The sequence below is a fragment of the Molothrus ater genome, chromosome 19 (assembly GCF_012460135.2).
Source record: "Molothrus ater isolate BHLD 08-10-18 breed brown headed cowbird chromosome 19, BPBGC_Mater_1.1, whole genome shotgun sequence".
Lineage (NCBI taxonomy): Eukaryota > Metazoa > Chordata > Aves > Passeriformes > Icteridae > Molothrus > Molothrus ater.
Window position 1 is genome coordinate 7,934,581 of NC_050496.2, and position 279,696 is coordinate 8,214,276.

Below are 279,696 nucleotides of genomic sequence, written 5' to 3' on the forward strand. Positions count from 1 at the left end.
GTTTGACACTGGCCAAAGACACTCACCCTCCCCTGCCACAGCCGGGCAGAGGAGAGAAAAATTAATGAAGGCTTCATGTGTTGAGATAAGGATCAGGAGAAAACACTTCAAGGGTAAAACAGGCTCAGCTTGGAGGTACAGAGTAAATTTATTGCTAACAAAATCAGAGGAGGATCATGAGAAGTAAAATAAGCCCTTAAGACACCTTTTCTTTCCCTCAGCTCCTCCCTTCTTCCCCCAGGGCAGGGATACAGGGCATGGGGGATTTGGCCAGTTCATCACCTGAGGTTTTCTTCCACTTGGCTCAGGGAGAGGAATCCTTCCCTGTGAGGCCATGGGGTCCCTCCCATGGGAGTCAGTTCTCTGTGAACTTCTGGAGTGTCCTCTCAAGAGCAGCAGCCCTACCACACCTGCTGCAATGTGAGTCCCTCCCAGGGCACACACTAGTCCTCCCAAAACTGCTGTGCTGTGGGTCACTGTGGGTGCAGTCCTCCAAGGACAGGCTGCTCCAGCCTGGAAGCAGGGCCCCCCTCCACTGGGACTCCCACTGGCTCACAGCCCCCTCCAGGCACCCACCTGTACCCATGTGGGCACCTTCCCCATGGGCTGGGGGTGGATCTCTGCATCCCCTGTGGATCCCCATGGGCTGGGGGTGGATCTCTGCATCCCCCGTGGATCCCCATGGGCTGGGGGTGGATCTCTGCATCCCCCATGGATCTCTGCATCCCCTGTGGATCTCTGCATTCCCTGTGGATCCCCAGGGGCTGAGGATGGATCTCTGCATCCCCCATGGATCTCTGCATCCCCTGTGGATCTCTGCATTCCCTGTGGATCCCCATGGGCTGGGGGTGGATCTCTGCATCCCCTGTGGATCTCTGCATCCCCCGTGGATCCCCATGGGCTGTGGGTGGATCTCTGCATTCCCTGTGGATCCCCATGGGCTGGGGGTGGATCTCTGCATCCTCTGTGGATCTCTGCATCCCCCGTGGATCCCCAGGGGCTGCAGGGGCACAGCTGCCTCACCCTGGTCTCATCACAGCTGCAGAGGAATCTCAGCTTTGGCCCCTGGAGCCCCTCCTGCCCCTCCCTCTGCACTGCCCTTGGTGTTGCCATGCTGCTTCCCTCACATGTTTTCATCTCCTCCTCTTCTCTGGCTAGGAAAAATCTTTGCCCACTCTGATTTGATTTTCTTCTCAAATCTGTTATCACAGAGGTATTTCCAACCTCTCTTATTGGCCCAGCTTTAGCCAGCAGCACATCCATCTTCAGAGCCATCAGGGATTGGCAATGCAGACATGGTGGAAGCTTCCAGCAGCTTCCCATGGAAGCCACCCTGTGCCCCCCCACCACTACCAAAGCCAGGCCATGCAAAACCAACACATATCCCAAGGACAAGAAGCCAAAAGGGAATTCTGGATTCCCTTTTGGAACAAAATCCCTTATCAAGGGCTCCATCCCTAAGAAACTCCTCTTTAGAAATCAGCTGTGGCATGGTCTGACACAGGCTGGAGGAGATCATTCACTGTCACCTGTGTGTGTTGTTTGGAGACCAATGAGCCTTTCCCAGTTAAATGTACTTTTCCTCTCTGAATAAAAAGGTACTAAAAGCAATACTCTGTATACACACAGTGTCAGGATCTGAGCTGATCTCAGTTAGTGCACAGCTCCTCTTGCTGCAAACATCTCCCTGGGAGGCTTCACTCAACTGTACAAGGAAACTGCCTCAAATGAAGGAAAGTGGAGCCAGTGAAGCAGCCAGCATATGAATTAATTTTTTTCTGTTTTCATAACTGGGCACCATAGATGGACAGTCTGGATTTATGGCAGGGTTCACAGCTCTGCTGCCTCCCAGCAGCTGCTCTGCAAAATAAATCACCTAAAACAAAAAATCACTGAGTCAAGAGCCTGAGAGGGAAAAAGTGCAGGTTCTTCTCAATGAAACCAATAATTGATAATTAAATATCCAAGAGGAATATGTTCTTTTCATCTTCTCACTGAGATGTATCACTCCCTCCTTTCTGTATCCATGAATGCATTCATTCAATGGCATGGATAAAAGCAGGGTGACAGGGCCAGGCTGGCAGGGAGGTGCCACCAGCACCAGCATGGAAGTGACAAGTGCAGTGAATTTGGTGGCTCTTACTCCCTAGCTCAGGAGGGAAGGGAAGGAAGAGCAGGAATCTGAAGATGGCTGTTGTCTTGGATGTGCTGAAGTCGCTGTTGATTTCAGGCCAGGGAAGAATGATCTGATCTGCTGCGTTCCCTTGTGGTCTTGGCTCCCACTCATAAAGGCACTTAAAAAGCTGTCTAGCTTCAAGTATGTGCTTAAGTGCTGAATTAGTGAATTAGCATATTTACTTGTCTGCAATTTCTTCAAAAGCCAATTGGAAGCCCTGGGATTTTGATGAATGTCTTGGATGGCCCCTGGGACAGAGCACAGGTCCCAAGTTACACTCCCTGACCACACTTCTGTGGCTGTGGCAGCCCTGTCCTGAGGAGCTGCTGTGTGAGAAGAAGCTGAGCTTGGATGCTCCTCTCTGGCAATCTCTAAGCTATACTGATGTAATTTTAGAGATCAGTTTTCTCCTGTCTCTTGCCACACTCAGTGCCTTTTGGAAACTTCTGGTTGCATGGAGCAGAGCTCACTGTCCCCCTCCAGAAATGAGCTGATATTCTTATGCTCAGAGTCTGCTTCTCCTGCCAATTGAGTTTCTGAATGCAGTGATGCTTTTCCTTTGATTTAATTAGGGGAAGCAGTTTCCAAGGAATCCTACTCATGGCTCACATCAAAGGCTGCAGGGGCAGTGATGCACCCCAAGATGCAGAGGATGTGACTCAGGGGCCGTGTCCAGCTGCCAAATGAGTCAGCACTGCAGCAGCCTCCTCACAGTCCTGAGCCCTGGGGTACCCTGGCCATGCCAGCGGGGAGGAGGTGTCCCCTTGCTCCTCAGACCACAGCAGTGGCCCATCCCCAGCACTGTCCCCCATGGGACCTGCAGCTCTGCACCATCAAACTCCCCAATAGGGAACTTAAAATCTTGTTCATGTCTTTCGTTTGTTCATGATGCTTACAACAAATAAGAGCTGCATTTCTGGTGAGTGTCAAGCCTGGGTGCAGAAGACCTCCAGTCTTCTCAGCTCATTAAAAAACAGAGAAGCCAATTCCAAAGGAACTTGAAGCCAAATGAAGTGCTTAAACAAGCAGTTTCTTTTATAACTTCTGTGGGAGCAACATCCTTGTTGCTGCAGCCCCAGGGGAAGATCACAGCCCTGGCCCGTGTGCCCCTTCCCCTCTCACTTTTGCCAAACTGCAGCAAATAATGGATTTTTAGACTTCTGTGGGAAGTCTAAGCTAAATTCTTGACTATTCTTGTAAAATCTGGAAGCTGAACAAGCCTGGCTTCCCCACTCACACCCCTGTGTAATTTGTGGTGCAGCTCAGCAGTGCAGGGGAGGGCTGTGGCCATCTGTTTTTCTGGATGGGAGAGGGAAGGAGCCACAAGGAAAGTTCTAGTGGGGCAGCTCAGCTCTGGGCTATGATTTATAACTGCAAATACAACGAATCCTCTCCAACTGCCCTGGCGTTGCTCAGGAACCAGAGTCCAGCTCACAGAGCAGGCTCAGTTTAATGAGCATTGACTTGGGAAGGTGTGGAAAGGCAGATAAATTGCTGTCCTTGGTCCAAAATCCCTGCAGCTGACTGCAGCTCTACAGCTGACAGATGGGATGGTGTGGTGGGCACTGCCTCTCCTGGTGCCCTGACTGACAAAACAAGGCTTAAACTGCAGATGGCAGGGCTCATCCCTCTCCTTCCCATCCCAGAGGCATTGCTGGCACCAACAGCCACAGCAGCTCCATCCTGGCAGTTTCAGCACCTCCACTTGAAAAGAGGAGGCAAGATTGAAATTTTATTTTTGATTGACTGAAAAAATAGCTAAAAAATTCATTTTTTTTTTCCCACATTTTTGACGTTTTAATTTTTCCTTTTATTTTTTACTTTATTTCTCATTTGGAGGAAATGCTGGAACTATTTCCACCTCTGTTCTAAGATGGGGCATCACCTTGGTTTTGAGAATGTTAGAAGAGGTCATTGAAGTTATTCTTAGAGGAAAATCTGAAAATGTAAACAAAGGCTTCAGCAAAATACAACATAGGCTCAGAAAACATCTTAATATCTACAAATCTGTACTTTTCACTGGAAAATGATGCATGAGAAACTATTGTCTGTGTTTACAGAGAGCTGATGGGAAGAGTCTGGTTGCTGCTACCCCACAAGGGCCTGTTCCTATCCCATCCCATCCCATCCCAACCATCACCTCCAAACTGGGAACCCCCAGAGCCCCTCATACACAGCTCTCCTGGTACAAATGGCAGCACCAGAGTCAAAGGGATGAGTTAGAGGATCAGCAAGGAGCTCAGATTGCCCAGAGCCCCACCAGCTGCTCTCTCTGAGGACCACACTGGCTCACAGTAGAGCACATCCTTGAAACCACTGTTGGAAGCAGCCAGCAGGAGCAAAACCATCCTGTCTTCTGTGGATTCCATGTCCAAAACAATTGGTGTGTTATTTAGCTTAAATGACATACTAAATATTCTGGGCTTTTTTCATATCCAGCAAGGCAGACCAGGTGAGTCAGAGCTAGGGTATTCACAAGTCAGTTCTCTTGGAATAAACAGCTCTTCCCAGAGCATTTTCCAAATTGCACCAGAACTCAGGGAGACCCTGGGTTGGGGTTCCTCACTCTGCTGCAGGTGGGTGCTTCCCTCTGTGGCTGTGTTCCCACAGGAGACAGTGGGGATAGACACTGACAATGGAGCATCCTTGCACACTTACCTGGCACTGTGAGTGCCTGGCAGCCTGTAGGGATGTCCAAGGAGAGGGATAATGGGCACACTGATAAAACCCAGCAAAAGGGGCAAAATCTCAGACTTTGCTCACTCACCACTGCTGCAGATAAATCACTGCTTTTACAAGGCATTATTGAATTCTTTCCAGGCTGACCATCCAGCCCCTCCACCACCATAGAGCAGACTGGCACAGAGTTGTCCAGACAGGATATCCTCCAGGGAACAGCCTCTGCAGAGCACAGAACAATAGAGCTCTGCCTCTGGAACTGTGGATACACAACGTGCCCAGCCTCTTCTCCCCCAGCCCTCAGCTATCTGCTCTCAGCACAGCACCATGGGATCAGATCTGCATCAGCATCTATTTCCTGTTTGTGAGAGTCCCACCAGTGCTACAGGGAGCAGAGCAGGCTCTATCCTGCACCTCTGCCCACCCTGTGGATGCTGCAGCTTTTGAGAGCTCAGGTATCTCCATGTTTGCTCTCTGAGCACAGAAACCCACCAGCCAGTCCTGCCCATGGCAATGGCTACAGAGCTTTCTGCAGCTCCCCTTCCATAGGTTCCCATCCCTGTTTTGGGATCAAGTACATGTACATAGCATCATATCAAAGTCTGTCATGAGGGCTTTGAAGAAACCATAGGACTGAAGCATCTTCCAGTCACTTTGTGCACAGGTAGAGAGCATTTCCAGTGGTTGTAAAACACCCAGCCAGTTGTTCACAGTCTCCTTGGTTAAGATGCACTGAGTCAACTGCTGCCAGCTCAGCTGCCTGGCCCTATTCTGCTCTCAATTATATAAATTTGGCAAATTTGGAACAACTTCACTTTCACAGCATAACCTGGTTTACTGGAGAGCAGCATCTGCTGTGCTTTCTAGGTTCATGCTGTGTAATAGGGAACAGATTCTGACTCATCAGCAAGGGAACATATATTGAAATTTAGCTCCCAATAGGTAAATATCTCTTGAGCACAATTTTTTCTTGCCTTGGTTGTGGAAACAGTGTGACTTAGCACTGAACTGCAGCCTGACACCCACTGCATGCAAAGGGCAACTTCTGTAACTGAAAAGTTTATCTTCTGCTTGACAGTGAAATAGAGAAAATCTCTCTAAAAGCCATTTCAGACTTAACGCAAAGCCCTGACATCCTTCCCCTGGAAGCAGGAGCACCCTGATGGGCCCAAAGGAATGGCACAGCACTTGCACCAAGAGCCCCAGGGATATTTCTTGCAGTGCATCCCACCTAGCTCTCCCTAGTGACTCTGCTGGAGCTGGGTTTGATTTGTTAATGTATTCATCAGCATGGAAACCGTTTATACAGGACTGTGGGAAGAAAACCCTTCACAGAGGGGTTTGCTGCCATGGGTTGGCCATGTGTGGGGCAGGTGGCTCCTTGCTGGCTGGCAGTGTCCCCAGGCATGCCCTGCCTTGCAGCACCCCCATCTTCTGCAAGCAACTGAAGACAAAGAGCACAGAAAAAAGGTCCTTTTCTCCCACAGACAAAGCAATCCCGTGCTGCCAGCACAAGCAGGAGGTGCTGTTAGGAATGCCCAAGCAGGGGGGCTCAGCCTGGATTTCTGCAGTGCAGCACTAACTGGCCCATGATATTTGAATCCCAAGACTTGGCCATTGCTGAGGATTTTGATCCTGTGGGATCTTTGTCATCTTGAACCATACCTCAATTTCCCAGCCTCTGAAGGAGACAGTGTAGAGCATCATGGAAGTGTGTGAGAACAGAATGGAGTGAAAGCTGCGTGACTGAGGAGCTTCTCTAAAGACTTAAAAGAGGCTCAAGCAATTTTTTAGCACTTGTTCTTGCTTGAGCCCCAGCAGTCACTGTGTCTCAGGTGTTCCCAACTGTTTCTCCATTCCCTTGGCACCCCAAGGGGGAGCAGCCAGACCTACTCTCCCCACATCCCCTGCTGTCTGAAACTCAGCTGCTGCTACTCTTTATGTGCAGTTTTTAGAAAATGTCTGGGTTTTGAAAATTATTCTTCTCTCACAAACTGATTTTTTTTTCCATGTGCTGAGTACCCAGGGTATCACAAATAAGAAGCAGGACACAAAAAGAACCTTAAAACCCCCTAAATAATCGCTGGTGTCACTCCATGACAAACAGACTCCCAGCCTGTGGTGCTGGATACATTTCACAGCAAGAGCATTTTGCTTCATTACAAGCAGGAAACACCCAATCCAACATTTGCTTTCTTTGCTGGGTGCTTGTCTTTCATTCTGCATCCCTGAGCTAGTGCAGGACTTGCAAACATTTTGTAATTCCAAGAACAAGCACATTAAAGCCTCAGAGCAAGGGGAAAGCCCTTTTCCTGCCAACGAGGCACTTTGTTGTCAATACCCCATTGTTGTACTCACTCTCACCACCCCTTAAAGCAATTAATGGATAAATCACGGATTTTTCTGTGGCATTTCTGTGGGTGGAGTTTATTCCCATCCTTATCTGAGCAGTGGATCTTTCCCACCAGTAACCTGGTGCCAGGGTGTCCCACAGCCCGTGACGCCGGTGCATGCTGCAGAACAAACAAACTCAATTAGGGGAGGATATTTACAATTGCTGACCAAACTCTCGATTTCCTTGGTAAGCTCCTCCAGACAATGTGCTCCAGCCCCCAATTGTACTGTCAAAGATTCATACATGCCCAAGAATGAGAAAATACTGTGTTTAGATTTGTGATAGGCAAAGCAAAACAAGGGAGTGATGTTTTTGGAGGGTTGTCCCCCAACCCCATGTGTTTGTTTATTTTTACAGCCACAGAACGGAGCAAGATGAGTGCAGAGCCTCCCCTTGCCCACAGTCCTGCTCCTATCTAGAGCCAGCCCTCAGTGTTGGCAGCAGCAGGACAAATTCCCTGGGAGAAGAGAGCTGCACCTTGTGCATGAGGCTTGTTGTGGCTCTAAACTCCTACTGTGCCTTCACTGGGCTCATTAAAACAGCTTTTCCCAGATCTGCCAGGATTCAAACAGGAAACTGTGCTGCCAACATGCTGGCATTTGCAATGGAGGATAAAAGAAGCCTTCACCTCTCATCACAGCTGTAATTCCTGCTGTTTCAAGGGGAACCCTGCAGGCTGCAGCTCCCAGCCCCATCCCACACAGCACTTACAAGCTGAGATAAAACACCCATGTTTGCAGGGCATTTTCCCTCCTCTGGGAAGGCAGACTTTGCTCCCTTTCAGCCCTGGTTTGTGTCAGCATCCAAACCCCCCCTGCAGCACACGTTCACCTCAGGCTGCTCTCAGGTGTAAACTCTGAAATCCACTGAACTGAGAAGTCCCTCCTGAATTGGAGCTGCCCTGGGACAAACCAAGTGTCTCTCCTGGAGAAGGTCTGGCAGCCATCCCCAGGTGAGTGGTGCTGTTCCACAGAGCCTGGCCCTGAGCTGCTGCTGGAACCTTGCAGAGGATGATGCATCCCTTGTTTATTCCTGTGCTGGAACAACCTTGCTGGGACCATGCTTCCACAGGATGCTAAAAGGTGCCACATTAGGGGCAACATTTTTGGAGTTTTCAGAATGTTTTCCTGTGAGGAAAGTTTATCAGAAGATAAACACAGAGGAGATCACAATTCAGCTCTTGCTTTTGCCCCAAGCAAAATTCAGGCTTACACCTTCATTAACACAGACTAACAACAGAGCTTAAGTCTGTGTGGGCTGATGGCTCAATGTTGGAACCAATTCTGTTTCTTATTAAATCAAGAGCAAATCTTGATTGATGGCACTGCAAAAAGTGTTTTCCATATTTTCACCAGTTTAATGAAAACCAGAATTTGGCTCTACATCTTAAGAGATAACACTCTCTGTACTTGTGGCCAATATATGAATGTCTTCCAGCATTGTGCATCTCCCTCCAAAACCCTTGCAAGCCTTCCTTTATAGGTTATCCAGGGATCAAGGTCTGAAAATCCATAAAATACATGGGCTGTGCAAGATTTGCATTTAATTTAACATGGCTTTTCTTATCTTGTTTCACTGAAAACCTCCCTTTGTTATTTAGGGGATTAGGAACATTCAACAACAGAGGAGGAGAAGGGGCTGATGGCTGTGGGACTTGAAGTCAGTAAAACACAGAATTATAGTTGTTCCTCCAGATTCACAGCAGACTAACATCAACCTCTGCTTCAGAGAAGGAATATAAATTAGTTGGTTAATAAGAACTGGATTCCAACCAGCTGGATTAGGGTCCTGTAACACTCATGTATTCTACTTCTCTCTCCTTGCACTGTTAATTGACTGCAGGCCACCCAGGGTAACAAAGACATATGACAGAAATATAGTGTATATTTATGTTGGCTCATCTTGCTGTAATCTCCTTCAGGGTATGACCTGATTTTAATAACTCAGACTTATCCTATCACTTTCTGGCTCATTTCCTTATGTGCTTATAGCTTATATAGTGCCTTTTGGTTTATACTTTCAGCACATTTGGGAAAAAAATTAAAAAGAAACAAGAAAAGAAAAGGAGAGAGGAAGAGGGAACATGGCTACAAAAATTCGTTAAAATCCATCTCCATCCTAAAAATATTTATGTTTCCCCACAGCCAGTAAGAGCATTTTCAGAACAACTGGAAGATGTGAGTGCTGCCATCTGTTCCACCCTCAGTGAACTGAGAACTGTAAACATCTCCAAGGCTGGGTCATTTATCATTACAAGAAAGTATACAAAGAGGCAGGAGTTGAAGTAAAATCGGTCTCATTGTGGGAAGAAATCTGATTGTAAAGGCACACCAAAATATCTTCCAATGTATCAGCCTTCCTGAAAGCTTGCAATGGCTTGTACATTCAGTTATCTGGAGTAGAAACTGCTTAAATTAATTTAAACCTGCCTGTTTATAATTCTTTGTGTACTTCTGATATTATTAGTTTAGATAGTTGTGTGGTGTTGATATAGTTATGCTGCTGGAGTACATTCAGAGAAATTATGAACTCTAATGGGAATTCCAAATATGTTACTGAGATAAAGAGGAAGAAAACCTACTGGGCCTCAGTTGTTTAGGATGGAGCAGAGAGGGATTTGGGGTGGAAGTCTGCAATCTGTGATTTTACCTCAAGACATTTTAGTTTCCACATCCTCTGTTCCACGCCACTTGTTCACCCTGTCTTAAAGCAGGTACTTCCTAAAGCTGAGATTAGAAGAATTAGAGTATGAAGAAAATTTCAGACAAAGGCAAGCTCATCCCAATGAGAGGAACGAGAACTGCCAGCCAAAGAGAAAAAGCAGCTGAGAGCAGATTGAAGGAGAGATCCCCAGGCACAGTGGTGCTTCCACGATGCAACAAAGGGTTCAAAGGAGCCAAACATCTTGAGGAAAGAAAACAAAAGACCTGGCCTCATGTGAACTTTAATTTTGTCCAGAAATTCCACTCTGGATCAAAGAGCTACAGTGAAAGTTTAGTTGGAAACAGCATTTTCCTGCACAGAAGTTCAGCTTCAGCAAGTGGAAAACTTTTCCCCTCCTCATGAAAGACTAATTTGTCAAAGTCCTGGCCTTCTAGTCTAAGTCCAAAGGCATCTTTTGAGGAAAAAACAAATGCAAGCCATGTTTGGGTTGTTATCTGGGCAGACAGGGCAAGGCACAGAGGGAACATTGGGAGACCCCTTTAGCAACTGCTCTGCCAAAAGCCTGGAAGCCAAATTACGAGTTACAAAACCAAGAAAGAAAGAGGCTGGTCCACAGGGAGATGTGGACGTGTCCCTGGGCCTGAACTAGGAGGATGTGGAGCACAAGGTGACCTAGAGACAGAGTCATGAGCTTCTGAGATGTGTCTGCTGAGCTTGGTGCTGTTCCTGTGAGGAAAGGAGCTCCTGGAGGATGCTGAGGGATGAAGCTTCTGCAAACACTGAGGAGAAGAGAACAGCAAGCAGGGACAGCTGTCTCTTGTGTGCCTCCTGTTGAGTCATTCCAGTACAAGTGGAGCACATGGACACATCTGTGAATTGTGTCCCATTGTGGGATGAAATTTCACATTTCAGAAAAGCAAGAGCCATACCAGCTCTGAGTGTTAACCACCCATGTTGCCCTCTGATGAGGATTTCATCATTTGGTTTATAGAGATCAGACATGATAGATTTACTACCTTCTCCCCCCCACAGTTTATTATTTATTGACATAGTTTTCTTTGCAAATTTTAGTTTCCAACGACTTGCTAGTGTTAGCAGTGGAAAAGCAAAGTGCAGAATGATGCCAGTGAGCTCTGCTAGATGTGCTGAACATGACCCTCGCTGCTGCTCTCAGTTCTTCTGAATAGATTCAAAAAGTTATTGGAAATCTAAAGACTTTTGTTCAAAGCTGGAATTACTATCATTTGGGTTTTCAAGGAACTGCACAAGGAGTTGTTTATAAAAATTAACTGACAAGAATCTGCCTTCATCCTTTGAAATAGGAGCACAGCTCAGGAAGGGATCCTCAGCACTGCAGACACATAATTGTTCATATCCACCTAGTAAACCTCATCTTAGGGGGGCAAAAAACCCAACCAACAGTTCCTTTCCCACACTTCTTGAATGAAAGAAATACTCTCTGATGGCTAGAGAGACCTTCTGCCAAGAATATTCCACCAAGAATATTTATGGCCAGCCTACACTTATTTGTTCTTGTGCCAATGTTGCCCTGTTTAAATGGCTCTTTCTCCCTGGTGCTTTACCCCTCCAAAGCATTTATTACCTTCCTGATATAATCCAGTGAGGATGGTTTGTACTCAGAAGCTTTTACATCTTTCCCATTGGTTTCTCTCTTGCTGTCAGAGACTGTAAGTACCTGTCCCAGGGGTCACTGCACCTGGTGGCTCACCCCAAGGGGACAGCGTGGCAACAACTGGATCAACTCACAGATTACAAAGAGTTATTGAACATCTTCCTATAATGTCCTGTTTGTTCACTGTTAAATTCTCTGAAAATGGATACAGGAAGAGGAATCTGACTTTTTTTAGTCACAAGGCTACCACTGAGTGACACCTCAGCTATTCGAAGCCAGGGTAGTGAGACATCAGCACAGAAAGAGTCCATGGAGGTATAAATGCACATCTTCATCTAAACATCATTAAAAGTTAATTTATACCTTCACAACAGTGGCCACAACTGGAGACAGGACCTGGTGGATCAGTATTCCAGCCCACAACCCCTCCCCAAATTGCTGCAGGCACTCAATTCTCACACAGCAGCTCAGGGCTCTGGCAGATGTGTCATGGCATTCATGGCATTTCAGAAGCCAAGAAAATGATGTGTCATCCTTGCAAAAATTAGGTTACAGAAGTAAAGAAAGGCCAAAAAAAGTCACACCACACAGATCTGAATATTGGTTCTGCCCACCTCAAGATCTGTGGATGTTTGCTCCTGAATGTTTTTGCTCAAGCTGAGGTTGGAAAGGAATCAGCTTGGCACGTCCACACTTGATGTCTTTCTTTTGCAGTGATCCCATTGTTCTGAAACATAATGGGGCAGAGTTTTCTATAGTCCCACTGGGACTGTATCAAAATTGAAATCAGCACTGAAAAGTGTGCTGTGTAATGCTGCTGCCTGCTCTTAACACCATGATTTCAGCCAAGAAACAGTAAGTTATTCACATTTACGCCCAGTGAACTGGAAAGTCTTTTATCCAGGCTCCACATTAAATTTCAGCTGCCAAAAAGGTCTCATTCTTATTCAGGTCAATACTTTTGACTTCTTAGACTTGTCCAGTTCCCAGGGCAGCCCAGGCCTGTGGCAGCTCTGAGGAGCTCTGTTCTCATGGTGTTGTTACTTGACAGCATGTTGATTTTAGGGCACTGGCTTCCTTCAGACTCCTTCAATCAATACCCAGTAAAGGAGTATGGAAAACAAGCTAGTCAAAGGCATTGTATTCTCCCCAAAATTCTGAATTCTTGTCAACATCCTCACCTTTAACATTAAATCTTGAGTCTTGAGGCTATATCTGATTGCAGAGTATTTTGTGCTTTTCCCCTTACCCCAAACACACATACAGCTGAGGTACAGGAGGACAGACAGCCCAACAGCTATTCCTCAGTACCACATGCATAAACCCTCTATTAGTGTCCTCACAGTGCCTCATTTCACAGATTACATTTCTTTAGAAAAGCCACTGAGGAACCTTTTCCCTGCCATTTACACTGGTGACATTCACTCAGGGACTGAATTCGTGCTACATGCTGTGGGACAAAAGAGCACCAGGAGCCCAGGGAGGATGCTGGGGAAGAGATGGTATTCAGAGCTCCTACCCTGATGAGAAAGGGCTCACAAACCTGAAGAGGCTGCAGGTGCTGTGGATCTATAGGGACTTAAAATTAAAATATTAAAAAACTTCCAAAAAAATAGGGTCCATGGGGATCATGATAAAAGATGAAAAATTATCAGACTGCTTATCCCTGAGGAAATGATGTTTCTTCTCAGTGATTTGAGATAAGGTTCAGGGATATCCAAGAAGCCAAACTGCCTCTTCCCTCAAGCAGGTAGGGACTGAAAGCACTGGCACAGAGTTTGTGGGGAGAAACCCCAAGTTAAATTGCAGCCATTCCGTAAATGCTGTCTGGTCCCCAGCAGCAGTGACAGCCATGTGAGCAGCATGGGACAGCACTGTGGTCTGCACCAAGCCCTTCTGAAAAGGAGCTCTGTTTGTTTTAATTTTCCCTTTCCACAGAAGTTGTGCCAGCACAAAGCCGGGGAAATCGAGTATTTTCTTTGGAAATGCCTCAGAGATAACCAGGCTCTTAGAAAGTGCTGCAGATATGGCACCTTCCACACACACACACCTCAGCAGAGGGCTGAGGGAGCAGCTGAATGTCCCTAAGCTTGCTCTGCTCCTGCTCCATGCTGGGGCAAAGCCTCACAGTCCTCACCTGATGGGGCATCCAAGCTCTCAGTGGGTGCTGGCCTCCTCTCCTGGCAGCAAACACAGACCAACAGGCTCTTGTGAGTCTGTACCAGATTTCTGCTCTTGGACATGTCTCACCCTGCTAAAATCCATTTCACCACACCAAGCTTCCCCCCAGTTGGACACAGGCTGTATCAAGGGTCATCTCCTCTGTGCCCACAGGCTCTGCTGGGAGCTGTGCTGCTGTGGCCAGCACAAACCCAGGGTGCCTTTGGCACCTTGACATAAAGCACCAGGCCAAAACTGAGGAAATCCACAGCTCATACCAAGAAAGGGCAGAAGGTGCTTTGCTTCCTTCTAAAGATCAGCCAAGGTGGCATTTAAAACCCCACCCAATGATGTGTGACACATCTGCACAGGATGGAACACCCACACTCCTGAGGTCACTGCTCTGCCCTCCACAGGTTTGGGTGCTGGAAACCCCAAAGATACACACTGAGGAATTTTGGGACCTGTGGATGTTTCTGCACCTGTTTGTAAATGCAGCTAATCCAAAATTAGCCAGGAGAAGTGGAAGAATCATTTGTCAGCTCCTGGTCTCCTCAGCCATCTTGAAAAAAATGTCACAGATACATTGACACTTCTGCTGCTGATTTAAATAGCAGCCAGCGGCCAGGATCCGCTGCTGGGTGAGGGGCAACGTGGAGCTCCTGTCTCAGGCTCCTCCTGTATCAGATGACTCACCAACATGCCTGAGAAACTCCCTTGGACCACAGACTCCAGTAGCAACCCCACAACAAACACTGTGCGGGGCTGCAGCCACCCCTGGCGTTTGGGACGCGCTCCTGGCGCAGCTCTGCTCCCTTCTGCTGCTGCCCTGTGCCCACGCTGCTGGGCTGGCACTCAGGGACATGGAAACCACCACTTGGCCACAGTTTCTTTGCCCCCTAGTAAGATGTTCAGTCTCTCAGTCCTGTTTTTCCATGAGTACATTTGTGACAGTAAAACCTCCTCCCCAACCCTTCCAGCCTTTCCTGTGAGCTCCTTGAACAAGAGGACGCTCATTCATGCTCTCATTTAACAGAGCATTGCTCATTGTGCTGGCTGGGCCCTTGTGCTGCCCCATCTCTGGACTGTGACTGCTTCTGTGGGGCTCCACTGAAGTGTCCTGATGCACAAATGCATCCTCAGAACACTGGGTTTGTGAAGCAGAAAAAGTCATACCCCAAAGCAGCTCTTGCAGCCCCCCAGTACCTCCTGTGTGCAGAGCAGGCTAAGGAGGGGTTTGTGTTCCAGCCCACGCTCTGGCAGCAGGACCTGCCAAGCCTGCCTGTCTCACATGGAAATGTGAGCTCCTAGGAGTGACTTGGAAAATCATTTCCCCTCCGCCTCTCCTATCATGCTGAGGGCAGGAGTCCTGATTGCAGTGCTCCCAGCCCTACCCCAGGAGAGCTGCAGCTCTACCTCCAAAATGCAAGTTAAGCATTCTGCCTCTGTGGCTCCCAGCTCTGGAGAGGACACTCCTAAGAAAACACTTCTCATGTGCACCAAGAGAAACTACAGAGCTTCCTATGAGCTCATTGTGATCTGCACCGTGACCCTCTGCAGCTGCATCAGACACACCTTCAGCCTCCTCCAAAAGCAATTCTTGTGCCCAACTCCAGCTTTACTCACAGGAGTAATTTCTGCTCATTCTGTTTCACCAGAATTAGTGGGGCTGCACACAGTGAAGGGCTTTACTTTAATATGGGTTAACAGGAACAGACACTTCATGGTTTAAGCTATCCCAGCAAAACCTTAGCACACGAAATATTTTCATCTGTAAAGAGAATTTGACCAATATCCAGGGATTTCCCCAGAAAGACTTGGAAAAAAACCTCTGGAATACAGATGATGTATAATTTTCAATACAAGAGTGAAACTATTACATAAAGGACTTCAGAGCCAATACAAGTCAACATCCTATGAGGTTCTCATATATTTTCCAGATGAGTTTCTGCTCTGGCCACAACAGTTCTAGTTTTGTTTTTTTGGTTTCAATGTTGTTTTTTGTTTGTTTGTTTGTTTGTTTTGGTTTTTTTTTTTCTTTTAAGGTGCTAGATAAAGCAAGAGATTACCTACAATTTTGGTAGAAAAACAATTGCTGAAATAAGCATCTACTAGTCCTAGAATATAACCACTAAGCTAAGTCTGATGATCTTTCTTAACAAGAGAAAAAAGGGCAATTATTTATTGAAAACATTAAATGTAATTTTAATATTGAACTTTTCCTGCTGTAACTTCACTTGTGTCATCTTGCCTCCACTGATAATTAATTCTCTAAACACACAGTAACTCAAGCTATTAGAGTTAGAAATTCACTTTGTGGTAGTTTTTAATGCTCTGAAGATAATGCGTGTTTATATCCAAAATCATGTCTTTATTTGGAACCCCACTCTTCAAGCACATAATTCTGTAAATAGTTCTTGGCCAGGCAAAAAAGAAAATATTGTCTTCAGGATTTGTCGGCTGTGAGCAAAGATCCCCAGTCTGCTGTGGCTGTGCTAGGAGGGAGCCTGCACGGGGCAAGAAACACACACCCACCTTGGGCTGGGGTGCCAATATTTGGCTGTGTTTATTTCCCATTCAATGCTCACCTTTTTTCACACAGTTAAGGAGTCTGGGGGTGGCCCAGCCACAGCATCACTGAGTGTGTCCCCTGACCAACAGAGTCCCCTGCCATCCTTGCTGTCCCAGGTCAGACACAGGTCCTGCCAGCCCAGAACCCATCCCCAGCAGCCCCTGGTACCAGTGGCTGTGGGATTTGATGTCAGCAGCCCAGGAGCCAGCCCTGTAGCACATGATATATATAATTCATTGTTCTCACAGACCCAGGAGAGGCCCAGGGCTGTGTGTACATCCAGATGGAACCACAACCCTTCCCCACTGCTATCTACTGCACAATGTTTATCAGGGCTTACAGACCACTTCCTTTTCAAAACCCTTATTGAAATCTGCACAATAAACAATTTGCCCAATTGGGTTTAGGAAACCCTCAGCCCTTTTCCTTTCAAGGCAAAAGAAAAGAGATTTATTTATTATATAGAAGCAGCCTGGACTCTGGAGGGGCTGGGGGAGTCAGGCAAGAAGGCTCAAGGCTCTGGATGTGAGCACAAGCATTAAGAGGGGACATACCTGCCCCAGGAGACTGTAAGACCTCAAGAGACAAGAACAGATAGTATCCACCCCCAGTCTAGACAGTAAAAGTCACCCAGATCAGAGGTTAAAGCCACTTTGCTGAAGTGTGGCAGCAGCACAGGTGTCACACAGCAGGGTAAGGAGTCACACACAGCATGGCCTCAGCCCTTCCCTTCTACAGGAGCCTGCCCAGCAGGAAAGGCTGAGCTCCTGGGGACCCCATGGCCCAAGTTTGCTGTAGCCAGACACAGCTCTGCCCTTATTTCTGGTTTTGGTCCCTGGATTTTGGTTTTGCTCCCAAGGAAGCTCTGGAAGGCAGTCCCAGGGGCACAGGAGCTGCCAAGAAAGCATCTCTCATCAGATATGGGTGGCACAGGAGGGAGCACAGACACTTCCCCCTTACTGGGTTTAACTTTCAAATGTCTTCCACATCTTCCAGGTGTAAAACTCAGAGTGAATGCTGCATCCCATAGGAATGCCTATGTGCATTAAGGATTTGAAGTGCAGGCACCACATGCCAAGCATGCACTGCTGCATTCAGGGCATCAGAAGGGAGACTGAGAGACAAAGGAAGAAGGAAAAGTCTTCCTGAACAGAAAAGGTACATTTTAAACACCATTCCTCAAAAAAGAGGGGCCAAGAGAAGCAAGGTAATGCTTGCTTTTTGGGAGAAGATGCCCATTCAAATGAGATTTTCTGAAAGCCACACAGATATGAGGAGGACTGAGGAAATCTGCTCCCAGCTGAGAGCTGCTAAGACCAAACCTCTGCCCCAGGTGAGCTGTTATGGGGCAGAGATGCCAGTGCAGGAGCAGGGGAATCTTTGAGCCTGCAGCAATTCCCAGGTACAGAGGACTCTCAAAGGGGAGCAACAACTTTTCTTATTCTTTTGATAAACCAAGAATTTCTACCAGCCTGAAGCCTGAGGAGTTCCCTCTCCTTTTTCTAACATGAAAACCCCTCTAAAAATCCTCTGTTGGATTTTTGGTGGGATTTTTAGTTTTTCTCTCTGAAGCTCCCTGTAGTACAGGGTACAGTGGGGAGAAGACACAGTTATCACCCAGGAACAGTAGCTTTGACACAAGATAGAAATAATTTCTTTTCTTCTTTGAACTGCCATCATCTGCAAGGGGCAGCAGAGCCAGGATGCCCTTCCCACCCTGGGGAGGGCAGGCAGCTGCCTTGGGCAGGAGCTCCCACACTGCCTGGAGACTTTGAGCCTTTGCCCAGCCAAGCAGTGGGGAAATGCTGACCTTTCTGCAGGGCAGGAATTCAAGGCAATGCTGTGAATATGAGAAGTGCAGCAGCACTTGGTATGAGATGCCACATTAATGATCCACATAACACCAAGAGAGGGGCTTTCATGTTAAAGAGCTCCACACTTCCTTTAATGAACTTTACACCCCGGGCAGATCTGGCAGGAAATGCAGCCACACCTGGAGAGGAAGGAGTTAATCAGCCAGCATCAGGCATGCTGCAGATGAGAGAAGTCAGGGATGGGTACAGTGGCACCAGGCATGCATCAACTGCAAAATCATTACTGCTTCCAAAAAAAAAAAAAAAAAGGAAAAAAAAAGGGAGTAGAGCACAGATTTCTGCTGGAGTGCTGGGTAGGAAGTATCACAGCTGGGGCTGGGATAGTCCAGTCTTGCAAAATTCTATTTGCATTTTCTCAAGGCAATGAGTACTTGCTGGGCAAGCCAAATGCAATTAATTCATGGTAAGAGCTGGCAAGTACAATTCCAGGACCAGATTTCCACCCTTCCTGTCCATCCTGACACACACATTCTGCCTCCAAGAAATATAGTCTCATCAGGAAAGAAAGTGAGGAGGAGTTCTCTGTTCTGGGTTCAAGCTCTGCCTCCCAGCACTGAGCTCCAATATCCAGCCTTCCCAGGGCCAGTCATTTTTTCTGTCTGCTTTGGCCGTGGTTAGCTTTCTTTGGGGAGGGGATGGCAATTAAATTCACAATTAATCACAATTTTAAAGCACTTCTCTACTTTTCAGAAGAGAGATGCTGCAGATGGGGAAGTGTTAGAAGGGAGCAGTAAAAGGCTGTGATTAAGCACTTGAAGGTCTGGGATGGCCTCGGGGAGGAGGAGGGAAAACTTCCTCCCCACTGCCCCATCCCTTCATGATAGCACAAATTAAAAACAAAGAGAGCTGTTCAGTCAGGAGTGACTTTAGTTTAAATCTTTCTGTTTCTTGCTCAATAACTCTTTCATTATAAGCTTCCTGCTGGGGGAGTTTGTGAGCCAAGGCTTGCTACTGAACACGCAGCACTCGGGGGCTGCAGAGCACAAGCGGCCAGCACGCCCCTGTCCACACCTTTCTGAATCATTTCAGCTTCTAGATCTGATGGGGCAAATCCAGAACTAAAAATTAAAAATATTTAGATACAAGCTGTTCTCTGAGAAGCTCATCCCGTGCTGGAAAGTTCTCTAGCAGCTTGAACAGAAGCAGCTCAGGGATTTGTGTGAAGCAAGTTGTTCCTAGCCTTGCACAGATTACATTAATAAAATAACTTTTCTAATTGAAACAGTTTGATAATTTATAAGCTAGTTCCTTTGAACTCTGTAGGAAATTCCCAGGATCTTGGATGGGCTTTTGCTCAAGTTCTCCGCTGTTTGCATGAAGGAATAAATATGAATATTGATATAAGCCCTGCAGCTTAGAGGCCTTGCTAACAAACACAGGATCTGAAAAAGGGAGGATGGAGACAAGTTAAACACAGTCGGAAAACTGACCTGGTCCACCAATGGAATGTTTGAAATGGCTGTTAATGGCTCTGGAACACTTAAACCATTTATATTTGGTACGTAGATGCAAATTAAAGAGCATACCACAGGAATCTCCAAAAAGCTTCCTCTGAAGCCCTGCCCTCAGAAGGGACTATATCAAATTCACTCAGGAGTAGTGGCTGGGTGATGTGACTGTAAGTTTACTGAGCAATGTTATTTTCTGTGTTACCTGCCTGCCCACGTAACTCCAGGGGAAGTGCACAGAGCCCAGACAGCCCAGCGTGGGCTGTGACCTGATGGACACTGCAGGCAGGGCCAGCTGCTTTGTGGCATCCAGAGAGTCCAAATATCTCCCCGGGCTGGGAGCATCCAGCTTCAACCTTTCCAGTACCCCTAGCTCAGATTTTTCTTCTGCTGAACCATAATTGAAGTGAACGACCTCTTCTAAGCTTCAGACCTGTCCACACAAACTTTGTTTATCCAGACTTGTCAGCAGTTTAGCAAACCATAGCTAATTGGGCTGGCTCCATCCCCACAAGAACACTGTGGCCATTCTTTCCCCTTCCAACACCTCTCGACCCGCACACTACTGACACCAGAGAGCCCAAACCCTGCTCCTCCCCAGCACTGCAGTGTGTGTTCCATTCCAACAGGTTCACCACCTTCACCCCAGAGCTGCCACTTCACCTCACTAGGTCACTCATTTTGAGTATATTTATTTGCCCAAGGCTGAATATCCTGTGTCAGCTGCCATAAGTGATTGCACAGCGGCAGAGGCTCCTCTCCCACACACAGAGTGTGCTTAGGCTCTTTTGGGGTTTGCTCAGACCTCACAGGCAGCTGGATCTGTGAGACATCAATCAATCTTTCAGAACAGTGGCTGACAAATTGTTTTAACCCAAGTCTCTAACCAAAAAATCCTACTGCTCTTCTCCTGCAAAAGTTAAAGGGGATTTTTTTCCACCTACAATGAAACCTGAATACCAGGCCTGTTTCAAATTATAGAAAACATGAAAGTTATGATTACAGAATTTAGCTTGCAAGTGGAAGAGGACACTGCCTTCTACCTCAGAGTGAGATTCCAGTGTGCAGCTACAAAAACACACAGGAGAAGGTAAAGCCAGTGCCAAACCCTAATGACTTGCAGTAGCTCTGCAGCAGAGGCAGACTGCTCCTCCTACAGCCATGATCCCTTGGGAGGGTAACACACCCCTCTAAGATGAGCCTGAGCACAACACCATTCCCAGGGTTTCATCCAGTAATTTCTAAAGTTTTCCAAAGGCCTAAGATAGAATGTAACTTTAAAGATAATCAAACCTATAAGATTAGGTTATTAGAGCAATAGCCCAGTGAGTTTAATCTCTCTGAGAGGCAGAACATTCATTAAATGAGCTCGTAATGCGCTAATTCAGGGAATATCTTTTTTCCGAAAGGCTAGCGTTACAAAATAGTGTCACCAGGCACTACCAGGAAAACAATCCAGTCCTCTCTAAAGTTCAGCAGTGCTCATGACGACATTCCTGTCCCGAGACTGCCACCAAGATGTTCTCAGACAGCCCAGGCATATGGAAATCATAGCTCCCACAGAACAGCTGTGTTTTTTGGAAGTGACTTAATATTTTTGGATGTTGTCTGTCACATGGAATCTAACATCTTCAACAGCAAATAAAGCTCTTCCTTTCATCCCCTGCCATGTTTCCTTCGTGTAATAAAGGTGGCAGATGATTTTTTAACTCCACAATCACTTTTTTCCCAGCCTTTCCTTAGAGCACAGGGACTGTAGCTCTGTAAGTGCCTTTGCAAGTTTCTGGTATTTCTAATGGGAATTGCACTGAGATTTTACCCAAGAATGGAAGGATTCTCCTTTCCACGGGCCTCACATCTGGGCTGATCTACTGACTCACTCCCAAACAGTCACTCTGGAAAGTAAGTTCCTTTCCCAAACCCCTGTGTTTCATAATGGCAGTTCCACCACATGTTTGCCTGGCAAGCCACACACATTGTTTGCCACCATCTTCAGGAGAGGTCCAGCCTCTGTGGGACATGCCAAAACCCATCCTGGGCCCTGCCATGCAAACCAGCCGCTCAGAAGGCTCAGGGGTTGCTGTTGGCCAGCACTTCTGCAGCCTCTGGTAGTTAAGGGGTGGCTGACAAGTCCTGTAAGAAGGCAGTGAGAGAGATGCCAGGCTGCAGCAACAGAAGAGATGAAGGGCTGGGTTCACCTTCTTTATGGGTGAAATAGGAAAACTTTGCTTTTGCTTGGCATCTGCCCTTCCCCAGCTACTCCCTGCAGGTGCTGTCCTTGGAAGAGGAGGCAAAGCATCCTGGAGGCAGCATTTGTCCCCACACCCTGGGGCAGACAAGCACAGGTACAGCAGCAGCCTGTGGAGTCACAGAACAGTCCCCACAACCACCAGCCAAGGCAAAACCAATGCTCCAGCCATCCCTCCTGGCCTGCTTTGTGTGATAACCAAGTCCCTCCTCAGCCTTCCCTTCCTCAGTAAACAGGGCTCAAGCCTCACTACAAACAACTGGAATTGTCCTTTTGTCTGCTCACGAACACACTTGATAAATAAACCCCAAACATTTCCATTTGCAGTGACAACCAGCTGCACAGACTCCTGCAGTAGAGCTGCCATTCCATCTCTCCAGGCAGCTGCTCACCCCTGGAAAGCAGCTGGATCTCCACAGGAGCCAAATGGACGAGCACCAAAGGCAGCTAATGAAGCACAGGGAGTGCTGCTCCCTGTCCCTCCACTCAGCATCTGCCCCAGCTCTTCTTTGAGAAGCTGTGCCAGTGACTCCCAGATCCATTGGCATGTGACTCTTATCAATTCAGTTCCTGTAGGTGACCATATTTACTCCCTGCTGTGCCAGGAATTGACAAAAGAGCATCTGACTTAAGCATTTTGAAATAAACTCCAGACATCCATCAGGATGTTCAGCTGTTCCAGGCTCAGCTCATTTTACCACTTCACTCAGATCCCTCAGGCAAACTGCAGATTTCACAGAAGGGCTTGAGGATCCAGATGCTCAAAACAGCACCAGGTTCCTAAAGGGCTTTAGAAAAAAATCTTTTTCATTTTTAAATCCTTAAAGGCCTTATATGTACATTAAAGTACCTTTGAAAGTGGGAGGTATGTTGGTGTAAGCAATTAAGGCACTCTAGGCCTTTACTTCAAATGGACAGACCTAAAACATCAATATTTTCCCTCAAGATCTCCACTAGCTGCCTTTGCTTTCCAGTTTCCTTGCACTGAGAGCACTGCTCAAGGTCACAGCTTGGTTAATAAATCTAGGTTTACATTGAAGTTCTGCATATAATGCTGGAAAAGTCCAAAGGTGATTTTATATATATGTACATTAAAAAAAAAAACCCAAACACATAAAACATATTTCTATCTAGCTTAAAATTAAAGGCAGCAAGAGAGTGTCTTATGAGAAGATAATAACTCGATAAGATAAATAAAAGTATCCAACAGAGCCCAGGTGAGGAGTCTCAGACAGGGGTTTGGAAGAGCTACAGACGGTTTTGTTTTCCTGGGTAAGCCCTGCCTGGCATTGAAAATTTGCATACATATATCAATATATATATGGGCTGCTGCTAGCCAGGAGGGAAACAAACAAGGAAGTAGTCAGGAATTGGGAATAGCAGGGTGTCTTTTAGTTATTTAAGGTATTAGCTGAGCCAATGGGCACGCTTTTCCTGTTTTAAATAGACACAATAAGATAAAGGTCAGCAGGGGAATTGGTTACATTTCTCTTTCCCACGTATAGGTATGGCTGTGGAGGATGTAATCCTCCCAGAACACTTCAAAGATACAGAATAATTTGGAGATTTTATAAGCAACACATTGGCTTCCTCAGCCCAGAGCACAGTGCATTATAGGTACCAATTTCCTGGGAAAACCAGAATAATTTGGGCTTTATGATACTAAACAGTAAAACTAAATCCTGTTATGCAAATAAGGGATCCGATAGGAAAAATTACTTAGCAACAAAGCTAAGTGCCCTGTATACTAATCTTTATAAAAGAAAACATCACACTGTAGGTAAAGAATATTTTCTAATTCGCTTTTCTCTTCTTCAGTAGATAATTGAATTAGAAATCAAGCTCCAAGTGCACCAAGAGGTTTAATAAATACCAAAAGAACCAATAATTCCTTTGGCCAGGCAACAAGATATTCAGTGACATTCTTCCAGATCTATTAACATGCAAACTTGATACAGACACCAGCCCAGCCACAGAACCCACCTTCATTTTCCTGACTTTCCTTCTCAATCCTTCTCAACCCATATTTTTTTCAGTTCACTAAACAATTATAGAAACAGCTCTTTCAGACAACAAGAAAAGGTACCACAGTCTCACAAACCTGCATATCCCGCTGGGATCAGTAGGAGCCTTCAGCATACTGGGAGTTCAGGCTGACTTGAAATTCCATTCATAAAGCACTTGGGTTCATTAGAAACCAATTAAGGACACTGGCTTCTGAAACTGAACCCACCACAGTCAGTTAATCAATTGCTAGTTCTAAAGTGCAAAGGAAGTTATGCTTCTTCTTACAAATTACTTTTAAAGACTATTTGATTTCTTAAAGGAAGAACATTAAAGGTTGAGATTTGTATGTATCTATACACAAACACAGGTACACATTAACACACAGATATGTAAATAAAAGCCCAAGAGAATTTGTCTCATGGGGAGTTGTAGAAGGACCTTTCCAATGGGCACAGTGGGCATTCTGAGTGCTGCTTCTGTAGTCTTCAACATGAAATCTAGGACTGACAAATAGCCAGCAGTCTGGCTGGGGTCTCAAGTGTGCTGTGTCTTGTGTCCAGGTCACCTTTTACAGTTTCCTTGTAGCCTCCAGAATCAATGCTCAGGAGAGCTTCTTGTTAACTCAGCAAAAGGCAGAACCCTGCTGTAAGGAGCTCAGGGAAAAGCTATTGCAGAAGCCAAAGCACAAGGTGGGATGTTATTGGAATGTTCCTGAATAAGCAACTTTAAGCAATCAATTAGTTCCACTTTTGTTTTGGAAAGAGAGTAACGAGACATTACTCTTAGGGCCCAAAATGAACAAGAGATCCATTCCCTCCCTTTCTTGTAAAAAGCCCTGCATCTTGCAATATCTGCTTTAATGGCTCAGTTCTGGTCCAGGGATTTCAAAATGTATATGGCTGTCCTCCAAACCTTCCTTGAAATAAGAGTGTATTTTGGTTTAACTTAGAAAAAATATTCTCATTGCATGCAAATCCCTTCCCTGGCCTGCAGCAGAAATTAATCAGAGAGACCAAGATCTGTGAAAGCACAGTGGTTGGAAAGACACCTCATTGCATCCTTCTGCTTAGCCACTGAGCTGTCACTGTAGGGCAGGGGTACAAGAATATACACAGGGATTGATTCAGGAATGATGTGCATTAGCTCAAGTTTGGTCCAGCAGAGCATCAGAACCCAGCTCAGCCTTACCCATCTCTGGACTCTTTGCTTAATCCACAACAACAGCAGAAAGTCCTAAAGTCCAGCCCCTTCTGTGGCTTTTATCCCAAGAAATGTATTCAATGATTTCCAAATCAAATACGTAGGCCAGGGAATAAGGGGATTGGATACTGAGCTTAACTGCTGCTCTTTGGATGCACTCGAACACCAGTTTTTTGGAAAGGCTGTTTCTGCAGCTCATTGTGATACTACCAAGAACCTCTGGCACGGGAACAAACAAAAGAAGAGTTGAAGATGCCAGGGCTGGCTCTGTGAGAGGGCAATTTAAAGAATAATGGACCTCCAGTGGTAAAGTCTCCATGCTGTGCTATTCTGCTGGCAATTATTGAGGAAGTTTGTTTAGGATTTAGGCCCAAGAGCTCCTAAGAGAGGCTTGTAAACAGCATGGAAGTTGAGTTTCCTGTTGGTGATAGGAAGATTGACAGCTCACAGCAACCTTTTGTGTTGTGCAATGACAAGTGTGATTGCTGTGCAGTTCCCCTGCGATGTGATTAGATTGTAATCAGACTGTGGCTCTGCTGGATTTCTTGATGCCTTAATTGATGGCCCAAACCAAATGTCTTTCACCAGAAAGAAAAAATCCTGAAACTTGAATTCGTTGACACTGAGTAGGTTTAACACCCTCTAGTGCCATTTGATGCTTGTGGCAAATGAACCTTCTTTCCTTATGTTCTGTGGGTACAACCTATAGAAAGCATGGAAAGATCAAGGGCCAGATTCTGTTTTCTATTTTACTTTAAAGAATAGGGATACATTTCTTTTCTCAGTTCCATAAAGTTGTTATGAAGATGAAACTCCTTTTAGAATTAAAAAGCAGTTGTCAACACTTAAACAACTGTGGGTACAATCTTGGGTTTATGGAAATCTGAAGGTTGGGTTACTATCACCAGTGAGACAAAGACATCATTTGGTGCATTAAGGAAAAAGTAAGTGCTTTTCCTAAAAAGTAATTTCTTTATATTATATAATTTTATAGCTGTGTTGCTCAGAGCACATTTCTAAATTTTGAGAATTAATATTTACAGATCACCTACTTTAGTGAAGAGTAAGGCATAACAGGATAACTGCTTATATGTATAAGGATAATAAGTTTAATTGAACAGATGTGAAAAACAAACAACAAAACCAAATATTTTTCTGTAAAAATAACTCTGACAAAACAAAATCAAACTAAATTAACTTAATAAATTCGGAAAAAGTGTCTCATGGAAAGTATAGCTAATAAGCCCATCTTGGAATTTTTAAAATTATCCAGAAACCTGAGACACAAACTTGTATTTGACAAACACCGCCAAAATGTTCCAACATCATATGGTATAATACATATGGTTTATATATATATCATATATAAACACAGACCATGCATGAGAAAGTTGCCTATTCATGCTTCATAAATCAAAAAAGATGATGGAAATATACCAGTATTTAAGAGCTGCTATTAAAACATAGAGACTTCTTTAACCATTTTCCACAAGAAAGAGCAAACTCAGAGATGGGAGCTGAGTTCTTTTCTTGGGCCCACAATCACGATTTCCCTTCAAAAAAACCAACTGAGCTTTTTGTTTTTTCCCTTTCTGGCATTGAGGTTGTTCAGTGATCCCAGGGGAGGAGGCCACTCTGTGGCTGTACATGTTCATTTACAAACAGACTTATAAACCCTAGAAATGAGCTGATGTTCTAGCACATCTTTCCTCTGAGGGGAGCCTGGGGTGTTTCTCTCCACTTCAAGGCCTTCCATTAGCAGCTGCCAGCTCTGCCACAAGCCCCTCTATAATCTCTCATTCCATCATCACTTGAGGACACTTGTAATGCTTGATGGGACTTTAATATAAAACTTCCCAAGGCAGTTGTCAGATGGCCCTGGGTCCTGACCATGACACAGTTCACATGTTCAGGAATGTGATTTCATGCTATGTGTGTTGCTGAACTGCAAGCTTTTGGTTCAGACTTCATGGTACTTAATCTCTTCCCTGCCAAAAATTGCTTAATAACATCTCTTATGTTCAGCTGAACTGCTCCTATAGCCCAAAGGGAAAACTTTGTTTCAAGGTGGATTTAAACTTTGCTGTAAAAAAAGAAAAATCTATTTAGACTACTTAATATAATTTACACTCTTGTTCCTTCTGTCTGTGATGTGCAGGGGATGCAGAAGGGCTCTGCCAACCTCAATGAGCCACTCACCAGCAAGGCAGATCAAAAATCACCACCTGGGCTGTGTTCCACACACCCCACAAAGCCTGGAAGATCTAGAAACTAAATCCAAGTCCCCAAGCACTGTCATACCCACAGAACAATCCTCCCACTGCCACTTTTGAGCTGGGGAGAAAGTGAAGAGTCACTTTGCAGGATGTCCTTCACACAGCTCCTGCTCAGTCTTGTCCCTGTGATGAAATGATCCCGCTGCACAAAGCCCATCCAAAAGCAGCTAAAAAGAGTGGCTGAATGAGATGGAAATAGCAGCCATGCCTCACAGGTGGTGTGCCAACATCAGGGGCTAGCAGGGCTGGAGTCTGAAGAGCAGCCCTCTAACTCCTGAGCAAAACTGGCCACTTTTTGCAAGTTATTTGGAGAGCAAGCTGTGACTGCAGCTCCTCCCCCAAGCACTTCTGTGCTTCGGTCTCTCCAAATTGTTTCTCAGCCCAGCTGAAGGTCTGCTGCCCTGTGACCACACTGCAGCCTTCTGCAACAGAGGCTGGCTCCCCAAAACCTGATATTCATTGAGGACATGAAGCTGGGGAGACTGGCAGAGCATTTATTTCTTTCAAAGACAGATCTGCACAGATGAGAACTCTCCAAGTGCTCTGCAAAGCTGATGCCAGTCACATTTTCAGAGTTCCAGTGTTTAACAAAGACTTCACTCTGGGGATAAGAGCATTGTCCAGCAGAGGAGGTGACAGAGACGTCAAATCGATCTGCCAGATGTCGGTGTCGTAACTTGTACCGAGCCTCCTTTCTCTTTGTGCACTTGGCCCTGCTGCCTGCAACATGCATTTCCCAGCTGGAAAGGCCTCACACACTCCTATTACTGGGAAAAAAGAAAACTGCCCAAAGGGAGAAAGTACAAAAGGTTTGCCTCTGCTACAGGAAACTGGAACTGCCAACAGTCTTGCTGAACTGAGTGCGTCGGCAGAATTAGGGTTTAGCAAGGTATCAGCAGTGGGACAGAAATTGAGGGAAAAAATTTCCCAAGTCAGGCTATTTTCTCTCAAAACCAAGTAAAATAGAGAAATAAAATTCAGTGATCAGAGCTCTTCACAGTCTGGAATTTCACTGCATGAAAAACTGCAAGGTTATTCTTATTTTCTTACTTTCCAAATTAGGATGCAAATCTCAGCCTCAGGAGTTTATCGGTGCATGGATTTAGGTACAGAGCTTTCATACTTGTGCATATTTCATTTCAGCAAAATGAAAATCTTGTGTTATCCTGCTCTTTCTGATTTTTTAAATACAATGCAGTTGAAAATTAAATTTGGTAATCCAATGATTACAACTTCCTGTAAAAATGAATAAGCAATAAAGTTTACATTTCTGTGAAATGTTTTGACTTAACAAGATCATAGTTTTCCAGTGGAAGACTATTCCCTTGGGAGTTTCTGACCAGCTGTAACTGCAGCATTTGGAATACATCTGTCATCCTAGGAAATTAAGGATTATCAGAGCCACAGGAGCACAACTAAGTGTTTGTTGTGGTGAGGCTGAGAGATGCTCTCAGTGGTGGGTGCACCAGGTTCCTTTCTCAATCTTTGCAATTTTTAATCTCTCCTAAATCTCAACAGAGAGTGATGAATTATTGAATCGGTGTGTGAATATAAACACTCAAACTGTGCAATTAGAAAACAGATAAAACTCCAGTAGATGGCGCTCAAAAATATCTCAAATTTGTGTCCCCTGCTCGGCTGTCAGGACCTTGGTGCCGTGCAAAGGCCTTGGGGAGGCAGCTCTGCCAGCAGCCCTGGAGAGCCCCCTCACCATCACTCAGAGCCAGGGGATGCTCAGAGCTGCAGGGCCTGTAACAAAGGTGAGCTCAGCAGTGGCTGGGAACACAGAAAATACACCAAAAGCAAGTGGATTAAGAGATCTGGGTCCTGTGAAAACACAGAAAAGTTTTGGAGAGATGTTGGGAACCAGGACAGTTGTAGAACATGACTTTCCAGGCAGGGGATTGTCTGGCTGCCAGTTCCTGTGCAATCCTGTTGTTCAGTAATGGCCAGTTCTGGGGTCACCTTTAAATTTTGTAGCTCTGGAAGGAGCCTGTTGTATTTCAAAGGCTGTTGAGTAGTAATTCTTCCACAGAAGCACAATTGGTTTTACCACCACCAGGGGAATGGTTTTTATTGACCATTCTGACCAGAGTGAAGGTTGATACCATCTGACTGAGTCCCTGGTTGGTGGCCCACGGGAAATGAGCTGATGGCCAGTTCCTCTGCAGTGCCACAAAGCCACTGCCAGCAGTGCCTCAGCCACTCCAGGCTGGGACACAGCTCTGGGGTGGCAATGCTCAGTGTGGAGCCCAGAGCTCCTGGCTGTCCTCTGCTTTGTGCAGAGGAAAACAAAGCCCTTCACACAGCCAGGGAAGAGAAGCCTCCCCAGGCTGGTTGCCAACAGGCTTCAGTCCTCCTCTGCAGTACTTATCTCTGCTTCAGCATTAGTGTGAGCAAAACACACATGGGCATATGGATCCTCCCTGGTTTTTCTGTCCCATCCTGAGCTCCAGGCTTCATGCTTTCACTTCTGGTCACTTTACAGACCAATGCACTTTTCTGTGTCTGTAGTCCCTCTAGTCCTGCTTGACATGGAGCAGCCCAGGCTTCAGTGAGGAGGAGGTGGCAGCTCAGAAAAGCCACCTCAGCCCCACTGATGTCAGCTCCCAGCCTCAGCCCCACTGATGTCAGCTCCCAGAGGGGCAGGAGGCGAGCAAAGCAGTGACTGTGATGTGAATGCTGTGCTCAACACCCATGGTTTGTGTCTTTCACAACACTTGGAGCTGGTGGCAGTTGAGGCTACCACACCTATCATGGCCCAGCTGCTGCAATGGAGCAACTTTAGGGTTTTGCCAGGGGAAGAACAGCTTGCTCTCTAAGTTTTTGGGGGTTTTCTTATAAAAGATGAATGAGGTGTTGGTCCTATATACATTTAGTTGCTCATTTTGCAAGAGCTTAAACATCAGCAATAACTTGACCACCTATATGATCTTTCACATGAGTTATATTACTCACTTCAGCAGTTCTGCCTTCGGGGAGAAAAGGGAAAGGGGTGACAGGATGCTTTACTTCGAGCCTGCATTTCATTAAACTTCTGCTGTACCTCTTTTGCTCCAGATTAGGCAACAATTTTCTTCCAGACCCAATCATTAGACTTTCTTGAGAAAACTGTTTATAGAGAAATGGTTAAGAGATCAGGATGTTTCTTTACAAGTTCAGTTTGCAAACCTGTGAAAAGTCCTTCGCTTGTATGCTAGCAGAGGTCATTCTTTGAAGCACCATCAGTTGGTGGCAAAGAATGAAATTACCTAGATAGAAGCAAAGCAGAAGTGGCAACAGAGATGGTCATCTATAACATACCCCATGGATTCCAGGGAAATAAGTCTGTTCAGGAAATCTCCCTAATTCACATGGAGGTCTACTTTGTCTTTTTTACTGTGTGAAGCAGCAGATTTCCCTCTGCAGCGCAGTGAGGGTGCAGGGGAGAGAACAAAGAGCAGCAGGCAGTGAGAATGTGACACCATCCCTTCCCACAGCGCTCTGGGCTGCAGCTCTGCTGGCTGGATGTTATTTTAGTGGCTGTGCCTCCCTCCCATGCTGTCCCAGGGCCCGGGAGCCGTGGCTCTGACGCCCGGTGAGCCCGAGGCTTATTCATGTTCAGGAATGGGAGGGTCAGGGCCATCGACACACACCAGCATCCTGCTGCCTATTATTTCCTGCCAGCCCTGGCGTTGCACCAAGCCCTAACATGACAGGTGGATGGAGTTCACAAGGAAATCGTGTCATGGGCCAGTTTTCCAGGAAAGCTGTTAACTCTATTCACAAACCCAGGCCTTCAGATGGAAAGGGAACGTGGCTGAGAAGAGGCGGTGAAGGGCTGTTCTGCTGCTATTGATGTTTTTGTCACAGATTATTCACTGACATCTCTTGCTGCAGCACAGAAATCTTTACCTCTGCACAGTGCCTATACCTTCAAGAGAAGATTGTGGCTGAATGCCTTTTAACTTAAACCATGGGGACACTGCCTCTGCAAATCCCATGTGGGCATTTGATGTCAGTCAGGCTGCAAAAGATGGTAAAAGAAACTGCCTTTTGCTGAGCTAAATGCTTCCTGGGAAACAGAAAATAAATATGAGGTGAGGATCTAAGACCAGTGTTAACCTGGGGATTTAAAATATTTTATAAGAATGAAACTGAGGATAAAGTCCAGGATGTATCAGAAACAAGACTTACATATTTTTAAGTCTCCAAGGCACATTTACTATCCTTCCATTACTCCATGCAGTGTCCAACATCTGCAGTTGTATGTTCTTCTCTTTCTTTCCTCTTTTTCTGTTTTTAAAATGTAGTAATTTTGATATTAGTATAGAAAGCACAGAAGAAGAGTTAAGAGGAAAGGCAATCAATGCAAAAGACGTGTTTTTCAAAATTGCCATGTTTGCTACAAATGCAAATTTTAGGATGCACAAAGTCAGGACAATAGGACTCCGACTGGCTGCTCACAAGAGGAAGGATTAGGTCCTGTGTCATGTTAATAGTGACATCAACAACCTGAATAAAAGCCAAAAATTCAAGTTGATTTTGCAGTTTAAGACCATTGTTCTCCCACATGGTTTAGCCTGTAAGATATAGTCTACACACAGATTTCTGCCAGAATTGATAGTTTTCACATCATACAGTGCAGTTCTTGATATGTAATATACTTCAATATATAAAAGTCCTTCATGACTGGATAATATTTACACTGATATAGCTAAAATGTCATACAAGCTAGAGGCAACAAAGGTATTGGAAATATAAAAGCAAAATAATATCTGTCAATGCTTAGAGCTACTGGTAATATTTATGCAAAATGATGGCTGCCAATATTGTTCTGCTCTTCTATTTTGCAGCCCATTGTAAAAACAAATTTGGTAAAACCTGCTAATGATATGCACCAACTTCCACCTCAGATATCAAAGGAGCAGTAACCCTGGATTTGACTCTGGATAAGCAAAGCTGAGGCAGGAACACGGGATATTCCAGAGGGTTTGTTCCTGGTCGGACTCTTCCGGATGCTGATGAGCCTCTCAGGCCTCTCTTCGTTCCACACTCCGAGCTGGTTCCTGTTCTCTGGAGCTGCAGTAACACTGCACATTTGGTGTTTGGTAACAGGAGCTCTCCCAAGTGTTCATGGCAGAGAAACTTAATTCTTGACACAAGTCCATGAAACTAACCTTTCTTTCTCTCTCTATTTTTTTTTAACCTGGAAAATTATGGTATTAGAGCCAGAGTCATGTACAAAACACAACACGTGAAATGACTGGAGAATTGTAAATTGGGCGTTTTGACTTGAACAAAATCTAAGCATTGTCATACCAATCTGATTATTATTTTAAAATACTGTCCCAGGCTATAACTGTCTTTGTGTACAATAGCAATACAGGGTGTAGTTACAGACACAATTTCCTGTGCTTAGGCTTTGCAATTATTATTTAAGATTACTGTAACATTTGCCCAGAGCACCAGCGCAATTCCTCTATTAGATAATCTTCTATCCTTGTGAGGGCAGTTTTGCTTGTGCAGTGCTGCCAGGGCTTTCAGGAAGGGATAGACAAGCAATTGTGACAATAAAATTTGCACCAGCTCCCACCCAGCCTCTCCCAGAACTGAAACACCATTTGTGGCATTCAAAGCCTTTTCACACCAGAAGGGAAGGTGTTTCTGAGCTGGAAAGTCACTTTGATCTCTACAGGGTTGCATCCTTCTGCTTCTCAGATTCCCATGAGAAACACCAAGCAGCAATCATGGAGTTCCAGTTGGCTTTGCATCAAAGACTTGGTGCACTGCAGCACCCAGCACCCAGGCATGAAACTCCAAATCAATCCAGATTAGGTCATGGGGCTCAAAATTTGGAGCAGAAATTTTGGTTGGGCTTTAAGAGCTGAAAAGGATGTGTTGTTCCTGGGTGTGTAGAGAGAGAGAGGATAATAATGAAAATATCTAAAAGAAATAGATTTGCAAGAAGAAAAAAGCATAGACTGTGAGGCATGGGTAGGATGTCATCACTGGTCAGTCAGAAAAGATGCTACTACTGCTTCAGACTGGCCCAAAATCAATGCAAATAAATCATGGGAGAAAAGTCAGTTCCTAAGGCCATGTGAACACTTAGCGATGAAACCTTTGAAAACACCTTCAACAGCCTAAAAATCTCTGCCTGAACTGCTCACAACCTCTGCTTTGCTCCTGCAGGAGACCAGGATCAGGTGCTGGGATTCTCCCACATAAAATTACTGTTTTGCTCCTCTGACTGAAGGACAAACAAGCCTGACTTTGTGCACAGCCTTTCATTTGCTTCTTGGGATGAAGATGCTTGTGCATGTACCTCATCTCTGAAGGACACAGACGATGCTGCTGAGCTCAGCAGCCCCTCTCACCCAGAGGCCTCCCAGCCTGTCCAGTTAGGTGGTGCTCAGGAGACCATGGTGTGCCTGAAGCTTTGCTGTGCCAGGGTCACATCCAGGGTCACTGCAATGTGTCTGTCCCTGCACACAGGGTGGGTACTGCCCAGGTGCTCACAATTAGCAAGGCAGAGGGTGGCCCAGGAACTCTGCTGTGTCCTTGCCTATGCACTGCAAAATTCAAAGAGAGCAGAGATAAGGAAAGGGAAATCATCTCCAGTAGGAGCAGAGCAACTCTTACTCACTCCTATTTACCTTTCCTGAAAAAAAGCTGCTCCAAAACCCTCATCATCTCCATTCCACTGAGTTTGGCTTTTCTTTTTTGACTTGGAGCTGAGCCTCACCTTGTACCTCTACCTTCCTTTCACAGCAAGCTCAGCTGTATCACAGTGATGGCCAAAGGAGAACCCATGTGTGGGAAAGACTTCAGGAGAGGGCAATGGGCAGGTCCTGCTCTGGGCTCAGCCTAGGAACCATGGAGCCAAGCTGCCATACACTTAGTGGAAATCACTGCATCTCTACAGTCCCTGCAGTTCTCTCCTCAGCAGCCCCCAAAATTCCACTGACGAAAAAAGAAATGGGGAGGGGAGAGAAGGAGTCAGAAAAACTATTGTGTTCCCAGGGAGGGAAAAAGATGAACAGCTCTATTTAGCTTATCCAGCTTTGCTGATGTCAATCACTTCTCTCATTTTAAACAGGAAAGACACCACTTTAGTCCACCTGTTCCATTATTTATCATGCTATGCGTTTCCCATGAATTGTCACTCATGCAAAACCTGTACATTGTAAGGGGACACCCTAATATTTTTAATGACCTTAAGCAAAGTGATTGACACTAGACACCAGTGTCAGATGTTCTGGTGACGCAACATGTTCTCCTAGCAGCAGGAAAGCTTCCTGCCGTGATTAAGTGAGGGCTATGGAAGTGCTAAAATGTGTTGTCAGCTTTCCTCTGATGCAAGTGATTTTATTATAGCGTCTGGTAACCATGGAGTGTGGCAACGCAAATACTGACCCCAAACATCCCCTCCTGCACATATAGCTCACTCTATTTAAAACACAAGGTGCAGCTTGCAAATCCAGGGATAAGTTATGGATGTAACAAGCTTAAACCATGGAGGGCAGAGGAAATGGTGGCACCTAAGCCAGAATTCCTGGGTGGTTTCAGCAGGAGAAGTATAGGGATCCAGGATGAGCTGCAGAAGGAACCCCCTGCAGCACCTCTTTGGCAGGTGGGCTCTGCAGCAGCATCACCAAAACTGTCCTGGCTGCCAGAGGCTCTGAGGGCAAAGAGAAGACACAGGCCTGTCTCATCTTGGTAGTGGAAAGCAAAAATAACACCCAGCCCTTCTGAGCCTGGAGAAAGTAAGGAGGAAATTAAAAGAGAGGAAAAATAGAAAGAGGGCTCCATGCAACCCCTTTGCCTTCTCATACACACCAGGGTGGAAACCTGTGACTCAGCTCAGCACCACCTGTCCTTCAAGGAGAAATCGTGTTCTGGTTTGCTTCAATTTGGGACAAGCCTCTCAACAATCCATTAAGACCTCTACAACACAAGAGTTGCAGAATCAACACCTCAGCCACAAGTGGGGGACACCTGGCACCTGCTTTTCATGAAGATTTGTAATCCCAAAGCTCAGTCAGCAAACACTACACATAGCTTTGCTTCCACAAGTTATTATTAATAGTTATGTCTCAAACTGACTGTGACAGTGAGTGTCTGCAGAACTGTCTGCTATGATTTTTCAATAACAGAGCTGTTAATCAAGCTGCAGAGGGTTGGACTATCAAACCAAAGTCCACAGGCTGCAGAGGTTTTTGTAAGAGATCAACAGTACGTGTGTTCACAGTTATTGTCACAGGGGTTGTTCTACAAAAATAAAAATATAAAGTAGTCAGAGTTGAAGATACAAGCTGTCTTGATAGCAATAAAGAAATATTTTCTAAAGGTCCAGCAGCACTGGATATTATTTTAATGAAATTTATTTTTTGATTTTATAGCAAAATAATCAAAAGTGCTAAACCTGACCACTTAATTTACAAAAAAAGTCCCACGTTTTAAGCTATGATCATACCTTGTTATTTATGTTAAACAATATAATTACACATTTCTACTGATTTCTATTCAATACTGAAACAAAATCAATATTAGTTGGTTTAAAAAAGGGGGAAAGTACCACAGGTATTGGGAGGGGGAAGTTACATAAAATATAAGAATCAGCTTATTGAGAAAATTGCAATGTGTTCTTATTGCTTTTTTTTTTTTTCAGCTACAGTTTAAGTCCCAGATACTCTGGCCATAAGCTTGTAGTCACTTCAAATGCTATGACTTCTCCTTTGGTCAAATGTCAGTGTTTTAAGGAGACCTCTGGCATTTCAAGTCAATTCAAATTATTTTCTCAGTTCCCACACGTTCCCTTTCCAACACATTTTTCAGCATGTTGTAGAATGCAGTTAGGATGGTTGCAGTTATGTGACACAGTTTTCTGTGAAGGAAAAATGGGTTTTCCTCTGTCTTGAAAAGAATCACTACCAAGTCTGCAGTAAGAAATATATTGAGAGCACTTGCAGAGTTGCTACAAGTATTTCTTAATCCATTCAATTTTCATTTCAGTTTGTTTCCACAGTTAAATTAAAATCTGCAATCTCTCCTACTGATAAATAGCCAAGTTGACTTACAAAGGTTCTGCCTTCTGTCCAGCCTTCTCCTGGCTGCCTTTAGCCAAACAAGGTTCGCTGGTTTGCCACGAGCGCTGTCTGGCTCTCCCGCCTCTTTGCTTTCTTCTTGTGCTGCCTGATCTTCCAGCACACGGCGCTGGAAGCCAGCAGAACGAGTCCTGAGGACAAGAGGACCAGGCCAAAGACGGAGATGATGGATCCATGGGAGTTGAAGATGTATGCCACGGCAGTGACCACGGTGCCGGCGATCAGGATGACCACGCCGAAGGGAATGGTGCAGCGGTAGCAGGAGAGCTCTGCTCCCCCCGTGGCTGCCGTCAGCTGGCACTCACTGACCAGAGGAATGGTGGTTATCACACAGTCATTGTTGTTACTCTTCTCTGTGGGCACAGAATCAGGGTGCTTTGGGGTGCCCAGGATCTCTTTGATAGGCTCGTTTGTCATCTTGATTGTCTTGACTCGGCCCGTTCTTAGGCTAGAGCAGGCTCTGCTGAGCTCGTGCTGCACTGTGGAGAGAAGAGCATGAGTTCTACCAATAATTACCAATTATTTATAAGACAAATGGGGACACAGAAGTTTCCCCTTGGGATCACAAACAACCAGACATTCAGGGCCCCACAAGGAGTTATGCACAAGATCAACAGTGACATGACTGATTGTGAAGGATCTGAATCACTTTTTGTAGTAGTCAACAATATGTATGTAAGTTCTGGAAATAACAGAGTCACAGACCAAGACAGACACCAGCATTAAAGTGTTGTGGGCCAAATCTTACATTAAGTTACATCCTAAAGTCAGTATTTCTGGACATAATTTAGATTTCAATGGCATTATGCTTTCTCACAACAAGGTGAAGTTCACACACTGTTTTGATTTTCGCTTACAGACTTTTCACACAGTTTCTTTATACACCTACACACAAAATATTACACAGATTTGCTCCACTGCACATCACAATAACATGGTCAAGTACTAGCCCACAAAAACCAGGATGAACAGTGAGCTCTTTCTCAGTGCAAGTGCTACTTAGGGAAAAAATTCAAATTGTCATGACAAGGTGTAGATGTGGGGGGAGTGAGGATGCAAACAGATTCCTGCACTCAGCTCAGCTCAAGGCTAGTGAACCTCCATATCAATGCCAGACTGACAGCTTGCCATTTACACTGGCTTCAAGCAAAAGCAACAGGTCTCATAAATCCATGAAACTACATTCCTGTTACTGTGGGAGGTAGATTTACCATCATATTCACTCATCTCAGATACAGCAGGTTGTTTTCCTCCTGTTTCCAGACCGTAAACACACTCTCAGTCCTGATGGCATGCTCAGTTTAACTGCATCTGCACAGGACACAAATACCTTCTGGCTCTGGGCCTAGGGAATAATCAGAGCCCACCTGCTCAGAGCAAGAGGAGCTAATAGCTCTCCACCATTCCAGAGCTCAGCCTTGTCTCTGGGGCTCTGGTGATGTGGGGTGACTCTGGGGCCTGCAGTGAGCTTTGCCAACACCGAGGCTGCCATGGATGTGCTGTCCTGGACCCAGCTCAGTGCACCCCAACACACACTGCAGAGATTGGGACACTGGGGAGCCACTGGGGAGCCACTGGGGAGCCACTGGCTGTCCTGCTGTGAGCAGCTCCCAGGACTCCTCCACCACTCTGGCGTGGGCTGTGCCGCTGTTGCTCTCATGAGCAGCATGATATGCAGCTCAGAGAACAAGGAAGAGCGTTGGCAATGCAGTAATGCTTTTATCACTTTTATCACCTTCACATCTGTGACTAGGAAGTTAATTGCCAGATACTAGTATTCTCCTTTTCCTTTCCCACCACTCCACCCTTGTTGCTAAGATATATTCGCTCATTGTGGAGAGCCCTTGGTTTTATATCTCAGTACCTCCTATAACCGACTGTGGGTTTTACAAGAAAGAGGATTTCACTCTTTTTAAAAAAACACAAGCACAAACAGGCTAAATGCTGGATATAGAATGTTTGCATACAAAGTCCCCTTGAAGCCTCAAGTGAGAAGAAAAGCCCAGATCTTGTTTGCTAAAGCTTTTGTTCTACTTCTCTGGGAAGAGTGCTCAGCTCTCTGTTGTATCTGCTGTGCAGAGCTGCCTGTGGGCTCAGGCCTGCCAGAGGAGCCTGTCCTTGCTGGGCACACACAACACACCCAAGCACACACAGTGACAGCCCAAGAGGCATCAGGCACACACTGAAACACACTGATCATCAGGAAAATCTTTTATACTGTGAGGGTTACTGAGCACTGGAACCTAGTGAAGTTTTGGAGCCTACCCTTGAGATAATCCAAAGCCATCTGCACAGTCAGCATTGCCTAGGTGCTGAGCAACAGGGGGGTCAGACCATATGACCCCCAGAAGTCCCTTCTAACCATGACCATTCGATGATTCTGCCTGTTTCTGTGAGAGTACTCGGTATCTCCAAGGGCAAGAAAGGGATTTGTTCAGTGCTTATCAGACAAAACAAGTGTTATATCTGTGCTGACACCTCAGATATCCTAAATTCTCCTAGGTTCGGTAGCTGTGTTCTTTGAATCATAAAGCATGGTTAAATGCCTTTTAAATCAGACAGAAAGAGCCCAGGAAAGCCATGGGTTTGCTCTCGAGTGTCATTAATCTGTACCCATGTGGATCTGAGCCCAAGTTCTGCATTTTCAATAATGATTGACACAGCAGAGAGACGTACACTGGTGCCATTATGTTGCTGCACTACTTATCCATAAAACATTACAGAAGTTCAGCATAACATAAGAATGGGGTCCCCAAATGTCACCTTTTTTGATCTTACCATTCAATTAGTGTAAAATTCTATTATCAAATTTGAGGGAGAAAAAATTTAAATATTTTGCATATAAAAGGTCTGTTGGCTCAAATACACTGCAATACCTATACAAAAGTCCAAGTACTCTAACAGTCACTGAAATAGGGAAACTGCCAAATAACTTGAAAAAGCCCATAATAAGCATTATTATTCTGAAAAAATTAACCTTTAATCAAAATGTATTTACTCCTGTCTCTAAAGTCCTTGTCCCTCTGCTTCAGCTGCATCTTCAATGAGCATTAAATTCTCCTAGACCTCCTATACAGAGATTTGTGAAGAAAGGAGATATATTTATACAGTCAAATTTAACAGGAACAAAAAAATATTCTAATCTATAATAATTAAGTCAATGGCAAAATATCTGTTGATTTCTGAGGAGCATGGTTTTTTTCTGGAATAGGATGCAAGAAGGCAGGCATTCATATAAAACAAATAAACAACCCTCTACTGAAATACTATTAAATTAAATAAACAACAGAACCTATTTGAAGTGTGAGCGAAGGTATCTAGCCCTAGAAAAAAGGGCACTGGATCCTTATTGCCAGCAAAGTCACTTCTGACTTAAGCCAACAGGTGATTTGGTTCAAGTTTCAGGGTAAGAAATTTAGGCAAAGATACCCAGCAACACCAGCATCCTCTCACTAATCATACCACAAGTACTATCTTAAGGAGCTGCTTTGAGTTGGAGGAAGAATGTGCTTCTGTGGCAATCTGTGGCTAACCCTGGGTAAAGGGGAGAGAAAAATTTTAGCCACTAATAAGGGTAAATTTAGATTTATCAAAAAGATATTAAATCCATCAGCTTGTACACCTACCAGATCCAGGAGAAATCCATGGTAAAAGAGTGCTGAAGATGTCTTGTGTGACAATTCAAGGCAGAAAGAGCTGCTCGAGTCTTTGAAGTGTCAGATATTGCTGAATGATGAACTGGAGGTGACAATATTCTAGCATGGAAGTTTCCTACAAGAAAAGTTGTTGGATATTTATCAGCTTCTTGAGAATAAAAGTCATGAGTGTAAAGCTTCTGCTGTGGGCTGACTCCTGCTCCTAACCTAACCAAAGCAGGAGATGTTCTCCCTCTGGCTCTCCTAGTGGCCTCTGCCTCTTTTCTTGGAAGCAGCCACCCATTTCTAGCCCAATGTAACATTTTCCTTTGATGCTGTGACGTCCCAGTAGTGAGTAGCATAATGCAGTCAAGTCCCCCAGAAAGAGCCAGGAGAAGGTAATGCCGAAGAAATACTGTAGATAAAAATCTTATTTAACTTAATTTCTATTGCTCACTTCACCTGTGTGAATAAAGATTCAGAATACATGGGAGTTCGTCTCTTCTATGAGTCCAATTTCTTTGAGCAAATCACTCCATCTCCCTGCTCCTCAGACTTCCTAGCTGTGAACTGTCTGTGACAACACACCACTAAAAAAACCTGTAATCTCTTCCACTATAAGAAAACCTAAGTAATATAATCCCAAAAACTCAGAATAAAAAAAGGCAGACTTACACAGTCCAAGAACTCTCTGTAATAAATTCAAGTCCACTATATTTACTATTGTTCATTTCTGTTCTTGGATTTTTAAAAACAAGATTCTTAACTCCAAGAGGGACAAGGAGGACTCTGCAGCAGGGCAGTGACAACTCTGCAGAGAGCAGAGCAATGGAAATTGTTATCAACTGCAGAAACAGCTGTGAAGTCACCAGGCAGCTGGGCAAAACTCACGAAGCAGCAGATTTATGTTGCTAATCTTATTTGACACCCTTTCTAGAAGTGCATGATCAGGAAGATTATTTCAACATGGAAGCAGGAGTCCTAAGTGGGGATGAGGGTAAATTCACGAGAATAAGTTTGTATAACATTAAACTTTAAGGGTTTTTCTAAGTTATTTAGATCCTACTAACATTTCACAAACACACATTTACAGGCACAAATTGCTGCTGTTCTCCAGAAGATCCTTGGAATAAGCCTGTGACATTGCCAAAGTATATTTAGCTGATTATTGATGTTAGCTAACAATAAGGAAGTCTACTTGTTTATCTCATTGATTATATTCTTTTCCACAGGACCTAGCAATTAGTTAACTTTCTGAAAAGTTTGGAGGGAATGCAGGAAAAAAATCCTGACTTCAGATAAATAATCTAGATTTCATTAAAACAAATGCAGACCTCTGAAATGTGCTTGCAGTCAACTTCTACTTGGATTACAGCAAGGTTACATTTGTTTGAAAGCTCTTCCCAGCACAATTGTGCCCCCTAAGACCCTCTGCCAGCATCTTGCTTGAAAAAAATTATTTGCTAGTCAGTTATTTATTTGTATTTATCCCAGACTGCACACAGTTTAGATATTTTTATTTTAAATTAATGTCTTTATAAAAAATTCTGACAGAGCAACCTTAGAGTTGAAATTTCTTCCCTTCTCCTTCCCGCTCTCACCACAAAACTGAGAAGCAGAAACACATGAAATCTCTACATGAAGCTTCCAGCGTTTTAACTCTGAATCATTTCAATGTGGTGCTCTCTCAGGAGGCTTCCTACATACGGAGTATCTCTGTGCGAGAGCAAAGAGCTACTACAACCCTTTCCTCTTTTTCATATTTTACTTATAACCAGTGGGACACATTTGAGTTTTCCGCCTTCAAGCTCTGGACCAGATTCTCTCTATTTTACACAACACTTCAGGCACCCTTTTTTGCTTATGTAAAATCCCAATAAATCATAATGCTCACACTTCACACTATGGCTATGCATTACAGTGACTACGAAAAATAGCCTCTGTCCCGAGAGGAGAGCCTGAATTCATTCAGAATTCAACAGACTACAGTAATCCTCAACACAATCCCGCAGCTCTGCCCCAGGTGAACACTCCTGGAAATACACAACCAGAATTTGTACTTACAAGACTCCAGGACCATGTCCAGAGCTACAGAGGCAGCAAAAGAAAACATTGCCTCCAAACCAGCTGCCTCAGGATGCAGTTTCTCTCACCAAGTTTCTCCCACCAAGTTTTTAAGTAAAATCATGAACATATTTAAACTCTCGCACCTTTTTCGTTTTCCCGACATAGCCGGGGTGTAGGATGGGCGCCAACCCAACCCCTCCACAAACCAACTCTGTTATGTGCCAGTTGCAAAACTTTCAAACGCGCCTGCTGCACGCCACACACGCACCTGGGCTAAAATCCTCCGTGTCACGCCTGTCCCTGAGTACCTCTGCAAGAGAGCAGAGAGGCGAGCAGGCGGGGAAAGCCCCGTGCACGAACAGCCCTGCGGTGCCGGGGAGGCAGCGCTCCGGGGACACCGACCCGCACCGGGAGCGGCTCCGGCTGCCGAGCCCCCCAACTGCTGGAAGCGGGAACAGCCCTGTGCCGGAGCGGAGCCCGAGCAGCCCGGCCGCCCCGGGGAGCCGGGCACGGGAGCCGGAGCTCCACGGGCACCGGGAGCCGGAGCTCCGCGGGCACCTGAGCCGAAGCTCCACAGGCACGGGAGCCGGAGCCCCGCAAGCACCGGGAGCCGGAGCCCCGCAAGCACCGGGAGCCGGAGCCCCGCAAGCACCGGGAGCCGGAGCTCCGCAGGCACCGGGAGCCGGAGCTCCGCGGGCATAGGAGCCGGAGTTCCACGGGCACCGGAGCCGGCGGGGGCGCGGCCGCGGGGCGTGGGGTCCGGGGCTGCCAGCGAGCTGAGCCGTGCCAGTCCATGCCACAGGCTGGGCCAGTGTGCCATAGCATGGGCTAGAGTGCCATAGCGAGCCGTGCCTAGCGAAGCCGAGCCGTGCCTTACCTCCCGGAGGCCGGGCGGGACTGCGGCTGCCACCAGCCCGCAGGCAGCATAAGAGGGGATGCAGCTCGCCGCACAAGGGACTGTAAACAAAGTTCTCGGTGAGAGCGAAACAATTAAGGGACCGGAGCAAATTCAGCGGCGGGAGCTGCGGCCGGCGGGGCGGCAGCGGGACGGTCCCGCTGGGCGGGGGGGCCGCGAGGGTGTCCGGGCTGGGCCGGCCAGGGGCCGGGCCTCTCCCTCCGCCCCGCGCTGCTCACAGCCCGGCACAGGGATGCGCACGGCGGGGACAGCACCAGGGCAGGCTCCGCATCGCGCCCTGCCTGCGGCAGGTCACACACACGGGCCGGGGGCGCGTCCCGCAGCCCCCTCTGCCCTCCCGCAGCCCCTCTGCCCTCCCGCAGCCCCTCTGCCCTCCTCCAGCCCCCTCTGCCACCCTCCAGCCCCCTCTGCCCTCCTCCAGCCTCCTCTGCCCTCCCGCAGCCCCTCTGCCCTCCCGCAGCCCCTCTGCCCTCCTCCAGCCCCCTCTGCCCTCCCGCAGCCCCCTCTGCCCTCCTCCAGCCCCCTCTGCCCTCCCGCAGCCCCCTCTGCCCTCCCGCAGCCCCTCTGCCCTCCCGCAGCCCCTCTGCCCTCCTCCAGCCCCCTCTGCCCTCCCGCAGCCCCTCTGCCCTCCTCCAGCCCCCTCTGCCCTCCCGCAGCCCCTCTGCCCTCCTCCAGCCCCCTCTGCCCTCCTGCAGCCCCCTCTGCCCTCCCGCAGCCCCTCTGCTCTCCCGCAGCCCCTCTGCCCTCCCGCAGCCCCTCTGCCCTCCTCCAGCCCCCTCTGCCCTCCTCCAGCCCCCTCTGCCACCCTCCAGCCCCCTCTGCCCTCCCGCAGCCCCTCTGCCCTCCCGCAGCCCCTCTGCCCTCCTCCAGCCCCCTCTGCCACCCTCCAGCCCCCTCTGCCCTCCCGCAGCCCCTCTGCCCTCCTCCAGCCCCCTCTGCCACCCTCCAGCCCCCTCTGCCCTCCCGCAGCCCCTCTGCCCTCCTCCAGCCCCCTCTGCCCTCCTCCAGCCCCCTCTGCCCTCCCGCAGCCCCTCTGCCACCCTCCAGCCCCCTCTGCCCTCCCGCAGCCCCTCTGCCCTCCCGCAGCCCCTCTGCCCTCCTCCAGCCCCCTCTGCCCTCCCGCAGCCCCTCTGCCCTCCTGCAGCCCCCTCTGCCCTCCTCCAGCCCCCTCTGCCCTCCTGCAGCCCCCTCTGCCCTCCTCCAGCCCCCTCTGCCCTCCCGCAGCCCCTCTGCCCTCCTCCAGCCCCCTCTGCCCTCCTCCAGCCCCCTCTGCCACCCTCCAGCCCCCTCTGCCCTCCTCCAGCCCCCTCTGCCCTCCCGCAGCCCCTTCTCTCCAGCACCCAGCCCCGGGCCGGGTGTTAGGGCCATCCCGGCTGCAGCAGTGTGGGTGAGGGTCAGTACCTGTCCTGAGCTCGCTGGGTGGCCGTGCTGGGTCACTTGGAAGCACAGTCCATGCCGAAGTCCAGATGAACCCTAGCTCAACTGCTCAGGAATTAAAGGAGGAGGAATATAGCTCCAGATGGCATTCTTAAAGGATAAAGTTTTATGTATCATTTAGAAATATTTTAACTGGCTTTTCTCAGTTTTAATTACTTATTTTTGCAGCACATCAAATACTACAGGGGTTTGGACAGGATGGGTGTGGGTGTGTATTAATTTTTTACCATGATTTCTGTTACTTCAGACAAAAAGCAGACAAATTATGCTTTTAAGTCTTGTAAAAGGACATATATGAATTTTGTGGTTAAGCTCAAACAAAGTTTATATTTAAAAGGCACTATTTTATCAATGATTGATAAAAGAACAGTGCGCCAGATGTATTTAATCAGCCACTCTGAAAGCATGCATGTACTTTTGACTCCCAGGGTGAAATCCTGGCCTCACAGAAATTAATGGCAAAACTTCCACCAACTTCACAGGAGCCAGGATTTCATCCTGTGTGTTGTTAAGAACTGCCCAGTGACAGGAGATCCCCCCAAGGGTTCATCTCCTCCAGACAAATCAGCCAGGTTCTGGAAAAGCTTCACAGCTTTATGCAAGAAACTGTCATTTTTTCCCCCACTTGCTGGTGCTCCCATCAAATACATCAGCATTTGAGCAGAAATGACAAAGAAACTGGATCTGAGGAGAACTCCATTAAGTAGGATCTCTTGACCATTGTCTGGTCCTTCCCAATGCAGGCAGCCATGTCTGTAATATCTTTATTAGACTTTGCAAGTTCCACCTCAAAAATAACCAGGTTTCCCACTCCTCCTGTTGGAGACTACAAGCCTTATTCTTTTGATATCTAGGAACTTTGTTTTTAGCTGAATGGGTTCATAGACAATCATACATGGGCAAGTAAATGTTTGGCTGAAGAAGCTACTCTCTCTTTTGGCAATTAATCCTCTAATGCCCTAAGAGGGAGAAATTAAACTCTCTCGGGCTTGTTTTCAATCATTTTTTCAGATGTCTTACCAACTTCTTCCATGGAAGTGCAACTATTTTCCTGGCCTACTAGAAATACTAACATTTCAAAATTTTCTTCTGATTGTTCAGGACGTCTGTTTTTTCCCCCAGTATCAGTTTCATTTTTCACTTTACATCAGAAAGTCTTGCTGTTTGTACATGTGTGCATGACCTAAATTTCACCCCATTCCTGTTACATCAGTTCCTCTCTAGTCCTTCCAGTCTAGTATTTGGTCCTCCTATGTTGACAGAGAACCTCCCTCTCAGGCTTACACCATCCACAGCTCCACTAGTACATTCTTATTTTTTTTCATGCCAACTCTATTACTGAAAGTATTACATAAAATACTGAAAGTTTTACATAAGATACCTCATGAAACTGATTTTTAAGGAGCTATTCTAGTACACATAAACAAGCACCGAAGCTGGGCTTAGAATTCATGTTTCTGTTCAAATAAATGCCCTAACAACAGGCAAAAAAGTCACACACTCTGCTAGACCTCATGCAATTTTTATTTCTTGCTGTGAAGCATAAAAGCTGCAATAGAAAGTGATGGGAATGAGGTCCCTTCTAGTGCTGAGAGATCACTGTGCTCTCCCCTAGAATGATGGCTTTGTAGCACTCAGGCACTGAAGGGTTTAAAACAACTTGGGCACCAGCCCTCTGGCCTTTTAAAAAAAGGGATGACTCTGCCTTTTAAGGTCCTGCTGTGTTCTGAGCACGGCTCTCCAAGGATGTAAGGAAAGAAGGACCAGACACACCCGGAGCAGCACGTTCGGCACCTGGAGAAATTCAGTGCAAACAGCTGAGGAAACTTCAGGGCTGAGCAACAGCTGCAGAGAGGGGTTACAGGTTCACAGTTTTGGACTGCCAGGCTTCAGTGATACATAGCTCCCCTTTAGGACCTGCCCTGAATGACAAAATCTCCTCCCAGGGGCCTAAACACAGCTGCTTAGAGGGAAGTGCAGCCCCAAAGCTGGGCTGATAAGCAAGAAGCGTGTGTGATTCTGGAACTCCTGGCGCCTACCGAGAGAGCAGTTTGGCTCCTAAATTGAGCAATGCTGTTGCTCTGCCGACTGAAACACACTTGCAATACTTCATGGCTTCCTTTGAGTTTCTAACAGTCTCCTGGGCCTTAACAGCACAGCAAACAGTGACTCACTAATCTGGCAAAGTACAACCATTGTGGGCTCCCTATTCACTTAGTTTTTCTTACCTTTTCCCTAACCCGCCACTGAATTTTCCTTTTATTTTATCCCTAAGCCCACACACGGATACAACACATCAGTTTACTGCATTTTGTGAAACTTTCAGAAAGTGCCCTTTCAATGTGTTCAATATATTATAAATTGTCCTTACCATGCCAGGCAGTGTATGTGTTTTGTGATGAGAAATGAGTCCAAAAACAGCCCAAAGCCAGTTAAGCCAGAGAAGCAAATAATTTCACATTAAATGCTGTAGCTCCCATCTCATGAACACAGTTTACCCCCCAGATGGTTGATAGCTGTGCAAACCAGCCACTCTGTGGGTAATCAGGCTCATGAAATGGATGTGCTTATAATGACTGTGAGAAACCTCTTTGGTGGCTGGGAATATGGAAAGGAATTTTCTTTGAACTCCATTAGATCCTACTTGTGCTTTGGTCAACATCAGTTATCCTGCTGTGCATGTGAACTTTGTTATTGCCTTGCTTGACTTTCACTTAATCTTCCTGCAGTGCTGAAGAAGACAGGATATCTGGAGCTGAAAAACAATTATTCTTATCTCCTACTGCTTTCATAATTACATAAAGTTCCCATTTGAAGAGCGCATTCCTTGTGTGGACATGTGCTTTTAATTAGCAGAGGGATGCATCACACCACCAGAAGCCAATTCCTCAACCTTGCATAAGTTGGTTACAGAACCTCTGGGTCTTCAGCCACCGTGGCAGCTTTCTGGCCAAGCTGGGGGAAGTGTGGGAGCAAACTCCAGGCACTGTAATTTCACCACAACCAGGATTTTTATTAGAGACTATTGCAGTAGCATGCAGCAGATTGAGCTGAGAAGTTCAAAATAGGAATGATCTCTTGTCTTGGTTTTCCACCTGCACTGAGTCACCCAAAGAATTTACAGGGCTCAAAGACATGAAGGGAAATGCAGATAAAAAGCTGAAAAAGGGACTAGTCCAAGTTAGTGGATAGTTTCAAGAGACATTTTATTTCATTTGCTTCCCTTCTCAGTAGGTAGGGTATAAAGAACATACACTGTTCCCTCTGCAAATGGTCTTCTAATGAACATGGAGCATTTCAGCCAGCTGTTATTGACTCTCTAACAAAAGAAAGAAAGTTATGAGTTCTAAACTAAGCTATACAGGCCATTGGCTGAATTACTTCTTGTCTGATGAGTCTTTCTGTGTCCTACTTCACTACAATCCTTAGGACAAATTTATACACAAGATCTACCTAAAATACTGCACAAAGTTAAAATACACAGCTTTTCTCTTACATAATAGATGACTTCTGTGAAATTTACAGTAAGTCAAGTGTCTGACCTAAAGGGTAGTTAAAAAAGAAAAAAAAAGAATAATTGTAGTAAGACCTAAGTAAGTTCTTACTGCTCCCACAAAAGAGAGCTTTTCATATATATCATCTGCTTTAGCATCACCTGCTAAAGGAAATGTTTAGAAATATTTCTACATCCATGTAAACAAGTTAAGAAAGTAGAGGGTGTGGTAGTGATAACTATTTACCAAACCAAGTGAAGATCCAAACAGGCTGTCTTATCTTTTGAATGAGTCATTTTAGGTCATGCAGGTAATGGTGAAATCCCTTCCTTCTGACAGTGAAGTTTAAAATTACCCCTCTTTCCTCAGGGCCAGGTAAATAGGTTGCACCTCTTTATCTCCAGTGTATTTGCACTGGGAGTACATTACTTTCCAGAGAAACTGTGGCTACAAGATGGAAATCAAAAGCAAACATGGCCAAATGAAAGAGATGGGTTCTGACACCAAGAGTCACAATAAACTATCTACCAAAGGTAAAAAATACTTCATATCAGAAGGCAGAAAAACTGCAGAACTCCAGTTACCCTCTGAATCCTCTTCTATTTGGCTGGAACTGTTGAAACTAGATGCTCCATACAGAAACAGTCATAGTTTGGGGTTAAATTCAACTCTATGAAGAAGGCCATTATAAACCAGTATTTAATAGCCACTTATGACATATGACAGCTCAAGCAGTGCATTTTTTGTGCTATTTCTCTGTAAAAATCACCCTCCCTGCCTAAATACTTGGGAATAAAAACATATATGTAAAATAAATAAACATATAGAAACATATACAGAATACATAAAATATATAAAGGTTTTGATGTAGCAGACAGGTTATATTTTCTGCGTACTCTAAAAATGTTGAAAAAACAGATTTCCCTTTGACTCATATAAGAGAGGAGAATATAGACTGCCTTACACATGCATGGCTGTGATGGGAGATGCTGTTGTTACTTCTCAGCTTTTTGGATGAAGAATCATCTTCTTGAAACTGTAAAAGTCATGAAACAATTTGTGAGAAAGGCTTTTACATGATGCAGTCAATAAGCAACAGCAGCAGAAGCTTATAATTGCCTTGGCTGTGTATACTAGAAATGCAAATGTACAAATTGTATAAATGGTAGGGCAGGACTATTCAGCAGCTTTCAAAGTTTTTGGAATTACAGTGGTATATAAATGTCTGCACAGCAGTTGAATTCATCAAAATCCCATGTCTTTAGTTCATCTTCAAGAATTTTTCAAAGTGCACCAGTGCCACACAGAGACAGATAGAGGAAAACACAATATAGCTGGGAACATTCTCCCACATATGGACGTCCATATCCAAAACAAACACTGAAAATCACCTGGGGCCTGAAAACATCAATCTAGTATTCATTGCTGGTTTCAATTCTGGCCAATATGATTTTCTGATGTAGGAGTTGTCCAGTTTCCTGGTTTTGTTCCATACCACAGAATTCATTGGATTACCCAGCACTGATTTCAGTAACAGAAAGGTTAGGTGTTAGCAGGGAATTCATACAGATTTATTTCCATTCTAAAAAACAGGTGGAAGATTTAGGTACATTAATGCCACTGATAGCCCAAATCAGCAAGTTGCCTTGAGGTATATTTCCCACTCAGAGCAGCAGCAGATAATAGAATCATAAAATCACAGAAGGGTTTGGATTGGAAGGATCCTTAACAATCATCCCATCTCATTCCAACCCTTTGCCATGGGCAGGGACACCTCCTACTAGACCAGGTGCTAAAAGCCCAGTCCAACCTGTCCTTAAACACCACCAGGGATAAAAGCTAAACCTTCCCATACCAGAAAGCCTGTCTGAAAACCAGGTATGCTAACTACTCCACTATAGGGTAACTAACCTGAAGCCTGAGATCCACCAAGTATGTAGAACAAGTTATGGGCACTTTTGAAACTCCCCCTCATTGCCCCAGAATATTAACCCTCTATTTTCCCTTAAATGGTATTTGGGTCCCTGGTCCATGTGTGGGACTGGATTTTGCTGTATCCAGGCTGCCTTTGGTTCATGTTCCCAGACCCAGCTGCCCCAGCACAGCTGCTGTTCCACAGTGCTGGGGCAGAGCAGTAGGAAATCAATCCTGAACACATCCCAGCCCAAAGCCACTACCCAGCAGTGAAGATTCTAAAGGACTTGGGTTCAAACTTCAGCTTATATCCCTAGGCTAAGGGCAATACATGGAAATACAAGGGATAAATAATAACACTTAAGTAAACATACATGAAAACAGAAAATAAACCCCCAGAACAGCTTGTGCTTTCTTAGTAATCACCACTCCTTATTTACCAAGAAAAAAAGGTCACAGAGTAATAATGCCTTTTTTGAAAGCTTTTGTCCCTAGAGTGGCCTTGTGAGATAAATCTATTTTTCCATGAAAGTGCTGGGGAAACAGGGAGTGGTCAGGCAGCTGAAGCCAACTTACTGATGCCATGTAGACAACCATATAATGCAAAACATTGACCCTAAAATAATAGGCAACATGGAGCTGTGATCACTTCAGTCCTTTTGCACAAACAAGGAGATCAGGTAATCACACAGGCATGTGCCCTTGCTGCATGTTAAAGATCAGTTCTTGACTCACAACTCCTTTTTCATACTGGGTCAAAGTCACCTCTGTGCAAACAAGAGCCACAAGCTCTTTCAGTTTCACTGAGCCCTATTTCAGAGAAACAATGGGACTTAGAGGTGAGACAGGCAATCTGATAAAAGCTTTGCAAAAGTAAAGAAATATTTCTGCAAGAAAAAATAAAAACTAAATTAGTCTCACCTCCAGGCCATTGCCTCAAATTCCATTTTAAAGACCAAGCTCATCAGCTGGGTGGGCAGCACAGCTTCACTCAAGTCAACTCAGCCAAGAAATTACTCATAAGGGATGAGCCATAAGAAATGTATTCCCTTGATATTTGTAGAACCAACTGGGCTCACTGAGAGCATGCCATTTTAAGTAATGTTTAAAGAAAAAAAAAAACCAAAAATAAGACAAAATATTTATACCTATTATGTAAATATTAGTAATAATAATACACATAAGATTACTACAAAATAACTGAAATGTTTGCCAAGCAGTCTCAGTGGGGAGGTGAGAGCAGGTAAGATATGAGCAGATATTTATTATCATTACTGACATTATTTTATGAAGATGGTACAGGTCAAGTTCTGGCATCAAATTTACATACTGGGAGGAAGTTTGTGAGATGCAATCTTGCCTTCTGCCAAAATGCGCTCTCCAAAAGTTTTCTGGACTGTGCAAGGATGAGGGTCAGCCTGTATGTCCAAACCAGTCAGCCAGAAATCCTCATGCTCTGCTTGCAAACCAATTGACTGGAACTGGAAAGGACAGCTGACATAAGTGAACTCTTTGTCAAAGAGCTCAGCCACTTGGCAGGGAAGCTAGAAACACTACATTATTCCAGCTTTGCACAGAGGTTACCACCAAATACATTGGCTGGTGCTGCCAGTCAGTAGATTTGATGACGTCCCACTGCTCAGAGCTGCTTGTTTTATTCTGAAGACACAGTGTTCAGCAGGAAAATCTCACAGGAATTAGAAGAATAAAGCTGTAATGAAAACAGATTTACAACTCCTGGGAGAAGACCTGCCATAGTCACATTTTGAAGGCTTTAATGCTTGGCTGACTGTGATAGGTGGTGTCACTGCAGAGCCAGAGCAAGATGCAAAATGTGTCCCTCGCAGTGGATTCCTCCTGCCCGGGAGCTCATCCCAGTGAAAGTTTTCTGTCCCCTTCCATCCTGCCCTCTCCAGTGCAGCCCAGTGCAGCCCAGTCTGCCATGGCCAGAGCCTGCTGCCCCTCCTCTGGGCCAGGCTGGCTGGGCCTTGGTGGGGTGGGCCAGGGCCACACTCACCTGCCAAGCAGCTGTACAGCAGTTTGGGTTCTTTATACAATACTCTCATATGTACAATCCATAAGGAAAACTGCTTGTCAAAATGTGAAGACATACAAAAATACATGTGCCCATAGTGTTCAATCTGTGTCCTTGGGGGACACCCCAAAGGGAAGGCCCTGACCATCACACCCACGGGCCGGTCCCCGTTCTGGTACCAGGCTGATGTCACACACACTCAAAGGCACCACCACGGAGACCGCGCCTAACCCGAGCGCGCACGGAGCGCACCTGCGGGGCAGGGGACATCCCGAGAACCCGCCGTGACCCCCGAGCCCGCTCCCCCGGCTCCGCAGGCTCAGCGGGCCCGGCCCCGGGGCGGAGCGGGGCGGGCCGGACGGGGGCAGTGCCCGGCCGGGGCTTGAGCCCGCCCGGCCGCCGCCGGGGATGGCGGGGCCGCCGGAGCTGGAGGGAGCGGCGGGGATGGCGGCGCCGCCGGAGGCGGAGGAGGCGCTGACGCGGGGCTTCTCGGAGGAGCAGTTTGGGGCCGCCTGCCGCGAGCTGGACCAGCCGGCGCCGGCCGCGGCAGGGCCCTGGCAGCTCCTGGTGGAGACCATGGGCGTGCGGATCTACCGGCTGTACCACCAGGTGGGCGGGCTCCGGCTGCCGGCCGGGGGGCGGTGGTGGCGGGGACGGGGCCGGCGGGGGCGGCGGTGGTGGCGGGGATGCGGGCGGTGGTGACGGGGATGCGGGTGGTGGTGACGGGGATGCGGGCGGTGGTGACCGGGACGGGGGCGGTGGTTGCGGGGATGCGGGGCCCGCACGACCCGGCCCGCAGCCGCGGGTTCCCCGCACAGGCCTGGGCTCGGTTTCTCCAGGCTCGCAGAAAGCCGCTTTCCGAGTAATGCCATTAAGTGCTGATGAGAAAGCTGCTGGGCCGCAGTGACCCTGCGGAACCGAGCTTGTGAGCAGCTGGATGGGGAATTCCGGGTGTTCGATGTGCCACCCTCCCGAGCCCCCTCGGAGGGGATTTGTGCTCAGGGGAGCGTGTCCCTAAACATCCCGAGCCCCGCCCGTGTCACAGCATCCTCTCTCCGGGAGCCCTCCCCCTTTCCTGCCTCTTTCCAGAACTCCCTTCGCCCTCTAAAATCAGGAGGTGGTTCAGAAAGGGTTGGAGTGAAATTCTTCCCTTTTGGGGTGGCTAACTTCTTTAAAGAACTTCCGTGGTTTAGGAACTGACTTGTGATTGACAGTGTCTTCATTCTGACAGATTTATTATTCAATACTGACTTCTAAATCCATATTTAAATATATATATAAATATCCTGTTTTTTAAATGAGTGATCATAGTTTCCTCTCAGCTCCTTCTGGACTTCATGCTGTTCTTTGCATGACAATTTTATATTTGTATTCTAAGAAATTATTTCTGACATGGTAATGTTAGAAAAAACCAGAAAGCATACAGGGCCGGCTGTGCTAAAGTCACAATGGGGTGGGGAAAGCCTCTTTAAAAAAACCATCACTTCATAGACCTTGGAATTTTCTTCAGTGATAAATAGTCCGTGTTTACAGTGTGGATGTGGTGACTAGCAATGGCAAGAGGAGCTTATCAGTAGGTGCTCACAGCACAGGCGAGGCTGGGGTGCCTGCCAGGTATCCATGCAACAATCAGTGAGTTGCTGGAGTTCAGGGTGCTGGGGGTGTTCCTGCTGGAGTGGATGAAGGAGAGGCTTTAGGATTATAGCTCAACCCAGAACTGTAAATGCATTGTGCAGTGAATGAAGGCAAAGGAACTTTGGGAAGCTGGAGGCTGGATTTAGCCAGGCACATGGGACCAGGGAAGCCCTGGCTTACTGCAGTGGCTGTGCTGCTATTGTATGAATGCAGCTGGTAAGATGGAAAGTAGCTCAGGCTTCTCCTCCTCATCCTCTTGTGCTTTTATGCACAGGGACTGTAGAGCTAAAAGGACTATTTGAAACAAAAAAAAACCCATTTACAGGTGTCTGTCATTTTTAATGTGTACGATGCCCCTAGTTTGGGCTGGATGGACAGACTACGTAGGATGTGAGGGACCTTTTCAAGTCCAATCTTGTGACTCTTCTAGGAAATAAATCTACTGTTTTGTCTTTCAGTTGCTTCAGATTACTGCAAGAGAAGATGAAGTCTAGAAGTAGGGTCTTTGTTTAAAGTTGTTACTGGAAAAATTAGCTTTTAGCACTTAACTGAACTGCAGCTCCCCTGCAGCAACAGTAGTCCAGGAAGCTGAAAGCAGCAATTATTCTTCCTGTTGCCTTCTCTTTTTGCCTTGTCTTTCCACCTTCTCTGCAGGCTGCAGAAATAGATCTGGGCCTTCCTGCTCAGTGCTGCATTCCAGCCAAGCTGATTGACTCTCCTGATGACATGCCTCAGAAAAATGGAAAAGTTTCACTCTTGTTTTAACTTTCTTACTGTAAATTGCTGTTTTTCTTGTGAGAATAAAATCTCTTAGAAAGATGATGAGTGCATGGGGTTACACAGATGCTGAATAGTTCAGGTTTGAAGCTGGTGATTGGTGCTTCAGTGAAGCCACAGTGAAGATGAGTAAGTAGCTTAAGCTTCTTGCTCACATTACTGTTTTCTGGTACTTCAAATCCTCATCTTCTGGAGCTGATTTGTGAAGGCAAGGTAAAGAAGAAAATTCATCTATTCACTAACAGAATGTTGTATAAGCCTTCTTTTCCTTTCCTTGGGAATGCTTTGATTTGATTTCTACACTATATATTTGAAACACTCTCATTGTTTTAATTTAGTCCTGAACTCATACTAACAATGGTACAAACATTGCTCTATAGACACAGATGGAATTACCATATGTTGAAAGTAACATTAAAACAGGAGATATCCTGCACCCCACCCCTTCAGTGCATACAGCTTTCTGAAAGAAAATACCTGATAAATATTCAAGGCAGATATGAGTGCATTGTATGTAAGCATGGACATTGTAAAGTATTCTTGTATCCAGCCTGATGTGTAAGCAGAACTAACTTGCCACAAGAATTGAATGCTTCTGGTAGACCTCAGAGTGGGCAGCATTCAGCCCACACTGACCACTGGAGCTGAAAAGGGGACTGTGTTTATGAAGAAACATGCTCCCTCTGGAGCTCCTGATGAAGTAAAAGGGTACTGGTGTAAGGGAAGGAACAGCCATTGTGCAGGGCAGGTCAGCCTGGCTGGATTTACACTTTCATGTATAGATCAAAAAGTCGAGAGGTTAAAGACTGAATCTTATATTGTTTTCTGAGTACTTGCCTTCACAGCTCTTGAGCAGATTTGTAATTTGTGCCCCACCTAACTTCCTACAGCTGCTCTCCCTGATGCAGAGTACTTCCCTTTCCTGTGTGACTTTTCCTCTCTTCATTCTGTTTCCACAGCAATCAGGACTTTATGAATATAAAATCTTTGGTGGTCTTGCTGACATTCCCCCAAAATTGTGTGCAGATGTCTACATGGACTTGGATTTCAGAAAAGAGTGGGATCAGTATGTTAAAGGTAAGCTCATCTAGGCAGTGTAAAAGCAAGCTGGAATCCACATTAATTGTTCCCACTAAAACTTTCTTGAAAGGTATTTTGAAGTTACTGCCTCCAAAGACTTTGGGTCAGACTTGAATATCTTTTGGGATAAGGTTGCACTCAGCAAATACACAAGTAAACACTGAGATGGAATCTCTAATGTCTTAACAGTATTTCTCTTTCCTCTGGAATGAATTCTTTCCATGTTGGTTAAAGGATATGATTGGCATCACTGGTTATGCTGGCAGCGCTTGTAACTTCTAGTTGTAATGCTTAGGTTAAATTTTAGTACATGTCTTGGAGACAAATGGGGTGGTACCTTTTGTGCATCTTTGCACAGGGCAGTGGAGCAGTGCATCATGGAATAGCAGGTTGGAGGGGGCTTCTGCTATCATCTGGTCCCAACTTCCTTGGTGAGAGCACAGTCAAGACAAGATGGCCCCGCACCCTGTCCAGCTGAGTCTTAAAATTTGTCCTTGGGGAGATTATTTCAAAGACTAATGTCATTATGAAAATTTTTCCTCAGGCTTTCACCAGTTTGATGCATGATGGAACATCTTTTCCTGAAAGCATGGGTTGTTCTTGGCACCTTTTACAGTCAGGAATGGGTGTATCGAGAGTGTATGGCTTTTACAGAGAAAGGAATAACTAATTTAGTTAAGTTTATTTAATGTTGTCTTTGAAAAGGGGCATTAAACCTGAATATCCATATGGTGTTAAAACATCCTAACTCAGCAGCAACAAGGTAAGGGTGCAGCTGATGTAGGTATCTAGTAATCCATATATTTTAAAGATGGGGAGCATTTTCTTTTAAAGCCTGTGCTTGAATTCAGAGCAGGCCAGTAAAACTGAAAAGTGATCTAAGTGTTTTGCTGAACAAAGAGCAGTGTTAAAAACCAAAGACTTGTTAAATATTGTGCTTGTAAGGTTTAGGACAGCTCCGTGGTGAATGATTGCTGATAATGCCAGTGGCTGCATTGATACAGAGACCCATAAATTTAACTCGTGTCAGTCTTGGTCAAGTTTAAGGAGTAGTGTCTTCATTAAGAAGTCAAAATGCTCAGTAGCTTTCTTGTAGCAAAAGCCATTTTGCCATAATGAAACAAAGAGTCAGAGTGGAACTCAGCATTATTGTATTGGATGTAAAAATACTCTGTTGAGTTACTTCAGTAGTCTTTAAGTGCATTTAGGAGAAATGAATGCTTCTTAAATAAACATTTACTTTTTTTTTTTAATTCCTTCATAGAGAAAAGAAAGGAAGCTGCTGGGGGAAGCTACACCCTTAAACTAAAACTAGATAATGTTGCAGAGCTGACATTTATATCCTTGCTGACCATGGTTTGTTCAACTGTTAATTTATACTTGTGCTGGTGCTTTAAGTCCAGCATTTCACAGAAATTAACTCTTAGAGGGCTTAAATATAATGTAATGCTTTCCTTCCTACTTAAAAATTGGCACAAGCCCACCTGTTTTCTAGGATGATACATATGATGAAAGTGCTAGCCAATGTTTTAAATGTAACCCCAGTTCAACCTGGCTTTTTTCTTTCACATTTGGGAAGAAACGCCAGAAAACTTCAATTGAGAGCCTTCTTGCTCTTGGTGTTACTGTTTTTATTCCTTGGTGCTCTTACAGCCATTCAAGTGGCAGTCCAAAGGAGAATTCTCTGCTGAACTGCTGGCTGGCATTGAAATAAAAACCTGTTCAGAGCAGAAGTAGCTGCCTTTTTAGCTTCTGCATGCTTCTGATTATCCACAACATGTGGACACCCTGAGGCCTGGTTTGTGCTGCAGCTGCCAGTTCAGCAGGGAAGTTGTGACTGAGGTACCACGTGCTTCTGTGGCATGATGCAAAATGGTTGGGCCTGAGCAATACTGAAACTTGCTAGTCCTGATTGCAGCACCTTCCTGATTGAGATCAGACTTCCCAACAATTTCACAGTAATAACTGACTATTGAAGCAGTAAGTGCTGCTGTCCCTATTATGGATAGAACAGACTCGTGATCTCTTGTAGCGATGCTAAAAGAAATCAGATTATTATTAAAATGCACTATATTCTGGTTTGAAGTGAATGCAGGTGGGATGTGGTTTATGTTTTTTCCTGTGTTTGCAAAAATACACAGGTAAATGAGGTAGCTAATAAGAGTTGTATTGGGGTCTTTAAAACAGTGTCATGGTGCATTTGTTAAAGGAAATCTCTGTGGTTAGGAGTGAAAGCTAAGAGAATAATCCAATGCTCCAGTGACCTCTGGTGGAAAACAAAATGTTGTGGGTTGTTACAACACCAGGTGCATCCAGTGCTGCTCCAGCTGGAGAAGAGGAGAAGCTGTTTCTGTGGGTGACAGCTGATCTGCAAGGCATACCACCAGAATCCTGGTTTGGAATATATTATATAGGGAAAGAATCTCCCATCTAGGGCACTGTTCTTGCCTTGTCAGTGAGATTATTGGTTTATTCTGGCCTCACTTTCAAAAACCTGGCTCTGGAGGATATGGAGCACCTCAGGCACAAGTCTGCTGTAAAGGAAGAAGAGACCACTGTGACTGTTAAGGTGAACCACCTTCTGGATCACACTCTTCCTTACTGCAGACCCTGAGCCAGCAGGAGTTGACCCTGGCTCAGCCCCAGGGCTCATCAGGTCTCTTGCCCTCAGTGGCAGTTGCTGCCTCAGGGAAGGAAGCTGTGCTGTAGATGGGTTTTCAAACTTGATTATGTGGTTTATTAGAACTAATTTTTCTCCTTCATGCCAGACTACTCTCCAACTGAGTCACTGCCATGTTTTAGGCACTATTCTTAGGTTACTTTTTTTTCATATTCTGCTGCCTTCTGATTTGAGTTTCCAGGCAGACTGAAGGTGGTGTAATGAAGGCTCATAAACTGCTCAAGATTCTAGTTTGCTGTTGCATGTATATACTGCTGTGAAATTCCTGACAGCTTTTCCAAAGTTCATTAATCCTCATGTAAGATGTCTTCAGGTCTTAGAAAGCTGCACTCATCCTAGTTCCATGTTAATTCAGTATAATTTACAAGGGTGATGACATTTCTGTGAAAAAGCATGTTGTACTCATGACTTAGACTTGTGCAGAACATGCACAGGTGAGGAAAAAGCTTTGAGATGGAAAAGCTTTGAATAAGCAAACTGTTGGAAAAGGAATTTGACTCTGCTGCCCTCAGAATTGTTCTCATTTTTTGTTCTGTGTTTTTTTGGATTTTTTTTTTGTGTTTTTTTTCCCCACCAATTAATCCAATAGCCAAAAAAAAAACAGGCCATGTATTTTTGTGTATTTGATTCCTGAACAATCCTGGTACAGAACTTCTTAATGTCTCTTACTGCTAAAATCCTACATACCTATCAATTTTGACATCAGGGTTGCATGTAAAATGTGTTCATATCAGAAATCTGAGCCGTTCTTGATGCCATCTATATTTCTGTTGCAGTAGAAATTAAAAATATCTAACAGTCTTCTTCTTTCAAATGTAGAACTATATGAGGAAACATATGATGGTGAAAAAGTAATCTACTGGGAAGTGAAGTACCCTTTTCCTCTCTCAAACAGAGATGTATCCTTTCAAGTTTTTGTTCCTCTTGCAGTTTCTGCCACTTGGTCATCCAGGAATCCCAGCAATGAAGTGATTCCATCACTCTGCTGCACTGATCTAAGATCTTGCAGTCCTTGTGTTACATGAATATATATGGCATGAAGAGGAGTGTGGGTGCCTCTTCCCACACAGAGCTAGAGCTCCCATAGCTGAATTACTGCTCTGCAGGATTGAATCCTGTAAGGACACGAGAAATAACTTGAAGGAGGGGCTGTTTGTGATGGAATTCACTTGTCAGCTCCTCATCCCTCAAAGTGACATTGTTTTGACGTGGCTCCTCAGCTTGCAGTGCAGTATGTCTATATCCGGGAGTGCCGGGAGATGGATGTGCAGGGGAGGAAGATCTGGGTTGTGCTAGCAAAAAGTGTGGCTGTTCCTCAGTGCCCTGAGAAGCCTGGTATTATCAGAGTTAAGAGCTATAAACAAAGCCTGGTAATTGAAAGTGATGGCAAGGCTGGATGTAAAGGTAAGAGGTCAAAAAAATGTGTGACAAGTCGTGTAGGCAGGGAGTGTATATATTAGCAAAACACACAAAGAGGGGGACTGGAAATTTTAAGTCAAGGGTTACTTTAAAATGAATGAAACCTTTGGAAATGTCCATTGCAGTGCACTACTGTGGAGAATCTTTTTATGTAGCAGTTGGGCTGGGTGGTTAAGAATAGTCCACTGACCACTTCCTTCTGCCCTCCCATCCCATCCCCAGTCTGTACTTATTTCCTGCCAGACAGTTCAGCTGGGGAGACTCTGCTGCAATTTTCTTAACTCAGCAATGATTCAAGTATTGTGTTTGACAGATGTATAGATTAAAGGGTTTGCCTAGAACTTGACTTCTGTCTGAGATTAGTTTTTTAAAGACAGTCTTATTTTATAAGACAGGGTGCCAAAAATGGTTTACAGTAATCTAAATGCCTGTTTTGGCTCTGTCAGCTTCCCAGAGGTAAACAGGGAATGCCTGTATTTACTTCACATTTCACTTCAGGACCAGTTGAATTTTTTTGTGCAGAATTTAAAGTAGAACTTTTGTAGTTGGTGCTTCAGTGATGCACACTGACAGCTTCTGTCACAGTGTGTTAGAGCTGAGTCTCAGGTCACTGGTATCTGGTAACTTCTCTCTCCTCTCTAGTCTATATGTACTATTTTGATAATCCTGGTGGCATGATTCCAACCTGGCTGGTCAACTGGGCTGCCAAGGTAAGGAAAGGATACAGATAATGGTCTTTGGCTAATCTGTTTCAAGCAATGAATTCACTGCAGTCATACCCATCTTCTACGTTTTGGGCAGAATTATTTTTTTCTGAAACAGATATATCGGCGTTCCTAGCTTTTACACAGTCCCATGTTTTCTGTCTCACAATTGTATGCTCTCACAGCAATGGTCTTAATTAATTTACTTATTTTAATTCCTGTCAAACTCCTTTGGTTTTTCAACCAGGCAGGTAAATTTCTGCATCAAACCCCAAATAATCTGTGTTTCAGAGAATATATGAATAGCCTCAAGACAAGCAAACTTCAGTAATGCAGTTTATTCCCAAAATATTCAAGGAATGGCTTGATGCTATGTACCAGATCTTAGACTTTATCTTAGAAAATTGGATATTAGATCTTAGAACTGTATCTGTTTGAAGTCCTTCATATATATAAAGGGAATGCTTATCTTGCTTATAGTTTTTATTGGTTTCATTATGCAAGAATAACTTTTCTGCCTTTTTCTTTACAGAGTGGCGTGCCTGCTTTCTTGAAGGATATACAAAAAGCTTGCCTTAATTATTCTAAGACACATAGGTGTTGAAATTGATTTAATCATTTAATTCCTAGATCTCTGCTCTTACAGGAGCAGATGTTATATATTAAACTGGATAAAATCTACCTCTAATATTGGAAAGAATTTTATTTTAGTTGAGTTATGCCTTGAGTTTTATTAGATTTTTTTCGACTGAAGAGCTAGCCACTGGCAAAGTAGCTTTTGAAAATACTCAAGTTTAACCTTGTTCCCCATGCTTTGCTTATGCTGGTTGTCAGGTATCAACTAGAGGAGTTCTGTGTTGGATATGTTACATCCTTGCACAAGAGACAACAATCTTACTAGAAAAATGTCTGAACTTGGACTTCAGATTATCTGCATGTGTTATGCCTGGATCTGCTTTTGCTACCCAAGTTTGTCATTCTTAAACTCCTTGCCTGATATAAACCTAAAAAATGCTGAGGAATTATGTAAATTACTAGAAATGTGCAATAGGAAGTCTGTGATGCTAAGCTCGCTTAAATCCAGCTGTAAAAAGATCGAGCCTGAAGCATTCAGAGCTCCTTACTTCTGTATGAAATGTAAAAACCTTTCTTTGTGTCCAGCTAGAAGAAAAAGGAGGTGACTTCTTGCATGTCTGATTTAAGGGGAACAAGTTTTATCTCCAGAGTCAGTAGCCTTACCTATAAAGCAGCTTGGGCACCAACTTGAAACTGGAGGTAATTTTAAACTGGGTGCCTGCCACTGAATGTGGATGAGCTTGATGTGGAACTTGGGCTTGCTTGCATTTTTAAATTTCATGCTGATATAAAGAATGGATGGTGACAGACTACAAGCTTAACTGAAACAGGAAATTAAATTTCCAGCACCTTTTCTTGGGGTGGTGGTGGGGAGGGGGAGGAGGGACAGGAAGTGCATAAAAGAATGAGAGGGCACCATTCTCAGGGATTTAAAATATTCAACATTTTTCGTAAATCAAATCCTGTTTCTGAATGAGTCTGGTAATGGAGTAGCTTTGTGTTGTTAAAAAATAAACAATTGAAATGATGCATTTACACCTTGTGTGAATATTTCCAATAAATCATTATTTTGTCCATGTAGTGTTCTTGTTCTGTCTCCTAGGTTTAAGAGTTCCATGGGCAGGTCACAAATGACAGGCTGATACCGTGAGCTGCCTTACTTTTAAAGGATTTTGAAAGAATAAGTTGGATTAGAACTAAGCAGGATTCTTGTGTTCTGCCAGCAGTTCAGGCATTTTTCAATGTGTTTAACTTGGAGACTGACACTGGATTGAATATTACAGTGTTACACAACATGATATAACAAAATTTTAAAAGGAGGATGAATCTTCCTGGAACAATCATGCAGACTAATTAATTTGCAGTTTTTTCTGAACAAAACTGACCTCTATGCCATAACAGTCCAAAACTTTCCTGTAATTGTAAACCTACCTTAAAATTTGAGTTGAAATGTTTACGAGCAACGTGTACCTAGTGAGCTGAGTATGTGCACAAAGATGAATCATGTATAAAATAGGTCATTTTTTCATTCTGTCTATCCAGACAATCTAATTTTGTTTAGTCTTTAAGGAAGTGAAAGCAGGAGGAAGACTGAAAGCATTTTATAATCATGAATTCACTTTGTCTTAGTTACTTGTCACCAAGACAGGGTATCCATGTGTGTGCAGTGTGCTGAGACACTGAGGCTGAGGGCTCAGGGGGCTGAATGGCTCCATTGTCAATCCTGCTGAGAACTGGGTTTCCTGCAGACCCTGCGCTGGCTGTGTAGAATACACAGCCTTTGCTCACATATCCATGCTGAAATCATTGCACAGGCAGCTTCTTGTGCTATCCACAACTTTCTAAATTAAAACACGTTTGATTAAATAGCAGATACTAAACCCAGCTCTTCCACTGTTTACAAGCAACTAAGCAATGATGTGAGATGAAAGCAGCATCAGATCTTGTCTTTAGTTCCCTGTGGGCTTTTAAAGTAACATAAATATGCAGTGACACTTCAGGTTAAGTCTGGGTTACTACACCCATCCTGTATTACTAGGGAAGCAAAGTTCCAGCCTGTGAGATGAGGCTTCATATCTGCATGGAAGATTGTGACTAGAAAGAGTTGGTATTTTCAGTCTTTGGATGGAAAGACATTCTTAAATAATTTTAAAGCATTATTAAGGATTGATTAAATATTGATCTTCCATAAATTATACATGTGTCATGTGAGCCTTTCTGGATAGCTTGAGCGGGAATTTACCTGCAGTGAAAGTTGTTAGGTCACCATGCATTATGAATTCTGGTGCACAGGGTTATAAAACATGAAACCCCCTTCCCATGCTATTTGTTCATGTAGCACCTTGAAGTTGATTTTGTTTCACCAGCTTGCCTAAAACTGGAGTGCAAAGTTAGTTCTTTTAGCGTTCTGTTGTAAGTAAATGATTATTTGAATAAAAAATGAATGAACATTTCTGTTAGGTGATGACTGAGCCTCTCATCTTCTCTATCCCACCCCAGTTAACAGATTGGGAGGTATCACACTACAGATTAACAGGGACTAATGAAGTTTTCTCAGCAGCCAAATAGAACTAGAAAAATGCTGTAGTTTCAGTCAACAAACAGGCATCTGCTCCAAAGTGCAATATCAGAGTTTGCATAAATCATAACAAGCTTTGGATCTATTCTCATACAGAACTTCTGTTCTAAATTCAGCAACTCTTACCGAAACATGTTTTGGCATGTTCTCCACAGAAAGAAGTGGTGTTTTTTTTTGGAATGACTGGTTCCCCATCCCCTGTTTCCATGAGGAATGATGCTGTAACAAAATTAATATAAACCATTCTTCCACGATGTGTTCCAGCCATTCAGCTCCATTCTTTCCATGCAATCTCTCTGTAAAATGAATGTATTTGAGTTGGAAGGTAAAGTAAGGCAAAGATTCTCAGTAACCCAAAGTCAACACAGAGAATGATGTTAGATTCACAGTCACTGGTGCTGCCTCTTAGAAGATGATGTGCAAAGGGAAACACAAGTTGTCTTTGCTCAGGAAACAACTGGTTGATACTTCACTTCTCAAGCAGGTCATCATGTTTTGTGATTTAGTGGAACAAAAAATGTGGGAAGACAGGGGGATAGACTGCTGATGCTCGTCCATGCTAGTAGATGATCTATCTTCCCAGCAACAATTTTGCTTCCCATTACGACAGTTTTCTATGTACAAAGAACATTTTCAAAAGGGATCTAATGATACTTAAATGCCATTCAGCTGAGAGTGATTTCTCCCTGAGCACAGATTTGCCTTCCTCTATCAAGATGATAATTCGTAACCAAATTTACTGTCTCACTATAGTTCTCTGATCAAACTACTACACTTTCAGACAAAAAAACTTTGTTTTCACTCCTGTCAGTTAAAATACGCTGAAAACTTCCATAGAAGTGCATTTCCAAAATAGAAAAGAAGGCTTGTGGCAGGAGCAGAGTTGTTATAAATCCAGATGGACTGCAAGAAAGATAAATGCATTTTGAGGAACAATAAAAAAGAACAAATCTCTACAGCAAAATTGGTTTTGCTGGGTTTTTTCATACCACTCTTGTTTGCAATTGCAGACTTGGAGTCCTGATCAATAAGGTAAATAAAACTGGGTTTAAAGCATCCTACTCTTCTTCTCTGTAACTGCCAAGGAACGTATTAATTACAATTACATTTGCACACATAAAGAGAATGTTATCTTTCTGTTAGCTCAGTATTCTCTGTTCTTTGAGAACTTGACCATAAACAATTTTTCTCATTTGGAATCCGAATGATAAATGTATCCTTAAGTCCTGCTGTGAGACAGGAACATTTTAAATGGAAACTCACCACTGGAAACCTTCATTTCCAAAGTAAGGACTGCATCCTGTGAATAAGTGTTTCAGTGGAACCTGCCTTAATAATCATGTCAAAAGGCCTTAAACATACATATTCATTTTAGCTGTGAAAAATTTCCTGCATCCCAGCTGTGAAGCAGGTTAAACTGAAAGCTGTTCCTGCATTGTAAGCACAAGTACCTGTAATATTAAGATTTAAGTGAGTTTGCCTTTATCTATACTCTCTCTATTTCCTGCAAATTCTAATATTTTTCTAAGGCCTGTTTCAGCTCTGGAGGCAAAAGAGGTTATGTGATGGACTGTAAGAATCAGGTTTTGCTCCAAGCTTAATTGTCCTATCATTCTTCTTGTATGGAAGAAACCCATGAGAATTAATCATGTTATTCCTAGGATGACAAGTTTGGGATTGAAGCAGTTCTTCTACAGCACATAAGGCCAAGGTTTCCTCTGTTCTGTGACCAGAGGCCTGCTGTGAAGTTACAAGGCTCACTGCATTTCTGCATATTTTGGAAGGTTTTAAGTCTTTCCCTGTTTCGATCACTCAGAGCCATGGGGAGTTTGGCTTTTATTATTCCTGGTGCATATACGTGTCTTCCAAAGCATGATAGAAATTGTGTGTAATTGCCTGGAAATGGATATTTCACATTCAGCTGCAACTTGGAGTTATATTTTAAGAGTGGAGTTTAAATATTATTTTTATTGAGACTGGGCTACTGCTGTGCATTTTAAAGTTAATGTGTTTTCTCAGCATGGAAGCCATAGAATCGATTTGTGCATTTGAGTGGATCTCACAAGAGGCCAAAATCGCCTGGCCAACCATTAACCCTGTGAAAGGGTCATGATGCTGTTCTACTATTCAAATTAAAACAAACAGTAGGAACATGCCTTCAGCAGGAAATGACTGTGACACTAGAAGGGTCTATTGTCTCAGAGTGTGAGGTGGGCATGTGTAAGAGTACATGGCCTTCCACTGATTTTTTTTTTCTTGTAACATGGGAACAAACTGACCCTTGATAATATTTAAGGTGTTGTTCTAAGAACCATGAAGTTGAGAGCATTACCACTGAATGAATAATGAGCTTGATAAATTCACTACAATCACAGTCAGGAATTTAGAAAAACAACTTTTAAATCCAAGCGGATTTAACAAGTTAGAGGATAAGGATAAAGAAGTAATCTGAGGATCTTTTAAGGTCTTTCAGCAAAGACAGGCCTAGAAATACCTGCCAGGTCACCAAATGCAATTATAGGCATCACATAATATAAGTTCTTCCATTGCATGAAGTATGTTTAATTTTGTGCTTAAGCCATCCTTTCTTTCAGACTTGTAATTCTGTGCTCAATATCTTTGCTAGTAAGTTTGTTGTGAAAATATGACTTGGGTAGAGAACTTGTATTTTGCTCTTTTTTTTAATCATCTTTTTTTTTATGGCCAGTAGATATCAGAATGCTTTATGCCAAAATAAAGAAAGTTTTTCTCAGTGATGATAATCAGCAATGAAACAAATTGCTTTGAGAGACTCTAAAATCTCTGGTTTTGGAGATACTCAAAGCTGAAGTGGACAAGGCCCCAGAAAATTTATCTGACCTTGAAATAAGAGCCAGCCTCAAATTTGTTGCTGCTCTGGTCATCATTTGACTGCATGATGAGATGATCCCATATGTCCCTTCCAAGCTGAATTATTACAAGATTTTCAATATTAATAAATCTAGGAGATTATAGTGTGAATCCTTCTGAGAAGGCAGCATTATTTTCTTTCCAAATGCTGTTATTTAACAGACTGACTTCCAGTGAGGTACAATGAGTCACACAAGTGTATGAAAAACCTACAATCAAAATCTGTATTAAAAACAGGTACATAGATATTTTTGGCAAGATACTTTTTGTAAGCTGCTTTATTGCTTTAGTTTCTTATTGTAACTAAAATTATTGGTATGAAGTCTGTGAGAAATCTGAGAAATTTAAACTAAATTAAATGAAGGCAGACTTTCTTAATTTTTGTTTGTGAAACAAAATCATAATAAGCATTACATTACATTACATAAGCAATAACATTATTGAGTGAGAGCATGGTGACTAAGTTTGGAAAAGGGCAGCAAGAGCACACAGACTGAGGCTCAGCTGCACACTCCCAGAAATGTTACTGGTGCCATTTGTTCTTGCTCATTTCCTGTTGCATCCAGCAGCTGCAGATCATATCTGAAAGGTTAAAAGCTGGGAAAGGGCCAACTGGGCAAGGCTGAGATGTAATCAAAGAGAAGATGAAATACAGATTTCGAATATCTAAGAATTCCATGATGATCCTGTAGTTTTACCTTAACTATCAAGGCAGTATTTTTAAAGACAGCATGCTAAGCCAAATAGCACTCACAATATTTTAGCCTTATACACGGTGGACTCTCTTTTTGTCAGATGGTAATCTATATTCAATCACATTTAATTAAAATTAAATTCATATTAAAGGATATTTACTGTTAGTAAGTAGACTCCTCTTCTTCAGATCTGGTTCTTATTACCAGCCCAATTCAATATTTAGCAACAGAAGAAGAACAAATCTTTGTGTTGATCCCATAGTGGACTTTCCTCTCCCCAGCTCAATGATGGATATTTCCAATTGACATTTACTGCTGAATACAATGTCTTTTACTGTCACATGTCTTCCCCTTTCCCTTCCCCTTTCAATACTGTGTCAACATTTGGGATGAGCCCAAACCCTAGTGTGTGATCTGACCTTCTGACATTGTAGCCCACTGAGCTACCAACCTGGCCCTGCTTCCTGCTCCAGAGAGGGAGCACAAACAGCACTCTCAAGGATCATCTTCTGCCCAGCTATTATTTTTATGTCTGTTGCTGCTTGTCCATTTTAATGTGTTATAAAAATCTTGCATGGATTCTTGGTTGCCTTCCCAAAATATGTGTTTGGATCTGTGGATCTGTATTCATGTGGGAATAGGAATTATGTCTTTTGGAATTTGTAACTGTGGAAATTAAGAAAAATGAGGGGGAAGAATAAAAATCACTTTGAAAACACAGTAGTAAATATGAAATGATGTTGGTCAGTGTTAAGCAGGGCAAGAGCATTCTGAAAACAAACTATGGTTTTTGTTTAAAATTATGTAATTAAATATATCCAGTATATTTTATAATAAAATCTTCAATTTAAACAACAGGGCAGTTTTTCAGGGGCATTAGTCTCTTTTTTCATTTAGCAGAGACATATTTTGAAATATGCAAATTGCATGTTTTCATTTTCTGGGCCAAATAATGAAGGAACACAAATGTTGGCCAGAGTCCCCAGAAACGGGACTATCTTCTAATTTGTAAAGCTGCAAAACTGTGTTAGTTTATCACAGTGGCACTATTGGAAACTTCAGGTTCTTAGGGCATTTTAGATAAGATAGCTTTGACTTTTGCTGTTTTCTGTTTTCTCCTCATATTTTGAAAGGTAAAAAAAAAAAAATCTGCATTGGTCCACCCTTGCCTTGCAGAGAGGCTCCAACACAAATACTATTTTGTCTGGGAGTAAGTTTTTTACTGCTGCAAATAAGGGAAAAAAAAAAAAAGGTTCCTTTTAAACTCCTCAGAATGGCAGTTTCAGTAAAACACCTTCAGTGGTTTCCCAGCAGAGATCAAAGGAATGAAATCCCAGAGGATTTGGACAGTGGGGTCTATTTTTGGTAGTGAAACATCCACACAGTTCCTCTGCTTTACTGGGGATATCAGAGGAAATTTCAAATGCTCTAGAAGCTTATTCTGATGTCACAGGCTTTTGGGTGGGTTAAAAGGAGAAATATTGAACCTTTCTCTTTGGATTCCTCTTTGTTTGTTGATGCTTATCAAGCAAAATGGTGGTTTTGTCTACCTCACCTTCATTGTCCCACAAAGAGCAATTACTTTATTTCAAGTATTGGGGAAATCTGTAATACAGTAAACTACATGCATAACTAAGTTTTAATTTTTCACTTGGTTTTAAAATATACGTTAAAAATAGTTATTTGATTTGTTTCAAATGCAAATACAAAATATTTAAGCTTTTCCCACCTCATTTTCTTCCCACTTTTCAATTATTAATTACTGAAAATAAAGTGGAGCTAGAGAAGGATGCTAAGAAAGGTATAGCAGTGAGGAAAATAAATCTTCCGATTTGGGCAGAAAATGGGCACAATGCTCCAATTGTCATTGAAAAATTAGGGGAAACCTATTTTTACTTTTGTGAAATAATTTAACGTTTTTCAGCTCATTTTCCACTGCTGCAGAACAGTTAATACTCTGGATAAAACAGAGGCAAAGTATTAAACTATCAGAAGGAAATAACCCTCTCCTCCTCTCACAGCTGTGTGGCATGGGCAGCACTTGAGACTCATCCCCTCTCACACTGCCTAAGAGTTCTAACTCTGGCTTTGCTCCATATCTCTGCTTCCCTCTCAGCAGATCCTTTAGCAGAATCCTGCCTCTTTTCCCCTGGGTGGATTCTGCCTGTGTTGAAGAGTGGCTGTACAGGGCAGCACAGTCAGAAACATCCATCTCTTCAAAGTGTTGGTGATGCTGCCTCATAAGGGACCAAACTCAGAATGAGTTGGAACACCCCAGTTTGGGAACCAAAGGGGCACTGCAGGATAGAAATAAATATATTTAGTATTATCCTAACTTTGGCTTCAGTAGTTACCCAGAGAGCAAACCGCTGTCTGCACAGGGAATACGATCGTTCCTTAATGGACTTCAGACAGCAGATACTGATAATTTGAGGATGCTGACAAACAAAACTGCTGTGTTCTGATCCAGTGGGTGATGTTCTAAATTGGCAGCCTCGCTGTCTTACAGCATGACCTTGCATCTGCAGCCTGGTGAGTCAGCTGGCAGCAGGATCACTGACTCTGGAATGTGCCAGAGGGGAGGGAAAGCAAAAATACCTCAGTGCAGAAAGGCATGCATGGGAAGTAACTGAGGGCAAGGCAGCACCTGGAAAAGGGCAGTAAATAGAGCTTAGTAGTGAGGAAAGACTACAGGAAACTGGGTACCCAAACACAGGAGAGCCAGGAAGGAATATCAAAGCATTTGCAAAGGGCCACAGGTACCATGTGACAAACAAGGGCACCACCGGGCACACAGCCCTCACTGGTCTGTGCAGGGACAACAGGAGCAATGTAGACACAGTACCTTTTTTTTTTTTTTTTAATCTGAGAAGTCACATCAGCATTTGGTTTCCTTTTTCCTGATACTTTCCTGATGTTTTGTGTAGCTTTGGAAAAACACCAGAAAAAATTGAAAAAAGAAATTTTATTTAGCTATAAAAAATAAGCATTTTCCTAATTTATGCTATTCAGAGACTAAAGTACTATAATACTTTTGTATATTAAAAAAAGTAGGATCCGGCCATCACTGAAGAAAAAAATGAAGCAGACTCTGAGTTGGGACTGTCAGTCCCTAGGAAGGACCTCACACAAGTTTATGTGACAATCATATACAGAAGTAAATTCTGGTGCAAATATGATACAGAATTTTTACCCTGCTGTTTTACTGTCTCAGTGAATTGAATAAGAAACCTCAATTCAATATTTAAAATCTCATTAAATCCCTCCTTACTCTGACACATGTGCACAAACAAAACACATCCCATCTGGTCATAGGCATCTTTGAGTATTTGTTTAATGGCTCTCTAGCTGTGAGGACTGCAAAAATGCTTGAAAACCAAGTACACCCTGAGATCTGACAGCTGGAAGTTTTAAGTCTTCCCCAAATAATGAAACTCAGCAAAATGATGAATTGCCAGCCTTGTTCTTGGATATATTAATTACAGACTGCAACTGCCTGCACAGGGTGAAGTCCTGCACTAAGACAGTGGGAGCTTTGCTTTGCCTTTCACCTACACAGGCTTTTTTCAGTTCCAGTTCATGTACAGTGTGACAAAAAAAATTAATTTTTTCTATGTTATGATTTTTCCTGGTCACCATGAGAACAGGGAAGCACTCAGTTTTGTGCTTTTGTTTACTACTAATAAAAACAGAATGGATGAAAATGTCATTTTGTCTTTTAAACATCTACCAGGTAACATCTTTTGGATTATTAGTCAAAACTGCCTAGATAAATGTAAAATATTCCTTCTGCTCCTCCCCAAATTCAAAATTAGACCGAGACCCCATTCTAATAAAAATTAAGAAAATGCAAAATCCCCAATGTTATATCTGCAGTTGGCTGCCCTCTACTTTCTTTTATAAAGGCAGATTTTAAAGTACATGAAATTTGCTTATAATTAATTATGATCTAAGGTTTTTAAATTAAAAATGTTTTATTAAAATTAAGGCCCAAACCAAATCTGCTTAGGCTGCGGACATTTAATGACATAAATATTTCAAAGTGTCTGTACTTTTACAGGCAAATTTTTAAAAGAATTGAACTAGATGGATTAAAAGCTTGGAATTTTTGCTAATCCCATTTAGGTTGGAAATACAGACTTTAGGTTCAGCAGGTCAGAATGGGGTTGTTCACTCAATTCCATTACTACTTTACTATGTCCCTGTAAAGGTTAACTTAATATTTGTGTACTTCTCTTTACACCACCTTTCATATGGGTCTAATTATTGTGCAGAAGATTGATAATTTCAAGGAACAAGCATTGTCCAATGTAGGATTGACGGGGGTAGCATGGTCGGGACGGACGGACACGAGAGATCTCTGCAGCCAGGTCTGGAACTTGGGGTTCACTGCAAAGGGCCTGGGTGCAGGGCCCTGCTGGGAGCTGCCAGCCACAGCTCAGAGCAGGACTGAGAGAAGAGAGGGGCAGAGAGGATGAGAGGGAAAGAGAGCAAAGGCATAAGAGAGTAAAAGGGGTAAGTGCATAGAAAAGTAAGAGCTAAGAGGGAAGAACTAAGAGATAAGAGATAAGAGTGCGAAGTTCCCGTTACAATACAATAAATCTTCTTCTGTGTTGAATATTCTGATTCTCACTAACCAATCTAGTACAATATACAATATCCTATCGTATTTCTATACAGCCTATAAGAATCACTACATTACCGTACTGTGTTACATTTTAAACCCTAAAAACTCCTCTTTGGGCCCCTTCTGTCAAGCTGGCAGGGTCTGCTCTGACCCTTGGGCCCTGTCTGCAAGCAGAGGGTCTTGTTTCTTCACAAGGGGATCACCTTCAGCTGGCCACACCATTGTTTTCCAGTTGTTCAGAAACTAAGGGATGTCAAAGCTTGCTTTCATTTCAATCTCACTTATAGTTTCCATATTCTCAAAATCTTTTGCCAGACAATCATATTTATAAGGCTTTCTTGTTTCATCTTCCCCAACAGTCCAAAATATAATTCATGGAAGTTTCTAACAGTTTGCTGTTTCTCAGTGAGACTTACCATGGCATAATATCACCAATATCTGAAATATACACTCTGAAATATCTGAAATTTCACACTGAAACCTTTTCTCATCTATCAATAACTTGGCTCAAAAGATGGATTCTGGTATTAATGCCTTCATTTGAGGAGAACAGGGTCTCTCACTCTCAAATATATATAAACATAACATGTCACCACATAGCTCATGGCAACAGCATATAAAGGTTTGCCTCTGAAGAGATTTACTCTGTGAGGACCCTATCTGTGAAAAGTTACAGGGGAAAAAAGGAACCAGTGTAAAATTGTAGGGTGTACTGGTTCTGTTGATAAAATATTGGTTCTGCTTGAAGGAGTGCAGAAAAATGAAGTGCAAAGGACGGGATAGAATCTTCATTATGGCTGAAATGAAATGACAGAGTAGTCAGTGTAATTGCAATGAAAACTTGCTTTCATTAGTTTATCTTGATGTGCTTTCATCAACATGTGCATTATTTACACACTAAAGACAGAATATGAGAGAAAGTGCTTCACTCAGCCAAAGGCAGAACAAGAAGTGAAACTCAAGTTTTCTGAATCAGCCACTACAAACCCATGCAAGACACTTTGACTTTCTCATGAAATAAACAGCATGTGGGCAACTCTGCAATGCTCCTTTGGGTTAAACTTTACTCAAGAACATCCAAGTTCACTCACACAAATTTTATTAGTCAAAACTTTGCCTCAGCAAAGAAGTCTGCTCAGTCCACAATCAAGAGGTGTTTTGGGGAAAGCAAGAGACAAAGTTTCTCTTTGAAAAGGTGGCTTGGATATTCCTGAAATCATAGCTCCATCTTCCATCTATCATCTCCATATCAGCACGTTTCTGCAGGGAAACCAGGCAAGTGTTCAACAATTCACAGACTGTTCCTCGTCTGTTTTGGACAATAAGAACAGAGATTCTCGTACAGTTACTTCAACTCACACCCAAGGAAAACCCCCAGTGTAAGAAAACTGCAACTATATTTTTGTACACTGTCTTTAACATCATTTACTTTTATCTTATATTCAGTGCAATTTCATAATGGCAGATTTGCCTAAATGTGACAGGCATAAAGCACTTTGATTTTGCTGGCGTCTGAACTAACAATATCCACAGTTTTCTTGGCAGACACAAAAAGAGCTTCATCAGGTGGCCCTTGCTGGGAAGGGGCTGTCTGCAGCCTGAGAAATGGGGGACGTGGGCATCTCAGAGCAGCATCAGACTGGTGACCGAAACAAGCTCAGAGGAGAAATGTGGCTGCATTTTGCGCTCAGTTTCCATTCCCCAGCCCAGATCAGCAGTGTCCAGGTTTCCCTGGAAGTGCAATATGGCACTGCCCTCTAGTGCCGTGCGCCAGACCCAGCATGGGCCGAACGGCTCAGACGCAGAATTGTTACAGCACATGGAAACGTTAGGTTAAAAGATCTCATTTCCTATCCGCTGCTATCTGTGTCAGCATTCTGCAGAGTGACGTGATGACTTTTGGTCAGGACCTGGGATCTGTTTGATGCTTATATGGAGTAAAGTGAGGATGCAACAATGAAAAACTCCAAAATCAGGCAAGAGTCATGAAAGAAACTATGCTAAAAAAGTGAGATAACATCAGAGGAGAGGGGTTGTTCAGTGAGTGAATAATCCCCAGGCAGGGTAGGGTTGTCTTTTCCTCCACAAAATAAACCCCCTAGAACTCTTAGGTGGCTTACAGATGGTTTCCCATCGAGTTTTTCCTGAGATCATATAAAAAATTTGTCAACATTCAAGACTAAGGCAATGTATTGGTCGATATTGAGTCCCTCGACTCATAATGAAAAGAATTATAATTAAAGTTTTGCTTTATGAGACCAGCTTCTGGATGCTGATAAAACACTTGGTGGGAAATTATTCTGAACCGCAAATTAAGAGCTGCAAAGGGAAAAACACATTGGAACTGCATGGGCTCTGAGTACAGTTAGGTAGGATGTGACTAAAATAACTTTGGCTGTCAGCACTATCTCATGTTTATTGATGGCTGTAATTGAAGCATGAAACTGAAGCATGGCTCATAACTGGCATGAACAATGTAGAGTTAAAATATCTGCAGGGGAAGATTCATGAAAAAGTCTTCTCTGCATTTCTGACATTTAAAACCTATTACTTCTTCTCCAGATAGAGATGCTGCTCAGGAACTAGAAAGGTTAGGATAATTATTCATTCAATTTGGACAGTACTGGGAAAAGTCCCTCAGCTATACTGTTCTTTTTTAAAGTATATTCTGTAGCAAGGTGATAAACTGAATGTAAGCAGTGTGAGCATTATTCAATATCCACTGAAATCTTTAAGTGTTCTCTTTTTACTTCAGTAGTCATCTGCCTAAGCCCTGAAGGCAAAATTATAAGTTAAAATTAAAATTTAAAGATTTTTAAGGATTCACAGTTTTTTGTTTGTTTGTTTTTGTTTTCAAACATGACTCAAAGTAAAAATGAAACAAATTACATTTTCTCTCTTATCTTTATTTTGGATCAAACCTATGAGTTCTTATTTATGCTTTCCTTTTTACTGAAGCAACTGAATAGTTGCTTCATGGTTTGATCCACTAAGATGAAGTAGTTTGATAAATCCTGTATTACATCAAAATATGATGTTGTAAAACTGCATTCTTTTATTGACAAAGGATGAAATGTCACACCAGCTGCTGCCAAATACAGTCACTCATAAGGCATTTGTGACAATCTCTTAGTATAATCAGTTTTATATAATTTAGGTAGCTGTCTTCATTTCTCTGTTTGGTGAAAGTACACCAAAAGAAGTAATACTTTTTGTCTTTTTTTACCAGTTAATTGAATTATATAGCTCGGAACAAGAGTAGAAATAATATTCAGAGTTATTTCTAGGAGAGCACAGAGGAAAGCAACACATTGTCATAGTTCAAAGCAAATATTTTTCTATTTTTAGACACTTCTACCTTGCAACATGCAAGAACCCTACAATAACATCTAGCCAAGTACACTTCACCCTATAGCAAATGGAATGCTAAAAATGGTAAAATCCAAGACAAATTTGTAACATTTGTTTCTTGAATTTAATAAAAATACCAAACAGGAGTGCTGGTGAGATCTGCAACAGCCCTCTGGTGTTACAAGAAGCAGATTACAGATCAAATCTTCATTTCCTTTTGCCCTGCATTGGGCTAACATTTTATGACCTTTATAAAACATCAGAACCAGGGGAATGCTGTCATTTTGCACTGTTTTGTGCAAGAAGAGCCCAGAATCAATCCTGTCTTGAATTTACCATTCAGCCTGCATGTCATCCTCAGTGCTGCAATGATTGCAGGAGCTAATCATTTACCTCTGTGTTATCACCACAGGATGTAGCAGTGATGTACCTATAAATGATCTTCTTGAGCAAAGGCCTGCCATCTTGGCTGCTCCCTCCCCTTTCTGGTCCCTCTCCCATCTCTGTGTATATTCAAATCATCATTCAGGCTCTTCTGATACAACATTTTCCAGCATCAGTGTCAGTTCCTGTCTCCCAGCCCCAGATGGATGACCAATAACATCAGCTGGGAATGAGCTTTTTATTACTGGAATTCCTTGTGCAGTGCAGAACCATTCACTCAATAATTCAAAGCAGGCATACAAATCTCCTGGCTTGGCAAAGAATTCATCTTCCTTCAAGCTACCAAAGACTGAAAAGAGCACCTAAAAACCTGGCCATTAGCTGTTTCTTTTATTTGCAATGTACATAAGGCCAGAGCAATAGCAAATGGAACTCTTTCCCACTGAAGAGAAACAATGTTTTTTCTAATCTGCAATCAAAAGAGGCTTGACACACATTAGTACAAGAATATTGCTTTCAAGTCAAACATTTTCCTATTGTTGCAACCATAGCAATGGAATAAGAAGTTGCAATCCTGGGGCTGTTAATGATGGATCTGAAGCTGGTTTTGTTCTGTGACCTTAATGGGAGGTGTGATCCAAGAAGGGAGGCTGCTGAAGCATGTAGGAAACAGCCCCCTTTACAAATCAGACTTAGCTAAAATCAGCTTTTAGAAAATATTGGGTCAGACTTATTCACAAAGTTAAGGCCATTCCATCAAGGAAATAGAAAACAAATATTCAATTCCTGCGTAAGCAGCATTACTCTACTGATCCAATCTATGTCTTTTTTGGAAAGACCAACATCTTTCTTCTGCAGTAATTGATGTCATGTAAACTTGGCAACACAATGGTAACTGCAGAAGCTGATCCAGGAGAACATAACCAGAAATGGATTTGTCATGTAAACTTGGCAACACAATGGTAACTGCAGAAGCTGATCCAGAAGAACATAACCAGAAATGGATTCAGTTTGAGAAACCAATTAAGCAAGGACTTAACTACAAAAATGAAATTGCTGGTCTGAAGTGTAAAAACCAGCCAGAAAGATCATAATTGTTGATTGTAAGCTCAATAAGTCTTACTGACCAAATATGCAAATACTTCCCTATCTGAACCTGAAAAAAGGGGTGTGTTGTGACAGCAGGATGAGTTTCCTTCAGATTATATAAAAATGATGGACGGGAATGATTTGTGGCATGGGAAAGTTTGCTCTTGTCACAAGGGAAAGAGCTACTAAAAAAGCAGCCTTGGGTTGTCTCAGGGGTAAAGGTTTTCCTGATTGAGATTATTTATAGACAATTAGTTTTTATGGTGGGCGTTTTATTATTTTCTTTTTCTCTTGAAAATTCCGTCCGTTCCTTGTGATTCATTTCTGATGTTCCAGATGAGTGAAGCATATCAAGGTGTCCTTTGTAGAAAAATTCAAGCAGCAACTCAGTAAATTCACCATCACTGTAAGTAAATCCAACAATCAGAAAATTACTAACATTTGTCAAAAAGGTTCTGTCTTTTCCCTGGAATAATACTGGAAATAATACTAAAATACTGGAATAAAGTACGGAATAAATGGTGTTCTTTGAAACGAATCCTCCACATCCCAGAGTGCATGTATATGTATGTATGCTGTAATGAATTTCTCTCCAGCTAGATAAGAACTCTCATGAGCAGTCTGCATATTTAAAATATTTTCTGCCAGGATGAACACTTTGCATGGGAAGCTGATTGCTGCTCCTGCTTTATTGTACTTGCAGAACAGGCTCATTGCCATGGCTGTGCTGTACCAGGGTTAGTGCACCACACTGTCTGCTGTACTTCAGCAGTTCTATTATATTAGCATGATTATAATCTGAGTGCCCATTCTCTGGAACATTTATTCCTCTAAATCTCTCATCAGTGGTTCTATGGAAAATAACAATTTTTATTCCATTAAAATATCCCATGTTCATGCTTTCATTGATGGAAAAGGCTCTTAAAAATCAACTCTTAAAACCCCATCTAATAATGTCTGTTTACTAAATCCTAAGCCACTTTAGGATGATGATGATATGATTTAAAATTCAGATTAAAAAGAAAGATACAATCAAATACCATTAAAATTTCAGGACAATGCTTAGAGGGCTATATTGATAGATTATGTTCTTGTCTGCCTTCCAATCTGTTCTTCAGACCGTTCTGACTCTTCTCTGGACCTTTGATATTTGCCTCCCCAGAGAGACTGCTGGAGATGAACTGGTGCACTATATCCCACAAAATGCTTTATATCTCCAGCCTCACCTTGTCCAATGTCCATTTTCTGAATACAGAGGATTTAAGGGTTGTCAGGAGGCATAAGAGCTGTGGGCAAAGTGTTTTCTGTGCACAGATTATATGGATACAATCTCTGTTACAGTGGGAATGAGGCAATATTGGGTTTCAAGTTATTTCTCAGCCAAGTCTACAAAGTGAGGATGAAATTATGACATATTCATGTCACAGAAAAGCTGTTCAGTTGTTCTTAGAATCTGTGCTGTGTATAAAGTAGAAGTTTGTTTGGTTTATTTACACCTATAAATGTTGCTTCTAACAACCCCCCACCCCACCTTTGTGAACAATTGAAAGCACCAGACAAAAAGGGAAATCTGCCTCTCTCCATCCCTGGTAATTTTTAATAATTTCTGTGGGCCCTTGGCCACTATGCAGTAACAGATGTTATGAATCATGAAACTGGACTGCACAGCACTGAGATGCTAAAATATCATCCTGATGAGTACTGAAACAGCTAAATCCCCCCCAAAAAACAAAAACAAAAAACCCAAACAGACTAAACCCCCAACATTATGGACTTAGAGACAATCCTAAGGCTATTGTAAATCACCACTATCTACTCTGACTCCCCTGAAATTCTGACAGTGTCAGCCATCTGAGACTGGTCCTCCTCATGCAGTAATGTGGAGAGTATTATGCTTTACCACAGCTTTAAAAAAAGGCTATTCTCATTCTGACTGCCCTTCTCCATTTTTAACAGGACAATAAGGAAGGAATATACTGTTTCCTGTCTTTTAAATAAAGTAGTTTCCTTCAATCTCGTTTTCTTGAAAAAAATAGGAATTATAAAGGTAGTTTTAATTTCCACTCTTCTTATTTTCTTGAAAGATAATTCTCTTTTTCAATGAAAATAGAAACAAATAGTTGAAGATGGATCTTCATCCAGATAAAATATAATTAGAAAGCAGTCTCTTCAAGGAGGAGTGACATTCATCTGTTTGAAGACACAGGATCTTTTAGCATAATTAGAATGGTCTCTTTATACAGCTGAGCACTTTGTGTCTCTGCCCTCCCACCTTTGGGTATTGTATTTCACCATGTTGTCCAATGGCTGCCTAGGAAACACTGAGGTGCAGTTTGCATGTCTCAGTCCTTCCCTTTTGAGCTATTTGTAGTTCTGGATCACTGGAAAGAGCATGCTTTAGATAAGCAAAATTTATTTATTAATCAAAATGGGCAAATCCTTGCTTAAGCAGTTAACGTTCTTCCTACTTCACATTGCCTACAGATTTGAATTACTGGATAATTTCTTGTATCAAATTCTAAATACTGAAGTCTATAGTTCCTTGTAGAAAAATGCTTGTATATTTTCTTCCAGAAATTACTGCAAGTATGAATTTGGTTTTTGTATCTTGCACGTGAAGTGTCTCTTTAATGTGTTTTAGATTGCACAATACCAAGTGCAAATTCTTTCTACATAACTGCAGTAATTGTCAGAAACTGCAAACATTGCAATAGCCTGTTGGAGGTGGTAGAAATCTCTTCTTGCATGGAACAGTTAACTTGAATCTGCCCTAGAGGAAATGGAAGGGTCTACATGCTTAGCATGAAAGAAGTTATTGCAGTGATTATGGACTTCTTAGTTATAGAACTCACAAAACACAGTGTATTTATTCCTATATTTGCCTGTTAATTATACTGTATTTAAGACATTTTCATATGACAAGGTGTTTGTTATGCAAGGGATGGGAAAGAGTGAACTGGTAAAAATTGAAACACTTCTACTATTTTAAATAAACCAAGAAAGACTTATTTCAACTGAAACTCTAATCGGAATTAATCAATTAACTGTAACCTTTTCCAAGTTAGAGATTCCATCCAATTATTTTAAATAATTTGCCCATCTAAAGATCTTGCAAAAAAAATTACTGTAATCAAAACAATCCAATTACTGTCAATCCAACTGATTTTTCATTACATCTTTATTGTGAAACTGAACAGAAATGGCTGCCAGGGGATTTTAATCTGTTCTAGTGAAGTTTAAACTTTTAAAATAGTATACAGCTATATGAGCAGGAGTTCAATAAATCTACTTGTTCCATAGAAAGATAAATGTCTTGGTTTCCATTTTAATACCCTAAATCAAGATTATTCAGTGTCAAGTTTTTCTACACTGTAAGTGTGCGGCTGTAGGACCAAGGCCACACACAACTCTGGAGTACAAGCTGGATATCAGGAGTGCATCTCTGATATCCAAAGGCACTGGAGCTAAAGATACCAGAGTTTAAGTTCTTTTCTTCCAATATGAGTACAGACAGATACTCCAGTTTTTGATTCCCTGTATGGGAAATTAAAAGCCACCTTTTGTTTCCTCAGATGGAGTCAGTGTATGAGCCAGAAAGCCTATTCCCAATGTCAGTAATATGAAGCAGTAAATAACTACTAACTGTGCTGCAAAAAGATGAGTATTTCTGTGTCATAAGTAGCCTGGCAGCTATTCAGCTCTACTTTATTAATAACAATAATGATCTACTGTGTTAGAACCTGAAATGTTTTCAAATCTGCCCTCTACCCCATGAAACTTCAAGATTAGGTCTGGCACAAACAAGAGGCTGCTGCTACAATGCACGAAGAAGTGCAGGAGCCCCAGCTGGTGAGCATTTCATTTATCAGCATTCACCAGTGAAAGACCCTTTTTGTCTGCAGTACATTAGAGCAAGTAGGAAAAACTAATAGCTTTGACTTCAGGAGGCCAGACAGTCTGTAGACAAGCACTGTGCAGATCTCCAGACTGCCCCACGAAGGCTCCTCGGTTCTTGCCCTCAACACTCCTATTATTCCCTGGCAATTGCTGCCAGTTGGCTTGGTAACCATGGACATATTTGAACAGCTGAATTCTTCCCTCAGTTGCACTTGGCACCACCACAGACTTCAGGGGAGCTACAGGGTGTAACTGAGGGCAGAACTTGGCTCTTGGCACCCACTACAAACCAGGTCAAGGCCACCAGTTGCATTTTTACCCTTAATACTTTAATCCATAGCATTAGTGAAAGGAACCTAAAGCATGCACTGTATCACCTTGCCTGGGAAAGCCCTCGGTGTGGCCATAGGAAGATGGTGTGCACGGAGCTGTGTCTGTTGCCAGCCCATTTCTGTGACAGGAGCCCATTTCTCACACCTGCAGTGTGGGCTCGGTGTCACTCGCGCTGCACCGATCACACCGAGCTCAGCCAGCGTCTGGAGCTGCGCTTGAAACGCTGCTTTGTTTTAATCACATGTTTTTATTTCATGAAATAGACCTAAGTATCCTGAAACTAAAGGAGTGTTTTTTCATGCTGCTATAATTTGTGAAATAATGAGACATTTTGGTCTGTTAACTCCTCTTAAGTCTCACCACAATGTTATGCTTTGACTTCATTTGTGGTTACAAAATATTTACTTTTCTCTTTAGCAGATTATATGAAGCTGTGTATTTTGTCTTGGGAGATATATACATATATTTATATATATTTAATCTCAGTAGAAACTGTTAGTAAAGCTATTTTTGTACTCTGATCTGGTTTTGCATCCTCTTTGAAAATATTTACCAGGATAATGTGGATTTATTTGCTGATGTGGTCTTTTCTCAAAAAAACCTAAAAGTTGACATACTAATAATGTGGATTTTTTTTCACCATGCAGGTCATATGTATACCAATATTTCCTTACTTGTATCGGGAACAAATTCCCCAAACAATTATTTAGTACTATTAAACCTTCTCTCATTGGAGATTATAAATGGAAGGTGGTATTTTTTAAATTGCCAGAGGGACTTAGGATCATAAGCCTTCTAAAAAGTCAGAGTGAGTTCTTACTAGGTCAAACTCCAGAATAAAGGAGGCAGTACTGTCTACTTAGGATTTAAACAGCAGAACACCTGGACTTACTTCTTTTCCTTTTCCATCAACATCCAGTCATCAAAAACCTGATCATCACTCATGTACCAACTGAGCTGCTATCCAAGTAGAATTCAGACAGTGGAGATCCAATGCAAATCTGAAGAGGTACAGCATTCAGGACTTCTGATTCCTCATTTGAGCCAGCTGTAGTTACGCTGCTGCTTATGCAATACGACTATGAAGTAATTAACAATTTAATTAAAAGTTTGTAAGAGGTTATGATATTCTTTGAGAAAAAGAATTGTGTATCTAGTCATGATTCTCTGCTCTGTCACCTCCAGTGACAATTCAAATCTGACTTCCTCAGTGTCTGGGAATGCCCCTTTAGGCAGGTTTTCCATGGTAATTAGAGACCATCTCAGCCAGTTCCTGTCTCTCTTCATGCCCTATCAGCTCAGTGCCTTGATGTCTCCATCAGTGTCATTATCTTGGGGACTTCTCTGGTTTCCTTACGGAGTCCCTGCATTTTCACAGGTAGCTTTTCCCATAGATGGTATTTTCCTAGCTTACACTGAAATGCAGTTTAATGTTCTCACCATAGTGAATGTTGCAGACTCCTGGCAGGATCTTAAGTTTTCATGGCTTGTCAGTCTGTTGGTGATCGGCAATTCCTGTCACCTAGCTTACATTTTCTTTCTGCCTGACCTGAAACCCTAGACTTAAGAAAAAGCAGATTTTCAGAAGTCTTTAGGCACCTAAAGAAAGGCACCTTTTTACATTAAAAAGGGACTTAAAGAAATAAGATATCTAATTCCTGTTGACTACCAATGAAAAAGTACTTAAAATATTTAATAACTTCCAACAGTTTAATTAGCTGCTCCCAAGTGTTGTAAAGTCCCTAAAACCACTTTTGGAGATAACAACCTTTCCTTTGAACTTGTACATTTTTTCCAGTTGTGGAAGCAGAGAAAGGACCCAGAAATAAACATGAATTATATACACTTTAAAGTCTCTCTGTATTGGAGAAGCAGGATAAAGGAAGGGTTTGTTGTACCTTCTGTTTGTGGACCTGTGCTGTTTTTGAATGCCAATTCCAGCTATCGACAATCTGCAACTGGGAATCTTTATGTTAAATATCTTTATTAAGGAAGAGACTCCAAAAAAAAGATAATAAATTCAAACTGGACCTAAACTCTACTTTTTTTGGTGTTTTGGTATGGTTTTTTTTTTCCCCAGCACTTAGAGATAACATAAATGCCTGAACTTTGTTTTCATTCTTGTATGGTTTTAAGGCAATTTGGGGAAGGGAGGGAGGGGAGGGAGGAGTGAAAGAGAATTTTTAGTTTATCCACGATACACATCTTGAAGAAAGGTGAATTTAGGAAACAACAGATGCATATGTCTTCCAAACACCTTGGGGTTTTTGAGTTTTGTGAGACAAAATGTGTTATTGTTCTTTGATACCTACTACTTTCTCCTAGTAGAATCCCAGGATTTCTGAGACTTATTTCACACAAGAGCCACAAAAGTTGGACTCAATGGGACAATCTGACACTGCTCTTGCACCTCCAGATGACAAAAGTGAGTTTTGCTGAGAAACCTGAATGGTGATTCTAAAACAAAAACGAAAATCTACACTAAAGAACTTAAGTAGAAGCACTGAGGTGATCCTACAGTAATCACTTGCATTTTTATCAAAGGCTTTGGGGTTCAGCCAGGGATGAAATCCTACATAGCAATACATATCTAGTGAAAACATGCCCAAAAAAGTCTGGGCTAAGTGAAGCGAAACACTACATGTTCATCCTGCTTTTCAAAGAGTTTAGCCAAGGCTGCCTTTTGCCAGTGATAATATTCTTGGATGCAAAGAAGAACAGCAGATGCCTCCAAAACTTTTACCATGCAGTGCTCTGTCAGTGTACTCCAGAGGGCAGCATGGTAATGCTGCTGAAATGGTCGACCAACTCATACAAGATTCCTCTGATTTTTTTCACATTAAAAATAAACCTTAAATTATTTACTAAGAATTTTACAGAGAGAAGCCATTAAATATATGAAAGCTACATCAGAAGAAATGCTGTTTTGGCTTCTTAGGTAACTAAATAGAGGGATTTATAAGGAGATGAAGTTTAAATTAAAAATATAAAAATAATATTAAATAAAAATGGCTTTCATTGTCTTTAAAAAGTGTTTAATTTTTGATGATTTTCCTGCTCAGCCTCAATTTTGGATGAGAAAAATGTTAATATACTAACTACAAGTATAATAAATTCTGTAATAAGTGCTTTCTTCAAATTCAAAGTTATATATTAAACCTCTGCTTGATAGTAAATTCCATAATTTTTTAATATCTAAGTAAGGTAATTTTTTAAAAAATCGAAATTTTTAAGAAGCTTTGCTTCACAAAATGTTCACTGTGCTCTTGGTGCTTCTAGATACCGCGGCCTAAGAAATTATTTGTTTTTGTGATATATATTTAAGATAGATCTTAATGGAAACAATAGTTCTTTACAGGAGGGAAAAAACCTGCAAAGGGTCAATTACAATATTTGACAAGGTCATATTATTGGAGTAAAATGTGTCTCCCTTATCAAGGTCCTTAGTATGTTAGTCTGACAGATAATTAAAAGTGTGCATGTGTATACCTGTAAGAAATATGCAGGTGCCAGAATGCTGAACAACTGAGAATCAATTGCCAGCAGCACAGATTAGAAAACTATTCCTTGAGAATAATATTGTATAAAATTACAAGAAGATCATATTCCAATTGTCTTAAAGAGACTGCAATATGGGGCACTTTTTAGGATTGGCAGAATTGGCCATAAAATGCTGAAATAAAGACCTATTCTATCTGTAGCAGAAGGCCAGCAAGACAATTAGGAATCCCTATATATTCCAACAATATAAAAGCTTATGGTGTGTGATTGTCTTATTATGGATTTTATCAGGGTTTTGTTGAGTGAAGTAGCAATAAACTAAAGGTTGCAGAAACCATTTATTACCCCAGTGCCTACACAGAGCAGACTCTACTGAAAGAGACCATGACTTGCATTTCAAGACATGGTTTAGGCTTTCCCTTCAGTGGTTGTAAAGAACCTGCTATGGGTCTCTCACAAGTGATCTAATGAAGCCAAAAAATCTACTTTTAGGTCAAATGTTTAGAATGTTGAGTCTTATGCCTCAGGGGGCCTGACACAGCAGGGATCCTTCCCAAGGAATTCTTAGGTCATTTATGATGACTTCAATAATCCAATGTAGTCTTAAAGTCAAAGGAAGCTCTTGGGTTTGATGAGCTTTGAAACAAGCCTCTCAATCCACAGGTATTATTCATTCTGTAAGTTCATTCCAGACTAGTTTTGACACAAGAAAACTTCCCAAGGAATTTTGGGGAGGTTACCTTTTCCTGTGTAAGCTTTAACTAATCAGGATCTTGGGAACAAAAATATGCAGATCACTTTTGTGCCAAGGCCTTTCCAGTCCTAAGCAATTCCAGGGCTGTACCAACACAGAGCACCCAAAGATGCTGCAACACTTTTACCCACAGTGTCCCCTGTGTAAAAGTGTTGTAGCATCTTTGGGTGCTCTGTGTTGGTACAGCCCTGGAATTGCTCAGGACACAAAAGAAGGATGCATTTAAAGAAGGATTAGTCTGGGGAAATCAGTAATTACAATCTGTCTTAAGCTGAGAGAAAGGTTGGCTAAAGCGAGTATATTGCAAGGAAAAACACATTTTTGACAGTCTGAAAAGACATAGACACTTCCATGGTATGCTTTTGAAAATTTATTAACTTTTTCTGCTAGACTTGACCATAGACATTGGGATTTTTGGCTGAGTTCTGCTTCAACGTTTATCTGTGTCCTGCAGGTTCAGCAAAGCTGCTTTCCTTTCCCTTTGTCCACTTGCTTGCTGTGAAAATAGATTTTAATAGCCCAGCCAGGAATTGTAATTTATGTCACTCAAACTGCATACAACATTTGCTATCCATGTATAAATATGCATCAACCTGGGCACCTACAGCATTACTTCTCTCTGTAATAATTCATGTCTTATTCTTCCTTGGGCATCTACAATAATCACAGAGGGCATGTAGACATAAAAAGTATGACAGAGACAAATTGTGAAAAAACAATAAGGTAAATATGTATTTAACTGACCCCTTCAGTTAAACAGCAATAAAAATATTCCATTATACAATAAAAGCAACAGTGTGGGTTGTCACAAAGAGTGTCAAGAAAGAAGGGTCCTGAAGGCATAATATTCCCTTCAGACATGAGATCTGTATTCACCTCCTCTCATAAATATTTTTTATTTCACAGAGGACTAACCACTTTTTCTATGCTTTATTTCTCCATGTGTAAAACTCACCCTCTCTCTGTTACACTAAATGAAGGTTGTTTGGGACAGAGGCTGTGTAATTGCACTCTTTGTAGAACCTTGTAGCAGTATTGGCTGATAGCAGCTGGGGCTGCTAAGTGCTGTGTGTGAAACAAACATTCTTGGGTTTGGTTTGATTTCACTGCCAACACTTCAGGTCAGCCCCTAAGCTACTTTAATTTTTAATTAAAGCGCATCAATAATACCCTTTGAATGCTTGCTTCTCTGTTGTTTCCAGCTACATGCTAATTGGTTTTTGTCCCCATTCACACAAAATTTAATTTTCTGGTTGTTATCTGGAGAATTTCCATAGTAATTTTAAGAGCTTTTTTTCCTTGCTGCTGTGGGTATGCTGACTTTTCCCAAAAGACACCTGCTCTAAAGTTAAATCAGATTCTTTGCCACCTTCTGACCCACTTCCCCCATGATTTCCATAGAATAAAAGCATTAGTCATTGACCTGTAATTATCTTTAATTCACTGGTACTTTCCTTGGACCAGCTGCATGAAGGACTGAAAGTGGTGCAATGAAAAGACTGAAGCAGACACAGACAGTATCAGAAGAGTGAGCTACACACACTAATACACAACTGCATGTGCATCACTTAGCCACAACACAATTAACACTCTTGCCCCAAAGAAATTATGATCCAAGGCATTCTGCAAACTTTCAACAAGTGCTGTGTTGTCTGTAATGTCAACTCTCTCAGGTCCTACCAAGAATCCTACAATGGATGACATCTGCCTAAAATCTCATGTCTGAAAGTTGTAAGTCTGCATGAGAACATCCAGATTCATTTTAGGAGAAAAAAAGGGTTTCTGTCATTGCAAAAAAAAAAAGACTGGAAAACATGACACAAATGTTTCCTTAAGGTTCAGTAAACAGAAAGCGAAGTAAAAAATACCTTTTTAAAAAGTTCTTTTGTTTAAAAATCAATTTTTTAAAACTTAAGGGTAAGCCTGATGATGTTTTAGTACTTCAGGTTGACAGAATGATCAGTGGGACTATTCACAGGGTATAAAGATAAAAATGTGCAAAAGATCTTTGTCAGATCTGGGCCTACAGCCAGCCTCTCACTCCCCAAGAGCATGTCATATGGCACTGCTTCTAAATTTGGCTCAACTTTGTTTTGGTGAGTGCAAAATTTGTCTAGATCCAAAGCTTGTTCTGCATCTACCATTTAAAGCCTTTTCATCCCATGTAGAAACTCCAAATAAATAAAATTTACAAAGAAGCTTTTATCTGGCTGTAGATGTGTTTATAAGTAAGAGTGAAAGCAAAACAACACTGGGCAGGGATCCAGAGGCTGATACCTGAGCTATAAACTACCACTGAGCACAGTATTTAGTAAATTAAGTAAAAATACCTACCTCAGTTTCACTGCCTGAAGTCAGATAGCATCCTCCCCTTCTTGCCTTGATTAAAGTTTGCCCCAGGGAATCAAGATAAATGCTATGGCAGAAATTGAAAGGGATCGTTTCCTTCCTCTCCAACATTTTCCATGTAATGTTGGCAGCTCAATCTGCAAAGTTTCAGTTAACAAAAGAAATCTTTGACAATGACCTGTGTCTCCTATTGCAGCCCCATCCTTCTCCTTTACAACTGTTTATGCTGAATCACTTTTTATTTGCCACCTGGAAAAAGCCAATGCACAAGATAAGGATACGCTGTGCATGCAGCGCCTCCCTTAAAGCCTTACAAACTCCAGAAAACTCAGGAAAAAAAAGTGGAGTTTGCTTATCTCTCAAGAAAAGCACAAAATGTAACGACCAAAAGAAAAACTACTGCCAGGCAGAAAAGGGTTCTTGACTTGCTAAACCACGGGATATCACATAAACAATGCCCCTCCTCCATCCCTTCCTAAGGGATTCGTCCTCCTTGTCAGAACAGAGGGGGAATGTCACCTGAGGGAAGGCCCCTATGCAGCCACCTGAGGGAAAACTCTTGTCACCTGAGGGAAAAAATGCTGTCACCTGAAGGAAATCTGTCACCTGAGGGAAAGCTCCTCTTCTGTCACCTGAGGGAAGGCTCCTGTTCTGTCACCTGAGGGAAAACTGCTGTGAGTGAGGGAAAACTGCTGTCACACAAGGGAAAGCTGCTGTCACTGAGGGAAAACTCTTGTCACCTGAGGCATGTGGTGGAGGGCAGGGAGAGAAACACTCCTGGCAGGCCACATTCCCCATAAGTTTCTGAAATATTTGTACAACTTGGTGTCTCCTCTAAATGATGGAGTAAAGCAGAGGCAGGGAGGATATAGAAAGAGGATGTATTGTCAAAAAGAAAATGGCATTCCGAAGCTCAGAAACCAGAAGTGGAGCTGCAAGGCCTTGGAATGCAGTATGCTCTCCTGGACAATAATCAGCGAGGCCTCAGCAGCCCAAGTGACATTTTTGGGATAGCAGTGAGTCTTTTGAGGGTTTAATGGTGATAGAGCCAGATTTCAGACATCTTTCTTCTTGACTGCACAGTCCCCAGGGCTGGAGGGCAGCTGTGGGATGGGATCCAGGGCAGGGCCGGGGGCTGTGAATGTTGGTAAAAGCTGTGTGGGCTCCTGGGTGAGGTGGGACTGCTGAGGCTGCACAGACACTCCTCCACAAAAATCTCTGCTTAAATTTTAAGATGCAGTTTTGAACTTCAGCCACGTGATGGCCACATTTAAAAATTCCATTCCTAACAATGCTGGTGGTGTAGTGGCTGAGATAATGAGACCAACATGGATGTGGTCAGAAAACCCTCTAGGCAGCCCCACACAGGAGGATGTTTGTTTGTGTAAATATTTTATACACAATACACAATTTTGATTGTGTAAATACTTACTTCAATACCTCTTTGAAACAACTTTGTAATGAAACATGGAGAAGAGGCAAAGGTTTTATAGTTGAGGTGGCATTGTGAGTTTAATGCTCTGGCCTGTGGTGGCATCTAGAGCCTCAGCTCTCACATTAGCTGAGCCGTGACCCCTCAGAGGCTTGGAATAAATGTAGCTTTTTCTATGTATACTTGTACACAACATAATAATATCAAAATAGAAATGTTATAATGACATTATAGCAATATAAGAATAGAAATATTATTTTACACAGTTTGTGGAAGAACTAGCCATGGTGTGGGACAGTGATTAGCCAACCCACCTCCTAATTTCAATATTGAAAGAAATCACACTAGCATATATTTTGAAGTTTGTAAAGTTTTTAGATTTATAAAGAAATATGGAAGTCTAATGGTAGTTTCAAATAGAAAAAGGAAAGACATTCCATGTGGAAAGTGGGTGCAAAATTGGCATTCTGAAATTTTTCAGATTTAATTTCTTATTAAATAAAACATTAGATAGATCCAAACTATTTTCTTGGCTCTAGTAAATTTATGCTTTGAGCCTTTGATTGAACCCTAAACTATTCTGCCTGAATGGCTCACAGTCTGAGGCTTTTACCTGCAGACCTGCAGTGCTTTTGACCTTTTATTTATTTTGAAAGTATTAACCTTCAAATGATTCAAGAATATAATCTTAATAGATGCAATTTCCTCTTGCAAATTTCTTCTGACATGGCACATAAAAATGTTGTGGGACTGACTGTCATTGTTTGTACCAAAGTTCTTTTACTCCTACCATAACTTCAGGATTACAAGGGCTCATTAGCAGGATAATGGCAGTGTTACTTCAAACAGCATGGTTCCTTTTAATTGTCTTGAGACAATCTGACCTTCTTTTAAAAGGAAATCAAATAAGTTTATTGTTGCCAAAAGATCTTGGGAAATAAAAGGAAAAGAGGCTGCAATAGTACTGATTTTTTAAAAATTGAACAAAAAACCCCATATATGTGACTGCTAAAATTTGATAACATCTGGGAAATTAAAAAAAAACATTCCTCTTTGGATTACTTTAAAGTTTCTTGTGGTATTTTTAGACTTTGGAATATTTCTTTTAAACTTACTACAAAAAGTCTGTTCAATATTTTTTTTCACCAGAAAGTTGATTATCAAAGACTTTGAGACAGTCTCCTGAAAAAAGATCTAAAAAAGTTAAAAACTTGGAGGAAAACTACAACTTAATTTGTAGTGGTTCAGAAGTGTGGGGCTGGAATTTGGTTTTATGAAAAGCTGATTCATTTGGCTGAATTCTTCTGTTCAACTCCATGTGTATGTCAAATGATGGACAAGAAGAGCTACTTATTGTTCATTCCTAAATTTTAATCTCTTTGAGTCTTTGATCAATATAATCAAAAATAACCTGTCTTCACTTTGGCCACTTTGAGTTCTAGTAGTTGCTCATACTTAATAATGAAGAAAAAGAAAACATGCTGCAATTATTACTAACCTTTGCTTTCTTCTTTCACTCCTTTTTTCCCTTTCCTCACCCTCCAATGTGACTGTGGCATTGAATACAGCTGAGACAGAGCTGGTTCCAAACTCTGGTACTTATTTTTGGTTCATTAATTTTTGGCAAAGAGGGGGCACTTAATAGTCTGACATTCCCAGCAAGGTGGTGATTGATCAAAAGTCACCACAGTCAATGTTGTTATTTTTTCCAAATTTGTAAGTGTGTTATTCCCTAGGAGCCCACAAAAACAAAGCAATTAGTCTGGCTTGACAGGAATGATGGTGGCTAAACCAGCATCAGAAGTGAAGGCATTCCATGGGATTACCTTTTCCCTATCTAAAGTCTGCTGCAGCCTGATTTACAAAATGACAAGGTAATGTGTACTTTATTTAAAGTGCATTATCTGCATTATGCCAGCTGCACCCTTCAGGAATGTGGCATTGTTAAATGAGATTTCCACACACCTACAGGAATGTGCAGACACTGTTAGCCTAGTAAACACACAATCTTTTATCAATGACACCCTGTCTCTCCCTCTCCATTTCTTCCTGTTTGTGTTGTGTGTCTGTGTCAGCCTTGTTCTGAGCCAGTGCTGTCAGGTGAACTCTCCAGAGTCTGCTCAGCTGGAGCTGGGAATACCAGCCAGAAATAGCCAGCCCTGCTCAGATGCCCCTGCAGTCAGTAAGTGCCTGTGGAAGGTGCCCACAGCCGTTGGCTGCTGGGATTGAGCTTCTCCACTGGAGATGAAGTTGTAACTGCTTTGGGACAGTGGGAGGCTGGCAGCTCTTGAGAGGCTGATTAGTGAGGATCTGGGTGGTAAATTCAAATATTCAGGTGCTAATCCAACCTTAAGCCGCTGAGCTACTGGGTACTTTTATGTAGCCAGTACCTTTCCTGTGACTTGATTTCCCCAACTCTGAAGTAGAATTATGCTGCTCCTGAATTGGAAAGATTAGACATTATAAACAAAAACCATTATTGCTCTTATTGACAGGGAAAATACCCCAGTGGATTGATTTAGGATTTCATAATGTTGGTAATACACTCCTGAATAAGGTTATGTTGCAGCTATTCAGTGGGTGACACCTTGGCGCAAACAAGGCTTATGTGGGAGTGGTGAAATTGATAATACAAATTTGCTTCATACACATTTCAGTAATTCCACTTTGAATCTGTGGAAGATTCTCTGTGGGTGTTGATCGGGTCGAGAATATTGGACCCCTGCCAAAACTCTGGCGGAACTTATTTTCCTTCATTTGAACATGTACAACAACTCAGAAAATTGAGAATGTCCATTTTGATCTTATCTCAGAAGGTTTAGTGTCTCCCTAATTCTGATAACTGTATTTGGAGAATATGAGGATTTGAATGAGCCCTGAGAAACCGTGCCTCCAGGGTTAATGAAAGGAGTTAATGAGTGTGGTCTGGTACCCAGCAAAGCACCTCTGGATTGCTTGCTGCAGCTGGTAGACTTCCAGGAGGTGCAAGAAAAAGGAAAACTCAGCTTTGTTTAGGAATACAGTTGGATGTCAAAGGCATGAGAGCCTGGAATTTCTGTCCGAGTTTTCCTGCATAGTGATAACGCAGCAGGACATTGCTTTCTTTGGATGTCAATGTCTGACTCATTCTTGTCTGAGCCTTAGTAAAGCTGAATAATTGGTGCTTCAGAGAAGCAGGGAGCTAAAAGTTGTCTGCTGAGGTTTGATCTTGAAGGGAGTGAAAGACTGTATGTGTATTATTTGAACTTTAGGAAGAAATGAAAAAATATTATCTATCTGTAGTTGAGTCATCTTAGCCTGGCAAGTGTTAGGAGCTGCTTAGGTCAGCTGAAAGATTGGGAAGGAAAATACTGACTCAAGAATTTTCCTGTGTCAGCAGAGGGTCTCTGCTGCATTATGGGCTGGGATTTAGAAGTGGAGATCTAAAGGAGAGCATTATAAACAGCAGCTGCCTTAAAAACAGCCTCATTCCTTTGCTTCCGACAATTGCATGAAGTCATAGGAAATCCTACCATAGCTATCCCTTTGAATTTTTCAACAAACAATATTCACACCTCTGTTATTTTCTAGCCTAGTTACATTACTTAGTGCTTGTTTTAGAAAAGCTTGGTTATATATTCTTTTCTTAAATTGGCTTTGTCTCAAGCACAAATTTCAAATGCATCCAAGTGATTTGTAAGCCTAATCTGACTGAATCACTCCCGAAAGTTAGACCTGACATTTTTACAAGTTTTATTTGTGGGCTATTGCTAAAATGAATCTGAATATATTTTTTCAACTTCTTTGGCTGAAGGTCTCAAGAACCTTGTGGACTTCTTGACAAATAATTCTATTCTAAGTGTGAAAATATTAATTCACCTGCCCCTCATAGGATGACAGCAGTATGGCTTCTCCTTGGTGATGGGAAAAGTTTGGGAGTGCTTTCACAAAAAATTTTGAAAAGGCTTCAGCTGGGGCTCTCAAGGCTTCACTTACTGCATGTTCTACTGTAATTCCTGTGAGCTCCACTGACTAAGACCTTTGCCCTGGGCCTTGAACACAATTTGGTGTGTGCCTGAACACTTTGTTGCATTATAAAAAAGTCTCCAAGTGACAACTACTTCAGTGTCCTTTTTGCTTTTTGCCTTCCCCCTGAAATAGAAGACACACCATGTTCCATTGCTTCTTCCAGCTATACATGCTGCATCTTCAGCATGCCAAGATCTGCTCTATTAAGAGTTGTAAATAGCTCAGCTGTGGGAGGATTTTCTTTACCTATGCTATGAAATGGTTTGTCTTCTATCAGTTCTTTGCATGAAGTGAAAGAAATAAAGATTTACAGAAAAACATGTTCTCTTTGGATTGCACCAGAAAATCTTTCTTTCAAACAAGGGATACAATGAAATTTCTACCAGGTTCCTTTCTTGTCCCTTCTTCTTTAGCCTATTATGTATCCAGGGGATGAAAACAGCCTGTCACTGGCAAGACTTGTCCATAGAAGGTCACACTTAAAGCCTTGAGACTGTAATTATTTTGTCTCCTTGCTCTCCAACACTGCCATGTGAATGAGGTCATGGTATTAAGTGATTCTAGCTGCTTAATATCTTCACTTTATGTCCTAAAGGATTTCTGGCACTTGAGCACTGTGTTTGGGGACTATTAGATAGGAATATTTTGTTGAGAATTTACTGACATTGTTGAATTTATATCCTTATGTGTTTCCCATCTTTAAGTTATTATTTCCTCCCAATAATACAAATGATCCAAATGTCAAGATTCTGATTCTGCGTATTCTGCAATGAGTGTGGGGGGCAGAAATCCCAACTCATTGATTTCAATTCAAAAAGGTAATACCCTCTTCTAAAAGCTGTGTTATCTCAGTCAGATTCCAATGCAGAAAAATTAATCTAGGAACTTAAACTTTTCTTCTGCCACTGTGCTTAATATTTCTTTCTTTTTTCTCTAAAGTGTCAGGAAGTGGTGCCGAGTTGGCAGCAGTATATACCATCCCAGAGGAGGCTGTAAAGTAAGTGTTAGAAATGTTGAGTCCTGTCTATAAAAATGAGTTTTACTGAACTCTGAAAAAGTAGTAACAGAACTGCCTCTTCTAGCAGTTTTTGTGGCTATTAATAGATGTTAGTGCATTAATTATGTTCCAATGGAGATTTAAATTCTAATCCAAACTCTCCATCCAAATTGAATGCTTTTTTAACCTTAGCATTATCTGATAAAATTTCTGTCAACTCCTGTATGTAGAATGAAATTTACCACTGTATAAATAAGTAGGCTTGTGGGAATGATTCTTGAGTCATATAACTAAATATTGAGGAGGAGACCACTTTTTGATGGAGAGCTTGCCTTGAAGATTCATGTTTCAATTAATCTGTTCACTTGTTTCACCACAGAAGTTATTGAAATTGAGGTATCTCATACAGTAGAATGAATTTAAGAGACTGTGTTAAAAATATGGCCCTTCATCAGAACATCAGAATTATTTCTTGTTATTCCTTCAAAACAGAAATTTTATTATTTAAGTAGTTACACTGCTTCTAATCCTCATGCAACATAATTGTCAATGTGATGGTGCTAATATTAACAGAGTAATTTAACTTATTGAAGGGAATATAGTATCTGTCAGGAGTATTTCAGCCTTTGCTGCAGTTCTGGTATAGAGGAATTGAGAATTTTTCCTTTTATGAAGACATAATTTCATTTTAAAGGAACATCTACTTTTTGAATATCATTATATTCATGAGAATTATTGCTTTAAAATCCATTTCCAGCATTGTTGTGCCCTCCCAAGCTTATTGTCAGTATTTTGCAGTTTTTCTGGGGGTTCAAAATGCCACAGGAGGACAGATGACACATTTCAGTCTACCCTTACCATCTAATGTGTTACTTTCTGGTCTCAGGTTGCTTTTCCTTGAGCAGTTGGGCACTATCAGTTGTCGGTTTCCCCTCTATTGTTTCTTTGCTGCAGAAGCTCAGCAAGTGGGAGATGAGAGAACGACCGTGCTGCCTCTGCTTGGGGAGCAGGAGAACTCTGATAGGGATATAAATTATTGGAAGAGTGTCCATCTCAGGAATTGCAGACAGACAGAGCAGCTCTGAGGAAATACAAACTGTCAAACACAATTTGTTTCTGTTGAGGCTTGAATAACAGCAGAAGAGAAAAGGGGCAAAGCACACTGGAGTCACTGTATGTAAGTATTCTCAAATACATTGTTGAATTTACCTGATGAACAGATTACCACATGCATTTCTACACACTACTTTTCATCTTTGAAGAATGAAAATTGCATTTCATTTAATGTGATGCATGAGCACAATATTTCTTTGCTGTTCTCTAAATATGTAGAATATTTTTTATGAAGAATGGAATTTGAAGTATTTGTTGAGGAGAAAACACTTTTGTTATGCCTCCCAAGGAAATGCTACTGTTTTAAACTGAGTATATACTGATACTATGATGAGTGTTCAATACCTTTTAAAGGGACATACTTATAAACCAGTAATCATCATATTTAAGACTGGATGTCCATAATTTCTATTTATGGAACTGTTTATATTTCTACTGTTTTCTTCAAGAGCCAGTTTGGAGGGTGTTAATAGCAATAATTTACCTGCATTTACACATGAGCAAACCCACTGAAAAAAACTGGCAACCTGGAATGAATATGCATAGAGTTTATGACAGTCCAAGACAAACTGGGGGTTTTTTTTAAGGAAAAGTTCTTATTTCCTTTGATTCTCTGCAGAAATGTAGGGGTTGGGTGTGTGAGCATGTGTGTGTGTGTTTGTGATAACAAAAGAAAAGTAATTTTGAGAGTTATCAAAAACTTTAGGGGAGCAGTTTTGAACAGAACCAATCAACTCCAGCCAATGGAAGATTAAGAGACCTAATTAAGATTAGGTTGCACTGTATTGTACACTCAGACTGCTATGACACATGAAATAAAAGAGGATCCTTTGGAATTTCTGAAACCTGGTTATTAACCTGCAATTATTTCTCATTATGTTTTCCACACACTGTCTATTAGCAGCAGATTCAAAGCTCATGTGCCTTCTATAGCAACAGCACTTCAGGTTTTTAGAACATTTATGTGGCACTGCAACAGGCTAGATTTTTTCATGTTTTATAAACTGATTAAGATGCCTTTTGGAAGTGAAAAAGAGGGATATAAGTTTGCATGGATCTGTCTTCTCTGAAAGACTTTGATTTGGCTGTCACTTGTCAGAGGCTCTAGATAAAGAGTGATTCATGTAACTAAACATTTTCCACAGAACTTACCTAAAACTCTGTCCTGAGCTCAGTATGAGCAATGCTAGAAGGGTGGCCAGTAATTCACCAAGGAATCAATACCCATTTCCTTTGTTTTCAATGTGATGGCATGTCCAATTACACTGAGTCTTTACTGCTAATCTCAACAGGCCCTCTCTTGCCCCTCTTGCCTTTAGTGTTCCTGCAGCTTTCCTAGTGTAGACTTAGTGGATGATGCTATTAGATATTGTAAATATAGGTTCTTACAACTACTTTCTGCATTTATAGAATAAATTGAGGACGTCTTGTTCACTCAAACTGAATGATGACAGAGAATTTTCCCAACTATTAGGACTGACTAGAAATCCTTTCCCCTACTATTAGGACTGACGAGAAATCCTTTCCCCTAAAATCAAATCAGTTTTGGTATTTTTGCTGTGAAATCCAAAAACTACAGCTCTTTTTAGGTTTTAGGAGAAACCTGGTCACCCCCTAAAATAAGACAGATTTTTGTTTTAGTGACAACAACTTTCACCACAGATTTATGACTGAAAAAGTTCCTATATAAAATAATATTAAACTTCACCTGTTAGCTATATTTAGGATATTTTGCAGAGTTTAGTCCATGCAAAATTCATGTTGAACTCTAAACTGTTTTTTAGTGTGTACCTATAGAACAAATCAATGCATTCAGCGAAACTCTGGAATATATATAAAAAGCTTTTTACAACAACTGTGTTAATTTTGTGTAAGTCATAAACTCAATAATACTTGATGTAGAAAATTAATTACTCTCTAAGGTGAAGGGATTGGGAATTACTAATGTTTTGATTGCAAGTTCTACTGTTAATTATCATTGCAATAGTGTTCTGGTGGACTCTGCATTTATCAAAACCAGAAAATATCAGTAATGATGGTCAGATAGGGTTAAACTCACAACTGAATAGATTAACCAAGCTCCAAAATTTAAACCAAGCTATGCAAAATTTAAATCCATTCTTCCTCTGTAATTTTGCTCTTTCCAATGTTTGTCAATGCCCTTTGAGTATCTCTGTTAAAGAGGGAAAGTTCTTCTAAAGGTGCCCAGTTTGGGGATGTGTTTACCTCCAATTCCAATGTTCCATGCAGCTGAATGTACCTTGTAGAAGCACTTCAGGGACTTGAAAACTTTGTTACAGAACTGAACTATCAAAACTAGGAAACAATTTTTCATTTAATTTTCCCCTCATAGTTTTGGGGTTTGTTCTTTTTTTTTAAGGTTCATTGTAATCTGAAGCTATCATATAATGCAGGAAAAAATCCCAATCCTCCATGAAAACTAAGATTAGATTAGATTAGGTATCTGCAGCAAAAAACCTTTGTGGTATATTTTTATTGGGAGATCAGGTATTTTGAAATCACACAGCTAATTAATTTCTCCAATTTAATATTAAAATCTATGCACCTGGATTATGATGTCTCTCTAAGAAATAAGGGGGCCCAGGTTTCAATCTCTTTGAAAAGATCCATTTATTATGAAAAGCATTAAATCTCCCAGGCACTACTTTTGAAAACAGGATTCAGGTGTGTGAGGTCATTCGAGTTGCCAGGATAATGATATTTCTAAATGTGCTCTAAATGTGTGTGATTCTGGCATAGATGACAGACTTTCACTAAACTTGGAGAAATTTTCTTCTGTTTTAGCTGCCAGTGCTTGTGGGGCACAGTACTAGACAGCACTCGTTTGATGTGTGGCCGGACAAAGGTGAGAAGAGGAAAAGGGCAACCAGAAAACACTGATTGTAAATTTGTTCTTTTTCAAACAGTTAGAGATACATTTTAACTTAGTTTATTTTTAGGTGAAAAACATTTTATCAACTGGAAGCCATAGGTGAATCAGTGTGAAACTTCCCAACAGTTTATCAGAAAAACTAAGCAAAAATGTTGCTCTACTATGTTCCCCACCCACTTATGTAGAATTTCTGCTTTGCAACCCAAACGTACAGCTTAAATGGCCCAGCTGATTATATGATTTGTTGCAAATACTGTTAGGCCTCTTTAAGTGGTATTGGAAAAATGCAGGAAATATTGGAAAAAATACAGGCAAGGTAGCCGTGTTGATGTTTAAAAGACACAAGTTTTGTATTTAAAGCACAGCTTTCAATATTTTTATGATATCTCTTATAGCAAGTCTCCAGCATCTGGATGTATTCATGAGTCCAGTACTGGATCCTCTGTTTTCAGCTTTAACAAAACAGTGAAAACTCATCAGAAGGTCAGATGAAAACATTCTGCAGTCTACAGCAGATTCTGAGCTAAATGGCCTTTAAGCTGCCTGAAGAACAATTGGGAAGTGTGGGAATTGCTCTAGAGAAGTCATGAATTGTTTTGGGATTTACTCAACGTATTCTGATTTGGAATGAAAGATGTGATTATGGAAGCACATAATAAGCATTCTCTCCTACACTCACAAAGAGTTTGTTTTCAAATCATTCTCTGTTATACATGCTCAGATTCTGTGGCATTATATCAGCCCATGCACGGGCTTCAGCCAGGTTCCAGAATGGATTCCTAAAGATGCAGTGGTTTTTTCCTTCTAAAAGAATAAACAAACAGAATTCCTATCTGTCCTGCAAGTAGCACTGTTCTTGTGACAGCTGCTGTGCAGTGAAGCTGGGCGTGTTTCAGGTGCCATGCCTTCCACCTCTCCTTAGAGCACAGAAAAGGGGTGAAGAGCACAGTTTATTTATCAGGTGGAACTTGTGTCTCATGTTCTATGAAAGAATGAGCTGACAAAACCTCAGGGCAGCAGTAGCTGGGGATGTTAGGCCAACCTCCCACCCAAGCAAAATAACTGAATTAAGACCTTGGCTATGTTGAGTCCCCACACCATAAAAAGGGACTTGGTGGTACAACAAGATGAATCTAAATCAAAACATGGCAAAGATAAGAACATGTCTTACAAATCTCTGAGCCATGGTAAAACCCAGAGGCATTTTTTTCTTAGCGTAAGGGAGCACTTAAAAAGTTTATTGCATTTGACAATTTTTTTAAGCACTTTTGCAACCATGAGGAAAACTCTGTATCAGTTGTCATTGCTTCTTTGTGTCCTTCATTAAGGGCCAGGAAGTAAAATAAAAGCACAGAATTAAGCTCAGCAATCCACAGCACTGATTCATGTCCTCTATATGTAAAAAATTATGCCTTCAGAAGTTCAAATTTATATTTCCTGAAAGCATAAGTGTCTATTCTGCTTCTATCCTTATCCTTGTATTTTTCAGTGGCTATAAAATGTGGTTATAAAATCTACAGTGTGTCTTCTGCAGTGGTTTCATTGTCCATATATAGATATCAAGACAGCTACAGACTACTTAATGACAGCCTTTTGGTCCAATGAATGTGTCAGTAAAGGAAACCAAGCATTTCTCTTAATAAAATGGTTTTCAGCATCCTTGAGGACTCATTAAGTGATCTCTTTAGAAGTCATATTCACTGAGCTAATTAACATGATCAGAATGTGCATTCCTTCCTTATGATTAACTTCATAGCACTGAAAGGAAAACTCTAAGTAAAAGTCTTACAGTGACACTAAATACATAGATCCTTATATTCTGTATTGGAATGCATGACACACTGGCTACAGTTTGAATAACTGTTTAAAGTATTTTGAAAGCAGCAGGGACATAATTCAACTTAAGCTCTCACTTTCCCTCAACAGAAATACACAGGGCATTAAACAGCTTGGGCAAACAGTCTGGAAAGTTACATTGCGGTTCATCTTGTTACACTTGGTGCTTTATATGTAATGGTGGTTTTTACTCTGAGTTCCACTCAGTAAACCTGGGACTTCAGCTTTTTTATGGAGACATAAAAGTTTGCAATGCCTAATCTTCTTTATTGTGATAATTTGCTCACCATGAAGCAAAGATAAAAGATATGTAAGGGACAAGGATTGCTTTCATCACTCTTAGAAGTTTGGTATCTCAGAGATTAAGAATATTAAAATATTAACCACAGGAAAAAATGTTACTGATGGCTTTTTAAAATTTTAAAAACTGAAATATGAGTGACATGATTTATTCCTGAGGCACTTGCATTGAAGTTTATTGGCACAGTGACATTTTTATAGCATCCACATGAACACTGTTCTATAGTATTGTCCTTTAGGGTTTTAAATCAGTAGTGACACTCAAGTATGCTGTTTCCTATGAACTACTGTAATCTTGGTTTAGTTCACTGAACTGTACTTGAATTATTGGAAGACAATAGTCTTTAGTGATACAATTTGATTGTAATAGGATGGAAAACTAAACGTTGTATTCCACAGAGTCTGTGACTGGAACAGATGAATGGGATGGAGTTATTTAATACTGCCCACACAATTTGGGCAATGAGTTTTTCAGAGAATTGCACACCTTAAATATTCTATTTTCCTCTGTGTCTGATGTGGTGCACTGACAGCCTGCCCTTCTTACTTTGCTTGAGCAGATGTCTTGTTCCAGCTATGATGAAATACATCAGTGTAGCTCCCACTAATACTCTCTGATTTCTATCTTCTTGCTGGTTTATGTCAGTCTGTCAGTCTGCCTCCATTTGGAGATCTCTCCATGTTTGGAGAGCTGGCTGTTGAACAACTTCTAGTTGAAGCCATACTAATATATTTATTTAGATTAAACTTTTTACTGGAATAAGAATGAATGGAATTTGGTAATTGAAAGAGCTTTGAAGGTATCATCCCTGGGAAATAAGTTTTGAAACAAAAATGTGCAGATTAATGCAATTAATTGTGCCTTATATAAAGATTAGCTTTCTAAAACTAGAAGAAGATGCAGGTCAAGTAACAGACTAATGATGTTCATTTGCAAATAATACTAATTATGGACTATTTTAAAGGACTAACCTGCATTGTTTTCAGTAAGAAATCATTTATATATTTGGCATTATGGCACCATAATAATAAAAATAAGGTTTTAATGCAAATACAGATGCCCATTCAGACTCCTGGTTATTGGGCATGTTCTGCCCATGGTCATGAACATCTCTTTAAAGGACTAATATACTTGATTAATGACCACGATTTAGGTATTAAAGCTGACAATTAAAAAAAAAAAGCCCAACCACTAGATCAGTATACCAAGGGTGAGTTTGCTATTAAATTAAATCTGGGATCAGAAGAGCTGTCCTGATTGTTTTCAGCACTTAAGTCATTCCATTTCTTTTTTAGCATGTTTCAGTCTCTGTGAATTTTATCAGAGAATGCTGCTTTATGGGACAGTGTAGTTACAAATTACTGCCTCTGAAGTTTGTCCTACAGAGCAGGAGAAGGGGAGAATTCAGCTATATGCTCCATCTTTACTACTACATTCCTTGGAATGTTCCATATGTTTACCTTTATCTGACTTCAGATTTTGTGCCTTTGTGGTTGCTGGCAAGAGCAGTTGAATTCTTTCATGCCTGTTGCTTTAATAAGAAATGTGAAGCCACATACACAGTAACATGAGAACACAACAGCATGAAGCAGAAATAATCCCTGATGAGATGCATATCTTGAGTAGGGATTAGGAATGCTTTGCACCTAATTCTTTATGTGGACTGTTACTCTGAAAAATTCCAAAAGGGGGCAATCTTACCCTCTGCCTGGAAGTCTATAAATATAATTCAACTGAGAAAATACAGCACACTACTTTCTAAGTTCTCATTTACCTTAGAGAGCTGAAGGTTAGTGCAATGGTAAAAAACATTGAAGGGTTTGGTTTTCTTTTTGAAAAGCAAATTTTAAAAGTGACACTGGATTTTCAAACTTCATTAACTGCAACAGTATGGATACATGTAGTCACTTTCAAATTGTGATGGTTAAAATTATCTAATGTCCTCACTTAGAATAAAAAATCATGTTGTTGAGAGGGAGATACATTAAAAAGTAATATACTTAAATTCCTTATGAACATAAGGCAAATATGCTTATGCTGGAGACTGAGAGGAAAACAGAATCTCAAATTCATCCTTCTTTACCAGATGATTGGTGCTAACAAACTTGACATGAAATCTCTATACTAGCTTGGAGGAATGAAAATTTTGTTTTATAATTTCTTATCTTTCTGTAGTGAAGTAGAAGAAATTAATTGTAGCCACGTGCTTGCCATTAATTTGTAGTAACTTTTTTACTTCATAGAGTATTTTCTGTAAGAAGAATGCCTATTTTCTTTCTACATGCTGCCTTAGCAATGTGTTCTTGACCCATCTTTTGTAACTTGATTGCAAAAATAATTTAATTTTACAACTAGAAAATATTTCATATATATTATATATCTGGATCTACTAGCCCCCCAAAATAGTTTAAACAGATATTAGAAAGTCAACACCAAGGCAATATTCTTTGGCTGAACCCATTGGATGTTGAGAAGGAAGGCTGCAGGAAGCTGGTGAGGAGCACTCTTGCTGGTGACTGTGTGGCGCCGGATGCTGCAGTGCCAGCCCCGTGGCTTTCCCCAGGCAGTGTGAGTGTCCTGCCATGCCCTCAGACTGAGTGTCTGCTGCATGTTCAGAGCTCTGGTACCTCACTGACAGCTCCCTGCCTCAGAATTCAGGGAGTTCTTTCAGGCCTCTGCTGAAGAGCCTGGCGTGCTGCAGGGACAGAGCTGGCACTGGGGAGTGTGGTTTGTTATGGGGCAGGTGAGAGCTGTGTGAGGGAAGGAAATGGACCCATCCAGCTCAGAGGGACAGCTGAGCTTGGCTTTGTCTTACATTTAGAGAACATTTCTGCTGTTTTAAAGATACTCAACATTTGAAGAGACTTCTGAATGCTGACCTTTATGAACTGTCCAATAAGTTCTCTTTTTTACCCGCGGTTCATCCCCATGACACTGCGGCTGGGTATCCAGCCATGATACAGCCAAATCCTATCATGAGTCATTACCATGTGGAGCCTGGCTAAAGCTGATAGATTACCTGTAGTTAAATGAAATTCAGTATGTGATGTTTGGAATCTTGGGCTCCAGTCCATACAGTATGAATAAAGAGGCACAGACTGTCAATCTGTGTCTGCTGCAGTGGCTCTGACCTCTGATTCACAGCCAAGAGGGAGCTGGTACAGCCACAGCTCCATTAAGCATTATGGCTAAATATGTTTTCATAAGATGTATTTGAAGCTAAAAAAAAATATAGCACCACTTTATTTTTATTGTGTTAAGCAGTATACATAATTCTTTTTTTTTTTCTTTGCCTTGCTTCACATTCATATGGTATAGACTATTTTAAACTCAGCCACATTTTTCTCCCCTCTAGAGAAGATGACCATACCAATTGCCTCACTATCTGTTTACATTCTGGAAAGAGTCATTTGGGATTTTCTCTTTCTGAGATAAACGTTTGCTTATGGATTTTTTTTTATTGTCACATCCATGGCATTTTTAAAGTAAATATGAGTACAAGGTTTATATTATTTTAAATGTATATTGTATTTGTCTTCCCAACACTGTGGTTTTTAGTACTGTGAATAACGTAGTATGGAGCCAGCCTATTAAACAGCCTGTTTTTGTAAGGAAACTGTTAGTCCACCTACAATATTCTATTGCTTACTGTGTTCTTCCAATATGCTTAGCATTCCACAACCTAAATGATCATTTGTTGAACAAATTCATGCTTTTATTAGTCAAAATACAGAGAAAACAGAGCCCCCCTGTTTCAAGATATTTGCTAATGCACGGTTAATTATCACATATAGCTTACTATAATTCATTTTACAGGGAGACCTCCTGCAGGTAACATACTAGCAGTTTATGAAGCAAAATAACCTCACTATAGATTAGAACTGTTTCACTACTGGTCAGACAGTTGCTGCTTCTAGGCCTTCTCACTTCACATTGCTAATTTGAACAAGGCTTTATTTTTATATTTGTCAGCAGCAAGACTGTAGCATGGTTGTTAAACCTCTCCCAGGCCTAATTAGAGTAGCAATGCTAGCATTCATAATGAATCTCGTGTCCTGGGTTGGAGGAGGTAGCCATGGTGCTACAGTAGCTTCCTGGCAGACAGTTGCTGGCAGGTTTAAGGTAGCTTGTGGCTTGCAATATTAAGTGACTGTTGAAATTCATTGACTCCACTGCGGCTTATGTGTCTAGATGACAACAAGTTTACACGGTTCTTTTATAGTTACAGCAAATGGGTCCATTTAAATATTTATTAGGTGATTATGGTGATGTGAAATGGAAAAAAATTGCAAAGTACAGTATTGCATGTATAACTGTTTTAACTGTTTGTACAAAATAGGCCTGTGGTATCATTTGAAATTACAGCATCTTTTTTTCCTCATAAATATTTATAGCATATCAGTAGCTAGGAATGCTAATTTATTTGCATTTTGTTTCTTATTTAATTTGACAGCCTTTTGGGTAGCCATTAAAGGCACTCACTCTGATTTGAATGAAGGATATTTCAATCAGCAGTTGAGTGGCATTTTGATTGGAGTGGATGAAGTTCAATTTTAGGAGTTCTTTTTGCTTTATGAGACACAGAAAGGAGTATTACCTGTGTGTGCTCGATGACGGGAGCACCCCCAGAAGGCCTTCTCTGAAACTCTTATTTCTGAGCAATTTGTCATAGCTGCTGCATTAAATGTAGTCAGTTTGGTTTATTTTGCTCTTTTTTCTGGCTTAATAAAGATGAAAGTAACACAAGGGCCAGGTATAAATTTCTGCAAAAAATTGAGCAAGAGTTGTTGTAACATATAAATATGACTTGGATGACAGAACAAGCTATTTCAGGTCTATAGATAAAAGGATTAAAAACAGACAGAAGAAGAAATCAAATTCTTTGACAGCTTTGCAGCTACTGTTTATTTTTTCACAGCAACAGAAGAAATGGAAGTGAGTCAATCTCACTCAAGGGCATGAGAGAGCATGATGATATCTAGAGGTGTCAGAGCAAATATATACATTGGAAATGCCTTCAGTGATGGCACAGAAAATAGTTACAGTGAAGAGAAATCAAGCATAGTACAGTAAATTTAATGTGAATGTATGTGTGTGTCTACCTCTATGTGTAAGCTTACACATAGTATGAGAGACTTGCTCCTTGTAAAGAGAATAATTATGCTTCAGCAGCTTCTCTCATAGTGCTATCACTGAACTTCACTCTTGTTTAGGTATTTAAATTTGCTGCAAGTGGGTGGCAGAACTTTCTGAATCTGTATTTTTTAAAGAACAGAAATAAACAGCAGAGATAAATCTGAAGTCAACTCTTGTCAGAGGAGGTGGAAAATGTGCATCATTGTCAAGTAGAGGCAGGGAACACCAGCTGGAGTTCTTTGACTGTTTTGAGATATCGAGCAACATGTATCCACAGGTCTGACTTTTGCTTTGCTAATTCTGTGCACGTACTCTCTTTGATAGTTTCACATCACTTTCAGCAGGCTCAGAATACTTTCTATTTTCTTCTGCTGAAAAATTAATTGATTATTTGGGCCAATTTTGCCAATTTCACTTGAAGAAAGTGGTTACACAGCCTGGAAATATTGACAGCCACTTGAAATGGAGATGAAGAATTTTCATAAGTTTGAAAATGAGGTGGATTACTCTTCCAAACAGAAGAAGAAATTCTAAAAAGCAAAATGGAGACATGGAGTTGAATTAACTCTGCCCCATGAAGCTACTGGAACACCCAGAAGCTTCCTTAAGACATGTTGTGCTATGCCTAGGATTGGGATATAGTCTCCTTATAGAGCTCAAGCTTGCATGACACTTGGTTACTGCATTAATGCTTATTTCATTACCAGTAGGAAAAAGCAAGATAGAAATCCTATAGGCATATGTTTAATGCTGGGTTTAGCTCAAATTTGGTGCCCATATTCAAAATTGAGAGAGCTAGTGACCAAAGGATACTGTTACAGTACCAGTATTAACAATTATGTATTACAGCTCAGTTGAGAATGGTTGTGCAGTTTCTTTTTTGCTATGAGAACTCAAAAGATAGGGGATGAATTATTGTATGATTATTTATGATTATAAAGTTATTTATTCTCAGGCTGAAGAATTCTGTGCTTATCTCTGCACTAGTTTTGGGTGAAGTCCTGTGATGCCCAAGATGGGAAGTTAAACACACAGCTCAGAGTGAACATTCATTGATGTGAAATGAGGACTATGGAAATGTGTCCTTGTGTGTCCACAACAGCTCTGGTCCTTAGGGCTGTCTATCAAATTATTTTCACAAGGACTAAATTCATTTAAAAGAGGATGAAGTGGCAGGGGGGTAAAGAACATTCCTTAGCTTTTTGATCCTGGAACTTCTGTCCTATGCTTTGCTCAGATTTTCCAGTGAGATCACTTCCTGAATGGGGTGTAATATGAATAAGTGTTCTGAGAGGCAGGTTCAAAAGCTGAGCACATGGAATTGGCCCAGCTTTGTTGCATCCCATCGGTGACAAAGCTGAATTTTGTTCAAGGTTTCCAATAAGCTCAGAATTGTCACTCATGCAGCTTGAATGAGATGAACTAAATTATATATATTGCATACACTTTTTTGTGTCAAAGAATCTGTGAAATCAACTTTTGAAGTGTGCATTGCATTCAATATAGATTTGACTGTTCATCCAGCGCTGTATTCTTCCCTACTTTGGTTTTCTGCCACAACTTTGTGCCATCTGTACTCAATATACTGTTAAATACTTTACTTTCCTACAGTTTAGTAGTTGAAGCTACTGTATTTTATACATTTCTTAGAACTGTTACAGGTTTATTGTTATAATCCATATTTATGAATTTCAATAACACTTCAAGGTGGGGATGTACTGGTTTCCCTACTGAACTAATATAGAAAGTAAGATGGAAATCTTGTTCAAGACAGAGTTATTTAAATCTGTCTCTGAGTACAAAGTGGTGCTTTCACAACTGAGTCCCTCGCCTGCTGACATTCCTTCTTGTGATCCATTTTGATGAGATAAAGAGGGGTGGGGAGATGGCAAAAACCACAGAGTCATGACACAGCAGCACTCACTGCAGATGGCAAAATAAAGTATCTTTTTACAGTATCAGGAGAAATTATTTTAGACAATCAGTAGTACAGTAAACTACATTCTGTCTCTGTGCATGACACCAGGAAATAAAAATCTGTTTTTCAGTTGAATGAAATATACAAGGTCCAAGCATCAAGATCTTAGCACTAGGACAAACTGGAAACTTTCCAGTGGAACATTTTTCTCTCAGCTAATGCCAGTTCACCAAAACCTAACACGTTGCATGAAAATGTCTATTCCAATGAAATTTTTGATGGAAATGTTCTTGGTTTGCTGCCAGCTCACCCGCTTTTCCCAGCTCTCAGCTCCCCGGCATCTCACATGGAACAGTGCCAGAAAGTCAAGTTTCTTCACGTTCCTGGCCTGTTTGGCAGACTGCCACGAGGGATGGGAGTCTGGGCTCTCGAAAGTGGACAAGAAACCTTATACATGCACATACAACTGTACACATACTCTCACAGGTCATTTAAATCCATGTCAGTTCATTCAAAGTAAAGGGCTTTTTTTATATAGAGGGTCTTTTAAATATGACCCTCCTATGGAAAATTTCTCATGTTGGAATTTTAATTCTAACTTGCGACTGAAAAAAAAAATTGGAGAATATGAAAAATTCTCCTTATAGGGTGAATACTGGTTCCTGTGCAACAGCATGTTGCACTATTGTCACTGAGGCTATCAACAGCTCCATCTGCCTTCTCTCTTTCACTGCATAACAAGAGGTATATTTGTAACAGCTACAGTGCTTCACACTTAACCTTAACAAAACAAGATAATATTTTTAGAGCTTTGTAAATATTTGTTTTAAAAATTCCTCGTAAGCTATTTTATATAAGGCAGACAATCTTTTCTTGCTCACTAAGTGGACTGAGGGGATAGGGTTTCAATGTTGTTGCCTGAACGATAAAGAGAAAATAGGCACATATACTAAAATTCTGACTGAGAGGGCCCTGAAGCAGGAGCACTGTAATGTACTTTTCCATAGCCTCACTTCATGCAGTGCAAGTTGCTTATTATATGTAATTAAATCAATAAGCTTCAATCACACTGTCTAGGTAATTTCTGACTGCAGGGATGTGTTCATATTTGGGACAAAAAGCAGTTGATTCAAGTAGCCACTAATGAATTCCTTTTCTGACTATTCTTAACACCTTGGATTAGCATAACAAAGTTGGGCTCTTTAGGACACTAGTACTTACTGCAGTTTATTTTTCAGTTGAGAAGATGGGATTTATTGTAATAGATACAGTTCAAGATTTCACTGAAGAAGGGTTCCTGAGTAGAGTTTCACTTCTTGTAAATTCGCATTGTTATCATCAAATCTGAGCCTCACTGCCAGTCTGACAAAAATTGATTGCTTTTGTAATAATGGAAAAATAGTAAATGTCCAGTATAGAATGCTAAAATCTCTATTAAACAGAGAAAATACCTGCCTTTGTTAAAATAAGGAGGAAAATATTGGTATTTTGTTTTATTTTGTTTTCTGGGGGCTAACATTGTGTAGTAATGCAGGAGGCTACATTGGTGCTGTCCCTTACTCTTTCACAAATGTGATCTGAATTTGTCCCCCGTGTCTTTTTATCATGAAGTGACAAAATGGCAATGATCAGCAGAATGCCCTTGTATTAATAATAGTATTATATACCCAACACTTGTAAAAGGCTTAGATAAAGTGCACTGTTAGACTTACTATGCATTGATCTGTGGCATTGAAGAATTTTATTATGGTAGGAATTAACTTTGAATCTCTAAACAGTGTGGGTTTGCTTTTGTCATTGTAATTACACTGAAGAAGGTTCCATGGGTTGCAAGCAGCAGAAGAAAGTGGGTAAAGTATTGGCAGAAACTTCATTTCAGTCATAAAATCCATTGTCTCCCTTGCTGAGGCTGTAGAGAATCCCAAGATCTTTTATTTGCACTTGCCTTGACATCAGTCTATCCATGAGCAGGAGAAAATGAGATGAGTGTATTTGTGTGCACACATACACAGCAGGATTGAGCAATTCCAATTAATACCCTGAAAGGAAAATAATACATAAAATCCCAAACTTTTAAAATGGTTTCCAATTAAATGTTCCTTGATAAAAATGATGCAACAGAAACCCATTTACAGTTGCTTTCTAATGTCCCTAAACTGAAGTCTGGGTTGCACTCTCTAATCTCCTAATCTTTTGAAAGGAATAGCAGAAAGGCCTCTCTACAAAGCAATTCTGACTGCTTTATTTGACTCACTGGGGCGAGAGGAAGATGGGAGGGTGTTGCAACTCTTATGCTGCAAATACAATTCAACATGTGCAATGAAGTGACAACTGAATTCTTCATGTCAAAGAGTCAGTGCTGGACTGGGGTATGTGAGCAAAGACATCTTATTACTCTTATCTGACTAGTGTTCTCTAAGAGCATCTCTGGTGTTCTCTAAGATTATACTCTAATCTGGCTGAGGGGAAAAAAGCTCAGCTCCCTGGAAAACAGAACACTGGCACTGATTTTCCTCAGCAGCTACCTTGCATTAAGTGAAGCTCAGCTCTTTACTGTAAGACTGAACTGACCCCCTCCACTGTTGCAGGCACTCACAGCTGCTCTCTGGTGGAAAAAGAAAATTCTGCTTTCCATACAGAAGCCCATCATCTAAGATTTTGAACTAAGATTTTGTAACTCATTTCTCTGACTGTTCTCTGGATATGTTAAGAACCTTAAAGTCTATGCTTGAAAATTTCTATCGGGATCTAAGTCTTTGACCATTTCTACCCCAGAATACTACAGTATTAAAACAGGTAAATTCACAGAAAAAAAAAATTGCACTGACGGTATTTTGGGGTGCTGGCTTTGGCATCAGCTGAGAGAGAGCAGGATATGAGTGTGCTGTGCAATGCATGTTGTGCTGTATATTGTCAGAAAGAGGCTGATATTTTGCAAACAAAATGTTTAGACTTGGGGGATTTCTGTTCCCATGTACCAACCTTCCTGACAATTTCTATCAGCTCTTCATGTTTTAGGGCCTCAGACTCACAGTGAAATCACATTTGTACTGAAGTACACATCCTACTGTATGCCTTAATAGCACAGAGGGTAAGATAAGAAGCAGGGGCTCCTAACTCCATGTGCTGAACTGGACTGAGCCCAATGGGCCTGTACAGAAGGCTGATTCTCAAATATTTGGGGGTTCAGAAATATGGCCAGTGCTGGGTCTGGGGACAGAGAGGCAGCGGGGCAGAGCAGCTACAGAAATCAGAGTTAAGGATTTGGGTTTGGATTTTTATAGGAGCCCATATAAGTAAAGGCACCTCTCTTCTATAGCCCATCATGAATACCTGTTAAATGCTTATATTTGTTACTCCTGATCTCTCCCCATTTATTGTAGTAAACTGGACCTGATTTCTTGATCAATCTCTCTGTAATCAGCTATCCTCATCCACAAAGCTGATTACAATAACTAAATTAAACTGTGTGCAGCAGTGTATTGTCCCATCAGATGGCACAGAGGAGTTCTACAGTCTCCTTGGAGTCACCCAGATCAACTATTAATAGATGCTTTTAATGTAAGAATTCCTAGGTGGTTCCATTTTTCTAAGGTTGCAAGACATTCTGGACTTTTTATTTTCTCTCTGAAATTGTTGTGCTGTTTTAGGTACTTAAGAGACAGACTCCAAATGAAGCAGCCATTCCTAACCTATGCAGACAAAGGGAGTGGTTCCCTTAGCAACAGGAACCATGTGGAGGTTCTCAGAGAGCTCTCTTTTCCCCCTACTCGTGTTTTCTTTTAACTCAACATTTTGCACAGCATCTTGCATGGAGACTCCGACAGCTGGGCTGGAGGCAAGCAGCTCTTCCGGCTCTGGCTAACCCGTGCTCGAGGGGCAATTGTTCTACACTCATCAGACAGAAAAAATGATAATCATGGGTAAGTGAACTGGCAGACAATCAGAGTTCATGCTGAGGAGGGGGAAAGTTTACTGGCTGGCAACCAGAAGTGTCCAGCACTTCCCAGTGGGCACGTATGCTTGAAGCAGGAGCACTAGTGTGATGCTTGCCTGTTTTTCTGGTGGGATTGCATGTCTGCATTTAACATTCAGGGGTTGGAAACATTAGTACAACTGGGTTCCATCCTTAGCATGCTACTGACTTCCTTTACAGTCCTGAACATCTCATCTCACCTCTCTGTTTTCCTTCCTCATCCATTAAAAAGAGATTATTTGCCATGAAGATCTCAAAAGGAGTGTAAAGTACTGGATTATATTGGTTGTCAAAATTGTATTTGATTTTGAAGTTGATGATGAGGTGTGCATAACCTGAGATAAAGTATTGATCTTTTATAGTGAATTTAGCTAAATTAACTTTCCTGTAGATAGATCTAGTTGCTTTTCTTCCCGGTACAGGAGAAGAGATGTGTGCATGTAGTGCTTTTACATATATGTGCCTAGGTAAAAGAATTTGTGTATGCTGGTGTATAAGTAACAGAAACAGAGACGTTTATTTCCCTCAAAATAGCTACAGCATGGATAAAGTAGTAGCTGTGATTCAGTGAAATCCAGCATACTATAAAATAATGAAATTTAAGCTTTGTAGTATTGAAGTTATCTGCTGTCCCTAAAGTGTTATGCATTACCAGCACTCTAGCCAATCTCAGTTGGAAAAGCCTAATGCATAAACCCCTAAGTTTGTATTCATTTTACCTAAAAAGAGACATCTGAATGATTCCAATGTTAAGCCAGTTTATTTTGTGGGGGACTTGCATAAGGGATGAATTTGTCTCTGTTTTTCCTAATTGGATGTAGAAAGTTCCTCTGGTCACAATTTTTCATCACCTTTGAATTAAAATTCAAGCATCCAAGTTCATATTTCGACAAATTGTGCAGCATGCTGATCATCTGGATGCAGGCTCCCTTTGATTCCACACTCACAGAGTCTCAGTGTCGCAGTGAATGCGTTCCCACTACAGGCAACTTAGTTCTTGTATTTCAGATGTGATTTGATTACTGCAGGCAAAAGCAGTCGCTGTCCCTGTATGCGCAGAGCAGCTGCAGAAGTGTCACGCACCAGCTCCCCACAGTCCTGTCAACAAGGAACTGTCATTGCTCTTCCTATTCCTTGTCCAGCACAAACCTACAAATCCCCTGCTCTGTGCTGGTACAGCAGCCAGCACCTCTGAGCTCTTCCTGGGGATCACAGGTGACAACAGTCACAACACTCCCATGTGCCTGGGTACTGATGATTTGTCTCTCAGCTCCAATTTAAATGAAGAAAAATTTCCCTGTTTGCACCTTTATGAATAATATCAGGTTATGTGTCTGAATAAAGAGGAAGGCAATAATGAGTCACTGAAATTAATTGTTTCCTTTTTCTGTCTAGGGTTATATTTCTATCCTTTTATACCCTACTTGATTTTTATTTTATATTGATTATATTGATAATATTGATTTTTTATTACTGCTTGAATAGCTAGGTAACTAAGGTACAGGATTAAAATACTGTATATTTAGTGTGAACAGTTTGAGTTCCTAATAACAATTTGGCTTGTACATTTTGCAATATGTGAAGAAAATCCTGGGTTTAGGGTGTGAGGGTCCTTTTAGCAAAGATTTTAAGTCATTGCATATTGATCTTCTGAATTACTTTCCCCATCCCTATTTGATATCTGGTTCTGCAGTTTTTCCTTGTTCAGTGTTTTTGTTTAGAATTTATTTTCAATTTTTATTCAGATGAACAAAAATGTCAGTCCTTTTGCCAGGCCTGTGGTTAGAGATTTTGTACGAGTAAGCCACTGAGAGCACTTTTAGTAACTTTACATTTACTAAGTTTGTCCTGTTATTAGCAATTGTTATACTGTAGCTTTAATCCCAGCATTTGCAGTGCACTGGATAAATGAAGCCTACCCAGAAATCTGAAGACAAGGAAGTAACACCAAGGGATCACTTTATCCAGAAACTAAGTAAATAATAAAAAGTCTAATGATCTACAGAAGTGTTATATGTCTTAGAAAATGAAGCAAAGATAAAGCAGAACAGATTGATAACAACACCTATTTCAGCTGATGCTTTTCATATAGGACTAAGCTGAAACAGGAGAAAAAGTGGATGTTAGTCTTAAAGACGTGTATAGGAAGAGGTATGAGAAACTGATTTATGTGGCTGGCAGCCAAGGAGTTGGCAAAGGTTCATGGTTTTAGCAAGAAGAATAATCTCCCACAGATCAAATATCAAAATCTCACCATTTTTATATACTATATGATTTTTCAACACCAAGTAAAAGCCAAGGTTTATAACATAATTCTTTGTTCAATCTGACTTACTCATTAAAAGATCAGCAGATTAACTCCTCCAAGATACCTCTGGATACAAAGCAGATAATATATTAGGTTGTGTATGGCTTATGGCTTTTTAGGTTGTAGTCCTGGAAAAAGGACTGGTGTGATGGTCTGGGGTGGTGCTGCCCATTGCAACCTGTTATCACTTGTCTGATCCTTCACTAAAATACATCACTACTGCATCAAGGTGGGCATGAGGCATCCTCTTCTGTAAAAGCTTTTCAGTATCTTTCATGGGAAGAGCCAGAAAACCTAGGAACTGTGGATGGTTTCTACACAGGTGTTTCCAATCCTGGAACTGATCTGGCTTTCTCAGCCTTAAAGGATTTAAGAAGCCAGGACCAGTGACCATGTACAGTCTATGGCTGTAGCTACACTGAATACTTGGGTCATGTAAGTCCTAACTCTGGGTATTGTCTAATTTGCAGACTTTGTATTGTGGCTAGAGAGATGCATGTGGATCAAATGCCAATTAGCCTATGGGACTAACAGCCCAGCTACTTGCTTAAACAGATGGAAGGTTTCAAAAAGGACCAGTCACCCCAAATCTTTCACTGCCCCTTTCCCCATCCCCCATTTAGTAATGTTGTATTGCTGAGCCATGCACAGTTCTTGCTGTAGCATTAGGTAGAGCAGTGTGCTCTTACTGACAGAGGTAACAGCAGCTGGAAAAACACTGCAGCAATGAGCTTAGCTTGTTCCAGGCTGATGAGAGGGCAAACTCTTCAAAGACCCATAAGAACACTCTTGTTTCTAAGGTGTACTAAGTCCAGTGTTTTCACATCTTCATTCCTAGTGTTGCCATCGTTAACTCATTAATGACAAAATTTGCTATAATCCCATTATGTTAAATTGATTATTGGACATTGTGTAAACTGTACTGAATAAACAAGTAGAAAATTTTAGAGCCCAAAGATTTATTTCACTGAAACATACATATTCCCCAGCAATTAAGATGTAAAACTAACAATGTGATGTGCTGAAAATATGATGGCAATGAGAAGCACACATACATTTTCTAAAGTGCAAGAGTAGGTGGGACATCTGAAAGTGTTCAAGCAAGGAGTTTGGATAAATAAAACTCATCTTAAAGTCTTTTCAGATTCATAAACATTATGCATATGAGAAGATTTAGATTAATGTTTGATATCTCCTCTTGGATGTTATCAAGAGAGTTTTAATGGACAGCTCTTTGGAGAACCAGTATTATTTCCTTATGTCCGGTTTCATTTAATTCTTTAGCCATGGGATTTGAGGAGCTGTTTTCTTCTCTTCCTATGTCATGTCAGTTTTCCCTTTTTGTTTTTTTGGATTTTTGTTTGTTTGTTTTTTTACCTGAAGAAAGCCTATCACTGATTTTATGGCCTCCTCTTGTGTCATATTCAAGCCTGTGTTAAGGATCATCTCATGTGTGATTCAGATTGGGTTTGTTCTGTGCTAATAAACCTTGAGAATTTGGAGTGCATTTTAGAAGAGTTCAAGATGAGCTTGAAGCTGTTGTCTAAACTTGCTTTCCCCAGAAGCATGTCAAGAATGCACACAGAACAGCTCCAAGGTCAGTGTTTGTGTCCTGCCTTACAGCAGAGGCTGAGCTAGGGAAGATGGAAATCTGCAGAGGGATCCTAAAGCACTCCTTTCTAAGTCTTTTAAGGCTAATGTCTCCTTTTCCTTTTGTGTCCTGACAATATTGAAATTAATGATTTACGGATTTAAATTTCACATGGAGTCAAGCTGAGAAGATGTACCTGACTCCAAGTTTCTTCTAAATGCAAAGTTGCTGCAGCTTTTGTTCCAAGCTAATCTTTGTGTGACTCATATGGCAACGCTCAGCAGGTCTGGGCTCCTGAAGATGTTCCTTTGAGGTCAGCAATTGTCTCAAGCAAATATTTGCCACTTCATAAATCTCTGCTTGTATAGGCTGGATTCTATAGCCTCTCTTTTGGGCAGTACAAGATTATACAACAGCTATCATGCATCACCAGGGGAGGAACAAATTCTTTTAGAAAAGGAGAGTAGATACTCAGACTGAAACACAATGTTTTTTGTAGCTAAACTAAGTTTTAGATCCGTCAGATTGTCCCTTGAAACAGATAGAAATTTCAGGTCCAGCATTTTAATGACTAAAGTAACATGTTGTGGAAGCTGAAATATGCAACCAGTGCACATTTAAAAAGTGAAGGAGAAGTTTGAAATATTTCACTGAATGCATGATTAGAGTGGTTGGGGCAGTTTATGTAAGAATATTGAAAATTATGACCATATTTCAAAAATTGTTAAAATGAAGTTCATCAAATTGGTTCAGAAGTCAGTGCTGAGTTAGAATTCCCATTTAGCCATTTATATCTCTTAAATATATATATATATATATATATATATATCTTACTAGGCATTTTGTATATGGAAAATTTGATCTATGATCATTTCAAAAGAATATGAAAAAGAACTTGCCATTTTTATTGGATTCTGTCCAGTGTGACAATTGACAATACTTTTTGGCTCAAAAGTGAAAATAATCATTCAATTTTTATTTCATACATAGCCAGAAAATTATTATTATTTAAAAATAATCAACATACCACTTTACTTTGAGTTGGAATTTCAAGCAGATGATGATTTTTAGGGGCTTTTGGAAACTGAATGGGCTGACATAGTATGAAATATGCCACATCTAGCTAGTTAATGTTGATAATTTTAGAAGTGGCCTCCATTGTCTAATGCCTCCTGATTGCTTTTCACTGCTGTACTGTGTATAAAGAAAACCCTGTGGCATCACTGGGCAGTTGAATGTCTCTATGTAGTTTATTTAAAATGTTCTTCAGTTTTCTGGCATAAATTTGAATTGGCTTAGACTGATGCTGCCTAAACTTGACCATGGTGGCCAATTTGGGATTGAAAGTGAATGCCATAATAATGGTATGTTCTTATATAAATTACACTTTGTGTCATTATCTGTATCTATTTTGAGCATTTAGGACAGCAAGTGGCTGTCTGAGTGCTCACAGGGGTAAGGATTGAGCCTCAGCTGTAACAAGTTTCAGCACTACTAAATTTAATTGAACTACTACAGGTCATATTAGCTAAAGAATGGTTTCTTGAAGCAGTACATGAACAATAACTCGATTTCATTCACGTGATAAAAAGCTGAGAATTGCAAGACTTGATGTCTTACAGAGAGGCATGTTATTTTACATCATGACATGCTACAGACATTTTTAAATTCCATAAGTTGAAGGGAAGATGAAGTTTCAGAGAGCATACCAGATTCTGAGCAGTGGAAGTGAAAAACAGGATGAAGGGAAAGAATGGTGCAAGCAGTTGAAAGAAATTTCTTTTATTTTGTCACTGCTTGTCTGCAGTTTAGGGATGACTATTGCTCTGGACAGCTCCCATCCCATCTCATTATTGTCCCTACCAAACAACTCTAACTCCTTGCTATTTTCTATTTAAGGGAATGGAACAGAATGGTAAAAGCTTTCCCCACTTGATATTTGCTGTCATGTTCATAGGGCTCTTTCTTTAAACCCACAAGATGCCACATTTAAGCTGTGAAAGTGGTGTTATTTACACTGAGCATAGTTAGTCCTCACAGCCTGATTACAGTGCCAGTTAGGATCAGGTTTAGATTCATCATTCAAGAGACAAAGAAAGCATTGGGGTAGAGACAGGAGAGATGCTATAGAAGGATGGTAATGGGAAATGTAAAATATTTTAGCCTGCTACCCCCAGCCTCCCTGGCTGTCCAGTCAGTGTACAGCGTGCCTTTCCAGGTGAGGTGGCCAACTAAGAGATAAATGTTTGTGATTTTATACAAACTTCATAACTTGCAGCTGAACGTTAATTATAGATATTAATTAGTTCTCTGTCTTTGCTGTGTTGTTATGAACCTCTCTTCAGTTTCTGACATGTTTTTCATTAGGTTGATTAATAGTGAAGTTTTTATTTAAAAACTAACTGCCCTGCTGCTGATAGTAATGCACAGCTTTAGTGCTAGACAAACTGCATGTTGAGAATAACTGTGGTCATTGTTGCAGGGGACTTTTTTTCCTTTGAAAAGTTTTGCTGAGCTTAATATTGATATTGAAAAAGGTGATGCTTTAGACTTCGTATTGCAGCTGTTGACATAAAGTGTGCTTTATTGTAAGCTAAACTGAACAAACTCTCTGTAAACTGTCTCAGACCTTACTCTTGCAAACACCTTCTCATGGGTCTTACCAAATTCAGCTCTTTATACATATAAGTGTGTTGATTTGCTTTCTTGCTTTAAATCAATGAGCTAGAAAGAAAACTGCCTTCAGGACACTGATGGGTTTGTGCATGTGAGCAATAAAATATGTAATGTACCAGCATTCTTTCAAAGTGCCCAACCAGTTTTATTGTCACTTTTATCCTACTCACAAAGTTTCCTTACAGGCCCAGGTTTCAACACTGACAGACTTCCCAAAAAGTGGCTGAATTGTTTATTGCAAGTTAGCTAAACCCCTACATTTCTTAAAGAGAGTATTTAGATTTATCTTGGAATTTCGAATTAATTTTATAAAGGGGTTTTGTTAGGACAGAAAGGGAACATAATGCAAAAGCCTCTGAACTTTATGGAAGGTTTTAGCTGATTTCAATGAGCTTTGAACTTTCAAGGGATGTTTTAGAGAATTAGTGTACTTAATTACATATGACATTTATGAAACTGATAATAATTTTTTCTGTCATGCTAAAAACTCCATGGTCTTTAGGATCAGAATCCTGAAATTTTTGGCGCCCATTAACAGAGATGAATTAGTAGCTCATATTCATTTTACATTTGTTGCTGTTGTTCTTAAAGTTCAAAATTACATGTAAAACCCAAGACACCCAAGTGGTGAGACACGGGAATGGAATTAAGCAGGATCAGCTGCTAATCATGTCTCCAGCACAGATAACTAAACCCACAGATATCTCTTCACCTGGCTGAGTCCTCTGTGTCTTATTTATACTGAATGCTTGAAAGTATTCTCTCTTGCTAACTGTTTGTAGAGGGTATAGACCCAGTTTCAGCAGGCTCTCTTGATACTGTAGCAATAAAAAGAAACCATTAAAGCCTAGAATAATTTCTTTAATTAGATGCTTTAGAGCTGACCAACTTGCGATTGCAGTAGAAATGTGCCATGCTGGCTGCTGTACTAAGGACAGAATAACTGGTTTGTGTCCTTGAGCTTGCCAACAATAGTCTTTTCAACTGGAGTTACCTTTATTTTCCCCAAACTGAAATGCAATACCAATATAGTAACAAACAGAACAAAAATGCAAGCCATGTGTCCATGTGTTACCAAATTGTTTTATTTTGAAAAATAACCCAAACTACTCTCTAGTATATATTCCTTCCCCCATCCGAAATCTATTATGCTAGGGATCTCCACAGACTTTAATTCAGTCTTTGCATTCAACACAGTTTTTATCATTGCCTTCAGATTTTTGTATTGCAAGCATAAGAGTAATTTTGCTCAAATCCAGAACTTTTCTCCTTTCTTGAACTATTGGTTTCTGTCCATAGTTCTCTGTTTTGTGGAGTTGAAAAAAAAAATGACATTAGTAACAGTTTGTCATTTATAAAGCACCAATTTGGATGGAGGTCTGAGCAAACTGGTCTATAAAAAGGTGTTCCTACCCATGGCAGGGGGATGGAATGAGAGGAGCTTTAAGGTCTCTCCAAGCCCAAGCCATTCTATGATCCTATGAGTTTTACTGAATTTGTGTTGTCAATTTTCAATAGTTCAATGCTACAACACAGAATGTGCATCATGTTTGGTAAGTGTGAGAAATTGAAGAGAGACACATCTTGATTTTGTCCAAAGATTTACTGTCCTTGTCTCTCTGGCAAGATCAGGGAAATTCTTGTAGACAATTAAAAAAAAAATCAACTGAGGGTTAGAAGAGTAGAGTAAATCAGATCAATTATTGCCTTCCCCTAATGAAACATGAATAGTTTGTACATGATTCTACAGGTGAAATTCACCATTAATGGTTTCCTGTTCTTTGGTTGAATCTTAAACAGGAATGGAGAGCTTCCAGAAGTTCACACTCACGGTTCTTACTATGGCCACTGATAATGGCTTCCCCCAACGTGGGGCAACGTTCCCTGTGTGTGAGACAGCTCTGAGTGTTGAGAGATCAGTCAGCATTTCATAAAATAGGAGCTTGTTCTCCTGTACAAGGAGTATTTTAAAACAGTGGCTTTTAGAAATCTGTTTTTCTTGGGAGTCCCTTCATTTCTTGATTTAAAGGTTAGACTCAGAGATTTGTACAGGAAGAACTGGATTATTAACATGCAAAACCAGGCACCAGCAGACACATATTATACCTGTCTGAAGATATTTTTGAAATGTCACCTAGGATAGGTAATGGCTAATAGCTAGTAGAAAAATTCTGCAAAGGAAGCTGAGGTGTCAGAGTTTGTGTGCTAGAGAATGCAGCAACTCTGTGTAGTCACACTTAGAACACTCAGTAAGTACCAAAAAGTTTATTCCACTTCCTAAAGCTTTGGGGCATGATGAGTAGAATAAGACAGAGAATTTCTGCTAAGGAATTAGCATGTTGTAAATTTGTGTCCCAGAGTAATTTGCAGTGATTTCCTGGATAGAAAAATGCAACAGAAAATGAAAGGGAAATAAAGGAACAGACAAAAGCCAAGCTAACCTCAGCTTGCAGTCGAGACTACAAAGCTGGAAAAAACCCCCAGTTTCCATCTGGCTGAACAGAAAGGGAACACGATCCATAAAAGTGGATATTGAGATCTCCTACAAGTTCAAACGAGGACAGCTATGCATCCTTAGAGAGACCATGACCAAACTTGTATGGGTAGAAATGTAAAAATAGCCTGTCAGCAACCTTGTGGGTTTGTTTTCATGTTCTGTAAGACAATCACTGGTGGCAGACAGACCTCCCCTCTTTGCTTCTGACTAATCTGCACAGGAGGTTCAAAAGTGAAATATGATTTTTGCCTTGTTTATCATAGTGAATGGTTTGTGGGGAGGGCTTATACTTGGTCAGATGTGTTAGGAAAAAGTGCCAAAACTAAATTATTTGCTAACTATGAAAATGAAATGCAGCCCCCTTTATGAGATAGGTGGAGATTTTTGCATTTAATTCTGTTTTAGTGAACTGCAGCCTCACAAACTGCTGTTGGTGTAGGAGTAGGACCATCATTTCTGCCTTGGTTCAAAAAGATTAGAAATGGCTCACATAAGCCAGGCACCTGAGCATGTCTTCATTTTAACTGCTGCAGTCTGATCTTCTCCTAAATTGTTTTCCAAAGGAATTCCATAGGGACATGGCTTTAACTGGAGGAGGGAAACTGTTCACAGGTGGGCTCACTTTCCCTTCCTCATTACATCTTCCAACAGAGCTGTCATCAGCATTTTGATTATAGGATTGATTACATCAGCATTTTGATGACAGGATTTTTCTGCCTCTCAGGTAAGTATTTATTGCACTTTAAACTTTTATGTCATTAACAAGACTGCATCTATTTTTACATAAGTGCATAATTTAGTATTTTACTGCTTGGGAGAAAAAAATATTTTCCCATACTGGTTGAAAGAATGCTAGAAAAGAGACTAATGCAATAGGAGATTCCAGTCTTGTCTTACTGACTGCTCTAGGGATGCTTGCCTACTTGTTCCATGAAATCAGGATCTGAGCCAAATTTTGTCAATGTTTTAAAGCATAGATTTTCACAGTTTGCAAGTGATAGAAATCTGTTGCTCTGAAACTTCTAGGTTGTTTTCAGGCTGTCAAAGATCAGAAAGAAACTAAAAACTAAAAAGCCAAAAACTAACTGAGAACCCAAACCTTGAAATTTTCACCAAACTGGAAAATGGGTTGAGGTTCACTTGTCACAGTGTAAGAACACTGAGACTGACACTTATAGCAGAAAATACTCCTTTCCTGTTTAGAATTGTAAAGCTTTTAAAGTAAGGTTCTTCAACTTGAGTATGGTGACTTCTGTGAACTTCTTCCAGTTTTCAGCTGCAAAATCATTGGGTCTCTGGAAATAAACAGTACAAGTTTCTAAATAAACCACTTCAGGTTTTCAGAAATTACCATCTTCCCCGTAAAGGTTTCTTCAACTGGCAGAGTAAATTCCCTTTATATTTAGGCTTTCTCTACACATCAATTTTGTTGACATCAGTGGATTCTTTATATGAAACAAGATGAATGTACAGTGGAGAAATGTCCTGAACAGCAAGAACATCTTTTCAGTAATTGAGCTTGCATACAGAGCAGTGAAGAATTTACATGGTTACAGATGTTTTAGAAGATTAAATATAAAGGCACTGTTACCTGCAGGAATGAAATCCATCTTGTCAGCTAGTTGGAAGACTCACTAGCAGGAATTTCCTGTTGTGGCCAATTTCATCCCTCCTTCCTCCGCCCCCATTACGTCTTTGCTGTGCCTCCCTCTCCAGCTCTATCCGAATATATTTTCACTACGGCACATTTAGGTATCAATCAACAGGAATCTCAGCTGCTGTTGTGCTTAGGGGACAAACTGTTCTTTCTTCATACTAACAAGGAATGCCTGAAATAGCCAGACACACAGCACTGATTGATGCAGCTACAGTTTATACACCTAGATTCAGACAGTCTGAAACTGCCAGAATTAATGGCTTATTATTAGAAAATTATATACTACTTAGAATATTATATACTGGCTTATATACTTCTGCTAGACTTATAATTTAAAACCATTTAAATGCCTCAGGCATAATCACTGAAGTTAAAGTTTTAGCTTGTAAAGTGCTTGATGGTGCAAATTAGACACATCTGCCTGTCTCAGGTGCATTTGCTCTTAGTGTTTTTGCTGTTTGAATAGGGTTTTTTTGTATTTCTCTGATGTGATATCTGGGATTATGAAGATTGATGCACATCTTTTTATAGATTAAGGTATGTCCCTATATTAACAGTTTAATTTGGGGAAACTTGGAAGAAAGAATATGGGACCCCAAAAGTTTAGGACTCTTAATGTTTCTGCATGAACAGAAAACAACCAAACATTTTCACTTGACAGCCTTGAGCTATGTGGTTTGCTTAGCTTGTGGGTGCCACTGCTCAGGGAAAACACCAGGAGGATCCTGAAGGAATCCTGCATTTGCTGTAGTGTTGGCAAACACAGCAACCGCTGCTTCTCCTGGATTTATTCCATGACATATACCAGAATTAAGGGCTCCAAAGAGAACCTGTTGGCAGTGAAGGGAAAGTACCCAGTGAGGTGTGACAGGAGTAAGATACTACACAAACAGGCTCTATGGAACAAGCAGGTCCGTTTTGCCACACACACGCTTTTTGCCTCTGCCTGGGACTCTTAACCTAATGGTGAGCCTTTCTAGTTTATACAGGGGAGTTTAGGTTTGTGGCTGGCTTTCATCACAAAAATGAAGCATGATTTAAAAGCTATGGCAACACAAAATACAGAATATTGAGCTATGGGAAGCCTGTCCAAAGGCTGCATTAGCCTGAGTGCTCAGAAATAGGCCATGGGCTGCCCAGGAGGGGAAATCAGAAAACATGAGGGACTAAAAGAGGTTTGTGACTCCAGCTGAGATTCAAGGCCATGTGCTGCCAAAACAACAGTCTGCACTCTGGAAAAGCTGCCAAATGTTCAGAGTACCAGGACACCTGAGCAAGGACAGTCCCTTCCATCATGTAGAGCTGTGGGTGGCTGCACCTTTGCCACCTGTGCTAATGCAGTGCTCTGAGTTTGTGTTACTGTGCAAAATTGTCAGAGAAAATTATCACTGCAGTTAAGGAAGTTTTTAACTGATGGATTCTATTAACTAAAAGAACTTTTCTGGGAATACAGAATACCTCAAAATATTTATGAAGGCTGATGGAAATATTTATTTATCACCTGATGGATATATTATTATCATCCCTATTGTGTTTTAGCCTTGTCAGTCAGAACATCTGCTTGAATCATGTAGAACTTGTGAATTGATAAACTAGAAAAGGTGTTTTATGCTGAACAGCAGATTTCTTTCATAAAAAGTTTATGCTTTAAAACCCCCTGGTTCTGTTATTTTAGCAGTCTTCTTTTAAAAGAGGATGTTTTTCTTTTTCATGGTCCACTATCCCATTCTCTCTGTCATCATTTAAAAAAACAAAAAAGAAAGATCTCTTCACTATTTCACTATTGTATATTACTTTTGAACTGTGCTATTCACCAACTTTCAAAGAGAGAGGAAGAACTTAAGAGTTGATCCAGCGGAAGTCAGAGCCCCCTGTGCAACCCTGAGGTTGTGTGGGGCTGCACCCAGGGCTGGCTGTGTACTGGGGGACACAAGGTCAGCCTTCCTGCTCTGGCAAAGGGCATATTTTTTCCCTGTTTTTACTCCTGGTAGCTGAGCTCAGTGTGTTGGTCTGTAGAGCCCAACAATCCCCACAGTGGTGGCTGTGCCAGACCATTGTCCCCTGGTCTGTCAGAGCACTGAGTCACCCTGTAAGCAAACGTTGGGTGTTCAGTACATCCCTGTTCTCTTTCTACAAGAACTGCTTCTGAAAAGGTCCTTTGAACTTGAGCAGTGCTAGGAAAAACACAGTACTGATTTCACAGGTTATCTGAGGCAAAATCTTGTTTGCATTCTCTAGATAATTTGAGGTATCCTTTATAACGAAGACTTTCAGACACCCCTCAGAAAATAAAGCATTTCAGAGCCTTTTTTACAAGTTAATTCTAGTAAAAGTCCTGTATATTTATCGTGTCTTGGCGAATCTCAATACATGTACTGTATTTAAATGAAACATGACTTTTTTCTCTATTTATTTACATTTCATTTGTTTCAGACATAAATTCCTACTATAGTCACAATATGCAAGTGTTTGTGGTATTTTTTAAATCTGGCTCTGAATAGCTAATATACTTTTATATAAATTAGGGCTAAATTAATGACATGTTTACACTAGGAACATTAGGACTTTTTGCGCTCTCAAAGCACTAGGAAGTTCATGCAAGGATATATTTCTTATTTTTATTTAACATCCCAATTTTTTTTGACTCAGAGTCTTAAGGTTAATAGGCACATTTATAAATATAACCACATCAATCTATATTGTGGCTCTCAGTAAGTGCTAGAGAAGAGTTGTTTGCACAGGAAGTTAAGACAAATTAACTAAAGATATGATTTTAAAATATATTAGTTAAAGTGCATTAAAGCTTGGTGTGAATGTTCTCATTCAGAATAAAGTGACTGTAGTTCACTTTACCTTAATGCACTTTAAATTCACACCTTTCAGCTAATTTAGCTTAACTTCCTGTGTAGACAAGCCTTAAGATTGTTCCCATTAAATGGCTCTGCTGAGCTTTATTTTCTACTTCTTAAATCCAAACACGTAAAATAGTCTTACATTCTAAAGAGACTATGTTTTAAAAAGAGAATTTGTTTTGAGTTTTCCAGTCATGAAATTTGTTTGAATGGAGTTATAAGTGGTAAATTTTAATGCAAACTATATTTTGTCATTTTTATTTTTAATTTCAGGTATGACATTACTGAGAGATAGGATATATTTATTAAGCAAAAACCATAAGACCCTATGGGCAACACACAAATTATGACAAATCATACTTAATGAGTCTGGATTATTTTTACTTGGGAACCTATTGGAGCAGAATAAAGAGAGTTTGAACTATTTTTTTTCAGGATTTCTGAACTTCTAAAGCTCTGGAGAAAAGATGCTGCACATGAACAGACTGACTCACACATACACAGTGATTTTGGTGCTGTGAGGATGTGAAACTTGGAGTGAAATCTGCACACAGAGCTCTGCCCACAACCCCTAGTCCCTGACATGGCAGTGCACAGATATTTTCTGTTTAAAAAAGTGACTTCCTTTCACTGTTGCTTAGCAGTAATTTTGGTAGAGGTATTCAATCTTAAAGATAGATGTTTGATGACTATTTACTGCAGTACCTTTGTGTATTTTAGGGCGCCTAAAGTATAGAAACTACTCATCATATTACTCAGAATAGATTTTTCATTAGTTTAGGTTTAGGTTTGTACCCTTTTGTTCTCATGTTTATTACCAGATAATAAACTGTTTCTGCAGTTCCTGTAAGTTCTTGTCCCAAGCACTTCACAAGCCTTGGTGATTGAAATGGAACCAAAAACAAGGATGTGTATTAGTGGTTGGATCTACAAGAGTGTTGATCCCGTTCCAGCAGCCTACCTGAGCTTCCACTTAATTTTCAAGTATTTAAGTGGTCTCATTTTCAGTGGAATACTGAGACTTTTGAGGTGTTAAAGAAAATCATGTGCTTAATGGTTTCCAGGGTTAGGGCCAGAATGCTGAACAAATGGACACATTTTAGGGTTTAGCACATTGAATTTGACTCTGCTGATGGCATGAACTGTAACCAGGGAGTTCCGATCAGAGCTGACACGTGGCTCAAGAGACTGTGTGGCAGCTGATAGCTAAGTATGTGTGTAATAAACACTGTCATTCTGGTCTTCAGATAAGGGTGACAGAGCTCCAGTTATTCTTGCTATTTCTCTTACTGTTCACATTCTTAGGAAGTTGTGTTACAATCCTTAGAGCAGTCTTTATTAGCTTTGAACATGACTTCTGTTCCCTCTTTGCATTGTTGATAAAAGTTACAAATGTTTGAGACAATGAAATTATCAAGTACCAGTAATTCCAGATGGCCTTTTCCATAAAAATCAACCTCTCTGTGAAATAGAGGAACAATAGATGAAATTGTGGGTTTAAAATATGCATAAACTATAGTAAGCAGATATGGTAGTGACCAAAGACCAACTTTTTCACGCACTTCAATAAGATAAAATACATTAATTGGTGCTCAAAAATGGATTGGCATCTGATATGTGGTAGATTTTACAGACTATAAAGGAAACAACAAGTCTTTAGCATCATGTCGTGGTTTGAGAGGAAGTAAGTTTTCTGGGATATGAAGTGGTCAGGCCAATAGGTGTTCAGATTTGAATATTGGCACCTGGTTTGGCCACTGGGGACATGGATACGCCTCTGAGAACACAGGGGTTAAAAAGCAGAGCACTCCTGGGGGAAGAAGCTCTCTTGGGTTCTGGTGAGGGAAGCAGGTCAGAGCTCCCCTGGCCCAGATGCTGGCTGGGCAGGGGAGGGGAAGCCATGCGGCCGGGTGAGGTAGGCCTGGCCCCGAGGGTGGAAGGGTGGAAGAGCACCGAGAGGCATCGGGCAGCCCCCCCCCCGTCCCCCAGGAGACAGAGAGAGAGCCTGTGCCACCTTGAAATTTGATATCATGTGCTGGCAGCAAAGCCCGGTGGAGAAGGGAGGGGGTGCAGCGAGAAGGTGTCCGGCCGCTGTGGGAGATTCAGGTGGGCAGAGCCCGAGTTTTTAACCCTTTTTTTGGACAATGAAAACTTTACAGAACATTAACCTTTCCTAGAAGAGAGATAGAGATGGAATAGAAGAAGGAAATGTGCAAGTGTGAAGGTCTGGGCAAGTGAAAGATGTCGGGAGAGTAGAGAAGAACCTTAGGTGGGAAGAGATGATGGACTGGCCTTAGCTGGACTCTTCTTGTTATAGCCATGAACAGAACCATGTTTCCTGTGACACAGAGACTGCATCCAGGGGGAGGCAGTAGCTCAGAGCCAAGAGGGTTCAGTGTTGGTACCCCTCGGCCCCAGGGGCTGAAATTTGGGGGGGAGAGGTGTCCCAAAGGTGAGACTGTGCTCTTTTTGGAAGGGGACAAAGCATCCTTAAAAGGACGACCCTAGAAGCAGCTGTGGTCCATGGGCAGTGGTGAGAGCACTGGACATGGAAGGAAGAGGTCATGATGGCAAATGTTCTCTGGGCGGTGCCACAAGTGACATGGAAACACAAGAGGTTTCAACTGTGTTTCCTGGGGAAGCCCATGGCACAAGAAGGACTCTTCTCCTCTTGATGAACTGAGAATTGATTACCTAAAGGGTGGTGATGGACTGAGAGTTGGTGATTTGGGGGGATAGATGTATTGTAAATTTGGTGGGGGGAGGAGGAAATGTTTTTGGAAAGTTTTCATTTTCCATGTGTGTTTCTTTTTACTTAGAGTTGTAGTTTAGTTAATAAAGTTTTCTTTTCTTTATTTCTAAGTGGGGGCCTGCTTTGCTTATTCCTGGTCACATCTCACAGCAGACACCAGGGAGAATGTATTTTCATGGGGGCACTGGCATTGCGCCAGCCTCAAACCATGACACATCATTAATGGTTCATGTAAGACTATTTTGCCACTGGCAGTTAGGATTGTAATAATGCTTTCTGTGAGTCTGACAGTAATGTGTTGCCATTTCTTGAATCAACCATAGAATATCATGGAGGCAACATGTCTTACTAAACACAGACAAGAGGCATTGTACAGTTATTATTGGTGAAACAGGATCACCTACAGACCCTATCTCATTAGGTTTTGCCTGTAAGAAGGCAGGCTTGCTGTGCAGGCAGATGATGGATGGGGGTGGAAGGGGTCAGAGAAACAGGAAGCAGCTTGGTCACAGTCATGTAACAAGAATAGAAATGGAGTCTCCTGGCTCCAAAGCCCAGTGTGTTATCCAGTATTCCACACTGCTGCTCCACCTCTCTGCTCACTTGTTTCCTAAGCTCAACCACTGAAATTGGACCCCCTGTACCCTGCATGTGACAAGGAGCACCACCAAAATTTTCAGTTAGTTGAATGGGCAGGTTTACCATATTAGTAAGTGTAATATCAAGTTTCTAATTTTGTGTGCAAAGACCATCATTCCAATTGTATTTTAACTCCAAAATAGCACATCAGGCAAAATGAATTTGGCACAACTAGTGAGTTTATCATGTCTTTATTTCTCTGTGCATATGATAGGAACAAAGTTGCATTTCTAGTTGCTTCCAGACAAAAGTGTAGTGTGTGGGAAGGACTGTAAATTTCTTAGGTTTCTGCAGCCAAGTGTTTAGATAAAGGGATGACTGTCAAAGGAAACCTTTTTTCAAGCAGTTTTAGCTTCAAGATGAATAATTAACTTGTACCAGCTTTTAAGCTTAAGTCATAAACTATGTGGACTCTTCCCTGGTACAACCTTTTAATCTTACAGTAAGTTATTTTGTACAAAAAAAAGAAAAAAGGAAAGTTAATTCTATAATTCTGAATCAAACATTCAAACATTCAATATTGCATCAAGCTGTAGTGTGAGGAGGAGCAGTGAGATTTCTTCATTTATGCTGCACTTTGTGAGTAGCAAAGCATACAGGGGAGAGAAATTAACTATCCCACAGCTACAAGAAACATTGTTCATGCTGTACACAAGGACATCAGCTCACAATTCCAGTTTGGGAAAGTTCAGCTGTTGTACTTGGGCCACAACATGCTTTAATATTATCATCATTACAGTAACTCAAGAATTTCTATTTGGAAACAATTATTCATGCTGGCATTTAATGTGAAGAAATATGGGATACTACACCTCCAGATTTTAATTTCTAGATTAAAAGCCTCCAATATTTTGAAAGCTCTAGCTTCAAACTTTGACCTTCCAATGTTTTGACACATTCAAACATTTATCCAGGTACCATGAGAGGCCAACTGGAGCATCAGCAGCTGCATCCCTTGGCAGTTTCAGTGAGACAGATCTTGCAAGAAACATTTGGGTGCACTCTCTACAGCTGATGTCTGCCTGCAGTTGAGCTGGCACTTTCCAGACGTTTTGGGCAGACCTGCCCTACCACATGTGCTTTCAGTTCCAGGTACACTCAGTAAGTCACATCCTTCAGGAAGGACCCAACCCACTCCACAAGCTCTCTTTTTTCCCTGCACCCCCAGATTTGCTCCATTCCCCATGTGCACAGCAAGATCCCCACCCAGGAGTTCTGACATGATGTTTCCCAGGTGTTGTTGAGCTGACAGCACAGGTGTTGCACAGCAATCTGTAAGTATTGCAATCTGGATTTCCTGTAGGAGCCCCAAAGGCTCTGTCTCACATTTAGCTGAAGCGCATGCAATCTGTAGAAACAGAGCATTGAGTTGTTATAGTATGGATGAATGAGAGATGAGGGAGGGAAGGAACACCTCAAACCAACTCTGCTGTCACAGAAAGTGCTCCTGACTCTCCAGTTTTATGTGCATGTGCTCAGGTAACTACAAGCACGTGTGTTGATGCAGCACTGCTCCTCAGAGCAGGAGATGGGGTCAGGGCTGGACACCCGAGCAGCAGCTGTGCCTGGGGCTGAGGGTGTGCCCAAGGTTAATGCAGGCTCAGGCTTGCACAGGGCAGTGCTCAGGATGGATGGGCTGAGCAACACCAAACAGCCCTGTTCTGCAAACACTCGGAGTACCTCAGAGTGAGCTGCAACTTGTGCTTCACTTGCACTATTATTTAAGGATTCTTTTTCTTCTGAAATACAGAAGAAAATTATTTCCTGAATCTCCATAGAAAAAAAAGTTGACCTTTTTAAGTACGGTAGATGATTTAATTGTTGATGGAAATAAATTGCATTGTGTAGCCACTCCTATGCATGGTTTATTTACACTGCATGTCCTATAAACAGCTCATAACCTCACTAAATTCTCTGTTCACTAAAAGAATGTGGCCAGTATGTTCAGATCTGCTTCGTTTTTACTTTTTACAATCTTCTTTGTCTGCTCTTAAGAAAATTAATTTGCTTTAGAAATTACACTTGCATGCAAATTATTGTCAGATAATAAATACAGCCTAAGTGCCAGCCAAAATACACCAAGGTCATGGCTCTCATATTTGCATTCTGTATTCCTTCACTGTCCACTAAGGCAAATTAATTACCCTGTGTTTCTTTTGCAAATCAGCAGGAGGTAAATTGGTATTGTAGAAATGAAAGGGAAGAGTCTAAAAGAAAATTGTCAATCAATTTGTTAAGTTTTAATTTCTCCTTCCTGCATTGTTTTGCAACATCAAAGCCTGAAAATTAAATGCCTGTCATTGCTCTGAGCATTGTCCTAGTGCTGCTGGCACAGGAACTGTGAGCAGTCAGAGAAAATGTCAGATGGCTTTTTGAATAGCAGCGAAAGGGCATTATGAGAACTTGAAAAATCTGTTTCCTTTAAGTTCTAAAAAATCATTCATTATTTGTAGAGCTATTGAATAATTTGAACTTTTTTTTTTTTTTTGAGAATTCTGGTATCTTGGTCTTTCCATGTGGGAGAGATTCCATCTCAATTATTTCATGAAGATGATGATGTGTCTTCTGCCAGTCTAGGTCATCCTCCATTATATTCACTGGCCTTTAAGTTGGGTTTATATATAAAAACAGTGAAGTGTTTTAAAGTGTGTGCCTTGCTCTTACTCTTTACACCTGGGTTTAAAGAACTGAAGGATGAGGCACAACCACAGTGTCTGTGTATAAAAGGGAGAGGCACTAGGGTTGAAAGGAGCTGAAAATATTAGTAAAGCCTATTTTTTTTAACTTTATATTTATATTTACAGGTAAGTCTGGTGAGTTCACAAAAGTCAAGTGGGTTGGTTCCCTCATTGAAAGGGTTAAAGATCTGACTGATCTGAACCTTCAACACTAGTGCAAATTGAAAGATGTAAATCTGATCTCACAAGTCTAGACATAACTGTCAGCTACTTCTAGCCATTGTTCTGTATTTATTTTTATGTTCTTATTTTTATTTAATGAACAGGTTATTTTTCTCTTCCTCTGTAATTCTGACTTCATTCAGTAGAATCTCAATCTGCAACTCCCCTTTAACTTTCAAAAAAATCTCTTCCAAAACAGGTTCAGAAAGCAGTTTCCTGTGAATTTTTATGAGGATGTTATGAAAATTAGGGTTGCATTTTTGACCCCATGTAATCTCCAAGCATCTGGCTTGCACTGTTCTGTTTGGTGATGTTTCTTTCCCCCAATATGACTTTGATAAATACTTTTGGTAGGCTGCTTACCCTTTGCAATTCAAAGCATTAGAGTTATTTACTACACTCCTGCAAACTTTCCTATTGTTTCCACTGTCCTTTGTATCAAATAAGTTGGAGACCAGCACCAGCTTTGCAGGAGATTGATTATGTGGCTGTTGATGGCTGCTTCTTTGGTAGTTTTGAATTTCAGTGCAGAGTAAGAAGAACTGTGCAAGTACTATAAAATTATATCTTTCTTGCTTTTATTTTCCCTTTGCACATGATGCTTTTATTAAGATGATATACTATTTTTATTTGCCATGAAATCTTAGTTCTACAAAACTAATTTAGTTCAGATGGAAATACTTGACATATGAATTTTTAAGAACTTTGATGTCCTACAGGACAAAATTCTTTTCCCGCACCTTTAGTCGATGAGCTGTATTTTTACCATCAGTAATATTTACTTTTTTTTTTTGGTAGCCTAGTGGTACCCCACTGTGAGAAGATACCCATTGTAGTAGGCACTAAACCAGCATTGATCAGCAGAATTCTTGCTCAGAAGAAGTTACAGTCTGAAAATGAACATAGAGAGGAGAGGAAAGGAAGGAGGTTTTATCCTACTTTTACAGAGGAAAAACTTGAATGGCATAAAGACATTTTACTGCTGTTAAAATCAACTAATTGCTTCAAAGCCCAGAGTCACTCTCTGTATAAGTAATCAAAGTGAAGACACCTAAGTTAGATATACATGTCTAAACAAACATACTGGGAAAAAATTAGCGTAATATAAGCTACCCCCAAATACATAGGATTACATAAGGTAAATCAGGATGTGACCATCTGCTGGTGGAAAAGACACTTCCAGTGGGAGTATTGGCAGTAAAAAAACAAATTATATTCGTGGACATGTATAGTTCAGTGCCCTGATGATCAAAGAAAATTAAGAGGCATCTCAGGTCTTGTGTTCATCCTTAAAAATTTATTGTAGAGCCTTAAAGTTTGTTGACCCAGACACATAGTTGTGTGGTGGTTCTGTTTGTTCTACAGCAGGGTTATAAATAAATAGTCTATAATGCTTTGGTTTACTGGGAAATAGCCTTTGGAAGCACAGAAAATGTGACATCTGCAGTGTTTGCCTGCAACAAAATCTCTCATTTACCTGTGGGAAATCTTGGTCTTGGGATCTGTCCTTTCTGGATATCCCTCACCAGGAGATATCCTCATGAAAATAAAATCCTGATGTTTTTCTAGGAACTTGTATAAAAAGCCCTTTCGATTTATTCATCTTAGAAGAAGATGGAGAGAAGACTCACTAAAATTAAGCACTTGAAATGAGAGGAATATTTGGGAACCTTGTAATGTGTGTGGTTATGTCTGCCAAAAAAACGCCAATGTTTGAAAACCAAAAAATATATCTAATCTTAGGTTTTTGCTCCACCACATTTAGCAGCCAAACCAAGGTTAGCCAATTCATTCTGTGTAAAACAACAAAACTCCAGATGGCATCCTTTCATTGAGATATCTAAATGAATTTTGTATTTTTGAGACAATCAAATGTCTCATAATTTGAAGAAGCTTCAACTTGGTTATTCTCTTGGCACAGATTATGACATAAACTAATAATCATTTGAAGATCTGTGTAAAATCTCAGAAGTTAATTTTCCCTAAAATCACCTCACTTAAGCCATATCTCTGTATTTAACTCACAGATCACTCTCTTTCAAGCTCGGTGAGGAACTGCTTTTACATTATCTCACTGGATAACAGACAATCCCCAATAATTAATGCCAGATCCTCTGCTCTGATACTTTCATGGAAACCATTAGGCCAATGCCAGTTTACATCATTTGAAGATCTGATCCAGCAGGTATAAAAATGAAAATGGCAAGGCAAAAAAATATGAGCAATTTGATATCAATAAAAATGTGCAGGAGGTCAGGGAGGAGAGAGCCTTTTCAAGTTTTCCTTTGACTTTTTATCCTAAAGAAGAACGTTGGTTTTTTCCAGTCATTGAGCAAGATAATGCACAGCAAATGATAAATTACAAAAGAAAATAATCTGTTGCAATAAAACCTGGGCAGAGCCCCAAGTATTTGTTCCCAAAGTATTTATTTTTCCCCAGCTGTATTTATGTGTGAATTCAATGATGTTTGTAAAACAAGTATTAAAAATTGTAACATTTGGAGTTATGCGCATTTCCAAAAAAAGTTTCTCCTCTTTCAAAATTCAAACTTTGACCTTTCTGAAATTTCACTATCACAACTAACAAGGTCCAACTGGTTTTTATTTTGCAACGTTTTCAGAAAAAGAAATTTCAATTCAGAAGTTGGGATCAAATTTCTAATACAGAAAGTTACTCAATTGCCCAGAAAAGAAGCTATAATAGATCAGAGAACAGAGCACAAGTTATTGTCTCACTTTGAGTAGCAAATATATTTTGGCTTGTATTGAAATTATTGTTGCCATAACTTATGCCCAGAAAATATATATTAATAATTATTTACAAAGCAAAAATTGAGTCAGTGACAAATACAGAATTAACTCAAAGAGGGGATGATTTCTTTTTGTAGCAGTTGTAGAAAGCCTCAAATGCAAGTTCTTTTGAGGAAAATTACAGCTTCAATAATGAAGTGAGTGAAAAAAAAGAAAAAGAAAAAGAAGAAGAAAAAAAAGAGAAAAAGGAAAAAGGAAAAAGAAAAAGAAAAAGAAAAAGAAAAAGAAAAAGAAAAAGAAAAAGAAAAAGAAAAAGAAAAAGAAAAAGAAAAAGCTCAGATGTGAGACCTTTCAGTGGTTTTGGTTTGTTAATTAAAGATTTTTTTTAATTATAAGATTTTTTGGTTTAATGTATAGAGAGTGTGATAGGTTTTGGTGTTGGTTAATTATTAATGTATTCATTTTTTGTTGTGACATAGGATTAGGAGAAATGTAAAGTAGGTTTAAAATTTTAAAAGGGTATAAAGAAAATTTATTAATAGTAATTTAAAGGAGGAATTAAAAGAAACTTTTTTGAATACTTTTTTTTGTTTTATAACATTTCTGAATGTAGAAAATGAAAAGTTACAATTGGGTCCACCTGCTGGGGGGACAGCAGCAGAAAGGCAGAGGGCAGCCAGGCTCTGCTTGAGCCCTTTCCCTTCTGGCGGCCCTGAGGAGCCCACGGTGACACCCCGGGTGCTCCACTGCCTGCCCAGCAGGGAAACTGAGGCAGGAGGGCTGGGAGGGGGAGCTGCTCCTCACAGGGCAGTGAAACTGCTCAGTGCCCCTGAGCCTGCGTGCGACCCCGGCCAGCTCTGCTCTGTCAGGAGCCGTTTCCAGCCTTTTCCTGAGGTGGATGACAAAGATAACCCTGCCTGGTGGGAGCTGCACAGGCAACTGGGAACAGAGGCTTAAACATCTTCTCCTTCACAGTGGATCCTACAGAGGAGGAGTTCCCTGTCTGGAGTGGTTTGGGTGTATGCTGGGGCCTAGCCTCATTATAAGGAATGGAATATATGGAATCAAATGAAATTCTATATGGGACAAGAAATGGGGTGGTCTTTATAGCAGGGTGGTCTTAAACTGAGGTTTAATGTATGTACAATATACAAACATTTTTGACAGACCATTAACACCTATAATCTTGTAAATATTTGCAATTTTCTAGATCATAAATATAGCTGCATAAGCAGTTCTTTCAGGACATCATTTATACTCCATTAAAGGTTAATTTACAAGTTAGTACCTTATAGAAAGAAGATATGTGTACTTTTATGTTAACTTTCTGTAAAGGGAGACTGGTGTCTCCAGCAGCAATTTGTAATTCTCCTGTGACACTCCCAGTGGCACTATTCAAAGCACTATTTGAATTCTTTTCATCAGCTCATGTTCACAGCAAACTTAATCTTCTGTTTGGAAGGTGGAGGGAGAAAGAAAAGAGAGGGGAAAAAAAAAAAAAAAAGCAAGCTAGGTCTTAGCTCTTGTGTCTGTGTTCCCAAGCATCCAACTGTTTGTTTGCACAGCCTCCCCTGACACACATTCTCATTTGTCACAGTGTGATGATACCTGCTGCTGTCTCTGAGCCCAGCTAACCAGCCTGCCTGGGCTGGGGCTGGCTCGGGGGGGAGGTAAATAGTAGGGGATTGACTCTGTGGGCTATGACTTTATTCACTGTAATGGCATTTGTGCTTTCTAAAGATCAAAGGCCAGGAAAAAAAAAAAAAGGTGGGGGCAGGGGAAGAGAAAGAAAATTGTTCACTGTAGACCTAGTCAGGAGCTTTCAGAAGTGCCTGTGAGAAATTAGGTGCCTCTCTTGCACATTTGATCATCTAACATTGAAATCCTGGTGAGAGAGCTTAGAGAAGGATCTGAAGAGAAAGGAGAATAACCACTCGTAAGTCAGGACTGCTGGGGAAGAATGAACAAGGAAGGTGCCAAATTTAACTGGATTTTGATTTATTTTCTTTTTCTAAATGCCAACTTTGCTTGTTCAGCCTGGTAGTTAAACAAATGAGAGGCTTTAAAACTGCAGTTAGCAACAGATTAAAAGGAAAAAAAAAAAGAAATCTGTTGTAAATGCATATATTTTGTTGCCAGCTATTGGGATAAAAGAAAGCTTTCTCAAATGGTATGGTATGGGTTCTACAATGGTCTCTATGGGTTTATTTGCCTTCCATAGGATTTCCCACGAAGAAAGATGAAAGCTTTATGCTCATTAGTCACCAGGTACTACATGTTTATGTTCCTTATTAATATCTTAATACTGTAAAGACTTCAGCAGCATTTTTTTTCCTGTTTCAAACCACTGAGCACACTGCAGAATGTTCCAAGCTTCTGTATTTCATATATGGAGCTTCTTTCAGCTGGTTTCATGCACAAAACAGAGGGTGGTCATTATGGTGCATTCACATCACACTAAATAGGAGTTAATGATGTATTCTCACTGTACTGTTTTCACTGAAAGATCTTTATAAAAATTGAGGCTTTTATCAAAACACAATGATATCAACACTTCAGTAATTTTCTTGGGCTTAGGGATGAATTTCTCACTAAGAGATGTGAGAACTGGAAACTTTGACCACTGTATATTGCTTTTGTAATTTTCCAATCCATACTTACATTTCTTCTCTGAAAAAGGCAGATCAAGGAGTAATTAGAAACTCACAGGCTGCAGACTGGAGTGGAGAGGAGGGGCTGAGGTACCTCCTGTAACCTCAAACTAGTTGTTCCCAATATTTTTAAAAACATATCCTATAAATCCAGGAGCACCAGCAGTGTTGAATGAAGTGACTGCCTTCTTGAGGCCTGAACAAATGGGGTGTATTTTGGTATGAAATTCAGTGAAAAGCTGCAGTGAAAAGCTGCTGCTATGAATGTGGCTGGAGTTGTACAGGACAGCCCTGTGACTCCTGGTGTCACACCCCTGCTTGGAAACCTCAGTATTTTTTCCATGACCAAAGGTGCATCTTTGATTATTTTGACAGGCTCATTGATCCTGATACCAAAGAGCAGCTGTGTGGATGCTTCTGCTGTTCTATGCCATGTGCTGTGTGCCTTAAAAATCACAAAAAAAAGGTTGAAGAGGCACACATTAAAATGGCAGAACTGCACTTCTCAGTCACACATCAGTCAGTGCCCCCCTGAGGCACAAAGGTTTGTGCTCTGGGTTTGTGTATGCGAATCACAAATGTGGGTTTAATTTATCTTGTAGTAGTTACCATAAATAGCCTTATTATAGTTGATGTTGTAAGTGGGTGGGCAAAACAAGAGTAATCATAAAGGAAAATCTAAAATTATTCATTCACAAGGGAGGTCATCAAAGAACAGTTTCTTCCTACAGTCACTGCTGCAGCAGCTCTGGGGAAGGAATGTGAGGTTTAATGGCTGTGTAGGTGCTTTAATATAATTTAGAAGAGAAATCATGAGCCTCAATGTGTGCAAAGCCTCACACTATTCGGTGGAACTGGGCCTGTAAGTCTCTTTGCTGTTGCAGGCTGAAGACAGCTGAAAGAAATATCAAAACCACAACTTTAATAAAAGCCTGAAAATGTAGATTAAAGCAGGATTCATCCTATTAATTTTTTTCCTTGGATGGAAGTTATTTCAGCTACATTCAAAACTTAAAGGAGTGTCTGTTAACTGTTAAAGTCACTGTTTAATAATCTAGCAGACTTGCTTGGAATTGCATTAAAAACTGTTTCATGTAAATTGACTCAAAAATACATTCAATTGCCTCATTTTTGAAGCAGTTCTATGTCACACAGTTATTCAAGCTCCACCGAAGGTTATTTGAGGACACCATGTCTGTGGGACATCTTTCTGCAGATAATTTTATATATTTTATCATGAATGTGTCTACATTTATCAAGCAAATGTCTTTTCCCTTTTAATTTACAGAGTAAGGAATATATGAAAGAAAACAGTTTTTCTTTGCTGTTGTGAGGGAAGGGAAAGGTACCAGTGCTTATGAAATTACTATCTTATGGTTTGTTTAGGACACAATTAAGACATCAATCAGAAAGGGCTGCTTCCTTCAGTAGCAAAGTTAATGAGATATTAACCAGCACTTTGAAGCTTGATCCAAGCTATCATTCTACTATTTCACAAATCCCCCAAATTCCTACCTTTATGGTCAGTGGTAGTGTGAACGAAGACTTTTAAATTTTTCCCTATAATTAAAAAAAATGCATTATTTTAAATTCCAAATGTAAGAAAGCAATTTTGATCATTGAAATAAATTTCTGGGTATAAGTTATCACTCAACTGTTTTGCTTTAACCTGCTTGCAAATTGACAGTGCAGTGTCTTTCTGGGTGGCAGCCAGCTCTGCTGAACAGGAGCTTGCATGTTCTGAAGGCACTGACAACCCTTGCTGAGTGAATGCACCACACTTCTGATCATTCAATAGAAAGCATAAACAAAAGGAAGAGCTCCCAGAGCAGTTTGTCCCAATCCCTCTCTGAAGGACTGTATTTCACAGGAATTTTGTCACCAAGGTGACCATCAAAGCAGGGAGAAAATCAATCCTGATTTTCTGAGAGAAGGACACAATCTAACAGGTATCTAAATATTTTCCTTAGGAAACTTGATGCAACTTTTTAAAAGGAATCTTCAATGACCTTGTAACCAGGCAGCACAGAGTTGATAATTGAAGCATCTTCAGACTGTAATGAACAGCTGCTGAATTGCAGCAGAAAACTGCAAGTTGAACATTTGCACAGATTTCTTATCATAAAATACCATTTTGTTACTTAAAATCTCCTGGACAGCTCTTTATCCATCTCTTCAATAAGTAGCTATCATTTCTATTTCCCTATATAACAGTTCATCCAAATGACTGAGATTGTGGAGGCTTTCCAGAAAGACAAAAAGCTTGAGATAAATTCATGTTTACCCATTCTCAAGCAGAGATCCTGGATTGTTTGCTTATATTTTCAAGATACAATAAATTGGTGTTGCTTTCATTGTTACACAGAATCCATGTAGTTTTGCTTCATTTAGCTTTTGGAAAAGCAGATTCCTATTTCCTCTGACACAGAATACACTTAACAGAGAGGGTGTCCTATTTTTTCAGCTGTTTATGAACTGCTGCTGTAATTGAAGAACTATGATCAGAAGTTGCTTTTAGAATTCCCCTGCACGTTTTCCTTATCCTGTCATAAACCCATTCTAAAGATAAATCTGAACACATCCTACACCATTTCTTTTAAAGTTTTCTCATTGAATGATACACATCTATAGGAACTTACATAATTATTTACTAAAATAGCACCTCACTTTCTTCTACTGACTGAAATTGTATCATTTTGTACTGGTGAGAATTATTTATCTAAGAATATGGCTACTCCTAAGGCAAGGAATTATTCCATCTTTGAACCTAAACCTCCATCTCTTTTGGTTTCTCTATAATCTATCCTTTGTCTATCTTTTGGTACTGATTCAATTTTCAGCATCTCTTCCTGCCTTGAACTTTATCTTGAAGAAATTGTGGACACAAGAGTGATTTCCCTTATGAAATCACTATTGCTAAGCCTTTGCAATTTTTAAAGAAAATGTGTTTCAAGATTTTTTTTAAAAAAATCTGTCTCCAAACGAGGGATAGATGGATGCTGCACATTTGGATTCCCTGACAGCTGCTGTGATGGTATCAGTGGAGGTTAAAGAGACTTTCTGCCTGGCTGTTCAGATTTCATACAAGGTGCCAATAAGGAACAAAGACACTTGAGTAGTGGGTATTAGCAAAAAGTTGCAGAATGTTCAGCCTGTGGCTAAGAAAAGGCTTCCACATCTTCTGCACTGTCCAGCAAAAGAATCGAACCAATCAAAACGTGCTCCTGGAGCAATTGACTGGCTCAGGGCCTGTTGGAGTTATGGTGCTCAGTAGCTTTGGATGGGAATTTCTGATCCTTGACTGATCACATTCATTCCTCATTTGTTAAGATTTTTGATTATAATTTTTGTATCATTTATTCTTGATACAGTGCTATTTTCAGGACAAGACAGATAATGCAAATGTCATTTTCTGACCTTTTTTAATCATGACACATCAATTGTAAAGAAACACAATTTGGGGTTTTTTATTTCCTTATCCATTTGTTCCTGGATTGAAAAAAAGTCTAAAATCTGGTGTTATTTCAAAAAGGTGATATTGTGTAACAGTTTCCTGCTTGTTTTGTCAGAGACAGTGTTGAAAATGAGTTTATATTGAACTAATATAACATACTCTTTATAGAGAGAAAATGGGGGAAAATCCATTGTAATTACTTTCAGATTTCCATTCCTTTCATACTTCACTCATAAGCTTAATTTTCTCACCCATCTGTGTATGCTAATTGGCTGTATTAATTATTTCATGTTGAAAGAGACTACTTCATAATTAGTTGGTTGTATAATTTGAAGCAAATGCTACAGTGAATTGTACCTTTTTTTATTTGGAAATCATCTGCAAGCAGCTTTCTCAAAAGTGCTATTTACAGCAAATTATTTACCTGGTACTTATACTTCAGGAATTGCTAATAATGTCTGAAAACTGATTTGGGGTATCTAATATTTCATTTTTTAATGTATTCTTACTGTCAGTTACTTTTTTTTAGATAGACACCTATCTATGTATTAATTTTCACTACAGTAATTCCTTAATTTTCCTGATTGCTTTTCAAGGAAAGGAAAACTTTTCTGAGAAGACACCTGGTTTTATATAATTGTTTGCTTGGAAATACAGATGCTGCTTTGTGTAGACAGATAGATGAAGGAAATTAAAAGGAACTGACTGTGCTTTGCAGCATGCACTGGAAAACCATATTTTGCAGGGAAACAACTTTCACTGCAAATTCAAAACTTGCCACTGCAATCCTATTGGATTTTCTTGTATCCTCGTGATCACTCCTTTATTTCCCACTTTACGTTCAGAAGTATTTCTGGAATGCAAGTGACATTCAATTCTTGCACTGTCATCTCCTGTGAGCACCACGTGCACGTTTGGAAATACTGTCTGAAAGTAGAAAGAGTTTTCTTTTCCATCTTGACAGCTGATTGACAGCACAGAACAGCAGTAGCTCAGTACTGCCAAGGTTTGTAGGGCTGGTTGTTTGTGCTGTGATTTTCTGTTTTGAATAGCTGAATCTAGGGTTGAAGAAGGAGATGAAAGTAAGTATTTCTCATGTTTCATATCTGTAACCCACTGGGAGGCTGTCCCTATCCAAACCTAAGATCTGAGCCATCAGATCTGTGGGAGATATGCAAAAGGCAGTAATTTAGAGAGTTTGTTATTTTTTGCTAACTAAATAGGAGCCCCCATTATGGAATGAAGATCATATTACATGGAGCTGTGGAATTTCACATAAAATTAGAGAAGATTCATTTCACTTTTAAGCCTGAACTCCTTATTTTTCATGAGGGCTCTATGAATGATTCTGGCTGAAAATACCAGTTGTATTCTCCATATTATTTTCAAAAGCCTACTGAACAAAATGCTGCTTATTAAAATGCCCTTCAATGGTTCATAGATAGGTTTGTGAGAAAAACTCTGACCAAAATTTCTGGTTTCAATGGTGTATAACTATTTCTTTAAACTCATATTAAAAGTATTTGTAATTCTTTTAATCGGGTTTTCCTACTACTTATATTTAGAGGCTAAATTCTGTATAAGTAAAGGGGATTTTATGCAATCTTTGTGGTGATGGACTGGTACTATTAAGCTTGAATCTGTGCTTCTTTGAGTGTTAAAAACCACAACTGCTTCACTTGTCTTTTTGTGTGTCTCACAAAGTCGTATTCTCCCAGCACAGCTTGTGTGCTGATATATCAGAGCATTCAATTTTTAGATTGCCTATTTTCAGGAGAGGCTGGTAGTTAGGCTGGGATTTCTCACCTTTCTAAAAAGTCATTCTTGAAGTATTGCACCTCTTTGAACATTTTTTTTTTTGAGTGTTTGGGTGTTCTTCAGAAAATCCAAAGAACTATATTATGAGAATATGATATCACAGTCTCACAGTTGTATTTAAACTGTGAGACTGTGACATAATAATGGGCTCAGTAACCAAACGTTCCTATGATATCAAAATACTCATGCTCTAGCTTTTGCTGAAGTGCAGGTTCATTTCTTAGAGTTAAGCTGGTTTTTAATATAGACTAATTTAAAGAAAAATGATGGAATCATCCACTGGCCATCAGATTTATTCTGTTGTAACTTCATGTAATCTAATCTGTGGGCTTTTCAAACACAAGTACCAATGTGGCATGTCAGTAATTTGAAAATTCAGTTCCATGGTAACTTCTTGAAGGGAGGCGGGTGTACAATAAAAGTTAAATGAGCCAAAATTGGACAAAATTCCAACATTTCTGTTAAGCCATATGAGGAAGGATAAATAGGCACTGGAACAATATAAATGTCCAATTCCAGCTCTCTCACAGGTCGACTGAGTAACCATTTAGATAAACTCTCCCTTCACTCTCCCTGCTTTCATTTTCCTGTCCGTCTATTTGCAATCCATGAAACTTTTGAATGTTTGTACTGAGAGCAGTAATTCCAGTACAAAACACTCATCTCACAGAAGTCAGTGAGAAAATGTGTCTCAGTCTTCTGGTAGAATATTGTAAAAGAAATTACTCTGTCATTGAAAGCTTCTTTGTTAAAAATTTTAAATGGATTTTTAATATTTTTTTCGTGGCTCCTCCTTATCTATGATTCAAAGTTGTTCATATCAGCTTGGCTTTTTCCCCCTTCTCTGTAGTTCAATATTTCTCTCAAGAAAAGTCACCTTATTTGCACTGAACATTAGGCAACAAAGCCATCTGCACCAGCAATTCTTAGAGCAAACCCAGTGATTCATGTTGAACTCTGCTTCTTCCCAAGTGCAGCTGGAATAACCAAATCAACCTTCTGGTTTTAATCCAATTTAGATAAAAGACAAAGCCAGACAACAAATTCACCCTGCATACTGATAGTGGCTAATTTTCAAATTCTTAATAATTATGGCCCCTAATTAAAACCAAACTACACGGTTTTATTACACAGTACAGGCAAGAGAACAGATAAGGTGCTTCCAAACTGCTGGAGCACAAGATTGTCTGTTACAGGATTGTATATATTAAATTGTTATTCACCTTATTGCAAATCCATGGCTTTATTGCTAGCTGAGTAGCAGCACTGGATATTGCACGGAATTTTTTTGCAGTTGTGCTTGTTTGGGAAAGTGGCTAGAGGCCCAGAATGAATTCTCCCAGAATGGTGTCTGCAAGGAGGCAAAATATATTCTCAGTTGCAATCGTTCAAAAGACCTTCATTGAGCTGCAAAACATGGCCTAAAGCATATTATTTACCAATTTTAAAAATGTCACAAAACAGGTATCAAAATTGGTGTGATAAATGTGGACATTTCTGTGTTTGTGCTTTGTGTGTGTGTGTGTGGGGCTGTTTTGGGAGGAAGGTTGAAGCTGTAACCAAGAAGAGCATCTGAAGTAAAACCCTGAGCATTTCTTTCTGTCCCAAGGCTCAGGTGTCACACTGATCAGGGCTGCTTGAAGGGTAATTCTCTTGCCAGAGAGAATATCTGTAAGATTTCACTTGGGCTCAATGTTGCCTATAGCTGAGACTGGCTGCATTACCATGTGAGAATTCAGTGCAGGTTTGTGGGGAGCTCATTACCAGTTTTCAATGACACACATTCACACAGACCATGCCCCTTAAAAAAACAATGCAGAGAAAAGGTACCCAGTGAGAGGTCTCACATTGTGTGAATTCAGTTAATTTTTCCTTATAGCACCTCATAATTTTCCAGAACAGAGATCATTAATCATCCCAAAGTGTGTAGAAGTTTGGGCAATAGCTGTAAGACCACCAAATGCTGACCCTGAAGGAAATTAATTACTGAAGGTGAAAAGCAAGTGTTTTCTTAAATAAGCCACCTAAGCTGCCTGGTTTTGCAAATATTTATTAACACAATTCAGATGAAATCAGATCAGCACTTCTGGCTGGAGAGAGTGTTGTTTCATTGGACCAGGAGTCCTCATTTCCAAATCCATATTCAATCTTTTAACACAGCAGCAAATTATATTCCCCATCTGTCTCCTGTGACAGCACTAATGAATGTAATAACTGGATGGTGATGTACAAACACTTTTGAAGTACCTCATTTATAAAATATAGGAAGTAGTTATTTATAATAAGCTGTTGGGGAGTTGGGGTTTTATAGTTTTTGAAGTTTTTAATATTTTCAATTTTCTGCATGTAACTGAAACATAAGTGAGCATGTGATAACCAAACATTTCTGATACCCGAAACTCTTAGGGCAGGGTGAGCCTGATATCTCAAAGGTTTTCCCAGCCAATGTCTCTGTTCTAGGACTAACAAGAGCTTTACCATGATTTGAAGAACAAAAGGTCCTGAGACTGAAGCAGCTCTGGCCTTGAGCTGTCCCACCCACGGTGAATCTGGGCACTTGCCAGAGCCCTGCTGTGTGCTTTAAGCACCTCCTGCCCTGAGGTTAACCAGCATTGTTCTTTCTGATTTGAGGGTGAGTGAGAAGGAGTAAAACACATCCCAGAGGGTCTATGAACAGGATGGAAGTTCATATAGACTTTTGCCAACACGTCAGGACTTGGCCTATGCCCCAACCCCTCCTTGAAGAATTGGCCTGATAGCTGTTTCCCAAGGACTTTGCTAAGTCAGAGTTTGAGTATGGGCGATAAAGCCCACAGTTTTATAGTCTGAATCAGACTCTCTTTGACCTGCTGGAAAACAGAGTAAGTCATGTTGCAATGAAACAGAATGAATTAACATTTCAGCCATGAAAAGTAGGGAGTTTATTTCAGATTTTCTCACCTTTGGAGTTGGTGGATGCATTAGTTCAATGTAATAAAGAGAGAGAAATGGGAAGAGGGGCTGTGCACTAAATTAATCCAAAAAGTGTGTGCTCATTAGGGAGCAATTATCACTTTGTATTCTATTTTGTTTGTGAGATGGAGATGGGACTTGTGGCAACATGGCAACACAGCAAGGCCAAGTACTGATGTTTATTGCTCAGTGAGAGGCTGGCATGACTAATTGAGAGGGAACAGATTCATCAGGTTTAGACCTTAAAAAAAGTGATGGCAAGATATTTTCATGAGCTGCTATTCTCACTACTACAGTTTTTAAAAGCTTCCACTACAGTAAAAAAAGAATTATTTTTGTTAAAGCATTATATAGATCTGCTATATTCCAAACAGACAAGATTTGATTGCACTTCTTACCTTTTAATTTCACTTTTATTGAAATGTTACACTTGAGGTAAAAACAATTCCATCTTTTGAATTTTGCCACTGATTTTGCTGTGCCCCACACCTCTTGTAAAGGATAAACAATTATATGTCCTTGTCTCCCTAAAGTATAAAAAGGTCTCAACAAAAACTGTTATGTCCAGGTGCATTGCCTCTGCAGTAAACCTTGAATCTTCATGATTTGAAGCTATTATAATTTCTCAGAAAAAAAGGAATGCTTAAATGTTCATTTGAACTTATTGTGAAAAAGAATGGCAGTTGCAAATCTAGAATTACTTCACAGCAATCTTTTCTATTCTGTTTGGGTTTTTTCATTGCTCCTGTGATGCATTCGTTTGGAATTCCTCAGAGTTAATTTCATTTAAACTCAAATGTAAATGAACAGCCACATCAGACCAAATGACTGCAGTTTGAATTCTGCTTGTGGAAAATTCTCACAGCCAGGCAGGGGGATGCTTCCCTTTTGCAAAGATAACCTACAGAGCTGTTCACAAAAGCTGACCCAGGGAGACAGATCTCCTTGTGGTTCTTCTTCTGATAATGCAGACAAATAGGCTCTTGGTTTGAATTGTTGTTATCTTGAACAATCTGTCTCTATCAGGATCTGGACAAATTATTCACCCCAGGTAAATGTTACCCTTTGAAAATAGCCCCTCTCTTCCTACTCTTTGTCCTCTGTAGCAAAGTTTTCCTGATATGGTACTTTACTCTGGGGTTTTTGTTGTTTGGTTTGCTGCTGTTTTTATGTATGTGTTTCTTTTTAAATGTCTGATTTTAATATGTTAAAGTCACTAAATGCCATAAATAGACTTCTGCTTTAATCAGGGCAAACAAGCTGCTCTTTAAGGAGTATCTGCTTAGTGAAATAAACAGTGCTTGGGGTTCACAGAACAGCAGGAAGTTGTTCTTCTGTCATCAAAGTTCTTTCTTTATTCAGAATGAAAAATAATGGCACTTGTGGAGTATTTTATAGCAAATGCTCTTATGCAAGTATTGAAGAAAAGTGAATCAATCTTCAGAAACAGGCCTCGTATTAATAAGTATACTGCTAATTACTACAATCATACAAAAGTTGCAATGACACCTATCTATATATTTGTATGTTCTTTTTGGTCTTTTTAAAGACTGTGTCACAAGCCTAAAGATGCCTTCAGTTTAAAAAAAGAAGCTGCTTCTCTGGGATGGTGTGTGTCTGCCTCTGTTCAGCTTTGTTCCATGCTCAACTTTCCTAAATTCTAAATTCTGTTTTTTCCTTTATTCTTTCCTAATCTAGAAATTGCCAGCTATGAAAAGCTTGTTAATTTCTGTTTGTAAAATCTTCTGGTGTAACTTGAATTAAATGTAGTGCAGCTGGGAGCAGTCATGGCTGAACAATACATGGCATAAATTATCTCTATGTGGAGTGTCTGACTAGATAACATAATCAACAGGAGGCTGACAAAACATCACAGCTGCCTGTTGTTGCTGACAACTTCATTATTTCCATGATGTTCAGATGGGTAATTTGTTTCTGAGGGCCAGCAATATCTTCAGACATGTCCAATGGTCTCATGTACTTTTATAGGCTTCCTGAAACTGCATGTTTTTGCACAGATTTAGGGGGTTTTCCTAATCTGGGGAACAATTGCAAGAACCACCAGCAAAGAGCTCTGCTCTGCATTGGTTTTGCAATAGAGCAGCACTCCCATATATCAGAATTGGTGCACACCTCCTGATAGGTAACAGCAGGTGCCCTTTGATTCCTTGGTTCAAACAGGGAGGGCTTTGAGGCACTGATGGACTTCTTATACTATTTTATTTCTGTTTACCTTAACTTACACTCTAAAAGATCCCAAATGACTCAGTAGTTTTGTAGCTCTGACAGCCCAGGCCTGATTCTATTCCACTGCAGCCAGGAATTATTATTCTCAGGAATTTTCCAAGTAAAAAGACAGGGGTAAACAAGCCACTGTGACTGTATGAAAAATATGCCATCTTTAAAGAATTCTGACCAAACAGTTCTGAGTTTCTGCTAGTTCATTTAAAACCATATTCTGAAGTACAAGCAGCAAGTCCACAGCTGCCACAAAGCAGAGAATTCCTCCCATCTGCATCTTTCCTCCGGGAATCTGCAAGCCCCAGGCACGGGTGCATCTGCCAAGTCCAGCCCTGCAGAGATCCTGGATGTCCCGGTTCCAGGTGGGGCTGACAGGACCCTGGGCTGGGAGCTGTGGCTACAGAGGAAACCTGGGGGAGCCAGGGCTGCCAAGCTCAGTTCCACTTGTCACTGACATCACATTGCCTCAAACATTTCAGAATACTTGGGAAAATTATTCCTAAGCTTAGTCCAAACACAATTATTTTTTCTTTACTCACAATTTCAGAATTTTTCAAGTTTGATCATGTCTGTGACTGATCAACTGGGAAATATTTGTCTTTTTCATAAGCATACTGAATACTTCTGTGTCTTTGTGGATAATAGGTTATTTGCTATGGATTTGGATCAAGAACACTGGCTAGAGTAACTACTGAAACAGTAAGACTCAATCAATGTCCTTGAAGAAACACAAGAAACCAGGGAACAGGACAGAGAATAAACAAATTGGCAAAGGGGTATGTGGGAAAGATGATAGGTAAACAAGGAGCCAGAGAGGCAGGAATTGCCAAAACCAGAGTTGGAATTTACTCCAGTGCGTTTTATGTATAATAAAAATGTGCAAGAAAGAATGAGTGTGGGAACAAAACATATACTTTTATGTGTTTGGGGGGTTTGTTCGGTTTTTATTTTATCTTTCCCACGGAATATTTTTGACTGTATGAAAAAAACTACCCCACTATCTTGTTTCAGGGAGAAGAGTTACTTTAACTACCTTTTAAGTAATGGATTTTTAAAATGAGTGCCTACAAGTGTCAGAGTTAGCCATGTTGTCATGTCATTTGGGAGGGGGTGGAGATCCCAGTCCCAGGTATCCAATCTGCCTGGCTCTGGCTCCATTCCTGAGACAGTGGACGGAGATCTGATATTTGAGCAATATTTGTTCATTTTGTGGGACTGTGAACAGTCTAAAATGCAGCTTTGTCTCGTAATGATGGCAACAGCTTTGCCATCGTTGCAAGTAAAGCCAGGCTCCATGGCAGTTTCTCCACTCCAAACTTCCCACCCAGATTCTAGGGGGAAAAACCAAATGTTTTTCAGAACCACGGGCACGCGATGTAAAGCAGGGACACGCTGGGGTTCGGGATGGGGGGATGCCCTGCTGGGCATCGCGTCCCGGGACAGGCGAGCCCTGCGTGGCCGCCGCTCCGGGGACCTGCCCGGGCTTGGGAGAGCCGGGTGGACGCTGCCACCTATCGATGGATGGAGGCGCGAAACCCCAGCCCAAACACGGAGCTCTCATCCCAGAAACCTCCCAAGGTCTGGGAGGAACAAGCAGAATTTGCTACGTGGAGTTAATGGCCAACGCAACGCTAAAAACACCTGTGGTGTGTAAAGCTGAGAACAGCACAGGGTGAAGGTTTGGGGGACACTTGGCACTGAATCAGCCAACTTGGGCAGCCTCCTTAAACAAAACGTACCACTAAATGTACATCTTCACAAAAACATGCAGCTTTAGCAGCAGTAAGAGCAAGAGCAGCTTGTGGGATCAGCTCTCCTTGTGTGCTGCAGGCAGGGAACTTCTGACTCGCCAGTCATGGAAGGAAAACCTGTCACAGGAGGTTAAGTCAGCAGTGTAAGTGCAGCCAGCAAAATGCTCTGTGCAGCTATGGAGAGTGGAATGCAAGGGCAAGAAGAACTGCATGGCTTCTTGATGGAAGCATCAAAGGCTGAGGATGGGCAGGTTTCTGCAGGAGACCAGACTGAAGGATCTTCTTCCACATGTTTCATCATAAACCCAGGGTCTATTGCTTCTGTAGGTCTTTTAGTCTTCTTCATTTCTAGAAATAGATGTAGGTGCCTCTCACAGTTATTTGCAAACATTCAATAATAATTTTTAATAATTTAGTTTTTATCGTTTACTAAATGTATGATTACTTCTTTTACCTTACTGAGCATTGTTTTGTGTCTTCTGGATTTTGAACAGGCTAATGATGAATTTATATTCATAGGTCAAGAAAATCATAAGTAAATTTTCTTAAGACAAAAAAGCTAATTGTATTTCACAAGAACTAGGCTTGGGCAAGAAAACATCTTGACTTTTACTACTCTACTAAATACTGTTTGGGTAGAAAAAGGACTAAGCATTTAAAAAATCAAATGGCAATGTAAAAGGGCTGCTTTCCACCAAGCTGAAGGGAGAAAGCAGAATATAAAAGTATTGAACCGCAATGAGAAGGTGCTAGAAATGTTTAAGAATACACTGATTTCTGGACATTCACTTTATGTTTTTCCCCTGAAAACAGCTGGAAATTGAGAATTCCTTTACAAGTGAGTTCCATAGGTGAGGTCTATACAGGCAAAAAAAAACTTAACTGGGGACTTTGACTTAGAAGAATCATCCCTATTTAGCACAGCACTGAAAATGGAGTTCCTAGGCTTACATTTATTTTTAACTGATTTAGGCATTTCAGATTTTCAGCATGTTTTTTTCCAGATAGTATCTCAGTGTTAGAGAGGTATTTGGTGGTTTTTGAAAGAATTCCAATTCCCTCCTGTTGGCAAGAAGCAGTGACCTCAGTCAGCTCTCTGACTAATGATCCTTGGAAGGAGCAGAACAAAAGAGGGAATCCTGTAAATGGAGGGCCTGTGATTTTCAAGGTACCAGAGAAGGAATGCTGTGCATAGAATATTGTAATAGCATTTTACAATTCTCTGCTGCAGCAAAGCAAGTAACTACTTGTATTTGATATTCTCATTATGCCCCATAACTATATGCATTTGATATTCTCATTATATGCATTTGATATTCTCATATGCCCACATGTCTGTGTGCATGTTTACACATACATGTACATGCAGGCACGTGTGTTGATAGAAAACCCCCAAAGAATGGTTTGATCCATATCCAGATTGGTTGAAAAATACAGATTAGCTTCCAGTTCCATGGCATACAAATGTCAGGCCCAGGACTACATTTGAGCTTCAGCTACTGGGGCAAAAGGATGCCCTTGGGTATGAAGCACAGCACCCTTAGCTGAGGTTTGAAGTGTGGGAGAATCAGGCTGATCAACAGATTTTGGGAGATTTCCAACATTTTCCAAAAATCATGTCTGAATTAAACCAGGGAAGAAAACTCAGCAGGTTGTAAGAGTAGCTCTGGTATCTCCTTAAAAATAATCCAAAATACTTTTTCTGTAGATATTAATGGTCACTGGCTAGGACAAGGAATTGCTTTGTTTTGGTTCTTTTCTATTATCTGATGTTGCCCTGGAGTTTTCTGATTGCATGAATTTAACCCAGTGGACTGTCTAGAAGGATAACAATTTCCTAGGTTGTTGTTTATCTTTGATTGTCACCTTCATTGTTTTTAGAATTCTGTATATGGGTATTTGAAATATTCCACATTTGACTTTGTAATATTTTTTGTGGGTTTCTGTGGGTTCCAGCATTTGCAATTTTTTTGCCCTATAGTAAAAAATGAGATTTTGAAATGTCACTATTTTCCTATTTTGGAAGCTCCTAATGCAGACATTACAGGATCTGCTTTAGCATCCATAGAGTGTGCTTTTGTTATCCATTTAATAATCTTTTCGAGGCGTAACCTGTTCAGGCTGGGAGCTTTCCAATGGTGTTGCAGATGTCCCACAGCTATGGCTATGCCTGCTGCTTTTGTTGCTATGATTGCAGACAGCTGGAGTGGTAGCTTGCTTGGAGAAAGAAGAAACAATACATCACATGCAACAAGCACTACTGCACTGTGATTTTCACCCCTTCCTCTCGCTGTTTTAGCATAAAAACAGCTGCTTGAGGATGGCTGCATTAATGTCTTTTTGCTCATACTTCATGCCAAATTAATTGCAATCACAGTTTTGTTTACTCTGGCAGTAATTATTTTTTCTACTTGCACGCTGTGCTGCTGATCAATTTTAAAGGCTACAACAAGCTAAAAGCACACAGAAGTCATGGCATCTCTCACATGGAGGCTTCACATATTAGTCACTCCTACAGCTGCACAGGCAACTGGGACAGAGTTAAGGCACCAAACATTCTACCTGTGATACAACACTACTTGCTTTAAATACTGTTCTGCTCTGAGGTTTTAGCAGCAATCTTGGACTTCAGTAATCACTAGTAACAGGCTTTTTCATATCTGATCATTCATGCAGTGTAAGGAAGAGATTTACTCATTCTGCCCAGAGGCTGAGCCAGCAGAGACAGCAGAGCTAATGTGATTCATTGAAAGAAGAGTGGGGACAATTAACAGCAACTTGCTCACCTTTTGCCTTGGATAGCCTAAGCTGGTAAGTCAAATTTAACTCTTTAATGCACATATTCCTAATTAATAGTTTCAAGTATGATTGATTCGTAAACATACAGTGCTGAGGGGTTTCTCAGCTGTTGTTTTCCTAAAATCCTAAGAGAATGCTTTTACAGCTATGCTGTGCCCTACCAATGCACCTGTCTTTAGAGTGTAGCATGTATGTGCCACAAACAACAGAGGGTGATCTATAATTTAGGTATTTCTATTTCTTTCTCTGCAACATGTTTTTGAGGGGCATGATTATTAGGTCAGTATTTGACAATTAAAAAGGAAAAAAAAACCCCACAAATCTTTCGTAAAGGTAACTATTTTATATTCATTTGTATTTGAATTTGACTTTTAAAGGACCCTGGTGATGGGGAATAAAATGGTTTAGGGCTTAGGTGCAAGTAGAAATCTGATCACAAAGATGAAGCTGCAGGATGAAGTATGTGTGCAGAATGAAGTATGAAATATGACCAGAGAGACCTTGATCCCTGGTTTGGTTCCTAGCTGTAGCACAGTGACAGTTACACTGGTTTGATGGGTATTTCCAGGGCAGTAACTGTTTCCCCAAAGATCTGCTGCAAGACTTTTGTGTTCTTTAATTCTTGGAAATGAAAACTGCTTTTAATTATATCTGGTTATAAGGGGAGCTGCTGTTGTTATTTTTTCTAGTCCTGCCTTTCACAGTAAAACCTGGTGCTGTGCTGCCTGTTGCACTGCTCACCTTGCTGTAGGGGTGCAAATTAGATCACACAGGGCTACTCCAAACCATATGGAGAGGTCCTTATGTCATCCTGACCTATGTCAGATTTGTGCAGAGGCTTCCAGACGTGACAATCTCAAATGGGGCTGTTCTGCACATCTTCTCTTTCTAAATGATTAGTCTTCCAGGTGCTGCAAAAATTAGTTCTGACAATGACACATCCTCAGGCTAAGTGCATTTCAGCTGGGGTATTTGTTGTTTCAATCAAGACAATGCGCATTTCAGGTCTTCACCTGATTGTTGAGGCAAGGATATGGTAGTAAAAGAAATAAAATTAATGACTTTTTAAAGGAGCCTAAAAATACTCTCATGAAATAGTTGGTTTCTGTAAAAAAATAACAGCATCCAAAAAACCCTGTGCTTTCCATCACAGAACCATGTGGATTGAGCTGTCTCTTTTCCTTATTTCTTATTACGCTTTTCACCCAGGATTCTGCCCAATCTCATTCCTATTGCTCTACTGTTAGTCATTTCCAGCCTAATAAGATACCACTTCCAGAAAGCTTTACAGAATATTCAACTTGCCTTTTTTTTTTCATTTCATACTTGGTATGTGACTAGGAAGGATGCTAAGTAATATAATCTGCAGTAGCATTTTGCACTTTACTGTTTCAGTACACTGGTGAAAAAATGCAGCTTGTTCACATCACAGTATTCCAGCTATTGCTTTATTGTTCCACAGTTATCCTCTGCACTTCTTTGGGATATTGATGGTGAGTATACAGGGAACACATCTATGTTTCAAGTCATTTGTGAATCACCAATTCTGTGTGGATAGCAAAGATGCCATCTGTTTTATTGTTAACTGCTATTTCGAGGGTGTTTACTTAGCTTCGCTATAGATTCACCCGCTCTTGACTTCACAGAAACATTGATGAGATTAGAAAAGATTCTGTTCTCTTCTTCCATCAGTGTCAGACTATGGATCTGCTCTGGCTTTTTACTGGCAAAGCTTCCACGTGTGGCAAGGGCACGCTGTGGTTACTGTCCTCAGAAGTTGTTGTTTAGGTGGTTACTAACACACTGCTGTTTTCTTCTGAATGGATAAATCCTGGTTCATTGACCAGATCAAGGTGGGAAGGACTCCAGCTACCCCAAGGAATGGGAATATCTGGAGTCAAATTATGTTTAGTCACAGTCCATAAGAACAGTAACCCATGCCATGGGAAACAGGCTTGGTAGTTAACTGCTCTGAACCTTGCCAGGGTTGGTGACACAGATTAGCACCTCAGTGATGCCTAAATTTGCTTTGGTTCAAAGCTTACACCAGCATTCTAGAATGCTGTAACAGAGACTCCAGTTTCTTTTTACAGTGTAGACATTGAAACAGAGAAAACAGCCCTGCCAGCTGTCTGGGTTTTGAATGTGTATTGGGACAGGTGTCACTAGAGCACCTCTCCCAAAGACTCTGATTTCCTGGAAAACTGTCCAAGAACTGACAGGTGCTTCTCCTTTACTTACTCAGGTTAGTATTTTCTCATAAAAGAAAATGCAGCTGTCAAGCTGTTCTCTGTAGAAATTTGAGATTCTGGAAACAACTTCTCACTTCTCAAGAAAAACTTGATGACTTTCAAGAGATTCTGTGAAAATATCTGGGCAACTGAGTTGAAGAAGATGGAGACAAATGCACTTCCTGCATTAGTGAAGGCTGGAGTAGAGATAGGGCTTTCTTTGGAGACAAGCTGGCTTGTCTCCAAATCCATTTTTTTTGTAATTATTTAAATCCTTGAGAGTATTAAAGTCAGCAAGCAGGTAGTTTGGTCTAGTGAGACAGGGAGGACTTCATATTCTAGTTTTGTTTAACTAATACCACAATAGGTAGGAGAAGTCCTACTAAATAGATGTTCCTAATCTATTTAATGTATATTAATAGGTATATATAATGCTTCCTAAATATCTACACAACCCCTCAGTAAATTCCCATATTGGCTTCATGAACCTTGTAACCTCTCTTGTGCCACTCAGATGTGCTGAGCCTGTTGCTTTTCAAATAAAAACCCATAATCCCAAAGTAGACAGTGCAGCAGGCTGACCTGCCTTTGAATTAAGAATTGGTTGGGTCTGCTCTTCTTTGAGGTTGGTTAGGTTTGTGTGGCAAATGCAAACTCTTCTTTCTATCCTGAGTTCACTCCCAACTGTGTGTTAGTATTTGTGTGGTATTTGGAATTCAAAACTTGTAGTCTTGGAATCAGATTATTTTGGAAAATTGAAACTTCCTTTGCAAACATGCCTATGGCACTCCCTGGCCTATTTTTATTCCCTATTTGGGTCTGTGTTTTGACCCATACTTTATTGATGAAATGAAGTAGTTCTTGAAAACAGAGGTAAAGGGAGAAATTTATGTGGGACAATCTGTAGCACTATGTACTAACAGAAACTGTGTTACTCTCAATAACTGAGAATTAAATTATTATTAAATTTGGTAACTTTGTGAGTTTCTTTAAAATTCTAATAACATAGAAAAGTGGGAAGTGGATAATCAGTTTACTCCATAAACTCAGAGAAAACCAGTCAAAAATCCTTGCAGTATTGCTGCCTCCTGAGTCCCAGAGAGCTTCTGATCATCTCCACACTTGCACATTTATTTCAGGAGTGCAGCTCACATAATTCCCTTTTGATTGCACACACTGTTGTTCTAATGTAACAAGTCTTTTCATCCCATATGAAAATTGTGTTCACTCTGTCTCTCTTCCTTCAGAGAGCTGGTCTCTCTTCAGTACCCCAGGAGCATGGAGAATATGTGAAATTAATTGTAATGAGATACTTTTATGCTTAGGGTGTCTGCTCACCAAGTGTACTGTGAGAATGGAAGATGTAGAAAGCTTAGGAGACCTGGGTGGTGTCTTTAATCTTAAGGACAAATATCTGCCAAAACCAGCCCCAACAGCAGAATGACTGTTTAGTAAAGAATGCTTTTACTGGAAATAGTCCTTAAAGTCTGGTCCCGCCATCCAATTTGCTCAGAAGAAGGCTGAAACCATAAGAACAAAAAAGAATTTGTATCATAGTACAAAAAAATATTATTTCCAGAAAAGATACTCTGAAAAGGTAGCCAGGTTTACTATTTCAATGTGTGAAGTCTCCTAAAGAGGCATTCTGCCTTATATATGTGTACACACTCATCAGGGGAAAAGGAATATGTGAAGAAATGGTGCATTTTTTCACTTTTTCACTTAGAAATCCATAGGGATAGTTTCCTATGTCTGCAGTTGGGTCAAATCTAATTGTTAGTTTCTCTTCAAAAAGGTAAAATTATTTCCACCTAACATACTTCCAGAGTTAAATATTAATTCAATTTTTCTTAATACAGAAAAATTACTGTAATGATAGAGCACAGAAAGTATTGTTTAATTATGAGATAATATGTAAATCCAATTAGGTGAGGCAGTCAGAGAGAGGCTCTTGGAAGGGTTTGTACTCTAAACGGACGGGGCAAACACAGAGCAGGATAAAGTAATACAACAAATAGACACAACCAGTGCCTGCCCACTACATGAGGAAAAAGCCACTCGTTATGAAACTGTCCATAGCAACATTTACTTTTGGGTGTCACTTTTTTCTGACACCCGTATTCCCAGAACTCACTCTGCAAAAACATTGTTTCCCTCATTAATTGAAACTCCTTCTCCCTATATGAATTAGCAAATAATTCTGGGGTGTTCTGTTTTATTTTTTCATCTTTAATTATCTGTCTCCATAGATATCCATGAGTGTATTTCCATAAAGAGGGATTTGCCACTGAAAAAGCCCCAAATGTGCCTCTGTGCAGAAGCCGTGTGTGAAAGTGATTTTAGGCCCAGCAGCCTTGCACTGTGTTTCAGTGACACACTTCTGATCAACGATGCTGGTCTAGCAAAACCTCACTAAACAGCTGCTATTTTCCCTCTAGAAAACCCTGGCTGAGAATGACCCAGCAAATGCATAACTTGAGCCTGCTGCAGAGCAAAAAGCACAGCATGCCCTCGTCGCCCAGCGCGGCCAAGCGGCTCTACCGGAACCTGTCGGAGAAGCTGAAGGGCAGCCACACGTCCTTCGACGAGGCCTACTTCAGATCCCGCTGCGACCGCCTCAGCCTCCGCAAGGCCTCCATGGTAACACCGCCCCCTGCCCTCTCCCATCTCCTTCCTCAGCTGCCTTTTCATCTCTACATTCTCATCATCTTGCTTTGTTCCCTGACGAGTGCTGTGTGTTCTTCCTAGCTTTACCATTAATGACCCTTTGTCAAAACAGAGTTTGACCTTCTGGAAGGGTAAAGACAGGCTACCTACTCAAGTGGTGATGCTTTATTTTAGGAGTAGGGTTGTAACTTGGCACTTACATGACAAAAGGTCAATTAAATCTATAGATGCAAGTGTTTCTCTTACAAGAAAAGAATAAAACATGATTTGAGAAAAGTGAAGATGACTTTTAATAGAAGTTCCCATTTTTCCACATGACAGAGCAAATGGAACTTTCAGGCATGACAGATAAATGTAAGGCTACTACCAGACTGTGGTGATGGTCAGTAGATAACTGATGCTTTATTTTAGGAGTAAGGTTGTAACTTCTGGTGATGTTTTATTTTAGGAGTAAGGTTGTAACTTGGCACTTACATGACAAAAGGTGAATTAAATCTATAGATGCAAGTGTTTCTCTTACAAGAAAAGAATAAAACAGTTTTGAGAAAAGTGTAGATGGCTTTTAATAGAAGTTTCCATTTTTCCAAACAACAGAGCAAATGGAACTTTCAGGCATGACAGATAAATGTAAGGCTACTACCAGACTGTGGTGATGGTGAGTAGATAACACTATGGAAGAAAGAGATCACATGTGAAAGAGTCTGGCCTGAGTACCCCATCCAAATCCCAGCCCAGTACTCTGGTACCAGCACAGTAAAATATAGAAACCCCTGATGGAATTAACCCTCACAAGGGCTCCCGGTGCTGTGAGTGCTGGTGAAGTTACACAACCCCCAGTGCACATATTTTAGGGAATGGACTTTGTCTCTGAAATAACAGCCCAATGTAAATTCAGTGTACAACAGAATCTTTTCTACTTGCTAGGGGAAGATGAACCTGCTTGTGGATATTGCCAAAACAAAATAAATCCCACTTTTTCCTAAATAAGAAAAACAGACACATTCTTCAACTTCTCCTCTGAATTATTTTGAAGGAAAGAGTTTTTCTCTACTACTGAAGAGCAAAGTCTAATGACATTGTTTGAATGCACCAGGAGATGCCCCTTGGAACCAGCACTCTGCTGCACTCAATCAGATGCTCAGTGCATTGCAGGACTGAACTCAGTATGGCTGGGCCAGATAACAAAAATATCACATTTTGTCAGAAGGAGAAAGGACACTCTAGACTCCTTTAATACTCACAAGTTATGTAAGAGATGTATTATATAAATCAGTGCAAGAATTGGAAATTATTTTTAATACAATTAGCTGATGCTGTCCCCTAGGATTGTGCTTTCCCAAAGTCAGAAGACCCTTGCATGACCTGTGGAGACTGTTGTCTCTCTCCTGTGAAGAAAGACCATGACCTGAAGGAAGCAGGGGACCATGGCTGCTTCCTCTCAGCTCTTCCAGAGCCAATAGATTCTTGTTTCATAAGAGAGGCTTGAAATTTAAACAAGGCTAGTGAGCTGGAGAACAGCCTTTTCATGGTAGCCAGCTGTGGTGTTAGCTGTAGCAGCTCTGCTTCTGAGGCTTTGGGTTTCCAAATGCTTTTCAGTTTGTAAGGATGATTTGAATTGAGGTCTCAAAGTATGAACTGTGGGGAAAGATTCTTTAGATGAATTTTTTTAGCCACTATCTTATCTTGTCTTCTTTTATTTTTTTCAACTTCAATTGCAAGCGTGACTGAGGGAGTGAAGGAGGAGGATAAACCAGTGCTGGGGACATGCCAGAGCAGACTGACATGTAGGCTGAATGAATGCCAGTCTGTGACCATATCTTCTGAGCAGTGTTTATCTAAATTCACCTTTCAGATTACATTTTCCTTCAAACATGGGCTCTTCTGTCATACTTCACTAATAAGAAGAGAAATTGCCAGTGAGCTGAGCCAAAAGACAGAGGAGCAGGGCACTGCTGCTGGGGGCCTCTGCTAACCCTGAACCAGTAACTCAGAACCTCAGATCTGTCCCTTTTCACTCTGATCTGCCAGCAGTGGGAGTGCCTATTCCATCAGTTATCATCATTAGGAGACTTGATTTTATGTTGTGTGGTTGGGGATTTAATGGGACACAGACATATCTGTGCTACTTGTTCCCCCAGCCCACTACACTGTCATGGGAGTGTCACAGCTTTTGTCACTGACAAAAACCCAGCAGAGGAACCTCCAGGTATCACTAGCTCAGGGTCCACAACAGGCAGTGAATAGACTCCCACTGAACTTGAGAGCTCTGGATCCCATTCTATCCATTCTGCTTGTTGTTTTCCCAGTTTTCCCTAGAAATAAACTAGGATTTATAAAATAAAATAGCAAGAAAACTATTAGTGAAGGGGTGGAAATATTCCAGGTCAAGTTGCTAGCTCATGTATTTTCTAATCATTGAGTTTCTGTGCTGCTGAGCTAAGTCAAGGAGTAAAATCATGTCTCCAGACAAGTGAACAACATTTGTTAGAATTTGTTTTCTTTCAGCTTTGGCTTGTGAAGAGTTTTCTTTCCACTCTCTCTTGCTGTGCAACACTTTCCATTCAGTAAATTGTTGTCTTGCTGCAGACATAGCAATGTCCCAAAATAGCTTTATTCTTGAACTCATGTTTATCAAAACAAGTCTTTGCAGAAACTACTTTACCACTTTTTCCAACTCCAGTAGTACATAGTGGACTTTTTCAGTCAAACTTAGAGCAAATAGCTTGAAAGGGGCACTTCATTTTAATTAAGCTACATAAGATTGCATTTCTAAACACTCTGGCACTGAATCACTTACTGGAACATGGTTATTACTTACTGCAAAGCAATACTGTAGTTCTTTTCAGTATATACATTTGTGCATCACAGCAACACCTAAATAAATTAATCACATAGCACAGCTGTCCAGCTAATGATTAGAGGCTGCAGGACTGAGTCAAGGAAAAAGCAATGTAAAAACTGCTCCTAAACTTCACCCAATCACTTTTAAATGTGATCAAGTTTTCCTTTGAATTTAATGCTTTTTTCCTTTCAGAGCAGAAGAAAGTTATCTAGTAAAGGTAAATGATTGCTCTTATTGGTATTTGTGACAATATCAGCTGGACTAAAATAGAGCACTGGGGTTTAAGGATATTACTCCTTATGCCTGTTTGGATTTCTTATCCCAAGGCTGCAGATGTCTGAAACATGCTGCAATACCAGAGAGCCTTCTACATGGAATGTGATAAGCTTTTTGCAGCAAACTACATTATTTTCAAATATATTTCTGTTTTCTGTGTGAAAGCAATTAGGGAAAAGTTGGTCAGGTGTGTAGAATGTCTGGACTTGGAGAGCTGGGCTGGATGCAGCTTTCCAAATGGGGCAGTTCACTAGCATGGGTGAAGATGTAATAGATACTTTGCTGCCTCTCCTGGATGTTTTTTGACTGTCTAGCAGAGTTTGATATGCTCTTCTATGGATAAGGGATGCACACATGACCATTTAGAAAGGCCACATCACAGCTGCCATGATTTTACACTCTTTGAAGTTACAAAACTTGCCAATGTATTTCAGCCTATTGCCTGTGTCTGAATTGCTCGTTTGGAAAACCTGATATTTGCAATTTAATCTTGTCATTGTTTGGATTGGATGAAGCAGCTTGTAATAGTCATGCTCTGTTTCTCGTTTAAATCAGTGCAGCTTTTTCAATCAGATTTCTAATGAAATGAAGAAATAGAAATTTGCTTTTATTTTTTCCCTTTTGGTGAAACGTTCTTGCCAGCAGGTCAGTTGGCAACAGCCTTTACAACAAATTTAACTTAAACATGTGCTTAGATTCTGCTCAGCAACTTACTTCTTAGGGCCAAAATTTCACAAATACTTCAGGTATTTCATTTGGCAAGCAGAAGTCTGAAGATGCATTTTCAAAGCACACCAGCAGGTCTAAATCATGATAAGCAAAAAACCCCAGTTTAAATCAAAATTTTTATAAGAATTCTACAGCAATCTGACAGGTGGGTAAAATCTGTTAAGGGGTGTGTGTGAGTGTGTATATTTAAAAAGGAAAAAATGCTTTTGTTGGCCATAATTTGGGTTAATTTCAGCTATAATAGTGAAATTAGCCATCTCTCTTTTATTATCATGTAATAGTGAATTTTTGGTTTGTACAATGGAAGAAACTTAGGAGATGTAGTACAAGATTTCCTGAGTTTCTCACAAAATTTGAATTAAAGCCAAATAATGATATTGAGCACTTAGAGTAGCACTCTACAAATGCTAGCTCATTTAACTTTTGTGCACATATGTAAAGCAAATCAAAAGATAATTACTTATTCTGTTTTTTAAAAAAGGGAAAACTATGTGGGTACACAGTGCTACAGAAGGCAAAATGTGAAGAGAGAAATAACTACCTTCCTGTCCTGAGTGAGCACCACAGCCTTTCACTCAGTAATATCATCAGCTTTACCTTTTTGTCTTGCCCCCAGACTGTTTCCAAAAATGAACTTAACTAAAAGAAATGCAGACCAATGCAGTCATTCAGTTTCCTTCAACCAATTGAAGGAATTGTAATATGCTCTTGTAATATGCTTTGATTAATTCACTGCTAAATAAATAAGTAGATTTTCATAGCTGTGAACAGTTACAAGGGTAATATGCTTAAAAAGTCCATCTGTTCACAATTCTGCATCATAATAATAAAGTCTCATAGAGTGAAGAGCAAGCTTTCTTTTACCTCTGTACTTCAAACATCAGTGCTCTCTGTATGTTAATTTTGAGTGCACAATACAGTGACATACAGCTATTAAATCAATACCACTGTTGAGTGGAGATGAAGACGTACAGAAGTATCAGAATCATACCAATAATTAAAATATTGTGTAATTATAATTACTTAAAATTCTTTTGATTTCTAGCAAGAGCACTTCATCCTTTCAGGGTATGGGCAAAACACCAGAATAAGTGTAAGGTTTAGGTTTCTGATATCAAGATTATAAAGGTGTTACATAAGCAAGACAGCAGGTGTGTGGAACTACTGGAGTGATAAGAAGTATTTACTGCATTGCAGTAAAAATTTCTGACATTTTTTAAGTTTTCCCTTATAACAAGAGAAATATGTGCTGTCTTCTTTTTTAAAATTTTCTGGACATGTGCTCTGCCTAATGACAGTGTATGTCCTTACAAACCCTTTTTATCTTGAATAGAGCTGCTTACCATTCAACTGTGCCTTTTTCTGAGATTTTTTATCTCATACCAACCCCAGAGTATGGCCTAAGTATCTGATTATAAAATTAAACCTGAGTCTTACCGTTTGAGAAGAGTCTAAACCCAAGAATGTGACAGAACCCCATGAACAGCACTGATGTTTCAGTCGTATCTTTTATTCTGCATGGAAACCTACAGAAAAAATATTTCTCCAGCATGAGCTGTTCAGTACTCCAGTGTCTACAAGGTGATTCCCAAGTCAGCACTACTGTCCTAGATTTGCATTATTGCTGCATAGCTCATCTCACCCTTAGATTGTCATAGTAACATAAATATCTCATTTCTTTACATTGGCAGTTTGGGGTACAGGGCACCTTCTGCACGCTTGTCCTCCTGTTCTGCTGATCCCCAATACTCAGCACTGATGGGGTCCCTCCCTACTAAAACTTTTAGCTAACAGCACCGTTGCAATTTCTTAGTGTGGTACCAATATTTCACATGCAAAAGTAGACCAGAAGACCCTTGTCACGCCTGAAAATTTCAGAAGACACTTTTAACTTCAAGCACACTGAAAAAAAGCTCCCGTAGAACTGATGAAATTCCAAGGTGGAGCTGGGGACTGCAGTTTCCAGAAGTGTTTGGAAACCCTTAGTCCATGTGTTTTAGAAGGAGACACACAGATGTTCCAGCAGGCCAATGTTGTTTCACTGAGAGCAAACTTGGACACAGATACGCCCAATAAAGCTATTGATAAATTGATATTTTAAAAAGAAAATGAAGTTTTAGTGTGGTTGAAGTGTTAGCTTCCAATCACAGTAGAAGATGGTTTCAGTTCAATATGCATTTCATGGAATAAAGAGTGCATTCTGTGATGAGAATTTTCTCAGTGGTTTTGGGACACAGGGAGCTGGTTTACACTGTGTATCTGAATCTGTGCTTTGAGCCCTCCTTGCCTTGCTGGGCCTCTTGCTCCTGCTAATTCATTCCAAAGAGGGAAAAACCCTATCAGGTAATTATGGCAATGGGACACTGGGAGAGAATTTAAAGAATCTTGGCAAATAACTTGTCATTACTGCAGGCTCCAGAAGGATGTTCTCATAAAAGAAACCTGCAGGCCCTGCTACTCTCCTGCACCTGCTTCTCCCCAGCTCAATTAGGAAACAACAGGGGCCTTTGTACTGTGCCATTCCTTTATCTCCTTGACATTGCTAAGGAAAAGGTTCAGTGGTTCTCCCTGCCTGAGAGTTGGTGCTGTGGAAGTTCTCATGTTTGGCTGCTTGTGCTCTCTGCTGCTTAGACTGGACAGTCCAATTTTCAGTCCCATTTCTACTTCTGTTTTTAAGGCCTACAAATTTCAAAGTTTCCTCTAGTTACAATTTAAAAGCAATAATACAGGCACCTAGAAATAACTGAGGTGGTAGAATGAACACACTGGGTCACACTGGAACTGGGAAGGTTTCTCTGCAGAACTGCTTATTTGATATGGATTTTCATAATCTGATCTACTTGAAATGTTGAGTTTGAAAAATTCAGTAGTCCAAGGCTCTGCCAAAATTGTAGTGTGTCATCCAGTTTCTCACTGCAAACATAATGTTGCTCATACAGTTTGATTACAGGACAGATGTCTAAATAAAAATGTGTTTGTTTCATATGGATTTGAATGTCACTTGAATTTTCCCACAGACCTGAAGCAATTTCAAGCACTCCAGGGATAGACCAAGCTCACTTCTGCTGCAAACTTTGCCTTGCTTCAAGCTGAGGCTAAGTTGGGGCTGGAGGCACAATATTTCATTTTAAGGAGCAAACTCACAAGACACAAATTTTCTTTATTAGAAAGCACTAACATATGAAAAGTTTTACTGAATTTCTGTCTTTATTGACACACAGAACTTCCAGTGCAATGAAGCTATGTTTGAGGCTGTAGAGCAGCAGGACCTGGATGCTGTTCAGATTCTTCTTTATCAATACACCCTGGAGGAACTGGACCTGAACACACCAAACAGTGAGGGACTCACTCCTTTGGATATTGCCATTTTGACAAACAATGTCCCCATTGCCAGGACCCTTCTGCATGTTGGGGCAAAGGAAAGCCCACACTGTAAGTAAAGAACACAAATTGACTTAGATAATTTCTTGTATGAGATCAGTTCTGCTGTTAGTGAAAATCAATTACACGACACACAAAAATTGCCTGGTTTTATCATGAAGATGATTATAACAAGAGTGCTGGAGGATATTTGCAGCAATATCTGCTCATTGAATACGTGCTCAGTAGATTTGTTTTCTCTCTCTCAGATACACCAACTAATCAATCATGTTGAGCTTCTAATGTGATTAACACTGGGGCAGCTGTGTTAATAGCAACCTTGAGAAAAAAATCTTTAAAAATATGGCAACAGGAACTCAGTGATTCAAAGATCGTGGTCTGAAATGCAGAGTTTGTCATCAAAAATGAAAGGATGATGGGTTGTCTAGACTTTGCTTTATTTTTATTATCCTTTTGATTTTGGCTATGCCTTCAGGAGGCTGGTTGTATTGAAATCTATCACTTCCATTCCCCACACCCCTCACCACTGGTCTTCAAATGGCCTAAAATCCCACTTAAATGAGAATTTCAAAGTTCTACAAAACCAGAGAAGACCTATACAAAAAACAGACCTCATTTTACTGGAATACCAATATTGCTTATAACTACATATTGTAGTTATAAAACTTCTTTGTATTCCTTCATGGGGCTTTTTATGCCCGGTTTGTGGGTTGGAGGGTGACTTACCAACCCAATTAATCAACCATATACCATGACACAAACTCTGACGCCTTATGTGGGTCTAAAAATACCCCGATGTAAGAGAATTTGTTTTAAACTGTCAATGCCTATATTTAGGACATTCCCAGCAAGGCTATAATGAGACTGTGTTTGAGGGGTTCGGCCACTGCAGACTCTGCCATTAATTTGAAGTTAGTTAAATTAACAACATTTAGTGCTGGCATGTCAATCTCAGTGCTCCAGGAAATTGCACCTTGAGGCTACTAACATTGCCAGTTTTTTCACTGGAGAGTGTGTGTGCATGTGCATGTTGAGTTTTTTTTGCCAGACCCTCAGTGTTGGTACACCTTTATTGCTTTTCTATATCCACAGCACTTATATTATCATTTATTCTGGCCTCCTTTAACCTTCCCTGGAGATTTTTGCATAGTGTAGCTGCTCAGTGAAAAGAGTTTTTTAGTTTTATATTTATTTGTTTATTTTTCTGTCATGGTTCATGACTGAGGCTTTAAAAAAAAGTGTGACAGCATTTAGAGTACATGATTGACTGCTGAAGCAACATTCATTAACCATGACAAATCTAGAGGAAAACACAGTCTTGAGTGTTCTAAACAGCAGTAAAAAAGACTAAACTAATTTTTCATTGACCTCATCTGTAAATAAATGCAGTCTGATGGTGAGCAGGGGCAATCATAAATTAGTATTCATTTCCTGTAATTAATGCAAACATGCCTATGAACACAGAGAATATGAATATATAACCACCTAATTTCCATTTCAAAATATACCCACCAAATTTCCACTTCACTTATCTTGATTTTTAGTTTTTCTGATTGAAATAATGGATGAAACATTCCCAGTAAAAAGCAAACGATCATTCTGTTTGGATTTCTTACCTGAAAGGTTTGCAGTGGCTGTTTGACAGTGAAATGCAAAAACTTATTTTCAGCCCTCAGAACAAAGTTTCAGAGCATCTTTGTGCATGGCTTCACTCTTGTGGAACTGATGGCAGTCACCTTCTATTTCGTCCATACTTTCTGCTCTGCTTTTCATACTCAACCAACCCTGTTCAAATTAAATCCTTTTTGTATCATCTCAGGGCTGCAGGAACATGATCCAGCACCCAGCAGGAGCATTTTCATTCCTCTGTGGTGGGAAATTGAGCAAGACTTCTGCAGGCTCAATGGGAGGGTAAAATCCTGACTCACCCAGTTTTGGGACTGGACACAGCATGTCTTAATGTGATTAGAAGTGTACAAGACAGATGCACAGAGCTGGGAAAAGGTGGAATGGAAGAATTCCTCATTCCAAGTGCAAACAAAAAGCTTCCTTCACAGAAAACCTCTGCTCTTTCACTGTATATATTATCTGTAGTGATCCAGCTGAAATTTCATTATAGCCTCTAACCTAACTCTGCAGAAAAGAGGATCTGGAGGACAGATAGTTTCCATCTGTATCACCTGGATTTCTGCCTGGAACAGCAGCAGATAAAGCAATAGAAAGTAAAACTGTGATCTTCATCTCCACATGGAACTCAGATTGTATAAATCTCAACAGGAACCCAACATCTTTTATAAACAAAGTAACTAAGATCAGAGAGCAGAGCGTTTAAAATATTAATTTAGCTGGGGAGAAGACAAAGTGTTATCTTTTCAGTTACTATCATTTATCGTATACTCATGGTTTGGCTTGTTCATGTGAACCCAAATAAAAATAAGATTAAAATTCCCACTGGCTGATTGGACATCAGAGACTCGACAAATGTGGATCTGAGCCTTGATTAAACAGATAGAGCCAGATCCTTAGTGAGAACTTGAACCAATGCCAATGCTCAACCACCTGAAGCTCTGGCACATAAAATCTCCTTCCTCAGTCCTGTTGTGCTATCAGATGTGTTGCATGTTTATTGTAGGCATGGATCCAGGAAACCCTATCACCTCTGGCCTCCCAGTAAACAACAGTTCTGAGGATACGAGCAGGTTCCAGGGAGCCTGGCCATATGTCCCTGATGTCCATATGAAGAATGATCAAACTTAAGAAGGCTGGCTTCAAGCCAGCTTCTGAAAGCAAAGTCTTAGAGACAAACATTCTTCAAAAACAACCCTTTGGATGTCAGAGGTGTTGAGTAATTCTTTGTTCTCCTGTGGCTGTAAAGATCCCAGGCCACTTTTCACATCAATAGGGTTATTCTTAGACTCTGCTAAACTCTGGCTGTCATACTGTTATGAGAGACAGAGACAAAAGTTAAAATGAGAGATGCAGGCTGGATAAAACAAACACTTTTTCACTATAAGGACAATGAAGCAGTGGAACTATCTCCATCCATCCTGGGAAGTTTTCAAGACCAGACTGGAAAATACCTGCAGTAACTCATTCTGACCTCTTGGCTGAGCCTGTTTTGAAGAGAAGGTCCTTTGTCTAGAGAAGGTCCTTTCCAATCTAATTTGTCCCATATAATCCCAGTTTAGAAATAATGCATTCATATCCACATACATATTTGCTCCTGTCGTGTTTTGGTGTCAAAAACCTATGAGAGTCTTGGTGCTTTATATGGTACAGTTTGATGTTTTCAGAAATGTCTGCTGCTCCTGACTTGTGCAAGTGAATGATGGGTTCAGTCTGTGTAAGACTCCTGCTGTTCCTGTGAAAGACTTGGGGCAACCAAGAGTCTGCCTGTCTCTACTTAGCAATTCCTCACTATTGCTAAAGAAGCCACATGTGCCAGGGCACTGATTATGGAAAAAAGAGGTCCTTTAAATTAAGGCTATCTCAGAGCTCTTCTGCAAAAACACCAAACACCAAAGTGATTTTCTGTGATTTAAGAATTCCTTCTCTTGTGCACTCTTTCCTGCATATTGAAAACCAAATCAATACCTGCATTTATTTTCAAATTAAGCATCTTTACAAGTCCTACTTTCTAAACTGCAGATTGAAAAATTTTAGGCTAAGAGCAACTCTGAAAATAGGACTTGATTCACCACAATTCACTGTACAATCAAGGGGCTTGTTTGGGAACTTGGGCTAAAATCAAACCTATTCTAGTTTGTAACCTATGTGATCTTAATTTTCACCTTGATGTAGCCCACAATAGTTCACACAGAAAATACGAACTGCTAAACATCAAATTAATATTATTCTTTTCCTGGCAGTTGTGACCGTGGAGAGCAGGTCTGTGCACCTGAGCATGCTGGTGCAGGAGGCCCAGCAGAGAGTGACGGAGTTATCGGCGCAGGCAGCGAGTGAAGGGCTGGGCACGGAGAGCACCGAGAGGGAGAAGCAGCTCAGGGGCTGGGAGTGGAGGGCCAGGCTCTACCAGCGCATGAAGGCCGGCTATGAGCATGCCCGTGAGTATGTTGCCTTTTTCTCAACTTGGAAATGAAACTCGAGGTAATTTTCATAAGGAGGTAATAAAAAAAAGAATCTTTATTTGAAGGCCTCCAGGGGCAGTTATAGAAAGATGTCCACAAAAGCCCACCCCTACAGGGATGAGTACATTTTTATAGGTTTTAGGAAATTAGCATAATGGATAAAAAGCACCAATTAGGAGGATAAGTGGTGATGCAATCCCGCCCCCCAGGTCAAGCCCCTTGTCTGGAGTTCCCCCCTTGGCATGGGCTGTGCTCTGTTCATGAAATGGATCTCAACGAGTTGTTCTCAGCCTTGGTTCCCAGGAAGAACCAAGACAGCACTGGGACCCTGCACCTCCCAGGGCTTGGAGCTCTGGAATTTGTTTTGTCTTTCTCCTTAAGGAAAGGCTATGGAAAAGCACTGGGCAAACTAGCTACTAATACAACAGGCTACGGAGCTCCAAATATAGGTGTGGAGAATACAGAGAACATATAAAACGAAAGAAGGCAAAAATGACATCAAGTACAGGGAAGCAGCAAAATTCCAGTCAGGAATCTGCAGCTGAGAACCCTCTCCAAACATGCTGATCTTCACGGCACTACTGTGAGTGGGGGCTGGAGGAGGTTGGGATGAGGAAAATGAGGCACAAAGGCGAAATGGCCTTTCCAAGAGGGAGAAGGAAATGGCTGTTAGAACAATAAAAGGACCAAATATCTGAGAGAAACAAGCACATGGCTCCTTAGGTTGCATAAAATTAATACAACATCCAATATACCAACTCTTCATTCAGGATGCAATGATTATGCCCTGCTTATCTCTTTTCACATTCACTCCTGGATCTCATTTAACATGTTCAGAATTTAAAACAGTATGCTATAAAACAACATATGAATAGGCAGGAAGAGAGATGGAGACATTGGCCTTTTCTCTGTTGTAATTTGATTATTTTTCAAAAGAACTTACTATTTTGGAATAGGATTGTTCTAAATATTTGATCAAGCAGTGAAATTTCATTTGGCACATAAATATTGTGAAAATTTAACCTTAATTTTGATAAGCACTAATCTTAATTTTGATATCCATTTCATCACCACAGCCACAAATTGAGTCACTTTAAACAGTTGTACAAGTGAGTCTTTATCCAAATTAAATGGAATTTGGGCCCAAGTGAAGGAGTAAACAGGCCTGAATTGTTTCTAGACATGTGGATCTTTTAGCTGTATCCTATGTGATGGAATACAATCATTGCCATTAACATTTTTAAAACCATCTTTGTATAAATGTACTCACAAATAATTTTTGCAAATTAATTGTATGTTAAGGTTATTTCTTCAAGACAGATGTAGTGCTCCTTCTCTTAGATACTAAATACAGGAAATACAGAAATAGTGAAAGTTAATATACTGACGTTTTAAATCAATCCCAGCAGTAAGTCATGACATTTTTGTGTTTGATTTCTGAATTGAGTCTATTGATATTCTGCAAATTAAGCTTTTTTTTTCCCCTTTTCTTTTTTAAACAAAAATGTTAGACCCCAATTGACAACTATTTTGGAACTATTACACCAAAACATTTGCGGAATTTGCAATTTTTGAATCCCAATAACATAAAAATATTTTCTGGTTTTTGATAAATTTGAGTTTGTTAGTGAAACCATCAAGGTTTCATTAGCTCTTTGTGGTTTTGTCCTTTCCTTCTCCTCTTATCCACCCCAAGAGATTTATAGGGGCTTTTCATTGACATAATTAGCATGGATCTGTTTTATTGGGCTACATATATGCAGGAAGATATTTTTAAGCAAAAAGGAGCCAAAAACCATGATAGAAACAAATGGTGTCTGCAGGATATTGTTAGTAGGGTCACTAATTAAAATGCTCAAAAGGCAGAAAACACAAACACCTACAACCCAAAGCTCACAATTGCAGGGTGATTTTCAGTGGGTTCTTTGAAGACTCAGGAACATTGTTTGAATAGGATTTGTTGTGCTGAGGAGCTGATGTTTTCTCTTCTCTCCCAGGAGCCCCCGAGGCGCCAACCAATGTCTGTCTCATGGTAACGAGCAGCACATCACTCACTGTCACCTTCCAAGAACCCCTCAGTGTCAACTCAGCTGTGGTGACCAAGTATAAAGGTACTGGATTTAGACATCTTTCATTCCCCTTAACAATGTACAAAAATTTGAGGGCTAAGTGGCAAAGGTATTTATATGCAAGAGGTTATATTATGATGCAAGTAGCGTTTAAATGTAATTATTTTCCCAGTAAACAGACATAGAAGTGGAATTTTCTTGAAAGATTACCCAAGGACAAAATTTTTATTTAAAAAAAAAGAAAAATAAATTAACCAAAAGCTTTCTCCATGAGTGCTTTGAAGAAGTTTGCTTGACTCACTGTGGTTAAGACATCAGCTCAATGACTGGGTTGAGATGAGCAGTTACAAAACACAAACTAACTTTTGGTGCCTGTGGGCTCCTGAAACCATGTGTATCCTTGTAAAAGCCAAACCCACACCACCATTCCTTAAAGGAATGCCTCTGGAAGCTGAAACTCCTGGCACAGGCATCATAGAGCCCAATTAATTAGCTATTCCAGGGCTGCCACATCATTCTTGGAAGAGTGATACATTTGGGGTGGCACCAGTTAGTTGCAAAGTGGAATGAATAAGAAAATGCTTCCATCTGAATAGCCCTGTTGAATAGAGATGGTTTTAAAACAGAATTTCTGTTCCACAGGAAATTCCAACATTAAGGAAAAAAGCAAGTTTTATTGAAGATTAGAACAAAAATTAGAATTTTTTAAATTTCCTGTTTAAAGGAACTTTCAGGTTTTCTACAATCTTTGGAACAGTAAGTTCTTCAGTGTTCAGCACCGCAATCCACAGCCTCCAGCTTGCAGTGGAAGCATGAATCCTCCCACAGGTCAAGGGACTGGGGATCTGAAGCCTCCTTGGCCCTGCCCAGGGGAGTCAAGGAGTGGGAGCCTCAAAGTCCTCTCCCTTCATGCTTTCTGCTGTGTTTGTTTCTTTGTGTTAATCATTGAAAACTCCTTTCAGAGGTGCCTAAACCTGAAGTTCCCATACTCACAGGCAGCACTGTCCTGGCTGTGTGGTGGGGAATGTTTCATGTTTCCATGGGGGTGTCCTAGGGATGGTTTCAAGAGGAGAAATTCAGACAGACCCCGTCCCTCGAGGGTCCAGCAGCTCAGGGAGCCCTTCCAAAAGTGGGACAGGCAGTGCACAGACTCCACTGGCACCAGCACAAGCTCCCAAAGCACTACAGGAGTTTATTTTGGAAAAGGTACATTGTCTCTTTCCTTCCTCCTCCTGCTTCTGGTCACAGATTCCACTCATCACTGGCTAGGGCCAGCAAAATAATTTTTTGCATTCTATTAAAAAAAAAAAAAAAACAACCTCGCAGACACTACTGAGGCCATCAAAGTGATAATGCCCTGACAGCCTCAGTAGAAGGCAAATTAATGTATTACACCTAGTCAGCTGTGCAGTGCTGCAGGAAGTGTGATTTTCAAAAACATCAAAGCCCTTTAGAAGCCTAAATCTAATTTTCAGCAATGGGTTGTGTTGCCAGGAAACTAAATTTCATTTAAGAGCTTCCCACTGCCTGATTTACTTGAGAAAACAATACTTGGGCTCCTAAAACACCACCACCTCCTAAAACAAAAAGTTTTCTAGAAAATATCAGACTGTTCTTTGTAATAGTTGTATTTTAAATAACCCTGAAACATTGTCCACCTCTAATTATAATGATTCTTGGTATTTTTACAGAAAATCACATTCCCAAACAGAGTTCATTTTTAAAAATAATTTTGTGAAGGTTGCGTTACTTTTCTCTTGGGTATTCATTTGGGTTGAGTCTGGTTTGTACCATGTCAGTGGTGTCCTTTTTTTGATAAACACAGCATTCAGAGAAATTTAATCCAACCTGACCTAACTTTCTGATCAGACCAGGTAGCCCTGCCCTGTATTTTGAATTACCTTCACTCATGATCATTTTATGCTTCATCAAGTTGACAGTTAGTCTTGTCAGAATATTCTTTTTTAATCCTTTATCCCAGGAGACTTGTATATTTATGGTTAGATAAAAAGAAAGATCATTAATAGCTCCTTTTGGTGACTTTCAGGAATTAATTAAGCACTGGTTGTAGAATTGTTTATTACATTATGGAGTGAGATTCTTTGTGCTACTTTGAGGGGTCATAAAATGAACCTTTCAAATGATCACTTGCAAGAATGATTAGAACCAGCTAACAATTACTAGCCCTGCTGAAAGGAGAGCTTGATAACAAAGTGTGAGGATCTTTTTAGTCAGATATATAAACCTCCTGTCCAGAAAACCACCGAAGTATTTTGCTATTTCTGGACAAAAAAAAAAAAAAGGCTGTTGATGTGGGGTTTTCCCCCCTTCAATACTTTACCATTTCTTTTTCTAAGCAAATTAAAATTCAGGAGCATTTGCATCAGTGTTTAGGGAATACCTGCTCATTAACAGAAACTAATAATGTTCTTTTCTCTGGACCTGAACTGTAGGGAATAAAAACTGACATCAATTCTGTTCGGCTTAGTTTAGTTCCCTAAAAACAGTGAAAAACTGCCAATTCAATTTATCCTGTGTCATCTTTCTTTTTTCTTTCTTTCTTTTTTTTTCTTTTTTTTTTTTTTTCCCAAAGGTTTATTTGCCCAAATGTTTTTTAGAAACTGGGCTTGGAACATTATCTAACTGTCTGCTGTTTTCCTGTGTGTGATCTTTTCCCTTGTTAGCTGTATAACTTACAAATAATCATACAGGAGAATAATACTTTGCACTCACTCTCTAACCACTAAAACCATCTCACTTCATTAGGAGATTTAATTTTAACCACACACGGTGAATGGGTATTGACTTTGGTGTCCCAGCTGGATGGCAGCTCAGTGACTGCATTCTGTTCAGCCATTGCTTTAAGGAGCCAGAGTATTCTTTACTTCCTCTCCTGGATTGTTGTTTAATGTTGCAGGCACCATCCTAATGGCTCCCTTCAGTTTCCCTCTGGAGCAGGCTGCAGCGTGGTGGTGGCTGACGTGAAATGATTCCTAAGTATACTGTAACTTAGTAAAGTGTTTTGAGGCTGGAAGCAGACAGCCATGGCATAAATCAATAATAAAAGTAATAATCTGCTCCATGCTAAGAAAGACTCCAAGCCAGAGACACCTCGCTCCAGCCAGTTTTAGGAAGGATGTGAAGCATCACTGTAATATTGAGGGGAAAAAAACCCTGCCCTTGGCTAATTGTGCCCTAGAGCCAAACTTCACATCCCACCATGGAAGTACTTAGGACCTGCTTTAGTTTTACATCTTTGAAAACACAATCAAAACCTTCCATGTTAACATACAAAACATCTTGCCACAGTTTGAAGCCAGGGACAGCCTTCTGTTTACACCACCACATTGGTACTGCAGGATGTTTTGCTATCCCTGAGGTGCAGCACTGCAACCATCTCCTAAAAACACCCCACAGCAGCATAATCAGCACTCAGACAGCACTCAGCTCCCAGGAACATCCTACTAGAGACAAGCAGCAAGTGCTTGCTGGACTTTAAGAACTGTTGTCTTTCACTAACCAGGTTTTTTGGGTTTGCATGTTCCACACAGCACATACACATAAAGAAAGAAGGATTTTTCAAAGAAAAAAATTAAAGGTAATATTAAATAATTTTGTCATATTTATTTTCTGTGGATTTTAAACCTGATTATTATTTTGCTTTTACAGTGAGTAAGTACAGATAAACCTCTTCTTACTGCATGATTTTTTTTCATCCATTTCCCCTGAGAAGTAGTCATAATAATGTTGTGATACCAAAGTATAGGATAAGGAAGGAAAATGGTCATAGTGCTGATCACTACCTACTGGAAAGGATCACCATGCAATGAAAAATCTCTGTTTATATTTTATTTACAATTTTTAAACAAACATCTATATTCCCTTTTGAAGAAAAAAAATGAAACAGCTTGTATAACCCAAGTTGAGCTAATTTATTTTAGAGCCTGGAACTATTTATGTTTGAAGAGAGAGGAAGAAAGACATGTTTGATGTAGCAAACAAAGCTAATCTTCTCTGTTTGGTTGTAGCTGTGAATGCCAAGTTATTTTCCAGATAGTGATGCTGAGCTGTCTGGGCCACTTTAGCCCTTGTTACCTTTTTGTTTAGTTTGGTCTTTTAGCAGAGTATTTCATGTTTGTTAGAACTTCCCGGCTGCCTTCCAGGATTTCTTTTGGATGGAGAGATTTTTATTTTCAGTCAGTGTAGCTCTTTAAAACACAAAATAAAACAAAATAGGTTGGCTTAGATCAAGAAAGAAGGAGTCATGTTTTGCTTAAATTTTGAGAAAAGGTCGTTCCCTGCGTCCTTTCTTCCGAAGCATTTTGTGATCCATTTCAGATTTTTTTTTTTTTTTAATGAGAATAATTGTCTTTGAGTCACTGTTTCAGTCCTGGCTGGATATGCAGTAGCCCCAGGATGTTGCTGTCACATGGCTGCATGAAAAGGGTCAGTTCCAGTCCAGAACAGACCAGTACAATTTACTGTTGTCACTGGGAGTCTCAGTAAGGGATGGGGGAGCTGCACTCAGGGTCAGCACCTGTGCTCAGGAATGAGGAGCCTGGGCCTGTGTGAGACCTGCCCTGGAGCTCCAAAGAAACCTGGATCTGGGATTCTCAGCTGGCTTCTCACCAAGTCAATGGAAAATTTACATTAAAGATTTCAGTGTGAAAAACCTCCAAGACTTTACCGGAGTGATCTATAAATTTTGTGTGATTCTGCATGTTTTATTCTTGGGGGTCATCCTTTCACAACCAAATAATCTCATCATTTTGTGTGGGCTTCTGCTTGTCCCCATGAACACATACAAACAGCAGATACCACATTTTTAATTATGTGTTTGATATGTTTATCAAAAGTTGGCCTTCCATGTTTGACCAAGTTTGGATTTGTTCCATAGCAGGCTCCCTGCAGTGATCCTCAAAGACCTAAACATCCAGATATATTGCTATATCTCTGTATCTCTATATCCATATCTACATATATTTTTCTCCACTTTGGTGGCAACTATCTGCTCCCACAGCAGTGTCAGAGTGGAAAGCAGCAAGCCTGTGCTTTCTTCAACTTCTAGAAGAACCCTGGTTATGGAAATGAATGCTTGTGGAAGCGAGTCTTATGAAAATAAAGTGCTTTAATAATAATACCTCTGTCTCTCTAAAGTAGATGCTGTGTCACTGCTTGATTCTGGTCCAGTCCATAGTGGAATTGAGCAGCATTCTGCACTTGGTCTTGAGCCCTTTCCACTTATTATTCAAAGTTTCTTTGTGTATTTTGAAATTCATTCTCTCTTTTTTCAAAACAGTTCTTGCTCCATAAAAAGAAAAGAGAATACATTTCTTTGTAAGACATTTGAATTTATCCTGCTGAATAGGTGTGGTCTGATATTTTTTACAGTAGTTCATTTATGGCATTTTATTAGGTCTCCCGGGCACTTTATTTGCACGTTACATTTTGGTAGCTAACAGGACTGTGCAATTTGATTTCTATTTTTATGCCTAGCCAGTACAGAAATGTATAAAAGTTAAAACAAACCTTTCTATTTCTAGCTCCTGTCAATGTCTGTAGTATGTGCTGGACTTTACATAAAATTTAAGACCTTCTATTATTTAAGTTTGTTATGTATTTAAAATCACCTTTGAACATGAATCACATACTAAGTGATGGTGTAATTAACTAATGTAGCTAATCAAACACCAGTTATTCAGCTGAATCATTCTTTCCTCCTGCTTTGTGTTTTATAAGGATTTTGAACAGCAGCTCAGGATGAATAGCTATGAGAAAACCCAGACATACAGTCTCTACTTTTGTCTGCCTTCATTTCTGAGGAAAAAAGCTCATATCATGATGTTGAATTTTAGACACTGATTTGCCTTTTACATTTGCTTTGACTTACCAAAATTATTGAGTTTTGAGGTTTTTTTAATTGTTTGTATGTGGCTGTTACAGCTTCCATTTCATAGGTATGGCACAGAAGAGGTGAATTCCTTGTAGTCAGTGGCAGGACTGGGACTCAAGACCTTCAGCTTCTGTCTTAAAGGAGGTCAATGATTTAGCAGATATTTTGATTAATGGATTTGGGAATGAAGACTTAGTGAAGACTTAAACAAAAGAAGAATGTCTTCAAAGGGTTTATGGCAAAGTTTCCCTGGTCATAGCTTCATCTTAAGTCTTCTCTGGCCCATCATGGACTTTCTTGGACCATTGACAAGCATCAAAGATCTAGACCTTATTTACCTCCCCAGCCAAAGCCTGATCCTGTACTAGTAATCAGATCTGACCCCGGAACTGATGCCTGTCTGTAAATTTGGAATCAGGTCTTGGGATCTGCTGCAACCTCCTACCTCGTGTATTGAGCATAAACTGCAGGGTTTCCTGCTGCATGAGTGCCCAGTTAGTTCAGGTATGAACACCCCGTCAGTCTGTGCACAAGCACCCAGTTAATTTATTAATGAGCACCCAGCTGGCTCCCCCATGAGCTCCTTCTTAACCCAGGCCTGAGCTCGGTCTGTTCACACCTGAGCATCCACTGGGCTCCCTCCTGAGTGCCGTGTTGGGCATGGATGGCAGTTTCCAGTAGCCAGGGGCAACTGAAGGAGTGGGAGGAGGTCAGGAGAAGCCGTGTGCTGCTCACAGCTGGCCTGGCCATGTCTCAGTGTGATGGAAAACCCAGCAATGAGTAAAAGCCACAACAGAGAGAAGGGAAGTTGACAGTAGGAGAGCAGGAGGACAAGCATATCAAGCTCAGTCTAGGAAAGATGATGGGAAGGTGTTCACTTAGATGTTTTTCTAATTATATTTACTTTCTTCTACCTTGAATGAATTATTAGAAATTTGGGTTAATTTTCAATAAATTAAATTAAGTAAAATCTCCCTAAATCAAGGATGGTTTGCCTGCCACATCTGTCTGCATTGCTCGGGAAGGTGAAAGCTCTTTATGTTACTGCAGGGATTACTTTATAAAGAAATAAAAGCCTTAAATATGTTTAATCAACGTCTATGCAGCAAAGGCCCTTTTCATATCACAGAGGAACTCGAGAACAAGGAGTGGAATCCCATTAAACAGATTCCTTGAATTAGCCTCTGAGTACTTCCTTCCTTTGTTCCCCATGCTGTGCAGTGCTCTGCTTTGCCTCCTACCTTGTGATAGATTACTTTTTGGTGTGCATTTTCCCAGCTGCTGATTATTAATTCAATTTTAATGTCACGTTTTGGGCTGAAGCTGAGCCTGCCCGTGCGTGCGCTGCGCCGACGCTCGCCCCTCACGTGGGAGCTTCCCCGTGGCTCCGGCTGCACAGAGCACAGGAGAGCAACGCTCCCACTGCGAGGGGAAGCTTGCAGAATCCAAGCCAAGCTTTTCTAGCATGTCAAGCCTCTGCATAAGAACCCCATTTATTCTTCAGTCCCCTCTCACAGTTCTCACACATGTTCTCTCCCACTTTTCCTTCCACGGCCACAGTGGGGTATGTTTGTAATTTCAGGGCTGAGAAGCAAATCTTGGCTGTTATTATAATCCATTGTAGCTTTCTAACCACTGGCCCACATTGGAAGGCTGCATGTGCACCCACATGGCACATTTTCTTACTTATTTATAAAATGTTAGTGAGAAATGTCATTTTCACTAACAGAGGAAAAAATTTCCTTCTTGTACTGGGATAGCTGGCCTTATTGCAAACAGATAGAGAATTGCTGGGATTTAGAAAACGCTAATCAAATACTTGAGAAAAAAGATCAATTTTCTTTTTATATTCTCTTGGTGAGAATTTTATTAAAATTCAGTAAAAATAGTATCTTATAAATCATTTATATAATGCAGATTTGCTTTAAGATGAACTAGTCATGAAACCATGATCAAGCAAAGATGTGTCTTTGGCACCCAGCCTGCTGTCATAATGGTTCCCATAAATGTCAAGACATAAAATAGAGTATTCTGGCCTGGGTCAAAGGAATATCAAGAAACAGGGCCACAAGAAAGGTTATTTAACATCATTGGTTATTATTAGCAGGCGTAAAACGCAAAGGAGCCCAGAGCTGTTGGGAAGAAGATTTACTGCAAATAAAGTATTTGATTATTAAAAGAAAAAATATCTGAAATAAGTAATGTGAAGATTTATAGCTGTGGAAGTTCCAAATGAAGATGTGCTCTCTAGGAATAGTCTAGATATGCTTTTTTTGGTACTGTCTTGCACTGCTCTGTCTTGTTCTGCTGAGAGGCCCTTAAATCCCCCTCCAGCTCTTTCCTACCACACCACAGCAGTGCTTTGTTTGCCTCAGGTGGGGACAGAGCTGTTTGTTTGCATCTTTTTTCATTCCTCTTCAGCTTTACTGATGCTTCTCTTTGTACTAACCCAGTACAAAGAGCCTTGGTTAAGTTTACAGAAATAACTGAAATGATAGGTAAGATCCAAAATAATAAAGACTAGTATTTAGAGAAGTTTAGAGCACAGTTTTTAATTTAAGCTGTACCTAGAAATCCAAGTCCTAGGCCATGACTGTGTTTTAACTTCTGTGTTTGCACAAACTGCTCAGTGCCAAACATTTGTTTTTTCCTAATGGAAGCATTATGCTGTCAGTAGTCCCTACAGCTGGTATGACTTGTCTTTCTCCTATCACTTCTTGGAGGATTTCCAAACATGAGAAAGGCATGAACACAGCCTGAACTGAAAATCTGAAAACATTGGGCTCCTTTCCTAAATCAGGCTGAGACAACGGTTGAAAACAGCAAGGAGGAGCTGACCAAATACTGCAAACAATGTTCTCCATCAGAGCTGGTCTCTACCAACAGATTCCTGCTTTTCACTAATGTTCAGGTCTCTTCACTTGTTTGATAAATATATGTTTAGGGTCTTTCATCCTGATTTTATTCATATGAATGGCAGCAGTTTAATGCCCTTAAATCCAACAGCTAAGATATTATAAGAGTAAATCATTAAATTTTTTTAAAGAACAGCAAGCAGAAAGATGGCGTGAAGTGGTTTCTGGTGGTGCTTTCTGTCTGTTTTCTATTTCAAAGGAAGCTAATAAATAACACAATTATTTGTTTGGAGGCCCTTGGAAACACAAGATAAGACCACCATCAGCCCAGGCCCTGGACATGGGAGGAGGGGAAGGAGACAGAACCTTTGCTGCTCAAGCCTGCCTTAAAAGCTTGAGTGACAGAATGCACTGCCCAAGGTCACTCAGCAAGTCAATGGCAAATGCAGGAATAAAATCCAGAATTCCAGCTCCATACACTACTCTGCAGACCCCAAGAAGCAGCAACAGAACTCCTGTCCTTCAATCTAATTAATCTATTCAGCAATTCAGTAATATAAGTGCAAGGAAAAACAAATGTCAAGACAAGAAACAAATTCTACAGTGGCTCAGGCTATTTACTTGACTCAGGAGAAGGTGCTTCCCTGAATGAATCTACAATAGGGTCAGGAGGTATTTTATGTCTTCCCTTTGCCCTTTATCTGCCTGCCTGTCTCTCTGAGAAGCTGCTAAAGGCATGCTCAGTATAACAGAAGGATTGTGAGTGGAAAAGAAACAGGTGAAAATAAACTTCTCCCTTTATTTTAAAGTGCGTGAATTGAGTATTTAAAATAAAAAAAAAAAACCTAGGAAAAAAAAAACTTGGCCACAAGTAAGTTACATAACTTAAGCCAGTCTAAAATTATGTGCCAGCAATTTACATGAGTTTTATGTAACTGTTTATACTGCTGTTTATTTAAAAATTACTACTTATCTTGGCGACCGCAGCAACACATCGTGCATTTGCTAGCTCTGGAATACAGGGCACCTTCATTAAAACACATAGTCACCAATATATTAAACACACAAAAAAGCCCTGCTCTGACATAACATGAAGTGTCAGATGGAAAGCCGCAACAGCAAAGACATTCAGCGTTCACAACAAAGCAGCCCTTTGGGGTGTTCAGAACAGGACTGGAACATGCTCCATCCTTAATTCACCCAACAGCTTTCAGGTCCTTTACAGCACAGTTGGTGCAGTCTACAAGACCAGCTCCTGTTCCTGGGCTCTTATAAAGGACCCTCTTCATCCTCAGCTTTCTATACTTGAGCATGTTTATAATTAAGCATTTACATGCTGAGGTGAGGCAGCCTTTTGTTCCCTCTTAAAGTCCCAAGGACTTCAGCGTGACACAAATGGTTGGTAATTTCTGTTTGCTCTCTCCTAGCACTCTCCCTCTCACAAAGGAGGCAAAGATTTAGCTAAATCTTCATGATGGGTTGCTCATGCAAAATTAGATCATTTTTAGGTCCAGATCCTTCACCAGTGTAAGACCATGAGTGAGTGGCTTTGTATTGGTACCAGGAACAGCTGCAGACATCCCACAAGGCCAGGCAGTGGGAGCAACACTGGCCTGATACATGGATTTTGCCCTTGTTTTGGGGCCTGTTGACTGAAAAAGGTGCTCTACCCCTCCTTACTTAATTTTCACTTCTATAAAATAGGAAAACTGGTATCCATGTCCTCCTAGGAGGTTTCTATCCCAATGAATCAGTATAGCAGAATATTCTGTATTATTTTTAGATGACCATTACAGTAGAGACCTAAAAACTGGCAATGCAGAGCAGGAGATATAAACCTAAGTGATAAATTATTTCCATTAATTTGCATTTCTTTAAAGCTGTATCATGTCATCTTCTCACTTGAGTTGGTAAAATCATGGGAGGAAAAAAGTTTGTTAAAATTATAAGTAAGCAAGAAAATTCCAAAACTTGTTATGAGTTTCTTTATGACAGATATACTTTGAAATGAGGGGAAAAAGAAGGCACTATTCCAACACAGCTGTTGAAAAAATATTTATTTTTCAGTTATGGAAATTTTTATTGAAACTGGGGGACGGGTTTTTTCCAAAAGTGAGGTTTTAAAATAAATATATTTGAAAATTAAGTTTTGAGTAACTTTGGATACACCATCTTGTTAGGTAAATATCCTTTAAAAGGAGGGTTCTCAACCATGATAACCATAACCTGATCCACAGGCAAATATCATATTCCTGTGTTTCAATTCCATGGGGCTCAGACACCACTGGCTAAGCTAAAAAGAAAGCAAAATGCTGGCATTGCTGGCTGCATAAGGAGAGGCACAGCTGAGCCTCAGCTGGCAGCCAGTGAAGGATGGGATGGTGGGGAGACCACGGGGCATCCAGGGTGCACCTCACGGCAGGACGAGCACTGGGACACTGGGACACCCTCCCAAGGCAGCTGTTGTCCCTCGAGGGGCTGGGACATCCCAGTGTCACCCAGCACCCAGGAGCTCACTGACACCAGCTGGGGCAGCAGCTTGCCCTGGGAGATCAGAGCACGGCCCTGTGATTTACTATCACAAAACCTCTCAAACTTCCCTGCTGCTCCTGACATGGCTTTGAGGATCATGTCAGCCCATTCTCTCCTTGGAAACTCAGTGTCTCTCCCTGAACTCAGCAGCCTTTGATTATTTCTTGGAACAAGCTGCCATGTGTTGCTAGTCACAACACCAGTATTGTGGTGTTCCTGCTGGTCACAGGCTTGCAGACAGGTAGGATTGCAATCCTGCTCAGATTAAGGCATTAACTCCTCTTCAGACAGTGTGCCAGCATCTCTAAATGTTGGGAGCACTCCTCTAAATGTGAAATGCAAGTGGAAGGGCTCCCACATCAAGGACAGGGCTGCAGTTTGTTTGTGTAAGTTACCCAAACTTAAATATGCCTCTCAAAATACCAGGTTATGTCTGGGCAGCCTCCAGTCCATGGAACAGTTAAAAATTTGGGAGGATCAAAAGCTGCTTAGAGCTACTTCTCTCATCCTTGGCTTTTGCTTTGTGCTGCCCAAAGTGTGGCCCAACCACTGCCCCTCTCTTGGAGCAGGACACTGGGGCATGTTTGGGGATTCCAATGAAGGCAGGATTTGCTGGCAGAATCTGTCCTGAGTGACACTGTCTTGCTTGACATGAATCCTTGAAAAGAAAAATGGTGTCTGAAGTGACTGCAAGCCTGTTGACAATACATTCAGCAGCTTGAGAAGGGTTTTTCCTTCTGGTTTCTCCTTCTGGAAAACAGAAAACATGTCTAAGTCTGCAGCATGTGTACAGTGTCTGCAGCAATTTAATACGAGTGGAGTTAGAAACCTTGAAAATCACGGTTTACAATGGAAACTCTGACAGGCCATCAAGTTCAATGTTGCTTTTAAGTATTCCTATAATTAAACTGTCAACAAAACCCTACAATACAGTACTGCAACAGTCTCTACATTTTCCTACTAATGTGCAGAGATAGCTTTCACCAAAGGTGGCAGTAATTAGGTATTTAAAACCCGTGGAAAACTAGAAAAATACACAGTGAAAAAATTCAATGAGAATATAAAAAACCAATCTTCTTTTCATTGCAGCAAACACAAAAATGTTGCAGAGCATGCTGTGCAATCATAGAAACAAAGTGCAATCATAGAAAAGGAGTGATTAGGGGAGAAGGGAAAAATGAGTTGTGCTATTGATACTTGGCTGTTTCAGAAAAATGTGTTGGCAGTAAAATGTTATATATGCTGAACAAGAAATTCTCTGAAGCCATTTTCTTTTAACGTGAAAATACCAGTATGACACTGCCAGAAGATGAAAATTCCACATGTTGAATTTAGAATACCTATATCCTCTGATCTATTCTAAATTATCAACTCCAGTATTAATGAATATACAAATAAAATTTCTAAAAACTATTTTGTGAATAGATTTTAGGAAATAAAGGAAAGCTTTATATTGAATTCTTTGGTGTAAATCCAGGAAATTCATGAGATTTCCCAGTTTCTACTGTAGAATAATTCAAGAGATTAATTTCACTATGGTTTTGATAGGTTTTCCTGAAAGTTTGAATCTGAAGGTACAGGTCACTAAATCCCAGAGGTATGACTCCAGGATTAACCAGGATGGTACCTCTCATTAATATGGAATAATTTAAGAAAAAAGGCTGGTTTCCTGCCTGCAGCCATCTGTTCCTCACTTGCACATATTCTTTTTTCAAAATAATCCAGTAGTATTTCTTGGTCTGCTCAATACTATTTTATGTGCAGAGTAATTTTTTCAAGTACTGAGGAAGAGTATGGACAGCAGGACTGCTGATTGCATAACCCCTGAGCTCAGCAGGAACAGGAGAGACAGGAGCACTTTGGTGAAGGTGTCCATCACAATTTGGGCTGAAGGAAAGATGGGAGGGATCTGTCAGCCCAGCAGCACCCAAATCCCTCTGAAAGTGGATTCAGCTTACCAGGTCATGGTGGAGCTCTGTAATTGCAATGACCAGAGCTGCAGCAGGCCTGGCCAGGAGAGCCAGAACCTCTGAAACCAACCAGGAAGCTCCAGTGAGTGTCTGGTCCAAGGAGAATATTTCTATCCTAATTAGCCAAGGGTAGTTTGTGGGCCTGAGGAGCCAAAAGGATTCTCTGCCCATGCCCACCTGTGCAAATCCAATGCAAGTCATTGCAAATCCAATGGTTTTTGTTGGTTAGGATGTATAAACTGCCAAATGGCATTAACAGGTCCAATTCCTTCACCTTCTCTTTTCCACTGCTTCTCGGTCTTTAAAAGGAAACTGCTTAAATGAGCACAATGGTAACTCAAAGTAATTTGTATTGCAGTCTATTTTTAAGCATTCTTTCCTGAAAAGGTTTTGAACAATATTTTGGGTTTATCTCCCATACACAGAGATATAATTTAATCACTGTGTATTTGCTATACATTACTGTTGAACATGACTTTTAGTACCCACATGGACTGGGAAACTGCTAGGAGAAAAGTTAACCTGTGAGTGATTCAAGTCCTTTGGCTTCTTTGCTTGGACTGGTACCTGACTTGATTTTCTCCTGCTATTTGTTTCTAGTGGAATGGAGCTCTTCAGAAGACTTTTCTCCTTTGGCTGGTGAAATAATTATGGATAATCTTCACTCTTTGAGGTGCTCCATCACAGGTCTCAGGACGGTGAGTTCCAGAGGACTAATTTAGACCTTCATGGCCTGGTCCCCACAGTGATACAAAGAGAATTTGCACCACCACCCTTGGAAATCACTGCAGTGCCTTTCTTGTAGGAACATGTTCCAGTGATTGAGCACAATATGTCTGGTGGCCATAATCCAAAAGTCACAAAGGAATAGAACCAGTTTTTGAGTTATCATTCTCAGGAGAAATTGGGAAAGACTGGAGCAAAAGCTGCTGTTTTCTGGATCATGGGATAACCAGTGCAGATCAAAGGCTCTTGAGAAATCTAGACCTGACTCTGATGACCAATACCTCAAATAACAACTCTTTCTCTTCTCCTTCTTCCAGAAATGCACATGTTGATGGCAGTCATTCTCATTTTTGTTATTTGTCTTTGTATATCTATTTTATACCAAACAGAATTGGGTCTCAAACCTTGTCCTCAAATCTTTGTAATAGACTGGCAGCACTGATCATGGTGCATTTAAATTATTAAAACTATTTAAGCTGAAAAAAAACCTTTGTGAGGCACTGCTTTGCAGTTGTTACAGCCAAGATTTTGAATCCAGTGATAGTTTTGACTCCAGTTGTTTCCATTTGCAGGGCCAGAGATATTATGTCCGTGTCTCAGCATACAACATGAGAGGATGGGGACCTCCATGCAAATCTACTCCTGAATATGCTTCTCCTTCAAGTAGGTGGGGTTGGTCTGGCCTCCAGTTTGCTTAGTGATGTTGGAGTTCACAATGTAATTGTCATGCCATCTAGGAGTGAAATAAATAATAAAACTCAATTCTTTCCAACCCTCAAAGATTAAGCAAAATAATAATTGATGTATATTTTTGTCTCAGCTTCTATTCTTCTCCAGTCCTTTGACAGAAAATTGTTTTCTAGTCATTAACACTTTAAAAAATTAGAAATATTTTAATCTTCATTTCTCTTAGTAGAGTTCTGATATATGGAACTTCATTTATCAGTACATTAATAGATCAAAACCTGATTCTGAGCTGCTAGAAGCAAAATACTTACAAGTATCTCATGTAGTTTTATGCTTTACCTTGTAGCATTACAGATCCCATTCACTGGACCACTCTTACAGCATCCTGTACATAAAATATTCCAGTGTGGACACACATGGTGGTAGGATGTAGCCTGTAAATGTTGCAGAAATGTCAAAAAGAAAATGTTCCTGATCCAACCTCTGGCAGTCTTCTCAAACTTCATTAGGGCTATGAGTTGTCATGTGTAATTTTTAATCTATTATAATCACATTGTATTGTTAGTTGCTTTTCAAGACTTAGTGCTCCCTGCCAAACTGGCTCAGTGTATTACAGCTCCCCTTGTATTGATTAATGCAGTAAAGTGGGACTTCTCTTTTCTATTGCATTAACACAAGTTTTTATTAGGCTAATGTAGCAATTTAATAACCTTGCATGCTAATGTGAAAAAATATAGCAAGCTGTACCTACTCTCAGTAGTCATAATGGAGAGGGTTGGATGAATAAGGCTTTTGCATTACCATTGTCCCATTTTGCTTCATTTCTTTTTTCTTGTGTTTTCTACCAGAACTAGGCTAAAGAAATATTCTGCTTGAGAACAAAAATGGGCTACAATAATGGGGAAAAAATCTACTGTGGATAACTGAATAACTTGGTAATGTGCAATTACCTTGACTATAGCCAGGTGTAACTACACAGGACTTGGCCCCAGAAACCCAAAATTTACATCAGCTGGGGGACAGATTCTTTCACAGTAGCTGCCAGTTATTCAGCCAAATATCCCCAAAGAAGGAGCACTCCTGGCAAGACAGGTGGTATTTAAGACTGCAACTTTGTATGATGTGAATTTTGCTTTCAGCATATTGCATTCTCTTCCCTTTTTATAGTCCCTTGCTATTAACCTTCTGAAATCTGACATTATGTGCCAGTTCCAAAGTTTTGGGGTGTGAAGGAAATCTTCCTGCAGATTTCAGTGGACCAGCACAAATGCCATGGAGAGAATTCTGTTCATTCCCCCTGTACAGTATCTCAGGGTGCTAAGAGCACAGAAAGTTCTGTAATTGCTGGGTTTAGGGCCACATGCTTAAGCTTTACAGTAAGACCAGCAGAGCCTAAATGCAAATCTTTTCATTAAGTAATACTCACATTAGAGAGACAAGATGTAATTTACCATTGCAGTTACTGGGGGCAGAACTTCCCTATTCACATGACTGCCTTCACCACTGGTTTTGAAAAGCAGAAGATTTGTGCTTGGCAAGGAGGCTGCAAGCTGACATTACACCAGTGCTGCATAACAAAATATGGTCCTGAGCTAAAATTTAAATGGGAATACATTAATGCTCTACAAAGTTGTCTGTATCAGCAGCCATGAAAATATGCAGAGGAAAGGAAAGCTTCAGGGCCTGATGCTGATCCAGTCCAGAGCATCAAAGGCTGGTGACACTCTTGGACATGTGTCTCTGTGTGATGACAGAGAGCACTTGCCACTTCCCCCACACACAGCGGCAGCCTGTAAAGGGGTGGCCAGCATTGTGCAGCTTCTCTGTGAAATCCCAGTAGACAGAAATATTTCTAGGTTTATTCATGATCAGGTGAGTGATGGACAATGACAGAAGCTGGTCTGGTTTCTGTATCATTTTCAAGGTAGTCAGCAATGTGGAGGTTCAAAAAGTTTGGAAACCACTAGGACAGAGAAATCACAAGGTTTGTTGTGTTGTTTGTTTGAAACTCTACCAGTCTGAAAACACCAAACACTTTGATACTTGTGAGTTCCAGCTGGTCCTTCCTGGCTGCTCACAGGAGCTCTGAGGACATTTTCCCCACACTGAGCAGTAAATGCAGCTGGCCCTGATGTCTGCAGTAGCACACAGCACACAGGACAGCCCCTCTGCGGCTGTCACACTGCCCACAGGCTATCAGGATACCAAATGTCTTCTCTTTCCAGCCTTTCATGGGGCTTACTCTGGCTGCTACACTAAATGTAAATAAACAGGTATTTATATCCCTGGCATAGTGAGCCCATTGGAAGGAATGCTTGAGTCCAAACTTGCACTAGAAACTGGATCTGTATATTTAGTGAGTGAGCAAACTGCTGGTGGCTATGAGTACGTACCCGGCCTCTGTGCCAGCAAGATGGGAGCATGTCTCCTGTGCAGACAGATCTCTTAATACCTTGATCCACCATTCCTTTGGGCCAGGAAACTGGTGCAATGAGCTTTTCTCATTATAATCAAAGTATGAAAATAGCCAAGTCTGGAATTAAAGAGCTCCTTTCTGATACACGCAGTTTCTTCCTATTTATGATGAGTTTGTTTTTTAAAATGAAGCCTGAGATTCTCATTAGCAACAAGTGAGTGAAAACAAAGTCTGTTGGAGGTTGAATGTGTGTGGGACAAACGCAGCAGGTTTTTGCCTCAGGAGTGCAGTGCTGAGCAGCCCATGGCTCCAGGGCAGGAACTGCCAGCGTTTGTTCAGGCCTCTGCTGGGAGCAGATCTCCAGAAGTGATTTTACTCTAAGCATGTTTCTCTGGCTCCAGGGCAAGATCTGGGAGTAGGAAGATGTTCATTCTCTGCTTTGCAGAACTGTAGGTGAGTTGTGGAGCCTCCTGATGTTGTCAGCAGTCGCAGAAGGAACATTGTGTGACCTTGGTGAGGGGCTGAGTGCCAGGACAGGCTGAGAGCAGCCCTTACTGCAGCACCAGAGCCCATTCATGGAGAGAAACAGCCATGGTCAAGTCAGACACTACAGGAGCTTCTCAGAGCTGCTTGTGAGCTCTTTGTTAATAATCATTGTGATTAATCACCCAGCTGGCACAAGGCAAAGAAACCTCAGTGTACAGGTTACAGCAGACTTAAAAACGACTCCTGCCTGCCGAGATGTAAAACTCCTCTAGAGCCGAGAAGTACCAGAGGCAACAAAATATTTTTAGACCCTCTCCTGCACCTTTTTGTTTCATTTCTGTTTATTTCCTTTGTTCACTAGACTGGAAAGACTGCAGTGGAAGAGAGCCTCGGCACAGGGGCCACACGGAGGCCCTGGAAAGGCTCCTCCAGCAGGTCCGAGCCGCGCACCAGCACCACAGCTGCAGAGGTGAGCAGGAGTGGCTCTGCTGGGCACTGGCCGGAGCCTCGCTGGTGCCTGTCATTTTTAGCAGTTTTCTAACTAGGTCATACCTTCTCGTTCATCAGGAAAAGAAAGATATTAATATTGGCCCATCTGGAATCACTTTAGCACACTATCTCGCTCTTAACCCTTGAAATTAGTTGGATGAAAAGGTCTGAAGGCTGCAACGTGCACACACACAGGCACAGGCTTTCTCTCTCCATACTCTACACACCTACTGATTTGTTTTTCCCCACAAATTAGTTTCACACGGGATTCCACTAAAATGTTTCAAGGAAGGCTTTATTATTTTTTCATATAAAGAAATACTTTAGACAGTTAACAACTGGTTTGGATCAAAAGGGAGGAATTGGCTGCCTCCAAATGGAAGATACTAAGTGGATGGCATGCCAATCCATAATGAAAAATACTTGCACAATGCAATGGGAAGATAAGATTGCTACATTTCAAAACAGAATGGATCAAAACTAGGAGAGAGTTCAAATCTCAGCCGATCTTCATTCATGAGAAACAGACTGTGTCTTGAATAGCTCAAGAGCCATAGCAACATCTTGGCATTCTTTTTAGAGCCTATATAAAAACTCCTGTTCTGTATGGGTTGTTGAAAAGTACTATTTATTTTCTTAAAATAAACTTCTAACTGGAATAAAAATTGCAAAGGGACTTACTTTAAACAGAAAAGTTAAACTATCATGAAGTTTTCATTTTTCTTCACCTAGTATGACTGATATGTCAAGTTGCATCAACCGATTTAAAATCATAGAAATATTTTGAGCTAAAATCATCTGGTTGAAATGAAAAGATGCAGCCTTTGTTCTTTACTTGCAAATTTGTAACCATCACACTGATCCATAGTCTGACACAACCCATTGTAACCATAGCAACTTAAACTATTCATCTATGATGCTTGGAAAGGAGATATTGCAACAAAATGTTGTTTCTCTAATTAAAATTCATGCAAACATTATCACTTGCAGGTGGTCTTGGTACTGAAAATAGAGATGATGTATTCTATCTCTTACATGGCTTTTTGTGCTATTAAAGAAGGGATTTTTGGTGATACAGTTTTTCCTTTCTGGAGTTAGTGCCTATCTCAGCTCTTTCAGGCCACCTTTCAAGTCAACAGGGACTAAGTGATGGAACATCTGAAAATATTCTTAGTACAAATTGTTTTACTGACATAGCAGCCCAGAACAAAAGCAGTTATAAACATCATGCAGAAAATACCTCCTTTTGACATTCTGACACCAGTGCCTGCTTCTTATAAAATTTCACTTCTCCTGAAATTAACCCCAGTCTCAAAACTGAGCAAAGATCACTTCATTGTTGATTCCCTAACACCTTTTCCTTGAATAATAAATTACAATACAGAAAATGTGTTTAGCTCAGAACATTTTCTTCTGTTCCTGAAAGGGTGTGGGACCTCACGTGGGGCAGTACCACACTGGAGTCAGGTTGAGCAACACCCTTGCCTCCAACCAAATAAAAATCTCATAATTGCTTGTAATGCTAGCATTACACAGTAGTATATTTTGGATAAATATGGTATCATCATAGGAGAACCTTTGGAACTTTCCTTAAATATATGATGATATCAATCTGTTTTATTTTACTCATTTGGTAAGAAATCAAAGCAAAGTTTGCAGGAAAAGTAAGAATTATGACATCACTTTGACTCAAATTTTATTCAGATATTTATCAACCTCAGTGGAATCTGAGGATTTTGATCAGGGATCTGAGATAAGCTTCTCAGAAAACCCCAAATAACAGCTTTCACTAAATGTAATACAGATGCTTGATTTCTATTCTTAATTTATGTATATTAGCATGATTGACTGACAGGGTGGAAGTCAGCCTGGCCCTGCTGTTTACACACAGGCTGAGGACCTGCCCAGGCATTTTTCTGTTCTTTGCCATGATTCCCTTTACCACATTCCAGTCAATGCCAATCTTGGGATCTCTGTTTGCCCCATCTGTTGTAGAGCTGTCAGTAAACAGCTGGACATTGTTTGAGGACTATCCTTGACTCTGCCTCCAGTGCTGATGAGCTGTGAGGGCAGAGCCAGGCTCTGCAGGAACCAGAGCTCAGTGGGAGCAGAGCTGGGATCAGTCCTGGTGCCCCACAGTGATTCCTGTGGGTTCAGTAGGAGCAGAGCTGGGATCAGTCCTGGTGCCCCACAATGATTCAGAGGGAGCAGAGCTGGGATCAGTCCTGGTGCCCCACAGTGATTCCTGTGGATTCAGTAGGAGCAGAGCTGGGATCAGTCCTGGTGCCCCACAGTGATTCCTGTGGATTCAGTGGGAGCAGAGTTGGGATCAGTTCTGGTGCCCCACAGTGATTCCTGTGGGTTCAGTAGGAGCAGAGCTGGGATCAGTACTGGTGCCCCACAGTGATTCCTGGGGGGAGCTCATGGGAGCAGAGCTGTGATCAGTCCTGGTGCCCCACAGTGATTCCTGTGGGCTCAGTGGGAGCAGAGCTGGGATCAGTCCTGGTGCCCCACAGTGATTCCTGGGGGGAGCTCAGTGGGAGCAGAGCTGGGATCAGTCCTGGTGCCCCACAGTGATTCAGTGGGAACAGAGATGGGATCCATATTGGTGCCCAGGCACCCCCAGTGCCCCACAGTGATTCCTGTCCCACTCGTGCTCCTCGGGCTGGCTCTGAGGGCCCGACAAGTGACAGGAAGGTGGAAAAAACTGAGAGTCATCAATCTGAATGGTCTGAGACTATCTGAACAATGCAGGCAAAAGCCTCAGAAGTCAGAGGAGCTGGAGGACGAGGCTGTGTGCTGCTGCTCCTGTGGGATCTGGGAGGGGACATTGCCCACATTCCAGGCAGATCTTTGCCCAAGTCTGTTCATTCAGACTCTGCCTTTTGCCCTGTGCTCTGCATTGCAGGCGCTGGAGAAAACAAGCTTACAAAAATACCAGGAAGAATACACTGGAATGTACAGTGAGTTTAAGAGCTTTTGGAATTAGATCAGCTGTTGCTTTTGAACCTGCTCTGTGATATGATGAAATCTCCTAAGGAATTACTTAGGAAGCTTTGCTTTCATATGTTTAATCTTCTGGAAAACCCTGATGATTACAAACAACAGTCATCCATTTGTCTTCATAATTCCATGCTACAGACTATCATAACTGAGTTAGAACAATTGTATGTCCTGGCAACACTTCAAATATATTTTTAAGTATTTTTTTTTCTTTTAGATCTTTCTTTCTAAACAATTCAGAGTGGATTAAGTAATTGTGTGACGCTTCATTAAGAAAGGAACCAAACTCTTCAGTAGAATTCTTACCAGATATTTTCCTTCTGAAATTCAGTTGAAATGTATTTTACTAGACAAGTCAGAGGTGAAATAAAAATGTTCTCACTTTAATTTGATTCACAAGCAAAGTACATAGTTTAATTGCATTTAGCAAAGAGAAGGATCTCTGATTCCACAAGGCATTTAAGATGTTTATATTATATTTTTTGTGAGAATATACAAAAGTAGACTTGAAAACCAAGCTATAGACTGAGAAGTTCAGGTTGAGAATTTAAGAAGAGACCCCAAATGCACACAAGCTTGAAGGGATGGTTCTTATTCTTCTAATAGGTTGCTTTTAAGTATGGATTGTAGTTACATAAAAAACTGCAAAGAAATCTTTATACACCCTCTACCTTCAAAGAGAATGCCTTCCAATGTCATAAATACACCTTTTTACTTAATTGTTGCCTATTTCAGATCAGGTTTCAATGCTTCTGATCTAAATCTAATCACTGGAAATTCTCCCATCTTGGCTGCTATGTGCTCACTCCCAGGCTTCTATTAAAAGAGCTCACAGCTCAGTTTCTGTATCATTTGTTAATATAAACTTACTGTGTTGCTACTGGTGCTTTTCTATGAAGGTTACTCTATGTTATTTATTAGTTAATTAAGTAACAGACAAAGTTCCATTTCCTGCAGATCCAAATTATCCTCTAATCTCAGCTCCATGTTTTCTGGCTTCTAGACACACAATACTGTAAAATAAAAGCAAACAGCAATATAGGAGAGTTTACCATCTCCATCTAGTTTTACATTAATTCTTTTGCTGTTGGCTTCTGCAAAGCTGTGGACTAAACCCAAACCACTAAATAGACCAATAACATATATTTCACTTGTAATGTGCCCTCTTATTTTAATGCTGCAGTCTCTTGGTGTTTTATACAAAATTATGTTGCTTTGCCTTCAGTAATTTCCTCCTCCATTCCCTCTGTATAGATGGAGGGAGTACAGAAGAAAATAATTAGAATGAAATTTATATTCCTAAATTGATCTTAACCTTGGAAGAATGAAACAGTAAGAAAGGAGTTTTTATGTAGCATTTGGTTTACATTACTGCAATACACTGAAAAAAGTTCACAGTAAAATAGCCATTATCTGAGGAGATATGGATAGAAAAACAAATTAATATTTTTGAAAGAGAAGAAAACAAAGGAGTAGTCATGGATTTGGATGAGTCTGTTTAAGCTGAAGAGTGAATTGGAGAATGTGCCATGGAGAACAAGTTTGCACTGGGAAGACAATGGATGTGATGATCTAATAAGTCTCATACATCTGAACTGTATGATTTCACCCCCAACAGAACCTTGTTCTCTTCGTACTCCCTGTTCCACAGAGCAGTAATTATTGCTAACAATGTGTCTGCTTGCTGGGGCTTTCAATGTGCCAATCGTGGTGCAAAGTTATTCAGCATTTAAAATATGCTGAGCACTTCCACAGATGGGCTTGTGAAAACAGCAAATTTAGATGTTCTTCAAATATTCAAAATTAGAACTCACCAGGGAGACACAGGCAGACCCCTCCTATTCTGCACCAGAGGTAAGTGGGAAGTACTCTGAGAACACCTGGGCAGATGATCTGCAGCTTTCAGCAAGTGGCTCTTTATGAGCCATGGGTTTTTTCCCTCTGGAGAAGGGTGTCCCTCAAAATGATTCACACTTCAGTCTGGATGGGGATCCATGCTTCATCCAAATAAACAGATCCTGGAAAAGTGAGATGCACTTTCACAGTGACATTTTTTGTTTTGTCTTTCTTTTCATATCACAGCAAATATCTGAATAATTAACTCCATTTTTCAAAGTATTTCTGCTGTTTCTCTTGTAACAACATTAAACAGCACAGACATTGCAAAAACCAAAACCAAACCCAAACCATGTTAAATGCCCATTGCTTTCAAATCCAGGTATGAACAGCAACTGCCTGTACATTATAAAGTCCTGCATGTCCCTGATTGCCACCTCTTGGTGTCCCCTCCAAACCTGCTCACAGGCACACAGGGGTTCACAGCTGTTACACAGAACTCAGGGCTTTCAATGCCCATGGGAAGATATTTCCTTAGCTTACAAGGCCATGCATGAGAGAAGACATTTAGTCAAATTCATCAAAGTGAAAAGAATGCAATGTATAAAAATTTAACAATATTTTTCTTAGAACATTGGGACAATTTTATAAAATTCTTCTATTGGAGAGCTGGTTCAGAGGTGCTGGCAGGCACACAATAGGTCTCAGCTTTGACATGAAGTGAACAAAAGAATTTAACACCTCTTCCTTGGACTCCAGATTACTAGGGAGCAAAGGTAGCTGTGGAAGCTCTGAGGCAATAATGAGTGGAAGTTGTTGTGATGGAGAAAAAAGATCCAAGCAACAGCAGATGCATTTAATGGGATATAGAGAAAGATGAGGGTTAATCTGGTCTCCTCAAAGCTTTTCCTTAGGTTTCACTGGTGATGCTGGGATGTCAGTGTCAGCCAGTGCATCAGTTATTCACTTAGAAGCTTAAGCTACATGTGGTAAGAAATTTAGAAATTACAACACCCTAAAATGTTGACTGATGATTCAAATTCCTTCTTCGGTTTTTGAGACCACTTGTAAAATTCCCATCCTCTCTGAGCATTAAGAGTATGTAGGGCTGGTTCAAGCTTGCCTCAGAGCCAAACAGCTTTATCTTGTCTGAATTTGCAGCAAGTAAGGAAATTGTCTGCTGCTGTGTATCACTAAGTTAATGAAAACACCATCAAAGGGTTGCATTTGAGCATCTTTCTAAATGTTGTCTTTTGAAAGGAATGTAATGGGCACTGACTGAAATTTAGTACTGTGGTTCAAGAAACAAAGGTTTTTTATGAGACACTAACTGAAATTTAAGAGCTGGGTTGGGTTTGCTTCTTTTTCCCATTTCAGAAAGTTCTAAATTACAAAATGCTGGTCGCAAGCAATCGGTTTCCAGAAGCCTGAAGCACCTTTTCCAATCATCAAACAAGTTTGTGAAGACTCTGAAACGGTTTGTCATTCCTTCTCTGTTCCAGGCATTCTGAATTTTGGCAGTTGTGCTCTGTATTAGAGAAAAGAACCTTAGAAATATGTGTGAATATGCCACTACTGATGAGACAGCAATTGGTCAGAATGAACTGATAAAATCACAGATGTGTAAGACTGGTGCAGCTGACAGGAAAATAATGCTCCAGCTCCTACTGAAATCAATAGAATGTTTTCCTTGTTACTTTTGGAAGTGGATTCAAATTGTTACAGAGTGAAATATTCTGTGTAAACCCAAAGTGCAGCTACTGAGCTGTTTGAAAGCATTACCTCTGGTTCTGCTCATTAATGAAACTACAACATTTATTCATTCATAATATAAAGCACAGAGCTCAGATAACACTTGAATAGTCCAGGCAACAAGCTACACACGTAGAACTCTGACATCCTCAGCTGGGTTTGCAACCCACTGCGACCCATCTCTCAGCCCTAATTATTTGTTTTAGCAAATGGAAGTTGCTTATGCTAGATTATTTCTTCTTCCATTGCCAAGAGTGTTCAATTCGCATTTTCTTCTTTGTATTTTGATAATATTTTGATTCTTTCAGAAGAGCTCTCCAGAGTCTTTAAATTCCCTGCAGTAACTACTTAACATATGTAACTAATTGTGAGGGTAAATATTGAAAGCAATGATCTCTATAAACAGGTTTGCAGATATGTTGGCCAAATTACACTCAATTATACCAATGTAAATCCATAATAACCCAACTGAGTTACTTCAGATTTGCTCTGAAGTAAAGGAGTGCAGAACTAAGCACATTAATGATAAGTTTTAGTAAAATTTCTGATTTCTAAAGGGCATAAGGCCTCCATTGTGTACTGTGTACTCTGTTAAAATTCTCACTGAAACTGATGTCAGTGGCTTGCACAGATGCATAATCTCTTAGATTCATGTAGTCTCACATCATCTAAAGTGATAAACTTCCCAAATATTTTTCAGAATTTACTGACTGAAGATGCATGATCTTATATTACACAGAAGTTTAGACAAGATGTTTCACTTTGTCTCCTTAGAACTTGACATCTATGATTCTTTGACTAATTTTGGCATGAATGTGAATAGACATGAAAGGTTTTTGATAGTGTTTCCTTCTCTCTTTAGGGGACTCTACTTATCTGTTATACTTTTTTACAAAGACAATTTGTTAGTAACCAATGAAGATCAAATCCCGATTGTGGAAATCGATGACTCTCACAGTAGTTCAGTTATGCAGGATTTCCTGTGGTTCACAAAGGTAATGGGAGTCTAATTTCATCTACTGCTTCTGCAAATGTGTTGCTAGCAATGCATAGGCCTTAGCTCATCACTCTGAATGTATGAAATGATGTCAGTAAAAAGCTGAATGATGAAATGCTCTATCACTCATGTTAAAGGCAATTTTCACAAACCAGTCATGTGGATTAAATCCTGACTGGGCCACTGACAGTGATACAATTAATTCTTAAGGTATGATCCTAGATGAGTGATTGCTATGTGGGTACTTACAGGTTTTATGGACATTTAGAGCAAGAACCTAAAGAAATAACCAGGAGTTTTAAATTTGATATTGTGGTTGTACCATCACTCAAGTTGTCTCACACTACTTTTTTTATACCACTAAGATCAGTAAATCAGTTTTGCACAGCAGTCCAAAATCAATTGAAACAGGTTCATGTTTACAGAATGCCTCCTGCGTGAGTCAGTATCTGTGCCATGTTTATCCAGTCAGCTGATTCCCGTCTGCAGAAACACAAAATGTGAAATATCTACTGATTTTTCAAGTCCAAATTGCATTTTAGTATCACTTCTGCTTTTGCAAATGCTGAGAACAAGAACTGGTTGAAGTGGATGTGTTTTTGCAGCTGTCGTGCATGTGGGATGACATCAGGTGGCTGAGGCAGAACATGGCAGTGTCTGTGTCCTCATCCACAGCACTCCAGGCCAGGCAGAAGATGCTTTCAGCAGCAGCCCAGCTACAGGTGGGTCCCAAGGCATATTTCTGGCTGTTAGCTCAGTGACTTTCTGCTCTGCAAAGGACAGAGCTGCCAGCTGTCCCTAGAACTGTTCTTTGGAGCAGCAATCTCATCTCCAGAGAAATGAGGCACTGAGTCTCTCCTGCCAGGAAGGAAGGAGTTATAATAGAAGTAAAGAGCACGAATAACAAAGGAAAGAAACAATAGGAAAAAAGAACAAAAGAATTAGAAAAAGAAACAAACAGGTATGAACCAGTAAATAATGACTAGGCAGAGAAGCCTGTGAGTTTGCAGATTGAGAATTCAAAGTTTTAATCCTAATATCTGCTGCTTGACAGCCTCTTATAGGCCTATTCATTATTAATTATTAATCTCTTAATTAAGCATTTAAAGAATGTTCTGTTCCAGCCCCTGCAACAGATACAACCTGAGTGTTACTGAACAGGTCACTTAAATCCTTCTGTGTCTCAGTTCACTACCTGTTATGCAAATAGAAATTACACTTTCTCCAGCAGAACATTTCTACCTTTATTGCAAAGCTTTGAAGTTGGGTTAAGTTGGGTTTCACGACAACATGAAATCTCTAGATGGCAGGCAGACACTTTCATTAAAATAGTTACTTTTGTGGGAAAATACATTTTCAAAAAGCTGTATGCTTTTTGTTATGGAAAAAGTATTTCCAGGCCTCACTTTCTGTTGTTGAAGCCACCAGAACTTTCCAAAAAATCAGTGGTGCACTGCTGGCATTACTGCAGATGCTCACTGCTGGACACTGCAGGCCACACGTCCCCCCAGGCTGCGTCACAAGGACCTGGTGTGCAGCCCCCCCTCACTGTGGGACCACTGCTGACAATATGCATGGGGGGTCTGTTCTACCCCTTTTGTGAGCATGCTGGGCAGGAGAGCAGCCTTCCTGGGCAGCCACCTGTCTGGACTGATTTCCCCAATGTGCCCCAAAACCCAGCCCGCTGCACATTACTGGGGGAACACCTGTGTAAGGCAGCAGCTGCTTGTCAGTCCTTTGAGCTGTCACTAGAGGAAGTTTTAACTGTATCTGCTGAATGTTCCCCCTCTGGGGTTGGCTCAGCTCAGGTGGCACACATTTGGTTAGTTCAGCTCCATTCCCCCTGTGCAGATCCCCTTGAACAAAAATCTGCCCTGGGAGATACCCAACATCCCCAGGGTATCGTGGTCTTATTGTCTACCAGAGAGGCAAAGTGCAGAGCTTGAAACAGAGAGACACAGCAAATATGCCCATGTGGGGCCCCTGCTGAAGTTGTGCCAAATTTATTGCCCTCAATGTCTGTTCTGTTGGCTTGGTCCCTGAGGAGCACAGGGATTGCCACCCAGCTGCCAACAGTGTGTGGCCTCATGGGATCCACCAGTGGAAGGATCTCAATAAAGTTTATATGGTTGAATACTTTTATTGAGGCAGTTAATAGACTGACTCTGCAGGAATTTAGGACAGAATGGAAAAGATCAGTGATGACACAGCTGCTCAGGGACTAGATCAGTAGACTGAGACACAATAGGGACTGCAACTTTGCCTGTTGTTACCACCAGACAACTAAAGCAAACAAAGCACAAGTGATGGTGTAACCAGCTAAGCAGACACAAAACTTTTTTAGGGCATGAATCAGTCCCATATTGATATTAGTAGGTCCCCCATTCCCTGTGCTAGAATGTCATTCACAACACAGCAATAATAAAGAACTGTTTGTTTTCATCTGGGCACATTCATGTGCTGCAGTGATTAATATGACAATTAGATGGCTAAGAACTACTGCCAGGATCTGCCCCAGCTGGAGACATGGGGATTAGCATAAAATGTACACTCAAGACACCCCGAGTCAGTCAGAAAAGGAGACAAACCCCAAAAGGTAGAACAGTTAAACAAGGCAGAGGAGATGGGCTATAGAGACCCCAACAGTCTGCCCTGGGAAGAGATGCACAAAGCTGAAATAGACACCTACTGCCCAAACCCAGGCACTGTGCTGACTACTGAGAGTTTATAAACAATTTAATAATATTGAAGTTGATAAGTAAATACTGCCTGCTAACTGCAGATAATTAATTTCAGTATAATCTATCAGTTTACAATGTCATTAAGTTAATGTACATCACTTCCCCAAAGATACAATGTGCTTCATTGTGAATACAAGTTTTCTTTTTACACTACCCTTCTCCCTATCCAGCTTACTGTAGATCTGTTGAAAAATCACAAAGTAATGAGCATATTTTAAATGTTATGCATTTTTCTTTACAACATCTGGGAATCTCTTCAGTGGCTGGTCACTGGATTGAGTGTGTTTGCACCTATAAGCAGATGCCTTACTGTGTGAGGAAAGGGATTTTAACCAAAATATGTATTTTATGTGGAGTCTTTTAAAATTACTTTTCTTTAATCCTCACATATTTTCCTGGAGAGCTTTGCCTTGGTAGTTTTGTGAGTTTCTGCCTGTTTTGTCTAGCACATTCTTGGTATCTGAAGTAAAAGGATTTGTGTCTCTTCAAATCCTGTGCTTCACAAGCACACTCCACAGTTTAGCTCCAGAATTATTTACATTCAGCACAAACATGAGGGTCTCTTGCTTTTGTTGCTGAAAATAATCTGAATAATTTTAAAATGGAGACCAGAGAATGGAGATTACAGTTAATGAACATAGCAAAAAATATTTAAAGTGTCTGTTATGAGTGATTAGGGGAAAAAGGAAGAATTTTATATGATCTCTGACATTTGGTCGTGGGAAGGTTCAGATAAGCACCCAGCTCTTAAGCAAGTTCAAATCAAAGGAATCACCAGCAGACCAACAAGTGCTTTCAAAAATAGCATCCTTCATCTTTACATGACTGGGCAAAACTAGGAAGTTTGGCCCAAATAAGTGAATTTCTTTGCAGTAAATAGGTGAAGTAATTTGCCTTTTACAAAGACATTGGGTCATAATAGTCTTTCTGAAGTTCTTCATTAAACATTGGAGTAAACCCTGCTGGACCAAATGCATCAGAGGATCCACAACTCAATCCACAAAGACAACCTAAGGGAAAACATTTCCTTTTGTCACTAAACGGTATGACTGTAAGGCAAGGGTTTGAGAAACACAGTGTCTCATTTTTAGTGAAGCCAGTAGGAGTGATGTCAATGAGCACAAAGTTATGTTTCAAATTATACTCTCCTGACATGTGATAAATAACTTTCATTTTGTATTTGTTTTCTAGAATTTGCTGGGAACTCACAATTTAGGCAGAGTTTTTTACGAGCCAATCAAGGATCGCCATGGCAATATGCTGATAGTTATTGTGAGAGAAGTGGAGAGTCTGTACTCATTTTTTAATGGCAAATGGATGCAGGTATCCAAACTACAAAGCCAGAGGAAATCCCTCTCAACTCCAGAGGAGCCAACAGCATTAGACATCTTGCTTATAACAATCCAGGTAGTGCTTTGCTTCTCTTACTGTGTGTTATTTGCTTTTGTAAAGCCTGTGCCAGAGCCCTGATTTTTGGAAGCGTTTTGTAGACTTTTAGGCCTTAGTCCAGTGCCCAATAAAATTAATGGCAAGGCTCCCATTGAGAGCAAAGACTTATATGACTTCCAGTGGATCTGGGATCAGATCCTTAATATGCAAAATATCCATGAGATTCTAAAGAAATTACTTCTAAGTCCTAGCAGAGAATAGTAGTTTCTATCAATTTTGGGAAACCAGGCTATGGAATTTTGTAGCAAGGGATATAAAAAAGCTTTAAAATTCTCTGAGATGTTCTTAAGCACCTATACAGACACTTAGAATTTCTACACTCTGTAAGATTTTTCCATCCAACCTTGAAAACTAAATCTAGGTTTTGAACTTTACTGTTCTACTTAATAAGCTTGTTCTGTGGGGTTCAGGGTTCCTTGGAGCCTGGTATAGCCACTAAGGAATCCTTTACTGACCATAACCCTCCTTTAATTTCTGCATCACATCCTCCTAGACTTGCAGTTAGAGAAATGCCAAGGTAAGGACTGATCTCAGAAGCTGCTTGGCACACGCAGCTCAGTTACCATCCCTGAGTGGGGGTTTAGCCCTTCAAGAATTCTCTCTGAACACACATTAAACAGAGACAGTTCATGTTAAGATTAATACATGTTTTCTGTAGGTAACAGCAGCCAATCTCCCTAAAACTGTTGCACAATTACCCAAAATACAAGACAAATCATTCTTAGTCCCTTCTTTAGCACTGTCCATGAGATGATGGCTGCTGGGGTTAATTTTTGAATTAGAGGCACTTTCTGGGGCACAGACTCTGCTTTTCATACTGGGAAGTGACAGGTAATCAAAATATATGTTACCAGGTTTTAGGAATGTTAAAAAATTTCCAAAAGACAATAAAACTTACCTGATCTATGCTAGATTTAATGTATTACAATGTGTTAAAGGTGCAGAAAATTGTCAATCTGGGCAAAAGTTTTATATTAGGAAAAGCAAACTAAAGTCCTGATCAGATTTCCACAGAGATCCTAGTGGAAAAAATGTTCCCCTAATGGTTTACACATTCCTATCTAATGCCCACCCTTTCTTCTATTACTTGTTTAATCATCGAGTGGGTATTTTGTTCATGAAGTGCTTGTGAAAATGAGGGTCTAATTGCACTGGTCAGAGCCAAGCATAGCACTGGCAGATAATTTGATGGTTCCAAGAGTAAAGGCATAGGGCCAGGTGTCTTAATCCTCACCCACTGCAGAAGCACACATTTCTCAGGATGGATGGCAGCAGACATCATTTTTCAGGTAGTTTTGGAGAACTGCTATACATAGCTCCAAAAATGTCTCGTGGCCTCAGCAAATTCTCCATCAATACTAATTTCTTCTAAGCACTATTTGTTGATAAAGATATTTGTTCAGAAAACGCTGCCACTTGTTCAGTTTTGCAAACTACCAACCCCCATGCTGACAGAGATCTTCCTGTTGACAGCAGGTGATACAGAGCAGGTTTTGGAGAGATGTGGGCTGGGATGTCCTTGGGGACAGTCCTGGCTCCTGCAGCCCCTCTCTCCCAGCTCTCCCCCAATGCTGTTCTGCTCCCTCTGTGCAGTCACCAACCAAACCCAAACCAGGGAACTGCTCAGCTGAAAAACAACTGCTCCTTTTCCCAAGTTGTTTTCCAGAGGAATCAGTTCCCTGACCTGGCTCACCACTGAAATGATCAGACAGGAGGCAGAGGTGGGGGTTATTTAAGCCAGTTTAAACACCACGGTTGCAGAAGATTGAAACCTCAGGTTGTCAGAGCCAATTCCTGCATGACACAGAGACCTTAGAGATCCTGTGTATGGCTTTAAGTGAGAAGTTGTCCAAGTGTACCCGAGCTACCAGAGATTATTCATATGCTTAAGCATGTGCTTAAATGCTTTTTGAATTGGGAACGACGGCTGTAAAAACATTTGTTGCTTTTTGCTCCCAAACTCTTTTGCTTATGTGGAAAAAAAAGAGGAGATTTTTATGTAGGACTTTTCCCTTAAACCAGGACATACTTTCCTATCACAAACGAAGTCAGCAGCGCCTCCCTCCTGGCTTGTACCTGGGTTACCTGAAACTCTGCAGCTCTGTGGATCAGATCAAAGTGCTCGTGCTGCAGAAGCTGCCCAATGTCCTGTGTCACGTCAAAATCCGAGACAACAGCAACGTCTCCAAGTAAGTGAATATAGAGATTTACTTACACACAGAGAGAGAGAACAGTTGGTTTAAGTTTGAAACAATTGATCAAATGCTAATGCCAAGGCAATTCTGCCATTGCAAAATTGTAGGTGGCAGCATGGTTTGGCTCTGGTGTGTGGCAGAAGGCTTTGGCTCCAGCCTGTGCCAACCCAGAGAGCCCTGCTGAGCTGAACAGGTGCACCTGAGTTTCCCCAGCACTCTGAGAACCTGTCCAGAGCACATGGATAGGGGCCCATTGGTTGCTAAGGATGGTATTCCATGGTTATTCCAGTCCTGCACAGGGGTAATGACCTGTTCAGAAGATCATAGCCTGCAGCCCTGACTCAGCCTTCAGTGGATTCAGTGCCACCCTTTCCGTGGATTTTCACTGACTGTGGAGTGTTGGTGTGGGGAATTTTTCTGTTTATTCTGTTGTGTGATATCTGGTTTTTTCACTCTAAACCACAGCAAACACACAGCAATTGAAAACCATATTTATAAATGCAACCAGCCAGCAAACTTCTGTGCTTTAGAAAAGCCATTCTCCCCTTGTCCACTGCTTCCCTTGTCCATTGGCAAGGGCCCTGTTTGTACTGCCTGGTCCTTGCCCAGTGGAAAACACATTTTATTGACCTTTTTCTGGAGCTTTTTAATCTTGTGTCATTTCAGCAACCAGCTGAGAATTTAGCATGAGGAAAAAGGAACTGGATATTTACATAGACAATGAGGATATCCAGAATGTAGTAGTGAATACTAACAACAATGTTGGAAGGAAAAGAAAGGCTAAGGCTTCAGAGTTTATAGCAATCCTTGACTCTTGAAGTTTCAGATCAGATTTTTATTTAGGAACAGATTATACCACAACTATTACTTGTCTTGTAGTGGGGTTTCCTGTACATTCTTTTTTTTTTTTTTTTTAATATTTGATGCTGGCTGCTATTCAAGACTGAATACTAGGCAGGGTGAATTAGGGATTGGATCCAGAACTATGATTCCCATGTTTATCAGGTCTCAAATAGAGACACATGGAGGAAAGCAGGAAGTTCTGTGGTTGCAGTCAGTAGAAGATAGTCCTTCACAGAGATCACACTTCCTGCTAATTGTAGCAATTTCAAATGCATGTATTTTAAAATATTGTGGTAGATAGGGAATGCAGAATGTGAAAGAGAAAACCTGGAGTGAGAAGCCTTACTGAAATATTTCAAAGGCAGTTGGACTTCCAGAGGAATGTTCAGCCTGATGTACATGTGCTAGAAAAATAAAACTTTTCAAAGTTCAATCACGATTGCACAAGTTTAGAATGTTTTGGTATATGAGGATTAAACTATCAACAGATCCCAAATGCACATACACTGAATTCCTGCTTGTGCATTGAACTGTTGTTATATTTCTAATTTTAACTTGACTCAACATACAGAGATGAGTGGGAATGGATCCAAACACTTTCTGGCTCAGAATCTGTGGAAAGTATGGATCATACTTCAGACTGCCCTACTCAATTGTTCTTGTATGAGCTCCAGACAGCAGTGAAAGCTCTCCTCAAACAGATCAATCTACCTCTGCATCAGGTATTTGCCTTTGTGGGATTTATCACCTTTTTAAAACCCCATTCTTAAGAACACAACAAAAAGCTACAAAACTCTCACTGAAAAGTAGGGATTCAATGTCAGGGTTGCAAGAAAAGCAAAGCAGAGAAGTTTTGTATTCCATTGTTCTGAGGGGGAACATCTTCAGTAAAACAGTTCTTGTCCTGGACATGCGAACAGGCAAGGATTAAGAGGCAAATTTCAACTGCCTGCTATTTTCTTCATCTTTTAGCTTATTTGTGCAACTTCAGGCAGGTCCAAATAGGCACTTTTGCATGAAAGTTGTAGATTTGAGCACCTTTATAAAGCTGACAAAGAAAAAGAGGCGTTTTTGTAGGCAAGCACAGCAAGTGACAGTTTTCTGGGAGGCTTGAGTGAGGCTGTAGGAAAGGCCCAGTAAAGACACAGCATTTTGCTGTTCTTTTGCACACAGATGAATGTACCCCTTCTAAAACACAAAGTCCCAGACCTCCAGATTTCTGTGGGTGAGGAGAGGTGTCTGGCTTCTGGCTTTACATTTAGGTACAAGAAATGCATATGTGAATAAATAAAGTCGGGGAGAATAATCTATGATGTGAAAGATCCATGAAAAAATAAGCTAAGAAGTTTGTTTCTTGTTTACATGAATTCCATTTTATTTTGGTCTGCAAAGGTAAAGAGGTCTTAAAGCAGAAGTAAATCATCTTTATATTCACTTCAAGGTCTGTTTGTCCAGCTAGAAAGATGTGGTCTTAAAATAAATTAACCTGGGTTCTACATTTCTTGATTTTGAAAGGTTTAGGCTTTGCTTTTAAAAAGGAATCCATCAGTGCTTCACCTTCTGGCTAGGGAAGAGCCAAGTAAGACTCAAGTAAATCCAAAATTAAGACAGATGGTGTGCTGCCTTGTGGTCAGTCACTCTAATTCAATAGGGCTCTGTACAGGTCTCTATATTACTGCATTTGCTTGGAGGTTATACCTTTTGTGCAACTTTTTTTTCTTCTTTTAGAGTTAGGGACTAAAATATTGAAATCACTGTGCAATATGTTTCTGAGGCTGCAGCTCAGCCAAGCATCTGAGCTCATCCATTGTGCCTTAGAGATGGATATCAACATGACCTTGCAGTTCAACACAGATGCAAATGGTCTGATGGCTCAGCACCAAACTTTTATGTTAATGAATTTCATTTTTAATTCCACGGATTTATTTATGTATTTTTATTATTTTTGTGGTAACTAGGAGCAGGGACAGTGGCACTGGGGCATAGCCAGGGCAGAAGGCAGTGCTGCACACAGCAGCTCTGAGCAGCCTCAGGCCACTTCTGCCTGGGCCATTTTCTCTTGCTGCAGCACTTGTTAAACCTTTTCAGTGCTGTGTTGAGGGAGAGCTGCATATTTCTCTTAACCAACCCTAAATTGAATCTTAAAGGTTTTTAATTGAATCCATTTTCATGTTTTCACATAATTATGCAATCATAATCTTGAAAAGCACATGGCATGTGATCATTTTCTGCCTAATAAGAAACATAAATGTTGTTTTCAGGGGGGTTGTGCCTGTGTGTGTTGTTTTAATGTGGAACATTGCAGCTTTAAATCTTTATTTTATGTAGTGACATGAACCCACATTTAGCCACCACCACCCCCCCCGCCCCAAATATTTATGTTTTATAAAAATTCCGAGCTTGATGTTGTGCAAATTTTCTTTAATGTTTTATATCATTTGGGGTGTTGTTTATATAAGTGCCATGTTGTAATTCTCTCCTATTCCTTCCCCCGCGCGTGTCCCCGTACAGGCTAAGCACTTCCGTCTGTACACACAGGAGGTGTTGGAACTGGGTCACAATGTCTCCTTTCTTCTCCTGCTCCCCGCCTCAGACGACGTCTGCACTGCCCCAGGACAGAATAATCCTTACACCCCACACTCAGGATTTCTTAACCTCCCTCTTCAGATGTTTGAACTTGGTATAGTAGCTTGCTTCACCTAGAAATATTAACCCAGTCTCCTTATAATAAAATCACAAAGTTGTATCTGTTTTCCCCCTTGTCCCAGTGGAGAGTCAATAAATCACATGATGGCTTTGGCAACAACACTCCCCAGAACGGTGTACAAGTTACAGAGGGAGCAGGGCAGTTAAAGCATGCACTGTAGCCATCGTTATTGAAATGCAAAGCAGACAGCAAGGCCCACAGTTATCCACTATGTGTCTATAAGCTGCTTTGCAAGATGATGTTCTTTAAAACTCAGAACCAAGAGATATTACACATGACACAGCAAGGCTGGAGTGTGACAGGAGATGCAAAAAACATCTCTCTAAGTTGTCACAAGGATAATTGCTGGTTCTGTAATGGGGATTTATGCAGATCCTGATTACAGATGGTCCTACTCAAGGTCCGACTCCTTCACAACTTTGTGAAAGGTCTGAATAGATTTTCCCACATGAGGGGCATCTTTTTCCTTTTGATACCTGGAAAAATGCAGGAGACTGTCCTATTGCTGTGGTGCAGCAAAAGCCTGTTGTGAAAAATGCCAAAGCACTGGACTTGAATCTCTTTCTTTGAGAGCACATCTTACGCTGTAGCAGATTCAGCTCTCTTCTTCCACTGCAATGCTGACTGGGCAAGAATTCCCCAAAACAGAGTTTTCCAGCTGTTTCACAGAAGACATAAGATGCTTTAGCTTCAAGGTCCTCTATTTCTCATTTCTTCTTCTTTGGTCCACAGAGAAAAGAAAAGGTTCCACATAAAAGCAGCTCATAAAGACTTCATAGTTCTTTTTAGAAAGAATATTAAAATGTGGGGGCTGCTGAGCCTTACATATCAGTCTGCTCTGTTTCCTTCTGGCCTGTAAAACTGGGGATCTTTCTTTCCTCTGCCTTCAAGAAGAGAGAAAGATATGAGCCAAAACTGATAGAGTCAGTGCACCAGGAGCCACTGCAGGAAAGGCTTTAGTGGCAGCTGTGTCCCAGTGATGTCCCTCTCAGATGTTTATGTGACACCATTTGCTTCCTATCTCCTGTGCATCAGTGCCAAGTGCTGCTCAAATCATTTATGTAGGAGGTTAGATATTAATGGAGCATCTTGCCTTGCCTGTGTTTCTGCAGTCACTACTCATCCATGACCTACCATCACCCAGCAACACAAATTTCATTTGGATCAGGCATTTGCAACAGCACTGGATTTATGACACATCAGCCACAGCACACTGTGGTGCTGTGACAGCTCTGGGGGTTTCTGCTGGGTGGACAGATGCCAGCTGAGCTGCCACACAATTATGAGTGGAACAGCCACACAATACATGGTGTAGTCTGCCAAGGAAAAGTTACCTCTTCAAAGGACAGCTAATGTAAGAGTTAGCTCAGTGCTTTGGGTCACATGGCCATGGCTGCAGTGCCCTAAAGCCAGACTTTTATCTTCTGATGTGCCACCCTGAAGCCTGTTGGCCTCTGAGTATGGAGCACATCATTTCTCCTGGTGAGAGGGGCCTGCTGCCTTGCTATGCAAATTAATGCACAGAGCATATTAATCTCTGATGCAATTAATCTCCTCACAAGAGGTTGTGCAGGCTATTTGATTCTCATTAGGAGGAACACAGGCCAGGGGCAGGAGTGCCTCTCATTTCAGGGACACAGCCTGCATGGGTCTGACAAATCAACAGAGCCTGCATGGGATGGTGTGGTGCCACCAAACATGCAACAGACCCATCTTCCAAAAGGCATTCCTGGTGCAACCCTCTCTGTTCTGCAATGTTGCTGCAGTGGGAAAACAGTTCATGGTGGAGAAAACAGCACGGAAAGCTGAATTTTACTTTTGAGTATTTTTTTAAGTAAGCAATCCTCAGGCCAAAGGCAGATGACATTTCAATATGACTTATTATATATGTATCCCTGATCTTCTATAAAGTGACTGTGATTCACATCTCAAATATTAGAAGCTTCCATTCCCCATTAGCTGGTGGCTACCAACTATATAATTGCATAACCACAAAAGACTACGTTGAAGTAACATTTGTTAAAGTAACATTAAAGGGTCTGACTTAAAACCACAAAGGCTCGAAACTTCAGCACTGGAGCCGAAACCGCAGCTGTAATTCACTCAAGAGTCCACCACATATGGCATATGTACTGGAAGACCACACACTATTCACACTGGATCCCTGCAATATCTAGGCATTGCTGAAACCAGAAGGTAGAATTCATTCTTTCACTCTTTTTTGTGAGATGTCTGTGTTAAGATTAGGCCTTTATTGTTAATGCTAAAAATGTTTCTGTGATCGGATCTCTCAGCTGAACAAACTCTTCTCAATCTCAATTATTCTAATCATGTTGTTTGTAAGGGATAAGTAGACATTGGACACTGTTTTCATTTATTTTTTAAAATATTTGTTATGAGAAGAATATATGCATTTTACACCCGGAACACCCTGAAAAATGCCCTGTCCCAGTCCAGGGGAGCAGCAGCAGTAAATCCGACTGGCACTCGCTGCTCTAACAGGATCATGCTGTATGTTTGCATTTACTGCAGCACCAATGAATGGGAAGTATTTCTGAAAACTTGCTCTCCCTCAGCAAGTTTGAGTATGTCTGCACTGCCATTTGGAGAGGTAACAGCTCCGTTTTGCCTGAGCAGTGGCAGGTCCTGGAATAATGTATCTTTAATACACCAGATAAATTGACATTTGCAAAGCTCCATGGCACTGTAGCTATGCTGTCTCTGTTACCTCTGGTAAAGAAGATAGATCTGTGCTGCTCCAAAGTCAAATTACACAAAGCAAGAGGTCATGTCTGAACTTTCTGTGTTACCCTTCTGCAGGAGAGTTCAGAAGATGATGCGTGGTAACACCTAAAAGAGTTTTAATTATTTCTCCTAAATTGTGATAACAGTGCAATGCTTTCCTGCTGAGTCATTTACATTGAAGTTTCTGATTTAAGTCAGCACAGCCCAAGAGAAAGCTATCAGCCTTCAAATTTTTTTTAATTGTTTCATTCTGAAACACTCAATTTAAGAAAAAAATTAAATATGAGTTTCATTTTCCAGCCATGTCACTACTTTCTTGATAAAAGAAATGATGAACTCTAAAAGCCTCAGAAATAGCCTCTCTGATTAAAGCTATCAAGGGCAAGATAGCCTCTGGAGCTGCATACTAAGGACGTGATTATCCCTTCACTTAGACGTAATTACAAATGGCTCTTTTGAAATCAGTGAAGCTACTGAGTAAATCCAGTGTAAATGAGAGGACAACTGAAGCCTGTATTATTCATTTCTAGCTTAAAGAAACCCATCCAGAGTTAGTTACTATATTGAATAAAATTTGTGTTCTGAAAGCTAAGGATTTAATATTTCATAACCAGAATGTAACAATTTTCCTTTGCACTTGGTCTTTTCACAGCTCATTTTTGCTGTTACAAGGAAAAATTTATAAGCCTGTATTGCCGCCTTTCTGCTGTCATAGAGCTGGACTCTCTGAAAACCCAGCAGTCCCTGAGGGAAGCAATTTCAGACAGTGAAGTCGCTGCAGCCAAACAAAGACACCAGCAAGTTATAGACTACATACAGGTAATAGTCTGTTTCTGACTATTCCAAGGAGATTTTAAGGTGGCTTTCTTAAAAATTGCATGGGGCTGTAATTTGAAATCTAAATGGAGAATTATTCACAGACATCATAAAAAGAGCAGTTGTATCAAAAGTGCAATTCTGTTTTTATGAAATTCAAACCCAGAACATGCTTTCCTTAGTTGTTGCTTTTATAGAAGGATTTTTATGGGTAAAATCAAATGACAGTTATACTAGACTGTTATAAAGAAATGTGTCAGTCTGCTTGTAAAACTCCCTCCCATCTAACGTGAGGTAAGCTAGCACCATGTCTGGGCATTCATTTGTGTAAGAGTTTTTCTTTGTCTGTATGAACTGGGGACATTTTCAACCACAATAATTTGGCAATTAAAAAATTAAAATGAAAATTCAGACTAGGTTGTGGAGACAATCCCCACCAACAATATCACACTCAGGAACACAGCTCTGCATTTCAGATGTCAAGCTGGCCCCAAAAGCAGCTGTGAGCCTGGCCAGCACCATGCAGTGGCACTGCTTCAGTCCTCCAGTGCAGGAGGATCACCAGTGTTACCATACTTGTCCAATTTGCTTATTCTCTGTCCCTCATCCTGATTTTCCTCTACTTTCCCAAATCAAGACTTTACCTACTCAGCTCAGGGCTCTTTGAACTACACTCCATTGTGCAGCACAGCAAAGCCTGTCCTTTTGCAAATGATTTTGATAATTGGTTATTTATAGATAAAGCTCATTACTTTTACAGAGTATATCTATAGGCATGAGACAGGTTGACCTGTCTCTCTACAAGAGAGATGCAAATAACTTTTCAGCTCTATATTCTTAATATTCAAGCTATCTTCTGTTGGAATAGGGGCCAAGACACCATTTATCCCATTGACAAGATGTTTGGCCCTCCATAGTTATGAACAAAAGCAAAATATTTCTATTTCTCTTTGTTCTGCATGCAGACCCTCTTTGCCTTGTCCGCTTGGAGCTTTGGGCAACCTGCAGAAGGGCAGAGAGGGAAGATCCATTGTACTCCCATTCTCAGTCACCCCATTCTCACACTCAGAAAATCTAGCTTTCTTGCAGTCTGCAGGAGAATTTGGAAAATTTTTATCCTTCACATAAAACCCGAGCACTTTTATATTAATATGCAGGTACTGTATAGACAGCTCTGTGTTCCTCTTCTCCGAAGTGTTTGAGTCACATATCTGTGCTGGGAAAATATGGGAGAACATTTTAAACTTCAGTGTTTTGTGCTGAATTATTGTGACAGTGTATTAGGCTTGTCAGGTTTCCTCTCAAATGAAAACCAGCTGTATTCCACCTATTGGCAAAAATATCTCTGCCTACCACATACCACAATCTTCAGTGGTGACCACGAAACCACAAGAGCATTTGTGTGATCCCAGATCTAAGACAGTGTTGAAGTCACTACACAAACCAAACATTGTAAAGAGCAAGGGAGTCTATATAAATGCAGTTCTGAAAAGGAGTCAGAGGGCAACTGAAAGTAAAAATTATTGAAAAAAACCCCAGCCAGAATGTAAGGCACTTGGAGTCTTTACCAGAATGTTACAGAGAAAGGGAAGAAATCTACAGACACTGAAACTAAAACTGAAGTTAAGCTGTAATTCATATCATGTAATGCTTCAAATGTTCCTAAATTGTAAAAGAACCACCGTTCATTACAATGTCCTGGGAGAAAACCAACAGGATTTGCATTTTAATAAACTGCATGCAGGATGGTTCTTGTTTGGGGTTGAGGGAGGATCACAGAAAGGATGTATAAAATCTCTAAAATCAAATAGGTGAGATGTTTGCTAACTGGAATTCTCTTCATGGAGCTACACTGAAGTCTTGAAATTATGCAGGATTATGAATTAATCTCTGAACCATTTGCTATTCTTATTGATGTATATTCTTAGCTCATATTAACTCAGTGGCAAGGCTTGCACTGACATCATTGGGGTCGGGATTTCACCTTTATATAAAAATGGCCATACTAGGTCAAAACCAAGATCCAGCTGCCCAGCTATTCTGCCTCCAACACAGCTCATCAGGAACTACCCCAGTAAATCTGGCATTTACAGCATCCCTTGGGAGTAAATTTCACACTTTGAATATGCATTTTGTGAAGTATCTCCAGCTAAGAGAAGTCGTCTTCAAATATCAGTCAGCAGGCTCTCTGATCCCTCTGGCACTCTGATTCCTCCCCAGCAGACAATTGTCACTGCACAGAGTACCCCTCACTTTTGCCTCTCCATTACTGACTGAACTCTCAGTGCATTCTTGCAGAATGTAGCTTGTGTAACTGCAAAGCAGCTTCCCTCAAGCACTGCAATATTAATAGGAAGGCTCACTTGACATTCAGAACCTTCTGAAGGTAGGAAAAGTGCAAGGGAAGTTCTAGAAAAGACACTGTAGCAGGAGGGTATTTACTCACAGCTACTCTCATTTGATGGTTGCAACATTTGCTCAGCCATCAAAGATCTTGAATGGCTTGAAGATGATGTTTAAAGATGTTGAAAGTGTTCCATTATCAAAACACTCTTCAGACCCACATTAAACAGCATCTTTCCTCTCTGCAGAGATACTTAACCTACATCCTGCTATTGATTTAGGCACTTGTCTCTTATTGCCATCAAAAGGCATGTCTTACAACTGCTTTTGGGTAGATTTATACTTTTAAAATGTATGGAGACTAAAATTGTAAGAGAGACACTGCAGTTTGGCTCATAGCTGTGCTTCTGCCCTCCATTTATGTATCTCCACATGTGTATGTTCTTTGTTAAAAACTAGGTCTGACCTGAGCAATTGCTTTGACCTGGATTTGCAAAGATGCTCCAGATCTCTCACTTTTATTCCAGTGCAGAATCAAACCAACTTCCAGGTGTGCTATAAACTGATCATATTTTTACTCCATCAAAATACAATTTTCATTTTCTCTCCATGTCAGATTTTAGGTCTGGATTCACCCCTCCTAACTACCCATTCTTAATTGAGGTACCTCTTACCAAAATCAGTTCAGACCTCCTCAATCTAAATGCTCTTTTGGGAGATCATGCTGCTCTCTCTTGGCAGTGACTACAGACTTGCACTTGAAAAAGTACACACTTAGGCAGAATTAATACTCATCATACTTAACTGTATTTTGTCACTATTGTTTTCTTCACAGCAAATTGATGAGATCTGGAGGGACATGAGATGGATAACAGAAGCACTGCAGTATGCAAGATACAAACAGCCAGCAGCAGGCCTGCCCATAAAGAAGCTTGTGGATCTTTCAGAAGAACACTCTCAAAAGAAAATGAGCTCCACCTCTTCACATCTAGATTGTCTCCCTTCACCTCCCCCTTCTCCTGAGCCTAGAATCCAGAGGAGAAAAGCTGTGAGTGGTAAGAGAACTTTTCTTTTTTTACCAAGCACTCTTTGAACTCACTTTTAATTATAACAGTTTTTGTATGTCTTTTCATAAAAGGAGTAAATTTTTCCCATACCTGTCAAGGTATTTTAACAATCATTTGCCACTCAGTATACTGAGATCCTTCTGTAATCTTTACAATCATTTTTTACTTTCAGCTACTCAGAATAACTGCTCATCATCAGCCAACTTTGTCACCTCACTGTTCCAGATAATTTAATGCACTGGTTGGAAGGGACAAGTGCTATCACTGGCCTCTCCATGATGTCCAGAATTCCAGTAAAATCCATCCATGGTGAAAGCTGACTGCTTCATTTTTTTGCCTACACCAACAATCTGCTCTTTTATATGGAGGGAGCTTTCTCTTTGTCCCAATCTCAGCTGCAGAGCCTATGCTAAAGAACATTATCACAAGCTCTTCAGAGCTCTGATGATGGCTGTGTATTAATTGTGCACACATTCAGAGTTTTGTTTGACTGATGAGACATGAGTTGTTAGCAAAAGCTGTTGACCCATTCTCATCATTCATGTATCTATTATTCTTCCCCACAGTTTTCATTAATTTGACAGAATCTAACTCAATTTTTTCCATAGTTTCCATTTGTCACCTTCTGTTTCTCAGGTATTACAGCATTTTCTTTCCAGGCTTTCAGTTTTCCTCTGTTTTGCAGCAATTGTTTCTCATGCCCCTCTTGCTTTGTTTTGATAGAGCAAATTTTATTGCCAGTTGTCCAGTTTAACAGCTGTTTTCACACACCCCTCAGAGTTTTCAGTGTTTTAGAGAAGCATTTTGAATTACACAAATAAGTACCCACCTCACTGACCATTATTAGTTCACTGCATAGCCAGAAAATTAAACTGATGAAAGAAATGGAGCACAGGAAATAAAGATGAAGCAAATGAAACAGCAACACCCATTTTGCTACCAGAATAAGGACTTTGGAGGAAAAAATAAACCATCATTCTGCTGAGATGTCTTTAAGCAACAAGTAAATGAAACAGCAGAAACAAAAGCAATAGATGCTGCATTAAACAACTGCCATGAGCATTATAGTAATAATAATTTGGGTTTTTTCAAATTGGCAGTTTTATACAGTTAAGGAAAATTAATAAATCTGTTCTGATTAGATTTCATGCAGTAAAAAGAAAAGAAGCCTGAAGAGGCTGGTGCTTTGCTTCACTCCATTATACAGTGGTGTTCTTTCTCAGCACCCCACCCTGAACTGTTTTTCCCCTGTATCACAGACCAGGAATACAGAATTATCCTTGGCTCTGGTACAGTGCAAACTGCAGTTTTATCTTGTCCTGCACACCCTGGATTCATTAATACTGGGCTCTATGGCAATTTACACAAGCTCCAAGTGAGCAGTCAGCACTGTATAAAATCGATGTTTAATTCCTGGAATCTAAGATAAACTATCCAGAGCAATGGAGCATCAATCTATTCTATCACACATGCCACTATTTATTATCTTATTGATCCTTCTGAAGCCCAAAGACAGCAGCAGTTTCAGTGCCAGTGTGAGATTTGGTCCACAAATTCGCATTTGAATTCTGTGTGTCTGTTTTGGATTTGAACACACAATGCCCCTGATGGCCAAAAGGGCAGTTTTTATTTATCAACCTCCATGTTGTGCCTTGAGCCTCTTACCATACTTATAGTTGCACACCGCTCACCATTACAGAGATATAAATCTAGAGTAACTTAACTGACATCTTTAATAAAAACAGAACCTGGATTACAGATTTTCTCTGTCACAAATCTCCATGTCTATGAAATTTAGTGAAAGCAAGATAAAAGAAAACAGATCCTCTCAGAACTTAATCCCAATTTAAATTCAATTTTTCCCCATCTTTAACATAATAAATTAATTCTTTCTGGTTCTCCTAATTCTGCCACCACCTGTCTAACACATCTGTGACTCCTCCCTGACAAATCCTCCCTGACTGCCTTTGCTGTCACCTCGGCCTGTGGCAATTTCACAGAGGAAACACACATACATTTCCAGCACTGGAGATTTAAAATTAGGACAAAACCCACATAAATGACATGTCTCTGCTGAGCTTGTCCTGTGAGGGCTAACCAGTTCTCCTTGCAGACTCCCAGCCCTGCTCGGATGAAGAAGGCTGCTCCGAGGTGTTCCTCCCCACCGACAGCGACTACGACTCCAGTGATGCCTTGAGCCCAAGGGAATTGGACGTGATTTACTCCCCGTCCCAGGACATCTCCCAGCAGGCTGGCAGTGGCCTGGGTGGCAGTGCACCCAACGTGCTCCAAGCCCACGACCTGAAGCCCTGCCTGGCGCTGAGGGAAGGCCTGACAGAGTGTGGTGCCTCGGACACCAGTGCTGAATGTTGCACAGAGCAGATGAGCAGTCTGACAATGTCAGGGCTTACACCGAAAAGCACGGACAAGTCCTCCAGCTCCAAGCAGCCACTGGGCTTTTTAGGGAAAAAAAAGTTGGGGAAACACCAGCATTACAACTACTTCAGCCGGCAGCACCGCTGGCTGCGCGTGCACAGCGAGACGCAGGCAGGCTCTCTGTCAGAAGGTGTCTACACCCAACACCTCATGAGATCTCCAGATCTGGCTCAAGAACCTACCTCCAGCGAGCAGGTGACCATTCCCATTGACGGGTCTCGGAGCACCTTCGTACCTCATGCATCCAGCCTTCAAGAGGATGGCAAAGGCAAGTATGAGGAACCAAGGCAGGATGTCCATAGGATACATGTGGAGCCTTATGAATCATTTCTGGATGGAGAGGGCAGGTCCTGGGCAATGAGCACGGAGGCTGTAGAACACACAGGTGTGCACAGTGCTATGCAACAGACCACGGGGCCAGAGGAGCAGTCGGGTTCTGCTGTCCCAGAAGTTTTCAGCAGCACCCTTTAACCCCAGAATCCTGCACTGCTTCCCATCACTCCACATGAGATATGAGCATTGTGATCATAAAGGCCATACTTTCAAAACCACTGGTGAAAATCCAGCTCCTGAAATGGCAACTTGTGCCACTCTAAAGAATCCTAATCTTTTGACTTCATCACCAGATTTCTGGTCTCACAGAGGTGTCATCTGTCATGAAGTGAGCATTATTGTTACTGGCATCTGCAGCTTTGCAGGTAGACTCATAACAGTCACCACATAACAATGTGCAATTGAGTATCAGGTTTTGCAGGTCTCTGCATTTCCATGTTTCTCTGAGCATGCAAAATTTTAAGCATGAGTGGTTCTGCCTGCAAGTTATCAGAAGTTGTAACATCCTTGGTGACCTTATGTTAGGACTGTGTCCTAAAAGTCTATTAACTTGTTTCCCACCACCTCTTGCAATTTTTTTTTACTTTTCAGCTTCTCTTGAATGAATTTAGGCTGGATATAGCTGAAATACTAATAGGTCTAGTAAAACAGATAACCCAGAGTTTCTAGCCACTTAAAGGAATGAAAATTCTTTCATTATATAGAAAATGTAATCAACACCATCTCTGGATGCTATCAGAACCTGACATAATTATCACAATTGTTTTTTCAGGAGCTTAGATTTCAAATTATTTAAGTAGCAAGTTATTTTAAAAGCTCGGGAGATGAACCTTTGAGGTCAAGAGCAGGCAGAATGAGGCCAGGTTCTAGACAAATAATATGCAGGGTGTATATGAGATTGAAGCAAAATTTTTCTTTTCTTTTCCCCACCAAACAAGAGCACATTTTGTTGTGTTGGCATCACTCTCACACACCCATTGGAAAGAAACACCTCTATTTTTATTCCTGAATATTCACCATAAACTCCAGGGGTATTTGATCAGCATGTCTGAAGCTGGGATGTTCTGGCAATTCAGATTAGGAAAGGTTGGGATGAAGTTTGAGTGTAAGATTTTTTTCCTTTGGGCCCCAAATAAATACTAATGTAATAAGGAGGTTGGGATCTTACTGTACTGTGTAAAGGCAAATTACAGTGAGTCAGGATTTTTTCCTTTGCAACCACAATAAGCACTACAGAAGATGATCTCAAAAATGAAATCTATATTAATAAGAACCCTAACACTGAAGTTACTAAGAAATGAACTAATGTGTAGAGAAACCCCAGCTGTTGCACAAGCTTTAATTTTCTTAAACAGTTCTTGAAGTTTAATTTTATAGGCCACATTCCTGCTGGTTAAATTCCCTCACTCCGTGTTTGTGTAGCCTTCTGCCTTTCAGTTTTCCAGCCTCCAGGTGGATACATTCTAAGGCCCCCAATAAAGAGATTTGAGTTAAATAGTTGAGTTTACAAGTCCTTGAGGTAAAGGTAAGGATTTGGGCCCATGATCTGTGGTCCTTATTAAAATAGCACTTCCATAACCCCAGTGCTATTAAAATCCCTGCGAACTCAATCCATAAATTCAAAAATAAATGTTATTCACTATTTTATGCTTGGTCAGTATGTGGAAGCCAAGAAGAGTCCTTGCAGTGATAGGAAGGGCAAAAAATTTCTATAAGGGATTTACATTTGTAACTTCTCTTTTTGGGAGCAGAAGTTAACTTCTTGGACAAAAAATACTCATTCATTACCTGATCCACAGTGAGGATGGAAAGGCTTCCATTCACTCCCACAGGGTTTGGATGAGACCCACACCAAAAATTCCTGTGGGTGAGAAGATGCAGGGGGAGCAGCAGTGGCAGTGCCCATTTGCAGCCAAAAGGGCACACATTGTATGGAACTGGGGATGGGGAATGCCTGACTCACCACAGAGCCAAGCAGGACAGTCTGACTGTCACTGAGGGCACTCACAGCTGGTTACTGCAGATTCTGTTTATTAGCAGAAGGCTTTTCACCAGGAAGAGACAAACAATGTAATGCTCCTGTGCAGAACCAAAATAATTGACACAGTATTCCAGTGTTCAGCACCTTGCCTGGGCTCCCCTAATCTGTTTTGCCTCTAAAGAAAACTGCCATAAAACTATTAAAGAATAAAATAACCACACACTGAGGCCATATGTTTTGCAGGAAGTGATGAGATAAAACAAGATGCTCCTAAATGAAACCCACCTCACTTTTCTTTGGCTCATCAGGAACAATGAGGGCAAGAAGTAGCAAAATCTCCAGCAGAGAGGCACACACTGCTGGTGAGATAAGGACGTAACAATCTCTTGTCTGCTCCTGCTCCTGGACCTTTCCAGAAGCTGTCATGTAGCTAATAAAGGACTGGATTCTCTACTTGAAGGAAGGCCTTGACTTCATCATAATCTTCTGTGCTGAGATGAAATTTGACTCTGGGGGTGCAAATACCAGCCAAAATCTAACCTGTCCTACTTTTAACCTTGCTATGGAAGTAGTGTTTAGGTGATGGCCAATGGGATGTGCTTCCTTGATCTATTGCCTCCAGACTGAGGTTCTTCCACAAACTTTATTAGTCAAATTACTAACTGATAGTTCTGGGTTTAAATATTTCTGGCTATAAAGCACTGACTTATCTTCAGGTAAAAATACATGTTCTTTGTTCAAAATTGCTATCCCTACCTATTTTGGATCTCCTTAAAAGAATAGTAGTGAACACCCAGAGATAAATAAATAGTAGAAAGCAGTGCCTTTCAAGTACTGCCATAATACAAATCACAATTCTTCTGCAGTTCTCTTAAGAACATCACACACACACATTTCACAAACAACTTCAGCAATTGAAAAGAATCCTGGGAAATGCACAGCACAGCACTGTTAGCCCCACCCCACAGAGTGGCTCCACCAGTAACTCTTCTGAGTAGAGCTGAGCAAAGGCTCACAGTCCAGAATTAAATTAAAATTAGGAATCCAGGCCTTTAATCACTGGGAGCCCTTTCTCCAGGCTGAGCTCGAGTGCCCCTCCAAGAGTTCTTGCAGAGAGCTGGGCAGTGCCAGGGCTCAGCCTGCACCACACCAGTTCCAGTGGCCAGCAGACAGTTCATTCAAAGGTGCCTGTGCTCTCTTTGCATCAGTTGAAGCTCTCCTCTCTAAAGGGTACTTGGGCTTTGCAACTTCTGGGTCTCTCTTACTCATCCATCTGGCACCAGAACTTTTGTCCTGCATTTTTCAGGGAGTATATTTTCTTCTGGTCTGAACCCAGTCCCTCCTATTTCTAGCCATGACTTGGACTGGCTAGAAAAGAATACAGTGCTTTAATATTATGACTCCACAGGAAGAAGAAAAAATGTAGACCATATCTCCCTGTTTAGTGGTCTCAAACTTACCTGTTTCTGTTGGTAGGAAGTGAGATATAGGTAAACTGCAAGGTTTACATGCAAAATTTCTTGCATCCACAGAAAGGCAGTCTGCAAATGGACAGTTTGTCTCAAGACACCTGTGGCTCAAGCATTTATTTCCCATGCTCATATTTTTTACTTTGTTTTAGAGAATAATTAAAAATTGGATTTTTTTACATAGTAAGACAAAGAAATCTATAAAATAATGCTTTTAAATATAGACATTAAAGGGGGAGAGAGGAGATGGAATATTTTATCCTGAATATTCATGTGTTTTGGAAAGGGACAGTGCATCTTTAAATTCTCAATGGAATAAAGAAATACATTAAGTTGCTGGTCAACTCTTTTAAGGTGTTTAAATGCATGGCTCGTGACTGTTATGTAAAATTTCAATACAGCCTTACAAACAACAAAGGTATAGTGTATTTGAAAATAGGGTACACAGTTTGGGAACTTACTCTGAATTTCTCTAAGGTGTTGAACTTTGCCATCAGCAAAAACTATTTTCAGTAAACAGGCCCTGAATTTTCAGACAATGGAGATTTCATCAGGTTGGGTCTCTGATTTTTCCACTACAGAAAAAAACATAAGTAACTAGAATGCTTTATTTGTAAGTATAACTTATCTTTTGATCACATTAAGTGGAATTCATAAGGGTGAATCATGCCCAGAAGTGCTGTTGGCCCCACATATTCTTTGCAGAAAAGCAGGGCAGCCTTCCCCAGGGTGGACCCTGGCACACTGCAGCTGGCAGCAGGGACTGGCCAGCAGGGCACCCATCCTCCCTGGAGCAGCCCCCGGAGCCCTCCTTTGGCTTAGACATTTCTGCAGAGCCAGGAGGCGTCACCTTGATCTGATCGGGCTCTGGAGCCACCCATCCATCATTGCTGATGCTGGAGAGATCCCAGCAGCTCAGAGTCACCTCTCCTCAGTGCTGGTGTGTGTGAGCTCCGATCCAGGAGCTGCTTCTCAGCCTGGTTCCTCAGTCATTTCACAGCACAGCATCCTGGGCGGGATTCAGCCCTTACACCAGTCATTCCATAACAGGGGAAGGTGTTACTAAGCTTGGCTATCACTAGGCTACAGAAAACCACCTATGTAGCTTTTCAAAAAACTAGGACCAAACTTTTTATGTTTATTGTTATTTTCATTTTCTTTCTTGGAAAAGCAATGTGAAACTGATCTGACATTGGAGAAGCTGATGTGGCACTAATCTACCTTATTACTGTGAACTGTAGTAATTATTGAGCAGATTTGAAGCTGAATGCACAGAGTTTTTGTGGTTTACTTTATGTAAAGGTCTGTTTGGGCACAGTCCTGTTGTCCTTGGGCCTCACTCCAGGTTCTTTTGCACCAGTGCAAATCAGCTGTTTCACTGAAGCTGGGTCAGGTACAGACCATGTACAGACCAGCACACCCTGAGGCACAGTTCCATGTCACCTGAGACCTGGACCAGTGGAGTCATCATGAAAACAACACATTTATGTTGGTGTAAAAAATGATGTGTGTAAGGAAGACAAAAGGCATTTGATCCCAGAATATTCCCCTGGAGGTCACAGGGATGGCTGGAGCCGGCTCAGAGAGTGAGCCCACCACACTGTGTGACACCAGCTGGACTGGGGGAAGCCTCACTGCAGAATTCACTATTGCTCCTTAGAACAGGGACCACATTTCTCTCCCATGTTATGCAAATGAATCCCCTTCTGAATGCAGTGGGAGTTCCAGTCATTTTGCTGATAAAAACAAAGACTTAATAGGGTTATTGGGGACCTGGGGGAGGGGAAGAGGGTTTGTTTGTTTTTTCCCCTCCGAGAAAAAGTAATTTAAGTGAAATGTGCGAGGCAGTGTTTAATTGCTTCCTGCCTTGTTTGTACATAGCAATTTGGCTGTTTATTGGTTGTCTTTGTTGAGATTTTTATTGTAACTTGTTTCTATATATGCAACCAAGCGTATGTTAACGTTTAAATTTTGGTACAAAATAATGCACAATTTTATGTGCTCTGAAACTTTGTAAATATCTCAATGAACAATGTATGCTGTGCTAACTGTGAGCTTGGGACTTGACACAATATTTTCACGCATATGTACCTGTGAATGGCTTGAAAAAAATCAAAATATATATTGAGGATGGCCACAAGCCAAGAGTAAATGAGTGCCGTATGACTCATGCTTCTTTAATAATTCCTGAAAGAGGCATGAATAGTACATAAAATAGACAATAAAAATAATTTTCAGGACTACAAATATTTTTTATAACTTCAGATATTAAATACTATTTTAGAAAAAAAAAGATCGGTTGGTAAAAGAAATCTTAAGTTTATTTGAGTGAATCATTGTCATAAAAATGTTCTTAACATAGATTTTTTTGTTTGATCTAATATCATAGAAACTCAGCTCTTTCAAGATTTAGAAGACTTGAATTGCTCTTGCATTCTTACCACTCCTGTGATCTTCTAAAATTATGCACTTCAAGTCCTCATTAACAAAGAAATGCTGGTGTGTACATTCACATGATCTTAAATACCACATGCACTTGTGCACAATCTTTAAACAGTATTTCTTGAAAAAAAACCTGTGTTTGACCATCATCAAGTACCCCCATATGTGAACTTTAGAAATCCTGGAAATCTGAACATAGTTTGTGTTTCTCCCTGAATTCCTTTATTTTTATTGGAAAGTGACTTTTTCTATGGCCAGGCTTTCAAATCTGGTCTCCAAATCTTTATTTTAATTCAGAAACCTGAATGAAATAGGCATGGTTTCCAGGTTTGTGGGTGAAAATACCCTCCCATAAAAGACAACAGAAACTGAACTTTTTTCACATATTCTTGTACACAAAAGCAAAGCAAGACACTTCTAATGCAGTGTGGAACTCTGTCACTGTACGTAAGCAAGGGAAACAAGAACAACTCTGTTTTGAATGCTGAAATCAAACTGGAAGAGCTCTGCTCTGGGTCACGGTTTACCTGCTTTCATAGAGGGACAGGTTTCTGAATGTGTTTTAACAGTCAGATGATGCCATAACTGGAGTAAGTGTCATGGCCAAGGTCACACAGACAGCTTGTGGCAGAGCAGGGACACAATTTCTTGGTCAGCATCCTCCCAGCATCAGCATCCTGTGCACAAGTACATGTGGCAATGTGTACCATGGTCTGTATTTCAGCTGTGACATCCCAACTCAATGCAAGCTTCAAAATTAACACCATGCCACTGGACTAATATTGGATATTTTCACCCATGGAAAATATTTTGACCAAAACACAGCCAAAGTGGAGTTAAGTGGCAGAACAAAATAATTCTCAAAATGTACGGTAAAACATGTCTGTCATTTCCACTACCTTGATTTTTAATTCCAAAACATTAAGATTGGTACCATTGTTTACTAAGTTAGTAAAAGGAAAAACAAAAAAAACCAAATGAAAGTAATTATTCATGTACAGTGACTTTAGAAATTAACTGGGGATTACAGTTCAGGACAAAGCAGGATTTTTGTGTGCATGTGCTTCAGTTCCTCTCTCTGGTGCATTTTGCATGTACCATGCATTTTTGGAGCCTGGTTGTGTGTATGTTTTGCTTGCCCTGAGCTGAGATTCTCCTTTCTCTCAGAAGATCAGTGAGTGAGCAGTGCTGCTCCCCCAGACGTTTCCAACACATCTGCCATGAAGGACAGTGCTGTTCTGTACCTGCCTCTGTGTTCTCTGCTGTTTTACTGAAAAGCTTTAAAACCAACTGGAAAGAACTTACAAACTCTTCTGGGCATGTTTGTGACTCGCTCTTCTGACAGCATAAGATACCCATTTCACTGTTCCACTCCAGTGTATTGACCTATATAAACTCTCATCTCTCTGAAGAAACTATTAACTTATTTTTTCATTCTGTCTTTAAATAAAAGCTTTGGGTTTTATTTGCGCTTTTTGTTTGTTTTGAAAGCACACAAAAAAATCTTCATTTATAAGCTTCACTGTTCTTTTTCCCGGGCTGCTCTTCTCCTCCCCAGACTGGTTTTTTCAGTCTCTCTGTTCAAACAAATATATCTTTTAGCAAAAGGCTATAAAAATGTTTCTATTTTCTTAAAATTTTTAGCCAATAAATATTAATTAATTGCTGCTAATTAATCAGTAGGACTTCTTTTTCTTACCTGTGAGAGTAACATCTTTTTATTCTGACTGTCCAATTCATCTTTATTATACCACAAAGAGTCAGGTAGAATCATCCACTCTCTGCTCACACAGACACTAAATTACAGAAATAATAAATGGAGCAGCAACTTTTAAGCCTTAGAAACTAATATTAAAGAAATTTAAAGACAAACAGCCTTTAATACCAGTAAATATATATGCTTCTTCTTGAAATATCAAAATCACTGAATTTGGCGAGGTCAGCATTTCTTTTACTGAATCTGTGTGATATTTTCAAAATAGATTCTTTCAAAATTTCAACCAAATATTATTTCACAGGGGGAAAAAGGCAGTGCCAAAATGTTTTGTCTGGCACTCTTTGTTATCACTTCTTTATAACCCGGAAGCAAAATATTTCAAGTATGGATGCCTTAAATGGTGATAAATAATTCTGTAAGACTTGAACCACCCTCTGTAAGAAACACCAACATCTGCCACTTGGGCTGATTTTAGTGGTACTTGGGAGTGCCACTCACTTCTGAAAATTGGGCTTTTTGCTGAAGCCCTTCATCACAGGAACGTGGCTCCTGTTCCCCACAGCTGTGATCATTTCTGGACCACAGAAGATTTTTCCACCTATGTGGGGGTTCTTCACAAGAACCTGCATGGCCTTTGTCTTTTCCCATATTGCTTTTTAAAATATTTGAGGAAGAAAAACATTGTTTTGGTTTTTTCACTTATCTTCTCTTTTCCTGAAATGGTCACAAAAAGGAGCTAAATTGGAACTCGAGCTCAAACAGTGGAATGCCCAACTCGCATGGCTACGCATGCTTTGAACCCAGCCACAGCAGAACAAGGATTTTTTTTTTCAGGCTTTCTTCTGGGGCACACTTGCTTCTTTCCCCCTTCTGTGCCTTGTAGTTTGGTCTTGATCCCCTGCTCTCTCGTGGCTCCATCCTGATCCCTCTCTTCCTCGAGTCTGAGTCACAAGAGCAACAACCCTGCCTGCTCCGACCTACTCAGTGCCTCAGCTGTTAAGGTAAAGCCCACGCTCCCGAGGGACTCACGTTTGAGTACAACCCCTGGATTGTCAGGGCTCTGGCTGGCAGTGCTGCCGAGGGGACAGTCTAAGGCTCTATTTTAATCTTCTGGAGCCCAGCCAAACACTGGAACGGAGCTGCCAGCACGAGGGGGGCCCTCCTGCTCACTGTGCCTGACCTCCCATCAGGAGAGGTGCTGGTGTGTTCCTTCTCAAACTACTAGGGCTCTTTCATTGCGCCTGACCTCCCATCACGAGTGCTACCAGGGATCCAGCTCCGACTACTGGGGCTTAACCCTGGCCCGGCTCCAGCACACGAGCCGCACGCTGCTTGTCTCCAGATGCACTGAGCGTAAATCCAGACTCAGCTGCAAGCGCTGCTTCAGGTACGCTGCAGAGCAGCCACGGAGCGACGCCGACTGCTCGTCCTGCCTTAGAGAGCTGGATGCATCCCCCGCACGCTTTTTCAGCTTTAGTTTGGGAGGATGCAAACCAGCATTTCACTGTGTTTGTGGTCCCAGCCTAAGCTTGTGCCCTGCAGCTGGTTCTGTCCTGTCCTGAGTCATACTGGCTCCACAGCCCGTTCCCACAGGCAGTGACAGAGACCCGGCTGTGCCATGGGCCAAAACCCATACACAACTGCAAAGCCGAGCATGCCTTCCCCTCTCCTGGATACCCAGAGAAGGAAATTTTACAAAAACCCTGGCAGAGTGATGCCCAGTTTTGATGCTCAGCACTGCAGACTTTCCTCCAACACGGGCAGCAAAGCACAGCAGCGCTGTCCACCTGACTTACTCCAGGTTTCCCCGGAGTGCAGGACACCAGCCCATCCTGGCTTATCATAAATCACCACATCACGCTCTGTGCCAACGTGACACCCCTTGCAACGCTTACTTTTCACTGAAAGATAAATGTATTTTTACCAGCCTAAGTCAGTGTGTCATAATTTACTTCGAGTGACGCCCGCCGGGTCAGTTCTAGAGCTGCACAGCTTCACACCAGATTTACACCTCGGCAGCCCAGAGCCTCTGGTGCCGCTGCGGTGACCGAACCTGTGGCAGGGGGACAAAGCTTTGTCTTGAGAAGGCTCGGCTGGGGCTCGGTACGGGGCACGGGCTGAGCCCGCCCTTCGCTGCACCGATGTCCCGCCTGTGTCCGGTGTGGCACAGCCCGGGGTGTGCGTGGGACAGCCCGGGGCTCACTGCCTGTGCCATGCCCGGGGAAGGGACAGCTCGAGGGTCGCTGCCCGAATGTCCCCGGTGCCGCCGGCCCGTCCCCGCCGTGTCCCCTCACGCCCGCCCAACATGGCGTCCCGCGGGCGCCGCGGCGCCCCCTCCTGGCCAGCGCCGGGCAGTGGCGGTCCCGCGGGAGAGGTGCCGCCCTCAGGGGAGCGCCTGGAGGGGATCGAAACCCCTGCGGGTACTGCCCGCAGCCCTGCCCGAGGCCCGGCAGGTCCCTCCCCAGTCATGCTGAGGCTCATCCCGCTGGATCGCGGCCTCTCTTTCGCCACCGCTGTCGCAGGTGTTGGCACTCGGGGACTCTGAGGTGAGCGGCACCGGTGGAATGGGACAGCGGCCTTGGCTCCACACACAGCGCCAAACCCAGGCTGAGCCCCCCAGAACGCGCAGCCATCACCACCCGCCCTCAGCTCGCTGTACAGGACTCTGTGCGCTGCCCTGGGCTGAAAAAGGTTTTCTGATAAAAAGCGGTCAGGAAACACCACTCTAAGTCACTGGGAAACAACTGATGAGCGAAAGCTTGCAGGCGTTGTTGTTGGTGGATGAGTTTTTGGCAGCTGTGTGTCACCCGGGCTCGGGAAGATGGTTAGCACAGGGATTCTTGGCAAAGCTGAGCTCGTAAGGATCGCTCTGTTTGAGTGATTGCATCACCGCAGGTTCCTGAGTGACTTCAAACCCAAGATGCATATTTTAAATCTCCCCTGCCGTTGCTGATAATTTGTTCCATATTTACCATATTACTTAGGACTTGCAAATGGGGCAGGTTTTTTTAGAACATAAATGTTAATTGAATTAGATGGCCATAGCCACAGCAGGCCGAGTTCATCCCTGGTCCCTAATGGCATGGCAGTCCATGGGTTTAACCTTCAGGGTGAATTTAGCACTATTGACTTTCCCTCAGCATTAATCCATGGTACTTGAGAAGAGATGGAGCTGTGTAAACTCAGATGGTAACAATTTCTGATTGAGCTTTGTGCTGGCTTTGGATCCCAAGGTTTTCAAAGGATGAGGCTGCTGAAAATGTATTGCTTGTTCAAATTTATGGCATTGATATATACAGTTCTGGACCTACCCAAAGACCACAGTATCTGCATCTGTCAAGGTAGGAATTGGGTAACAATGTCGGTAAAATAAAAGGTTGAATGGAACAAGCTTTTAAAAGCATGTTTCCTCAACTGGGGTTTTTATGGTAATGTTCTTCCTTAAAATCAATCTGCAAACTCCCCATTACCTCAGAAAAGGGGGCAGCTCAAAAGGCAATAATCTCATGCTCTGGTGTTCTACATCCTGCAGAGATTGCATCCAATGTCCAGCATTGCATTGTTAAAATAATTTCATAAAATTACATTTAAGGTGCCATAGATACCATTTATGGATAGAATATCTTTTATCATGTGATCATGGCTTTTACTTTGGAGCAAGTATGGAGTAAATAAGATCTGTGCTGTTGGGATGTGCAAGCTGATGGGAGAGCCATTGTTTCTGGGACAGCTTTTAATTTCACTTTCAACCTGCTCTACATTATTTGCTAAATCAATTTACAGAAAAAAAAATCAGTTCAATCAATGTTTGGGAAAAGATGTTTTAGTTTTGGCAATTAATTTTAAAAACAACTGAAGATTCATTTCAGTGAGAGAGTACAGCTGTCATGAGCCTCAGCTACCTGAGGCTGATTACAGTCCAAGTAGACAACAATACAGTTTTCAGCTTTCATGTTAAAAATCTCATTTGAAGTGTGAAATTAATGTCTTTTCCTGGTATGTTTCTTGCTAGATGTCTCCTCCATTTGTGGTTTAACCAATTATTTTAACTTTAATTCTTTGCCAAATGAGCAGATTTACCACATACAGATCCCTCTTAATGCAAGTAGTAAAGTATTTCATCCTGTTCTGGAAGTTAAGACTTCAGAAAGGTTCAGAAGGATCAGTAAGAATGATTCAGGAGTTGGAAACCATACCTTAGAGCAAGACACTTAGGCAACTCTTTCTAGTTCACTTAAACAAAAGGTGACTAAGAGCGGTTAGTTCAGATCCTGTTCAGTTTATGAGGAGGCTTTGGATCATAGAGGTGTCCTAACACGGATAAGAAATTCCTTCTCAACCCCAGTGTCAGGGTACTGGAGCACTTTGGAGTGAAATAGGGAGTACAGTTAACTTTTGGAGACACTTGCTGAATATTGATTTGCCCTTTGCACTCTTCAATGTGAAATTTATGTGGAAAGAACCAAGTGTTCCCATCCCACTGTACATTGGTGGACATGTTTTCAGCACAATCCAGCCAGTGCTGCTGGTGTGACAGTATCTCCTGTGCTTTAATCCATACAGGAATTCTTTTGGTCTACATTGTTAACCAGCCTGAATATCCAGCATGTTAGCAACCACCAAAGTGAGGTTTTAGCCTCCATGTGATCCTTTGCAATTTATTATTAGCTTCATATTCTGTGGACTTTCATAACACAGTCTCTGCCTTTTTGGAATGAAAATCGACAGCTGTGGAAAAAAATGGCTTAGTCAGGCTGCAGCTCTTCCCGTGTGGCCTTTGTGATCCTGTCCTGATGACCAGAGGCCTCTGGAGGGTGCAGAGAGCCTGGAGCTGTAGTGCACCAGTACCTTCCTGCTGCTGCCCCAGTTTGGGACACGAGGAGCTTCTCTGCTAGGTCAGGTTGTCATCACTCAGCAGGGACAGTTGCCCAGATGGTGACCTTGCTGTCTGTGCTGTGCCCACGCAGGTGTGGGAGCATCTTATCCAGCTCTCCATGCTAATTTTTTCCCAATTTTTTGATTTGTCAATCCACTGAGACCTCTGGAAAGGACATTGGAAAACTATTGGAAGTGTGATACTGACTTCAGTCTTCCAGCCTGATGAATACATAGCTCTGGCTCTACCCTGTGCCCTCGAGGCTGACAAGAAGGCACAGTTTGAAAGTGCAAGTTAATACACTGTGAAGGTTCTTTTGGTGTAAATTGATGGGGGCAGGCAAAAACACATGTAGGAACACCGAGGCTACAAAATAAATAAATTGGGACTTTCTGCATCCAGTTCTATTAAAAACTGGGATAGAACTTCACTAATTGGAAGAAGTGACAGATACCGAGAGTCAAGTGGCTCCAATAGGAGTGTTGGTTCTGGGAGATGAGCAAAGGTAAGACTTGCCTTTTTGGATGCAGATTGGCAGGAGTGAAAGTTGGCAGAGCTGAGCCAACAGTGAGCTCTTTAAAAATCCCATCCTTGCCCTTTGAGTTCTCTGGGTACTGTGTTCCCTTGGGCTGTGTGACTGTACACAGCAAAACACCCTTAAGTACTTCCATGCTGGGTTTGAGTATTGGCTCATGCTCTTCTTCAGTTGCCTGTGGGCAGGTTTATAAATTATGTGCTGAGGCTTATTTCTTTTATGTGGTTTCTTGAAATATGCTTAAACTTAGGAGATATTTAGTCAGTATCTTTGCCTCTTTAAAAACCTTCTGCTGTGTTACTCATATATTAGGTTTTGGGTTTTACAGAACCTCTTAAAAACCTCTTGACCAGCAGATCTGCAGTAAAGGTGTGCTGGCCACAAAGCCCACCATCCTGGTGCCACCATGTGCTGCTTGTCAAGGTGCCCCTTCTTCCCTGGTTCATCAACTGAACATTGTTGGCAACAGTGAGCAGTTAAGTAGCTAAATATCTATTCAAAGAGTGGCCTGCCAAGTTATCAGTGCAGGCATATTTTTGTAAAGAAATACGCAGCTCAACTTGTGGTGATCATTGAGAAGCTGAGCTGCAAAAACATCAACACCACAAGGACACAATATTTTTCTCCTGCTTACAACACGGTCGTTTATTTTGGAATTCTTATGCCAGCTGAGGACTCCAGGGTGGTGACAGTAGAAGAGTTGTCCAGATGCCAGGGAAAAGAGAGAACTGTATATTACTCCTGTCCTGAAATGGTAGAGGGCAGGGAGAAGGGCTGAGTAATGATTTGAAAGAATACATTCCTCTAAGCTTTCCAAGGGAATCCACAGATTGCTCCCACCACAGATACCTGCAATACTTTGAAAATATGTACAAAATGAGATTGCTAAATGATGATTGCTGAATTCCCTGGTCTTCCTGTACCCTCTGCAGAGATCTGCAGATTTGGAACAACCTTTCTATTAAGATAAATGACTGGCTTTCAAATTAGCTGGGAAAGCTATCACATAATAAAGTGATTGTGATGGGAGCAATCTCTGTGCTTATGGCCAGAGAGGTGGTGGGCTCTGACATCTGACCAGGGTGGCCAAGCAGCAGACAAAGTGTAAACAAGTAACTATAATAGAGACTTTATTTGGGGTTATGAGGAAAACTCAAATCACTGTGTCTTTCTAATAGTATGTAGAGACAGGTTTTTTTTACCTCTTACTGTGGTACCATTTCTGTGTGGAGACAGCCCCTCCAGCTCTCAGCATTATTTAAAACTTTTAAATTCTCTGGCAGTTCACAGCATTAACTTTTTGAAAGAGACTGTGTTCATCAAAATGTAGGGAGCACAGTCTGTATAGCATTGTGCAGAGGCTGTGCAGAAGTTTCTCCTGGGTCATATCACAGAATCTGATGTTTTTAAGCCTTTTTTTTAAAGGCTTTTTTTTTTGTGTTTTATCTGGAAACAAAAATTGAGCATAGGTGCTGAGGTACAGGTGTGCTGAGGCAAACCAGAAAATAGTTCTGTTTCATTCTCTAACTTCTGTCCTACCATCTGTTACCTCAAAGGTTTAATTTATGCTATAAATTTTTGAGGGAGCAAGAATTCTTACACATTTGCACAACACCAGACATGGCTGGTACATGTCCAAGCTTTTAGGTACTATGATAAAATAAAAATTAAATCTTTGAAAGGATATATTTTTTTATATCCAGTGATTGTCTTGGGTGTGATGTTGCTAGAGAACCAAGACATAGATGGTCTCCAGTCAAAGTTATCAAGTATCTCCTAATTATGGCTGTGCTTATTCAAACCACCTAAGAGCTGGTATTTCATACCAGGACTTTATGTGTTCAAAGCCCAGTTCCAGTTGGTTTGCACTGCAGCTGTTGTGAATGCACGCCCTGCTATGAATGGAGCCCAAGTGAGGCTGCATAGCTTAAGTGTTGTTGAAAATGAAACATAGACATTAAGTGGCCATCTGTGGAAAGTTTTCAGTTGCTTTCATGCTACTGCACTGGGATTCGTGGCAGAACCCAGGGAGACAATTCATGTTTCTGTGATGATGTTCAGTTCCTGCAGGTGCTGCCTTTATCTTCCTGCAATCTTCTGCTTAGGTCAGATCATCTAATTACTGTAACAAATCAGGGAGTCCTGTTTCTGCAACAGTTTCCTTTCACTGTATATCCATTGTCAGGTGCACCCACACTAGCACAGAGGTAAAAAAGGAATGCACACACTGACTGTAGAAAGAAGTGTGGGCAACAAATGGCGCTTGCTCAAATAATGAAAAACTGTAGCAGGAAGTGTGAGAAAATTCAGGGCTGCTTCTCAAACAATAATGGCACATGGCAGAACATGGTCCAGTATCAAAAATGTGCTTCCTCCACACCAAGACAGTTCAGCTTCCTTCCTTTGTATATCACACTTTTGACTAAAGGTAGTTGAAGGTCCTCTATCTCCAGGGTGGGTATTTGCAAAGCAGAGATAAAATAGTGAGAAGTATTACAAAGGCAGCAATATATTCTAAATCATGAGAAACTTCCACTGTAATTAAATCAGAACATGCTATAAAATCCATGAGGCCCTGTGGTCTATCCCTGCCAACATGACACTCTACAAAAGATAGGAACTGGTCCTCTTCTTGGTTTTTCTGTTTTGTGACCCTGGAGAAGCTGATTTTCTACTTTACTTCCTTTTATGTTCTCAAGTTTTGTCTGTGCTATCTGTTGAGAGGATCAAGAATGCACACCCTGACCTGCTGTTCAACACATGCCCAACACCCACTGCAGAGGTGGGTTGTAACCAGATCCTGGTTACACTGGTTACACTGCACTGACATTCACCTGATACATTTCACTGGAAGAGCATGGTGGCAGAAGGACCTGGAGGAACTGAACTCAACAGAATAATCATTGAGCAAACACTGAGTACCCATAGCATGGTGCAGAAAAAAGACTGGCTTGTATGAAATCTGTTGGATTATCTTACCAATGGTTCTGATAATAAATCTCTTTACAAGACTACAGCTATCCTTGTATACTACTGTATACGTGTTCTTGATGTTTTGAAAATTTTCAAAGCAGCCTTTTCTAACATTCTCAGTCCACATTACAATAGCCTTATCTCCTTGTACAAAATGGCTTCTTTGCCTAGTGAATGATTTAATTTCAACCAAACAAATCAAAGTCAACCTTTATTATGAGCAGCAGCACATGGCACTGCAGGATTTTAAAGCACTGACAGGCATGTCAGAGCTCAGTTTTCAGTTCTATCATAGATTTGTGCAACCATCTCTTCAATTCAGGGGGTGACTGGTTGCACCTCTATCAGCAATGAGCCATGCAGCCCAGGTAGAGAACAGTCAGGTTGTCCTGGGCCTTGGGAGAGAGGGTGAGATGGACTCCTTTAGCCAACCAAATCTGCCTCTTCCCACTGTAGTTTTGCCACTGGTTTGAGCACATCAGGGTTCCACTAACTTGATAAACAGGACTTATGCCAGGACAGTGGTTCAGTGACAGGAAGCTGTTCTGAGGGGTTTGTTCCCCTTGAACATTCATTGGCAGCACCCCTGCTAAGGATACCTGTGTGTATGAGCTCCCATCTGCTGCTTTTTCATCAGCTAGGCAAACAGGGATCTCAGGGAATCGAGAGGCTCGATTGCTCTTTGTTGCTGTGTTTGGAAGGCTCTGTTGCCCATTAAAATGCATGTGAGGTTTTTCTGTCACTTCACAGGCTTCTTGAATTAAACCCCTTCCAACGTCAGGATCTAAGCTGCAGGTTCAGGTTCTTACCTTTAAAATCTGTGCATTAAGTGTCTTGTATCTACCTGGTATAGCTGTTGAACTAATCAATGAACATTCTACTATTTACATTTATCCTTCCAAGCTGAGAGATCATGCACCACTGACATTGAAAAGGCTGAATGATTTGCCCCGGTTCATGCTTCTGAATAAAACTGACAGCTATGAGATGGAAATGTTCAGCTCGAGTTTTAATTTGCTGCAGGAAAGATTTATCAGACAGAGGTGAAGTCTTTGACCCAGTTTTGTCCTACTGGGGTCTCTATGTACAAGCTACAGAGGGAAAGGAGGGGTCCCAAGCACTGATATTTTCAGGTGTCTCTTGCTCTCCCAGTTACAGCCAGTGGGATTTTAGGATAACTCAGCACGGTGCTGCAGCCTGAGCAGGGGTTGTTGCAGGGCTGCTCAGGGATTGCTGCAGAGCAGGGCTCGGGGCAGGTGGAGGCCGGGCACTCGAGGCACCACATCCACACTCAGGGAGTGTTCAGGGAGCGCTCAGGGAGCGGAGGATCCCTCAGGATGCCCCCGGCTGCAGCCCGAGTGGCTCCGCCGGCTCCAGGAGCCGCTCAGAGGGAGCGCGGCCGTGAAGCGCAGGGCGGGTCGGGGGATGGCAGCGCCGGGGATGGCAGGGCCGGGAGATGGCAGGGCCGGGGATGGCAGGGTTGGGGATGGCAGGGCCGGGGGATGGCAGGGCCGGGGGATGGCAGGGCCGGGGTTGGCAGGGCCGGGGATGGCAGGGCCGGGGTTGGCAGGGCCGGGGTTGGCAGGGCCGGGGGATGGCAGGGCCGGGAGATGGCAGGGCCGGAGATGGCAGGGTTGGGGATGGCAGGGTTGGGGATGGCAGGGTTGGGGATGGCAGGGTTGGGGGTTGGCAGGGCCGGGGATGGCAGGGCCGGGGGATGGCAGCGCCGGGGTTGGCAGGGCCGGGGTTGGCAGGGTTGGGGATGGCAGGGTTGGGGATAGCAGGGTTGGGGGTTGGCAGGGCCGGGGTTGGCAGGGCCGGGAGATGGCAGGGCCGGAGATGGCAGGGCCGGGGATGGCAGAGCCGGGGGATGGCAGGGTTGGGGATGGCAGGGTTGGGGGTTGGCAGGGCCGGGGTTGGCAGGGCCGGGGCTGGCAGGGCCGGGGCTGGCAGCGCCGGGGGCCGGCGGGGCTGAGCCGGGCCCGGCCCAGGGCTGTTCTCTCTCCACGCAGGGAGCCGGCGGTCCGCGGGCCTGGGGGCAGGGCGGCTGTCTATTTTTAGTGAGGGTTTTATAGAGTGGATCCCTGCGGTCTGGCTCCACACTGAAATATTGTCCTAGTCTCAATGACATAAACACAGGGCCAGCCTGTGATCCTGGCGCCAGCTTCAGCTTAGGGAATGTGAATGAAAGTACCAGTGGGGTCCAGGCAAGGAGAAGAAAAAAATCCTGACTGTAATTACAAATAAATCCCAAACCCTTTCGCTCTCATGGCTCACTTAGTGCAGCAAATAGCCTCTGATTCTCTACAAATAATTCCCAGCTTAGTTACTGACAGATCTACCAAGAGGCAGTTAATGGAATAATGACTAAGGGAAGCTTAGGGTAATTTACAAACAGTTCCCGGTGTTGGAGGGTGATTGCCCCCACCTCGCCCCCCTCCCTGCTCCCTTCAGGTCCTGCAGCGGTAAGCACCAGGCAGGACCTAAACCTAAGCACACCAGGGCTCTCTTCGGCTCCTCAGGGAAGGCTGCTAGTTATTTGTTTGTTTATTTATTTCTTTCTTTATTCAAGAGATCTCACACAAGAATGATGACTGGCAAACTCCAATATCTGTCTCCCTAGGGAGAGCAGATTAGATTATGGTCTGCTGAGCAAGGTTATTCCCACCTTCTTTTTTGATGAGAAAAGTGGGGAGATCTTAAGTGAAAGTGACATAGAAAGCTACCCCTACCATGAGATGCTTTAAATGCAGCATTCTTCCTTTTGCTTCTTTTTCTGTTGCAAAGGCATCTCTCTTCTTTGAATCCCTTGCCTGAGCCTGTTTCAATACCTCATATTTGAGTTGAAATGCTCATTTTGCTGACCAAAGTTAACCCTCATGTTCAAAGTAGAGAGAACTCTTGTGGCACTTCCAGAGTGGTCAGCGCAATGCTCTTTTTTGTTTGATTTTGATCTTTTTGTAAACCAGAACAGGATCATGTGTCTTTGGAACACTACTCTGTCAAGAATGGGAGAAGAGGGAAGGCTGTTCCTGCATGGGAACAATTGCACATGGATAGACACTTGTAGAGAACAAATAATAGTCAAAATATATGTAATTGTGTCTGGTATGTTATTGAACTGCTGATGTGTTTATTATGAGAACAAGTACTTCAAAAGGTGATGTAGCTTCAGGACACATTCTAGGCAGCAAAGATACTCAGTTGAAGTGTTATTTCAGTGATGCTTGAAAGAAAATCATCCTGACCCACGTCTATGCAGGAAAGCCTAGCTGGTTGTTAGTCCTGGGATGGGTTGCTTTTTTCTTCCTGTACCATCCTGGTCTTTCCGAGTATCTGTGTTCAAAGGAGAAGGATAACAGTCACTTGGTAATTTTCTGTTGGAAAAAATAATGCCAAGTCCTTATTCAGGTTTATCAGAGGAACTTCACTGTACATAAGCAAAGCTGTGCTGTGAGCAAAGCAGTAATTTGTGACTTCTCTGGTGCTGTGGTACTTTTTGTCTCATATTCCTGCTGTACCCTCCTACACCCCTGTCAATTCTCTTTTAGAGATTGTGGTGTTGTGGGATGTTGCTCAATATCCAAAAGCTTTTAACTCTATTCTGTAATTGATGTTTTGTGTAAACTGCAATAAAGGAAGGATATTAAAAAAAAAGGGCGGGGGGGGACGGGGGACAATGAACGACCAACATATTTAATGAGGATGAGTAAACACACCCAAGATGTAACTGTAGATATAAGAAAAATAAAAGCAGCTGGGGGGCTTCTGAGACATTGTTTGTCTTGAAAGTGATGAGAAGAGTCACCATCAAAAGACTTGTTTTACTACAGTCATGCTTCATTATGGGCAAGGAGAGTGTGGGGAAGGGGAGGGGTGGGGGTTCCGTACGTGACCAGGTTGCCAGAGGAGAGAACCTAACTCGTTTGCATGGCCTAATTAATCCCTGAACCCAGTCAAAGCCTGAGTCAGAGGGAGAGAGCAAATGTCAGATCTGTGTCTGGGAAGCCTAGATTCATTATTTTACTCGCCTGGGTCCCTTTGCCTTTAGACGCAAAGACTTGAAATTCTCAAGCCAAAGAAACACACCCGAGATTGCTACTGAACATCAGCAGATTTGGAATCACTCTCCAACACAAATGTCTGTTTCTGTATTTGAATTAATCCCATAACCCCACGAGTGTGCCTGTTTCATCATTTGTGAGAGAAAGGGGAAATCATTCCATGTGCCACTAAAGGTACAAGTTTCTTTGAGAAGTCTCCTATTGAACATAGAGCTTTTCACAGCCAGCCCAGCCACTGTGGGTTTGTATCTTGGGACATTTTGTAGTGGCTGCAGAGATAATGCTATGCACACAACTCTGGCTGATCATTGTGATCCACTTCTTTTTTAAGAGATCAGATTCCCTGAAGGGATGAAGCATAAGAAGTTGGAATGGAGTGATAATACAAAATGCTGGGGAATGGCATGCAGTTTAATCTGTTTCTAGTTACTAAAGCTCCTTCATCCTTGTACATTTTCTAGCTGGAGCAAATTTAAAGAATTTCTAATAAAGCAGTGGTTCTGAATTTGTGGGACCTTCTGATGTTGCACTGATTCTTGAGGCAAAACCCTAGTCAGAAGCTGGTTTATATATAGGCTAAATTCTGCTCTTTTATTACACTGTAGCCAGGATACTTCTTGTGAGCATAAAGTGCAGCCATTCTACACTTAGTCCAGGATTTCTGAGTCAGTTATATTTGGGATCCTGTCCCTCTGGCTCTCTGATCAGGATTAGACCCTGCCTCTTGGACTTTGTACTTCCACAAAACCCGTGAGTCTCTTGGAACCTTTTACACCAGAGTCTGAGGCAACATTTACAGAGTGCAGGGGACCTGGAGGCTCAGGACTGAGTTGATAGAAGTACTTTTAAAATAAGTTTCACTTTTCCTTCGTTCATAACCAATCCGGTAAATATGATGTAATTGGATTTATTTTCCTCTTCACCCCCACTGGAGCCAGGAAAATGAAGTAGTTGAGAGAAAAGGGGTTGTCATTTTCAGTCAAGCAGTCATTCATCACATAGCATTAGACAATTAGCAATAAAACATTTGAAGGGCTCCATTGGTGCTAAAAGGGCGAGGGGGTCTTTTTAAATATCAGAGGTGAGAAATGTTATGTATCAGGGTTATTCAGTAGCTGGCATCAATGAATCACTCCCATGCACACAGGGCTTGACTGGGGGAGGTTGCTGTATTTTTCGCTTCATTGAATCCTTGTCCCTCAGTTGTCTTTAGCATTTTATAAAAAGGAATAGTAAAAACTTGGTTTATCTCAATAGATGTTTCTCTTAATGACCAGGCTGGCTAAAATGAATAAATACATTCCTACTTGCCATGTGAGTATAAATGTAATATACGCTGCCACAGGGAGTTTGTTTGGATAAACAATATTGCCTGTGTGGAGATTCAGATCCCCTTCAGGAGCCATTGCTTGTAAATATAAGTGTCATTTTTAAACATAAAAAATGCCTTGGTTTCTGTTTCATCTTTTCCAATTCTCCCACCGGCTTCCCTGCCTGTAATGAATTGGTCTGCACACTGTGAGATGCTGGTCTCTTGACTGCTGAGATGTTGGGATTTGGCACAAAAAGTAGGATGTTTAGGTGGGGTAGAGGAGGGGGAAGATTTAGAAGAACTTTGGGTTTCCTCTGTTGCAAACCTTTTGCGTAAATAAAGAAATAAATAAATAAATAAATAAAACTAATTCCTCCAAGTGGTGTTGTAGCCAAGAAAACTCTGCTCTGAGAGATTCAGATTTATGGCAGAAGACACTGCTGAGAGAAAAAGCAAGAAACAGAGACAGTGGAGTTCCACCTCCCATGATATATAGAGCCAAGGGAGGTATAAATACCCGTCACTTCCCGGACCCTCTTCAAAAAAAAAGACAAACACCCAGGATCCTGTCTCTGGCTGGCTTGCAGCAAGGCGCCCTCATAAAAGCTAAGATAAACAGTTTATCAGCAGATGAATGCACAAGCTCTGGTCTAAAGACACAAGTCTATACCTTAGGAAAAATGCAGAAGCAAGAAGAGAGTGGGCTGAGAATCAAGGAGGCACAGTATTTTAGGAGAAAGAATGACATGTAATCAGAAAAACACAGCAATTCTTTAAGGACATTTTTCTTAAGGCAGTGGATACATCCATGTATAGCTGTATTTAAAGACTAAGAAATAGCTGTTTTTTTATTTGTGGGGTATCCTTTTTTTGGGGTGTTTTTTTTTTCATTGTTTTAATGCATTAGTCATCTTAGAATTTACTTCACTATAAAACACTCATCCCAGAGCTTAGTTTCAATATATATTATTTATATATTATTTATCACTGTAGGTACATGTTCTTGGCCAAATGTATCCTTCCCTGTCTCCATTCTGTTGGGATTTCAAGGTAGAACTTTTCTCTCTCAATGTATGTTTTACCTTCCAAAGTTTTTCATTCAAAACTCTTTACTTCAGAGCAGCTGATCACCTGCTAACATTGTCATCCTCAGCACAATCCTTATTCTGTGTATCAGGAAAGGGGCAGGGAAATTGATGAGGTACCTTCCTCATGAGGGAAAAGGGACAGAGCACCACATTTCAAAGATCCAGCAGGATCTCCCTGAATCTTTCCACACTAAAGAATGTAGTTTCAAAGTACAGAATGGTGATTTTCTACCTGTGGTACATGGATTCCAGGGAAGGTCATACATGACCCTTGATAGCTCATAATGTAAATTTGTCATCTGATATATTTAAGGACTATGTAAAATGGCTGCAAGCTGTGCATCTCCTTTAGAATTTCTTTAGGGATTCAGTTTTTAAAGAAAAGGTAGAAAAGAAGTTCCTTATAAAATTTACACAGGTGTATAAAGGAAGAGGAAACTAGCAGCTTGCTAGGACCTAAGACTAAAATTGAAATGGTTTTAATTCGGTTGTCTGCTCTTTCAAACACAGGTTTCCTCTACAATTTTAGTAGAACAGGAGACTCTTCCCTCTGTGTTGTTCCATTGATACTGGTAGCATCTCATCAAACTCTCCAACACTTCCATGAAGGAGGCAAGGATTAGCATTCCTGCTCTACAGATAAGGAAAGGCAGAGCTATGAAATGTGCTGCCCAAAGCCATATGAGAAATTTGCATGACAGCAGAGCAAAGAACTCATTTGGTTATGCTGTTGCTTTTCCCTTCCTTTCCTTAACAATCATTTCATGCCAATGGATTTTTTTAAAACAAGAAGCAAAAGGCAATGAGAGCATGATTTAAATAATCTTTAAGTGTAAAGGGAAGCAGGAATAGTTCTAAGGAAGCCTCCACTCCTAAGGAAGCCACAGCTTTGCCAATCACACCTGGCATCGTTCTTCTTCATCCCAGTTTTCCAGCATTTTATTACCTTCTGTGAGGTTCCCTCTGCAGTTTAGAGTGGTGCATGAGACCACTGCTTGAGGACCAGGCTGATTTGAAACCATGGGCTGAATTCAGAGGGATGTCCCTGAGCCCTGGGTTGGGTGAAGTAGGTCAGGCCATTTTCTGTTAGTAGATTTAACAGGAAACAAATCTATTCTGAATTGTTCCTGTGCATCCTCGCTGCTGTGGACTGAAGTCAGCTGCTTACATAATGTGTTTGCAGAGCTGTGCCTCCAGAGCCGTGCAGGCTGCATTCCTCTTCTCTCCTCATCAGCGATGTCACCCTGAAGAAGTGGCATCTTACTCTTGCCCACACTGGCTTCCTGTGTGCCTTGAAGGTTGTATTTGCTTTGTCGACTGAAAAAACACATTTTTAGTACTGACAGCACTCCAGAACCAATAAAACTGAGGCAAAGGGAGTTGTTCTACTCTGCTTCATGCATCATTGCCAGTAGAATGACCAGCTAAGGCCTCTATGAGCTGCTGGCCTCTCTCCCTATCCCAGGAAGGGCTGGCATCATACACAGACCCTGGATCATGCCCTTTACCTCCAGGTTTCATTTACTGCTGTTTTCAGCCAGCCTTGGAATAAACCAGTTTCTTTTCCCTCTGACCCAAAGGCCTCTGGCAGAGTTACTGGCAGCTCTTTCCCAGTCCTGCTTTCAGCCACTCCACCAAGAAATTCTTGGGCCACAAGTGACTTCTGTCACTTCTACATTCCTCAAGCTTTCATGGCCTCTCCAGGAGCCCAGTGCACCTGAGGCAAGGCAGACACCCGTGCTTGAGGAATTACTGAGCCCCAGCCTGCTCTGCTCAGAACACATCTGGGGCTTAAAGAGGGACAGAGAGGCTTAAAGAGACTCGTTCCAGAAACATTTCATTGTGCAGGTAACTCACTTGAGGAGGGAAAGGTCTTGCCTTCCAGTCCTTGTTTAGAGTCACAATTTTGAATGTGGAATCTTAAACATCTGGCATGGAATAGATGGTACATAGGCCTTATTAGCTTTGCTTTTTAGATTTAAGATTAAAGAACTGGTTTCAAATACCAGCTGACTGAAACTTAATTTATTATTTTAAAAAAATACAAGCAATACAATGTAACTTCTGAATTTTTGCTTCTGTTCTGGTTCTGAGGTGTGGCTTCTCGCTTATATCAAGGGACAACTTTCGTGCCAAATTTCAGTAATTAAAGTTTACCAGGGTCTGGGTGAAGGTAGAGACCTCAACTTGCAGATGAAAAAAATTGTAATCAAACTCCAGCAGATCTTTGACTGACATTGTGGCAGCAAGTGTCACTGTGAGGCTCTTTCACAATATTGACCTTAGATTAGTTTTCCATCTTTTTCATGTAATCTTTTTTCACTTATATATTGTTTATAAAATGCCCTAGATGTTCAGGAATAAAGCAAAGTTAAGAGTTCTTTTAAATTGAAAATTGTAAATGAAAATAGTTGAAAAAATATCATTTTTATAAAAAACACCCAATATTGGTAATATGATCTATGTACTACTTTCATAATGAACCTAATTTTGAAGGTTAAGATTTAAACAAATGCATAAATAATTTAGGTAAAATGGCTTAGCTTCAGTCCCATTAAACTTAGGCTCCTAAGTGCCTAAATAGCCTGCAGGAATGGGATTCAAGCACTTCAGGAAATTTTACTCAAACCATAATAGAGCCTTACAGCCATGCAGCCATACTGCCCGCCACGCCGTGTAAGTGCTCTTTGCAAGACAGTAATTCTGCCAAGGAAGTGGCATTTAGTATCAAATTTTAAATTGTTTTATGTATTTCCATTGAGGCACTTTCCATCTTTCCTGTATGTATTGAGAGCATAACTGGAAATTGCGTTTCTGATGAAGAAGTCTTAGCGAGCTCCCTAGAAAATCGCTAAGCAAGTGCTCCGGAGAGAGCAGCGGGGCCGGGCAGTCTCCCGGAGCATCCGCCATGGGAGCCGAGCACCCGGGCTCGTCTCGGGGGACCGCAGGTCCGTACGCGGGGTCCCACCCGGCCGCAGCCCCCGAGGTGCGCGCGGAGTCCGCGGGAGCCGCCTCCTCCCACCCGCAGCACCCCCGGGGCTCTGCCCGCGCTCACCCGCGGGGCGCGGGAGCCTCTTCCCGAGTTTCCCGGCGCCGAGGGCATCCCGCCGCTCCGCGCCGTCCCGGTGCCCCCCGGCCCGCGGGCGGGCAGCCCCCGGCCCGGCGCGGCGCCGCCAGCAGAGGGCTCGCTCCGCCCGGGAAGGCGCCCGGCGGCCCCGGCGCCGCGGGCACAGCGTCCGCAGCGGCCCCGCGGGCGGGCAGCGCGCCCCGCGCCCATGTGCGCGCCCGGGCAGGCGGCCCCCGGCGGCCGCGCAGCGCAGGCCGGGCCGGGAGGGAGCGGGCAGCCCGCGGAGCACCGGGACAGCCGCGGCTCTCCGCGGGCGGCCGGGCCGCGCTCCTGCGCGGGGCGGGCGGGAGAGGCCGCGCTCCGCGCCCACGAGGAGAGCGGCGGGGCGAGGCCGAGCCCGGAGGCGGCGGCCCCGGCCCGACGAGCGGGCGCCCGGCCGGGCGGAGCTGCCGGCGGCTGCCCCGGGCAGGGCAGCATCTCCCGGGGCGCGGCGGCTCGCGTGAGCGGCGGCGTGCGGAGGGCGGGGGGAGGCGGCGGCTCCCGCCTCAGCCTTCCCCAGCAGAGGGTGCCTGCCGGTGGGAAGGGGGAAGCCGCGCTCTCCTGGACTTTTGTGGGAGTGGGGGTTGTGTTGTGTGTGTGGGTTTTAAGGGGGGTGGGGTGGGTTAGGAGAGAGTCTGTGGTTTCCATGGAGATGAAGCTGAAAGTGCAGGAAATTTAAAGGCTTTGGGTCCTTGCAAAGCAGACAAACTGGTGCCAACGTGCGTGGCTGCTGTTGCTGCTGAGGAGGCTGCTTTGCAAACGGCGGAGAGGAGCGGGGAGGAAGAACCGGCAGCTACTTCTTCCACGCGCACAGGCAGACAACGAGGAGCGGCAGCAACAAGCAGAATTCGCAACAAAAAGAGGCATCTCCCGTTCCCGGGAAGGGCGAGAAGAAGCAGCAGCAGCAGCAGAATTTTGGAGCGGCTTCACCAGGAGAAATTTTATAGAGAAGCCTGGAAGAGAAGAGTGTTTGCAGGGGGCTTGTTCTCCACGCTTATCAGGGGGCTGTCTTTGCTGGTGGTGCGGCGAGTGGAGATCGTGATCCCCTTCAAAGACGAGCTATTTTGGATATCCCCGTACAAGTTTTCTGATGTATTTGCTTGCACCTTCTTCCCTTGCTGTTTGGTGAATCCAGCCCCCCTTTCCCCCTCCCCCCCCCCACCGGTCTCCCAAGGATGGATCATTCCCAGTGCCTTGTGACTATATACGCCTTGGTGGTTCTGCTGGGTCTCCGGCTAGAGCAGGGCGCCTGCCAGCACTATCTGCACATCCGACCGGCTCCCAGCGACAACTTGCCCTTGGTGGATCTAATCGAGCACCCGGACCCTATCTTTGACCCCAAGGAGAAGGATCTTAACGAGACCTTGCTAAGGAACCTCATGGGCGGACACTTCGACCCCAACTTTATGGCTGTTTCTTTGCCCGAGGACCGGCTCGGAGTGGACGATCTAGCTGAGCTGGACTTGCTGCTCAGGCAGAGACCCTCGGGAGCGATGCCCAGCGAAATCAAAGGGCTGGAGTTCTACGACGGGCTGCAGCCGGGCAAGAAGCACAGGCTGAGCAAGAAGCTGCGCAGGAAGCTGCAGATGTGGCTTTGGTCCCAGACCTTCTGCCCGGTCCTATACACGTGGAACGATCTCGGCAGCCGCTTTTGGCCCCGGTATGTCAAAGTGGGCAGCTGCTACAGTAAAAGGTCTTGTTCAGTCCCCGAAGGCATGGTTTGCAAACCTGCCAAGTCCGTGCATTTAACGATCCTGAGGTGGAGGTGCCAGCGCCGGGGCGGGCAGAGATGCACATGGATACCCATCCAGTACCCCATCATTTCGGAGTGTAAGTGCTCTTGCTAGGGCTGGCACTTCCCTTCGCGCCCCTTCTCCAGCGGACTCACGTGGACCTTTGCTGCAACAGAAATAAAAGACATTTGCTTTCTGGTTAACGTTGTAATGCACTGTAACGTGTAGGAGAATGTATATTGTGTGTGTATATATGGCACCGGTTTAATATACTATTAAAAGGTCAGTATTATACGTGAAATAATCAGCGTCTACTGTATTTTCAAGACTATTACCCTGATCGTTGCTAACGTATTCTTTTTTTTTCTTTTTTTTTTTTTTGTATTTATATTTCAGAGAGAAGTTGCTTCGCTTTGGCGAAGTAGGTTTTTTTGTTGAGTGTTTTTTTTAATAAAAGGATTAAAAAATACAAACCAAACTTTTTGATAAGAAAACTTTGATAATATTTTCCATTATTCGGAAAGCGTGTGTGTGAGGGTTTTTTTTTTCTTTTTCCTTACGGACTTCAGATTTAAAATAAAAATGAATAAACGCCTAGAGCACAATGTTATTGTAAATAGAGAGAACAGTTCGAATGACTTAATCCTATGTAAATGAAGAGTATCTGCTATTTATTCTTTATATCCTTGTAGTAAAAGTGCAGTGCAGAATTAAAGTCAACCACTAAAACACGAGCCGTTTGGATTCTGTTTGCTTTTTGGTTTGGCCGCCGTCGGGGGGGCTTTCTTCTCTCTCTTCCTCGTTCTCCACGCTCAGCAGGACGTTTCGTGGTGGCAGGGGGAGGTGGGAACCTGCTCACGACTCTGTTAGAGGGGCTCTGCGGCACCTACACCGCCGGAGTGCCGCGGGCTCCGGCCCCGCAGGAAGGGGGCGGCCGGCGGGGGGGTCCCTCCGCTCCGCTCCGCGCTGTCCCCCGCGGAGCCGCTCCCGCGGCCGCGCAGCCCCGGCGAGCTCGGTGGCAGCTGCTCGGGGATTTTTCTTTTAACCGCTTGACATTTCATTTACAACGGGACACGTGTCTTTCACACCTACCATTGTGGTGGGACACTGCTGAAACTTGACCCCTGGGCTTTGGGGGGTTTCAGCGCAGACACGTTATTAGCCTGATCCTGTGACAGCCCCGCACACCGCCCGGCCCGGCCCGGTTAACTCTTTGGGCTCCCGCCAGCGCCGGGCCATCGCCCCCCTGCCGGGCTGCCCGGACGGCGGGGCTCGGGGACTGCACCCCCTCCCGCGAGCCTCCTCTCCCCAGGCAGCCGCGGGACAGCGAGCTCCGCCGCCGGGGAGCACCGAGCCCGCAGCGGCGGGACAGCGAGCTCCGCCGCCGGGGAGCACCGAGCCCGCAGCGGCGGGACAGCGAGCTCCGCCACCGGGGAACAGCGAGCCCGCAGCCGCGGGACAGCGAGCTCCGCCGCCGGGGAGCACCGAGCCCGCAGCCGCGGGACAGCGAGCTCCGCCGCCAGGGAGCAGCGCCCCGTGCCGCCCGTGCTGCCGCGGGGTGCCCGAGCCCCGCCGCCGCCCGCTCCCGGCCCGCCCCCCGGGGCCGCCCCCGCCCGCTGCCCGCCGCCCTCGGCGCTGCGGAACGGAACGGAACGGCCCGGCCCGGCCCGCAGCTGTCCCGCGGCTCCTCGGGACCCGGCCCAATTAGGGACGTGTTTGACTTTTACGTGCTGGGAGAGCCAGCGGTTCGTATCTCATAGATACCAACTGCGAAAACAAACTCTCCACGTGTTCTTCAAAGGCTCCCTGACAGTGCAGAAAGCCGTTTCCATATTTATCTTGGAGCCAAAAAAACTTTTTTTTTTTTTAATTTCTCCTTCAAAACTCGGAGGGAATCTATGCTAATCATTTTAAACCCGTGGGTCTTTCATCGAGACGAGCCAGCCCTGCTTTCTCTAACGCTTAGTTCGGTATCTCCGAATGCATATTCATTCCCTCGCTCAGTCTCTCGGTGCGTTTTACCGCCCGTCTCTTTGCTCTAATTTCAATAGTTTTGGGAGGGGGGAAGAAAATCAGATCTTGGGACATTTAGGGTATTCATTAACCTAGTGAAGAGGAACAGAGGCATTATTACTCACATAGAAGGCACCCTGCCCCCATGTCTATCTAAGGGTTCATTGTAAAAGGATTAAAAGTTAAAGACCTTCATCTTATGATTCTTTCATTTAATCTTCGTGGCGCCTGAAAGACATGCTGGATGGATGATCACATTTAAAATATTCCTAATGTCGGCTACCTTAGGACTCCAGGCAGGGCAAACAAACGTAATTTATTTCCAGAAGAAAGGGTATATTGAGATGTTTAAGTTTATGAACCACCATTACCATGTATATTTGTTAGGTTCTGACAAATACCCAAATAACATTAAAATCAGCCATTCATCACATATGAATTTATGCAAAACCTTGTATGCCTGGGGCCAATATTTTTTTAGACAGAGTTTCACTTGCAAAAAAAAAAAGTTTATTTAAAAAAAAAAAGCAAGAGTTTTTCATGACTGGTAAACACGAGAATTATGTGAACAGAAACTATTTCATGCTGGGATGGCAGCCAGGGACTCGGGAATGTCAACAAAAGTTCTCCGAAGGTTGAAAATGTCACTGGATTACAATACAAGGTCCTTTGCCCCATTAGCAAACTTTGCTAAAGTAATATTCCCACTACTTAGCAAAGGGGCTCACCCAGTGATTTATCTGTCTGTGATCCCAGCAATGGGGCAAACAGGGACTTCATCTGGAAACCACCTCTGACTGCTGGCTTCAAGATTTAAAAATTTTTATGCGTGCAGAGCTGAGTGTGTACTGGTGACTGTTATGTGAGTGTGAAAGAAGTGTGCCATTAATGTAGTCTAAATATTTATCATCATATCTGTCTTAATCCAAGGGTCATTGTCATCAGAGAGTCATGTGTTACATACATGCCTTCTCAACCAATAACACCCTGTTAATAAATTTATGAGAATATTTTGGGTTTTAAAAAATCAAGTTTCACCATTCATAAGGCCCATGGGTGGTTTTTTTTGTTTTTTTGTTTTTTGGGGTTTTTTTAATAAATAGCTAAATTTTGTCAGCTGGTAGATCAAAAGTAAACTAGTAGTCTTCACTGTTGTTTCTGGTCAGGTCCACTTTCTGGTCCTCCTGCCCTAGTGTTGAAATGTTTGGCTTGTAGTGGAAGTGGTTCAAGCCAAACAAATAAAATATCTTTCTGATGAATGTTTCTATGCAAATCTATTTAATATTAGATTTTGTAATATGTTTTTATAGCAAAATTGAATTATAGCTCTTTTAAATAAAAATCAATTCATAACACAGACAGTTTTTCTTTGCTGATCTTTGTAGTGGCATCATAAGACTGCACAAAGACCACTGTGGGGAAGAATTAAGGGAAAAGTTTAAAGTTTGCTTTTAGATACTCTGCAGTTTCTTATTTTGCAATTTTAGTGTCTTAAAGCATTATAATGGGAATTTCAATTATTTCTGTGTCTGCCATAGGCCCAGCTGAGTCATTTAACCTGTGTGCTGCAGTTGCTTGTGAGGAGCACAGGACTTCATCTTCTTTGCCACTGTAGTCAGTTGTTATCAGAATAATCTGTTCTCTCACACCACGTGTTTATTCAAAATCTAATAAAGTTAAGGCCTGGTGTTCAAGGGAGGTTCCTCTATGACATTGCATTTAGCATCCAAGCCACTGTCTTTGTCAGTGCAGAGCAGTATTCTATGTATCATTCTCCAATGCTTTATACTTCTGATTATCAGGGGAAAACGTGACTTTTAACCAAAGTTGTGATGATGGCTAATTTGAAAGTGCTAAGAGGAACACAGTCAATAAAAGCACAAAAAAGTAAACCAGAGTAACTTGTCCAAATTAACTAATTCAAAATTAGTTATTGATTCCTTTTATCATTTTCAAAATACCACCACAAAGATGAGTTTTTGAGATTGCATGAGGGTACCATGGAGTCATTACCAAAATAACCACAGCTAGAAGTTAGAGCAGTAGTATTTGGGTAAATACTGGACAAGTTTTTCTTCTTCCATAGTTTTAATAGAGAAATAATCTTAATTTAGTTACATCAACATCTTGAAAAAAATTCCCAGCAGTTCACTTCACTGGGCTGTGTTATACAAATGTAATCTGCACCACATTGGCTGGATCTTGGACACATTAAAGAGAAGATATTCCAGCTTGGAGATTTGCCAGGAATCTTCATTGAAAGCTGAAATAAATATAATGACGTCATCATATAATGTAACATCATAGCCTTCAAGGTGAGCCAAACCAAAGGTATGCTGGCAGGGGAATGTTGCCACCTGGTAGATCCATGCTAGGAATAGATATGATACCCTCATACAGAGGGGAGGAGAACAGCCACTCTCTTCCCTGAGTGCCCACAAGGATCCTGCAGTCTCTCTGTGCCTGCAGGTCCAGTGGGAGCCTTGCTGCACGTGGGAGCTGCAGGATCTGTGTCAATGCTCTCTTTTAAGAGAGCAGCTCCAGCAAATTTGAAGAGACCTTTTCATTCCCTCTTCCCTGCTCCCAGACCAAGCAAGAAGCTCCAATGGTTAAAAGGAAGGGAATGAATGCATTCACTTGAAACAACTGTTGGAATGGTTCAGACGGGAACAGAAATATTCAGCAATCAACATTAAAGACTCTAAATCCTTAGAGGTGTTATTTCAGGATCAGCAGCTTACAGCCCTCTTTGTGAATCCTGGGTACCAGTGTATTACTGCTAAGTCCCCTGCAGCCTGTTCCCTGAGGGGAAAGCAGCTGCCCTGTGTGATGTGCTTCTGAAGAGTCTGGGAGAAAAGCTGCTGCAGAAAAATCTGCTCAGGTGTAATGTCACAGTGAGTCACTTTTCCCTGCTGAACTGTGGGACAGGAGTGCAGAGATGCCACAATTTAGCCTCTGACTCTGTTAGTGGATGGCTTAGATGGAAACCACCTGAGAGCTGATGCTGTGGGAGCTCACTAATTGTAGTTCTGCCCTCTCTGGGTTATATTCATGGGCCTTCGAGCATCCTTCTGAGTCAGCTCTCAATGCCAGACAAATCTGTACATGCACTGAGCTCCTGTCAGCTTGGAGATGTCCTGGAAAGCTTTGGAGCCATCCCTGTGGGGGCCTATGGCTCTGTGTGGGTGCTCCCATCCCAGAGCCCAGCTGAAGGCAGTGGCACCGACTGAAGGCACACAGATCCTGGCACTGACTGGTCTGGGGTCTGCTCTTCACCCAGGACAGACATCAGATCTCTCCTGTGGAGAATCCCAGAGTAGTCCCTGCATCAGATAATCATAACAGAGTTTGAAAATAGGTTTCACACTCCCTCCTCGTTGTTTTCTTTCCCTCATGAGAGGGGGAGTGGCAAGGCTCCCATCACAAAGAACGTTACTCAGAACCAGAACAGATCTTAGGCACAACACTAAAAACCTGTATGCAATGGAGAAGGACTGGGTGGCTCGAGGGATTGGTAATGGTATAAAGAGCTTTTCACCACTAGGCTTCTGGCTCTGGTCCAGAGGTAGTAACTGAAAGCCACAGTCATCTGATGCCTGCAGAGTGGGCTCTGTAGAATGAGTTGCTGGTCTCTGCATAGATCCTACCAAGCAGGATCCAGATCACAAAGCCACCACCAGAACTGTCATGCTTGCAGGGATTCTCAATCCAAAGTGCAAAATGAAACAGGAATGAGGATGTTTGATCTGTGTTTGTGGTTAGTAGCTTAGCAGTTTGTGATTGTGATTGTGATTGTGAAGAATATATTGTTGTTGGGTATTTTTTGTTTTGTGGGGGCAGGATTAAATTAGGAGAAGGTAACCAATATAGCCCCTTGTATTGATACAATCCTAATAGCATTTTCCTTCTGGCATAGTAATGCCTTTATTTTTGGCCTACACCTGGCAACTTCCTACCTGGCTTGGATGCAAACACATGGTCCAGAGGAAGATGGAGCAAACAGAAGGGCCAGGCACTGCTGTGTTAAATGAAGTGCCTCCTGCACTGGGTGGTGTAAATAACTTCATAATAAGTGCATCTTACACCTACTGGTGCAAATACCTTATTTACAGAAGTGCAACTTTCCAAGGCTCAGGATAGAGGTTACCCTTCCATAGGATTCCCAATCACACAGCTCTGAGCACACACTTCTCTAAACAATTACAGAATATCCTTGCCAGGCTGCTGTGTTGTACCTGTGCAATTAAAAAAAAAAAAGCAGTACCTTTCTCAGTAATAAATAAGCTGAGTTTAACTTGAAGTATTAGGGAAAACAAGTACATAGAACCAATATATATTTATATAAGGGCCAGTGTAAACATCAGTCCTCTGTTTTAAAATGAACCTTCTGGTATTCCAGGCACTTCATAATATTGTCTGGGAGTGAAAAATGGACAGAAAATAATTTTCCCTCACTCCCTCTCCTAGTTTGCTTTGGACATTTAGGCACTGCATATCTAGCCAGGTTTATTTGCTTTTTGCGTGGATTTATTCTCTAAGGGCATTCCATTTTTCACACAGCAACAGAATGTTGAATAATATTGCACAGATATTATTGTAAACATGCATAAATTACTAGAGAGATTTCATAGCCTGGTGAGAGGAGCTGAAATACTATCTTTTAAAATCGGGTGGACTTCCAAGTTCATCATGTCCTTTTGGAATAAGTGGGTAAATTTTTGTTTTGTAGGTAATACTTGCACAATAAATGAGGTCATTGACCTGAACCTTGAAGCTCTTGTAAATAAGCTTCAGTTAGAGGCAATGCCTAAATTAAGTCTCAGTGCTACATCTCCTGGCCTTAGAAACACCCAGGTGTCTCTCCTCTCTCTCATTGTATCTGCTCCTGCCTCCATGAGGGTGTGAAGAGCCCTTTTCACCCAGCAGTTCACGGGGTCTGTGGGGGGTTCACCCTGGCAGCACTCCAGGTGCCCACCAACGCTGCTCTATCACTCCTCATCTGGACGGGAGGGGGAAGAAAACACAACAAGAGGTTCTTGGGTCAAAATAAAGGCAGGGAAAATCCCTCACCAATTACCATAACAGGCAAAACAGACTTAGCTTGGGGAAATTTATTTATTACCAATCAAATCAGAGTACTGAGAAACAAAACCAAACCTTAAAACACCTCCCCTCCACCCCTCCCTTCTTTCCAGGCTTAAATGCACTCCTGATTTTCTCTGCTTCCTCCCCACCAGCAGCACAGAGGCTTGGAAATGGGGGCTGGGGTCAGATCATCACGTGTCATTCTGTTGTTCCTCCCTGCAGAGCGAGAGAATTCCTCACACTCTTCCCTGCTCCCGGGTGGGCTCCTCTCTCCATGGGGCCACAGGTCCTGCCGGTCCAGCTTGGGCTTCCCATAGGGCAGCTTGGTGTGGGCTCCTCCAGGGCTGCAGGTGGATGTGTGCTCCACGGGGGACCCAGGGACAGCCTTCCTGACCATGGTGTTCACCAGGGGCTGCAGAGAAGTCTCTGCTCCTGGAGGAGCCTGGAGCACCTCCTTTCCCTCCTTCTGCACTGGCCTGGCTGTCTGCAGAGTTGTTTCTCTCCAGTATCTCACTCCTCTCTCTGGCTGAAGGAGCTGGATTTTTTGTTTCCATTTCTAAATACCTTTGCCCAGAGCCTCTCCCATCAGGGCTGATGGGCTCAACCTTGGTCCACCTTGGAGCCAGCTGGAATTGGCTCCGTGGGACATGGGGGAAGCTTTTCAGTGAAGGCATCCCTGCAGCCCCACCAGCTGCCCAAACCCGGCCACACAAAGCCAGCACCGTTTTGTGTGCGCACAGTGGAGTTTCTGGTGAGCTGGGAAGTCTAATAAAGCTCCCTGAGCACTACATGAAGAAGGCATTAAAGCTGGACCACCAGGTTGGGAATAGTTACACTGTACTTAAGCTGTCTTCAGAAGTGCACAGCATTGTGCTCTGAGCCAGCAAAACCTTGAGCACAACTCAGTCAAGGCTTCACAAGCACATCCACAGAAGGACTCACTGCTCACCCCAGAGTCCAAACGTTCTCACTTGGAGCAGCTGAAACCTCAGCACCCTGTAGGGGAGTCCCGAGGGAACCGGGAGCAGCTTGGGTGTTCAGGGGAGGGCTGTTCTACCTAACCAGGAACAGCTGAGTGTTGTGGTTTGTATAAACTGTTTGCCATGTATGTGTGGCATGTGGCAGTAAATGAAACACTTACTTTAAAACTTATTGAAGTTCTTTCAGCAAAAAAATTAATGTGGGGTTGGCTTTTATGCGTTGTTTCAAATGAAGCAGAGATTTATACACCTTATTATCCTAATTTTTTTCCAGACACTGCCTTGAATATCTCTCATATCTTATGGGAAATCAAATATCAGAGATCACTCCTAATTTCCCATCTATGGTAAGAACAAAAAAATGAGTAAGTCTAATGAAGTGGCATGTAGTCAAATGTTCAGACTGTAATCATCCACGAAATATTTTAGGCAATCTGAAAGAAACTTTTCCGACTAGGCAGACTCGGTTCCTAGTACTCCTAAGCTTCTGAGAGATGCCAACAAAGTTTAAAGTTAACATTTTCAGTCCTGGGTGCCTGAGATTAGGCATCTTGTTCAATGAGATGACATCTATGGCAGGAAAAACCTTTGGTTTGAATTTTTGGATGCAGAAATTCACCACTCTCAGTGGGAGACAATGATAATACACCACACTGTGAAAAACAGCAGATGTAGATTTACTGCTATGTACAAGACTCCATCTGATACGGTGAAATGGTAAATTTTGTAATTGGTTATTGTAAGGTGTTTGTTTGTTTTGTTTTCAAAAGAGCTAATCGATGCACACGCTTTAAAATGGGGCATTTAGGAATATAACATTCCTAGGAGCTGCAGAAAACCCCATTTCCAAATCTTCTCACTCTAAAGTAATGAGAAAAAGAGGTGGACTTGCAGTTTCTCACAGACAAGAGAAATCCCAAAGCAAAACAATTGGATTCTAAGCCCTATCTTCTGCCAGGGTGGATTTATAGGGGCGAAGGGAGGATGGGGGAAGAAGAGCTAAGGCAGCATTATCCTCTTTTCACTTTTTTCCCTCTTCCTGCCTTCCATCAGCATGGCTGATGGTGTCATATGCTGAAGGAGTGGTAGAGTCCCCTCCCTCCTTCATTTCAGCTCTACAACAGCCCCTGCAGATGTGATGGATAAACATACTGACTTCAATGCAATTATTTTATGCCAATCAAAGATCTTCATCTGCTTTTAAAAAATATGAAGTATTTTCAGAGATCTCTTTTTCTTATTGCCTAGAATCTTTCTGTCTTTGGTACAGTAATTACTTGTCAATGAAGTTTCACTTTGCCTGTTATATTTTCCCTGAAGGTTGTCCTAATATTGTGATTAAAATATTTTTTTACCAAATAGTAGGTGTTCTGTGAAATTGCACGTTTTGTCTTGCAAGTTTAGCTTTGTGGAATTTCTTTCACTTTCTGGAAAACCAGAGCAAAAGATGGATTTAAATGTTCATAACTGGGAGAACATAGAGATTAATACAGTCTACCATATAGACAGCATGGTCCAACCACCCTAATTTCAATTGAAAACAAAATGTGTTTAAAAAATTGCTGTAGCACTGAATGATAGATCTGAATCGTGAGTAGCTCTACTGTGAGTATTAAATTGCCCCATTACAAATCATCCCCAAATCTCCTCCTTCCCCAGATGCTCTTGAGCATCATTTCTGCAATGCCACTTGAAATGTGTGAGTCAAATATGTTATTTATTTCAAAGTATGCCTTCCAGCCTTACTGAATAATTCTGTAGTTTATTCTGTAACCCTTTTCCCTCATAATATTTCGGATTCATATAAGTGTTTCTGCTGTAAATTGCTCAAAATGGTTTAGGTTCTGTAAGACAGTAAATGCTCCTGGCCCTACGTGTCCAAATTGTCTTACTAAGGTAAATAAATTTCTCTACTGGTACACTCTGAGGAAAATATTTTAGCAGTTTTTCTGGGGCAAAAATGGTGACTCATTGGCAGCATAACATTTTATAGATTCCCATCAGCTGAAAAATCTGGCCACTTTGAGCTTTGAAAACAATAAACTTTTTTTTTTTAATAAAAGATTTTTTTCTGATCTTTTCAGGGTAATACCTGTTGATTTTTTTAACTGAGTGTGTTTTTTCATTTTAGAAGTCCTCATTCAATTCTGTTACAAAAATCCATTCCTTTTTAGCCTGCATAAACTGAAATCCCATTTCAATCAAAACTATACTCAGTAAGATGGAACATGGGGTGAAGATGGAACAGATCATTCCATGTGATTCTGAGACAGTATTTCTTATTTTTCAGCACACCAAAAAGTTTGAAAATGTATTATTTTTGAGCTCAAAGCATGTATTTAAATTATTCACCAGAGCTGTGAGAATGGAAAATTTAGATTGTCTCAGAGCTCAAACCAGATGCCAGATGCATGGCTGCAGTAAATCAGCATAGCTGTGCTGATGTCGGGTGAGCTGCGTGGTTTGATGCCAGCAAGGAATCCATCTCCATTTAAATATTTGGCTCAGTAGGAATCTGTAGATGGACTCTTCAGGTGGCTGTGGCTTGGAGCTGAGATCTTGAGAGGAAAGACTTGCAAGACAGAAATACTATCTGACTTACCTGTGGCACTAATATGTGATGTTTGTGTACTAAGTGTGTGCATGGCCAGTATTACATTAATTCCCTTCCACACTCCTTCACTGGGAATATTAAAAGTTGCATAACCTCCAAGTCTTTCTATGAGCTGTTGATTAGCATTCCATCAGGATCACTAACCTATTGGAGTGTCTGTCACTATTGGTGGAAAAGAGTCTTTTATTTCCTTCTCAAATGATTTTGCTTTTCTTCAGTGGTGTCCATAGCAACCCATACTGGTAGTGATGAGTCCCTGGTTCTGTTGCAGGCTTTCCACAGCCGTGTCCTGCCAGGAACAGCAGCTGACCTGGTGTTGGGAGGCTGGGGGACATGAAGCCACACTGGTTCTCCTGAGCAATGGGAGGGGCTTTCCACATGTGGCAGGTCAGTTCCAGTAAGTGGCATGGCTGATTCCTGATCACACTGACATCTTCCCTTATTCCCAGTGATGGGAATCTTACCCTGGAAGGTCTTGTGCCTGAAATGCCTTTTCTGAATGTGTCAGTGCACAGATGTTTCTCTGCATGTCTGTAACTATTTCCATGAGTATGAGTTTGCTGCTCCAAGCTGAAAGTTAGTTCTGGTAGCAAATAGTCTGTAGAAGAGGTTGTCCAGGATATGGCCAGGGAACCAGGAAAGCAGTTTTTCCCTTAATCTTCTCAGTCATCTCTTCTCATTTTAACCTTTTTGTCTGAGTAAAAGACATCTCAAGCAATGAGTAATCTGCAATACAGACTATCTCTGCTGCAGACTTCAAATCAGAACCAACAATTAATCTAATGTCCTGCTCAAATAAGAATGACTTCATTACCTAGACTGAAGCTGGCAAGGAAGACAAAATGCTCTTTTGTGGTCTCTTGTGCTTTAACCTAACAAGTCTTGGACATAGAAAGAATTGGCTTTATATCACAGCATGCATAAAGCAGGGACTAGATCCAGTGACCTCTCTTCATGTGAGCAATTCTTGCTCACATATGTAATCAATGGGATGGTTTGCTTAGGTAAAGTTTCTCTGCATGTGTATAAGTGGAAAGGACCTGGACAAAATTCCACAGTTTTTCTTTCTCTGACTCATACTTGTCTCTGGATTTCCTTTGTGTGTGTATTGGCACTGCCATTGCATCCAAGCCCCAAGTACATCTCTGCAGCTCTTTAGGTTGGATTTTGAGTGCCAAGCAGACATCCTGCATTTCTCATGCACCCATAGAAAGATCTGCCTTTTGGAAGCAAGAAGTCTTGACCAAATGTCTGTTGCATGAAAGGAAAATTATTTGTGCTGTCTGAAATGCCCCTGGCATCTTCATTTGTGCTGGTGGTGTGTCAGTTCTGGTGTTCAGTGTCATTTCTTCCAGGCCAGCTTCACCCTGAAGCCCTGGAGTGAGGGTCCCAGCTGAGCTGGGGCCAAGCACAAGGAAGGTTGTGTGAACAGATGGACAGGCCAGTTCTCAATAGAGCGTGCCTGAGTGTGAGAGCAGAACTCACAGGTGGGAATGGCCAAATGTCTGTCTGTACTGTGGTTAGGGGGACATACCATTGCTAATTCTGCTCTGGGCTGACTTAACTGAGAAAAGGAATTTTCCCTCACCACATAAGGAGAGGTTTTGGCCTGTTGGAATTGCCTGGGTGGTGCAAAGGAAGGTGGGGTGTAGAGAGACATTCTAATTAAGTCTCTATCCCCTTTTGTTCATATCTTTTTAGGAAAGCCCCCGTGGAATAGACCAAAATAAGCTCCTACCCCTAGCTGAATAAGTTGTCAGGGTGCAGAACTATATTCTGCAGACTTATGCATGTGTAAGGGGTGTGTAACATTTTTGTCTGAATGGAGCCCTATGTTCTCATAATTTATAGTAAGTAATCTTATTTGCAAAGCATGCCCTTACAGTTTTAAAAAACAGGTTAATTGACTTGCATAAAAATCAAACATGTCAAAGTTTTCCATCTCGACACAAACACCACATTGAGCAGCACATTGCTACAATAGCCATGATGCAGTCTGAGCTACCTATTGAGATATTTCATAAACCAAAATGGAATCTTAAAAAGTTTGTCAGTTTTGCATACCTCTGAGTTTCTGAATTTAGGAGTCCATTACTCGACTAATTATACAATGTTTTATTTTTTTCCTTGTGTAAATAAACAAACTTGTGTCTGAATTTTGGCAAGGGGCACTAGAAGCCAATTAGAAGGTGTTCCCAATGTATTACAGTATTACAAACAAGATGCCTTTTCTTAGAAAGGCGAACACACCATGTTTCTTTTAATGAGTGTGAAAATATACCAGTTGCTTAATCACTAGCAACTTATAGTTATAAGCATAAGTGAGTCCTTTCTCAGGAATGAAAAACATAGCTTAGTTTCTTTACTAACAGATGACATTTTAATTTAAGGCTCCAGTTTTTGTCTGGAAGGGCTAAAATATTGGAATTATTTGAGAAAGAAATAGGGGGTAGAGGGGAGGTATGGGAGAGCAGGCAGGATTTTCTTTGAGTAGACTTCACCCCGTGCTCCTTTGAGTGGTGAGAGGAGTGTGTCCCCTCAGGCTGTGTCTGCAGTGCCATCTGAGGTACTGTGCCATGTCTAGCCTGAAACTGGATCCAAAATTAAAGCACCGTGACTTACTTAAGAGTAAAATATTCTTTCTGCGTGTTTTAGGTCTGGGTTGGAGCAGCATCCCCAGCACAGCAAGCCCAAGGAAGGATGGTGGCTCAGCTATAGTTTCTTCCCATGGTCCTCTTCTGGGTGAAAAACAGGAATGCAGCCTGGAGTTACTTTGAAAGGATAAAGCATCCTCCTGTGCAGCCCAGGCAAGTCACAATATGCTCGTTGTGAAGCAACAAAAATATTAAGCTGGATAAGAGGCTGGATAGAACAAATAGCTCCATATAGAGACCCTTTATCTTGTTTTCCTTGAAATGTTTGTCTAGAAACATAAAGATTGCTTGATTTATGACTTGTTCAACAAGCTCCAAATCAGATGGTGTTGCATTCAGAGCAGTGAATCTGTCAGCCTGGCACTGCTCCACTGCAGCCAGTGGAGTGCTGAAAATTCCACACAACACATCCCCAGCTGCTGCTCACTGGGGTTATGGCAGGAGTGTGGTGCTTGTCAGCAGATAAAGTATGGAAGGATCTGGACCATCACAATTTTTAATCCTTCTCAGAAAAATAAAATAAGCCTTGGGAAAGCTCTCCAGTGTTACTTAAAAATAGAAGAAAGAGTGTTAGTGGTTTTATATGGATTATATAAATTACTAGTTTATTAGAAAAAGGGATCATTTTAAAATGAAAATATTCCCTTGAAGTAAATGTTTAACTTCTTTGCACTACTTTATGGATATTTAATTTTACATTTAAAAATAATTAAATGTATTAGAGCAGAAATTTTCTCTTTCCTTTTTTGTTCTTTCTTTCTTTTTTTTTTTTATTTTTGTCAAATAATGCTGTCCCTGCTTCACAGCTCCCCAGCTTCTTGTGTGCCATCCTCAGTGCTGCTCAGCCCTGAGGCATGAGCTGGAGCTCAGTGAGTTACTGTGCCTGGCTTTGGCCAGGCTCTGTGCAGGTACTCTTAATTCAAGGCAGGGCAATGCTGACTTAGCCAGAAAACCAAGCACAGGAGGTTTAATCCAAAGCCAGCTCCACTGCCCAGCTTTAGTTGTGCCAGGTACATGAGTTAGATTCCTAAGTTAGCAATTTGTGTCCTGGGTTCCACTGGAGCCTTCAGAGCACAGTTCTCAGCCTATTTACTGCCTTATTTGCTCTAAAGCACCATCAGAATTTTCACACAGGCATTATAATAACAGCAAAATCAGCTCACAAGTCCCTGAAAGATAAGGAAGAAGAAGAGGAAGAAAATGTAGAAAATTGCCCCTTGTGCTGTGATTCTTTTAGTGGAAAGTCGGTCTTGTCGAAAAATTGGATTTTTTCCTTTTGCTAATGCATCTTAAAATGTTCAGGTTCTGAAAAAATTGAGAGGCTTTGATTCGGTAGAAAACCTTCTGTTAAAACCAGGAAAAAAGTCAGGTTTGCTTGTAAAAATTCTTTGGATTTCAGTACCCAAAAGCGGAGGGGAAGAACTTCGTTCAAAACTTAAACATTTCAGCTTTCTGTCACTGAAAACCAAAAAGTTGTCATTGGATTTTTTGTGGTGAAAGTAATAGTTTCTAATCTAGTTCTGAGATTTTCCAGGACATTTAGGGAATAGCAAGCTATGCTCTGGATGGGGACACAGAAAGCCAGTTCTCAGCTTTGTCAGAGCTTTCTGACTATCTCTTTGGGTATGTCCACATGCCCTGACAGAGGTGACTCAGGGCTCTGCTGGAGTCAGTTATGTCTAGTTTGGTACAAAATAGTCACTTAATGCTTTTCTGGCTCAGTTTTTCTTCTGTAAAATGGGAATAATATTCTTGACCTCTTTTCTCTCTTCAGTTGGTGCTCTCTGACAGGGTCCGTGTCTCTTGGCAGATCAGGTCCCATTTGTAGCTGCAGACACATGACTGTTAAAGGCTCCTAATAGTACTGCTAAGGAAAGAATATATGTCTAAATACTCCCTTTTGTTCAAATTTTTATAAGCATTTTGCTTAACTAGGAAAGATCCTCAACCATTTTAAATTTGGAAGGTGTCCACCAAAGTGAGAGCAGCTCTACCAACTTACACCAACTGAAGAGCTTGGCCCCTAAGTGTGCTTGGGAGGAAAAAGTAAACTTTTGATGTAGAAATCCTTTTGTTAATACAATTAATACATATTTTGTGTTTACAGCATTTTTAAAAGTCCTGTTAAAAATAAATTCTAGAAGTCCTGGATAAATAAATACTGTACAGAAGAGTCCTCTGTAGCCACAAAGGTGCCAAAAATTATCAGTAATCCTCAGTCAGATGGAATGTACAGTTGGCAAGGGGATGGCAGGAAAAAGCCCTCACCAGTTCTGCCTCATATTCCCATACAATGAGAGAATGCCAAGTTTTTCTGTTAGTGTCTGTGATGCAGTTGAAGATGGGAATGTTTGTCATTACAGAGACCTTGTTTTGGTTAAATAACCAGTGAAAGACTCAGTTCAGTTGCATATTTTTCCATCACTAGACGTCAATTTCACGAGCTGCTTTATTTTGTTAATGAAATTTGACCTTCATTTGTTCTCCCTCTGCATTTAACTCAGTTTAGGTCAAAACATATACTATGCAAATGAAGAACCATAAGTCCAGCCCACTAGTGATGTGGTTTTAAAGTCATGAATAAAAATAAAAATTATTTACAGGCTAGTCTGGGGCAATATACGCCTTGAAAAGTGTCATGCAGGATCCTGGCAGCTGACGTATGTATTTATTTAGGCTTTTACACTGCCAGGATTTATAACTGGGGGGCTGGGAGGGGTGGGGGTGGTTTTTTGGAAAGTAACTGGTGATTTTAAAGGCCTTTATTCTGAGTGACGAAATTCAGACAAATGAAACTGGCATGTGCTCCCTGCTGTCTGAAATACGGCTTTGTTTGAGCCCTGTGTAGTAAAGCTTCAAGCTCTTGAGGAACCCCCAATCACTTGTCAATGCTGTGTATCTTGGCCCCTGGGCACAGTGCATGTAAGTGGATAATGGGCCAAGAGCTGTTTTTATTTAAAACTGTGGAATTCCCGCTTGGTTCAACAGGAATTACACCTGTTCAGCCAAAGGCAGACTTTGGCCCAGGCACTGAAATTTAAAGATGCTGTTGCACCAGGACACAGCCACCCCAAGCAGTCACAATCGCAACACTGTCGTGTCTCACAAGTACTGCACCAACACCAGGCACACCATGACGATGGAATCACAAATAGTAAGAAAATGGGAAATCTGCTCAATCTGAGGTTCTCCAGTCAGTTTGACTGGCTCCAGCCCTAATAAATACCCTCCCTAAATGTTCCACCATTAGATCTCTGTGATGGCATTGCTCTGTGCCAACAGAAAAGTTAGAAACACTTTGCTGCTTAGAAAAAACATCTGCTGAAAAGTTTAGTAGCTTAATTGCAAAGTGTGTAGAAATGTTTAATAGCCAGAAGAGTAGAGCTGTAGGAGTGACTGTGCCTGCATAGCACTTGAATCTTTTCAATTAGCCCTGAAGGTAGACGTCTGAGAACAGAAAAATTAAGAGACTGAAAAGATTTCCATCAATGCCATGATTAAGCCCCATTCATACTCAATTTCTCAGTGTTTTCCAGACCCCAAAAACATAAAGGTAAAGTCTGAACTATTTAAGGACTGATGCAGCTCCAGATTAAATTAATATCTACATTATAGCAGCTACTACTGTGACTGTCAAAAATTAGTTTTACCCCAGAGAGAAGGTACAAAGGAAACAATGGAAGGTCTTCTGCATGAAACCCTGAAACCAGATCCTAACAGGCACACAGAGCTGTGCAGATGTAACACAATCTAACCTTTTCATGTTTAGACTAAGGCACTTTCATTTAACAGTACACTTAACGGAACAGCTTTAAACCAGCCACAAAGAAGTGACCTGGCATGTTTTGACTATAATAAGCATTGATTCCATGCCTATAAATTTTATAGTTGAATCAATTATACTCTTTCTTTATAGGATTAAGGAAAATGTTCCATTTGAAATGGAATTTTTCTTTTTTATTCTCATGACAGGAACTGAAGAGAGAAAAAAGAAAAACGAGTGAGCAATGCTAAAATTATTAAGAAAATGCCTAGAGTATTTTCTGCTAGAATAAAAGCTGCCTAGATAGACTATCTCAGCCTGTGGAAAGATCCACAAGCACTGAAAATATTTCTTATTTCCCATAAAAAGAGAAAATTATCTGCTGTGGTCTGTCAGTTCCCAGAGCAGTTAGGAGCTTGCACTCAGATCCCAGTGCAGATGGGCCTGTGGTATCAGACTCAGCACTGATGAGAAGGGACACACTTTTCCATCAGAAAAAGGATCTGGGCTTTGGGGACAGCCCAGTTAAATTTTCATCTCTGCCACAAGCTTCCTTGGGCAACTCTTCTTTCATTGAAATGGTCAGGCCTGGTTCTGTGTTTTCATAAAGTGCCCAGTGAAATGGGACTTTGAGTCTTTGGTGGGACTGAACATAGAGCCTATTGATCACCAACTTTTACAATTAAATTATCTCTATGGAATGCAGTGTTCTCAATACTTGTGGCATGTTGAGTGGTAAAGTTGCAAAGTCACATAGTAGGGAAAAGCTCTGAAAACCTTTGGTTGAACATGTATGGAGGTTTTGAAGTACTTTTCAAGCTCCTGATCATGTTACTATTATAAAGCAGACATAATTCTAGACATTTGCAGAAGAATCAATAAGACACCAAAGCCTGTTGTTAGTCAGAGGTCACAGAGCAAGGAAAGGCCAGAAGCTCTTCCCATTGAGCCACATCCCACTCTGGAATGGAAATATCCACTTCACCATTCTGAAGAGAGATTATGAAACAGCTTGTGACAGATATCAACAACACAAACCAGAACTCTTCAGTGTCTCCAAAAGTCAGACAAACTTGTGTACTGCAAGTCTTTATTTACAAGGGCTCTGAGTGAGGTGCCAGTCTAGAAGTGCTAAAGACTACATCATATGTAAGGATTGAAATCATATCTTTCATTTTTTAAAAAGCAACTAGGACAGAATTTATGCCCAAAAGTTTGGGGTACATGTTACAATACGTGTTCCTGTGTATCCACCCAGAACTTTGCTGCAAGCCAGTAAAATCTAATGTGTGACCCAAAACCACCAGCACAGCGAGCTGGAAATTTTCTGGGTAAATCCTGGTCTGGGGAGACACCTCAGAAAAGCTGTACCAAGAGCAGAGAAACCCTTGCCTTTGCCCTGTAGGATGCAGTGCAGTGCAACATTTTCACAGTGAAAACAAGAGTGGCACAGACCCTGCTGTCAGAGGACAGCAAAGCATCCTGGCCCAGAGCACATCACTCCACCATGGGAGGGATCCTCTGGATCAACAGTGATCACACAGGAAAAGAGAAAAGGAGCCTCTGGCTGTTCCTTTGCACTTCCTGAAGGTCAAAGCCTGGAGCAAACACACTCTGTTTAAATGATGAAATGCAGATCAAGGTGTACTAATTTATGATGTTTGATTTTTATAGCTCTAAATTACACCTTTTTTCTCATCACAATTACTCTGAGTACCTGACAAAACAGAGCCCAAGCAAATTTCCATAAAATGGGGATGGGGGGGAGGAGGTGGGGTAGCCAGCTTCCCTGGGAGGATATACCAGGACTTCTACATCAGAAGCAGTAAAATATCCTTGAGGCTTCTACAAACACTGCTAATGTCTTTTCAGTCAGCTGGACTGTGGTTTAAAATAGATGAGATTTTTAATAATCTTCTGGCCTAAAAATCTGAAAAAAATTTACTGATCTCTCTTTGCTTCCTTTGTTGGAGTGCAGACATTCCTTTGTATAGTGCATACATTACTGTAAAAAAGCAGATATTCCATTTAGTCAGTGAATTTTTGCAAATATATCACCTTAAAGACCTGTTGATGCAACCAGCATGTATTTAAAGATGCCCTTCAAAGAGTTCCTATACTCAGGTAGGTAGTTCTGAGCAGGTAAGGATGGGTTCTTTTTATAAAACAGGATTATTTCACCCATGAATAGCCTGCCCTGGTTTGCCATCATTAGTAGCCTGATATGGGGAGTGATAATGTAACATTTCCCTGATTATTTGGGGGGTTATTTTTAGAATAGTAGCATTTATATAACAGTCTTGGTAGAGATTTAGGGTACAAAAACCCCCTAACCCAGGCTACAGCTATTAACCTCATGTGTTGTGTTTATAAAAAGCCACTTTAATACAGTGCTGTATAAAGTACGTATAAAGAGAAAAATCCATTACAACCAAGGGGATTTTCAATTAAGTATTAGGCTGGTAAGAGGGTTAACAAGTTTGGTGCTTTGCTTCCCTTCCTTTCTTTTTTTTTTTTTTAAATCAAGGCACAGGTTGTTATAAGCAGTTAATGTGCAGTTTTGGTGCCACAGATTAAATTGTGCAGGCAAAAGTACTGCAGGTTTTGTAAAGACATATATTCAGTACATCGATACATATGAATAAGATTATACCCTTTCCCCTGTATTTGCATTAGCCAAGACAAGTATTAGACATCATAATACAGAATGGTTATTCAGAGTTCACTAATTATTGCTTCGTATCTTTAAATGAGATTATAATATGGCCAGCTCTGGATCCTGGTACAGCCTGCCTGAGTTATGCTGTGACACTTAGAGGCAGCAGAAAAACAGCCTGGAAAAAAAAACTTGACAAAATATTTCATATCAAGTTGGTAAAAGTGTGTGTGTGTGTGTGTGTGTGTGTGTGTGTGTGTGTGTGTGTGTGTACAGGGCAGGGAAGAAAATGGACCTTCAGTTCCAGATTACAAAGGGCTGTTCCAGAGCTGGGATCCCTGATACTCCAGCTGGCTCTGCAGGTGCTCAGGGCAAATCTCAGCAGGCTGCACTAAACCTGTGGTGACCATCAGGGGTGGTTGCCTCCCAAACACTCCCACGCTGCTCCCATGACAAGGAGCTTTCAAGGACTATCCCAGAGCTTTCTGATCCAGCTGAAGATGGGGCTGTGCAGTTGTTGTATTGGCTCTGAGGTCAGTAGACCTTTCCCAGTTCTGACCTTCAATGTTTGAAAAAGAGTTGCAGGCTGGGTGAATTTTTATTTTGTATGGGACTTTCGTGGCACTGATATCTATGTTCCATCCTTTTTTTTCTTAGGAGCCTGTTGAGTCACTGCTGCTCTCCCCCTCTTCCACCTCTTACAGTTTTTAACACAGTCACATCCCTGGCTCTCAGGATGGCAAAGGGGGCAGGCCGCTGAGTTTTCCTTCTGTTCTCTCTTGAGCTACAGCCTAGAATGCTTAACATCATGTGTAAATCAGAAATAACCACACAGAATTCCCAGTAACTGCAGTAAGATAGGAAGAGAATCAGGCTCTGCATGCTCTCTACTGGAAGCTGCTCTGTGGTGTTGCTCTGGGCTGCTGCTGCTGCTGAACACACTTCACCCCAGGGCTGGCCACATTTCCATGATGAATGAAGCCACCCTGTGTCCAACATGTCTGTTTTGTTTTAATTCTGCAGAGCTCTTTGGAATCTTCTAGGAAGAAAGGCCCAATATAAGTGTGAGATTGTTGTTTTTATTTGAATTGGGAAATAGCCTTTCTGAAAATAGTAAGTTGTAGATTAAATGCCAAACCAGGATGAGGCAATACAGCTTTGTACACAGAGAGGATTATTAGAAATATTTCTTTAGAATGATACCCAGAATGTGAATTACTCAACTTGCCAGGTTACTTATGAAACAGAAAAAGTTACAGAAGTGCTTATGTAACATTGTTTTTCCAGAAAAAATAGGTGATTTTTCTCAGCGGTTCCATCTGCTAAATGGACTAACATCTTGCAAAACCCCCTCACTGCTTTCCCTCCCAGAACTCCTGCAAGGGGGCACACACAAAAGCAGATCTGTGCATTACAAAGAGCAATCTCAGATGGTTTAAGTAGGCAATCGGATACAAGAACAAGCTTGGACTATTTGATGGGTGAGAAAGGTCAGTTTGTTTTTAGCTTCTCTGCATATAAATCATCTATGAAAAAGTTTATTTTGCAAACGTCTTGAGCAGTACAAACAAGCAATACAAAGTTCAGTGATTTGGGGGTGGGTGGCAAGTTGGCCAAAAAGGTCTCTTAATGTGCTTCATCCTTGTCACAGCAGCACTCCCTTACACCCCTGTGACACAATCCCAAATTATTCCCTTTCTGCCAGCAGGGATTTGCAGAGGGTTGGCATCAATGCAGAGTGACTCTTGCAGAGCTCACCTCTGCTGAGTGCAGCAGTATTCATATATTAGCAACTGCTCCCTCTGCTTTTGGAATGACGGGCAGGAATGCTTAATATTTGGGGCTGAATTCTTCTAGAAATGTAATTATTGTTTAGCACAGAAGGGAAAAAGGCTTAGTCAACACAGAGTATTCCCTTCTAGGCAAATGTATGGGAGGTCTCCAGTGATACAAAGTTATGCTGTGCTACTGTTTTATCTGCTAATAGCATGTGCAATTTTGAGTACTGAGCTGACAGAGATATCTTTCAGAGGGCATATAATGCACCCCTTCAAAACAATGCTTCTTGATGCTTATTTTTTTATTGTATCTTAAAACTTACTACAGAACAAAAACAACAACAAAGAAACCCTCCTCCATGGCTCCCCAGTAAAGCACCAAGTGAGTGTCCATGTCACTCCTTTAATGGGCATTTCTATTTTATGCCATATTTTAAAAATGCATTTACAGATTTCTTTCTAATTAAATTTTGTGGATTAATTTACTGCTCATGAAAGTGAATGATTAATAATAGTGGCTCGAGCCAGACCTGGTGGGGTAGGCATTGTGCAAACTTCCCTGCATGGCTCTGCCAGAGCATCTCTGGACCACTTTTACCCTGGAGAGTGGGGCTGGCCAGTTGTGTGATAGTTGGGGCACGTGGCCTGGCTCTTTCATCACGTGCCACCAAGGAAGAATTTCCCTCTGGAGTATCAGTGGCTGGCATGGTCCTGTAGTTTCTGCTGGTGCCATCTGTGGTGCTGGCACTGGTAACTACAGGAGAACTGTCTGGGAGCTTTGTGCTTGGCTCCCATGGAGGCACAGAGGAGACCAAAATCCCTGTCCCTCACAGAGAGGCTGAAACTTCAGGACCTGAATAATGTCAAGGATGTAAATATTTAGTGCCTTTAGGAGAAGAGTCATCTTTCTGAAGTCAAGCACATGCTGAAGTAATTTCTTGCCTGTGAAGGTCTAAAAGCAGCAGAATCCATAAGACAGGGGAGATAAGAATTACAAAGCCTTGAGTTCAAGTCATTACAAATCAGAAATCAGCATATCACTTATCTGTCTCTATTAAAGCATAACTGAGAAAGGCAGTTAATAAACAAGATTCCCTTATTAGTCCTTACTTGCTGTTCCTTGAGAATCCCATATTTTTTGTGTGTTCAGAACAACTCAGGCAAGCACTAGGCATTTATGGCAACATGACCTGAACTACAGGAATAGCTCCATCTCCAAAAGCTTGTAGTGCCCAGTGGGTTTCTCAGAGAATCCTTCCCAATCCTGAAATGCACATTGATTTTCGCAGCTGTAATACAATTCTGAGCTCACACTTGGGCGTCTTCACAAATCCTGTTGATACCGAAAACATGAAATTATACCAGCTCTGAAAGGTGCAGGTCTGAGCTTTACTCAGCAGGATTTTTGAGAACATAGTCTTGAGTATAACTTGTGCTTTGACACTTGCTGTCTCACAGAAATCCCTTTTATTCCTCTGGAAAGGAATCTTATCTTTACAATGACTGTCACAACAGAGCACTTCTAGAAAGCAGAATTCCCTGTGACAGCTGTTCCAGGCTTTCTCTTCCTATTTTTAGACAGTGGTCACATCACTCATCTGATATAATCCCAAGTAGCACTGTGAGTTAAATGTAAATTTTCAGTAGCAACAGTTTAGTCCCAATGCTTTAAACATTTCTTTCAAATACATTTTAACTCTGACAGTCTTTACCATATTCTCTTTACATTTTTATAGAATAGACCCTCTCTTCACTACATATTTTCTATTAACAGTATTCCCAGCCCGCTTGAAACTTAGAACAACAGAAGACATTAGAATAATAATTTTCAAGTTTTATACTTAAAAATATATCTCTCACTGCTGTGGGTATGAAGCTTGGACACTTCTTTTAGGACAAGAAGGCAAACAGAGGCCAATAAATATTTACAAACTGTCATAAGAGGTTATTTGTTTTCTAAAAAAAACCCATTATAATTCTGAGTCTGCTACATCATTTCTTCAAACATTTTCTAATGTTGTAATTGATATGAATTACCATCTGGAGGCAAAAAGGGCTCTGGACAGAATGAAATGATGCTACAGTTATATGAAGAGTAATTAACTGCAGTGTGTAAATAATATGTGTGCTGCTTGACCAGAATTAGCCAAGCCTCACACAACTCATCTGATAATGCTATTTGTGGTTTTAATTTTTCTCCCAGAGAGAGTTCTGGCAGTCCAGAAGAGTCCAATGAAAAGTCTAATGTAAGACTAATGAGAGTCAGTGGAGATTTAAAGTAATGCTGGTTAATACTGTGAGGTGAGACCAAGGATGGTTGCTGAGAAGTTTTTAGAAAACAGCAGTTGACCCAATAACATTGGAATAATTGACAGGTATTCCCTGGACACCAGAATCAATGCTGATAGAGCTGGAGGTTGCCCATGGAATCAGCTTTTGCAGGGTGATAATGGAATTTGATGGATGGACTGCACCTACACTCCTAAAACTGAGCAGAGGCTCTTGGATTGCAGAACTCCATTGGACCCCTGCTACACTCTGGGATCTGCTTCCTGCATTATTTTCAGAACAGATTTTAGGCCATTTCATAGGCTAGTGGCTACTTAGAGGTGGAAAATCCAGCAATGTCTTCCTTACCATAAACAGTTAATGTTAGGCCAAGTAGATATCTAGGAGCAGAGTGGCTACCAAAACTGCCACTTATAAACATATTTATTTTATAAATAAATAAGTATGTGTACATTGCACTCACATTTTCTTTCCCCTTTCAAAAATTTAGCCTTTTAAACCCAGGATACCAAGCAGGATTTTTGTTTCTAGGACCTTATATAAATTATTTTCATATACTGCTTGAAATAACCTATCTCTTTATGATGAAACTTTATTGCACATTGTTTTTAATTTATTCACACCATGTTTTGCAAGGCTGTTATTATGGAAATTGCTTATGAAGAATGTTCTACTAGACAAATAAAATGCCAGCTGAATATATTATGCAAAAATCTGATTAAACTTTTTAAAAATCAAAATCAAATCAAAACAAATCTTGATTGATCATAGAATGGGGTTTTTCCTGGTTAAAATCATGCTGTCTGCACTGAATTGTAGGTACACTTTTTGCAGAGCTCCAAAAAGAACTTTCCATCTCTCCTCCTCCTGGCTTTCGCTGCTGTAAATCCAATCTAAAACCTGGTAAACGAAGAAGGATCTTCACAAAAGAATTTAACACTTGTTCCTTGGGAAAGTGTAAAGAGTGACCATCAGATAGGACTTTGCAGAGAAAATATTTACCTGCATTGATGTCTCAGTAACTTTGAAGAGCATTTTCCAATGAATAGTCAATGTTTGGCTTCAACTCAAGTGGCCCAACACCTAATTCAAGCTGGCAGGTTTTGTTGACCTGCAGACCTAATTATTTACACTCTCCAGTATTGTGACCTTTAAGAAGCACATTTTAGATTGAAGTGAATGGATTTATGCCAATTTACACCAGCTGTGGAACCAGTCCTTAGTTTTACACCCTGTTCTTAAACATTCTGAGTCAGAACCAAAGTACAAGGGTTCATGGAATTTAAGTAATTTCTGGATGTGCTTCTGGATCCATATCCAAGATATCCTTGTTTTAGCCTTGCCTTCCATCATTATGAGCTCCAGAAGATGTGTTCAGTCAATGCTTCATGCATCAGAAAGGAGTCATTGCTGTTTCAGTAATTCCTGTCTAAGTACAGCATTTTTTGTCAAGGCCCAGTCTGCTGCTGATTAACACCACAGAAAATCAGGAGCAATGTAACCCACCTGGCTACAAAAAAATGAGAATCTTTGCTGAAGACCACACCTAAGGAAGAAAGAGGAGGGAGTAAGGAATATACCAGCACAGAGCAAGTAAACTCTAAAGCCAGAAGTAGCAGCTTCCAGTGTTCTCTTAGTGTCACTGGACTAATGGGTGTGTAATTCAGAGGCTGAATTCAGTTGTAAACTAAATCCATGGAAACACAGCAGAGGAGAGCTAGCCAGAATATCAGGCACAAAACTTAGTTGTTGGAATTGGAAGGGCTCTTTCACCAAGTTCACAGAGCAGTTCTGGAGTCCTTTGCATGTAGAGCACCTGACTTTGAAGTGAACTGGCTCCAGCATCCAGGTACAAACAGACAATTCCTTTTTATACCTTGAGCAATTGTGCACCTACAGAGATAAACTCTAGACAAATACACAGCTATTAGTGCACAGAACTGCAGCTGTCCAACACAGCAACTGGAAGTATTCGAGAGTTGTGGTGACTTTGTTGGTGACTTTGTTGCTGAATGTCACTGGATTCTGGTCAGGAGAATTTAATCCATCTTCTTACAAGTAATTGCAGTGGGGCAGATGAGAGCATTCCAAATCTGCTTATTTTAAAAACAGATTTTGAGAGTTTAATTCTTAACTTTGCCCAAGCATTGCTGTGATAAGGATCTCTATCTGCACTTAAGGTGTTTTTAGCCCATGGAAAGGGGCACAACCACAGAGTGAGCTACAGTCAGTGGAAAGATTTCAGGGGTTCCTGACTCAGTGTGTGGCACTGGTGCTTTGAAAAATAAGCAATGACGAGCACTAACTGCAACTGTCCTATTATTTTTCCACAGAAAAATACCAGCTTATCAAAACAGATTTTGAATTTTAATTCAACATTCTGATATTAAGGAAGAAATTTGGATCAAAATTAGAGAAAAATAAAGAGTGAAAGAAGCTGCTACTTCCATCCATTTCAAAATAGAGAAGAAGGTGGCAACTGGGACAGTTACTTAGAACATGAGTTGACTGGCTTCTAGTCCCTCTGATTCAGAAATTTAAAGCTTATACAGCAGCTGTACACTAACTATTACTGTGAAATTTTTACCTTGTTGGCTTCTTCTCTGATTTTTGGGCATGAGACAAAGTTGTTTTGTTCTTTGGGAAAGGCTTGAGAGTAAGTGCTAAAATTCAGCAATTCCTACAAAGTACAGTTCTTATTTCATAGCCTGGATTTATCCCTGAAGCTCTCACAAAGCTGTCAAGAAGGATTTCTGCACTCTTCCATCTCAGTTTCAGCTTTGAGTCTGTTTTGGGCCAGGGAGCTCTACTCCTGTGGACTGAGATTTCTTAGCAAACACAGACATTACACTGTACAGGAAAGACTAGACAATATAGAAACGTTCTTATTCTTTCAAAGTCTTATTTTATCTCCTGGCTTTAAACTCACAACCATGTGTATGAGGAATTGGGTGTGCCAATCCCATTAAGAATAATGGGAGCAGAGGGCTTAATTCTCCACTGACTGTGCTGAAAATGTGCCCCCTAAAGAAAGCTCTGTGTGTAATTGATTTGGGCTATTTGTTTGAACTTGCCAAATGGATTTCTTGAATATTTGTAGCTAGTTTTGAAAGCACTCCCATCCTCAACCAGACACACAGGTTATTAAAGGATTTGATTTGACATTTAACAATTTTGTATATTAATATTCCCCACTTTTTCCTAGATCAACATAATCCTTCTAAATCCCAGCATCAACAGTCATTACACCAAAAGAACAAGATGTTGCTGCTGTCGCTGTGTTCCTGTATTGAATATTGTAGGAGCTTGGTTAATTTGGACAGATTTATATTCTGCCATTTCCTGAACTGTGAGCAGGACCTTGCAGGTTCAGCTCTTTGAAAACATTCACATAAACAATCTCACTTCATTACTTTGAAGGAAATAGATTCAGTGGCATCTGCTAAAGTGGTGATATTCTGTGACATAGAAAGATGTCTTTTTGCTCTCAGTCCTGGCTAAATAAAACTAAATCCTAGGTACCAAGAGACTGGTACCTGATGGAGATCCGATCTCAGATCCAGTGAGGATTCCTGTCATTCTGAGCTACTCTGGATTTCAACTGTTTCAGAGCAAGAAGCTTATTTTCAATTGATGTAATGATTGATAGTACTTTCTATAGACAATGTGAACTGCAAACCAAAGGATTCAATGGATTTTTTTACCCAACTTTTCCTAGGCCCTCATTCTATCTGGCAACACTAAAGTGTTTTCCTGTCATCTCATTCCAATGATCTCAAGCTCTAAACTGTGTTTTGCCAACCTGCCTCAGACTGGGTATTGCATCACTCAACAGATAATTCCATTGCAGTGAATTGGGCTACTCAGAAAATTTACCCTTCAGCTTCAGATCTGGGTGTGATGGGATGAAGAGTCACTCATCAAGTGACTTCCTTATTCCAGTAGGTAGAGCAAGGAAGGAATGTTGGCTCTACATGAACAGTCAGGAGCCAAAACAGCAAGGTCAGCATAGCAGGAAGATGTAGTTTGCTGCTAGTGTAAACCAGCAGTAACTCTCTACCCCCCAAGAGAAAGTAATGAGAGTAGTGACTCAGAGGTGTGTCTGTGAGTCACAAACAGCCTGGGGTTTATCTTCAGGATGCTGTGATTAACACTAAACCCCTGTTGGGGGCTGTGCCTAAGGGTACAATATTCCTTACATGATGAACATGGATCTGAGCTGGGATTGGTGCTGGATTGAGTAACATCAGTGTTGATCCCAGAGTCTGGGTGGTGAATGTGAGTAGTACAAGTCAGCCTTTAGCAGAGGACACTTTTGAGAAATAAGGAGACCTGAAACTTTTGGCAGAAGATGCCTAATTTTTTTTTTTTTTAACTCTTCTCAGACATGCTTTAAACCCAGGCTAAGGAACTTGGTTAGGTTAATTTAGGTACAGCTGAGTGTTAGTTATGGCAGAAACCCCCCTGAGTGAATGAAGAACTATGTTTAGAACCATCCATGTATCAGCAGAGGTTTGTTCCCATGTACCAGCCTAACTCTGACACTGTTGTGTTCTCCAGGCCTGACTGCATCTCTCCAGGTTGTATCTATGGCAAAAGGGAGAGAACAGCTCTCAGTCTAGAGAAAGGCCTGTCTGACAACCCCTTCCCCTGGACCTACTGCTCCACTGCTCCATACACCACACTGAGCACCTCAGGAAATCTTTCTGACCCATTTTGCCTTTAGGTGTTAGTTCTGGATTGAGACATTGGGACCCTCTAAAGTTTATTCGTCATATAAACCAGCAGTAACTAAAAATATACTTCTTTCATATACCTCTTCTTTTTTTTTTTTTGTTCTAATATGCTATCTCACTCTTCATATTTCTGTTATGATTCATGGAAAGACCTTGAGTCTATGATTCACATATTTTAAAAATCACCAGTTTTATGACCTTTATTTCCTAATGTGCTGACAGAAGTTGTGGTCTTGGTTGTATTTTGTAGTTTCCCCCTGGTAAAACATCTTGAGAGAAGTTGTGGTTGATGTTGTTATGCAAAAGAGGACTCTCACAGTGAGGATGATGAGGTGTAGCTTATTTGCTGGGCTCAGCAGGACTGAAGGGCTGCATTAGCAGCACAGGCATTGGCTTTTCTAAGCCTGCTTAGGACACACAATCCAGGTCTCAGTAGCATCTCCTTAACCTTTTCTGCTTTCAAAGCAAATTAATTAAGTAGCAGAGAGAAATGGGGTGAGAACTTAAAATCTTCTCTAGCTGGTCAACAACACGTTACACTTTGGTCAACAACACGTACTTTTAACAAAACAGGTATTTTTTTAGTAAAAATACTGTGCTCTTGCTCATAGTGTTGGCTGCTTGCTGTTAGTGTTGGAAGCTCATGGATCCCTAGAAGAATGAGAGTGGCAATCTAGCCATTGCCTGTGAGCCCTGTGGGCATTGCCTTGTCCATGGTGGAGGGGCTGAAATGGTGCAGTGTCTCCAGCCTTCATCTTCATGGCACAGTTACCTAATCCATTTTCTGCCCTCAGCAGCTACAGCTCAGCATAAAAGTCACATTACCAACTTCAGGAGGAATTCAGAGAACGGCTCCAGTGTTGTTCTTAGCTCCCTGCCCCTGTTTCTGTCAGCTGCCGCTGGCTCAGCCACTGCTGTGGAGAAAAAGGATTTCCCCTGAAAGCTGCTTCTCCCAAGGCCAAAGCATTTTTGTGACACTGCTGGACTGTGAAAAACTGATACACAGCAAATAGTATTTGTGCCTTGCTGAGAAGACCCTTTGGGGCTTCCTGTACTTAAAATGTTGAAGACACAGAACTTCTGGGGAGGTGATCTTGTCATATTCCACTCCACCCTCTCCAGGTTAAGATGCAGAATTGCAGTCTCAAAGGAAATTATTTCCCCTCCACAGTCTTAAACTTTTCATCTGGGCTTGCATGTTTGACTTACAAAAAGCTTGAATTAGGCAGGAAAAGAAAAAACTCTGAAACAAGGGAGCCCATAGCTCATCTTTATTTGAGCTGAAGTTATTTACTCTGATAACAGCCAGTCTTTGGCAGCAGCACTAAAGCACAGTCCCAGCTCCTGGGAGAACCAGCATTCACCCAAACCCACCTCATCTCCAGCACTTGCTGTGCAGTCCTGCAGCAACACATCCAGCCTGGACTCACCTCCTGGAGCAGGAGCTGTGCACAGGGATGGGGTCCAGCCCTCATTCCTCTGCCTCCTGGCCCCACAGGGCTGCTCCTGGTGCCCCAGAACCTGATACAATCCCACCCCAGGAAGGAGAGACACCTTGCTCAGAGAGCAAGAACAGAAGCTGCCAGGGTCAGGCCCATGGTGTGAAAAGGGATGAGTAGAGCAGCAACATTGATGTTTATGCTTTTGATCAGTGGGGTTATTTTAAGATTTTCATGTCCCTAAAACCAGTATATATGTTCTACAATAAGTGGCACAACAGCCCACAACTTAGATCTGTCAGCTTCATTGAGTTCCATGCATGTCCTATAAATATGAATCATATAGTGAACTAAAAAAAAAAAAAAAAGGGGGGGGTGCTGATTTATGCTTATTTCCTCTGTACAACTACAAACATCTGTGTAGAAAACAAATATGGACACTGAAGGAAAAAAAAAATAATTCCACCCTTTATCCTTTCCCCCCCTTATTTTGAAGCCTTACAAAGACAAGCCATGTGGTCAACATCTGGAATGTATGTGGGAATTATTCAAATGAGCCTTAGTGGTAGTTGCCTTGTGCCAGGCTGCTGAAGTGGCAAGGAGGAGTGACAGCCACCACAGTGTGTACATGCCACAGTCTTGTGCACCACATCCACATTCCAGTCATCTTCTCGCTGGGTTTGTCACTGGTGGCCAACAGAGCTGGTGGAACATGACCCCACCTATTTCATCTCAAGTATATTTTGCATGTGTCTGGCCATGTCTTTTCCAGGATCTGTGTTTCACAGTGCCTTTCTTTGGGAGGGAGGGAATGGATGTTACTGCCTTTAGTTTGGCAGGATAACCTTGAGCCCCCTGAGCAGGCAGAGGACAGTCAGTCACACGCTCTGTGCTGGAGCATACAATTAATTGAATGCTCATGAATTGAATTTAGGGATCAGCATCAGGAGAGAACATGGGCCACAGCAAAGACACAGTCCAGTCACTGCTGCAGCTCCCCAGGCAGTGCCTGGGAGACTCTGGCACTGGATGGCCACCAGGTGAAGTCTGTGGCCCTTCTGCTTGGGCTCAGGCTCTGCTTGCCTAAAGTGCACAGCCCAGGCTCCAGTTTGCCCTTTACCTGTGCAGCCAAGTTTGTAACAGCCCACCATGCTCTGATTGTCTTCGCTGAACTTGAATATGTATTTGTGAATATATAGATCTAAAATACTGCATTTAGTATCAGGTAGTTTGGGGTTTATTTTTCTTTCCCCTTGACTATTAGCTAAAAGTCACTGTCCATTTGTAGGGAAGACTTTAGCAAAATCTTTGTCTTCTTTGCTACTCTGTGAAGAATGGCAGAAAACACCCTGTAACTAAGCACACTTTCTCTCCTGAACAGACAAATCTTGCTCCTTTTCTTCCCAAGTAGCCAAGCATCTTCTAATTCGACGCTGGATCGTGAATGCGTTATTCACATCAGCGGCTCAGTACATCAGTCATCCCGGCACTTACGCCGGTTCCGGGCTAATTCTCTCCGAGTTAACTTCGATGGGATAGGCGTGCGTAAGCAGCCAGGAGTCGGCGGGAGCGTAGCGATTTCTTCAGTGAGATCAGCAGTGACCGAAGCTCTGCGCTTTCATCAGCGGAGCTCGCGGGGTGGGAAGGAGGCGCTGAGCCCGCATCGCCACCGGGAGAGCAGCGGGAGCGGCGCCGGGAGCGCTCGGGACTCGCTGCCACCGCATCCCCGGCGCGGGCGGGCGAGGAACGCGCGGTGTCCCCGCGGCAGCGGAACCTTCGGACAGCCCCAAGGTGCTGCAGCTGCCCGGGACCCCGGCACCGCTCCGCGGCAGCCCGGGGCTGAGCCGAGCCGAGCCGGGCCGAGCCGAGCTGCCCGAGCCGAGCCGAGCCGAGCCGAGCCGAGCCGAGCGTAGCCGGGCCGAGCCGAGCCGAGCTGCCCGAGCCGAGCCGAGCCGAGCCGAGCCGAGCCGAGCTGAGCTGCCCGAGCCGAGCGTAGCCGAGCCGAGCGTAGCCGAGCCGAGCCGAGCCGAGCCGAGCGTAGCCGGGCCGAGCCGAGCCGAGCCGAGCCGAGCCGAGCCGAGCCGAGCGTAGCGGGCCGGGCCGGGCCGAGCCGAGCCGAGCCGAGCCGAGCCGAGCCGAGCCGAGCGTAGCCGAGCCGAGCCGAGCCGAGCCGAGCCGAGCCGAGCGTAGCCGGGCCGAGCGTAGCCGGGCCGAGCCGAGCGTAGCCGGGCCGAGCCGAGCCGGGCCGGGCCCCCGGCCGTGGCCGCTCCGCCGCTGCCCTCTAGCGGTGCCGGCCCAGCGCCGCCGCTCCCCGGCCCAGGGTCCCCGGTGCTCGGGCAGGGCCCCGCCGCACCGGCCCCGCCGCACCGGCTCCGCGTGTGCGGGGTCTCTCCCGAGCGCTGTCCGTGGGCATCGCCGCCAGCGCAGCACCTTGGAAAGGCAATATGTCTCACTGTTGGTAGGGCTGGCCACCAAGATTTTGTCAAGGCTGTTTTTCAATGGAAAATTGAATTCAAACAAACAAACAAAAACCAAAAGAAAAACAAAATAAAACAAAAAACAAACAACAGCATCACAACAAAGAAAACAAAACAAAACCCCCAGAAACATCTTTTTCACAATGGAGATCTGCTTTTGCAGAAGAAATGTGTTTCCCTCAAGAAGAATTCAGCCTGAATTTTCAACTTCTGTCTGCTCTTAGTTTCTGTTGAAATTACTCATATATAATTTTTTTTAACACAAAGTTTGCATTTCTGCAGCAGAGGAGGAGTCATTTTCCATACAGGTCTATGAATTAACTCTCATAAAACCCCAGCCAGCAGCATGAACATAGTTTTCTTTTTATGGATGAGAAGCTGAGAAGCAAAGAGGTTAAGTGATTTGGCTTCAATTCCTACAGGCACAATTAAAAGTTCCTGGCTCCCAGTTCTGTGCTCAGAATGTTAGATCGCATGACATATCTTTGAGAGGCTGTTAAATGCTTTCAGACTCCCTTGGATTTCAGCGGGAGGATCAGCCAATGGACGGAGAACAGAAGGAGGGATGGATGGTGCAGCCTCGGCTCACACAGCGCGTCCTTTGCGGGCTGGAGCCAGGCCTGGGGACTCTCAGTCGTGGCTTATCAGGCAGAACTGGCACTTTCTTCTGGCCTGCCCAGGCAAATTTGTGTCTTAAGATGGCAGAGTGGTGGTTGTTCCATGGACAGTGGTGTTTGGCCTCAGCTTGAAATCTAGTTGAGACGCAGAATTGAAAACTGGAACAATTGGATCTTTCTGAGTGGTGACAGTGCAGCATTACACCATCAATCCCAAGAGGTTATGGTCCAAAATAAAAGATTAAGTAGCTGAAAGGGGACTGAAGGGCTCATCTCAGCCTTTCTTTGGTTAGAGCCAATGAGCATAAGTGCCTAACCTATATTTCCAGTTTAGGTACTTTCATAATGTCTAAAAATGGTTAAATCACAGCATTCCAACTCAAGCCATTCTACAACTCAGTTTTCCTCATACCTCAGTTTTCATATACGCTTATAAAGTGTTTCCTGGCCTTGTGAGGAAGCAAGGTCTTACTAAAAGGAATGGTATTTAGCTGTGCAGGAGCTTCAGTCAGCCATGCTGGGGGTTTTGTGTATTCTCCATAGTTGCAAGAGGCCAGATAACCTCCCACTCATGCTCTGAGTGTACGCACGGAACTCCAGGGGCCACACCCAAAGTGAGGTTCTCACTGTGGTGAGGCAGCAGAGTCTGCAGTGATGTCTTTTTAGTGATTCCCACTGACATGTTTCTTCTCAGATGTTTGGGATACTGAATCACTTTGTATATTGACTATCTCACTGAGAGCAGCCAAGATGGAAAATGTTACTTGGATTCTTTTGCACACTGGAAAACATAACATTTGCTTTGGGGTGGTTCAGATCTTCTCACTCTTCGTACTCTGTGTGTGTTGATGTTTTTACATTGAAGCTTTATTATCTTCATTCACAATTTCTCTATTTTAGGGCTTATTATTCCTTCCCTTGATGTTCTTCTCTTATTTTCAGCCAGTTTATTGATGAAGCAGGTTGAGGAACTGAACTCTAAGTTCAGAACAATTCCCAGTCTTGCAGGAGCTACACAAGAAGCCCCACACCGAATTCAGAGGCCACTGACCAAAGCATGCCTTTTATCACAGGAGCCAGTACAATTCTTCTCCTTTCCCACTTCAGGAAGAGATTGTTTTAAAAATACAGTTTCAGGGATGTTAGCGATTTATTTTTAATTCTGAATAATTGGTTATGGAGTCCTTATCACTTTAATACCAGGAGGTTTTTTATGAGCAACTTGAGATTTTTTTTTTTTGCTGTTCCTTAGCCACTTGTGGAGTTGAAAAATATCACTCAATTTTAAGGGAAAAAAAACCATACTTTTTTTTTGCCAACACAAAACTTCTAATCTTGTTTTTCTTTGATCTCTCATTTCTGTTTCTTTGCACAGCAAAAAAAATGACAGATGTTCCTTGGTTTAGGGCCTGGTGGGCACTAATGGCCTTAACTGCCCTTCACCTGTGGCCTCCCCATGCTGTGCCCATGGGTCCAGGAGCTCTGTTTAAGCTCAGCTCTGGGCTCTGAGCTCTTGTTTGGTCAAAGCTGTTGAGGTGCCTCTTTGCAGCTCTCTTGTGGCTCTCTTTGGCTGTGGCTCCCACACTGTGGCCCTGCTTGCAACCTGTTCTCACTGCTTGGTCTTGGACTTATTGCCATGGGCAGGGCAGCACCTGGCCCTGGTTCCTGTCACCAGAGCTGACCCTGATGTGACTCCTCAACTCGACCTTGTCACCAGGGACTTCCCTGATGTGGGTGCTTGGCTGAGGCTGGTGCTGCCTGGGGTCTGCCCTGCTCTCCTTGCTCAGGCAGCTCAAGGGCAGTGCCTGGTGAGCTCACAGCCCCATATTCCTTGTGGAGCAGCCAGCCCAGTTGTTTCAAACACATGGAAGCTGGGCAAGTGTTCATCTGGCTCTTTTACTGCAGTTCTTTTTTCTTCACGGTAGGGAGATAGAAAGAGTGATCAACTAATGCTAATCTTGTTCTTTTCCTCCTCTGTCTGAAACATAGGCTGTTGGAATGTTCAGAATTAAATCTGTATCAGTGGGGATTTGGAGACATACAGACAGAAGCTGCTTATGCAGTAGTCTGACAGGAAGCCTAAAAATTAAACTCACTTCTTGAAACAGTGATCTGCTACCCAGTGATCCAAATTAAAATTTTTTAAATGCATATTCCCTTCATGTGGAAAAGGGAGTTTTCAGTAATTCAGTTTTTATGTCCTTCCTCTACTCTGTTAAGGAATAGCCAGATAAATTGACTCCTCCTAGTCCCTGGTGCTTATGCTGTTTTGAATCACAGAGTTCATGTTGGTGCCACCTACTTTGCCCCTCATATGAGATGTTTGTGAGATCTTATTGGACTGAAATCACTTTTGTTACCAAGTCAGTTCAAATTCAGTAATTTCCAGTTCAAATTTTTCTATTTTGCAACTCAGACAGCAGGTGAACATCTTCATCTAGATACACCTGTAGATGAACCTGAGACTGGTATCTAACCATCCACTTTAGTGATGTTTAGGCAGTGTAATATGTATCCTATACATTATGTAACAATTCCGGGAAAAGCCCATGCTGTTCCTTTCATTGATTGTTAAAAATTAACATAATCAGCCAAAAAGCATAGGGTTTCTGCCTGAAACTGAGGAAACACAGGCACCTGGAGTCACAGCAGTGTGAAGTGCTGAGTGTGTGGCTGTTAGTGGAAAGTCACACATCATGTACTGGTGTCCATCACTGAAATACTCCATGAACATTAGTCCTCATAATCCCTCTTTCAAAGGCACACAGAGACAGAGTTGGCTTAAAATAGCCTGTGCTGTGCCTTGTCCAAGAGCCTGTATTAAGCCACTGGCAGATGCAACATGAGGCCAGGCTCTTCAGTCCTGTTACTGTGCACCCAGTTCCCCCTCTGGCATGGTGACCCTGTCCTGTGCTCCTTGTCCTGGGCAGGTCTGCCAGCTTGAGCTGGAAACCTCCATACTGGGAGAAACTGGGAAAAAAAAAACTAAATTGGGAATTGGTGACCTGGATTGTTCCTGTTCTTTGTCATATGATTTCTTCAATCCCTGATAAAATGAATCTTGCTATCTCACACCAACAGAAGTAGAAGGAAAATTATGTTCAGTGTATTTGAGGGAGAGGGCAATGAGGAGCACTTCCCCAAAATATTACTTCAGAAATTTTATGTGAGTTCAAGCTTTGGAGTCAGGGAAAGGCAATTCAGCTAGGCCTTCAATTTTCCTTTTTTTTTTTTTTTTTTTAGCATGCTTTATCATAATTTATTATTGCTGAAGTATACAAAGAAGTTGTGTAAGTGGTCAGGACTTTCTCTGGTGAAAGCTGCTAAAATTCCCTGTAATTTGAGCAGGGCCACATCGATTGGCATGGACTGGGCATGGTCTCTCTGGAATTCAGTGGACTTCTACTAGTATCCAAAGCAATTTTGGTTGGAGATGCACTCTGATTTGTGTATGAGGTGCCTGGCAACGTGGTAATGAGCAGCTTTATAAATAACTCTGTATTATTATCTTTATGTCTTAGTACTAGTATTGTTATTTTTATGGTACTGTAATGTTTATTATGGCTATTTTATGGTGTAATTTGATTAGTATGTTACCATAATATCACATAGAAAAGGGGAGGGCATTCCTGTCATACTTCTGAACACTACCCCTTCTGTTTCCATCTGAGGAACCCAGAGCCCTTTGGTGATCATTAATTGTCCCACACCATAAGTGAACTCAAGCACAGAGAACTTAAATAATTCCCCCAAGCCCACACAACAAGTCCATGGCAAAGCTGAGAGTTAGACCTCAAGAATCCCAACTCCCTGATGTCTGTGTTAACCACTAGGAAACAATCCCATCACAGGAACAGCAGGTATAATAGAAATGAAGATTGCCATGATGCAGGGTTTTTTTAGGTTAGTTGTAATTAGAACACTCAACGTTTTACAAACCCTTTAGGTTTCCTGTTTAGGACTTGATCAAACCATAAACTGCTCGTTTAAATAAGCTCCAAAAACAAAACGTACTAGGAAGCTGAGGAGCAAGGAGACAACATTTAACAGCAAACTTATGTTTATTGCTCATTTGCTTTCCTTGCTGGGATGATGCCGTGTACTCAGATTAAATATGCAGAGCCAAATTTATCCCTAGAGTGTAGTTTTTTTGGACTCTGAATGACACCAGGGTGAATTTGGCACATTTACACTTAAAATTATTATGGGTTTTACGAATATTTGGAATGGTGTCAAAATGTTGTGGGTTAAATTCTGTTCTCAGTTCCACCAGTGCTAACACAGGTTAACACCGTTCTGATCTGACGCTGGATTTACAGCAATGTAATTCCACTGGCCCAGCCTTCAGCTGGTGTGAATTAGTTTATCTGCACTGGAATGCAGGCAGCTCAGCTGCTTTACACCAGCTAAGAATCTGACCCACATTTAAATAGAATTACTCCTGAAATACACAATAGCAAATGCAATGTGAATTAGGTCCCCTGTGCCCCTGATTTGCTGTGGGGAAACACAGCTGAAGCTGGTTCTGCTGCTCTGGTGTGCAACAAACCAAGCTGGTGTCAC

General features: G+C 41.6%; 4 protein-coding genes across 7 annotated transcripts; 3 read left to right on the forward strand and 1 right to left on the reverse strand.

Annotated features, from left to right (window-relative positions):
- Positions 1 to 35,682: 35,682 nt before the first annotated feature.
- Positions 35,683 to 43,174, reverse strand: TMEM100 (transmembrane protein 100). 3 transcript variants are annotated; one of them, XM_036394863.2, is made up of 3 exons: positions 43,001 to 43,174; positions 40,048 to 40,192; positions 35,683 to 36,900 (listed from the first exon to the last, which is right to left on the reverse strand). In XM_036394863.2, exon 3 carries the CDS (start codon positions 36,836 to 36,838, stop codon positions 36,434 to 36,436), a length of 405 nt encoding a protein of 134 aa, XP_036250756.1. In that variant the 5' UTR covers positions 36,839 to 36,900; positions 40,048 to 40,192; positions 43,001 to 43,174; the 3' UTR covers positions 35,683 to 36,433. The 3 variants fall into 3 exon arrangements, with proteins under 3 accessions (XP_036250756.1, XP_036250757.1, XP_036250758.1); XM_036394864.2 differs by lacking the exon at positions 43,001 to 43,174 and adding an exon at positions 42,392 to 42,536; XM_036394865.2 differs by lacking the exon at positions 43,001 to 43,174 and adding an exon at positions 42,121 to 42,164.
- A 9,020-nt stretch (positions 43,175 to 52,194) lies between these two features.
- PCTP (phosphatidylcholine transfer protein) lies at positions 52,195 to 61,870 on the forward strand. Of its 2 annotated transcripts, XM_036394570.2 has the most exons (6): positions 52,195 to 52,528; positions 55,291 to 55,408; positions 58,911 to 58,990; positions 59,324 to 59,495; positions 60,153 to 60,220; positions 60,747 to 61,870. In XM_036394570.2, exons 1-6 carry the CDS (start codon positions 52,328 to 52,330, stop codon positions 60,816 to 60,818), a joined length of 711 nt encoding a protein of 236 aa, XP_036250463.1. In that variant the 5' UTR covers positions 52,195 to 52,327; the 3' UTR covers positions 60,819 to 61,870. The 2 variants fall into 2 exon arrangements, with proteins under 2 accessions (XP_036250463.1, XP_036250464.1); XM_036394571.2 differs by lacking the exon at positions 60,153 to 60,220 and having other exon boundaries at positions 52,200 to 52,528; positions 61,049 to 61,870.
- A 48,829-nt stretch (positions 61,871 to 110,699) lies between these two features.
- Positions 110,700 to 222,093, forward strand: ANKFN1 (ankyrin repeat and fibronectin type III domain containing 1). Its single transcript, XM_036394723.2, has 19 exons — positions 110,700 to 110,794; positions 151,014 to 151,148; positions 155,806 to 156,007; positions 163,103 to 163,313; positions 167,132 to 167,326; positions 169,348 to 169,461; positions 183,270 to 183,367; positions 183,968 to 184,058; positions 187,346 to 187,453; positions 193,690 to 193,789; positions 194,927 to 195,059; positions 195,667 to 195,783; positions 198,994 to 199,209; positions 201,274 to 201,440; positions 202,861 to 203,011; positions 204,801 to 204,969; positions 208,394 to 208,560; positions 211,736 to 211,955; positions 214,081 to 222,093. Exons 3-19 carry the CDS (start codon positions 155,822 to 155,824, stop codon positions 214,872 to 214,874), a joined length of 3,237 nt encoding a protein of 1,078 aa, XP_036250616.1. The 5' UTR covers positions 110,700 to 110,794; positions 151,014 to 151,148; positions 155,806 to 155,821; the 3' UTR covers positions 214,875 to 222,093.
- An 18,840-nt stretch (positions 222,094 to 240,933) lies between these two features.
- Positions 240,934 to 242,766, forward strand: NOG (noggin). The gene has a single exon (XM_036394560.1). The coding sequence runs from the start codon at positions 241,475 to 241,477 to the stop codon at positions 242,144 to 242,146; it is 672 nt and encodes a 223-aa protein (XP_036250453.1). The 5' UTR covers positions 240,934 to 241,474; the 3' UTR covers positions 242,147 to 242,766.
- Positions 242,767 to 279,696: the final 36,930 nt, after the last annotated feature.

Excerpts from the sequence above, each read along its gene's own strand:
- TMEM100 (XM_036394863.2), bottom strand. The coding sequence starts at position 36,838 with ATGACAAACGAGCCTATCAAAGAGATCCTGGGCACCCCAAAGCACCCT.
- PCTP (XM_036394570.2), top strand. The coding sequence starts at position 52,328 with ATGGCGGGGCCGCCGGAGCTGGAGGGAGCGGCGGGGATGGCGGCGCCG. Across the intron at positions 58,991-59,323 it reads TTCCTCTCTCAAACAGAGAT|TATGTCTATATCCGGGAGTG; the intron begins GTATCCTTTCAA and ends CTTGCAGTGCAG. Across the intron at positions 59,496-60,152 it reads TGGCAAGGCTGGATGTAAAG|TCTATATGTACTATTTTGAT; the intron begins GTAAGAGGTCAA and ends TCTCCTCTCTAG.
- ANKFN1 (XM_036394723.2), top strand. The coding sequence starts at position 155,822 with ATGACCCAGCAAATGCATAACTTGAGCCTGCTGCAGAGCAAAAAGCAC. Across the intron at positions 167,327-169,347 it reads GGCCGGCTATGAGCATGCCC|GAGCCCCCGAGGCGCCAACC; the intron begins GTGAGTATGTTG and ends CTTCTCTCCCAG. Across the intron at positions 195,784-198,993 it reads CAGCAGCAGCCCAGCTACAG|AATTTGCTGGGAACTCACAA; the intron begins GTGGGTCCCAAG and ends TTTGTTTTCTAG.
- NOG (XM_036394560.1), top strand. The coding sequence starts at position 241,475 with ATGGATCATTCCCAGTGCCTTGTGACTATATACGCCTTGGTGGTTCTG.